Source organism: Oncorhynchus nerka, linkage group LG3 (assembly GCF_034236695.1).
Source record: "Oncorhynchus nerka isolate Pitt River linkage group LG3, Oner_Uvic_2.0, whole genome shotgun sequence".
Lineage (NCBI taxonomy): Eukaryota > Metazoa > Chordata > Actinopteri > Salmoniformes > Salmonidae > Oncorhynchus > Oncorhynchus nerka.
In genome coordinates, this window is record NC_088398.1 from 60,426,082 (window position 1) to 60,710,543 (window position 284,462).

At 46.0% G+C, this 284,462-nt stretch overlaps 2 protein-coding genes across 2 annotated transcripts; one reads left to right on the forward strand and one right to left on the reverse strand.

The window, feature by feature from the left end:
• Nucleotides 1-71,016: 71,016 nt before the first annotated feature.
• enox1 (ecto-NOX disulfide-thiol exchanger 1) lies at nucleotides 71,017-220,555 on the reverse strand. Its single transcript, XM_065014022.1, has 15 exons — nucleotides 220,127-220,555; nucleotides 107,750-107,951; nucleotides 107,491-107,643; nucleotides 101,319-101,486; nucleotides 100,874-101,080; nucleotides 98,804-99,037; nucleotides 93,584-93,796; nucleotides 91,922-92,028; nucleotides 88,792-88,909; nucleotides 87,839-88,029; nucleotides 76,804-76,911; nucleotides 75,349-75,402; nucleotides 74,760-74,862; nucleotides 71,930-72,015; nucleotides 71,017-71,792 (listed from the first exon to the last, which is right to left on the reverse strand). The coding sequence occupies exons 2-15, from the start codon at nucleotides 107,757-107,759 to the stop codon at nucleotides 71,661-71,663; spliced, it is 1,884 nt and encodes a 627-aa protein (XP_064870094.1). The 5' UTR covers nucleotides 107,760-107,951; nucleotides 220,127-220,555; the 3' UTR covers nucleotides 71,017-71,660.
• A 13,101-nt stretch (nucleotides 220,556-233,656) lies between these two features.
• Nucleotides 233,657-242,689, forward strand: LOC115119144 (laccase (multicopper oxidoreductase) domain containing 1). The gene is made up of 5 exons (XM_029647894.2): nucleotides 233,657-234,368; nucleotides 236,750-236,928; nucleotides 238,894-239,062; nucleotides 239,168-239,393; nucleotides 240,937-242,689. Exons 1-5 carry the CDS (start codon nucleotides 233,840-233,842, stop codon nucleotides 241,142-241,144), a joined length of 1,311 nt encoding a protein of 436 aa, XP_029503754.1. The 5' UTR covers nucleotides 233,657-233,839; the 3' UTR covers nucleotides 241,145-242,689.
• Nucleotides 242,690-284,462: the final 41,773 nt, after the last annotated feature.

Genomic DNA, 284,462 nt, shown 5'->3' on the forward strand with positions numbered 1-284,462 from the left:
CTAACACAGGACTGTGTATGTACCCACCGTGACCAAACCCCTCAGCCTAACACAGGACTGTGTATGCCTAACCAGGACACCGTGACCAAAAACCCCTCAGCCTAACACAGGACTGTGTATGTACCCACCGTGACCAAACCCCTCAGCCTAACACAGGACTGTGTATGTACCCACCGTGACCAAACCCCTCAGCCTAACACAGGACTGTGTATGTACCCACCGTGACCAAACCCCTCAGCCTAACACAGGACTGTGTATGTACCCACCTAACACAGGACTGACCAAACCCCCAGCCTAACACAGGACTGTGTATGTACCCACCGTGACCAAACCCCTCAGCCTAACACAGGACTGTGTATGTACCCACCGTGACCAAACCCCTCAGCCTAACACAGGACTGTGTATGTACCCACCGTGACCAAACCCCTCAGCCTAACACAGGACTGTGTATGTACCCACCGTGACCAAACCCCTCAGCCTAACACAGGACTGTGTATGTACCCACCCCCTCAGCCTAACACAGGACTGACCAAACCCCCTCAGCCTAACACAGGACTGTGTATGTACCCACCTTGACCAAACCCCTCAGCCTAACACAGGACTGTGTATGTACCCACCGTGACCAAACCCCTCAGCCTAACACAGGACTGTGTATGTACCCACCGTGACCAAACCCCTCAGCCTAACACAGGACTGTGTATGTACCCACCTGACCAAACCCCTCAGCCTAACACAGGACTGTGTATGTACCCACCTTGACCAAACCCCTCAGCCTAACACAGGACTGTGTATGTACCCACCGTGACCAAACCCCTCAGCCTAACACAGGACTGTGTATGTGACCAAACCCCTGACCAAACCCCCACCAGCCTAACACAGGACTGTGTATGTACCCACCGTGACCAAACCCCTCAGCCTAACACAGGACTGTGTATGTACCCACCGTGACCAAACCCCTCAGCCTAACACAGGACTGTGTATGTACCCACCGTGACCAAACCCCTCAGCCTAACACAGGACTGTGTATGTACCCACCGTGACCAAACCCCTCAGCCTAACACAGGACTGTGTATGTACCCACCGTGACCAAACCCCTCAGCCTAACACAGGACTGTGTATGTACCCACCGTGACCAAACCCCTCAGCCTAACACAGGACTGTGTATGTACCCACCGTGACCAAACCCCTCAGCCTAACACAGGACTGTGTATGTACCCACCGTGACCAAACCCCTCAGCCTAACACAGGACTGTGTATGTACCCACCGTGACCAAACCCCTCAGCCTAACACAGGACTGTGTATGTACCCACCGTGACCAAACCCCTCAGCCTAACACAGGACTGTGTATGTACCCACCGTGACCAAACCCCTCAGCCTAACACAGGACTGTGTATGTACCCACCGTGACCAAACCCCTCAGCCTAACACAGGACTGTGTATGTACCCACCGTGACCAAACCCCTCAGCCTAACACAGGACTGTGTATGTACCCACCGTGACCAAACCCCTCAGCCTAACACAGGACTGTGTATGTACCCACCGTGACCAAACCCCTCAGCCTAACACAGGACTGTGTATGTACCCACCTGTGACCAAACCCCTCAGCCTAACACAGGACTGTGTATGTACCCACCGTGACCAAACCCCTCAGCCTAACACAGGACTGTGTATGTACCCACCGTGACCAAACCCCTCAGCCTAACACAGGACTGTGTATGTACCCACCGTGACCAAACCCCTCAGCCTAACACAGGACTGTGTATGTACCCACCGTGACCAAACCCCTCAGCCTAACACAGGACTGTGTATGTACCCACCGTGACCAAACCCCTCAGCCTAACACAGGACTGTGTATGTACCCACCGTGACCAAACCCCTCAGCCTAACACAGGACTGTGTATGTACCCACCGTGACCAAACCCCTCAGCCTAACACAGGACTGTGTATGTACCCACCGTGACCAAACCCCTCAGCCTAACACAGGACTGTGTATGTACCCACCGTGACCAAACCCCTCAGCCTAACACAGGACTGTGTATGTACCCACCGTGACCAAACCCCTCAGCCTAACACAGGACTGTGTATGTACCCACCGTGACCAAACCCCTCAGCCTAACACAGGACTGTGTATGTACCCACCGTGACCAAACCCCTCAGCCTAACACAGGACTGTGTATGTACCCACCTTGACCAAACCCCTCAGCCTAACACAGGACTGTGTATGTACCCACCTTGACCAAACCCTCAGCCTAACACAGGACTGTGTATGTACCCACCGTGACCAAACCCCTCAGCCTAACACAGGACTGTGTATGTACCCACCTAACACAGGACTGTGTATGTACCCACCGTGACCAAACCCCTCAGCCTAACACAGGACTGTGTATGTACCCACCCACCGTGACCAAACCCCTCAGCCTAACACAGGACTGTGTATGTACCCACCGTGACCAAACCCCTCAGCCTAACACAGGACTGTGTATGTACCCACCGTGACCAAACCCCTCAGCCTAACACAGGACTGTGTATGTACCCACCGTGACCAAACCCCTCAGCCTAACACAGGACTGTGTATGTACCCACCGTGACCAAACCCCTCAGCCTAACACAGGACTGTGTATGTACCCACCGTGACCAAACCCCTCAGCCTAACACAGGACTGTGTATGTACCCACCGTGACCAAACCCCTCAGCCTAACACAGGACTGTGTATGTACCCACCGTGACCAAACCCCTCAGCCTAACACAGGACTGTGTATGTACCCACCGTGACCAAACCCCTCAGCCTAACACAGGACTGTGTATGTACCCACCGTGACCAAACCCCTCAGCCTAACACAGGACTGTGTATGTACCCACCGTGACCAAACCCCTCAGCCTAACACAGGACTGTGTATGTACCCACCGTGACCAAACCCCTCAGCCTAACACAGGACTGTGTATGTACCCACCTGTGACCAAACCCCTCAGCCTAACACAGGACTGTGTATGTACCCACCGTGACCAAACCCCTCAGCCTAACACAGGACTGTGTATGTACCCACCGTGACCAAACCCCTCAGCCTAACACAGGACTGTGTATGTACCCACCGTGACCAAACCCCTCAGCCTAACACAGGACTGTGTATGTACCCACCTTGACCAAACCCCTCAGCCTAACACAGGACTGTGTATGTACCCACCGTGACCAAACCCCTCAGCCTAACACAGGACTGTGTATGTACCCACCGTGACCAAACCCCTCAGCCTAACACAGGACTGTGTATGTACCCACCCACCGTGACCAAACCCCTCAGCCTAACACAGGACTGTGTATGTACCCACCGTGACCAAACCCCTCAGCCTAACACAGGACTGTGTATGTACCCACCGTGACCAAACCCCTCAGCCTAACACAGGACTGTGTATCAGCCTACCACAGGACTGTGTATGTACCCACCGTGACCAAACCCAGCCTCAGCCTAACACAGGACTGTGTATGTACCCACCGTGACCAAACCCCTCAGCCTAACACAGGACTGTGTATGTACCCACCGTGACCAAACCCCTCAGCCTAACACAGGACTGTGTATGTACCCACCGTGACCAAACCCCTCAGCCTAACACAGGACTGTGTATGTACCCACCGTGACCAAACCCCTCAGCCTAACACAGGACTGTGTATGTACCCACCGTGACCAAACCCCAGCCTAACACAGGACTGTGTATGTACCCACCGTGACCAAACCCCTCAGCCTAACACAGGACTGTGTATGTACCCACCGTGACCAAACCCCTCAGCCTAACACAGGACTGTGTATGTACCCACCGTGACCAAACCCCTCAGCCTAACACAGGACTGTGTATGTACCCACCCTGACCAAACCCCTCAGCCTAACACAGGACTGTGTATGTACCCACCGTGACCAAACCCCTCAGCCTAACACAGGACTGTGTATGTACCCACCGTGACCAAACCCCTCAGCCTAACACAGGACTGTGTATGTACCCACCGTGACCAAACCCCTCAGCCTAACACAGGACTGTGTATGTACCCACCGTGACCAAACCCCTCAGCCTAACACAGGACTGTGTATGTACCCACCGTGACCAAACCCCTCAGCCTAACACAGGACTGTGTATGTACCCACCGTGACCAAACCCCTCAGCCTAACACAGGACTGTGTATGTACCCACCGTGACCAAACCCCTCAGCCTAACACAGGACTGTGTATGACCAAACCCAACACAGGACTGTGACCAAACCAAACCCCTCAGCCTAACACAGGACTGTGTATGTACCCACCTTGACCAAACCCCTCAGCCTAACACAGGACTGTGTATGTACCCACCGTGACCAAACCCCTCAGCCTAACACAGGACTGTGTATGTACCCACCGTGACCAAACCCCTCAGCCTAACACAGGACTGTGTATGTACCCACCGTGACCAAACCCCTCAGCCTAACACAGGACTGTGTATGTACCCACCGTGACCAAACCCCTCAGCCTAACACAGGACTGTGTATGTACCCACCTTGACCAAACCCCTCAGCCTAACACAGGACTGTGTATGTACCCACCGTGACCAAACCCCTCAGCCTAACACAGGACTGTGTATGTACCCACCGTGACCAAACCCCTCAGCCTAACACAGGACTGTGTATGTACCCACCGTGACCAAACCCCTCAGCCTAACACAGGACTGTGTATGTACCCACCGTGACCAAACCCCTCAGCCTAACACAGGACTGTGTATGTACCCACCTGTGTGACCAAACCCCTCAGCCTAACACAGGACTGTGTATGTACCCAAACCCCTCAGCCTGACCAAACCCACCGTCAGCCTAACACAGGACTGTGTATGTCAGCCCACAGGACTGTGTACCAAACCCCTCAGCCTAACACAGGACTGTGTATGTACCCACCGTGACCAAACCCCTCAGCCTAACACAGGACTGTGTATGTACCCACCGTGACCAAACCCCTCAGCCTAACACAGGACTGTGTATGTACCCACCGTGACCAAACCCCTCAGCCTAACACAGGACTGTGTATGTACCCACCGTGACCAAACCCCTCAGCCTAACACAGGACTGTGTATGTACCCACCGTGACCAAACCCCTCAGCCTAACACAGGACTGTGTATGTACCCACCGTGACCAAACCCCTCAGCCTAACACAGGACTGTGTATGTACCCACCTTGACCAAACCCCTCAGCCTAACACAGGACTGTGTATGTACCCACCGTGACCAAACCCCTCAGCCTAACACAGGACTGTGTATGTACCCACCGTGACCAAACCCCTCAGCCTAACACAGGACTGTGTATGTACCCACCGTGACCAAACCCCTCAGCCTAACACAGGACTGTGTATGTACCCACCGTGACCAAACCCCTCAGCCTAACACAGGACTGTGTATGTACCCACCGTGACCAAACCCCTCAGCCTAACACAGGACTGTGTATGTACCCACCGTGACCAAACCCCTCAGCCTAACACAGGACTGTGTATGTACCCACCGTGACCAAACCCCTCAGCCTAACACAGGACTGTGTATGTACCCACCGTGACCAAACCCCTCAGCCTAACACAGGACTGTGTATGTACCCACCTTGACCAAACCCCTCAGCCCACTGTGTATGTACCCACCGTGACCAAACCCCTCAGCCTAACACAGGACTGTGTATGTACCCACCTTGACCAAACCCCTCAGCCTAACACAGGACTGTGTATGTACCCACCAAACCCCTCAGCCTGACCAAACCCCTCAGCCTAACACAGGACTGTGTATGTACCCACCGTGACCAAACCCCTCAGCCTAACACAGGACTGTGTATGTACCCACCGTGACCAAACCCCTCAGCCTAACACAGGACTGTGTATGTACCCACCGTGACCAAACCCCTCAGCCTAACACAGGACTGTGTATGTACCCACCGTGACCAAACCCCTCAGCCTAACACAGGACTGTGTATGTACCCACCGTGACCAAACCCCTCAGCCTAACACAGGACTGTGTATGTACCCACCGTGACCAAACCCCTCAGCCTAACACAGGACTGTGTATGTACCCACCGTGACCAAACCCCTCAGCCTAACACAGGACTGTGTATGTACCCACCGTGACCAAACCCCTCAGCCTAACACAGGACTGTGTATGTACCCACCTGTGACCAAACCCCTCAGCCTAACACAGGACTGTGTATGTACCCACCGTGACCAAACCCCTCAGCCTAACACAGGACTGTGTATGTACCCACCGTGACCAAACCCCTCAGCCTAACACAGGACTGTGTATGTACCCACCGTGACCAAACCCCTCAGCCTAACACAGGACTGTGTATGTACCCACCGTGACCAAACCCCTCAGCCTAACACAGGACTGTGTATGTACCCACCTGTGACCAAACCCCTCAGCCTAACACAGGACTGTGTATGTACCCACCGTGACCAAACCCCTCAGCCTAACACAGGACTGTGTATGTACCCACCACAGTGACCAAACCCCTCAGCCTAACACAGGACTGTGTATGTACCCACCGTGACCAAACCCCTCAGCCTAACACAGGACTGTGTATGTACCCACCGTGACCAAACCCCTCAGCCTAACACAGGACTGTGTATGTACCCACCGTGACCAAACCCCTCAGCCTAACACAGGACTGTGTATGTACCCACCGTGACCAAACCCCTCAGCCTAACACAGGACTGTGTATGTACCCACCTGACCAAACCCCTCAGCCTAACACAGGACTGTGTATGTACCCACCGTGACCAAACCCCTCAGCCTAACACAGGACTGTGTATGTACCCACCGTGACCAAACCCCTCAGCCTAACACAGGACTGTGTATGTACCCACCGTGACCAAACCCCTCAGCCTAACACAGGACTGTGTATGTACCCACCGTCAGCCTAACACAGGACCAACCAAACCCCTCAGCCTAACACAGGACTGTGTATGTACCCACCGTGACCAAACCCCTCAGCCTAACACAGGACTGTGTATGTACCCACCGTGACCAAACCCCAGCCTCAGCCTAACACAGGACTGTGTATGTACCCACCGTGACCAAACCCCTCAGCCTAACACAGGACTGTGTATGTACCCACCGTGACCAAACCCCTCAGCCTAACACAGGACTGTGTATGTACCCACCGTGACCAAACCCCTCAGCCTAACACAGGACTGTGTATGTACCCACCGTGACCAAACCCCTCAGCCTAACACAGGACTGTGTATGTACCCACCGTGACCAAACCCCTCAGCCTAACACAGGACTGTGTATGTACCCACCGTGACCAAACCCCTCAGCCTAACACAGGACTGTGTATGTACCCACCGTGACCAAACCCCTCAGCCTAACACAGGACTGTGTATGTACCCACCGTGACCAAACCCCTCAGCCTAACACAGGACTGTGTATGTACCCACCGTGACCAAACCCCTCAGCCTAACACAGGACTGTGTATGTACCCACCGTGACCAAACCCCTCAGCCTAACACAGGACTGTGTATGTACCCACCGTGACCAAACCCCTCAGCCTAACACAGGACTGTGTATGTACCCACCGTGACCAAACCCCTCAGCCTAACACAGGACTGTGTATGTACCCACCGTGACCAAACCCCTCAGCCTAACACAGGACTGTGTATGTACCCACCGTGACCAAACCCCTCAGCCTAACACAGGACTGTGTATGTACCCACCGTGACCAAACCCCTCAGCCTAACACAGGACTGTGTATGTACCCACCTAACACAGGACTGACCAAACCCCTCAGCCTAACACAGGACTGTGTATGTACCCACCGTGACCAAACCCCTCAGCCTAACACAGGACTGTGTATGTACCCACCGTGACCAAACCCCTCAGCCTAACACAGGACTGTGCCTAACACAGGACTGTACCCACCGTGACCAAACCCCTCAGCCTAACACAGGACTGTGTATGTACCACCGTGACCAAATCCCTCAGCCTAACACAGGACTGTGTATGTACCCACCGTGACCAAACCCCTCAGCCTAACACAGGACTGTGTATGTACCCACCGTGACCAAACCCCTCAGCCTAACACAGGACTGTGTATGTACCCACCGTGACCAAACCCCTCAGCCTAACACAGGACTGTGTATGTACCCACCGTGACCAAACCCCTCAGCCTAACACAGGACTGTGTATGTACCCACCTTGACCAAACCCCTCAGCCTAACACAGGACTGTGTATGTACCCACCGTGACCAAACCCCTCAGCCTAACACAGGACTGTGTATGTACCCACCAAACCCCTCAGCCTAACACAGGACTGTGTATGTACCCAAACCAAACCCCTCAGCCTAACACAGGACTGTGTATGTACCCACCTTGACCAAACCCCTCAGCCTAACACAGGACTGTGTATGTACCCACCGTGACCAAACCCCTCAGCCTAACACAGGACTGTGTATGTACCCACCGTGACCAAACCCCTCAGCCTAACACAGGACTGTGTATGTACCCACCGTGACCAAACCCCTCAGCCTAACACAGGACTGTGTATGTACCCACCGTGACCAAACCCCTCAGCCTAACACAGGACTGTGTATGTACCCACCGTGACCAAACCCCTCAGCCTAACACAGGACTGTGTATGTACCCACCGTGACCAAACCCCTCAGCCTAACACAGGACTGTGTATGTACCCACCGTGACCAAACCCCTCAGCCTAACACAGGACTGTGTATGTACCCACCGTGACCAAACCCCTCAGCCTAACACAGGACTGTGTATGTACCCAAACCCCTCAGCCTAACACAGGACTGTGTAAACCCCAAACCCCTCAGCCTAACACAGGACTGTGTATGTACCCACCGTGACCAAACCCCTCAGCCTAACACAGGACTGTGTATGTACCCACCGTGACCAAACCCCTCAGCCTAACACAGGACTGTGTATGTACCCACCGTGACCAAACCCCTCAGCCTAACACAGGACTGTGTATGTACCCACCGTGACCAAACCCCTCAGCCTAACACAGGACTGTGTATGTACCCACCGTGACCAAACCCCTCAGCCTAACACAGGACTGTGTATGTACCCACCGTGACCAAACCCCTCAGCCTAACACAGGACTGTGTATGTACCCACCGTGACCAAACCCCTCAGCCTAACACAGGACTGTGTATGTACCCACCGTGACCAAACCCCTCAGCCTAACACAGGACTGTGTATGTACCCACCGTGACCAAACCCCTCAGCCTGTGTAACACAGGACTGTGTATGTACCCACCGTGACCAAACCCCTCAGCCTAACACAGGACTGTGTATGTACCCACCTGACCAAACCCCTCAGCCTAACACAGGACTGTGTATGTACCCACCGTGACCAAACCCCTCAGCCTAACACAGGACTGTGTATGTACCCACCGTGACCAAACCCCTCAGCCTAACACAGGACTGTGTATGTACCCACCGTGACCAAACCCCTCAGCCTAACACAGGACTGTGTATGTACCCACCGTGACCAAACCCCTCAGCCTAACACAGGACTGTGTATGTACCCACCGTGACCAAACCCCTCAGCCTAACACAGGACTGTGTATGTACCCACCGTGACCAAACCCCTCAGCCTAACACAGGACTGTGTATGTACCCACCGTGACCAAACCCCTCAGCCTAACACAGGACTGTGTATGTACCCACCGTGACCAAACCCCTCAGCCTAACACAGGACTGTGTATGTACCCCCAGCCTAACACAGGACTGTGTAAACCCCCAAACCCCTCAGCCTAACACAGGACTGTGTATGTACCCACCAGGACTGTGTGACCAAACCCCTCAGCCTAACACAGGACTGTGTATGTACCCACCGTGACCAAACCCCTCAGCCTAACACAGGACTGTGTATGTACCCAGGACTGTGTATGTACCCGTGACCAAACCCCTCAGCCTAACACAGGACTGTGTATGTACCCACCGTGACCAAACCCCTCAGCCTAACACAGGACTGTGTATGTACCCACCGTGACCAAACCCCTCAGCCTAACACAGGACTGTGTATGTACCCACCGTGACCAAACCCCTCAGCCTAACACAGGACTGTGTATGTACCCACCGTGACCAAACCCCTCAGCCTAACACAGGACTGTGTATGTACCCACCGTGACCAAACCCCTCAGCCTAACACAGGACTGTGTATGTACCCACCGTGACCAAACCCCTCAGCCTAACACAGGACTGTGTATGTACCCACCGTGACCAAACCCCTCAGCCTAACACAGGACTGTGTATGTACCCACCGTGACCAAACCCCTCAGCCTAACACAGGACTGTGTATGTACCCACCTAACACAGACCAAACCCCTCAGCCTAACACAGGACTGTGTATGTACCCACCGTGACCAAACCCCTCAGCCTAACACAGGACTGTGTATGTACCCACCGTGACCAAACCCCTCAGCCTAACACAGGACTGTGTATGTACCCACCGTGACCAAACCCCTCAGCCTAACACAGGACTGTGTATGTACCCACCGTGACCAAACCCCTCAGCCTAACACAGGACTGTGTATGTACCCACAGGACTGTGACCAAACCCCTCAGCCTAACACAGGACTGTGTATGTACCCACCGTGACCAAACCCTCAGCCTAACACAGGACTGTGTATGTACCCACCGTGACCAAACCCCTCAGCCTAACACAGGACTGTGTATGTACCCACCGTGACCAAACCCCTCAGCCTAACACAGGACTGTGTATGTACCCACCGTGACCAAACCCCTCAGCCTAACACAGGACTGTGTATGTACCCACCGTGACCAAACCCCTCAGCCTAACACAGGACTGTGTATGTACCCACCGTGACCAAACCCTCAGCCTAACACAGGACTGTGTATGTACCCACCGTGACCAAACCCCTCAGCCTAACACAGGACTGTGTATGTACCCACCGTGACCAAACCCCTCAGCCTAACACAGGACTGTGTATGTACCCACCGTGACCAAACCCCTCAGCCTAACACAGGACTGTGTATGTACCCCCCTCACCTAACACAGGACTGACCAAACCCCAAACCCCTCAGCCTAACACAGGACTGTGTATGTACCCACCTTGACCAAACCCCTCAGCCTAACACAGGACTGTGTATGTACCCACCGTGACCAAACCCCTCAGCCTAACACAGGACTGTGTATGTACCCACCGTGACCAAACCCCTCAGCCTAACACAGGACTGTGTATGTACCCACCGTGACCAAACCCCTCAGCCTAACACAGGACTGTGTATGTACCCACCGTGACCAAACCCCTCAGCCTAACACAGGACTGTGTATGTACCCACCGTGAAACCCCTCAAACCCCCACCGTGACCAAACCAGCCTAACACAGGACTGTGTATGTACCCACCGTGACCAAACCCCTCAGCCTAACACAGGACTGTGTATGTACCCACCGTGACCAAACCCCTCAGCCTAACACAGGACTGTGTATGTACCCACCGTGACCAAACCCCTCAGCCTAACACAGGACTGTGTATGTACCCACCGTGACCAAACCCCTCAGCCTAACACAGGACTGTGTATGTACCCACCGTGACCAAACCCCTCAGCCTAACACAGGACTGTGTATGACCAAACCCCTCAGCCTAACACAGGACTGTGTATGTACCCACCGTGACCAAACCCCTCAGCCTAACACAGGACTGTGTATGTACCCACCGTGACCAAACCCCTCAGCCTAACACAGGACTGTGTATGTACCCACCGTGACCAAACCCCTCAGCCTAACACAGGACTGTGTATGTACCCACCGTGACCAAACCCCTCAGCCTAACACAGGACTGTGTATGTACCCACCGTGACCAAACCCCAGCCTAACAGCCTAACACAGGACTGTGTATGTACCCACCGTGACCAAACCCCTCAGCCTAACACAGGACTGTGTATGTACCCACCGTGACCAAACCCCTCAGCCTAACACAGGACTGTGTATGTACCCACCGTGACCAAACCCCTCAGCCTAACACAGGACTGTGTATGTACCCACCGTGACCAAACCCCTCAGCCTAACACAGGACTGTGTATGTACCCACCGTGACCAAACCCTCAGCCTAACACAGGACTGTGTATGTACCCACCTTGACCAAACCCCTCAGCCTAACACAGGACTGTGTATGTACCCACCGTGACAAACCCCTCAGCCTAACACAGGACTGTGTATGTACCCACCGTGACCAAACCCCTCAGCCTAACACAGGACTGTGTATGTACCCACCGTGACCAAACCCCTCAGCCTAACACAGGACTGTGTATGTACCCACCCCACCGTGACCAAACCCCTCAGCCTAACACAGGACTGTGTATGTACCCCCTCACCTAACACAGGACTGACCAAACCCCTCAGCCTAACACAGGACTGTGTATGTACCCACCGTGACCAAACCCCTCAGCCTAACACAGGACTGTGTATGTACCCACCGTGACCAAACCCCTCAGCCTAACACAGGACTGTGTATGTACCCACCGTGACCAAACCCCTCAGCCTAACACAGGACTGTGTATGTACCCACCGTGACCAAACCCCTCAGCCTAACACAGGACTGTGTATGTACCCACCGTGACCAAACCCCTCAGCCTAACACAGGACTGTGTATGTACCCACCGTGACCAAACCCCTCAGCCTAACACAGGACTGTGTATGTACCCACGTGACCAAACCCCTCAGCCTAACACAGGACTGTGTATGTACCCACCGTGACCAAACCCCTCAGCCTAACACAGGACTGTGTATGTACCCACCGTGACCAAACCCCTCAGCCTAACACAGGACTGTGTATGTACCCACCGTGACCAAACCCCTCAGCCTAACACAGGACTGTGTATGTACCCACCGTGACCAAACCCCTCAGCCTAACACAGGACTGTGTATGTACCCACCGTGACCAAACCCCTCAGCCTAACACAGGACTGTGTATGTACCCACCGTGACCAAACCCCTCAGCCTAACACAGGACTGTGTATGTACCCACCGTGACCAAACCCCCCTCAGCCTAACACAGGACTGTGTATGTACCCACCGTGACCAAACCCCTCAGCCTAACACAGGACTGTGTATGTACCCACCTTGACCAAACCCCTCAGCCTAACACAGGACTGTGTATGTACCCACCTGACCAAACCCCTCAGACCAAACCCCCCTCAGCCTAACACAGGACTGTGTATGTACCCACCGTGACCAAACCCCTCAGCCTAACACAGGACTGTGTATGTACCCACCTTGACCAAACCCCTCAGCCTAACACAGGACTGTGTATGTACCCACCGTGACCAAACCCCTCAGCCTAACACAGGACTGTGTATGTACCCACCGTGACCAAACCCCTCAGCCTAACACAGGACTGTGTATGTACCCACCGTGACCAAACCCCTCAGCCTAACACAGGACTGTGTATGTACCCACCCTAACACAGGACTGTGTGACCAAACCCCTCAGCCTAACACAGGACTGTGTATGTACCCACCGTGACCAAACCCCTCAGCCTAACACAGGACTGTGTATGTACCCACCAAACCCCTCAGCCTAACACAGGACTGTGTATGTAAAAACCCCTCAGCCTAACACAGGACTGTGTATGTACCCACCGTGACCAAACCCCTCAGCCTAACACAGGACTGTGTATGTACCCACCGTGACCAAACCCCTCAGCCTAACACAGGACTGTGTACCCACCGTGACCAAACCCCTCAGCCTAACACAGGACTGTGACCAAAACCCCTCAGCCTAACACAGGACTGTGTATGTACCCACCGTGACCAAACCCCTCAGCCTAACACAGGACTGTGTATGTACCCACCGTGACCAAACCCCTCAGCCTAACACAGGACTGTGTATGTACCCACCGTGACCAAACCCCTCAGCCTAACACAGGACTGTGTATGTACCCACCGTGACCAAACCCCTCAGCCTAACACAGGACTGTGTATGTACCCACCGTGACCAAACCCCTCAGCCTAACACAGGACTGTGTATGTACCCACCGTGACCAAACCCCTCAGCCTAACACAGGACTGTGTATGTACCCACCCCTCAGCCTAACACAGGACTGTGTATGTACCAAAAACCCCTCAGCCTAACACAGGACTGTGTATGTACCCACCGTGACCAAACCCCTCAGCCTAACACAGGACTGTGTATGTACCCACCGTGACCAAACCCCTCAGCCTAACACAGGACTGTGTATGTACCCACCGCCTAACACAGGACTGTGTATGTAAACCCCCTCAGCCTAACACAGGACTGTGTATGTACCCACCGTGACCAAACCCCTCAGCCTAACACAGGACTGTGTATGTACCCACCGTGACCAAACCCCTCAGCCTAACACAGGACTGTGTATGTACCCACCGTGACCAAACCCCTCAGCCTAACACAGGACTGTGTATGTACCCAAACCCCTCAGCCTAACACAGGACTGTGTATGTACCCAAAAACCCCTCAGCCTAACACAGGACTGTGTATGTACCCACCGTGACCAAACCCACAGGACTCAGCCTAACACAGGACTGTGTATGTACCCACCGTGACCAAACCCCTCAGCCTAACACAGGACTGTGTATGTACCCACCGTGACCAAACCCCTCAGCCTAACACAGGACTGTGTATGTACCCACCGTGACCAAACCCCTCAGCCTAACACAGGACTGTGTATGTACCCACCGTGACCAAACCCCTCAGCCTAACACAGGACTGTGTATGTACCCACCGTGACCAAACCCCTCAGCCTAACACAGGACTGTGTATGTACCCACCGTGACCAAACCCCTCAGCCTAACACAGGACTGTGTATGTACCCACCGTGACCAAACCCCTCAGCCTAACACAGGACTGTGTATGTACCCACCTGTGACCAAACCCCTCAGCCTAACACAGGACTGTGTATGTACCCACCGTGACCAAACCCCTCAGCCTAACACAGGACTGTGTATGTACCCACCGTGACCAAACCCCTCAGCCTAACACAGGACTGTGTATGTACCCACCGTGACCAAACCCCTCAGCCTAACACAGGACTGTGTATGTACCCACCCCTCAGCCTAACACAGGACTGTGTACCAAACCCCTCAGCCTAACACAGGACTGTGTATGTACCCACCGTGACCAAACCCCTCAGCCTAACACAGGACTGTGTATGTACCCACCGTGACCAAACCCCTCAGCCTAACACAGGACTGTGTATGTACCCACCGTGACCAAACCCCTCAGCCTAACACAGGACTGTGTATGTACCCACCGTGACCAAACCCCTCAGCCTAACACAGGACTGTGTATGTACCCACCGTGACCAAACCCCTCAGCCTAACACAGGACTGTGTATGTACCCACCGTGACCAAACCCCTCAGCCTAACACAGGACTGTGTATGTACCCACCGTGACCAAACCCCTCAGCCTAACACAGGACTGTGTATGTACCCACCGTGACCAAACCCCTCAGCCTAACACAGGACTGTGTATGTACCCACCGTGACCAAACCCCTCAGCCTAACACAGGACTGTGTATGTACCCACCGTGACCAAACCCCTCAGCCTAACACAGGACTGTGTATGTACCCACCGTGACCAAACCCCTCAGCCTAACACAGGACTGTGTATGTACCCCTCAGCCTAACACAGGACTGTGTATGTAAACCCCCCTCAGCCTAACACAGGACTGTGTATGTACCCACCGTGACCAAACCCCTCAGCCTAACACAGGACTGTGTATGTACCCACCGTGACCAAACCCCTCAGCCTAACACAGGACTGTGTATGTACCCACCGTGACCAAACCCCTCAGCCTAACACAGGACTGTGTATGTACCCACCGTGACCAAACCCCTCAGCCTAACACAGGACTGTGTATGTACCCACCGTGACCAAACCCCTCAGCCTAACACAGGACTGTGTATGTACCCACCGTGACCAAACCCCTCAGCCTAACACAGGACTGTGTATGTACCCACCGTGACCAAACCCCTCAGCCTAACACAGGACTGTGTATGTACCCACCGTGACCAAACCCTCAGCCTAACACAGGACTGTGTATGTACCCACCGTGACCAAACCCCTCAGCCTAACACAGGACTGTGTATGTACCCACCGTGACCAAACCCCTCAGCCTAACACAGGACTGTGTATGTACCCACCACAGGACTGACCAAACCCCCCCTCAGCCTAACACAGGACTGTGTATGTACCCACCGTGACCAAACCCCTCAGCCTAACACAGGACTGTGTATGTACCCACCGTGACCAAACCCCTCAGCCTAACACAGGACTGTGTATGTACCCACCGTGACCAAACCCCTCAGCCTAACACAGGACTGTGTATGTACCCACCGTGACCAAACCCCTCAGCCTAACACAGGACTGTGTATGTACCCACCGTGACCAAACCCCTCAGCCTAACACAGGACTGTGTATGTACCCACCGTGACCAAACCCCTCAGCCTAACCAGGACTGTGTATGTACCCACCGTGACCAAACCCCTCAGCCTAACACAGGACTGTGTATGTACCCACCGTGACCAAACCCCTCAGCCTAACACAGGACTGTGTATGTACCCACCGTGACCAAACCCCTCAGCCTAACACAGGACTGTGTATGTACCCACACAGGACTGACCAAACCCCTCAGCCTAACACAGGACTGTGTATGTACCCACCGTGACCAAACCCCTCAGCCTAACACAGGACTGTGTATGTACCCACCGTGACCAAACCCCTCAGCCTAACACAGGACTGTGTATGTACCCACCGTGACCAAACCCCTCAGCCTAACACAGGACTGTGTATGTACCCACCGTGACCAAACCCCTCAGCCTAACACAGGACTGTGTATGTACCCACCGTGACCAAACCCCTCAGCCTAACACAGGACTGTGTATGTACCCACCGTGACCAAACCCCTCAGCCTAACACAGGACCGCTCAGCCTAACACAGGACTGTGTATGTACCCACCGTGACCAAACCCCTCAGCCTAACACAGGACTGTGTATGTACCCACCGTGACCAAACCCCTCAGCCTAACACAGGACTGTGTATGTACCCACCTTGACCAAACCCCTCAGCCTAACACAGGACTGTGTATGTACCCACCGTGACCAAACCCCTCAGCCTAACACAGGACTGTGTATGTACCCACCGTGACCAAACCCTCAGCCTAACACAGGACTGTGTATGTACCCACCTGACCAAACCCCTCAGCCTAACACAGGACTGTGTATGTACCCACCGTGACCAAACCCCTCAGCCTAACACAGGACTGTGTATGTACCCACCGTGACCAAACCCCTCAGCCTAACACAGGACTGTGTATGTACCCACAGGACTGTGACCAAACCCCCCTCAGCCTAACACAGGACTGTGTATGTACCCACCGTGACCAAACCCCTCAGCCTAACACAGGACTGTGTATGTACCCACCGTGACCAAACCCCTCAGCCTAACACAGGACTGTGTATGTACCCACCGTGACCAAACCCCTCAGCCTAACACAGGACTGTGTATGTACCCACCGTGACCAAACCCCTCAGCCTAACACAGGACTGTGTATGTACCCACCGTGACCAAACCCCTCAGCCTAACACAGACCAAACCCCAAACCCCTCAGCCTAACACAGGACTGTGTATGTACCCACCGTGACCAAACCCCTCAGCCTAACACAGGACTGTGTATGTACCCACCGTGACCAAACCCCTCAGCCTAACACAGGACTGTGTATGTACCCACCGTGACCAAACCCCTCAGCCTAACACAGGACTGTGTATGTACCCACCGTGACCAAACCCCTCAGCCTAACACAGGACTGTGTATGTACCCACCGTGACCAAACCCCTCAGCCTAACACAGGACTGTGTATGTACCCACCGTGACCAAACCCCTCAGCCTAACACAGGACTGTGTATGTACCCACCGTGACCAAACCCCTCAGCCTAACACAGGACTGTGTATGTACCCACCGTGACCAAACCCCTCAGCCTAACACAGGACTGTGTATGTACCCACCGTGACCAAACCCCTCAGCCTAACACAGGACTGTGTATGTACCCAACCAAACCCCTCAGCCTAACACAGGACTGTGTATGTACCCACCGTGACCAAACCCCTCAGCCTAACACAGGACTGTGTATGTACCCACCGTGACCAAACCCCTCAGCCTAACACAGGACTGTGTATGTACCCACCGTGACCAAACCCCTCAGCCTAACACAGGACTGTGTATGTACCCACCGTGACCAAACCCCTCAGCCTAACACAGGACTGTGTATGTACCCACCGTGACCAAACCCCTCAGCCTAACACAGGACTGTGTATGTACCCACCGTGACCAAACCCCTCAGCCTAACACAGGACTGTGTATCAGCCTAACACAGGACTGTGTACCCACCGTGACCAAACCCCTCAGCCTAACACAGGACTGTGTATGTACCCACCGTGACCAAACCCCTCAGCCTAACACAGGACTGTGTATGTACCCACCGTGACCAAACCCCTCAGCCTAACACAGGACTGTGTATGTACCCACCGTGACCAAACCCCTCAGCCTAACACAGGACTGTGTATGTACCCACCGTGACCAAACCCCTCAGCCTAACACAGGACTGTGTATGTACCCACCGTGACCAAACCCTCAGCCTAACACAGGACTGTGTATGTACCCAAACCCCTGACCAAACCCCTCAGCCTAACACAGGACTGTGTATGTACCCACCGTGACCAAACCCCTCAGCCTAACACAGGACTGTGTATGTACCCACCGTGACCAAACCCCTCAGCCTAACACAGGACTGTGTATGTACCCACCGTGACCAAACCCCTCAGCCTAACACAGGACTGTGTATGTACCCACCGTGACCAAACCCCTCAGCCTAACACAGGACTGTGTATGTACCCACCGTGACCAAACCCCTCAGCCTAACACAGGACTGTGTATGTACCCACCGTGACCAAACCCCTCAGCCTAACACAGGACTGTGTATGTACCCACCTGTGACCAAACCCCTCAGCCTAACACAGGACTGTGTATGTACCCACCGTGACCAAACCCCTCAGCCTAACACAGGACTGTGTATGTACCCACCTTGACCAAACCCCTCAGCCTAACACAGGACTGTGTATGTACCCACCGTGACCAAACCCCTCAGCCTAACACAGGACTGTGTATGTACCCACCGTGACCAAACCCCTCAGCCTAACACAGGACTGTGTATGTACCCACCGTGACCAAACCCCTCAGCCTAACACAGGACTGTGTATGTACCCACCGTGACCAAACCCCTCAGCCTAACACAGGACTGTGTATGTACCCACCGTGACCAAACCCCTCAGCCTAACACAGGACTGTGTATGTACCCACCGTGACCAAACCCCTCAGCCTAACACAGGACTGTGTATGTACCCACCGTGACCAAACCCCTCAGCCTAACACAGGACTGTGTATGTACCCACCGTGACCAAACCCCTCAGCCTAACACAGGACTGTGTATGTACCCACCGTGACCAAACCCCTCAGCCTAACACAGGACTGTGTATGTACCCACCGTGACCAAACCCCTCAGCCTAACACAGGACTGTGTATGTACCCACCGTGACCAAACCCCTCAGCCTAACACAGGACTGTGTATGTACCCACCGTGACCAAACCCCTCAGCCTAACACAGGACTGTGTATGTACCCACCGTGACCAAACCCCTCAGCCTAACACAGGACTGTGTATGTACCCACCGTGACCAAACCCCTCAGCCTAACACAGGACTGTGTATGTAGCCCACCTGTGACCAAACCCCTCAGCCTAACACAGGACTGTGTATGTACCCACCGTGACCAAACCCCTCAGCCTAACACAGGACTGTGTATGTACCCACCGTGACCAAACCCCTCAGCCTAACACAGGACTGTGTATGTACCCACCGTGACCAAACCCCTCAGCCTAACACAGGACTGTGTATGTACCCACCGTGACCAAACCCCTCAGCCTAACACAGGACTGTGTATGTACCCAAACCCCTCAGCCTAACACAGGACTGACCAAACCCCTCAGCCTAACACAGGACTGTGTATGTACCCACCGTGACCAAACCCCTCAGCCTAACACAGGACTGTGTATGTACCCACCGTGACCAAACCCCTCAGCCTAACACAGGACTGTGTATGTACCCACCGTGACCAAACCCCTCAGCCTAACACAGGACTGTGTATGTACCCACCTGTGACCAAACCCCTCAGCCTAACACAGGACTGTGTATGTACCCACCGTGACCAAACCCCTCAGCCTAACACAGGACTGTGTATGTACCCACCGTGACCAAACCCCTCAGCCTAACACAGGACTGTGTATGTACCCACCGTGACCAAACCCCTCAGCCTAACACAGGACTGTGTATGTACCCACCGTGACCAAACCCCTCAGCCTAACACAGGACTGTGTATGTACCCACCGTGACCAAACCCCTCAGCCTAACACAGGACTGTGTATGTACCCACCTTGACCAAACCCCTCAGCCTAACACAGGACTGTGTATGTACCCACCGTGACCAAACCCCTCAGCCTAACACAGGACTGTGTATGTACCCACCGTGACCAAACCCCTCAGCCTAACACAGGACTGTGTATGTACCCACCGTGACCAAACCCCTCAGCCTAACACAGGACTGTGTATGTACCCAAAAACCCCTCAGCCTAACACAGGACTGTGTATGTACCCACCGTGACCAAACCCCTCAGCCTAACACAGGACTGTGTATGTACCCACCGTGACCAAACCCCTCAGCCTAACACAGGACTGTGTATGTACCCACCGTGACCAACCCCCTCAGCCTAACACAGGACTGTGTATGTACCCACCGTGACCAAACCCCTCAGCCTAACACAGGACTGTGTATGTACCCACCGTGACCAAACCCCTCAGCCTAACACAGGACTGTGTATGTACCCACCGTGACCAAACCCCTCAGCCTAACACAGGACTGTGTATGTACCCACCGTGACCAAACCCCTCAGCCTAACAGGACTGTGTATGTACCACCGTAACAGCCTAACACAGGACTGTGTATGTACCCACCGTGACCAAACCCCTCAGCCTAACACAGGACTGTGTATGTACCCACCGTGACCAAACCCTCAGCCTAACACAGGACTGTGTATGTACCCACCGTGACCAAACCCCTCAGCCTAACACAGGACTGTGTATGTACCCACCGTGACCAAACCCCTCAGCCTAACACAGGACTGTGTATGTACCCACCACAGGACTGTGTGACCAAACCCCTCAGCCTAACACAGGACTGTGTATGTACCCACCGTGACCAAACCCCTCAGCCTAACACAGGACTGTGTATGTACCCACCGTGACCAAACCCCTCAGCCTAACACAGGACTGTGTATGTACCCACCGTGACCAAACCCCTCAGCCTAACACAGGACTGTGTATGTACCCACAGGACTGTGACCAAACCCCCCTCAGCCTAACACAGGACTGTGTATGTACCCACCGTGACCAAACCCCTCAGCCTAACACAGGACTGTGTATGTACCCACCGTGACCAAACCCCTCAGCCTAACACAGGACTGTGTATGTACCCACCGTGACCAAACCCCTCAGCCTAACACAGGACTGTGTATGTACCCACCGTGACCAAACCCCTCAGCCTAACACAGGACTGTGTATGTACCCACCGTGACCAAACCCCTCAGCCTAACACAGGACTGTGTATGTACCCACCGTGACCAAACCCCTCAGCCTAACACAGGACTGTGTATGTGTACCCACCGTGACCAAACCCCTCAGCCTAACACAGGACTGTGTATGTACCCACCGTGACCAAACCCCTCAGCCTAACACAGGACTGTGTATGTACCCACCGTGACCAAACCCCTCAGCCTAACACAGGACTGTGTATGTACCCACCGTGACCAAACCCCTCAGCCTAACACAGGACTGTGTATGTACCCACCGTGACCAAACCCCTCAGCCTAACACAGGACTGTGTATGTACCCACCGTGACCAAACCCCTCAGCCTAACACAGGACTGTGTATGTACCCACCGTGACCAAACCCCTCAGCCTAACACAGGACTGTGTATGTACCCACCGTGACCAAACCCCTCAGCCTAACACAGGACTGTGTAAACCCCAAACCCCTCAGCCTAACACAGGACTGTGTATGTACCCACCGTGACCAAACCCCTCAGCCTAACACAGGACTGTGTATGTACCCACCGTGACCAAACCCCTCAGCCTAACACAGGACTGTGTATGTACCCCTCAGCCTAACACAGGACTGACCAAAAACCCCTCAGCCTAACACAGGACTGTGTATGTACCCACCGTGACCAAACCCCTCAGCCTAACACAGGACTGTGTATGTACCCACCGTGACCAAACCCCTCAGCCTAACACAGGACTGTGTATGTACCCACCGTGACCAAACCCCTCAGCCTAACACAGGACTGTGTATGTACCCACCGTGACCAAACCCCTCAGCCTAACACAGGACTGTGTATGTACCCACCGTGACCAAACCCCTCAGCCTAACACAGGACTGTGTATGTACCCACCGTGACCAAACCCCTCAGCCTAACACAGGACTGTGTATGTACCCACCGTGACCAAACCCCTCAGCCTAACACAGGACTGTGTATGTACCCACCGTGACCAAACCCCTCAGCCTAACACAGGACTGTGTATGTACCCACCGTGACCAAACCCCTCAGCCTAACACAGGACTGTGTATGTACCCACCGTGACCAAACCCCTCAGCCTAACACAGGACTGTGTATGTACCCACCGTGACCAAACCCCTCAGCCTAACACAGGACTGTGTATGTACCCACCGACCAAACCCCTCAGCCTAACACAGGACTGTGTATGTACCCACCGTGACCAAACCCTCAGCCTAACACAGGACTGTGTATGTACCCACCGTGACCAAACCCCTCAGCCTAACACAGGACTGTGTATGTACCCACCGTGACCAAACCCCTCAGCCTAACACAGGACTGTGTATGTACCCACCGTGACCAAACCCCTCAGCCTAACACAGGACTGTGTATGTACCCACCGTGACCAAACCCCTCAGCCTAACACAGGACTGTGTATGTACCCACCGTGACCAAACCCCTCAGCCTAACACAGGACTGTGTATGTACCCACCGTGACCAAACCCCTCAGCCTAACACAGGACTGTGTATGTACCCACCGTGACCAAACCCCTCAGCCTAACACAGGACTGTGTATGTACCCACCGTGACCAAACCCCTCAGCCTAACACAGGACTGTGTATGTACCCACCGTGACCAAACCCCTCAGCCTAACACAGGACTGTGTATGTACCCACCGTGACCAAACCCCTCAGCCTAACACAGGACTGTGTATGTACCCACCTAACACAGGACTGTGACCAAACCCCTCAGCCTAACACAGGACTGTGTATGTACCCACCGTGACCAAACCCCTCAGCCTAACACAGGACTGTGTATGTACCCACCGTGACCAAACCCCTCAGCCTAACACAGGACTGTGTATGTACCCACCGTGACCAAACCCCTCAGCCTAACACAGGACTGTGTATGTACCCACCGTGACCAAACCCCTCAGCCTAACACAGGACTGTGTATGTACCCACCGTGACCAAACCCCTCAGCCTAACACAGGACTGTGTATGTACCCACCGTGACCAAACCCCTCAGCCTAACACAGGACTGTGTATGTACCCACCGTGACCAAACCCCTCAGCCTAACACAGGACTGTGTATGTACCCACCGTGACCTAACAAACCCCTCAAACCCCTCAGCCTAACACAGGACTGTGTATGTACCCACCGTGACCAAACCCCTCAGCCTAACACAGGACTGTGTATGTACCCACCGTGACCAAACCCCTCAGCCTAACACAGGACTGTGTATGTACCCACCTTGACCAAACCCCTCAGCCTAACACAGGACTGTGTATGTACCCACCGTGACCAAACCCCTCAGCCTAACACAGGACTGTGTATGTACCCACCGTGACCAAACCCCTCAGCCTAACCCCTCAGGACTGTGTATGTACCCACCGTGACCAAACCCCTCAGCCTAACACAGGACTGTGTATGTACCCACCGTGACCAAACCCCTCAGCCTAACACAGGACTGTGTATGTACCCACCGTGACCAAACCCCTCAGCCTAACACAGGACTGTGTATGTACCCACCGTGACCAAACCCCTCAGCCTAACACAGGACTGTGTATGTACCCACCGTGACCAAACCCCTCAGCCTAACACAGGACTGTGTATGTACCCACCGTGACCAAACCCTCAGCCTAACACAGGACTGTGTATGTACCCACCGTGACCAAACCCCTCAGCCTAACACAGGACTGTGTATGTACCCACCGTGACCAAACCCCTCAGCCTAACACAGGACTGTGTATGTACCCACCGTGACCAAACCCCCTCAGCTGTGTATGTACTAAAACCCCTCACACAGGACTGTGTATGTACCCACCGTGACCAAACCCCTCAGCCTAACACAGGACTGTGTATGTACCCACCGTGACCAAACCCCTCAGCCTAACACAGGACTGTGTATGTACCCACCGTGACCAAACCCCTCAGCCTAACACAGGACTGTGTATGTACCCACCGTGACCAAACCCCTCAGCCTAACACAGGACTGTGTATGTACCCACCGTGACCAAACCCCTCAGCCTAACACAGGACTGTGTATGTACCCACCGTCAGACCAAACCCCTCAGCCTAACACAGGACTGTGTATGTACCCACCGTGACCAAACCCCTCAGCCTAACACAGGACTGTGTATGTACCCACCGTGACCAAACCCCTCAGCCTAACACAGGACTGTGTATGTACCCACCGTGACCAAACCCCTCAGCCTAACACAGGACTGTGTATGTACCCACCGTGACCAAACCCCTCAGCCTAACACAGGACTGTGTATGTACCCACCGTGACCAAACCCCTCAGCCTAACACAGGACTGTGTATGTACCCACCGTGACCAAACCCCTCAGCCTAACACAGGACTGTGTATGTACCCACCGTGACCCCCCTCAGCCTAACACAGGACTGTGACCAAACCCCTCAGCCTAACACAGGACTGTGTATGTACCCACCGTGACCAAACCCCTCAGCCTAACACAGGACTGTGTATGTACCCACCGTGACCAAACCCCTCAGCCTAACACAGGACTGTGTATGTACCCACCGTGACCAAACCCCTCAGCCTAACACAGGACTGTGTATGTACCCACCGTGACCAAACCCCTCAGCCTAACACAGGACTGTGTATGTACCCACCGTGACCAAACCCCTCAGCCTAACACAGGACTGTGTATGTACCCACCTGTGACCAAACCCCTCAGCCTAACACAGGACTGTGTATGTACCCACCGTGACCAAACCCCTCAGCCTAACACAGGACTGTGTATGTACCCACCGTGACCAAACCCCTCAGCCTAACAAACCCACCGTGACCAAACCCTCAGCCTAACACAGGACTGTGTATGTACCCACCGTGACCAAACCCCTCAGCCTAACACAGGACTGTGTATGTACCCACCGTGACCAAACCCCTCAGCCTAACACAGGACTGTGTATGTACCCACCGTGACCAAACCCCTCAGCCTAACACAGGACTGTGTATGTCAGCCTAACACAGGACTGTGACCAAACCCCCCTCAGCCTAACACAGGACTGTGTATGTACCCACCGTGACCAAACCCCTCAGCCTAACACAGGACTGTGTATGTACCCACCGTGACCAAACCCCTCAGCCTAACACAGGACTGTGTATGTACCCACCGTGACCAAACCCCCAGCCTAACACAGGACTGTGTATGTACCCACCGTGACCAAACCCCTCAGCCTAACACAGGACTGTGTATGTACCCACCGTGACCAAACCCCTCAGCCTAACACAGGACTGTGTATGTACCCACACAGGACTGACCAAACCCCTCAGCCTAACACAGGACTGTGTATGTACCCACCGTGACCAAACCCCTCAGCCTAACACAGGACTGTGTATGTACCCACCGTGACCAAACCCCTCAGCCTAACACAGGACTGTGTATGTACCCACCGTGACCAAACCCCTCAGCCTAACACAGGACTGTGTATGTACCCACCGTGACCAAACCCCTCAGCCTAACACAGGACTGTGTATGTACCCACCGTGACCAAACCCCTCAGCCTAACACAGGACTGTGTATGTACCCACCGTGACCAAACCCCTCAGCCTAACACAGGACTGTGTATGTACCCACCGTGACCAAACCCCCGTGACAGCCTAACACAGGACTGTGTATGTACCCACCGTGACCAAACCCCTCAGCCTAACACAGGACTGTGTATGTACCCACCGTGACCAAACCCCTCAGCCTAACACAGGACTGTGTATGTACCCACCGTGACCAAACCCCTCAGCCTAACACAGGACTGTGTATGTAAACCCCTCACCTAACACAGGACTGTGTGACCAAAACCCCTCAGCCTAACACAGGACTGTGTATGTACCCACCGTGACCAAACCCCTCAGCCTAACACAGGACTGTGTATGTACCCACCGTGACCAAACCCCTCAGCCTAACACAGGACTGTGTATGTACCCACCGTGACCAAACCCCTCAGCCTAACACAGGACTGTGTATGTACCCACCGTGACCAAACCCCTCAGCCTAACACAGGACTGTGTATGTACCCACCGTGACCAAACCCCTCAGCCTAACACAGGACTGTGTATGTACCCACCGTGACCAAACCCCTCAGCCTAACACAGGACTGTGTATGTACCCACCGTGACCAAACCCCTCAGCCTAACACAGGACTGTGTATGTAAACCCAGCCTAACACAGGACTGTGTATGTACCCACCTGTGACCAAACCCCTCAGCCTAACACAGGACTGTGTATGTACCCACCGTGACAAACCCCTCAGCCTAACACAGGACTGTGTATGTACCCACACAGTGACCAAACCCCTCAGCCTAACACAGGACTGTGTATGTACCCACCGTGACCAAACCCCTCAGCCTAACACAGGACTGTGTATGTACCCACCGTGACCAAACCCCTCAGCCTAACACAGGACTGTGTATGTACCCACCGTGACCAAACCCCTCAGCCTAACACAGGACTGTGTATGTGACCAAACCCCTCAGCCTAACACAGGACTGTGTATGTACCCACCGTGACCAAACCCCTCAGCCTAACACAGGACTGTGTATGTACCCACCGTGACCAAACCCCTCAGCCTAACACAGGACTGTGTATGTACCCACCGTGACCAAACCCCTCAGCCTAACACAGGACTGTGTATGTACCCACCGTGACCAAACCCCTCAGCCTAACACAGGACTGTGTATGTACCCACCGTGACCAAACCCCTCAGCCTAACACAGGACTGTGTATGTACCCACCGTGACCAAACCCCTCAGCCTAACACAGGACTGTGTATGTACCCACCGTGACCAAACCCCTCAGCCTAACACAGGACTGTGTATGTACCCACCGTGACCAAACCCCTCAGCCTAACACAGGACTGTGTATGTACCCACCGTGACCAAACCCCTCAGCCTAACACAGGACTGTGTATGTACCCACCGTGACCAAACCCCTCAGCCTAACACAGGACTGTGTATGTACCCACCGTGACCAAACCCCTCAGCCTAACACAGGACTGTGTATGTACCCACCGTGACCAAACCCCTCAGCCTAACACAGGACTGTGTATGTACCCACCGTGACCAAACCCCTCAGCCTAACACAGGACTGTGTATGTACCCACCTTGACCAAACCCCTCAGCCTAACACAGGACTGTGTATGTACCCACCGTGACCAAACCCCTCAGCCTAACACAGGACTGTGTATGTACCCACCGTGACCAAACCCCTCAGCCTAACACAGGACTGTGTATGTACCCACCGTGACCAAACCCCTCAGCCTAACACAGGACTGTGTATGTACCCACCGTGACCAAACCCCTCAGCCTAACACAGGACTGTGTATGTACCCACCGTGACCAAACCCCAAACCCCTCAGCCTAACACAGGACTGTGTATGTACCCACCGACCAAACCCCTCAGCCTACACAAACCCCTCAGCCTAACACAGGACTGTGTATGTACCCACCGTGACCAAACCCCTCAGCCTAACACAGGACTGTGTATGTACCCACCGTGACCAAACCCCTCAGCCTAACACAGGACTGTGTATGTACCCACCGTGACCAAACCCCTCAGCCTAACACAGGACTGTGTATGTACCCACCGTGACCAAACCCCTCAGCCTAACACAGGACTGTGTATGTACCCACCGTGACCAAACCCCTCAGCCTAACACAGGACTGTGTATGTACCCACCTTGACCAAACCCCTGACCAAACCCCTCAGCCTAACACAGGACTGTGTATGTACCCACCTTGACCAAACCCCTCAGCCTAACACAGGACTGTGTATGTACCCACCGTGACCAAACCCCTCAGCCTAACACAGGACTGTGTATGTACCCACCGTGACCAAACCCCTCAGCCTAACACAGGACTGTGTATGTACCCACCGTGACCAAACCCCTCAGCCTAACACAGGACTGTGTATGTACCCACCGTGACCAAACCCCTCAGCCTAACACAGGACTGTGTATGTACCCACCGTGACCAAACCCCTCAGCCTAACACAGGACTGTGTATGTACCAAACCCCTCACAGGACTGTGACCAAAAACCCCTCAGCCTAACACAGGACTGTGTATGTACCCACCTTGACCAAACCCCTCAGCCTAACACAGGACTGTGTATGTACCCACCGTGACCAAACCCTCAGCCTAACACAGGACTGTGTATGTACCCACCGTGACCAAACCCCTCAGCCTAACACAGGACTGTGTATGTACCCACCGTGACCAAACCCCTCAGCCTAACACAGGACTGTGTATGTACCCACCGTGACCAAACCCCTCAGCCTAACACAGGACTGTGTATGTACCCACCGTGACCAAACCCCTCAGCCTAACACAGGACTGTGTATGTACCCACCGTGACCAAACCCCTCAGCCTAACACAGGACTGTGTATGTACCCACCGTGACCAAACCCCTCAGCCTAACACAGGACTGTGTATGTACCCACCGTGACCAAACCCCTCAGCCTAACACAGGACTGTGTATGTACCCACCGTGACCAAACCCCTCAGCCTAACACAGGACTGTGTATGTACCCACCGTGACCAAACCCCTCAGCCTAACACAGGACTGTGTATGTACCCACCGTGACCAAACCCCTCAGCCTAACACAGGACTGTGTATGTACCCACCGTGACCAAACCCCTCAGCCTAACACAGGACTGTGTATGTACCCACCGTGACCAAACCCCTCAGCCTCAGCCTAACACAGGACTGTGTATGTACCCACCGTGACCAAACCCCTCAGCCTAACACAGGACTGTGTATGTACCCAGCCTAACACAGGACTGACCAAAACCCCTCAGCCTAACACAGGACTGTGTATGTACCCACCGTGACCAAACCCCTCAGCCTAACACAGGACTGTGTATGTACCCACCGTGACCAAACCCCTCAGCCTAACACAGGACTGTGTATGTACCCACCGTGACCAAACCCCTCAGCCTAACACAGGACTGTGTATGTACCCACCGTGACCAAACCCCTCAGCCTAACACAGGACTGTGTATGTACCCACCGTGACCAAACCCCTCAGCCTAACACAGGACTGTGTATGTACCCACCGTGACCAAACCCCTCAGCCTAACACAGGACTGTGTATGTACCCACCGTGACCAAACCCCTCAGCCTAACACAGGACTGTGTATGTACCCACCGTGACCAAACCCCTCAGCCTAACACAGGACTGTGTATGTACCCACCGTGACCAAACCCCTCAGCCTAACACAGGACTGTGTATGTGACCAAACCCCTCAGCCTAACACAGGACTGTGTATGACCAAAACCCCTCAGCCTAACACAGGACTGTGTATGTACCCACCTTGACCAAACCCCTCAGCCTAACACAGGACTGTGTATGTACCCACCGTGACCAAACCCCTCAGCCTAACACAGGACTGTGTATGTACCCACCGTGACCAAACCCCTCAGCCTAACACAGGACTGTGTATGTACCCACCGTGACCAAACCCCTCAGCCTAACACAGGACTGTGTATGTACCCACCAAACCCCTGACCAAACCCCTCAGCCTAACACAGGACTGTGTATGTACCCACCGTGACCAAACCCCTCAGCCTAACACAGGACTGTGTATGTACCCACCGTGACCAAACCCCTCAGCCTAACACAGGACTGTGTATGTACCCACCGTGACCAAACCCCTCAGCCTAACACAGGACTGTGTATGTACCCACCGTGACCAAACCCCTCAGCCTAACACAGGACTGTGTATGTACCCACCTGACCAAACCCCTCAGCCTAACACAGGACTGTGTATGTACCCACCGTGACCAAACCCCTCAGCCTAACACAGGACTGTGTATGTACCCACCGTGACCAAACCCCTCAGCCTAACACAGGACTGTGTATGTACCCACCGTGACCAAACCCCTCAGCCTAACACAGGACTGTGTATGTACCCACCGTGACCAAACCCCTCAGCCAGCCTAAACCCCTCAGCCTACACAGGACTGTGTATGTACCCACCGTGACCAAACCCCTCAGCCTAACACAGGACTGTGTATGTACCCACCGTGACCAAACCCCTCAGCCTAACACAGGACTGTGTATGTACCCACCTGTACCCACCGTGACCAAACCCCTCAGCCTAACACAGGACTGTGTATGTACCCACCGTGACCAAACCCCTCAGCCTAACACAGGACTGTGTATGTACCCACCGTGACCAAACCCCTCAGCCTAACACAGGACTGTGTATGTACCCACCGTGACCAAACCCCTCAGCCTAACACAGGACTGTGTATGTACCCACCGTGACCAAACCCCTCAGCCTAACACAGGACTGTGTATGTACCCACCGTGACCAAACCCCTCAGCCTAACACAGGACTGTGTATGTACCCACCGTGACCAAACCCCTCAGCCTAACACAGGACTGTGTATGTACCCACCGTGACCAAACCCCTCAGCCTAACACAGGACTGTGTATGTACCCACCGTGACCAAACCCCTCAGCCTAACACAGGACTGTGTATGTACCCACCGTGACCAAACCCTCAGCCTAACACAGGACTGTGTATGTACCCACCGTGACCAAACCCTCAGCCTAACACAGGACTGTGTATGTACCCACCGTGACCAAACCCTCAGCCTAACACAGGACTGTGTATGTACCCACCGTGACCAAACCCCTCAGCCTAACACAGGACTGTGTATGTACCCACCTTGACCAAACCCCTCAGCCTAACACAGGACTGTGTATGTACCCACCGTGACCAAACCCCTCAGCCTAACACAGGACTGTGTATGTACCCACCGTGACCAAACCCCTCAGCCTAACACAGGACTGTGTATGTACCCACCGTGACCAAACCCCTCAGCCTAACACAGGACTGTGTATGTACCCACCGTGACCAAACCCCTCAGCCTAACAGCTGTGTATGTACTAACACAGGGACTGTGTATGTACCCACCGTGACCAAACCCCAAACCCCTCAGCCTAACACAGGACTGTGTATGTACCCACCGTGACCAAACCCCTCAGCCTAACACAGGACTGTGTATGTACCCACCGTGACCAAACCCCTCAGCCTAACACAGGACTGTGTATGTACCCACCGTGACCAAACCCCTCAGCCTAACACAGGACTGTGTATGTACCCACCGTGACCAAACCCCTCAGCCTAACACAGGACTGTGTATGTACCCACCGTGACCAAACCCCTCAGCCTAACACAGGACTGTGTATGTACCCACCGTGACCAAACCCCTCAGCCTAACACAGGACTGTGTATGTACCCACCGTGACCAAACCCCTCAGCCTAACACAGGACTGTGTATGTACCCACCCAAACCCCTGAACACAAACCCCTCAGCCTAACACAGGACTGTGTATGTACCCACCGTGACCAAACCCCTCAGCCTAACACAGGACTGTGTATGTACCCACCGTGACCAAACCCCTCAGCCTAACACAGGACTGTGTATGTACCCACCGTGACCAAACCCCTCAGCCTAACACAGGACTGTGTATGTACCCACCGTGACCAAACCCCTCAGCCTAACACAGGACTGTGTATGTACCCACCGTGACCAAACCCCTCAGCCTAACACAGGACTGTGTATGTACCCACCACAGGACTGTGACCAAACCCCTCAGCCTAACACAGGACTGTGTATGTACCCACCGTGACCAAACCCCTCAGCCTAACACAGGACTGTGTATGTACCCACCGTGACCAAACCCCTCAGCCTAACACAGGACTGTGTATGTACCCACCTTGACCAAACCCCTCAGCCTAACACAGGACTGTGTATGTACCCACCTTGACCAAACCCCTCAGCCTAACACAGGACTGTGTATGTACCCACTGTGACCAAACCCCTCAGCCTAACACAGGACTGTGTATGTACCCACCTTGACCAAACCCCTCAGCCTAACACAGGACTGTGTATGTACCCACCGTGACCAAACCCCTCAGCCTAACACAGGACTGTGTATGTACCCACCGTGACCAAACCCCTCAGCCTAACACAGGACTGTGTATGTACCCACCGTGACCAAACCCCTCAGCCTAACACAGGACTGTGTATGTACCCACCGTGACCAAACCCCTCAGCCTAACACAGGACTGTGTATGTACCCACCGTGACCAAACCCCTCAGCCTAACACAGGACTGTGTATGTACCCACCGTGACCAAACCCCTCAGCCTAACACAGGACTGTGTATGTACCCACCGTGACCAAACCCCTCAGCCTAACACAGGACTGTGTATGTACCCACCGTGACCAAACCCCTCAGCCTAACACAGGACTGTGTATGTACCCCCTCAGCCTAACACAGACCAAACCCCTCAGCCTAACACAGGACTGTGTATGTACCCACCGTGACCAAACCCCTCAGCCTAACACAGGACTGTGTATGTACCCACCGTGACCAAACCCCTCAGCCTAACACAGGACTGTGTATGTACCCACCGTGACCAAACCCCTCAGCCTAACACAGGACTGTGTATGTACCCACCGTGACCAAACCCCTCAGCCTAACACAGGACTGTGTATGTACCCACCGTGACCAAACCCCTCAGCCTAACACAGGACTGTGTATGTACCCACCGTGACCAAACCCCTCAGCCTAACACAGGACTGTGTATGTACCCACCTTGACCAAACCCCTCAGCCTAACACAGGACTGTGTATGTACCCACCGTGACCAAACCCCTCAGCCTAACACAGGACTGTGTATGTACCCACCGTGACCAAACCCCTCAGCCTAACACAGGACTGTGTATGTACCCACCGTGACCAAACCCCTCAGCCTAACACAGGACTGTGTATGTACCCACCTTGACCAAACCCCTCAGCCTAACACAGGACTGTGTATGTACCCACCGTGACCAAACCCCTCAGCCTAACACAGGACTGTGTATGTACCCACCGTGACCAAACCCCTCAGCCTAACACAGGACTGTGTATGTACCCACCAGCCTAACACAGACCAAACCCCTCAGCCTAACACAGGACTGTGTATGTACCCACCGTGACCAAACCCCTCAGCCTAACACAGGACTGTGTATGTACCAAACCCCTCAGCCTAACACAGGACCAAACCCCTCAGCCTAACACAGGACTGTGTATGTACCCACTGTGACCAAACCCCTCAGCCTAACACAGGACTGTGTATGTACCCACCTTGACCAAACCCCTCAGCCTAACACAGGACTGTGTATGTACCCACCGTGACCAAACCCCTCAGCCTAACACAGGACTGTGTATGTACCCACCGTGACCAAACCCCTCAGCCTAACACAGGACTGTGTATGTACCCACCGTGACCAAACCCCTCAGCCTAACACAGGACTGTGTATGTACCCACCGTGACCAAACCCCTCAGCCTAACACAGGACTGTGTATGTACCCACCCACCAAACCCCTCAGCCTAACACAAACCCACTCAGCCTAACACAGGACTGTGTATGTACCCACCTGTGACCAAACCCCTCAGCCTAACACAGGACTGTGTATGTACCCACCTTGACCAAACCCCAGCCTAACACAGGACTGTGTATGTACTAAAACCCCTCAGCAGGACTGTGTATGTACCCACCGTGACCAAACCCCTCAGCCTAACACAGGACTGTGTATGTACCCACCGTGACCAAACCCCTCAGCCTAACACAGGACTGTGTATGTACCCACCGTGACCAAACCCCTCAGCCTAACACAGGACTGTGTATGTACCCACCGTGACCAAACCCCTCAGCCTAACACAGGACTGTGTATGTACCCACCGTGACCAAACCCCTCAGCCTAACACAGGACTGTGTATGTACCCACCGTGACCAAACCCCTCAGCCTAACACAGGACTGTGTATGTACCCACCGTGACCAAACCCCTCAGCCTCAGCCTAACACAGGACTGTGTATGTACCCACCGTGACCAAACCCCTCAGCCTAACACAGGACTGTGTATGTACCCACCGTGACCAAACCCCTCAGCCTAACACAGGACTGTGTATGTACCCACCGTGACCAAACCCCTCAGCCTAACACAGGACTGTGTATGTACCCACCTTGACCAAACCCCTCAGCCTAACACAGGACCCCTCAGCCTAACACAGGACTGTGTATGTACCCACTGTGACCAAACCCCTCAGCCTAACACAGGACTGTGTATGTACCCACCGTGACCAAACCCCTCAGCCTAACACAGGACTGTGTATGTACCCACCTTGACCAAACCCCTCAGCCTAACACAGGACTGTGTATGTACCCACCGTGACCAAACCCCTCAGCCTAACACAGGACTGTGTATGTACCCACCGTGACCAAACCCCTCAGCCTAACACAGGACTGTGTATGTACCCACCCCAAACCCCTCAGCCTAACACAGGACTGTGTATGTACAAACCCCTCAGCCTAACACAGGACTGTGTATGTACCCACCGTGACCAAACCCCTCAGCCTAACACAGGACTGTGTATGTACCCACCGTGACCAAACCCCTCAGCCTAACACAGGACTGTGTATGTACCCACCGTGACCAAACCCCTCAGCCTAACACAGGACTGTGTATGTACCCACCGTGACCAAACCCCTCAGCCTAACACAGGACTGTGTATGTACCCACCGTGACCAAACCCCTCAGCCTAACACAGGACTGTGTATGTACCCACCGTGACCAAACCCCTCAGCCTAACACAGGACTGTGTATGTACCCACCGTGACCAAACCCCTCAGCCTAACACAGGACTGTGTATGTACCCACCGTGACCAAACCCCTCAGCCTAACACAGGACTGTGTATGTACCCACCGTGACCAAACCCCTCAGCCTAACACAGGACTGTGTATGTACCCACCGTGACCAAACCCCTCAGCCTAACACAGGACTGTGTATGTACCCACCGTGACCAAACCCCTCAGCCTAACACAGGACTGTGTATGTACCCACCGTGACCAAACCCCTCAGCCTAACACAGGACTGTGTATGTACCCACCGTGACCAAACCCCTCAGCCTAACACAGGACTGTGTATGTACCCACCGTGACCAAACCCAGCCTCAGCCTAACACAGGACTGTGTATGTACCCACCGTGACCAAACCCCTCAGCCTAACACAGGACTGTGTATGTACCCACCGTGACCAAACCCCTCAGCCTAACACAGGACTGTGTATGTAGCCTAACACAGGACTGTGTGACCAAACCCCTCAGCCTAACACAGGACTGTGTATGTACCCACCGTGACCAAACCCCTCAGCCTAACACAGGACTGTGTATGTACCCACCGTGACCAAACCCCTCAGCCTAACACAGGACTGTGTATGTACCCACCTTGACCAAACCCCTCAGCCTAACACAGGACTGTGTATGTACCCACCGTGACCAAACCCCTCAGCCTAACACAGGACTGTGTATGTACCCACCGTGACCAAACCCCTCAGCCTAACACAGGACTGTGTATGTACCCACCGTGACCAAACCCCTCAGCCTAACACAGGACTGTGTATGTACCCACCGTGACCAAACCCCTCAGCCTAACACAGGACTGTGTATGTACCCACCGTGACCAAACCCCTCAGCCTAACACAGGACTGTGTATGTACCCACCTTGACCAAACCCCTCAGCCTAACACAGGACTGTGTATGTACCCACCGTGACCAAACCCCTCAGCCTAACACAGGACTGTGTATGTACCCACCGTGACCAAACCCCTCAGCCTAACACAGGACTGTGTATGTACCCACCGTGACCAAACCCCTCAGCCTAACACAGGACTGTGTATGTACCCACCGTGACCAAACCCCTCAGCCTAACACAGGACTGTGTATGTACCCACCGTGACCAAACCCCTCAGCCTAACACAGGACTGTGTATGTACCCACCGTGACCAAACCCCTCAGCCTAACACAGGACTGTGTATGTACCCACCGTGACCAAACCCCTCAGCCTAACACAGGACTGTGTATGTACCCACCGTGACCAAACCCCTCAGCCTAACACAGGACTGTGTATGTACCCACCGTGACCAAACCCCTCAGCCTAACACAGGACTGTGTATGTACCCACCGTGACCAAACCCCTCAGCCTAACACAGGACTGTGTATGTACCCACCTTGACCAAACCCCTCAGCCTAACACAGGACTGTGTATGTACCCACCGTGACCAAACCCCTCAGCCTAACACAGGACTGTGTATGTACCCACCGTGACCAAACCCCTCAGCCTAACACAGGACTGTGTATGTACCCACCTTGACCAAACCCCTCAGCCTAACACAGGACTGTGTATGTACCCACCGTGACCAAACCCCTCAGCCTAACACAGGACTGTGTATGTACCCACCGTGACCAAACCCCTCAGCCTAACACAGGACTGTGTATGTACCCACCGTGACCAAACCCCTCAGCCTAACACAGGACTGTGTATGTACCCACCGTGACCAAACCCCTCAGCCTAACACAGGACTGTGTATGTACCCACCGTGACCAAACCCCTCAGCCTAACACAGGACTGTGTATGTACCCACCGTGACCAAACCCCTCAGCCTAACACAGGACTGTGTATGTACCCACCGTGACCAAACCCCTCAGCCTAACACAGGACTGTGTATGTACCCACCGTGACCAAACCCCTCAGCCTAACACAGGACTGTGACCAACCAAACCCCTCAGCCTAACACAGGACTGTGTATGTACCCACCGTGACCAAACCCCTCAGCCTAACACAGGACTGTGTATGTACCCACCGTGACCAAACCCCTCAGCCTAACACAGGACTGTGTATGTACCCACCGTGACCAAACCCCTCAGCCTAACACAGGACTGTGTATGTACCCACCGTGACCAAACCCCTCAGCCTAACACAGGACTGTGTATGTACCCACTGTGACCAAACCCCTCAGCCTAACACAGGACTGTGTATGTACCCACTGTGACCAAACCCCTCAGCCTAACACAGGACTGTGTATGTACCCACCTTGACCAAACCCCTCAGCCTAACACAGGACTGTGTATGTACCCACCTTGACCAAACCCCTCAGCCTAACACAGGACTGTGGTACAGACAGGTGTTACTCCTCTATTGAGCTCGTCTTGATGTGGTTCATTTCATCACTTTTCTGACAACTGTAACTGCCATCACTGGGTGAATGTGACAATAATTATTTTAGTCATATTCAACAATAGCAATTCTACTTTCATTAATAGACTTACTATTAAATTAATGAACAAATACTTTTGAGATTGAATGAACACATTTATAATCAACTTCGGAAATCGAAACTGGAAAAAGTTAATCTTATTATGATAATTTGCAGAATTGATATTCAAAAGACATCAGGGGCATATCTAGACAATCAGGCGTTCCTGATAAAAGTAATTATGTATTAGTGAATGATAATGTGTAGATTAATGAAAGATTTCATTAATATAGAACAGTGAAATAGGCAGAATCTGCTAATATGACTTTATCAAGACATTCAGTGTAGCTCTGTATTCAGAGATTCATTTTAGTCAATAGTTTTTCCTGGTTACATGGTGAGGAACTACTCCTGACCCTATTATGCATTCTGTATCGTCCTGCTAGTTAACATCAGCTATGTCTTTGTCCACTTGAGTTGCAAAATATAAACATATAATATAGGAGGTGTCAATGCAGCTAGAAGAAAATATTTCATATTTCATCATAAATTCAAAATATGAATCAGTAAAGTGAGAAAAGGGGGAAAACGACGTGATCCTTAATTTATGTCTTTCTCCAGCTGGACATCCTGAATGTGTGTGTTTTGATCCTCAGCAGATGAGAGATTTAGTCTGAAGTGGAATCATATGGAGAGCAGAGATGTAGGATGGAGAGGAAACTCAGCAAAGCCTTGGTCACATGGCTAGGCAACAATCAGGGATTAAGTATTCATCTCTTGAAATGGACTATATTCCAATCCAATCACATCTGGCCAGCTGATCTCTTTGTGGATAGGAGTGATTGGAACTCAACATATGATTCTAAATGGGATTAATAGAATGAAAAGAGCAGTGGAATCAGAGCCTTATATACACATATATACACATATACTGTACCAGTCAGACCCATGTGTGTATACTGTACCAGTCAGACCCATGTGTGTATACTGTACCAGTCAGACCCATGTGTGAAAACTGTACCAGTCAGACCCATGTGTGAATACTGTACCAGTCAGGCCCATGTGTATATACTGTACCAGTCAGACCCATGTGTGTATACTGTACCAGTCAGACCCATGTGTGTATATTGTACCAGTCAGACCCATGTGTATATACTGTACCAGTCAGACCCATGTGTGTATACTGTACCAGTCAGACCTATGTGTATATACTGTACCAGTCAGACCCATGTGTATATACTGTACCAGTCAGACCCATGTGTATATACCGTACCAGTCAGACCCATGTGTATATACTGTACCAGTCAGACCCATGTGTATATACTGTACCAGTCAGACCCATGTGTGTATACTGTACCAGTCGGACCCATTTGTATATACCAGTCAGACCCATGTGTATATACTGTACCAGTCAGACCCATGTGTGTATACTGTACCAGTCAGACCCATGTGTGTATACTGTACCAGTCAGACCCATGTGTGTATACTGTACCAGTCAGACCCATGTGTGTATACTGTACCAGTTAGACCCATGTGTGTATACTGTACCAGTCAGGCCTATGTGTGTATACTGTACCAGTCAGACCCATGTGTGTATACTGTACCAGTCAGACCTATGTGTATATACTGTACCAGTCAGACCCATGTGTGTATACTGTACCAGTCAGGCCTATGTGTGTATACTGTACCAGTCAGACCCATGTGTGTATACTGTACCAGTCAGACCCAGGTGTGTATACTGTACCAGTCAGACCCATGTGTGTGTACTGTACCAGTCAGACCTTTGTGTGTATACTGTACCAGTCAGACCCATGTGTATATACTGTACCAGTCAGACCCATGTGTGTATACTGTACCAGTCAGACCCATGTGTGTATACTGTACCAGTCAGACCCATGTGTGTGTACTGTACCAGTCAGGCCTATGTGTGTATACTGTACCAGTCAGACCCATGTGTGTATACTGTACCAGTCAGACCCAGGTGTGTATACTGTACCAGTCAGACCCATGTGTGTGTACTGTACCAGTCAGACCTTTGTGTGTATACTGTACCAGTCAGACCCATGTGTATATACTGTACCAGTCAGACCCATGTGTGTATACTGTACCAGTCAGACCCATGTGTGTATACTGTACCAGTCAGACCCATGTGTGTGTACTGTACCAGTCAGACCTATGTGTGTATACTGTACCAGTCAGACCCATGTGTATATACTGTACCAGTCAGACCCATGTGTGTGTACTGTACCAGTCAGACCCATGTGTATATACTGTACCAGTCAGACCCATGTGTATATACTGTACCAGTCAGACCCATGTGGGTATACTGTACCAGTCAGACCCATGTGTGTATACTGTACCAGTCAGACCTATGTGTATATACTGTACCAGTCAGACCCATTTGTATATACAGTGGGGCAAAAAAGTATTTAGTCAGCCACCAATTGTGCAAGTTCTCCCACTTAAAAAGATGAGAGATGCCTGTAATTTTCATCATAAGTACACTTCAACTTTGTGAGATTTTTTTTCTCCAGAAAATCACATTGTAAGATTTTTAATGAATTTATTAGCAAATTATGGTGGAAAATAAATATTTGGTCAATAACAAAAGTTTATCTCAATACTTTGTTATAGACCCTTTGTTGGCAATGACAGAGGTCAAACATTTTCTGTAAGTCTTCACAAGGTTTTCACACACTGTTGCTGGTATTTTGGCCCATTCCTCCATGCAGATCTCCTCTAGAGCAGTGATGTTTTGGGTATGTTGCTGGGCAACACGAACTTTCAACTCCCTCCAAAGATTTTCTATGGGGTTGAGATCTGGAGACTGGCTAGGCCATTCCAGAACCTTGAAATGCGTCTTACGAAGCCACTCCTTTGTTGCCCGGGCGGTGTGTTTGGGATCATTGTCATGCTGAAAGACCCAGCCACATTTCTTCTTCAATGCCCTTGCTGATGGAAGGAGGTTTTCACTCAAAATCTCACGATTTTGGCCCCATTCATTCTTTCCTTTACACGGATCAGTCGTCCTGGTCCCTTTGCAGAAAAACAGCCCCAAAGCATGATGTTTCCAATCCCATGCTTCACAGTAGGTATGGTGTTCTTTGGATGCAAACATGACGAGTTGAGATTTTACCAAAAAGTTATATTTTGGTTTCATCTGACCATATGACATTCTCCCAATCTTCTTCTGGATCATCCAAATGCTCTCTAGCAAACTTCAGACGGGCCTGGACATGTACTGGCTTAAGCAGGGGGACACGTCTGACACTGCAGGATTTGTGTCCCTGGCGGCGTAGTGAGTTACTGTTGGTAGGCTTTGTTACTTTGGTCCCAGCTCTCTGCAGGTCATTCACTAGGTCCTCCCGTGTGGTTCTGGGATTTTTGCTCACCGTTCTTGTGATCATTTTGACCCCACGGGGTGAGATCTTGCGTGGAGCCCCAGATCGAGGGAGATTATCAGTGGTCTTGTATGTCTTCCATTTCCTAATAATTGCTCCCACAGTTGATTTCTTCAAACCAAGCTGCTTACCTATTGCAGATTCAGTCTTCCCAGCCTGGTGCAGGTCTACAATTTTGTTTCTGGTGTCCTTTGACAGCTCTTTGGTCTTGGCCATAGTGGAGTTTGGAGTGTGACTGCTTGAGGTTGTGGACAGGTGTCTTTTATACTGATAACAAGGTCAAACAGGTGCCATTAATACAGGTAACGAGTGGAGGACAGATGAGCCTCTTAAAGAAGAAGTTACAGGTCTGTGAGAGCCAGAAGTCTTGCTTGTTTGTAGGTGAGCAAATACTTATTTCCACAATAATTTGCAAATAAATTCATTGTAGGATCTAATTTCTCATAGTTGAAGTGTACCTATGATGAAAATTACAGGCCTATCATCTTTTTAAGTGGGAGAACTTGCACAATTGGTGGCTGACTAAATACTTTTTTGCCCCACTGTACCAGTCAGTCCCATTTCTGTCTGACTGGTATATTGAAATGGGTCTGACTGGTACAGTATATACAGATGGGTCTGACTGGTACAATATACACACATGGGTCTGACTGGTATATTGTTATGGGTCTGACTGGTACAGTATACACACATGGGTCTGACTGGTACAGTATACACACATGGGTCTGACTGGTACAGTATACACACATGGGTCTGACTGGTACAGTATATACACATGGGTCTGACTGGTACAGTATATACACATGGGTCTGACTGGTACAGTATATACACACATTGGTCTGACTGGTACAGTATATACAAATGGGTCTGACTGGTACAATATTCACACATGGGTCTGACTGTTACAATATTCACACATGGGTCTGACTGGTACAGTATAAACACATGGGTCTAACTGGTACAATATTCACACATGGGTCTGACTGTTACAATATTCACACATGGGTCTGACTGGTACAGTATATGCACATGGGTCTGACTGGTACAGTATACACACATGGGTCTGACTGGTACAGTATATACACATGGGTCTGACTGGTACAGTATACACACATGGGTCTGACTGGTACAGTATATACAAATGGGTCTGACTGGTACAGTATATACAAATGGGTCTGACTGGTACAGTATATACAAATGGGTCTGACTGGTACAGTATATACAAATGGGTCTGACTGGTACAGTATATACACACTGGTACATGGGTCTGACTGGTACAGTATATACACACATGGGTCTGACTGGTACAGTATATACACACATGGGTCTGACTGGTACAGTATACACAAATGGGTCTGACTGGTACAGTATATACACACATGGGTATACACACATGGGTCTGACTGGTACAGTATATACACATGGGTCTGACTGGTACAGTGACTGGTACAGTATATACACATGGGTCTGACTGGTACAGTATACACACATGGGTCTGACTGGTACAGTATATACAAATGGGTCTGACTGGTACAGTATACACACATGGGTCTGACTGGTCTGACTGGTACAGTATATACACATGGGTCTGACTGGTACAGTATATACACACATGGGTCTGACTGGTACAGTATATACAAATGGGTCTGACTGGTACAATATTCACACATGGGTCTGACTGTTACAATATTCACACATGGGTCTGACTGGTACAGTATATGCACATGGGTCTGACTGGTACAGTATATACACATGGGTCTAACTGGTACAATATTCACACATGGGTCTGACTGTACAGTATATACACATGGGTATGGTACACACATGGGTCTGACTGGTACAGTATATACACATGGGTCTGACTGGTACAGTATATACACATGGGTCTGACTGGTACAGTATATACACATGGGTCTGACTGGTACAGTATATACACATGGGTCTGACTGGTACAGTATACACACATGGGTCTGACTGGTACAGTATACACACATGGGTCTGACTGGTACAGTATACACACATGGGTCTGACTCGTATATTGAAATGGGTCTGACTGGTACAGTATACACACATGGGTCTGACTGGTACAGTATATACACATGGGTCTGACTGGTACAGTATACACACATGGTTCTGACTGGTACAGTATATACAAATGGGTCTGACTGGTACAATATACACACATGGGTCTGACTGGTACAGTATACACACATGGGTCTGACTGTTACAATATTCACACATGGGTCTGACTGGTACAGTATATACACATGGGTCTGACTGGTACAGTATATACACATGGGTCTGACTGGTACAGTATAAACACATGGGTCTGACTGGTACAGTATATACAAATGGGTCTGACTGGTACAGTATATACAAATGGGTCTGACTGGTACAGTATACACACATGGGTCTGACTGGTACAGTATATACACATGGGTCTGACTGGTACAGTATATACAAATGGGTCTGACTGGTACAGTATACACACATGGGTCTGACTGGTACAGTATATACAAATGGGTCTGACTGGTACAGTATATACACATGGGTCTGACTGGTACAGTATATACAAATGGGTCTGACTGGTACAGTATATACACATGGGTCTGACTGGTACAGTATATACACACATGGGTCTGACTGGTACAGTATATACAAATGGGTCTGACTGGTACAATATTCACACATGGGTCTGACTGTTACAATATACACACATGGGTCTGACTGGTACAGTATATACACATGGGTCTGACTGGTACAGTATATACACATGGGTCTGACTGGTACAGTATATACACATGGGTCTGACTGGTACAGTATACACACATGGGTCTGACTGGTACAGTATATACAAATGGGTCTGACTGGTACAATATACACACATGGGTCTGACTGGTACAGTATATACACACATGGGTCTGACTGGTACAGTATATACACATGGGTCTGACTGGTACAGTATATACACATGGGTCTGACTGGTACAGTATATACACATGGGTCTGACTGGTACAGTATATACACATGGGTCTGACTGGTACAGTATACACACATGGGTCTGACTGGTACAGTATATACACATGGGTCTGACTGGTACAGTATATACACATGGGTCTGACTGGTACAGTATATACACATGGGTCTGACTGGTACAGTATATACACATGGGTCTGACTGGTACAGTATATACACATGGGTCTGACTGGTACAGTATATACACATGGGTCTGACTGGTACAGTATACACATGGGTCTGGTACACATACACAATGGGTCTGACTGGTACAGTATACACACATGGGTCTGACTGGTACAGTATATACACTGGTACATATATACACATGTCTGACTGGTACAGTATATACACATGGGTCTGACTGGTACAGTATATACACATGGGTCTGACTGGTACAGTATATACACATGGGTCTGACTGGTACAGTATATACAAATGGGTCTGAATGGTACAGTATATACACATGGGTCTGACTGGTACAGTATACACACATGGGTCTGACTGGTACAGTATATGGTACACACATGGGTCTGACTGGTACAGTATATACAAATGGGTCTGACTGGTACAGTATACACACATGGGTCTGACTGGTACAGTATATACAAATGGGTCTGACTGGTACAGTATATACAAATGGGTCTGACTGGTACAGTATATACACATGGGTCTGACTGGTACAGTATATACACATGGGTCTGACTGGTACAGTATACACACATGGGTCTGACTGGTACAGTATATACACATGGGTCTGACTGGTACAGTATATACACATGGGTCTGACTGGTACAATATTCACACATGGGTCTGACTGGTACAGTATATACACATGGGTCTGACTGGTACAGTATATACACATGGGTCTGACTGGTACAGTATATACACATGGGTCTGACTGGTACAGTATACACACATGGTCTGACTGGTACAGTATATACAAATGGGTCTGACTGGTACAATATACACACATGGGTCTGACTGGTACAGTATATACACACATGGGTCTGACTGGTACAGTATATACACATGGGTCTGACTGGTACAGTATATACACATGGGTCTGACTGGTACAGTATATACACATGGGTCTGACTGGTACAGTATATACACATGGGTCTGACTGGTACAGTATACACACATGGGTCTGACTGGTACAGTATATACACATGGGTCTGACTGGTACAGTATATACACATGGGTCTGACTGGTACAGTATATACACATGGGTCTGACTGGTACAGTATATACACATGGGTCTGACTGGTACAGTATATACACATGGGTCTGACTGGTACAGTATATACACATGGGTCTGACTGGTACAGTATATACACATGGGTCTGACTGGTACAGTATACACACATGGGTCTGACTGGTACAGTATATACAAATGGGTCTGACTGGTACAATACACACATGGGTCTGACTGGTACAGTATACACACATGGGTCTGACTGGTACAGTATACACACATGGGTCTGACTGGTACAGTATATACACATGGGTCTGACTGGTACAGTATATACACATGGGTCTGACTGGTACAGTATACACACATGGGTCTGACTGGTACAGTATATACACATGGGTCTGACTGGTACAGTATATACACACATGGGTCTGACTGGTACAGTATATACAAATGGGTCTGACTGGTACAGTATACACACATGGGTCTGACTGGTACACACACATGGGTCTGACTGGTACAGTATATACACATGGGTCTGACTGGTACAGTATACACACATGGGTCTGACTGGTACAGTATATACACATGGGTCTGACTGGTACAGTATATACACATGGGTCTGACTGGTACAGTATATACACATGGGTCTGACTGGTATATACAGTATGGTACACACATGGGTCTGACTGGTACAGTATATACACATGGGTCTGACTGGTACAGGGTCTGACTGGTACAATATACACACATGGGTCTGACTGGTACAGTATATACACATGGGTCTGACTGGTACAGTATATACACATGGGTCTGACTGGTACAGTATATACAAATGGGTCTGACTGGTACAGTATACACACATGGGTCTGACTGGTACAGTATATACAAATGGGTCTGACTGGTACAGTATACACACATGGGTCTGACTGGTACAGTATATACACATGGGTCTGACTGGTACAGTATATACACATGGGTCTGACTGGTACAGTATATACACATGGGTCTGACTGGTACAGTATATACACATGGGTCTGACTGGTACAGTATATACACACTGGGTCTGACTGGTACAGTATATACACATGGGTCTGACTGGTACAGTATACACACATGGGTCTGACTGGTACAGTATACACACATGGGTCTGACTGGTACAGTATATACACATGGGTCTGACTGGTACAGTATATACACATGGGTCTGACTGGTACAGTATACACACATGGGTCTGACTGGTACAGTATATACACATGGGTCTGACTGGTACAGTATACACACATGGGTCTGATGGGTCTGACTGGTACAGTATATACACATGGGTCTGACTGGTACAGTATATACAAATGGGTCTGACTGGTACAGTATATACACATGGGTCTGACTGGTACAGTATACACAAATGGGTCTGACTGGTACAGTATATACACATGGGTCTGACTGGTACAGTATATACACATGGGTCTGACTGGTACAGTATATACACATGGGTCTGACACATGGGTCTGACTGGTACAGTATATACACATGGGTCTGACTGGTACAGTATATACACATGGGTCTGACTGGTACAGTATACACACATGGGTCTGACTGGTACAGTATATACAAATGGGTCTGACTGGTACAATATACACACATGGGTCTGACTGGTACAGGGTCTGACTGGTATATACACATGGGTCTGACTGGTACAGTATATACACATGGGTCTGACTGGTACAGTATATACACATGGGTCTGACTGGTACAGTATATACACATGGGTCTGACTGGTACAGTATATACACATGGGTCTGACTGGTACAGTATACACACATGGGTCTGACTGGTACAGTATATACACACATGGGTCTGACTGGTACAGTATATACACATGGGTCTGACTCGTACAGTATACACACATTGGTCTGACTGGTACAGTATATACACATGGGTCTGACTGGTACAGTATATACACACATGGGTCTGACTGGTACAGTATATACACATGGGTCTGACTGGTACAGTATATACAAATGGGTCTGACTGGTACAGTATATACACATGGGTCTGACTGGTACAGTATACACACATGGGTCTGACTGGTACAGTATATACACACATGGGTCTGACTGGTACAGTATACACACATGGGTCTGACTGGTACAGTATATACAAATGGGTCTGACTGGTACAGTATATACACACATGGGTCTGACTGGTACAGTATATACACATGGGTCTGACTGGTACAGTATACACACATGGGTCTGACTGGTACAGTATATACACATGGGTCTGACTGGTACAGTATACACACATGGGTCTGACTGGTACAGTATATACAAATGGGTCTGACTGGTACAGTATACACATGGGTCTGACTGGTACAGTATATACACACATGGGTCTGACTGGTACAGTATATACACATGGGTCTGACTCGTACAGTATACACACATTGGTCTGACTGGTACAGTATATACAAATGGGTCTGACTGGTACAATATACACACATGGGTCTGACTGGTACAGTATATACACACATGGGTCTGACTGGTACAGTATATACACATGGGTCTGACTGGTACAGTATATACACATGGGTCTGACTGGTACAGTATACACACATGGGTCTGACTGGTACAGTATATACACATGGGTCTGACTGGTACAGTATATACACATGGGTCTGACTGGTACAGTATATACACATGGGTCTGACTGGTACAGTATATACACATGGGTCTGACTGGTACAGTATATACACATGGGTCTGACTGGTACAGTATATACACATGGGTCTGACTGGTACAGTATATACAAATGGGTCTGACTGGTACAGTATACACACATGGGTCTGACTGGTACAGTATATACACACATGGGTCTGACTGGTACAGTATATACACATGGGTCTGACTGGTACAGTATACACACATGGGTCTGACTGGTACAGTATATACACATGGGTCTGACTGGTACAGTATACACACATGGGTCTGACTGGTACAGTATATACACATGGGTCTGACTGGTACAGTATACACACATGGGTCTGACTGGTACAGTATATACAAATGGGTCTGACTGGTACAGTATATACACATGGGTCTGACTGGTACAGTATATACACATGGGTCTGACTGGTACAGTATATACACATGGGTCTGACTGGGTCTGACTGGTACAGTATATACACATGGGTCTGACTGGTACAGTATACACACATGGGTCTGACTGGTACAGTATATACACATGGGTCTGACTGGTACAGTATATACACATGGGTCTGACTGGTACAGTATATACACATGGGTCTGACTGGTACAGTATATACACATGGGTCTGACTGGTACAGTATATACACATGGGTCTGACTGGTCTGACTGGTATATACACATGGGTCTGACTGGTACAGTATATACACATGGGTCTGACTGGTATACAGTATAGTATATACACATGGGTCTGACTGGTACAGTATATACACATGGGTCTGACTGGTACAGTATATACACATGGGTCTGACTGGTACAGTATATACACATGGGTCTGACTGGTACAGTATATACACATGGGTCTGACTGGTACAGTATATACACATGGGTCTGACTGGTACATACACACATGGGTCTGACTGGTACAGTATATACACATGGGTCTGACTGGTACAGTATACACACATGGGTCTGACTGGTACAGTATATACAAATGGGTCTGACTGGTACAGTATACACACATGGGTCTGACTGGTACAGTATATACACATGGGTCTGACTGGTACAGTATATACACATGGGTCTGACTGGTACAGTATATACACATGGGTCTGACTGGTACAGTATATACACATGGGTCTGACTGGTACAGGGTCTGACTGGTACAGTATACACACATGGGTCTGACTGGTACAGTATATACAAATGGGTCTGACTGGTACAGTATATACACATGGGTCTGACTGGTACAGTATATACAAATGGGTCTGACTGGTACAGTATACACACATGGGTCTGACTGGTACAGTATATACACATGGGTCTGACTGGTACAGTATATACACATGGGTCTGACTGGTACAGTATATACACATGGGTCTGACTGGTACAGTATATACACATGGGTCTGACTGGTACAGTATATACACATGGGTCTGACTGGTACAGTATACACACATGGGTCTGACTGGTACAGTATATACAAATGGGTCTGACTGGTACAGTATACACACATGGGTCTGACTGGTACAGTATATACACTGGTACAGTATATACACATGGGTCTGACTGGTACAGTATATACACATGGGTCTGACTGGTACAGTATATACACATGGGTCTGACTGGTACAGTATACACACATGGGTCTGACTGGTACAGTATATACAAATGGGTCTGACTGGTACAGTATACACACATGGGTCTGACTGGTACAGTATACACACATGGGTCTGACTGGTACAGTATATACACATGGGTCTGACTGGTACAGTATATACACATGGGTCTGACTGGTACAGTATATACAAATGGGTCTGAATGGTACAGTATACACACATGGGTCTGACTGGTACAGTATATACACATGGGTCTGACTGTTACAATATTCACACATGGGTCTGACTGGTACAGTATATACACATGGGTCTGACTGGTACAGTATACACACATGGGTCTGACTGGTACAGTATATACAAATGGGTCTGACTGGTACAATATACACATGGGTCTGACTGGTACAGTATATACACATGGGTCTGACTGGTACAGTATACACACATGGGTCTGACTGTTACAATATTCACACATGGGTCTGACTGGTACAGTATATACACATGGGTCTGACTGGTACAGTATATACACATGGGTCTGACTGGTACAGTATATACAAATGGGTCTGAATGGTACAGTATACACACATGGGTCTGACTGGTACAGTATATACAAATGGGTCTGACTGTTACAATATTCACACATGGGTCTGACTGGTACAGTATATACACATGGGTCTGACTGGTACAGTATATACACATGGGTCTGACTGGTACAGTATACACACATGGGTCTGACTGGTACAGTATATACAAATGGGTCTGACTGGTACAATATACACATGGGTCTGACTGGTACAGTATATACACATGGGTCTGACTGGTACAGTATATACACATGGGTCTGACTGGTACAGTATATACACATGGGTCTGACTGGTACAGTATACACACATGGGTCTGACTGGTACAGTATATACACATGGGTCATGGGTCTGACTGGTACAGTATATATATACACATGGGTCTGACTGGTACAGTATATACACATGGGTCTGACTGGTACAGTATATACACATGGGTCTGACTGGTACAGTATATACACATGGGTCATGGGTCTGACTGGTACAGTATACACACATGGGTCTGACTGGTACAGTATATACACATGGGTCTGACTGGTACAATATACACACATGGGTCTGACTGGTACAGTATATACACATGGGTCTGACTGGTACAGTATATACACATGGGTCTGACTGGTACAGTATATACACATGGGTACAAATGGGTCTGACTGGTACAGTATATACACATGGGTCTGACTGGTACAGTATATACACATGGGTCTGACTGGTACAGTATATACAAATGGGTCTGAATGGTACAGTATACACACATGGGTCTGACTGGTACAGTATATACACATGGGTCTGACTGGTACAGTATACACACATGGGTCTGACTGGTACAGTATACTGGTGTGTATGGGTCTGACTGGTACAGTATATACACATGGGTCTGACTGGTACAGTATATACACTGACTGGTACAGGGTCTGACTGGTACAGTATACACACATGGGTCTGACTGGTACAGTATATACAAATGGGTCTGACTGGTACAGTATACACACATGGGTCTGACTGGTACAGTATACTGGTACACATGGGTCTGACTGGTACAGTATATACACATGGGTCTGACTGGTACAGTATATACACATGACTGGTACAGTATACACACATGGGTCATGACTGGTACAGTGACTGGTACAGTATATACAAATGGGTCTGACTGGTACAGTATACACACATGGGTCTGACTGGTACAGTATATACACATCACACATGGGTCTGACTGGTACAGTATATACACATGGGTCTGACTGGTACAGTATATACACATGGGTCTGACTGGTACAGTATATACACATGGGTCTGACTGGTACAGTATATACACATGGGTCTGACTGGTACAGTATATACACATGGGTCTGACTGGTACAGTATATACAAATGGGTCTGACTGGTACAGTATATACACATGGGTCTGACTGGTACAGTATATACACACATGGGTCTGACTGGTACAGTATATACACATGGGTCTGACTGGTACAGTATAGGGTCTGACTGGTACAGTATACACATGGGTCTGACTGGGTCTGGGTCTGACTGTACAGTATACACACATGGGTCTGACTGGTACAGTATATACACATGGGTCTGACTGGTACAGTATATACACATGGGTCTGACTGGTACAGTATATACACATGGGTCTGACTGGTCTGACTGGTACAGTATATACACATGGGTCTGACTGGTACAGTATACACACATGGGTCTGACTGGTACAGTATATACAAATGGGTCTGACTGGTACAGTATACACACATGGGTCTGACTGGTACAGTATATACACATGGGTCTGACTGGTACAGTATATACAAATGGGTCTGACTGGTACAGTATACACACATGGGTCTGACTGGTACAGTATACACACATGGGTCTGACTGGTACAGTATATACACATGGGTCTGACTGGTACAGTATATACACATGGGTCTGACTGGTACAGTATATACACATGGGTCTGACTGGTACAGTATATACACATGGGTCTGACTGGTACAGTATATACACATGGGTCTGACTGGTACAGTATACACACATGGGTCTGACTGGTACAGTATATACAAATGGGTCTGACTGGTACAGTATACACACATGGGTCTGACTGGTACAGTATATACACATGGGTCTGACTGTTACAATATTCACACATGGGTCTGACTGGTACAGTATATACACATGGGTCTGACTGGTACAGTATATACACATGGGTCTGACTGGTACAGTATATACAAATGGGTCTGACTGGTACAGTATACACACATGGGTCTGACTGGTACAATACACACATGGGTCTGACTGTTACAATATTCACACATGGGTCTGACTGGTACAGTATATACACATGGGTCTGACTGGTACAGTATATACACATGGGTCTGACTGGTACAGTATATACACATGGGTCTGACTGGTACAGTATACACACATGGGTCTGACTGGTACAGTATATACACATGGGTCTGACTGGTACAGTATACACACATGGGTCTGACTGGTACAGTATATACACATGGGTCTGACTGGTACAGTATATACACATGGGTCTGACTGGTACAGTATATACACATGGGTCTGACTGGTACAGTATATACACATGGGTCTGACTGGTACAGTATATACAGTATATACAAATGGGTCTGACTGGTACAGTATACACACATGGGTCTGACTGGTACTGTATATACACACATGGGTCTGATACACACATGGGTCTGACTGGTACAGTATATACACATGGGTCTGACTGGTACAGTATATACACATGGGTCTGACTGGTACAGTATACACACATGGGTCTGACTGGTACAGGGTCTGACTGGTATATACACATGGGTCTGACTGGTACAGTATACACATGGGTCTGACTGGTACAGTATATACAAATGGGTCTGACTGGTACAATATACACACATGGGTCTGACTGGTACAGTATATACAAATGGGTCTGACTGGTACAGTATATACAAATGGGTCTGACTGGTACAGTATATACACATGGGTCTGACTGGTACAGTATATACACATGGGTCTGACTGGTACAGTATATACACATGGGTCTGACTGGTACAGTATATACACATGGGTCTGACTGGTACAGTATATACAAATGGGTCTGAATGGTACAGTATACACACATGGGTCTGACTGGTACAGTATATACACATGGGTCTGACTGGTACAGTATACACACATGGGTCTGACTGGTACAGTATATACACATGGGTCTGACTGGTACAGTATATACACATGGGTCTGACTGGTACAGTATACACACATGGGTCTGACTGGTACAGTATATACAAATGGGTCTGACTGGTACAGTATATACACATGGGTCTGACTGGTACAGTATATACACATGGGTCTGACTGGTACAGTATACACACATGGGTCTGACTGGTACAGTATATACACATTCTGACTGTTATATACACTGGGTCTGACTGGGGTGTCTCTGGATGGTATATACCACATGGGTCTGACTGGTACAGTCACATGGGTCTGACTGGTCCAGTATATTGGGTCTGACTGGTACAGTAGTTCTGATGTGTATATACACATGGGTCTGACTGGTACAGTATACACACATGGGTCTGAGTTTGTATATACAAATGGGTCTGACTGGTACAGTATATACACATGGGTCTGACTGGTCCTATTCTGACTGTGTCCTGGGTCTGACTGGTACATATACACATGGGTCTGACTGGTACAGTATATACACATGGGTCTGACTGGTACAGTATATACACATGGGTCTGACTGGTACAGTATATACAAATGGGTCTGACTGGTACAATTCTGACTGGTACAGTATACACACATCTGACTGGTACAGTAGGACTGACTGGTACAGCCACATGGTTCTGAGGACAGTATATACATGGGTCTGACTGGTACAGTATACAGGACTACCTGGGTCTGACTGGTACAGTATACACACATGGGTCTGACTGGTACAGTATATACACATGGGTCTGACTGTACCACACATGGGTCTGACTGGTACTGGCTGACTGTACAGCACATGGGTCTGACTGGTACAGTTTCAACTGGGTCTGACTGGTACAGTATTACACATGGGTCTGATGGGTCTGACTGGTACAGTATACACACATGGGTCTGACTGGTACATTTATGAACATTTGAACATGGGTCTGACTGGTACCACACATGGGTCTGACTGGTACAGTATATACACATGGGTCCACCACATGGGTCTGACTGGTACAGTATATACAATGGGTCTGACTGGTACAGTATATACACATGGGTCTGACTGGTACCACATATGCTGACTGGTACTATACACATGGGTCTGACTGGTACAGTATACTTGGGTCTGACTGGTACAGTATATACACATGGGTCTGGAGGACCTGAACACCTGACTGGTACAGTATATACAAATGGGTCTGACTGGTACAGTATATACACATGGGTCTGACTGGTACTATATACACACATGGGTCTGACTGGTACAGTACACACATGGGTCTGACTGTGCACATGGGTCTGACTGGTACAGTATTCACACATGGGTCTGACTGGTACAGTATATACACATGGGTCTGATGGTCAGTATACACATGGGTCTGACTGGTACAGTTTACACAATGGGTCTGACTGGTACATATTGAACATCTGACTGGCCATGTTCTGGGTCTATACAGTATATACCACTGACTGGTACAGTATATACACATGGGTCTGAGAAGAGGACTGGCAGTATACACCCTGACTGGTACAGTAGGGTCTGACTGGTACAGTATACACACATGGGTCTGACTGGTACAGTATATACACATGGGTCTGACTGGTAGGTTTTGGCCAGTATCACACATGGGTCTGAGGGTCTGACTGGTACAGTATTACAGTGGGTATACACCTGGGTTGACTGCTGTTTGGGGGTTTTAGGCACATGGGTTGACTGGTACAGTATATACACATGGGTCTGACTGAGATAGTATATACACATGGGTCTGATGGTACAGTATATACAAATGGGTCTGACTGGTAAATAAATTTGGGTTGACTGGTTTGATACACATGGGTCTGACTGGTACAATATTCACACATGGGGGTCTGACTGGTACAGTATATACACATGGGTCTGACTGGTACAGTATATACACATGGGTCTGACTGGTACAGTATACACACATGGGTCTGACTGGTACAGTATACACACATGGGTCTGACTGGTACAGTATACACACATGGGTCTGACTGGTACAGTATATACACATGGGTCTGACTGGTACAGTATACACACATGGGTCTGACTGGTACAGTATACACACATGGGTCTGACTGGTACAGTATATACACATGGGTCTGACTGGTACAGTATACACACATGGGTCTGACTGGTACAGTATATACACATGGGTCTGACTGGTACAGTATACACACATGGGGCTGACTGGTACAGTATACACACATGAGTCTGACTGGTATATTGAAATGGGTCTGACTGGTACAGTATATACACATGGGTCTGACCCACTGCACTGAGGATAGGAAACACTGTCACCACTGATAAATCCACCATCATTGAGAATTTCAATAAGCATTTTTCTACCTGCTGGCCATGCTTTCCACCTGGCTACTCCTACCCCGGTCAACAGCACTGCACCCCCAACAGCAACTCGCCCAAGCCTTCCCCATTTCTCCTTCTCCCAAATCCGTTCAGCTGATGTTATGAAAGGGCAGCAAAATCTGGACCCCTACAAATCAGCCGGGCTAGACAATCTGGACCCTTTCTTTCTAAAATTATCTGCCGAAATTGTTGCCACCCCTATTACTAGCCTGTTCAACCTCTCTTTCGTGTCGTCTGAGATATCCCAAAGATTGACTGGTAAGCAGCTGACTGGTCATCCCCCTCTTCAATATACACATGGGGGGTACACTCTTGACCCAAACTGCTGGTACAGACCTATATCTATCCTACCATGCCTTTCTAAGGTCTTGAAAGCCAAGTCACTGGTACAAACAGATTACCGACCATTTCTGACTGGTACAATCTCACCATACCTTCTCTGCTATGCAATCTGGTTTCAGAGCTGGTCATGGGTGCACCTCAGCCACGCTCAAGGTCCTAAACGATATCTTAACCGCCATTGATAAGAAACATTACTGTGCAGCTGGTACGTATTCATTGATCTGGCCAAGGCTTTCGACTCTGTCAATCACCACATCCTCATATATACACATGGGTCGGCAGACTCGACAGCCTTGGTTTCTCAAATGATTGCCTCGCCTGGTTCACCAACTACTTCTCTGATAGAGTTCAGTGTGTCAAATCGGAGGGTTTGCTGTCCGGACCTCTGGCAGTCTGTATGGGTGTGCCACAGGGTTCAATTCTTGGACCGACTCTCTTCTGACTGTATACATCAATGAGGTCGCTCTTGCTGCTGGTGAGTCTGACTGATCCACCTCTACGCAGACGACACCATTCTGTATACTTCTGGCCCTTCTTTGGACACTGTGTTAACAACCCTCCAGGCAAGCTTCAATGCCATACAACTCTCCTTCCGTGGCCTCCAATTGCTCTTAAATACAAGTAAAACTAAATGCATGCTCTTCAACCGATCGCTACCTGGGTCTGACCTACCCGCCTGTCCACCATCACTACTCTGGACGGCTCTGACTTAGAATACGTGGACAACTACAAATACTTAGGTGTCTGGTTAGACTGTAAACTCTCCTTCCAGACCCATATCAAACATCTCCAATCCAAAGTTAAATCTAGAATTGGCTTCCTATTTCGCAACAAAGCATCCTTCACTCATGCTGCCAAACATACCCTTGTAAAACTGACCATGCTACCAATACTCGACTTTGGCGATGTCATTTACAAAATAGCCTCAAATACCCTACTCAACAAATTGGTCTGCAGTCTATCACAGTGCAATCCGACTTTGTCACCAAAGCCCCATATGCTACCCACCATTGTGACCTGTACGCTCTCGTTGGCTGGCCCTCTGCTGGTCATACTACACATGGGTCTGCCAAACCCACTGGCTCCATGTCATCTCTAAAAGACCCTGCTAGGTAAAGTCCCCCCTTATCTCAGCTCGCTGGTCACCATAGCATCTCCCACCTGGTAGCACACGCTCCAGCAGGTATATCTCTCTAGTCACCCCAAAACCAATTCTTTCTTTGGCTGGTACGCCTCTCCTTCCAGTTCTCTGCTGCCAATGACTGGAACGAACTACAAAAATCTCTGAAACTGGAAACACTTATCTCCCTCACTGGCTTTAAGCACCAACTGTCAGAGCAGCTCACAGATTACTGCACCTGTACATAGCCCACCTATAATTTAGCCCAAACAACTACCTCTTTCCCAACTGTATTTTATTTATTTATTTATTTTGCTCCTTTGCACCCCATTATTTTTATTTCTACTTTGCACATTCTTCCATTGCAAAACTAACATTCCAGTGTTTTACTTGCTATATTGTATTTACTTTGCCACCATGGCCTTTTTTGCCTTTACCTCCCTTCTCACCTCATTTGCTCACATTGTATATAGACTTGTTTATACTGTATTATTGACTGTATGTTTGTTTTACTCCATGTGTAACTCTGTGTCGTTGTATCTGTCGAACAGCTTTGCTTTATCTTGGCCAGGTCGCAATTGTAAATGAGAACTTGTTCTCAACTTGCCTACCTGGTTAAATAAAGGTGAAATAAAAAAATAAAAAATACACACAAGGGTCTGACTGGTACAGTATATACACATGGGTCTGACTGGTACAGTATATACACATGGGTCTGACTGGTACAGTATACACACATGGGTCTGACTGGTACAATATACACACATGGGTCTGACTGGTACAGTATATACACATGGGTCTGACTGGTACAGTATATACACATGGGTCTGACTGGTACAGTATATACACATGGGTCTGACTGGTACAGTATATACACATTGGTCTGACTGGTACAGTATACACACATGGGTCTGACTGGTACAGTTTCCACACATGGGCCTGACTCGTACAGTTTCCACACATGGGTCTGACTGGTACAGTTTCCACACATGAGTCTGACTGGTACAGTTTCCACACATGGATCTGACTGGTACAGTTTCCACACATGGGTCTGACTGGTACAGTTTCCACACATGGGTCTGACTGGTACAGTTTCCACACATGAGTCTGACTGGTACAGTTTCCACACATGAGACTGACTGGTACAGTTTCCACACATGGGTCTGACTGGTACAGTTTCCACACATGGGTCTGACACATGGGTCTGACTGGTACAGTATACACACATGGGTCTGACTGGTACAGTTTCCACACATGGGCCTGACTCGTACAGTTTCCACACATGGGTCTGACTGATACAGTTTCCACACATGGGTCTGACTGGTACAGTTTCCACACATGAGTCTGACTGGTACAGTATATACACATGGGTCTGACTGGTACAGTTTCCACACATGGGTCTGACTGCTACAGTTTCCACACATGAGTCTGACTGGTACAGTTTCCACACATGAGTCTGACTGGTACAGTTTCCACACATGAGACTGACTGGTACAGTTTCCACACATGGGTCTGACTGGTACAGTTTCCACACATGGGTCTGACTGGTACAGTTTCCACACATGGGTCTGACTCGTACAGTTTCCACACATGGGTCTGACTGGTACAGTTTCTACACATGAGTCTGACTGGTACAGTTTCCACACATGGGTCTGACTGGTACAGTTTCCACACATGAGTCTGACTGGTACAGTTTCCACACATGGGTCTGACTCGTACAGTTTCCACACATGGGTCTGACTGGTACAGTTTCCACACATGGGTCTGACTAGTACAGTTTCCACACATGAGTCTGACTGGTACAGTTTCCACACATGGGTCTGACTGATACAGTTTCCACACATGGGTCTGACTGGTACAGTTTCCACACATGGGTCTGACTCGTACAGTTTCCACACATGGGTCTGACTGGTACAGTTTCCACACATGGGTCTGACTGGGACAGTTTCCACACATGAGTCTGACTGGTACAGTTTCCACACATGGGTCTGACTGATACAGTTTCCACACATGGGTCTGACTGGTACAGTTTCCACACATGAGTCTGACTGGTACAGTATATACACATGGGTCTGACTGGTACAGTTTCCACACATGGGTCTGACTGGTACAGTTTCCACACATGGGTCTGACTGGTACAGTTTCCACACATGAGTCTGACTGGTACAGTTTCCACACATGAGTCTGACTGGTACAGTTTCCACACATGAGTCTGACTGGTACAGTTTCCACACATGGGTCTGACTGGTACAGTTTCCACACATGGGTCTGACTCGTACGTACATCCACTTCTGCTGTTTAGGATATGCCTATGACCCTTCATATTAGGACTGGCATCAATTCCATTTAATTTCCCGTCAATTCAGAAAGTTAACCCAATTCTATTTCTACATTTTCCTAGTTGAAAAACATTGAAGAGAATTGGAATTGTTATTTCAGTTTGCTTCCTGTAATTGAAATGGAATGGAATTTACCCCAAACGTGCTTCATACTGCTGTGTCCATGGTGACCGTGATCCCCTGTCCATGAGAGAGCAGAAAGCGGTCAGTGCAGAGCAGACAGGCCCAGATCCTCCCATATATTATGTTGCTTACCATGATGTTGCATCAGACAAAGTTATACGTGTGTGTGTGTGTGTGTGTGTGTGTGTGTGTGTGTGTGTGTGTGTGTGTGTGTGTGTGTGTGTGTGTGTGTGTGTGTGTGTGTGTGTGTGTGTGTGTGTGTGTGTGTGTGTGTGTGTGTGTGTGTGCGTCTGTATGTGTCTTTGCGTCAGTTGAGGCTCCTCAGACGAGGAAGGGGAGGACCATCCTACTCAGTGAATTTCATAAAAATGAAAAGTGAAACATATATATTTTTTCTTCCTTTTTAGATAAAACTATACTAAATGTATTCATGTCACCAAATAACTGATTAGTCCCTCCTCCTCGCGTCCTTGGATAGTCCACCCTCGCCGCCGACCATGGCCTAGTAGTCCTCACCCAGAACCCCACTGGACTGAGGAGCAGATCGGGACTGAGGGGCAGCTCGGGACTGAGGCAGCTCGGGAGGGGAAGCTCGGGACTGAGGGGAAGCTCGGGAGTGAGAGGAAGCTCGGGAGTGAGAGGAAGCTCAGGAGTGAGAGGAAGCTCAGGAGTGAGAGGAAGCTCAGGCAGGTTGATGGATCTACCAGATCCTGGCTGACTGGCAGATCCTGGCTGACTGGCGGATCCTGGCTGACTGGCGGATCCTGGCTGACTGGCGGATCCTGGCCGACTGGCAGTTCTGGCAGATCCCGGCTGACTGGCGGATCTGGAAGAGTCTGGTTGACTGGCGGATCTGGAAGAGTCTGGTTGACTGGCGGATCTGGAAGAGTCTGGTTGACTGGATCTGGAAGAGTCTGGAAGAGTCTGGTTGACTGGCGGATCTGGAAGAGTCTGGTTGACTGGCGGATCTGGAAGAGTCTGGTTGACTGGCAGATCTGGAAGAGTCTGGCTGACTGGCAGATCTGGAAGAGTCTGGCTGACTGGCGGATCCTGGCAGACTGAAGGATCTGGCTGCTCCATGCTGACTGGCGGCTCTGGCTGCTCCACGCTGACTGGCGGCTCTGGCTGCTCCATATAGGCTGACAGCTCTGGCGGCTTCTTACAGACTGGCAGCTCTGGCGGCTCCATGCAGACTGACAGCTCTGGCTGCTCCATGCAGACTGGCAGCTCTGGCTGCTTCATGCAGATTGGCAGCTCTGGCTGCGCTGAACAGGCAGGAGACTCCAGCAGCGCTGTAGAGGAGGAAGGCTCTAGCTGCGCTGAACAGGCGGGAGACTCCGGCTGCGCTGGAGATGAGGAAAGCTCTGACAGCGCTAGATAGGCGGGAGACTCCGGCAGCGCTGGAGAGGCGAGGCGCACTGTAGGCCTGATGCGTGGTGCTGGCACTGGTGGTACTGGACCGAGGACACGCACAGGAAGCCTGGTGCGGGGAGCTGCTACCGGAGGGCTGGGGTGTGGAGGTGGTACTGGATAGACTGGACCGTGCAGGCGCACTGGAGCTCTTGAGCACCGAGCCTGCCCAACCTTTCCTGGTTGAATGCTCTCGGTCGCCCTGCCAGTGCGGCGAGGTGGAATAGCCCGCACTGGGCTATGCAGGCGAACCGGAGACACCGAGTGCAAGGCTGGTGCCATGTAAGCCGGCCCAAGGAGACGCACTGGAGACCAGATGCGTAGAGCCGGCTTCATGGCACTTGGCTCGATGCTCACTCTAGCCCGGCAGATAAGCGGAGCTGGAATATACCGCACCGGGCTATGCACCCGCACTGGGGACACCGTGCACACCACTGCATAACACGGTGCCTGCCCGGTCTCTCTAGCCCCCCGGTAAGCACAAGGACTTTGCGCAGGTCTCCTACCTGGCGTAGCCCCCCCCAATACATTTTTGGGGCTGACTCTCGGGCTTCCTTGCCAACCGTGTTCCCTCATATCGCCGGCTCCTCTCTCCGGCTGCCTCTGCTCTCCTCGCTGCCTCCACCTGTTCCCATGGAAGGCGATCCCTTCCCCGCCAGGATCTCCTCCCATGTGTAGCAACCCTTGCCATCCAATATATCGTCCCATGTCCAATCCTCATTGCGCCGCTGTTGCTGCCTTTGTTGCTTCTCCTGTGGCTCCTGCCTGTTGACACGCTGCTTGGTCCTTTTGTGGTGGGTGATTCTGTAACGGTTCTCTTGTGGTGAAGGAGAGTCGGACCAAACAAAACCCCAAGACAAAACACACCACAATAAACCCATGTCACACCCTGGCCTGACCAAATAAATGAAGACAAACACAATATATTACGACCAGGGCGTGACACTATGACATTACCTAATATGGTGACAACGATGTAGACTGTGTGTAGCGGTTATGGTATGAAGGTTTGGCAAGTCTTTTGCCAGGTTACAGAGAGCCTTTGTGTTGTGCACTGAAGGGAAAGGTGAGAGGAGGAGAGCGTGTAGATGCGAGAAGGAATTATACAATGAGTGATGTAAAGTGACGATGCTGTTTGTATGTGGCTGCTATGAAAGTGAAGTGTGTGTGGGGGTGATCAGGGGTGTATTCATTCTGCCGATTCTGTTGAAACACGTTTCTTGAACGGAACGAACCAACCTGAATTTGTCCAATAGAAACTGTTGTTTGCAGCTGTTCTGACTAATGATTACATCCCAGATCAGTTAGATGCAGGCAAGAGTGTGCAAGGCGGTATTGAATGTGTCACTGTCTGTTACCTTGATTACTCCAATTTGTCTCTCGACCTGTGTGCACCTACGTTATAAACTTTCATTCGTAGGCGAGGTTGTAGGAATCTCATAATGGGTATAGGGCAAAGTAATAGTATCAAAGTTCCAAGATGGCGTAGCAGTCGGACGTGTGTTTTGTCTTGTCCCGTCCTGTATAGTGTAAATATAGTTTTTCCTCGTTTTTTTTCTGTATATATTTCGTACATATTTTAATCTCACTTTCCAACTACAGGCTGAATATACTCTCCTGCAACCCGCATCACCCAATGTGGTACGGATCTGCTTTTTCTATACTTTAGAATCGGAACCCTCATCAGAAGCTAGCCAGCTAACTAGCTACTAGCTAGTAGCTTGCCACTGCTAGCGGTCTTCAACGCTAACTAGGACACCAGCGCGACATCTACCCAAAGCATATCAGACGGCTTTTTCTCTACCACATCTCCGGATTCCTACCGCAAGCTCTGAACCTTTACACCGGATCATCGCAACTAGCTAGCTGCAATCCGAGTGGCTACTCCTGGCTAACGTCTCTGTCCCAGAGCAAGCACCAGTTAGCCTGGAGCTAGCCTCGAGCTAAGCCCATCTCCCGACTAACCGAAGAGGTCCAACAATACCTATTTTGCCAATTGGCCTGGACCCTCTACTGCCGACACGGAGCCCCGCCGATCCATCACGACTGGTCCGCCGACATAATCGTCCGAGGGGTTTCAACAGGCTTTTCCGCTGCGACATCGCCAAAGATCCATCTGCTGGCCAAGGCCCGCGAGCTTTCTGAATCGCTGTATCTCCAGCTCACCGCATGAAGAGGAATAAACAGACTCACCCCATCGCGACGTCCCCAAAGGTTAACTCTCTAGCCCTCGCTATCTCCCTGCTTGCTAATTCGGCCTGCTAACGGCTAGCTTGTCAAGCTCCGGTCCGCTAACTGCTACCTTGTCTAGCTCGGGCCTACGAACTGTTAGCCTGTTAGCACAGGCCTGCTAACCGTCTGAACCACCGCGTCCCAATCACTCTCTGACCCCATTTACTTTCTATCTCTTTTTGATTTTTAATTTGTTTATACCTTCCGGAAACCTGCCTCACCCAATGTGATACGGAATCGCTATTACTTTTACTCTTATTTTTATTTTTATGACACACTCAAGAACCTCCAGACGCTAACCAGCTAACTAGCTACAAGCTATTTAGTCATTGTTAGTTTTTTAAAACCTGGATAACACTCGCCAGCCCAGCCTCCCTGCCCATCCACCGCTGCCCCTGGACACTGATCTCTTGGCTACATAGCTGACGCACGCTGGACTGTCCATTAATCACGGTACTCCTTTCTGCTTGTTTGTCTTACCTGTCGGCCCCGTTGCCTAGTCAACGCCATTTTACCTGCTGTTTGTTGTGCTAGCGGATTAGCCTCGCCTACTGTTTTTAGCTAACTTTCCAAATTCAACACCTGTGATTACTGTATGCCTCGCTGTATGTCTCTCTCAGATGTCAATATGCCTTGTATACTGTTGTTCAGGTTAGTTATCATTGTTTTAGTTCACAATGGAGCCCCTAGACCCACTCTGCATACCCCTGTTACCTCCTTTGTCCCACCTCCCACACATGCGGTGACCTCACCCATTACAACCAGCATGTCCAGAGATACAACCTCTCTCATCATCACCCAGTGCCTGGGCCTACCTCCGCTGTACCCGCACCCCACCATACCCCTGTCTGCGCATTATGCCCTGAATATATTCTACCATGCCCAGAAACCTGCTCCTCTTATCCTCTGCCCCCAACGCTCTAGGCGACCAGTTTTGATAGCCTTTAGCCACACCCTCATACTACTCCTTCTCTGTTCCGCGGGTGATGTGGAGGTAAACCCAGGCCCTGCATGTCCCCAGGTATCCTCATTTGTTGACTTCTGTGATCGAAAAAGCCTTGGTTTTATGCATGTCAACATCAGAAGCCTCCTCCCCAAGTTTGTTTTACTCACTGCTTTAGCACACTCTGCTAACCCTGATGTCCTTGCCGTGTCTGAATCCTGGCTCAGGAAGGCCACCAAAATTCAGAGATTTCCATACCCAACTATAACATCTTCCGTCAAGATAGAACTGCCAAAGGGGGCGGAGTTGCAGTCTACTGCAGAGATAGCCTGCAAAGTAATGTCATACTTTCCAGGTCCATACCCAAACAGTTCGAACTACTAATTTTGAAAATTACCCTCTCCAGAAATAAGTCTCTCACTGTTGCCGCCTGCTACCGACCACCCTCAGCTCCCAGCTGTGCCCTGGACACCATTTGTGAATTGATCGCCCCCATCTAGCTTCAGAGTTTGTTCTGTTAGGTGACCTAAACTGGGATATGCTTAACACCCCGGCAGTCCTACAATGTAAGCTAGATGCCCTCAATCTCACTCAAATCATCAAGGAACCCACCAGGTACAACCCTAACTCTGTAAACAAGGGCACCCTCATAGACGTCATCCTGACCAACTGGCCCTCCAAATACACCTCCGCTGTCTTCAACCAGGATCTCAGCGATCACTGCCTCATTGCCTGTATCCGCCACGGAGCCGCAGTCAAACGACCACCCCTCATCACTGTCAAACGCTCCCTAAAACACTTCTGTGAGCAGGCCTTTCTAATCGACCTGGCCCGGGTATCCTGGAAGGACATTGACCTCATCCCGTCAGTTGAGGATGCCTGGTCATTCTTTAAAAGTAACTTCCTCACCATTTTAGATAAGCATGCTCCGTTCAAAAATGCAGAACCAAGAACAGATACAGCCCTTGGTTCACTCCAGACCTGACTGCCCTCGACCAGCACAAAAACATCCTGTGGCGGACTGCAATAGCATCGAATAGCCCCCGTGATATGCAACTGTTCAGGGAAGTCAGGAACCAATACACGCAGTCAGTCAGGAAAGCTAAGGCCAGCTTCTTCAGGCAGAAGTTTGCATCCTGTAGCTCCAACTCCAAAAGTTCTGGGACACTGTGAAGTCCATGGAGAACAAGAGCACCTCCTCCCAGCTGCCCACTGCACTGAGGCTAGGTAACACGGTCTCCACCGATAATTCCACGATTATCGAAAGCTTCAATAAGCACTTCTCAACGGCTGGCCATGCTTTCCGCCTGGCTACTCCAACCTCGGCCAACAGCTCCGCCCCCGCAGCTCCTCGCCCAAGCCTCTCCAGGTTCTCCTTTACCCAAATCCAGATAGCAGATGTTCTGAAAGAGCTGCAAAACCTAGACCCGTACAAATCAGCTGGGCTTGACAATCTGGACCCTCTATTTCTGAAACTATCTGCCGCCATTGTCGCAACCCCTATTACCAGCCTGTTCAACCTCTCTTTCATATCGTCTGAGATCCCCAAGGATTGGAAAGCTGCCACAGTCATCCCCCTCTTCAAAGGGGGAGACACACTGGACCCAAACTGCTATAGACCTATATCCATCCCGCCCTGCCTATCTAAGGTCTTCGAAAGCCAAGTCAACAAACAGGTCACTGACCATCTCGAATCCCACCGTACCTTCTCCGCTGTGCAATCTGGTTTCCGAGCCGGTCACGGGTGCACCTCAGCCACGCTCAAGGTACTAAACGATATCATAACCGCCATCGATAAAAGACAGTACTGTGCAGCCGTCTTCATCGACCTTGCCAAGGCTTTCGACTCTGTCAATCACCATATTCTTATCGGCAGACTCAATAGCCTCGGTTTCTCGGATGACTGCCTTGCCTGGTTCACCAATTACTTTGCAGACAGAGTTCAGTGTGTCAAATCGGAGGGCATGCTGTCCGGTCCTCTGGCAGTCTCTATGGGGTGCCACAGGGTTCAATTCTCGGGCCGACTCTTTTCTCTGTATATATCAATGATGTTGCTCTTGCTGCGGGCGATTCCCTGATCCACCTCTACGCAGACGACACCATTCTATATACTTTCGGCCCGTCATTGGACACTGTGCTATCTAACCTCCAAACGAGCTTCAATGCCATACAGCACTCCTTCCGTGGCCTCCAACTGCTCTTAAACGCGAGTAAAACCAAATGCATGCTTTTCAACCGATCGCTGCCTGCACCCGCATGCCCGACTAGCATCACCACCCTGGATGGTTCCGACCTTGAATATGTGGACATCTATAAGTACCTAGGTGTCTGGCTAGACTGCAAACTCTCCTTCCAGACTCACATCAAACATCTCCAATCGAAAATCAAATCAAGAGTCGGCTTTCTATTCCGCAACAAAGCCTCCTTCACCCACGCCGCCAAGCTTACCCTAGTAAAACTGACTATCCTACCGATCCTCGACTTCGGCGATGTCATCTACAAAATGGCTTCCAACACTCTACTCAGCAAACTGGATGCAGTCTATCACAGTGCCATCCGTTTTGTCACCAAAGCACCTTATACCACCCACCACTGCGACTTGTATGCTCTAGTCGGCTGGCCCTCGCTACATATTCGTCGCCAGACCCACTGGCTCCAGGTCATCTACAAGTCCATGCTAGGTAAAGCTCCGCCTTATCTCAGTTCACTGGTCACGATAGCAACACCCATCCGTAGCACGCGCTCCAGCAGGTGTATCTCACTGATCATCCCTAAAGCCAACATCTCATTTGGCCGCCTTTCGTTCCAGTACTCTGCTGCCTGTGACTGGAACGAACTGCAAAAATCGCTGAAGTTGGAGACTTTTATCTCCCTCACCAACTTCAAACATCAGCTATCCGAGCAGCTAACCGATCGCTGCAGCTGTACATAGTCTATTGGTAAATAGCCCACCCATTTTCACCTACCTCATTCCCATACTGTTTTTATACTGTTTTTTTTGTGTTTTTTTTTTACTTTTCTGCTCTTTTGCACACCAATATCTCTACCTGTACATGACCATCTGATCATTTATCACTCCAGTGTTAATCTGCAAAATTGTATTATTTGCCTACCTCCTCATGCCTTTTGCACACATTGTATATAGACTGCCCATTTTTTTTCTACTGTGTTATTGACTTGTTAATTGTTTACTCCATGTGTAACTCTGTGTTGTCTGTTCACACTGCTATGCTTTATCTTGGCCAGGTCGCAGTTGCAAATGAGAACTTGTTCTCAACTAGCCTACCTGGTTAAATAAAGGTGTTCTCAACTAGCCTACCTGGTTAAATAAAGGTGTTCTCAACTAGCCTACCTGGTTAAATAAAGGTGTTCTCAACTAGCCTACCTGGTGTTCTCAACTAGCCTAGCTCAACTAGCCTACCTGGTTAAATAAAGGTGTTCTCAACTAGCCTACCTGGTTAAATAAAGGTGTTCTCAACTAGCCTACCTGGTTAAATAAAGGTTAAATAAAGGTGTTCTCAACTAGCCTACCTGGTTAAATAAAGGTGTTCTCAACTAGCCTACCTGGTTAAATAAAGGTGTTCTCAACTAGCCAAATAAAGGTGTTCTCAACTGGCCTACCTGGTTAAATAAAGGTGTTCTCAACTAGCCTACCTGGTTAAATAAAGGTGTTCTCAACTAGCCTACCTGGTTAAATAAAGGTGTTCTCAACTAGCCTACCTGGTTAAATAAAGGTAAAAAAAATAATAATAAAAAAAATGTAGTAGCCTTAACCCATCGCTGTTACATAGTACTGGGTGTATGGAATATGTATACAGTCATCCAATATGCTTTAATAGGAATAAGGCAATGCCCCCCCCCCAAAAAAAAATCTTAGTTTGCCTGCATGAGTGATGCTTGCTTTACGTCAGTCCAGATTTACCAGAATAGAGCACACCAGCACATGATCAGAGTTAGAGGAGAGAGTACAGGGAGAGGAGGAGAGAAGAGTACCACTCCTCATCCACTATTAATATAGTATTTCATCTTCCATCATCAGCAAGTGATCACATCATCCAACATGGAATTTCAGCTCACTATCTGGATCACAAACACAAAACATACATTTCAAATCTACTGTATGCACAAGATTTGATATTTTGCCATTTGCAGCCTTGTCTTGCCATTACCAGCCTTGATAATGTGAATTTAGTTGCTTGTCGTGCCTATAAAGCTTCTTGAATTTAAAATGTTCTGGATTGATCAGAAGAGTTTTGGATAAAAACATTTTATTCGATTAGAAAACATAATTTAAATGAGTAGATACCAATTAAACAGAGACAACAAGCACAGCACACACTGGACACAAGGCCAGAGCAGAGGGAGAGAGACAGACCGAGATAGAGACATCCATAGATGGATATGTAGACGTAAAATCACAACCCAACAGTATCAGTGGGTTACTAAAGTCAGGAGAGAGAGAGAAAGAGAGAGAAAAGGTGAGAGAGAGAGAGAAAGAGAGAGAGAATGAGAGAGAGAGAAAGAAAGAGAGAAAAAGAGAGAGAGAAAGAGAGAGAGAGAGAACGAGAGAGAGAAAAAGAGAGAAAGAGAGAGAGAAAGAGAGAGAGAGAGAAAGAGAGATGTTGAGTATGTTGTTTGTGTGTGCGTGTGTCTGGCTAATGCTGCAGGTCTGATGGAGTGGGAAACTGGGTTTTTACAGCAAACAGCCCCACAACACACTGGACGTGAGGGGTAACAAGGGTCACAGTTATAAATCTGTCCTGTACTCCCCCACGCCCATTCCCGAATTCTCCAATTCCTGTCCATATTTCAGTTGCAGCAGTCCGATATTCATGGATCCCTCCCAGCCTAGTGGGAGTCAGCTGTTGACAGACCAGTTACACAACTGCTCCAGAGAGAGAGAAAACAGAGAGAGAGAGGATACAGAGAGAGAGAGGATACAAAGAGAGAGAGGATACAGAGAGAGAGATAGGATACAGAGAGAGAGAGAGGATACAGAGAGAGAGGATACAGAGAGAGAGGATACAGAGAGAGAGAGAGGATACAGAGAGAGAGGATACAGAGAGAGAGGATACAGAGAGGGAGAGAGGATACAGAGAGAGAGGATACATAGAGAGAGGATACAGAGAGGGAGAGAGGATACAGAGAGAGAGAGGATACAGAGAGAGAGGATACAGAGAGAGAGGATACAGAGAGAGAGGATACAGAGAGAGAGAGGGAACAGAGAGAGAGAGAGAGAGAGGGAACAGAGGGAGGGAGAGAGAGGATACAGAGAGAGAGGATACAGAGAGAGAGGATACAGAGAGAGAGAGGATACATAGAGAGAGAGAGGATACAGAGAGAGAGAGGGAACAGAGAGAGAGAGGGAACAGAGGGAGGGAGAGAGAGGATACAGAGAGAGAGAGGATACAGAGAGAGAGAGGGAACAGAGAGAGAGGATACAGAGAGAGAGGGAACAGAGAGAGAGAGAGGGAACAGAGGGAGGGAGAGAGAGGATACAGAGAGAGAGAGAGGATACAGAGAGAGAGGATACAGAGAGAGAGAGAGGATACAGAGAGAGAGGGAACAGAGAGAGAGGATACAGAGAGAGAGAGGGAACAGAGAGAGAGAGAGAGAGGGAACAGAGGGAGGGAGAGAGAGGATACAGAGAGAGATAGAGAGAACAGAGAGAGAGAGAGGATACAGAGAGAGAGGATACAGAGGGAGAGAGGGAACAGAGAGAGAGAGAGAGGATACAGAGAGAGAGAGGGAACAGAGAGAGAGAGGGAACAGAGGGAGGGAGAGAGAGGATACAGAGAGAGAGAGGATACAGAGAGAGAGAGGGAACAGAGGGAGGGAGAGAGAGGATACAGAGAGAGAGGATACAGAGAGAGAGGATACAGAGAGGGAGGATACAGAGAGAGAGAGGATACAGAGAGAGAGAGAGGATACAGAGAGAGAGGATACAGAGAGAGAGAGGGAACAGAGAGAGAGAGAGAGGATACAGAGAGAGATAGAGAGAACAGAGAGAGAGAGAGAGGATACAGAGAGAGAGAGGATACAGAGAGAGAGAGGGAATAGAGAGAGAGAGGATACAGAGAGAGAGAGGGAATAGAGAGAGGATACAGAGAGAGAGAGAGGGAACAGAGAGAGAGAGAGAGAGGGAATAGAGAGAGAGAGGATACAGAGAGAGAGGATACAGAGAGAGGGAATAGAGAGAGAGAGGATACAGAGAGAGAGGATACAGAGAGAGAGAGGGAATAGAGAGAGAGAGGATACAGAGAGAGAGGATACAGAGAGAGAGGATACAGAGAGAGAGAGGGAATAGAGAGAGAGAGGATACAGAGAGAGAGGGAATAGAGAGAGAGAGGATACAGAGAGAGATAGAGAGAACAGAGAGAGAGAGAGGATACAGAGAGAGATAGAGAGAGGATACAGAGAGAGATAGAGAGAGGATACAGAGAGAGAGGATACAGAGAGAGATAGAGGGGGAACAGAGGGAGGGAGAGAGAGGATACAGAGAGAGAGAGAGGGGGAACAGAGGGAGGGAGAGAGAGGATACAGAGAGAGAGGATACAGAGAGAGAGAGGATACAGAGAGAGAGAGAGGGGGAACAGAGGGAGGGAGAGTCTTAAATCAGAGACAGGCATCTCAAACCATTCCAGTCCATTAGAGAGAGACGTTAGGACTAAGAACCTTCTGTTCTGTTGGCTGGGGTCGGGTCACTACGTTACCATAGAGAAGGTCTGCTCTCTGTCCACTTTGGCTGACATCAGTGGATTTAGTTATACAGCATCAAGTAAAGATCCATATGGATTCCTCTGCCTCAGTGTCAGCAGATCCCTTGCAACGATATAACTCTGAAAGAATCATATGGATTCCTCTGCCTCTGTCAGCAGATCCCTTGCAACGATATAACTCTGAAAGATCCATATGGATCCCTCTGCCTCAGTGTCAGCAGATCCCTTGCAACGATATAACTCTGGAAGATCCATCAGGGGATCTTGTAGCTTTTGTTCTTGTCCCGTGTCTGTTAGAGTATTATCACTATGCACTGTGGATGTCTTTGGATACGCAACATACACACACACCGTTCGAACAGTCTGTGGATTTGACACGCCTTCTATTCATGTGTCCACCAGGTTTTGAGGCTGGTCAGGAAGTGTGTATGTTTCTGTCCCACATATGGTTTTTCAGGCCATGTGTGTGTCCTGGGTCATCCGATGTGTGTGTGTCCTGTTCCATACAGTGTGTGTGTGTGGGTCCCTGTGTCACACGGAGCTGAGGCTCTGGAAGCCACAGAAGTTCCATCGTTTCTCCAGCGTGGCTCCTACTCCACTCAGCTCCTGTCTGAAGACACTTGGCAGACGACCCATCAGAGACTCCAACTCCCCCGCTGACACCTGGACAGGACAGGGACAGGTGGGATCACCTAACAGGTCTAAGTTCTTATTTGTACAACAATTAGATGCGATTTCATTTCCCCCCAGCTTTTTTCACTTTCTCTATTTTAGTGACTATTTAATGTAAAGAAACTGACCGTAGTGTCCAGTCTCTGAATGTAGGACCACAGATAGTCGATGTTGGCTCCAAACGGGTGGACATGGAGGAAGGTAGATATGATGCCTGCAGAGAGAGACAGGGAGAGAGAGAGACAGGGAGAGAGAGAGACAGGGAGAGAGAGAGACAGGGAGAGAGAGAGACAGGGAGAGAGGCAGGGAGAGAGAGAGAGAGGGAGAGAGAGAGAGAGAGAGAGAGAGAGAGAGAGACAGGAGGAGAGACAGGGAGAGAAAGAGAGACAGGGAGAGAGAGAGAGAGACAGGGAGAGAGAGAGAGAGAGACAGGGAGAGAGAGAGAGAGACAGACCGGGAGAGAGAGAGAGAGAGAGAGAGAGAGAGAGAGAGAGAGAGAGAGAGAGGGAGGGAGAGAGAGAGAGAGAGAGAGAGAGAGAGAGAGAGGAGGAGAGACAGGGAGAGAAAGAGAGACAGGGAGAGAGAGAGAGAGAGAGAGACAGTGAGAGAGAGAGAGAGACAGGGAGAGAGAGAGAGAGAGAGAGAGAGACAGGGAGAGAGAGAGAGAGAGAGAGAGCAGACCGGGAGAGAGAGAGAGAGAGAGAGAGAGAGAGAGAGAGAGAGAGAGGGAGAGAGAGAGAGAGAGAGAGAGAGAGAGAGAGAGAGAGAGACAGGAAGAGAGACAGACAGGGAAGGGAAAACAGACTGTTCAGCTCCAGTTGTCCTCCAGAGCTGCAATCTGCATCTTGCTGACGTGTCGTGCAATAAATGCAATAAACGCTGGTCGGAGCACAAAGAGCACTTGAGTTGATTACTGAAGTCCTGCAGAGGTAGCACAGCCAGTCAGGGAGAGAGGATATAGTGCAGTCCCCTGGGAACCCAGAGCCAATATTTATTCCCCTGATTTATGTGATGTAACATTGGGGGGGGCTGTTTGCAGATTGCAGAAGAGTGTGTATCCATTCATGCTGGCGCGTGTCTGTGTGTGTGTAGGTGTGTGTCCCTTATAGATGCCTGTGTTGGTTAAAAGCTGTGTTGAAAAGCCCAGAAGCTGTGGTGTCTGCGGCAGGCAGGGAAGCAGGCAGGGCGGCTTGCTGGCAGGGAGATAGAGAACTCTGCCTCTCCTCTCCTTCATGTTGGCTTTCTGTGGGCCTTGCTAAAAGAGATAAATGTTCTGCTGCCTACTCCTCTCTCCGCTCCGCTCTGCTCTCCTCTCTGCTCTCCTCTCTGCTCTCCTCTCTGATCTCCTCTCTGATCTCCTCTCTCCTCTGCTCTCCTCTCTGCTCTCCTCTCTGATCTCCTCTCTCCTCTGCTCTCCTCTCTGCTTGGTCACTTTAATAAATGTAACACAAGTCACTTTAATATTACCACTTTAATAATGTTTAAATATCTGGCATTACTCATCTCATATGTATATACTGTATTATATACTATCTATTGCATCTTAGTGTATGCGCTCTGATATTGCTCATCCATATATTTATACAGTATATTATTATTCCTTTCCTTTACTTAGATTTGTGTGGATTAGTTAGTTGTTGTGGAATTGTTAGATATTACTTGTTAGTTATTGCTCCACTGTCGGAACTAGAAGCACAAGCATTTCGCTACACTCGCAATAACATCTGCTGACCGTATGTGATTTGATTTCCACTCCTCTCTCCTCTCCTCCTCTCTTCTGTCCTCTCCTCTGCTCTCCTCCTCTCTCCTCCTCTCTTCTCTCCTCTCCTCCTCTCTCCTCTCTCCTCCTCTCTTCTCTCCTCTGCTCTCCTCCTCTCTCATATCTCCTTCCTCTCTTCTTTGCTCTCCTCCTCTCTCCTCTCCTCTCTCCTCTCTGCAGCACCAAAGGGAACTCCGCTTTCTAGCTGTACATCTGAGAATTGGCACAGGACTATTTTGTGCTTGTTGTATGGAGATTCATACAATGACAGGAAACACAAGGAAATCAGGCTAATACAATCAGTTCAGTCAGAATCAGATAGAGGCTGCTTTTAATTTGTGATGAAATTATATTTATGGGAGCTGAAAGGGAGGAAAGTAGAGGGGGAGGAGAGGGGGAGAGAGATAAAGGGGGAGGAGAGAGGGAGAGGTAGGGGGAGGAGAGAGGGAGAGGGGGAAGAGAGGGGGAAGAGAGAGGGAGAGAGATGCAGAGGGGGAGAGAGATAGAAGGAGAGAGTAATAGAAGGGAGGAGAGAGAGGGAGAAATAGAGGGCGAGGAGAGAAAGGGAATGGTAGAGGGGGAAGAGAGAGAGGAGAAAGCCGCAGGAGAATTAGTCAATTTGTGTTCTCCAGTCAGTCTCTATCGCTCCTCTCTCCTGGAACCGGTTTGTCTTTTCTTCTGTTCTGGCTGACGGCGTCCTCGTCTGTCACTGTGTCCCCAGCGCCCTGCGATAGACTGTGTTTCTGTGTGGATGGAGTGTGTTTCTGTGTGTGAACACAAGCAGAGCACCGCTGTGTGCAGCCGGGAGAGATAATGTATGTGTGTGTGCATAGGGGATTATTCTATGTGTGTGTGGCCAGGGCCAGCAGAGTCCTGCTTGGCAAACAGACCCCACAGCACCTGTCCCCTGAGTCCCCCTCCATCCAACCCCCCTGATCCTTGGGTTCCTCATCCAAGAACATGACAGACAGGCGTGGGCTGCTTCAAAACCATTTCACCCCATTAAACATTGGCCCCCCTCCAACATGTCTGCATGTACCAATCCACCCCCTACCCTCAGCCTAACCACAACCATTAAAACCCTCCCAGTCAGCTGACTATTACAGAAGAAAAGGAGACAATGGACACGATATGGTTTCCAGTAAAGAGTGTATAATTGACATGATATACTGTATGTTGTAGATAGTGATGATATTTACCCAGTAGCAGAGCCTCTCTCTCTGATGTGAGGGCTCCTCTCATGGCTGCTTCGCTCCTCCGGTCTCTGCTGCGGTACAGAGTGGTCACACACCCGTTCACCACCTGTAGACACACACACACACAGCTGTGTTAGTCCTTATAGACACACACCCGTTCACCACCTGTAGACACACACACACACACAGCTGTGTTCGTCCTTATAGACACACACCCGTTCACCACCTGTAGACACACACACACAAAGCTGTGTTCGTCCTTATAGACGCACAAATGCAATGGGAACTGACACTACTGCTGCTGCTACTTTTGCATAAGGATAATTAGATACTGAAAGCATGATATCTGCTCCCAGATGGGTATCAGCTTCCACTTCAGTAACTACAGGGGCAGAATCAAGTTCAGCGTGTGTGTGTGTGTGTGTGTGTGTGTGTGTGTGTGTGTGTGTGTGTGTGTGTGTGTGTGTGTGTGTGTGTGTGTGTGTGTGTGTGTGTGTGTGTGTGTGTGTGTGTGTGTGTGTGTGTGTGTGTGTGTGTGTGTATGTGTGTGTGTGTGGGTACAGTATAGGGGTGTGTATTGGAGCAGACGGACCTTCTCAGGTGTTTCTCCATTGTTCCCCTCCACTACACCCCCATTAGTCAGCATCTGAAAACAAGACAGACAGAGAACAAGACAGACAAAGAACAAGACAGACAAAGAACAAGACAGAAAGAGATTAAGACAGAGACCAACATCAAGTACTGACCATTCACACTGGTAACCCTGGTAACAAGCAGTAGAGCATGTTCTTAGTAACAGAAGCAGGATCCAGGTAACTGATGTTTTGCAAAATATATACAAAAGTATGTGGACACACCTTCAAATGAGTGATTTGTATAAAATTGAGCACAAGCCATGCAATCTGTTTGGGGAAGACCCTTTCCTGTTTCAGCATGACAATGCCCCTGACGTCAACCCCATCGAACACCTTTGGGATAATTTGGAACGCCGACTGCGGGCCAGGTCTAATCGCCCAACGTCAGTGCCCGACCTCACTTGCTCTTTTGGCTGAATGGAAGCAAGTCCCCTCAGCAATATTCCAACATCTAGTGGAAAGCCATCTGAGAAGAGTGGAGGCTGTGATAGCAGCAAAGGGGGGACCAACTCCATATTAATGTGCATGATTTTGGAGATGTTCGACAAGCAGGTGTACTTTTGGTCATGTAGTATCTTTAGACTGTATGGAAACAATATATCCTCCCTGGATGTTCATCTATCTTTCTATTTGTTAATCTATTTATCCTCACTAGGTATCCATCTCTCTGATTCCAGCTGAATACACTCTTTCTCCACAGGAGCTCTGTGCTTATTGATGTTCCCATTACCTCAGTCCAATAACAGTCATGCAAGAATAACAGTTAGCATCATCAGATAGCAATCAGAAATGTATTCATCCATCCACTGGTTGTATTATTCTCACTCAACAGTAGGGTGCTTCTAGGGATGCAAAGTGTGTGTGTGCGTGTGTGTGCGTGCACGTGTGTGTGTGTGCACGTGTATGTGTGTGTGTGTGTGTGTGTGTGTGTGTGTGTGTGTGCACGTGTATGCGTGTGTGTGTGTGTGTGTGCTTGCATGCGTGTGTGTGTGTGTGTGCTTGCACGTGTGTGTGTGTGCACGTGTATGCGTGTGTGTGTGTGTGTGTGTGTGTGCACGTGTGTGTGTGTATGTGTGCACATGTATGCGTGTGTGTGTGTGTGTGTGTGTGTGTGTGTGTGTGTGTGTGTGTGTGTGTGTGTGTGTGTGTGTGTGCTTGCATGCGTGTGACCCCCTACTGAGGGAAAGTGAGAGAAAATGAGAGCCACTTTCATAGAAACACCAATAGAAAGAGATATGGAGGGAGAGAAAGAGAATACTTTAACAGATAGTTACTGTATAGTAACCTGCCAAAATAAATACTAGAATGCCACTACATCAAAACCATGTACCTAACTCCCTCCCATCTAGCTCAGTCATATGAGCCTACACTCTCGTGTGGGTGTGTGTGTGCATGTGTACATGTTCTCTCACCTTGTCTCTCAGGGCTAGGACTTCTCCCTGCAGGTATCTGTGTTCGTCTCTAGCCTGCTCCAGCACCACCTCCTTACTCCTCAGCTGCTCCTGCAGACTCAGCAGTTGCTGGGAGGTGAGAGACACAGAGATAGCGAGACAGTTACACAACAGACCACAACACAGTTAGATAAAGAGACAGTTCCACAACAGACCACAACACAGTTAGATAGAGAGACAGTTCCACAACAGACCACAACACAGTTTGAGAGAGAGACAGTTACACAACAGACCACAACAAAGTTAGATAGAGAGATAATTACAGAACAGACCACAACACAGTTAGATAGAGCGAAAGTTACACAACAGACCACAACACAGTTAGATAGAGAGACAGTTACACAACAGACCACAACACAGTTAGATAGAGAGACAGTTACACAACAGACCACAACACAGTTAGATAGAGAGAGAGACAGTTACACAACAGACCACAACACAGTTAGAGAGAGAGAGAGACAGTTACACAACAGACCACAACACAGTTAGATAGAGAGACAGTTACACAACAGACCACAACACAGTTAGATAGAGAGAGAGACAGTTACACAACAAACCACAACACAGTTAGATAGAGAGAGACAGTTACACAACAGACCACAACACAGTTAGATAGAGAGACAGTTACACAACAGACCACAACACAGTTAGATAGAGAGAGAGACAGTTACACAACAGACCACAACACAGTTAGAGAGAGAGAGAGACAGTTACACAACAGACCACAACACAGTTAGATAGAGAGACAGTTACACAACAGACCACAACACAGTTAGATAGAGAGAGAGACAGTTACACAACAAACCACAACACAGTTAGATAGAGAGAGACAGTTACACAACAGACCACAACACAGTTAGAGAGAGAGAGAGAGACAGTTACACAACAGACCACAACACAGTTAGAGAGAGAGACAGTTACACAACAGACCACAACAGTTAGAGAGAGAGACAGTTACACAACAGACCACAACACAGTTAGATAGAGAGAAAGTTACACAACAGACCACAACACAGTTAGAGAGAGAGAGAGAGAGACAGTTACACAGCAGACCACAACACAGTTAGATAGAGAGACAGTTACACAACAGACCACAACACAGTTAGATAGAGAGAAAGTTACACAACAGACCACAACACAGTTAGAGAGAGAGAGAGAGAGAGACAGTTACACAACAGACCACAACACAGTTCGAGAGAGACAGTTACACAACAGACCACAACACAGTTAGAGAGAGAGAGAGAGACAGTTACACAACAGACCACAACACAGTTAGATAGAGAGACAGTTACACAACAGACCACAACACAGTTAGATAGAGAGAAAGTTACACAACAGACCACAACACAGTTAGAGAGAGAGAGAGACAGTTACACAGCAGACCACAACACAGTTAGATAGAGAGACAGTTACACAACAGACCACAACATAGTTAGAGAGAGCGAGAGAGAGAGACAGTTACACAACAGACCACAACACAGTTAGATAGAGCGAGAGAGACAGTTACACAACAGACCACAACACGGTTAGAGAGACAGTTACACAACAGACCACAACACAGTTAGAGAGACAGTTACACAACAGACCACAACACAGTTAGATAAAGAGACAGTTCCACAACAGACCACAACACAGTTAGATAGAGAGACAGTTCCACAACAGACCACAGCACAGTTTGAGAGAGAGACAGTTACAGAACAGACCACAACACAGTTAGATAGAGCGACAGTTACACAGGAGACCACAACACAGTTAGATAGAGAGACAGTTACACAACAGACCACAACACAGTTAGAGAGAGAGAGAGAGAGAGAGAGAGAGACAGTTACACAACAGACCACAACAAAGTTAGATAGAGAGACAGTTACAGAACAGACCACAACACAGTTAGATAGAGCGACAGTTACACAACAGACCACAACACAGTTAGATAGAGAGAGAGACAGTTACACAACAGACCACAACACAGTTAGATAGAGAGAGAGACAGTTACACAACAGACCACAACACAGTTAGAGAGAGAGAGAGACAGTTCCACAACAGACCACAACACAGTTCGAGAGAGAGAGAGACAGTTACACAACAGACCACAACACAGTTAGAGAGAGAGAGAGAGACAGTTACACAACAGACCACAACACAGTTAGATAGAGAGACAGTTACACAACAGACCACAACACAGTTAGATAGAGAGAAAGTTACACAACAGACCACAACACAGTTAGAGAGAGAGAGAGAGACAGTTACACAGCAGACCACAACACAGTTAGATAGAGAGACAGTTACACAACAGACCACAACATAGTTAGAGAGAGTGAGAGAGAGAGACAGTTACACAACAGACCACAACACAGTTAGATAGAGCGAGAGAGACAGTTACACAACAGACCACAACACGGTTAGAGAGCGAGAGAGACAGTTACACAACAGACCACAACACAGTTAGATAGAGAGAGAGAGAGACAGTTACACAACAGACCACAACACAGTTAGATAGAGAGAGAGACAGTTACACAACATACCACAACAGTTAGAGAGAGAGAGACAGTTACACAACAGACCACAACAGTTAGAGAGAGAGAGAGAGAGAGAGAGACAGTTACACAACAGACCACAACACAGTTAGATAGAGAGAGAGAGACAGTTACACAACAGACCACAACACGGTTAGAGAGCGAGAGAGAGAGACAGTTACACAACAGACCACAACACAGTTAGATAGAGAGAGAGAGAGAGAGTTACACAACAGACCACAACATAGTTAGAGAGAGAGACAGTTACACAACAGACCACAACACAGTTAGAGAGAGAGAGAGACACAGCACACAGGGGGATAAACATCTGCCTGGAGGTGACAGCATCCCCTCCCACATATGCCCCCCTAGGCACAACTATGACAACATAACCAACAAAAACGGGTCACAACTCCTGCAGCTCTGTCGCACGCTGGGTATGTACATAGTCAACGGTAGGCTTCGAGGGGACTCCTATGGTAGGTACACCTATAGCTCATCTCTTGGCAGTAGTACTGTAGACTACTTTATCACTGACCTCAACCCAGAATCTCTCAGAGCGTTCACAGTCAGCCCACTGACACCCCTATCAGACCACAGAAAAATCACAGTCTACTTAAACAGAGCAATACTCAATCATGAGGCATCAAAGCCAAAGGAACTGAGTAACATTAAGAAATGCTATAGATGGAAGGAATCCAGTTTGGAAACCTACCAAAAAACAATTAGGCAACAACAAATTCAATCACTTTTAGACAATTTCCTGGGTAAAACGTTCCACTGTAATAGTGAAGGTGTAAACCTGGCAGTAGAAAATCTTAACAGTATATTTGACCTCTCAGCTTCCCTATCAAATCTAAAAATCTCAAATAGAAAACCGAAGAAAATTAACAATAATGACAAATGGTTTGATGAAGAATGCAAAAATCTAAGAAAGAAATTGAGAAACCTGTCCAACCAAAAACATAGAGACCCGGAAAACCTGAGTCTACGCCTTCACTATGGTGAATCACTAAAACAATACAGAAATACACTACGGAAAAAGAAGGAACAGCATGTCAGAAATCAGCTCAATGCAATTGAAGAATCCATAGACTCTAACCACTTCTGGGAAAATTGGAAAACACTAAACAAACAACAACACGAAGAATTATCTATCCAAAATGGAGATGTATGGGTAAACCACTTCTCCAATCTTTTTGGTTCTATAACAAAGAACAAAGAGCAAAAACATATACATGATCAAATACAGATCTTAGAATCAACTATTAAAGACTACCAGAACCCACTGGATTCTCCAATTACATTGAATGAGTTACAGGACAAAATAAAAACCCTTCAACCCAAAAAGGCCTGTGGTGTCGATGGTATCCTCAATGAAATGATCAAATATACAGACAACAAATTCCAATTGGCTATACTAAAACTCTTTAACATCATACTTAGCTCAGGCATCTTCCCCAATATTTGGAACCAAGGACTGATCACCCCAATCCACAAAAGTGGAGACAAATTTGACCCCAATAACTACCGTGGAATATGTGTCAACAGTAACCTTGGGAAAATCCTCTGCATTATTATTAACAGCAGACTCGTACATTTCCTCAATGAAAACAATGTACTGAGCAAATGTCAAATTGGCTTTTTACCAAATTACCGTACAACAGACCATGTATTCACCCTGCACACCCTAATTGACAACCAAACAAACCAAAACAAAGGCAAAGTCTTCTCATGCTTTGTTGATTTCAAAAAAGCCTTCGACTCAATCTGGCATGAGGGTCTGCTATACAAACTGATGGAAAGTGGTGTTGGGGGTAAAACATACGACATTATAAAATCCATGTACACAAACAACAAGTGTGCGGTTAAAATTGGCAAAAAACACACACATTTCTTCACACAGGGTCGTGGGTTAGACAGGGATGCAGCTTAAGCCCCACCCTCTTCAACATATATATCAACGAATTGGCGCGGGCACTAGAAAAGTCTGCAGCACCCGGCCTCCCCTGCTAGAATCCGAAGTCAAATGTCTGCTGTTTGCTGATGATCTGGTGCTTCTGTCACCAACCAAGGAGGGCCTACAGCAGCACCTAGATCTTATGCACAGATTCTGTCAGACCTGGGCCCTGACAGTAAATCTCAGTAAGACCAAAATAATGGTGTTCCAAAAAGGTCCAGTCACCAGGACCACAAATACAAATTCCATCTAGACACTGTTGCCCTAGAGCACACAAAAACTATACATACCTTGGCCTAAACATCAGTGCCACAGGTAACTTCCACAAAGCTGTGAACGATCTGAGAGACAAGGCAAGAAGGGCATTCTATGCCATCAAAAGAAACATACATTTCAACATACCAATTAGGATTTGGCTAAAAATACTTGAATCAGTCATAGAGCCCATTGCCCTTTATGGTTGTGAGGTCTGGGGTCCGCTCACCAACCAAGACTTCACAAAATGGGACAAACACCAAATTGAGACTCTGCACGCAGAATTCTGCAAAAATATCCTCCGTGTACAACGTAAAACACCAAATAATGCATGCAGAGCAGAATTAGGCCGATACCCATTAATTATCAAAATCCAGAAAAGAGCCATTCAATTCTACAACCACCTAAAAGGAAGCGATTCACAAACCTTCCATAACAAAGCCATCACCTACAGAGAGATGAACCTGGAGAAGAGTCCCCTAAGCAAGCTGGTCCTGGGGCTCTGTTCACAAACACAAACACACCCTACAGAGCCCCAGGACAACAGCACAATTAGACCCAACCAAATCATGAGAAAACAAAAAGATAATTACTTAACACATTGGAAAGAATTAACAAAAAACAGAGCAAACTAGAATGCTATTTGGCCCTAAACAGAGAGTACACAGCGGCAGAATACCTGACCACTGTGACTGACCCAAAATTAAGGAAAGCTTTGACTATGTACAGACTCAGTGAGCATAGCCTTGCTATTGAGAAAGGCCGCCGTAGGCAGACATGGCTCTCAAGAGAAGACAGGCTATGTGCTCACTGCCCACAAAATGAGGTGGAAACTGAGCTGCACTTCCTAACCTCCTGCCCAATGTATGACCATATTAGAGATACATATTTCCCCCAGATCACACAGATCCACAAAGAATTCGAAAACAAATCCAATTTTGAAAAACTCCCATATCTACTGGGTGAAATTCCACAGTGTGCCATCACAGCAGCAAGATTTGTGACCTGTTGCCACGAGAAAAGGGCAACCAGTGAAGAACAAACACCATTGTAAATACAACCCATATTTATGCTTATTTATTTTATCTTGTGTCCTTTAACTATTTGTACATTGTATATATATATATATATATATATATATATATATATATATATATATATATATATATATATGACATTTGTAATGTCTTTACTGTTTTGAAACTTCTGTATGTGTAATGTTTACTGTTCATTTTTGTTGTTTTTCACCTTATATATTCACTTTGTATGTTGTCTACCTCACTTGCTTTGGCAATGTTAACACATGTTTCCCATGCCAATAAAGCCCTTGAATTGAATTGAATTGAATTGAGAGAGACAGTTACACAACAGACCACAACAGTTAGAGAGAGAGAGACAGTTACACAACAGACCACAACACAGTTAGATAGAGAGAGAGAGACAGTTACACAACAGACCACAACACGGTTAGAGAGCGAGAGAGAGAGACAGTTACACAACAGACCACAACACAGTTAGATAGAGAGAGAGAGAGACAGTTACACAACAGACCACAACATAGTTAGAGAGAGAGAGAGAGAGAGAGAGAGAGAGAGAGAGAGAGAGACAGTTACACAACAAACCACAACACAGTTAGATAGAGAGAGACAGTTACACAACAGACCACAACACAGTTAGAGAGAGAGAGAGACAGTTACACAACATACCACAACAGTTAGAGAGAGAGAGAGAGACAGTTACACAACAGACCACAACAGTTAGAGAGAGAGCGAGAGAACCACACAGTGCTGGGAGGACAGAAACAACAGAGAAGATGATGATCACAGAGGTGACACCAGTGGCAGAAGGTGTTAGTGTAGAGTAAGCAGGAACAGCAGTAAGCAGAGATGTGACTGTGTGTTGGTCTGTCTGAGTCAGGTTGTAAAGGGAGGGATTGGGATTGTGGTGGACAGGAGACTCAGAATACATCAGAGTGCTCCTATGTACTTGTGCTATGACCTTTTGCTAGTGAAAGCACTGGTCCAAATACCTGCAGCATGTAATGGCACTGTGTTGTATTTATGCTTTATCAATTACTCAGTGGTGTAAATTATTTAAGTAGTACTTTCAAGTATTTTTACTTAAGTTGTTTTTTGGGGTATCTGTACTTTACTTAACTATTTATATTTTTGACTACTTTTACTTCACTACCTAAAGAAAATAATGTACTTTTTTACTCAATACATTTTCCCTGACACCCTAAAGTTACATGATTTGATTTATTTTATTATTATAGAGTCATCTTCAGGATGCCCAGCCCACATTTTGAATGCTCAGGCAGGACAACTATTCCACAGGTCGTTGCTGTTTGTAAGGTCTGCTTCCAACTCACACCCTCAAACACCTAGATCCCCTGAACGCAGCTCACTCTCCAGATCCCAATCACCTGAATTCTAATCACCTGTTCACACACCTGTATGTCATTATCACACACTATTTAGTTCAGTTCTTTGCACCCCATCACTGTGAGGTATTGTTTGTTTTGTGACACATGTCTTTCTGAGCACTGGGTTTCCTGTGATTTACTCCTCCCGTGTATAATAGTTTTTGCCTGCCTCACTAACAACGTCTTTTGTTTATTCCCTGCCTGTACCTTAGCCTATACCCTGCCTGTACCTTATCCTATTCCCTGCCTGTACCTTAGCCTATTCCCTGCCTGTACCTTAGCCTATACCCTGCCTGTACCTTAGCCTATACCCTGCCTGTTCCTTAGCCTATACCCTGCCTGTACCTTAGCCTATTCCCTGCCTGTACCTTAGCCTATACCCTGCCTGTACCTTAGCCTATTCCCTGCCTGTACCTTAGCCTATTCCCTGCCTGTACCTTAGCCTATACCCTGCCTGTACCGTAGCCTATTCCCTGCCTGTACCGTAGCCTATTCCCTGCCTGTACCTTAGCCTATTCCCTGCCTGTACCTTAGCCTATACCCTGCCTGTACCTTAGCCTATACCCTGCCTGTACCTTAGCCTATACCCTGCCTGTACCTTAGCCTATACCCTGCATGTACCTTAGCCTATTCCCTGCCTGTACCTTAGCCTATACCCTGCCTGTACCTTAGCCTATACCCTGCCTGTACCTTAGCCTATTCCCTGCATGTACCTTAGCCTATACCCTGCCTGTACCTTAGCCTATTCCCTGCCTGTACCTTAGCCTATTCCCTGCATGTACCTTAGCCTATTCCCTGCATGTACCTTAGCCTATTCCCTGCATGTACCTTAGCCTATACCCTGCCTGTACCTTAGCCTATTCCCTGCATGTACCTTAGCCTATACCCTGCCTGTACCTTAGCCTATACCCTGCATGTACATTAGCCTATTCCCTGCCTGTACCTTAGCCTATACCCTGCCTGTACCTTAGCCTATACCCTGCCTGTACCTTCGCCTGTACCTTAGCCTATTCCCTGCATGTACCTTAGCCTATTCCCTGCCTGTACCTTAGCCTATTCCCTGCCTGTACCTTAGCCTATTCCCTGCATGTACCTTAGCCTATTCCCTGCATGTACCTTAGCCTATTCCCTGCATGTACCTTAGCCTATACCCTGCCTGTACCTTAGCCTATTCCCTGCATGTACCTTAGCCTATACCCTGCCTGTACCTTAGCCTATACCCTGCATGTACATTAGCCTATTCCCTGCCTGTACCTTAGCCTATACCCTGCCTGTACCTTAGCCTATACCCTGCCTGTACCTTCGCCTATACCCTGCCTGTACCTTAGCCTATTCCCTGCATGTACCTTAGCCTATTCCCTGCCTGTACCTTAGCCTATACCCTGCATGTACCTTAGCCTATACCCTGCCTGTACCTTAGCCTATTCCCTACCTGTACCTTAGCCTATACCCTGCCTGTACCTTAGCCTATACCCTGCATGTACCTTAGCCTATACCCTGCCTGTACCTTAGCCTATACCCTGCCTGTACCTTCGCCTATACCCTGCCTGTACCTTAGCCTATTCCCTGCATGTACCTTAGCCTATTCCCTGCCTGTACCTTAGCCTATCCCCTGCCTGTACCTTAGCCTATACCCTGCATGTACCTTAGCCTATACCCTGCCTGTACCTTAGCCTATTCCCTACCTGTACCTTAGCCTATACCCTGCCTGTACCTTAGCCTATACCCTGCATGTACCTTAGCCTATACCCTGCCTGTACCTTAGCCTATACCCTGCCTGTACCTTAGCCTATTCCCTTCCTGTACCTTAGCCTATACCCTGCCTGTACCTTAGCCTATACCCTGCCTGTACCTTAGCCTATACCCTGCCTGTACCTTAGCCTATACCCTGCCTGTACCTTAGCCTATACCCTGCCTGTTCCTTAGCCTATACCCTGCCTGTACCTTAGCCTATTCCCTGCCTGTACCTTAGCCTATACCCTGCCTGTACCTTAGCCTATTCCCTGCCTGTACCTTAGCCTATTCCCTGCCTGTACCTTAGCCTATACCCTGCCTGTACCGTAGCCTATTCCCTGCCTGTACCGTAGCCTATTCCCTGCCTGTACCTTAGCCTATTCCCTGCCTGTACCTTAGCCTATACCCTGCCTGTACCTTAGCCTTTTCCCTGCATGTACCTTAGCCTATACCCTGCCTGTACCTTAGCCTATACCCTGCATGTACATTAGCCTATTCCCTGCCTGTACCTTAGCCTATACCCTGCCTGTACCTTAGCCTATACCCTGCCTGTACCTTCGCCTATACCCTGCCTGTACCTTAGCCTATTCCCTGCCTGTACCTTAGCCTATTCCCTGCCTGTACCTTAGCCTATCCCCTGCCTGTACCTTAGCCTATACCCTGCATGTACCTTAGCCTATACCCTGCCTGTACCTTAGCCTATTCCCTACCTGTACCTTAGCCTATACCCTGCCTGTACCTTAGCCTATACCCTGCGTGTACCTTAGCCTATACCCTGCCTGTACCTTAGCCTATACCCTGCCTGTACCTTAGCCTATACCCTGCCTGTACCTTAGCCTATACCCTGCCTATACCCTGCCTGTACCTTAGCCTATTCCCTGCCTGTACCTTAGCCTATACCCTGCCTGTACCTTAGCCTATTCCCTGCCTCAGCTTTCCTGTTATCTACCTATTGCCTGATCTCCTGGATGACGTTACTAGTATTTTCCCTGCCTGTACTGTTGCCTTTTTGGACCCCCTGTGTATGACCTATTATTTGACCATGCTGGTCAGTTATGAACATTTGAACATCTTGGCCATGTTCTGTTATAATCTCCACCCGGCACAGCCAGAAGAGGAATGGCCACCCCACATAGCCTGGTTCCTCTCTAGGTTTCTTCCTAGGTTTTGGCCTTTCTAGGGAGTTTTTCCTAGCCACCGTGCTTCTACACCTGCATTGCTTGCTGTTTGGGGTTTTAGGCCGGGTTTCTGTACAGCACTTTGAGATATCAGCTGATGTACGAAGGGCTATATAAATACATTTGATTTGATTTGATTTGCCCCTGGACCCAGCTACCTGCCGCCTCCTGTGGTCCTTTGCAATAAACACCTGCTGCACCCTGTACTTGAAACCAGTTCTCTGTCTCACCTCGTGTTCATTACACTGGTAATGAAAATGTGTTCTCAGTCAACTTTATCTGGTAAAATAAGGGTAAAATAAAAGCATAGAAATACACCAATCAATATACCGCATTGTCATCACTACTGCTTCTGACCTGGCGGACTCACAGGTGTAAACACAGGTGCAGTATGATACAGGCGTAGATGGTGGAATGTTGTAACTGCTGCATGTTGCTGTAGCAGGTGTGTGTGTGTGTACCTGTTGCATGTTGTGCATGCTCTGCTGTAGCAGGTGTGTGTATGTACCTGTTGCATGTTGTGCATGCTCTGCTGTAGCAGGTGTGTGTGTGTACCTGTTGCATGTTGTGCATGCTCTGCTGTAGCAGGTGTGTGTATGTACCTGTTGCATGTTGTGCATGCTCTGCTGTAGCAGGTGTGTGTATGTACCTGTTGCATGTTGTGCATGCTCTGCTGTAGCAGGTGTGTGTATGTACCTGTTGCATGTTGTGCATGCTCTGCTGTAGCAGGTGTGTGTATGTACCTGTTGCATGTTGTGCATGCTCTGCTGTAGCAGGTGTGTGTATGTACCTGTTGCATGTTGTGCATGCTCTGCTGTAGCAGGTGTGTGTATGTACCTGTTGCATGTTGTGCATGCTCTGCTGTAGCAGGTGTGTGTGTGTACCTGTTGCATGTTGTGCATGCTCTGCTGTAGCAGGTATGTGTGTGTACCTGTTGCATGTTGTGCATGCTCTGCTGCAGCAGGTGTGTGTGTGTGTCGGGGAAGTGTTCAGGGTCGTCAGGGCGGCAAGCCTTGCCTTGCTCCTTCCTCAGCAGCTCCACCTCATTCCTGTAGGCGTCCAGCTGCCAACGCAGAGAGTCATTCTCCTCCCTCAGAGAGGCCCCAGACTGGCCACACACACCTGGAGGGGAGAGAGGGTTAGACACAAGACACACACCTGGGGAGAGAGATTTAGACACAACATACACACACAAATACACATATGCATGCACGCGCACACACACACAAAGACCAGGGATGTTTTCCCATGCCTCGCAAAGATGGGTGCCTATTGGTAGATGGGTCAAAATGTTAAAAAAGCAGACATTGAATATCCCTTTGTGTATGGTTTAGTTATTAATTACACTTTGGATGGTGTATCAATACACCCAGTCACTACAAAGATACAGATGTCCTTCCTAACTCAGTTGCTGAAGAGGAAGGAAACCACTCAGGGATTTCACCATGAGGCCAATTGTGACTTTCAGAGTTACAGAGTTTAATGGTTGTGATAGGAGAAAAAACTGAAGATGGATCAACAACATTGTAGTTACTCCACAATACTAACCTAAATGACAGAGTGAAAAGAAGGAAGCATTTACAGAATACAAATATTTCTAAAACATGTATCCTGTTTGCAATAAGGCACTAAAGTAAAACTGCTGAATATATTTTCAAGCACGGTGGTGGCTGCATCATGTTATGTGTATCCTTGTCATCGGCAAGTAAATGGAATAGAGCTAAACACAGGCATAACCCTAGAGGAATCCTTTCTGAAGGCACTGTATACTTTAGCAGTCTGCCATCATTAAAAGGTATAAGTGCTTAGGGGTTAAGGGTTAAGGGCCAAGGGCTAGGGACTATGCCAGGGGTAAGTTTGGGATTGGGCTCGTGCCTGTCCTACCATTTTCCTCCATGCGTATCTTCTTACAGGGGTTCTCATCCGAGTCGTCGTCAGACATCTCCATCTCCTCCTCCCGGCGAATCCCCATGATCTCCTCACTGTGGGCATTCCTCAGCTCCTGTCACATCACAACACAAGGACCCCTCAGTGTCTCAGTACTATACACCCAGCCATATGCCTGCCTAAAAATGGTTTCAACCAGACTGCTCCTGGTAATTTTTTATATATTTTTTTAACCTTTATTTTACTAGGCAAGTCAGTTAAGAACAAATTCTTATTTTCAATGACGGCCTAGGAACAGTGGGTTAACTGCCTGTTCAGGGGCAGGACGAATGTGTTCTAAAATAAAAAAGTATATAGGTTGTACCTTAAAATGAGTCTGTGGTGGAAGAGAATCAAATTGCCCCTAGACACTGATCTAACATCAGTTTTGTGTTTCACTTCCTGACGGGTTATGGTTAGGATTTAGTTGGGTAGGGTAAACTGATCCTAGATCTGCAGTTTGAACGCTTCCTTTTTTCACATGATAAAGAAGGAGGAGCATAGAAAACATCTCATTCTTCCAGCTGCTCTGATAACTAGAAGTGTCTCAGCTGTGAGGCTGTCTAATACCACCACTGTGAAATCTCTCCTCAGATAAAGTAAATAAGCTTAGCCAATGACTCAGCTATAGGAGAGTGTGATAGAATTATGAGCGGAGAAGGGAGAGAGAGAGAAAGGGAGAGAGGTTTAAGATGCAGGGATTTGCTATGTGTGACTGTGAGCACAGAAAGCCTCAGCTGCAGTACTGAACCAACCAGAGCTTTTTCCCTGGAAACTACAGTAGGGCATGAAGACGGAGGGATCCAATGGTGTTTAGAGCCGTATCTGATCTCATGATTTCTGCAGTGTCCATTATCAGTTCATATTCAAACTGTAATTTCATACTGCTGTCATGGAGGATGTTGATACTGACATCAATAGATAATTCATTCACAGCCATTTGTCATTCAGATAATCTTCAGGCTGCAGTGTTACAGTAATTGCTTGAACTACTTGAACACTTACCAAGCATACTACTGACCCTTAACTAGGGATTTCACAATTGTGGCATGCTAGCAGACTCACTCCATAGTGTGAACTGTTACTGTGTGTCACTTCTTCCAAAGCAATGCCTTACCTCTGGTTGCTCTGACAATAGACATGGCATGATTCCTTTCTCACTGACTTGACTTAGAGACATGTACTGTATGAACATAGACGTCTTACAGTTTGACTTAGGCTTGGGCGGTATACTGTACTGTATGCGTTTTTTAAATGTTTGGAAATAAATAGCGTGTGCACTGCCGGTAATACCGTATACCCCGGTATGGTACAGGAACAGTATGAAGGCATGAACATCTGGATATCGCCCAACCCTAGTATGAATGGTCACATTAGGTTAACATCTGTCCTGATAACTCTGGCCCCCACAGATAGGCACCCTCACATACCTGGTCATTACTTTCAATTCACTTCAATACATTGTCACGGTCACCAAATGGCCAAATTAAAACCAAGGGGGTGTATATTAATCTGATTCAGATCCAGGTTTGTGTTTCTTCAACCAAAAATATCCAGATTCCATGAGATTTATAGGATGTTTTTGTTTAGTTCTAATAAAAGTGATAACTAACATGTATACCATGATATTGTTGAATACTCGTTTCTGATTGGTTTGAAGGGCATTCTAGAGAGTGCATTATTTCCCTAGAACGCACAGGATAATTGTACGGTATAATCCAATGGCTATGAAGTTCATTCGATTTTCATAATAGCAAGCTAGGATGACGGTTTGGTTAGCTAAGGTAACATGTCTGTTTGCCTGGTTACCAAGGCAACTACTGTAGCTATCTAGCTAGCTAGTGAACTTGCTAGCTAAGTCAGTGGATGTTGTCACATTTCTACAGGCAAATTAATAGATTTCTAGCGCAAATATGTTAATTTATAGCCAAGATATAAACGGGATAATCAACTCAGGGCTCTATGCGTTCTATGGAAAATAATGCAACTCCGTGGAAGGTTAGTTCCACTCCACTAACACGTTGTGGAATACACTTTCCATTTCGTGCACTATTTTTCAGAGAACGCATAGCCTTGATTATCCCTTACGTAATGAATAATCCAGAATGCTGACTCGTTGTATTCCCAATGAATTATTTATCTGTCTTAACCCTGGAAGCCTCTGTTGCCATAGCACACACTCACACTTTCTAGAAGGTTATCTGTGTGTGTGTGTGTGTGTGTGTGTGTGTGTGTGTGTAATAAAATAAACAATTTGGTGGGTGCTTATATTTGTATATTTGTCCTATTTACAAGTGTGAATTGGAAATGTGTTTTTTGCATATCCCAACTCTCCCTCAGAGAGTGGGGTCACAGCCAGGGTCTGCCATAATAAACAGCAACCCTGGAGCAATTATGGCTAAGTACCTTGCTCAAAGGCACAGATTTTTCACCTGGTCGGCTCAGGGATTCGAACATACAACCTTTCGGTTAACTGGCCCAATGATCTAACCGTTAAGCTACCTACCGCCTCTGTGTGAGTGCGTGTGTACGTGCGCATTTCATCGATGTGAGGAAAAAGTCTACGAATGGCACTGTTGAAGAGAAACACACAGCATCAGAAGATCAGAACCGCATGGCTGTCTGTCCATCTGTCTGTGTATCTGTGAGGCCACAGCAGTCTGTCCATCTGTCTGTGTATCTGTGAGGCCACAGCAGTCTGTCCATCTGTCTGTGTATCTGTGAGGCCACAGCAGTCTGTCCATCTGCCTGTGTATCTGTGAGGCCACAGCAGTCTGTCCATCTGTCTGTGTATCTGTGAGGCCACAGCAGTCTGTCCATCTGCCTGTGTATCTGTGAGGCCACAGCAGTCTGTCCATCTGTCTGTGTATCTGTGAGGCCACAGCAGTCTGTCCATCTGTCTGTGTATCTGTGAGGCCACAGCAGTCTGTCCATCTGTCTGTGTATCTGTGAGGCCACATCAGTCTGCAACAACAGCAAAATGAAACACAGTAGGACTCATGTCAACCCGGCTAGAGTGTCTGTCTGTTAACCTGTCCTGAGGAGTCCAAACATGACAAGGAATAGGGGGTAAGGAGAGAGTACCAACCTCACACTGCTTTCTCCAAATGTCTATGTTCTTGCGCTGCGCTTTAGAGAAATGGTCCCATGCCTTCTGCCTGGAGGCAGCGGTGAACACAGCCGTGATCTGCTCGACTTGGGGTGAACAGGGGGGTCAAGACAAGACAAGGCTTTATGTAGAGCTTAGATCCTACTGCACCACCCAGGCACAACAGCACACAGAGGAGACACTAGGGAGCTTCATTCTGCCAGCCTGGGTTAGTAGACCCCATTGCATTTACCTGTACCACCCACCAACATATCATCGCTGTGGGATGAAAGCTTCTTATCTCCCAAACAGAAACTTTTCAGGAAATGTAAAAAGACGTCCATATTTTGTCATTAAAGTTGGAATCTCATTTAGATGAAACGTCTCCAAGGGTCGGCCCAGGTACATTTGATATTGTTTTTGTTTATTGAAGGAAGAAAGGAGCTTTCGGCCTTTTGGTAAAAAAATATCGTTGTACATACTCTGCTGTTCTATCACGCATGCAGTGAAAAAAAAGTGTTTGTTGTCGTAATATCGCAAAAGGACGTGGCAGTTTCACCGCTATGGATTCCAGCTTTAACTAACATACAATTATGAAACTTCAGAAGCTATTTTGAATAAATTTTCTTGGTCATAGAGTCATTGGAAATAATTGAGTTACAAGGTTTTCATCTGACAGCGACGATATTGAGAATCATTGGGTGGGTTGTGATTTTGACACATTGTTTTTGTTGGTTTATAGGGTCTGATATGGTTAAATGCTGCTCATTGTATTACCTGGTGACTCCTCCCCAGTGCTGAACACTTACATTTCATACCTGCTGATTCAGTTCCTTCAGGACTGTCAAAGACAACATTCTACAATACTAAATGTTTTCATGGATAGAGTACGTCTAGACATACTATTGAACTTACATAAAATGTGTCTAATTGAATTTGTCCTGAATCATTCATAACTCTTTTAGGAAGTTATTGCAGTCATCACTATCCTTTCCACCAGTAGAAGGTTGTCTTTAAAGTGTTGCTCTGTTCTAATTGCATACGGTCATATTCCTCTTCAGTAAACAACAGGAGGTTTAAAAAGTGTCACTATTACTACTGGACATGTGCACTGTGACCGTATCAACATTAAAACTACACCCCCTCATCATCCCCTCTTCTGGTGATTCTGGATCTCTGCACTTTCCATATTAAAACAGCACCAGAGGACTATATGGCTCTGTTTTATTACCGGTGTAGAACACAACAAATACCATTCAAAATAGGACCATGTAAACAGTCATAAGACGTTGATGAATCTTGTTTTCATCTCATTGTCTTTCCAGATTCCATTTAATATCATTTCAATATCAGTCCGTACTGTACATTGACATTGTTTGAGAGTGCCTGCTGGAGGGATACAGTTCTCCGATGCCTACCTGGGAGTTAGGTAGATCAGCTGGTCCTCTCCTGTAGAAAGCTCAGGACACCGTACTGTACTTACCTTTGTCTGGGCTCTGACCTCTGTCATCCTCCCTAACTACTGGCTTATCACTGTACAGCTGTATAGAACAACTGGTCTTTAGTGCTTTGTGAAGGGAACTGTAGTACACTGTGTCTAGGATGGGTTTATGGGAATAAAGTGTCACAGGTAGTGTATAGTGTGTCTAGTTAGATGCTTACACTGAGTCAATATGGCCAGCAGGGCATTTTTAAACGTCTCCTTGGCTAGCTCCATCTCCTCCTCGTGCTGGGCCTTCTCACTCATCAGCCTCCGGACGTGGCTATTGGCCGACTGGATCATAGAATAGAAGTTATTGGCCGACCGCCGGTTGACCTCACCACGGTCGATCCACGTGAACAGGACTGCAGTCGCCTCACTGAATTTATGGTCATCTGGAGGAGGATGATGGGGGAGAGCGAGAGGAGAGGATTTAGGGTGAGGTTTTTAAACCGTGAAGCTGAAAGCCTATGAAACTGTACATGGGTATTCCTTGAAATAAACTACACTGAACAAAAATATAAATGCAACATGCAACAATTTCAAAGATTTTACTGAGTTACAGTTCATATAAGGAAATTTGTCAATTGAAACAAGTTCATTAGTCCCTAATCAATGGATTTCACATGACGGAGAATATAGATATGCATCTGTTGGTCACCGATACCTCAAAAAAAGGTAGGAGCGTGGATCAGAAAACCAGTTGGTATCTGCTGTAACTACCATTTACCTCCTGCAGCCTAACACATCTCCTCCACATAGAGTTGATCAGGCTGTTGATTGTGGCCTGTGGAATTTTGTCCCACTCCTCTTCAATGGCTGTGCGAAGTTGCTGGATATCGGCGGGAACTGGAACATGCTGTCGTACACGTCGATCCAGAGCATCCCAAACATGTTCAATGGGTGATATGTCTGGTGAGTATGCAGGCCATGGAAGAACTGGGACATTTTCAGCTTCCAGGAATTGTTTAAAGATCCTTGCGACATGGGGCCGTGCATTATCATGCTGAAACATGAGTTGATGGCTGCGGATGAATGGCACAACAATTGGCCTCAGGATCTCATCACGGTATCTCTGTGCATTCAACTTGCCATCAATAAAATGCAATTGTATTCGTTGTCTGTAGCTTATGCCTGCCCATAACATAACCCCACCATGGGGCTCTCTGGTCACAACATTAACATCAGCTCACCACTTTCCCACACGACGCCATACACTCTGTCTGCCATCTGCCTGGTACAGTTGAAACAGGTGTTCATCCGTTAGAGCAAACTTCTCCAGCGTGCCAGTGGCCATCAATTGTGAGCATTTGCCAACTGAAGTTGGTTATGACCCTGGTGAGGATGACGAGCACACAGATGATCTTCCTTGAGATGGTTTCTGACAGGTGGCTGGTCTCAGACGATCCCGTTGGTGAAGAAGCCGGATGTTGAGGTCCTGGGTTGAAGTGGTTACATGTGATCTGCGGTTATGAGGCCGGTTGGACGTACTGCCAAATTCTCTAAAACAACGTTGGAGGTGGTTTATTGTAGAGAAATGAACATTGAATTATCTGGCAACAGCTCTGGTGGCCATTCCTGCAGTCAGCATGCCAATTGTATGCGCCCTCCCTCATTGTGTTGTAGGACAAAACTGCACATTTTAGAGTGACCTTTTTATTCCCAGCACAAGGTACACCTGTGTAATGATCATGCTGTTTAATCAGCTTGTTGATATGCCACACCTATCAAGTGGATGGATTATCTTGGCAAAGTAGAAATGGTCACACACAGGGAGGTTAACAAACTTTTACACTTTTTGTGTGTATGAAACCTTTTATTTTATTTCAGCTCATGAAACACTTTACATGTTGCGTTTATATTTTTATTCAGTGTATACTGCCATGTATGTTTCTCATTATATTTCTCTTTCCTTCATGCTTCAGTGCACAGGAACAGAACAGCATGGGGAGATGAACTATCAGACCGTTTCATATCTTCTGAGTGTCTTTGGATGAGACAGTCTTCTGTGCATTTCTAGGTTTGAATCAACAGAAACTTGTCGTTGAGTGAGCACAGCCTCTTTAACGGTCCGTGTCTCCGTGGGCCTTTGTTGAGCGTATTCTTCACATTTGAATAATAATTGAAAAGTGCCACAGAGCCGCGTCCGATCACATAGCTCGGAGTGAATTAGAAATCGTTTAATGAGCTCAATACCCACTGCAACACGACCTAAGAGCACACTGTCGCTTGGTTGAAAACACTTTTCACCGCACAGCTCTAGTACTATTCAAAAGAGGCAGCAGAGTGCAATCATACAATCATATTATAAAGCAGTCACATGAAGGTATTGCGGGCCAGCACAACACAGGGAATAATGGAAGTCTATTTCCCCTGCCTTTTCAATGAATAATCAAAGCAAAATATCTCTCTGTGTTTGGCTATGTGTAATGAAAACCTTCTTGGAGAACTAAACATCTCTATAGTAATAGCCAGTGGTGTAGTGGAGGGTAAACCTTTCTTTATTTTGTGCAAGCGTTTACCCACCCATCGCTTGATAGGTGTGTGACACAGACTCACACACATATAAACACACACACACACTCTTGCTCGCCCTCTTCGCTCCCCTCCTCTCTCTCTGCCATCTGTTGTGACGAACAGTCAGGCAGTTTCTAGTGATGCAGCCTCAGTGTAAAGGCTATAAGCGTCCCTTCATAGAAGCAGCTGTATGTGAGTTGAGAGAGAGACAGAGTAATGCACTGTAATGTGGTAATGAATATGATTAAGGTATTTACCCAGCTGAGAATGTAAAAGCATTAACCAGAGGCTGTTTGAATGAATATGATTATGGAGAAACAGAACACTTTCAAACACCTCTCTGAACAGAGAGCAGAGACAGTGGAACAGGGGGACAAGGAGGATCGCACAGAAAGAGAGAAAGAGAGAAGCAATATGAGCAGGAAAGCACAGAATTGGAAAATAAATAAAGCATCAGCGATGGGAATGAGGAGACAGGACGACACACATTTCCCACCAGCGTGATGAAGAAATCTAGGAATTCGAAGCACCAGGGAATGTGATGAAGGGAAGGGAGGGGTGTCCAATAAGGGGAGCATGACATCTCCCAGCCCTGACCCAATACATTATCCTACGCTTCATTGAGAGATGATAGACGAAGAGACTCTGCTTGTATCAATGTGACTCCTCCAATAGTTAATGTGACACGTCTGTTCTTACTGCCAAAGGAAAAGGAAAGGGAGAGAGGGAGACAGAAACAGCATTTTGATGAGGTGTTGTGATGCAGTTAGTTTCATGTCAGCCCTCTCTCTCTCTCTCTCTCTCTCTCTCTCTCTCTCTCTCTCCCCTTCTCTCTCTCTCTCTCTCCCCCTCTCTCTCTCTCTCTCTCTCTCTCTCTCTCTCCCCTCCTTCTCTCTCTCTCTCTCTCTCCCCCTTCTCTCTCTCTCTCTCTCTCTCTCTCCCCCCTCCCCTTCTCTCTCTCTCTCTCTCTCTCTCTCTCTCTCTCTCTCATATTGAGCTGTATTGGAGATGCAGTGTCTGATGCCCTTTGGGCTTCTTCAGCAGAGAGAGAGAGGCAGGCAGACGGGATGCAGCCGGGATGCACCATGTGGGGAGACAGCGGGGGGGGGGGTTGGCTGACTGATGGCTGATGAGATAGAGGGGGCAACAGAGTCAAACTCTCCTATCAGATGTCATAACACTAGCTCTCTGTCCAGGAAGGATTTCAGATCCACATATTAAGGTAATGCTACTGGGAAGGTGCTAATGACAGTCAGTGTTGAGCATGTCATAAGGAAGGAAGATGATAACCATGACTGTATTTTTCATGCAGAGAGAGGATGTGTGATGTTCAGTTCAGTTCTAGCAGACAGTGGTTTAGATCAATAACTCATTTAGAAAATGGGAGAATGAGAATTTTCTCATCTCTTTTCATATTTAATTACGTCTGACATTTCTTAATATCAATTGACATGACAGAGGAATGGTGCATTTCTCTAAATGATAGGAAGACAATATTCATGAGAAGGTGCATTATAGATTATTCCTATACTGTAAATTAGGACGGGGTCTGTAAAACAGTGTGCAGCTCTGACCTTTACACACATTTACACACACACAGCTGGACATAGTGCTAGAGGGTGGGGGTGACACACACACAGCTGGACATAGTGTTAGAGGGTGGGGGTGACACACCCACAGCTGGACATAGTGCTAGAGGGTGGGGGTGACACACACACAGCTGGACATAGTGCTAGAGGGTGGGGGTGACACACACACACAGCTGGACATAGTGCTAGAGGGTGGGGGTGACACACACACACAGCTGGACATAGTGCTAGAGGGTGGGGGTGACACACACACAGCTGGACATAGTACTAGAGGGTGGGGGTGACACACACACACAGCTGGACATAGTGCTAGAGGGTGGGGGTGACACACACACACACAGCTGGACATAGTGCTAGAGGGTGGGGGTGACACACACACAGCTGGACATAGTGCTAGAGGGTGGGGGTGACACACACACAGCTGGACATAGTGCTAGAGGGTGGGGGTGACACACACACACAGCTGGACATAGTGCTAGAGGGTGGGGGTGACACACACACAGCTGGACATAGTGCTAGAGGGTGGGGGTGACACACACACACAGCTGGACATAGTGCTAGAGGGTGGGGGTGACACACAAACACAGCTGGACATAGTGCTAGAGGGTGGGGGTGACACACACACAGCTGGACATAGTGCTAGAGGGTGGGGTGACACACACACACAGCTGGACATAGTGCTAGAGGGTGGGGTGACACACACACAGCTGGACATAGTGCTAGAGGGTGGGGGTGACACACACCCACAGCTGGACATAGTGCTAGAGGGTGGGGGTGACACACACACACAGCTGGACATAGTGCTAGAGGGTGGGGGTGACACACACAGCTGGACATAGTGCTAGAGGGTGGGGGTGACACACACACAGCTGGACAAAGTGCTAGAGGGTGGGGGTGACACACACACAGCTGGACAAAGTGCTAGAGGGTGGGGGTGACACACACACAGAGGGGGGGAGGAGGGTCAGCTGCTAGAGACACAGCTGGACATAGTGCTAGAGGGTGGGGGTGACACACACACAGCGGGAGGGGGGGGCAGCTGCTAGAGACACAGCTGGACATAGTGCTAGAGGGTGGGGGTGACACACACAGCGGAGGGCAGCTGCTAAAGGCACAGCTGGACATAGTGCTAGAGGGTGGGGGTGACGCACACACAACTGGACATAGTGCTAGAGGGTGGGGGTGACACACACAGCTGGACAAAGTGCTAGAGGGTGGGGGTGACACACACACAGCTGGACAAAGTGCTAGAGGGTGGGGGTGACACACACACATCATGCTCATTGGTCCACTCACCTTTCAATCTCTCCGCCAGCTGTCCCGCCTCATGCTCGGAGAAATGCATGATGGGAGGTGGCGAGGGCGGACGGAGGAAGTCTTCGTGGATCTTGCGTCGGTGTCGTTCCTCCCTGGCCAGCAGCCTCTGTTGACATTCCCACTCATACAGGTCGTCTCTGGCCTGAGCAAAGTCCACGTGCATCCTCCCTGAGTCCTTCTTATCTGTACTGGAGCCGATACGCATCCGGTAGCCTGGGGAAACAGGGCAGTTAGCGGTCAGATATACTAAACACAACCATACAGATACATTCAACACACAGACAAACACACAGCACACAAATTGTGTATGCAGTCATGTAAACTCATACAGTCAAATAAAATCACCACAAAGACCATTAGCAAATCAAAAGGACAAACTACATTTTCAACTATTCATTATGTTAAAATATTATCTAGTCCTCCTCATCTATATTCACATCTCCAGCCTGCATAGCTACAGTCTATTTCTTTCTCCTCCAGCCTGCATAGCTACAGTCTATTTCTTTCTCCTCCAGCCTGCATAGCTACAGTCTATTTCTTTCTCCTCCAGCCTGCATAGCTACAGTCTATTTCTTTCTCCTCCAGCCTGCATAGCTACAGTTTATTTCTTTCTCCTCCAGCCTGCATAGCTACAGTCTATTTCTTTCTCCTCCAGCCTGCATAGCTACAGTCTATTTCTTTCTCCTCCAGCCTGCATAGCTACAGTCTATTTCTTTCTCCTCCAGCCTGCATAGCTACAGTCTATTTCTTTCTCCTCCAGCCTGCATAGCTACAGTTTATTTCTTTCTCCTCCAGCCTGCATAGCTACAGTCTATTTCTTTCTCCTCCAGCCTGCATAGCTACAGTCTATTTCTTTCTCCTCCAGCCTGCATAGGTACAGCCATCATTTCATTTCTCTCTTCTGCTTTAAGTGTCAAACCTCAAAGGTCGCTATTTTAACTCCTCTACAGTGTTCATAATGTTAATACATACTCTATTAAAACGGAATACTTTAAAACTGCTGCCACATATACAATAGTTATGCTGACCACTGACCAGAGAGGTAGAGGATTGTGTCTATATGTTGTGTGTATAGTATAGCATTTGCATGGTATAGTATAGTATACAATACTAAAGTACAGTATAGTATAGTAAAGTATACAGTAGTATATTAAAGTAAAGTATAGTATAGTAAAGTATACAGTAGTATAGTAAAGTCAAGTATAGTATAGTATTGACCGGAGAGGTAGACAGCATTGTATATAAATTGTGTGTATAGATATAGTATTGGTATAGTATAGTACTGACCAGAGAGGTAGACAACATTGTATATAAGTTGTGTGTATAGATATAGTATTGGTATAGTATAGTACTGACCAGAGAGGTAGACAGCATTGCATGTAAGTTGTGTCTATAGATATAGTATTGGTATAGTATAGTACTGACTAGAGAGGTAGACAGCATTGTATATAAGTTGTGTGTATAGATATAGTATTGGTATAGTATAGTTGTACTGACCAGAGAGGTAGACAGCATTGTATACAAGTTGTGTGTATAGATATAGTATTGGTATAGTATAGTACTGACCAGAGAGGTAGACAGCATTGTATATAAGTTGTGTGTATAGATATAGTATTGGTATAGTATAGTACTGACCAGAGAGGTAGACAGCATTGTATATAAGTTGTGTGTATAGATATAGTATTGGTATAGTATAGTACTGACCAGAGAGGTAGACGGCATTGTATACAAGTTGTGTGTATAGATATAGTATTGGTATAGTATAGTACTGACCAGAGAGGTAGACAGCATTGTATATAAGTTGTGTGTATAGATATAGTATTGGTATAGTATAGTACTGACCAGAGAGGTAGACAGCATTGTATATAAGTTGTGTGTATAGATATAGTATTGGTATAGTATAGTACTGACCAGAGAGGTAGACAGCATTGTATATAAGTTGTGTGTATAGATATAGTATTGGTATAGTATAGTACTGACCAGAGAGGTAGACGGCATTGTATACAAGTTGTGTGTATAGATATAGTATTGGTATAGTATAGTACTGACCAGAGAGGTATAGGGACTTATCCACCATGAACTCCTCACTGAAGCGGATGTGACAGAAGTTTTTCTTGCTCTTCCTGATAGCGATGATCTCACCACACTGATCAAACACCTCCCTGATGATCTCCTCGCTGGCATTCTCCGGCAGACCCCCCACAAACACCGTCTTACACCCTGGGGGCCGCTCACGTGTTGATGGAGGAGGCAGGTCTGGAACATCATACATGCTCTGGTCACATCTAATAGCAATTCTTGTGACCATATTACGGACAGTCAATATATGAATGCATTTATACTAATTTCGAAAAGCATGCAAGAGTGTGTGCGTCAGTGTGTGCGTGCATGTGCGTGCGTGTGTGTGTGTGTGTGTGTGTGTGTGTGTGTGTGTGTGTGTGTGTGTGTGTGTGTGTGTGTGTGTGTGTGTGTGTGTGTGTGTGTGTTTGCTTACTGGGGTTCTGAGGGAACAGGGTGCAGCTCTGGCAGTGGATGATCTCCTTGATGATGGGGGGACCAGGGGGACCAGGGGGAGGAGGGACCAGGCTGATACCTGCCATCATGGGGTTGATAGGAGCTAGGAGACCCAGCCCTGGATCAAAACCCTGGATACAGAGAGAATCTGGAGGAGAGAGAGAGGAGAATGAAAGTTAGTCTGGAGAAGAGGAGAGGAGGGGAAGGGAAGGGAGAAGAAAATATGTACAATGAGACCCAGCCCTTGGTCAAAGCCTGGATACAGGTAGAATCTGGAGGAGAGAGACTGAGACAGAGACAGAGATAGAGACAGAGCAGAGAGCGATAGATGGACACAACCTATTCATATCTTCAGAACACAACAAAATGAGAGTGGTAGAACGGACAAGACATCAGCAGAAATCTCCCTTTTCTCAGGTCTTAGAGAGAGAACAGACACTGATCTACATTAGAGTAGAAACCAATCTGACTGCAGCTGTCACACAAGCCTGTCGCTACTGTGAGGATACAAATAGTCATGGATACAGATACAAATGTAGAATCGCATCTTCATATCTATGAAATCATCAATCAAGTCCTCACTGCAGATTTAAGTTTGTCAGCAGAAGGTGAGTGTAAATAGTGTGTGTAGGAGTGAGAATGATTCTATGTGATGCTGTCAGAAAGATTCCAGTGCTCAACATAAATCCCTACACTGCAGTATTTGCTGTTCTAAAGAGGCTGCAAAGCAAATAAATCCTGCTTCTATACTGGCTGTATCTGGCGAAGCCTCGAAGAGAAAGTGTCTGGCGCTGTGAATAAGTCAAGTGTGTTTTATTACAGAGAAGGAGTTTTTAAGAGAAACTGCAAGTCCTTGAGACTGGAGAGAGAAAAGACAGAGAAAATAAATCTGGAAGATTATCGCCCATAAATCTCGCCATCATGTGTAATCTGAGATTGTGTAGATCTGTGGAAAAGTCATTCAAGTGTTCTCTGTGTAATCCTAAAAGGTAAATGATATGTATCCTCTCCCCACATTCATCATCAACTAATGCTGTTTCTTTTTCCTCTCTTTCTTTTCCCCTCCCGGTGAAAATAATTCAAGGCCGTTAGTGGCCACGGCCACGCTCTGCTAACGTCTGCCAGGGGGAGAGAGTTCACACTTTGTTTTTGTCATCATTTAATTTCTCTCTCTCTCGCTCTTTTCCTTTCCTTTCCTCCCTCCCTCTCTTCTCTCCCCCACGGCAGGTTTGTGAGAGTGGCCACTGGGTTTGCTAGGCTCTGGATCTCCCCTCAGGAAACAGCTGCTCTTAATTACCGTGAAGGTGAGATGTCATCCATCACACACACTCTGTAACCCCCATTAGCTTTCTCCTCCTCTTCTCTCTCACTCTTATTTTTCCCTTCCCTCTCTCTCCCCCAGTCTCTGAACAGTCCCCGAGTATCTCTTTCCTTCTCTCCTTGTCATTCCAGATCTCTCCATCTTTCCCCGTTGAACCTCAGTTCTGTGCTCCAGGAGGATATCAGTATTAATCTGTCTTTCCCTTGGCTCTTAGGAGGATCCAATCCAGCCGTCCAGCCCTGCTGTCTCTGTACTGTACAGTACAGTACTGACCCAATGGAACCCCCGGTTCTTTCCTTCCTTTTCCTCACCTAATCCCAGATCTGAGAGGGTTGGATAGGGTGAAACCAATCAAATCAGCCAGTCAAACTCTGCCTTGACTTTCCAGTCAGAAAATAGTTCCAAATCTAGCACACTCAATGCAGTGATCTTTCCCCCCAGTGTAATAACAGTCCTACAGGGCCTTCAGAAAGTATTCACACCCCTTGATTTACTCCACCTTGTTGTGTTACAGCCTGAATTATGTATTGATTCAATTCAGAATTTTGTCACTGACCTACACATAATAGCCCATAATATCAAAGTGGAAAGGACTTCTGCTTAGGACTTCTGCTTAGGACTTTTGCTTAGGACTTCTGCCTAGGACTTCCGCTTAGGACTTCTGCTTAGGACTTCTGCTTAGGACTTCTGCCTAGGACTTCTGCCTGGGACTTCTGCCTGGGACTTCTGCCTAGGACTTCTGCCTAGGACTTCTGCCTAGGACTTCTGCTTAGGACTTCTGCCTAGGACTTCTGCCTAGGACTTCTGCCTAGGACTTCTGCTTAGGACTTCTGCCTAGGACTTCTGCCTGGGACTTCTGCCTGGGACTTCTGCCTGGGACTTCTGCTTAGGACGTCTGCCTAGGACTTCTGCTTAGGACTTCTGCCTAGGACTTCTGCCTAGGACTTCTGCCTGGGACTTCTGCCTAGGACTTCTGCCTAGGACTTCTGCTTGCAAAATACATTTTTTTCAGCTATAAAAAATTGGTTTCTTTGCAGGACAAGGATTGTGCTGACTTTCATGAATTCCTGATTTATTTTTATGGAATTTTAAAACACAATCTACCTGCAATGAAGCCGCACAACATTTACATCACATTCAAGTCATCTAGCAGAAGATCCCATCCAGAGCGAACCACAGGAGCAACCAGGGTCAAGCGCCCCGCCCAAGAGCACATCGACAGATCCCCCACCGATCTGGAATCGGGGACCAGAACCAGCCACCTCTCAGCCACCGGCCCAACACTCCCAACCAAATGCCTGAATTGCTTCACCCTGTTTTTCTGGTTGGCTGGCAAGTTTCACTTCCAATTATTTCAGATTTACTGGAGTGCAAGTTTTACCATGGCACAGACCGTGGCGATACGTTGGCACATATGTGTAAATGATTGCATTCTATCCATACTGGCTTTCGTAGGCTACTTGAGACATGAAACCAATAGGTGTCGCCAATTTATTCATGCGTAATTTACCTAAATGGGTCAAATGGAACCACTTCAACCACTACTTTTTTATTAGACCCTGTAGTTTTTTTCAGAAACGTTTTTGTTGGGGTGTGACATCATTACGTCCAACTGTTTTGATCGACACACAATAGTTACATGGAAATGCGCCCTAAACTGACATTGATGCACCTATTTTCTACGTGAACTTTCTAAATGTCTACCAAAAATCACTGCACAAGTTCATAGAAATGTAGTCTATGACTTGGGTGGCTGGATTGTTTGAAAATGTTTAGGGCCTTCCTCTGACACCGCCTGGTATAGAGGTCCTGGATGGCAGGGTGCTCAGCTCCAGTGATGTACCCTCTGTAGCGCTTTACGGTCGGATGCCAAGCAGTTGCCATAACCAGCGGTGATGTAGCCAGTCAAGATGCTCTCACTGGTGCAGCTCTATAACCTTTTTGAGGATCTGAGGACCCGTGCTGAATCTTTTCAGCCTCCTGTATATTGAAGATATATTACTGTTTTATTTTTCAGCGATTTTTTACAAATATTAGAATTTTTCTTCCAGTTTGATATTAGTATTTTGTGTAGATTGATGGCAAAAAAAATGTATTAAATCCATTTGAATCCTACTTTGTAATCCTACAAAATGTGGAAAAAGTCAAAGGGTGTGAATATTTTCTGAAGGCACGGCTTCATATTGCAAAAGGTTTTCTCCAAACTCAGCTTTCCGGAGTTAAATCCGTGTATTCAGTTGTTCAGGGTTTACACAACCTCAGCTTCCAAACCTCCCTGTGTGCTTATTTAATGAACTGCACAATGACACCTCAGCACGCAGGGGAAGCTGCTTTATATAGGGACTGATCACTGAGAATCTTGATAAAAACCTAATAGACTTCATGAAACAAGTTGAAATGAAGTCCAAATAAAATGGTAGAGCACCTGTACATTTGGAGGAGCTTAACATTTTTTATATAAATCCATAACTGAAAATACTATACAAGTGAGATCAGTGTGGTTAAACTTTAACCGTAGACTCACCAGGGGTCATGACAGAGGCCCAGACTATACGTTAGACATGTATAGTATTACATACGTTACATATAATAGTCCATAGAATAGAATAGTCCATAGAATAGAATAGTCCATAGAATAGAATAGTCCATAGAATAGAATAGTCCATAGAATAGAATAGTCCATAGAATAGAATAGTCCATAGAATAGAATAGTCCATAGAATAGAATAGTCCATAGAATAGAATAGTCCATAGAATAGAATTTAGAATAGAATAGTCCATAGAATAGAATAGTCCATAGAGTGGTTTCTTGTGTTATATACTTGAATAACATAAGAGGAGTCTGTCTGTCTGTCTGTCTGTCTGTCTGTCTGTCTGTCTGTCTGTCTGTCTGTCTGTCTGTCTGTCTGTCTGTCTGTCTGTCTGTCTGTCTGTCTGTCTGTCTGTCTGTCTGTCTGTCTGTCTGTCTGTCTGTCTGTCTGTCTGTCTGTCTGTCTGTCTGTCTGTCTGTGTGTGCAAAGGACCCAAGGCATTTTTTCCAACAAGAATCTATTAAGCAAAGTGTCCTAGAGAGAAGCTTTTAGCTAATCATCCAGAAGCTCAGTCAGGACTGATTTCCCAGACAGCTCAAAATGAAATGAACTCAAAATATACAATTCAAATGACAGAGCCTTCCATCTCAACCGCCATAAATATGCATGATCTGAAATCTGTTCATGAATTTTAATCAGCCGGATTTCCCTCTATCCTCGGTGACTACACTGTCATAGTGGTAATTATAATAGGACACACACACACACACACACACACACACACACACACACACACACACACACACACACACACACACACACACACACACACACACACACACACACACACACACACACACACACACACACACACACACACACACACACACCATTAGCATCAGAGTAGAGACAGACATGGAGTCGGGCCATTAGAAGAGACCAGAGGTTTCAGTGTATTGTTCCTATCCTCAGTCAGCCACTCTGCAGGGAGGGAACAACGTCTAGATAATCACCTTGTTATCTAGCTGCTGATGGGGACACAACAATTACAACAGTCCTACAGTGGCCAAGTTGCTGAGGAATTGACTGAATTTGGGAAATGTGATTATCGATGATGATTGTCAGAAGACAATGGTAATCTGTGGGATTTGACTTGTAATATATACCGAATCTTAGGTCATATCTTCTTCGGTCTTCTTTGTATAAATCTGAATATTGTATTATTATAAGAAAACAAAGGGGATTGTATGCACCTGAAATATATCTTCTTTCTCAGCATACTTACCTCCTCAAACTATCCCCCAGCAAATAGACTAGAACACAGTTTAACATAGAATAACGACTCTGCTGCCCAGTAAAGGGATTGGCAGCGCTGGTTTGGTATAGCATGCTGCAGCCTGGATTCCCAGCCACAGGGATATACAGTATCTATCTATTCTAGTTCTATGGTAATCAATGACTGGCCTGCGCTGTGGGTGGAGCCATGGAGGTGATGGAGGAGTAGGATGCCATCATAGGAATAATGGGACTCTTGAAGGAAGTGCAAAGTTCACCTGATGCCTTTACGATCTTCTCAAACGTTTCCAAACCTAGTCCATGGGGCACTCTTTCCTTCCTTATGGCCTCGACAATATTGAAACATTTGACTGAAGGATTTTTAAGCAGAGGAGAGGGGGATAAGGTGGGGAGGGGGATAAGGTGGGGGGAGGGTGATAAGGTGGGGGAGGGTGATAAGGTGGGGGAGGGGGATAAGGTGGGGGAGGGTGATAAGGTGGGGGAGGGGGATAAGGTGGGGGAGGGTGATAAGGTGGGGGAGGGGGATAAGGTGGGGGAGGGTGATAAGGTGGGGGAGGGGGATAAGGTGGGGGAGGGTGATAAGGTGGGGGAGGGTGATAAGGTGGGGGAGGGTGATAAGGTGGGGAGGGGGATAAGGTGGGGGAGGGTGATAAGGTGGGGGAGGGGGATAAGGTGGGGGAGGGTGATAAGGTGGGGGAGGGTGATAAGGTGGGGGAGGGTGATAAGGTGGGGGAGGGGGATAAGGTGGGGGAGGGTGATAAGGTGGGGGAGGGGGATAAGGTGGGGGAGGGTGATAAGGTGGGGAGGGGGATAAGGTGGGGGAGGGTGATAAGGTGGGGGGAGGGGATAAGGTGGGGGAGGGGGATAAGGTGGGGAGGGTGATAAGGTGGGGAAGGGTGATAAGGTGGGGAGGGGGATAAGGTGGGGGAGGGTGATACGGTGGGGGAGGGTGATACGGTGGGGGAGGGTGATAAGGGGTGAGAAGGAGGTCTGCCAATGTCTTACCTGAGACCAGTTGCTGCCCTCTGAGGCCCATGGGTACGATGCCCAGGTTGTTCATGGCGGTGGCCCAGGCTCCGTGGTCATTCACCACGTGGTCATGGACACTGAGGTGATGCTCCACCCCCAGGCTCCCCAGGCTCCCTACACCGTCTGCTGCTACAAGGGACAGGAGAAACAAGAATGTTAGAGGAGGAAGGAGAAGAGACCAGAGCTATAGTTAACATATTAGTGAAGGTGGAGTAGTCAGTTTTATAGTACGTACCGCTGGTCATACCAGGTCCTCTGTGCTCCTCTCTCTGGCTTTACCTTCCAGAGCTCTCATCAGAACCACAGCTCCCTCAGGCTGCACACCAGACCACACCGGACCACACCGGACCAGGACAGGACAGGATGGAGGGATGAGGAGAGGAACAGTTGAATGGAGGGCTGAAGTACACAGTTATAGATAGGATCCCATCTCCCCTCTGCTAAACCAGTGGGAAAGAAGAACAGAGCAGTTTTGCAACTTGAATCAGTGTTTTACAATCAAATCGTTGCAGATGCAGCTTTAGCACAATACAATCAGCAATACATTGTTACTGAAGTCCTATTTCCACCCATACAGACAAACATTCACACATGTACACAGAACTACATGTCTTGTTCAATAGCAGCCCTCCCCCTCTCTCTCTCCCTCCCTCTCTCTCTCTCTCTCTCTCTCTTTCTCTCTCTCTTTCTCCCTCCCTCCCTCCCTCCCTCCCTCCCTCCTCCCTCCCTCCCTCCCTCTCCCTCTCTCTCGCCCCCCCTCTCTCTCTCTCTCCCTCTCCCTCTCTCTCGCTCCCTCTCCCTCCATCCCGCTCTCTCCCCTTTTGTCTCTCGCTCTCTCTCACTCCTTGTCTCGCTCCCTCTCTCGATCTTTCCCGCTCTCCCATTTTCTCTCCCACTATTTCTCCATCGCTCTCTCTCTCCTCTCGCTCTCTCTCTCTCCCCCTCTCTCTCCCTCTCTCTTTCTTTATCGCTCCCTACCACTCTCCCATTTTCTCTTCCACTTTTTCTCCCTCTATCTATCTCTCTCTCGCTCTCTCTCCATCTCTCTTCCTCTTTCGCTCTTTCCCGCTCATGCCTGCTCTCTCCCTGCCTCTCTCTCTCCCTCTCTCTCTCTCCCTCTCTCTCTCCCTCTCTCTCTCTCTCTCTCTCTCTCTCTCTCTCTTTCTCTCTCTCTCAGTTTCTGTGACAACACGTCTTCCTGCTTTCTGTCAAATGTCTTATGGGGTGAGTCAGTCATCTGACCATTAATCACTAACCCTCCCACCTAATTACACCGCAATCAGTAAGACAATGTTACTGACATCCTATTTCCACCCATACATTCACACATGTACACAGAACTACATGTCTTGTTCAATAGCAGCCCCCCCCTCTCACTCTCCCTCTCTCTCACTCTCTCCCCCTCTCCCTCCCACTCTTTCTCTCATCTCTCTCTTTCACTCCCTTTCTCTGCCCTTTTTTCTCTCCAACTCTCTCTCTTTCTCTCTCTCTCCCGCTCTGTCAGACATACACACACAAATACCTCTAAACAAGACACAGCTGACCAGGCACTCAGTTGCCGTGACAACATGTCTTCCTGCATTCTGTCAAATTTCTTATGGGCTGACCTTTAACCCCTAACTCAATCAATGTTTGTTCTGAGAAAAGTCCCATTTCCCTGTGAAATGTGTCAGAATGTTGATCGATCCCTGATTGGCATAATGAGGTAATGTAGGAATGTGACACTGTACTGTAAGTCAATGAACACAGGACCCTATAGACGATTCTATTCAATCAAAATATCAACTGTTCATTTTTTGAGGAAAGGCTAACGGTATGGTGTATTCAATACGTTTTGTGAGAAAGCATGCATTTGCTCCAATTCCATATTTTTCTTTTGTGTCATTGTGGTTTCTAGTTTCCTAAGGGACTGTAGTTAGCTGCAGTGTGATCTGTATTCCTGTCACGCCTCCTCCGTCGTCTCAGACCACCCCGCAGTAATCATCATTATTCAACTCTGACACCAGGAAATCAAGTCAGCCGCTACACCACCCAGCCGTAACTAAGATACAATCATATTAATAGTTTTTCATTAACAACAGTTTTCCTTCCTTTAAATAGCTCTGGGATATCTTCAGTTCTGTGGGTTTTGGAGCGAGGCCCATGTCTGAAACTTTTATTCCCACTTGGCTGACAAATACAGTTATCTTTAGAGTTACTTGTTGTATGTCAACACATTCCTGTGTCTTTAGGCTGATAGGACCTGCCACTGTTGTCAACACAAACACATTATGAACACTGCGCTGCACTAGGAATAATAATGACACCAAGAAACACACAGTGGACATTTTATTACAATCAGGCCAACAAGGGAGGTTGATGAATTTCAGGATTACAAAAACAAGCCCCTTTGAGGACAGTCCCATACAATATCTTATAACAGTAGCTCCAGTCATGTTCAGTATGAGGACTATGTCATCGTTGTGACTCTGAGCTTTAAGAAGCATCATCCCACTCCAGAGCCTAACTACGCTGAACAGCTTTATACACAGACACCTCCATTTGGTATGCTGTTCCTATCCAAAGTCAATCATGTATCCAACGGGGCACAGTAGACAACATCTACTTTACTGTCAAACACAAACACTAGGCAATATTTTATCCTCCACTGTCTGTCCTTCGGCTCTCCCTCTCTCCCTCTCCCTCTCTCCCTCTCCCTCTCCCCCTCTGTCTCTCTCTCTCTCTCTCTCTCTCTCATTATTTGTCTATCTCTCCAGGTGGTACCAGCATGATGCCGAGTAGTGAGGTAATGTAGCATCACAAACATAAATATATACCTCTCCTCCCTCTTCCCCTCTCCCTCTGTTCCTGTTCTCTCTCTCCTCTCCGCCCTGTTTTCACTGCAGTTTGATTGAACAGCCTGACAAGTGACAAGGCTGTTTCTCTTCCCCCCTCTCCATCATCCCCCTCTCTCTGTGTCAAATTTCTTCTTTGCTCCCTTTATTCCTTCCCCCTTCTCTCAGCTAAACCTCTCCTCTCCCTCGCTGTACACTCCTCTACCTCCTCTCCTCTCCCTCTCTGTACACTCCTCCACCTCCTCTCCCCCTCTGTACACTCCTCCACCTCCTCTCCTCTCCCTCTCTATACACTCCTCCACCTCCTCTCCTCTCCCTCTCTGTACATTCCTCCACCTCCTCTTCTCTCCCCCTCTGTACACTCCTCCACCTCCTCTCCTCTCCCCCTCTGTACACTCCTCCACCTCCTCTCCTCTCCCCCTCTGTACACTCCTCCACCTCCTCTCCTCTCCCTCTCTGTACACTCCTCCACCTCCTCTTCTCTCCCTCTCTGTACCTCCTCCACCTCCCCTCTCCTCTCCCCCTCTTTACACTCCTCCACCTCCTCTCCTCTCCCCTCCCCTCTGTACACTCCTCCACCTCCTCTCCTCTCCCCTCTGTACACTCCTCCACCTCCTCTTCTCTCCCCCTCTCTGTACACTCCTCCACCTCCTCTCCTCTCCCCTTCTGTACACTCCTCCACCTCCTCTCCTCTCCCCTCTGTACACTCCTCCACCTCCTCTCCTCTCCCTCTCTGTATACTCCTCCACCTCCTCTCCTCTCCCCCTCTGTACACTCCTCCACCTCCTCTCCTCTCCCTCTCTGTATACTCCTCCACCTCCTCTCCTCTCCCCTCTGTACACTCCTCCACCTCCTCTCCTCTCCCTCTCTGTACACTCCTCCACCTCCTCTCCTCTCCCCCTCTGTACACTCCTCCACCTCCTCTCCTCTCCCTCTCTGTACACTCCTCCACCTCCTCTCCTCTCCCCCTCTGTACACTCCTCCAACTCCTCTCCTCTCCCCTCTGTACACTCCTCCACCTCCTCTCCTCTCCCTCTCTGTACACTCCTCCACCTCCTCTCCTCTCCCCCTCTGTACACTTCTCCACCTCCTCTCCTCTCCCCCTCTGTACACTCCTCCACCTCCTCTCCTCTCCCTCTCTGTACACTCCTCCACCTCCTCTCCTCTCCCCCTCTGTACACTCCTCCACCTCCTCTCCTCTCCCCCTCTGTACACTCCTCCACCTCCTCTTCTCTCCCTCTCTGTACACTCCTCCACCTCCTCTCCTCTCCCCCTCTTTACACTCCTCCACCTCCTCTCCTCTCCCCCTCTGTACACTCCTCCACCTCCTCTCCTCTCCCCCTCTGTACACTCCTCCACCTCCTCTTCTCTCCCTCTCTGTACACTCCTCCACCTCCTCTCCTCTCCCCTTCTGTACACTCCTCCACCTCCTCTCTCTCCCCCTCTGTACACTCCTCCACCTCCTCTCCTCTCCCTCTCTGTATACTCCTCCACCTCCTCTCCTCTCCCCCTCTGTACACTCCTCCACCTCCTCTCCTCTCCCTCTCTGTACACTCCTCCACTCCTCTCCTCTCCCCTCTGTACACTCCTCCACCTCCTCTCCTCTCCCTCTCTGTACACTCCTCCACCTCCTCTCCTCTCCCCCTCTGTACCTCCTCCCACCTCCTCTCCTCTCCCTCTCTGTACACTCCTCCACCTCCTCTCCTCTCCCCCTCTGTACACTCCTCCACCTCCTCTCCTCTCCCCCTCTGTACACTCCTCCACCTCCTCTCCTCTCCCTCTCTGTACACTCCTCCACCTCCTCTCCTCTCCCCCTCTGTACACTCCTCCACCTCCTCTCCTCTCCCCCTCTGTACACTCCTCCACCTCCTCTCCTCTCCCTCTCTGTACACTCCTCCACCTCCTCTCCTCTCCCCCTCTGTACACTCCTCCACCTCCCTCTCTCCTCTCCCCCTCTGTACACTCCTCCATCTCCTCTTCTCTCCCTCTCTGTACACTCCTCCACCTCCTCTTCTCTCCCTCTCTGTACACTCCTCCACCTCCTCTCCTCTCCCCCTCTGTACACTTATCCACCTCCTCTCCTCTCCCCTCTGTACACTCCTCCACCTCCTCTCCTCTCCCCCTCTGTACACTCCTCCACCTCCTCTCCTCTCCCCCTCTGTACACTCCTCCACCTCCTCTCCTCTCCCCCTCTGTACACTCCTCCACCTCCTCTCCTCTCCCCCTCTGTACACTCCTCCACCTCCTCTCCTCTCCCCTCTGTACACTCCTCCACCTCCTCTTCTCTCCCTCTCTGTACCTCCTCCACCTCCTCTCCTCTCCCTCTCTGTACACTCCTCCACCTCCTCTCCTCTCCCTCTCTGTACACTCCTCCACCTCCTCTCCTCTCCCTCTCTGTACACTCCTCCACCTCCTCTCCTCTCCCTCTCTGTACACTCCTCCACCTCCTCTCCTCTCCCTCTCTGTACACTCCTCCACCTCCTCTTCTCTCCCTCTCTGTACACTCCTCCACCTCCTCTCCCTCCCCTCTTACACTCCTCCACTCCTCTCCCCTCCCCCTCTATACACTCCTCCACCTCCTCTCCTCTCCCCCTCTGTACACTCCTCCACCTCCTCTTCCTCCCTCTCTGTACACTCCTCCACCTCCTCTCCTCTCCCTCTCTTTACACTCCTCTCCACACTCCTCCACCTCTCCTCTCCCTCCTCTGTACACTCCTCCACCTCCTCTCCTCTCCCCCTCTGTACACTCCTCCACCTCCTCTCCTCTCCTCTCTCTGTACACTCCTCCACCTCCTCTCCTCCCCTCTGTACACTCCTCCACCTCCTCTCCTCTCCCCCTCTGTACACTCCTCCACCTCCTCTCCTCTCCCTCTCTGTACACTCCTCCACCTCCTCTCCTCTCCCCCTCTGTACACTCCTCCACCTCCTCTTCTCTCCCTCTCTGTACACTCCTCCACTCCTCCACCTCCTCCACCTCCTCTCCTCCCCTCTCTGTACACTCCTCCACCTCCTCTCCTCTCCCCTCTGTACACTCCTCCACCTCCTCTCCTCTCCCCCTCTGTACACTCCTCCACCTCCTCTCCTCCCCTCTGTACACTCCTCCACCTCCTCTCCTCTCCCCCTCTGTACACTCCTCCACCTCCTCTCCTCTCCCCCTCTGTACACTCCTCCACCTCCTCTCCTCTCCCCCTCTGTACACTCCTCCACCTCCTCTCCTCTCCCTCTGTACTCCTACACTCCTCCACCTCCTCCTCCACCTCCTCCTCTCCTCTGTACCACCTCCTCCTCTCCTCTCCTCTCCCTCTCTGTACACTCCTCCACCTCCTCTCCTCTCCCCTCTGTACACTCCTCCACCTCCTCTCCTCTCCCCTCTGTACACTCCTCCACCTCCTCTCCTCTCCCTCTCTGTACACTCCTCCACCTCCTCTCCTCTCCCCTCTGTACACTCCTCCACCTCCTCTCCTCTCCCTCTCTGTACACTCCTCCACCTCCTCTCCTCTCCCCCTCTGTACACTCCTCCACCTCCTCTTCTCCACCTCCTCTTCTCCTCCACCTCCCTCTCTGTACACTCCTCCACCTCCTCTCCTCTCCCCTCTGTACACTCCTCCACCTCCTCTCCTCTCCCCCTCTGTACACTCCTCCACCTCCTCTCCTCTCCCTCTCTGTACACTCCTCCACCTCCTCTCCTCTCCCCCTCTGTACACTCCTCCACCTCCTCTCCTCTCCCCCTCTGTACACTCCTCCACCTCCTCTCCTCTCCCCCTCTGTACACTCCTCCACCTCCTCTCCTCTCCCTCTCTGTACACTCCTCCACCTCCTCTCCTCTCCCCCTCTGTACACTCCTCCACCTCCTCTCCTCTCCCCTCTGTACACTCCTCCTCCTCTCCTCTCCCTCTGTACACTCCTCCACCTCCTCTCCTCTCCCCCTCTGTACACTCCTCCACCTCCTCTCCTCTCCCTCTCTGTACACTCCTCCACCTCCTCTCTCCCCCTCTCCCCTCTGTACACTCCTCCACCTCCTCTCCTCTCCCTCTCTGTACACTCCTCCACCTCCTCTCCTCTCCCTCTCTGTACACTCCTCCACCTCCTCTCCTCTCTCCCCCTCTGTACACTCCTCCACCTCCTCTCCTCTCCCCTCTGTACACTCCTCCACTCTCTTCCTCCCTCTCTGTACACTCCTCCACCTCCTCTCTCTCCCCTCTCTGTACACTCCTCTGTCTCACTCCCTCTCCACCCTCCACCTCTCTCCTCTCCCTCTCTGTACACTCCTCCACCTCCTCTCCTCTCCTCTCTGTACACTCCTCCACCTCCTCTCCTCTCCCCCTCTGTACACTCCTCCACCTCCTCTTCTCTCCCTCTCTGTACACTCCTCCACCTCCTCTCCTCTCCCTCTCTGTACACTCCTCCACCTCCTCTCCTCTCCCTCTCTGTACACTCCTCCACCTCCTCTCCTCTCCCTCTCTGTACACTCCTCCACCTCCTCTCCTCTCCCCTCTGTACACTCCTCCACCTCCTCTCCTCTCCCCCTCTGTACCTCCTCCACCTCCTCTCCTCTCCCCTCTGTACACTCCTCCACCTCCTCTCCTCTCCCCCTCTGTACACTCCTCCACCTCCTCTCCTCTCCCCCTCTGTACACTCCTCCACCTCCTCTCCTCTCCCCCTCTGTACACTCCTCCACCTCCTCTCCTCTCCCCTCTGTACACTCCTCCACCTCCTCTCCTCTCCCCTCTGTACACTCCTCCACCTCCTCTCCTCTCCCCCTCTGTACACTCCTCCACCTCCTCTCCTCTCCCCTCTCTGTACACTCCTCCACCTCCTCTCCACTCCCCCTCTGTACTCTCCACCTCCTCTCTCTCCCTCTCCTCTCCCCTCTGTACACTCCTCCACCTCCTCTCCTCTCCCCTCTCTGTACACTCCTCCACCTCCTCTCCTCTCCCCCTCTGTACACTCCTCCACCTCCTCTTCTCTCCCTCTCTGTACACTCCTCCACCTCCTCTCCACCTCCTCCACCTCCTCTCCTCTCCCCCTCTGTACACTCCTCCACCTCCTCTCCTCTCCCCCTCTGTACACTCCTCCACCTCCTCTCCTCTCCCTCTCTGTACACTCCTCCACCTCCTCTCCTCTCCCCCTCTGTACACTCCTCCACCTCCTCTCCTCTCTCCCTCTGTACACTCCTCCACCTCCTCTCCTCTCCCTCTCTGTACACTCCTCCACCTCCTCTCCTCTCCCCCTCTGTACACTCCTCCACCTCCTCTCCTCTCCCCTCTGTACCCCTCCACCTCCTGTACACTCCTCCACCTCCTCTCCTCTCTCCCTCTCTGTACACTCCTCCACCTCCTCTCCTCTCCCCCTCTGTACACTCCTCCACCTCCTCTCCTCCCCTCTCCCCTCTGTACACTCCTCCACCTCCTCTCCTCTCCCTCTCTGTACACTCCTCCACCTCCTCTCCTCTCCCCTCTCTGTCCACCTCCTCCTCCTCCTCTCTCTCCTCCACCTCCCTCCTCTCTGTACACTCCTCCACCTCCTCTCCTCTCCCCCTCTGTACACTCCCTCCACCTCCTCTTCTCTCCCTCTCTGTACACTCCTCCACCTCCTCTCCTCTCCCCCTCTGTACACTCCTCCACCTCCTCTTCTCTCCCTCTCTGTACACTCCTCCACCTCCTCTCCTCTCCCCCTCTGTACACTCCTCCACCTCCTCTCCTCTCCCCCTCTGTACACTCCTCCACCTCCTCTCCTCTCCCCCCCCTCTGTACACTCCTCCACCTCCTCTCCTCTCCCTCTCTGTACACTCCTCCACCTCCTCTCCTCTCCCCCTCTGTACACTCCTCCACCTCCTCTCTCTCCCCCTCTGTACACTCCTCCACCTCTCCTCTCCCTCTCTGTACACTCCTCCTCCTCTCCTCTCCTCTCCCCCCTCTGTACACTCCTCCACCTCCTCTCCTCTCACTCCTCTCTCTACACTCCTCCACCTCCTCTCCTCTCCCTGTACCCTCTGTACACTCCTCCACCTCTGTACTCCACCCTCCTCTTCTCCCTCTCTGTACACTCCTCCACCTCCTCTCCTCTCCCCCTCTGTACACTCCTCCACCTCCTCTCCTCTCCCCTCTGTACACTCCTCCACCTCCTCTCCCCTCTCTGTACACTCCTCCACCTCCTCTCCTCTCCCCTCTGTACACTCCTCCACCTCCTCTCCTCTCCCCCTCTGTACACTCCTCCACCTCCTCTCTCCTCCCACCTCTCTGTCTCCCCCTCTGTACCTCCACCTCCTCTCTCTCCCTCTCTGTACACTCCTCCACCTCCTCTCCTCTCCCTCTCTGTACACTCCTCCACCTCCTCTTCTCTCCCTCTCTGTACACTCCTCCACCTCCTCTCCTCTCCCCTCTGTACACTCCTCCACCTCCTCTCTCTCCCTCTCTGTACACTCCTCCACCTGTACACTCCTCCACCTCCTCTCCTCTCCCCTCTGTACACTCCTCCACCTCCTCTCCTCTCCCTCTCTGTACACTCCTCCACCTCCTCTCCCTCTCCCCTCTGTACACTCCTCCACCTCCTCTCCTCTCCCCTCTGTACACTCCTCCACCTCCTCTCCTCTCCCCCTCTGTACACTCCTCCACCTCCTCTCCTCTCCCCCTCTGTACACTCCTCCACCTCCTCTCCTCTCCCTCTCTGTACACTCCTCCACCTCCTCTCCTCTCCCCCTCTGTACACTCCTCCACCTCCTCTCCTCTCCCTCTCTGTACCTCCCTCCACCTCCTCTCTCCTCTCTGTACACTCCTCCACCTCCTCTCCTCTCCCCTCTGTACACTCCTCCACCTCCCTCTCCTCTCCCCTCTGTACACTCCTCCACCTCCTCTCCTCTCCCCCTCTGTACACTCCTCCACCTCCTCTCCTCTCCCTCTCTGTACACTCCTCCACCTCCTCTCCTCTCCCCCTCTGTACACTCCTCCACCTCCACTCTCTCCCTCTGTACACTCCTCCACCTCCTCCCTCTCCCCTCTGTACACTCCTCCACCTCCTCTCCTCTCCCCCTCTGTACACTCCTCCACCTCCTCTCCTCTCCCCCTCTGTACACTCCTCCACCTCCTCTCCTCTCCCTCTCTGTACACTCCTCCACCTCCTCTCCTCTCCCCCTCTCCTCTCTGTACACTCCTCCACCTCCTCTCCTCTCCCCCTCTCTGTACACTCCTCCACCTCCTCTCCTCTCCCCCTCTGTACACTCCTCCACCTCCTCTCCTCTCCCTCTCTGTACACTCCTCCACCTCCTCTCCTCTCCCCCTCTGTACACTCCTCCACCTCCTCTCTCTCCCTCTCTGTACACCCCTCCACCTCCTCTCCTCTCTCTGTACACTCCTCCACCTCCTCTCTCTCCCTCTCTGTACACTCCTCCACCTCCTCTCCTCTCCCTCTGTACACTCCTCCACCTCCTCTCCTCTCCCCCTCTGTACACTCCTCCACCTCCTCTCCTCTCCCCCCCTCTGTACACTCCTCCACCTCCTCTCCTCTCCCTCTCTGTACACTCCTCCACCTCCTCTCCTCTCCCCTCTGTACACTCCTCCACCTCCTCTCCTCTCCCTCTCTGTACACTCCTCCACCTCCTCTCCTCTCCCCTCTGTACACTCCTCCACCTCCCTCTTCTCTCCCTCTCTGTACACTCCTCCACCTCCTCTCCTCTCCCCCTCTGTACACTCCTCCACCTCCTCTCCTCTCCCTCTCTGTACACTCCACCTCCTCTCTCTCCCTCTGTACACTCCTCCACCTCCTCTCCTCTCTCCCTCTGTACACTCCTCCACCTCCTCTCTCTCCCTCTCTGTACACTCCTCCACCTCCTCTCCTCTCCCCCTCTGTACACTCCTCCACCTCCTCTCCTCTCCCCCTCTGTACACTCCTCCACCTCCTCTCCTCTCCCTCTCTGTACACTCCTCCACCTCCTCCTCCTCTGTACCTCTCCCTCTCCTCTCCCTCTCTGTACACTCCTCCACCTCCTCTCCTCTCCCCTCTGTACACTCCTCCACCTCTCTCCTCCTCTCTGTACCTCCTCCACCTCCTCTCCTCCCCTCTGTACACTCCTCCACCTCCTCTCCTCTCCCCTCTGTACACTCCTCCACCTCCTCTCTCTCTCCCTCTCTGTACTCCTCCACCTCCTCTCCCCCTCTGTACCTCCTCCACCTCCTCTCTCTCCCTCTCTGTACACTCCTCCACCTCCTCTCTCTCCCCTCTGTACACTCCTCCACCTCCTCTCCTCTCCCTCTCTGTACACTCCTCCACCTCCTCTCCTCTCCCCTCTGTACACTCCTCCACCTCCTCTCCTCTCCCTCTCTGTACACTCCTCCACCTCCTCTCCTCTCCCATCTCCACTCCTCCACCTCCTCTCCTCTCCCCTCTGTACACTCCTCCACCTCCTCTCCTCTCCCCTCTGTACACTCCCTCCACCTCCCCTCTCTCCTCTGTACACCTCCACCTCCTCTCCTCTCCCCCTCTGTACACTCCTCCACCTCCTCTCCTCTCCCCCTCTGTACACTCCTCCACCTCCTCTCCTCTCCCCCTCTGTACACTCCTCCACCTCCTCTCCTCTCCCCCTCTGTACACTCCTCCACCTCCTCTCCCCTCTGTACCTCCTCCACACTCCTCCACCTCCTCTCCTCTCCCCCCCTCTGTACACTCCTCCACCTCCTCTCCTCTCTCCCCTCTGTACACTCCTCCACCTCCTCTCCTCTCCCCCTCTGTACCTCCTCCACCTCCTCTCCTCCTCCACTCCTCCACCTCCTCTCCTCTCCCCCTCTGTACACTCCTCCACCTCCTCTCCTCTCCCTCTCTGTACACTCCTCCACCTCCTCTCCTCTCCCCCCCTCTGTACACTCCTCCACCTCCTCTCCTCTCCCTCTCTGTACACTCCTCCACCTCCTCTCCTCTCCCCTCTGTACACTCCTCCACCTCCTCTCCTCTCCCTCTCTGTACACTCCCACCTCCACCTCCTCTGTACTCCTCTCCCCTCTCCCTCTCTGTACACTCCTCCACCTCCTCTCCTCTCCCTCTCTGTACACTCCTCCACCTCCTCTCCTCTCCCCCTCTGTCCTCCACCTCCTCCACCCTCTGTACTCCTCCACCTCCTCTCCCTCCCCTCTGTACACTCATCCACCTCCTCTCCACCCTCCTCCACCTCTCCTCCACCTCCTCTCTCTGTACACTCCTCCACCTCCTCTCCTCTCCCCCTCTGTACACTCCTCCACCTCCTCTCCTCTCCCCTCTGTACACTCCTCCACCTCCTCTCCTCTCCCCTCTCTGTACACTCCTCCACCTCCTCTCCTCTCCCCCTCTGTACACTCCTCCACCTCCTCCTCTCCTCTCTCCTGTACACTCCTCCACCTCCTCTCCTCCCCCCTCTGTACACTCCTCCACCTCCTCTCTCTCTCCCCTCTGTACACTCCTCCACCTCCTCTCCTCTCCCACCTCCTCTCTCTGTACACTCCTCCACCTCCTCTCTCCTCTCCCCCCTCTGTACACTCCTCCACCTCCTCTCCTCTCCCTCTCTGTACACTCCTCCACCTCCTCTCTCTCCCCCTCTGTACACTCCTCCACCTCCTCTCCCTCTCTGTACTCCCCTCTCTCCCCTCTGTACACTCCTCCACCTCCTCTCCTCTCCCCCTCTGTACACTCCTCCACCTCCTCTCCTCTCCCCTCTGTACACTCCTCCACCCCTCCTCTCCTCTCTCCTCTCTGTACACTCCTCCACCTCCCTCTCCCCCTCTGTACACTCCTCCACCTCTGTACACTCCTCCACCTCCTCTCCTCTCCCCCTCTGTACACTCCTCCACCCTCCTCTCCCTCCCTCTCTCTGTACACTCCTCCACCTCCTCTCCTCTCCCCTCTGTACACTCCTCCACCTCCTCTCCTCTCCCCTCTGTACTCCTCCACCTCCTCTCCTCTCCCCTCTGTACCTCCCTCCACCTCTCTCTCCCCTCTCTGTACACTCCTCCACCTCTCCTCTCCTCCACCTCTCCCCTCTCTGTACACTCCTCCACCTCCTCTCCTCTCCCCTCTGTACACTCCTCCACCTCCTCTCCTCTCCCCCTCTGTACACTCCTCCACCTCCTCTCCTCTCCCCCTCTGTACACTCCTCCACCTCCTCTCCTCTCCCCTGTACACTCCTCCACCTCCTCTCCTCTCCCCTCTGTACACTCCTCCACCTCCTCTCCTCTCCCCTCTGTACACTCCTCCACCTCCTCTCCTCTCCCTCTCTGTACACTCCTCCACCTCCTCTCCTCCTCTCCCCTCTGTACACTCCTCCACCTCCTCTCCTCTCCCCCTCTGTACACTCCTCCACCTCCTCACTCTCCACCTCCTCCACCTCCTCTCCCCCTCTGTACACTCCTCCACCTCCTCTCTCTCCCTCTCTGTACACTCCTCCACCTCCTCTCCTCTCCCCTCTGTACACTCCTCCACCTCCTCTCCTCTCCCCTCTGTACACTCCTCCACCTCCTCTCCTCTCCCTCTCTGTACACTCCTCCACCTCCTCTCCTCTCCCCTCTGTACACTCCTCCACCTCCTCTCCTCTCCCCCTCTGTACACTCCTCCACCTCCTCTCCTCTCCCCTCTGTACACTCCTCCACCTCCTCTCCTCTCCCTCTCTGTACACTCCTCCACCTCCTCTCCCTCTCCCCCTCTGTACACTCCTCCACCTCCTCTCCTCTCCCTCTCTGTACACTCCTCCACCTCCTCTCCTCTCCCCTCTGTACACTCCTCCACCTCCTCTCCTCTCCCCCCTCTGTACACTCCTCCCACCTCCTCTCCTCTCCCCTCTGTACACTCCTCCACCTCCTCTCCTCTCCCTCCTCTGTACACTCCTCCACCTCCTCTCCTCTCTCTGTACACTCCTCCACCTCCTCTCCCTCTCCCCCTCTGTACACTCCTCCACCTCCTCTCCTCTCCCCTCTGTACACTCCTCCACCTCCTCTCCTCTCCCCTCTGTACACTCCTCCACCTCCTCTCCTCTCCCCCTCTGTACACTCCTCCACCTCCTCTCCTCTCCCTCTCTGTACACTCCTCCACCTCCTCTCCTCTCCCCCTCTGTACACTCCTCCACCTCCTCTCCTCTCCCCCTCTGTACACTCCTCCACCTCCTCTCCTCTCTCCCTCTGTACACTCCTCCACCTCCTCTCCTCTCCCTCTCTGTACACTCCCCACCACCTCCTCTCCTCTCCCCTCTGTACACTCCTCCACCTCCTCTCCTCTCCCTCTCTGTACACTCCTCCACCTCCTCTCCTCTCCCTCCTCTGTACACTCCTCCACCTCCTCTCCTCTCCCCCTCTGTACACTCCTCCACCTCCTCTCCTCTCCCCCTCTGTACACTCCTCCACCTCCTCTCCTCTCCCTCTCTGTACACTCCTCCACCTCCTCTCCTCCTCCTCTCCCCTCTGTACACTCACTCCACCTCCTCTCCTCTCCCCTCTGTACACTCCTCCACACTCCTCCACCTCCTCTCCTCTCTCTCTGTACCCTCCACCTCCTCTCCTCTCCCCCTCTGTACACTCCTCCACCTCCTCTCCTCTCCCCCTCTGTACACTCCTCCACCTCCTCTCCTCTCCCCTCTGTACACTCCTCCACTCCTCCACCTCCTCCACCTCTCCTCTCCCCCTCTGTACACTCCTCCACCTCCTCTCCTCTCCCTCTCTGTACACTCCTCCACCTCCTCTCCTCTCCCCTCTGTACACTCCTCCACCTCCCTCTCCTCTCCCCCTCTGTACACTCCTCCACCTCCTCTCCTCTCCCCTCTGTACACTCCTCCACCTCCTCTCCTCTCCCTCTCTGTACACTCCTCCACCTCCCTCTCCTCTCCCCCTCTGTACACTCCTCCACCTCCTCTCCTCTCCCCCTCTGTACACTCCTCCACCTCCTCTCCTCTCCCCTCTGTACACTCCTCCACCTCCTCTCCTCTCCCTCTCTGTACACTCCTCCACCTCCTCTCCTCTCCCCCTCTGTACACTCCTCCACCTCCTCTCCTCTCCCTCTCTGTACACTCCTCCACCTCCCCCTCTCTGTACACTCCTCCACCTCCTCTCCTCTCCCCTCTGTACACTCCTCCACCTCCTCTCCTCTCCCTCTCTGTACACTCCTCCACCTCCTCTCCTCTCCCCTCTGTACACTCCTCCACCTCCTCTCCTCTCCCCTCTGTACACTCCTCCACCTCCTCTCCTCTCCCCTCTGTACACTCCTCCACCTCCTCTCCTCTCCCCTCTGTACACTCCTCCACCTCCTCTCCTCTCCCTCTCTCTGTACACTCCTCCACCTCCTCTCCCCCTCTGTACACTCCTCCACCTCCCTCTCCTCTCCCCCTCTGTACACTCCTCCACCTCCTCTCCTCTCCCCCTCTGTACACTCCTCCACCTCCTCTCCTCTCCCCTCTCTGTACACTCCTCCACCTCCTCTCCTCTCCCTCTGTACACTCCACTCCCACCTCCTCTGTACACTCCTCCACCTCCCCTCTCTGTACCTCCTCCACCTCCTCTCCTCTCCCTCTCTGTACACTCCTCCACCTCCTCTCCTCTCCCTCTCTGTACACTCCTCCACCTCCTCTCCTCTCCCCCTCTGTACACTCCTCCACCTCCTCTCCTCTCCCTCTCTGTACACTCCTCCACCTCCTCTCCTCTCCCCCTCTGTACACTCCTCCACCTCCTCTCCTCTCCCCTCTGTACACTCCTCCACCTCCTCTCCTCTCCCCCTCTGTACACTCCTCCACCTCCTCTCTCTCCCTCTCTGTACACTCCTCCACCTCCTCTCCTCTCCCCCTCTGTACACTCCTCCACCTCCTCTCCTCTCCCTCTCTGTACACTCCTCCACCTCCTCTCCTCTCCCTCTCTGTACACTCCTCCACCTCCTCTCCTCTCCCCTCTGTACACTCCTCCACCTCCTCTCCTCTCCCCTCTGTACACTCCTCCACCTCCTCCACTCCCCCTCTGTACCTCCTCCACTCCTCTCCTCTCCCTCTCTGTACACTCCTCCACCTCCTCTCCTCCCTCTGTACACCCTCCCACCTCTGTACACTCCTCCACCTCCTCTCCTCTCCCCCTCTGTACACTCCTCCACCTCCTCTCCTCTCCCCTCTGTACACTCCTCCACCTCCTCTCCTCTCCCTCTCTGTACACTCCTCCACCTCCTCTCCTCTCCCCCTCTGTACACTCCTCCACCTCCTCTCCTCTCCCCTCTGTACACTCCTCCACCTCCTCTCCTCCTCTCCCCTCTGTACACTCCTCCACCTCCTCTCCTCTCCCCTCTGTACACTCCTCCACCTCCTCTCCTCTCCCCTCTGTACACTCCTCCACCTCCTCTCCTCCCCCTCTGTACACTCCTCCACCTCCTCTCCTCTCCCCCTGTACACTCCTCCACCTCCTCTCCTCTCCCCTCTGTACACTCCTCCACCTCCTCTCCTCTCCCTCTCTGTACACTCCTCCACCTCCTCTCCTCTCCCCTCTCTGTACACTCCTCCACCTCCTCTTCTCTCCCTCTCTGTACACTCCTCCACCTCCTCTCCTCTCCCCCTCTGTACACTCCTCCACCTCCTCTCCTCTCCCCTCTGTACACTCCTCCACCTCCTCTCCTCTCCCTCTCTGTACACTCCTCCACCTCCTCTCCTCTCCCTCTCTGTACACTCCTCCACCTCCTCTCCTCCCTCTCTGTACACTCCTCCACCTCCTCTCCTCTCCCTCTCTGTACCTCCTCCACCTCCTCTCTCTCCCTCCACCCTCCACCTCCTCTCCTCCCCTCTGTACACTCCTCCACCTCCTCCACACTCCACCTCCTCTCCCTCCCTCTCTGTACACTCCTCCCTCCTCCTCTCCTCTCCCTGTACACTCCTCCCCTCCACCTCCCTCCTCCACCTCCTCTCCTCCCCCTCTGTACACTCCTCCACCTCCTCTCCTCTCCCCCTCTCTCCCCACCTCTCTCCTACACTCCTCCACCTCCTCTCCTCTCCCCCTCTGTACACTCCTCCACCTCCTCTCCTCTCCCCTCTGTACACTCCTCCACCTCCTCTTCTCTCCCTCTCTGTACACTCCTCCACCTCCTCTCTCTCCCCCTCTGTACACTCCTCCACCTCCTCTCCTCTCCCCCTCTGTACACTCCTCCACCTCCTCTCTCTCCCCCTCTGTACACTCCTCCACCTCCTCTCCTCTCTCCCTCTCTGTACACTCCTCCACCTCCTCTCTCTCTCCCCTCTGTACACTCCTCCACCTCCACCTCCACTCTCCCTCTGTACACTCCTCCACCTCCTCTCCTCTCCCTCTCTGTACACTCCTCCACCTCCTCCTCTCTCCCCCTCTGTACACTCCTCCACCTCCTCTCCTCTCCCTCTCTGTACACTCCTCCACCTCCTCTCCTCTCCCTCTCTGTACACTCCTCCACCTCCTCTCCTCTCCCCCTCTGTACACTCCTCCACCTCCTCTCCTCTCCCTCTCTGTACACTCCTCCACCTCCTCTCCTCTCCCTCTCTGTACACTCCTCCACCTCCTCTTTCCATCCCAAATCCCTGTTATTTTTGTACACCCTCCCTCTCCCTCATTCCCTAACCCCTTCTCTCCCTCTGATCTCTCATCTTCCTCGTCTCCTCCTCTCTCTCAATCCCTTCTCTCTCGTGGTCGTCCGTAGATACCCAGCCCCCCCCGAGTATTTGCGCTCACTTTCACACAGCATTAAATATTCACAACATAACACGTGTCCTCTTCAACATTCAGGAGCTCACTTGAAATCTCTGAATCTTTCACAAGCAGACGCAGCAACGCTCAGACATAGAACCGCTGTGCACAGACACACAACCACAAACACTGAACACAAACATGGAGGACAGGGAAAAATGTTACAGGTCAACATTTCCAGGAGAGGGGTCGGCTCTGTTCCAAGCTCAATGTTGCATACTACATAGAATGAATCCATGTATTGTGCATGCATCCTAACTAGGACGCTAGTATGGATAGGAGGGATTAACCCTAGATAAATGTTAGTAACAGGACAGAGTGGTACAAATAAATGTAAGATCTTAATTTGGTTACCCTATTGCAGGAGAACAGGACATTTTAAACGTGAAGTGTATTTGAGGCTTTAAAAGGCTTCTGAAGTTTGTAATTTTCACATAAAAATGTCAGACTTTATTTTCCCTTAAAAAAATGTATCGGCGCCTACAAAAATGTCTATTAATTATAATCTACGTAATAATTCACATTTTCTGTTGCGCAGGATTATATTCCTGCTGTAGCAAACTGGCTCAAATTAAGATCCTACATCTGTAGCCCTGAACGGGAGAGAAGATCTCAATGTGCTCCACATATGTGTCCGGTGCATATCAGTACCAAATGTTACGCAGGATGTCCACATTAAGAATAAAATAACATTCAGAAACCAACATTAGAGTTATAAGCTTCTCACTTGTTTCAAATAGATTTGATTCCACAGAAGTCAGAGGTTCCCATATGTGCCCTGCTAAATTCTCCAGTGATTCCATATGTCAGGGAAGATTCCAAACATCCCTTTGCTATCTTTGGCAGTTTGTCAAAAATGTCGGAGAAAAGGGTTCTTAACCATCGACTTCAACATTTGAACATTTTTCATTTACATTGACACATTTCTTGGAGAAAAAAATGCTCACACCCCACTGCAACACACACAAAATATCTCACACCCCACTGCAACACAGATATCTCACACCCCACTGCAACACAGATATCTCATATCCCACTGCAACACAGATATCTCACTCCTGACTGCAACACAGATATCTCACACCCCACTGCAACACAGATATCTCATATCCCACTGCAACACAGATATCTCACTCCCCAATGCAACACAGATATCTCACTCCTGACTGCAACACAGATATCTCATATCCCACTGCAACACAGATATCTCACTCCGCACTGCAACACAGATATCTCACACCCCATTGCAACACAGATATCTTACTCCCCACTGCAACACAGATATCTCACCCCCACTGCAACACAGATATCTCACTCCCCACTGCAACACAGATATCTCACACCCCACTGCAACACAGATATCTCACACCCCATTGCAACACAGATATCTCACTCCCCACTGCAACACAGATATCTCACACCCCACTGCAACACAGATATCTCACACCCCACTGCAACACAGATATCTCACTCCCCACTGCAACACAGATATCTCACACCCCACTGCAACACAGATATCTCACACCCCATTGCAACACAGATATCTCACACCCCATTGCAACACAGATATCTCACTCCCCACTGCAACACAGATATCTCACACCCCACTGCAACACAGATATCTCACCCCCCACTGTAACACAGATATCTCACTCCCCACTGCAAAACAGATATCTCACTCCCCACTGCAAAACAGATCTCACTCCCCACTGCAACACAGATATCTCACTCCGCACTGCAACACAGATATCTCACACCCCACTGCAAAACAGATATCTCACTCCCCACTGCAACACAGATATCTCACACCCACTGCAACACAGATATCTCACACCCCACTGCAACACAGATATCTCACTCCCCACTGCAACACAGATATCTCACTCCCCACTGCAACACAGATATCTCACTCCCCAATGCAACACAGATATCTCACACCCACTGCAAAACAGATATCTCACACCCCACTGCAACACAGATATCTCACTCCCCAATGCAACACAGATATCTCACACCCACTGCAAAACAGATATCTCACACCCCACTGCAACACAGATATCTCACTCCCCACTGCAAAACAGATATCTCACACACCACTGCAACACAGATATCTCACACCCCACTGCAACACAGATATCTCACTCCCCACTGCAAAACAGATATCTCACTCCCCACTGCAACACAGATATCTCACACCCCACTGCAAAACAGATATCTCACTCCCCACTGCAACACAGATATCTCAACCCCCCACTGCAACACAGACATCTCACACACCACTGCAACACAGATATCTCACACCCCACTGCATCACAGATATCTCACACCCCACTGCAAAACAGATATCTCACACCCCACTGCAACACAGATATCTCACTCCCCACTGCAACACAGATATCTGACATGCCAAAGTATGATTATCTGCCCTCTCACATACCAATTTCAGCAGTTCAATATTTTATTGACCCCAGTGCATATCATGTTATCGCTTTAACACTGTCTATGAGGGGTTCATAATGCATCATACATATATTAATTAAACAGAATAACACACTCAGGATGCACAGACAGTGTGAGAGGAAACACTCCTGTGCTTACACACTCTTATATCAGATATCCCCCATATACACACTCTTATATCAGATATCCCCCATATACACACTCTTATACAGATCTCTCCCATATACACACTCTTATATCAGATCTCTCCCATATACACACTCTTATATCAGATATCCCCCATATACACACTCTTATACAGATCTCTCCCATATACACACTCTTATATCAGATCTCTCCCATATACACATTCTAATATCAGATCTCTCCCATATACACACTCTTATATCAGATCTCTCCCATATACACACTCTTATATCAGATCTCTCCCATATACACACTCTTATATCAGATCTCTCCCATATACACACTCTTCCGGCACCGACAGAGATGGCCGCCTCGCTTCGCGTTCCTAGGAAACTATGCAGTTTTTTTGTTTTTTTACGTGTTATTTCTTACATTAGTACCCCAGGTCATCTTAGGTTTCATTACATACAGTCGAGAAGAACTACTGAATATAAGATCAGCGTCAACTCACCATCAGTACGACCAAGAATATGTTTTTCGCGACGCGGATCCTGTGTTCTGCCTTTCAAACAGGACAACGGAATGGATCCCATGCAGCGACCCAAAAAAACGACTCCGAAAAAGAGGGAAACGAGGCGGTCTTCTGGTCAGACTCCGGAGACGGGCACATCGTGCACCACTCCCTAGCATTCTTCTCGCCAATGTCCAGTCTCTTGACAACAAGGTTGATGAAATCCGAGCAAGGGTAGCATTCCAGAGGGACATCAGAGACGGTAACGTTCTTTGCTTCACGGAAACATGGCTCACTGGAGAGACGCTATCGGAGGCGGTGCAGCCAGCGGGTTTCTCCACGCATCGCGCCGACAGAAACAAACATCTTTCTGGTAAGAAGAGGGGCGGGGGCGTATGCCTTATAGCTAACGAGACATGGTGTGATGAAAGAAACATACAGGAACTCAAATCCTTCTGTTCACCTGATTTAGAATTCCTCACAATCAAATGTCGACCACATTATCTACCAAGAGAATTCTCTTCGATTATAATCACAGCCATATATATCTCCCCCAAGCAGACACATCGATGGCTCTGAACGAACTTTATTTGACTCTTTGCAAACTGGAATCCATTTATCTGGAGGCTGCATTCATTGTAGCTGGGGATTTTAACAAGGCTAATCTGAAAACAAGACTCCCTAAATTTTATCAGCATATCGATTGCGCAACCAGGGGTGGAAAAACCTTGGATCATTGTTACTCTAACTTCCGCGACGCATATAAGGCCCTGCCCCGCCCTCCTTTCGGAAAAGCTGACCAAGAATCCATTTTGTTGATCCCTGCCTACAGACAGAAACTAAAACAAGAGGCTCCCACGCTGAGGTCTGTCCAACGCTGGTCCGACCAAGCTGACTCCACACTCCAAGACTGCTTCCATCACATGGACTGGGATATGTTTCGTATTGCGTCAGATAACAATATTGATGAATACGCTGATTCGGTGTGCGAGTTCATTAGAACGTGCATTGAAGATGTCGTTCCCATAGAAACGATTAAAACATTCCCTAACCAGAAACCGTGGATTGATGGCAGCATTTGCGTGAAACTGAAAGCGCAAACCACTGCTTTTAATCAGGGCAAGGTGACTGGTAACATGACCGAATAAAACAGTGCAGCTATTCCCTCCGCAAGGCTATCAAACAAGCTAAGCGTCAGTACAGAGACAAAGTAGAATCTCAATTCAACGGCTCAGACACAAGAGGCATGTGGCAGGGTCTACAGTCAATCACGGACTACAAGAAGAAATCCAGTCCAGTCACGGACCAGGATGTCTTGCTCCCAGGCAGACTAAATCACTTTTTTGCCCGCTTTGAGGACAATACAGTGCCACTGGCACGGCCTGCAACGAAAACATGCGGACTCTCCTTCACTGCAGCCGAGGTGAGTAAGACATTTAAATGTGTTAACCCTCGCAAGGCTGCAGGCCCAGACGGCATCCCCAGCCTCGCTCTCAGAGCATGCGCAGACCAGCTGGCCGGTGTGTTTACGGACATATTCAACCAATCCCTATACCAGTCTGCTGTTCCCACATGCTTCAAGAGGGCCACCATTGTTCCTGTTCACAAGAAAGCTAAGGTAACTGAGCTAAACGACTACCGCCCCGTAGCACTCACTTCCGTCATCATGAAGTGCTTTGAGAGACTAGTCAAGGACCATATCACCTCCACCCTACCTGACACCCTAGACCCACTCCAATTTGCTTACCGCCCAAATAGGTCCACAGACGATGCAATCTCAACCACACTGCACACTGCCCTAACCCATCTGGACAAGAGGAATACCTATGTGAGAATGCTGTTCATCGACTACAGCTCGGCATTCAACACCATAGTACCCTCCAAGCTCGTCATCAAGCTCGAGACCCTGGGTCTCGACCCCGCCCTATGCAACTGGGTACTGGACTTCCTGACGGGCCGCCCCCAGGTGGTGAGGGTAGGCAACAACATCTCCACCCCGCTGATCCTCAACACTGGGGCCCCACAAGGGTTCGTTCTGAGCCGTCTCCTGTACTCCCTGTTCACCCACGACTGCGTGGCCACGCACGCCTCCAACTCAATCATCAAGTTTGCGGACGACACAACAGTGGTAGGCTTGATTACCAACAACGACGAGACGGCCTACAGGGAGGAGGTGAGGGCCCTCGGAGTGTGGTGTCAGGAAAATAACCTCACACTCAACGTCAACAAAACTAAGGAGATGATTGTGGACTTCAGGAAACAGCAGAGGAACACCCCCTATCCACATCGATGGAACAGTAGTGGAGAGGGTAGCAAGTTTTAAGTTCCTCGGCATACACATCACAGACAAACTGAATTGGTCCACTCACACAGACAGCATCGTGAAGAAGGCGCAGCAGCGCCTCTTCAACCTCAGGAGGCTGAAGAAATTCGGCTTGTCACCAAAAGCACTCACAAACTTCTACAGATGCACAATCGAGAGCATCCTGGCGGGCTGTATCACCGCCTGGTACGGCAACTGCTCCGCCCACAACCGTAAGGCTCTCCAGAGGGTAGTGAGGTCTGCACAACGCATCACCGGGGGCAAACTACCTGCCCTCCAGGACACCTACACCACCCGATGTTACAGGAAGGCCATAAAGATCATCAAGGACATCAACCACCCGAGCCACTGCCTGTTCACCCCGCTATCATCCAGAAGGCGAGGTCAGTACAGGTGCATCAAAGCTGGGACCGAGAGACTGAAAAACAGCTTCTATCTCAGGGCCATCAGACTGTTAAACAGCCACCACTAACATTGAGTGGCTGCTGCCAACACACTGACACTGACACTGACTCAACTCCAGCCACATTAATAATGGGAATTGATGGGAAATGATGTAAATATATCACTAGCCACTTTAAACAATGCTACCTTATATAATGTTACATACCCTACATTATTCATCTCATATGCATACGTATATACTGTACTCTATATCATCGACTGCATCCCTATGTAATACATGTATCACTAGCCACTTTAACTATGCCACTTTGTTTACATACTCATCTCATATGTATATACTGTACTCGATACCATCTACAGTATCTTGCCTATGCTGCTCTGTACCATCACTCATTCATATATCTTTATGTACATATTCTTTATCCCCTTACACTGTGTATAAGACAGTAGTTTTGGAATTGTTAGTTAGATTACTTGTTGGTTATTACTGCATTGTCGGAACTAGAAGCACAAGCATTTCGCTACACTCGCATTAACATCTGCTAACCATGTGTATGTGACAAATAAAATTTGATTTGATTTGATATCAGATCTCTCCTAAATACACACTCTTATATCAGATCTCTCCCATATACACACTCTTATATCAGATCTCTCCCATATACACACTCTTACATCAGATCTCTCCCATATACACACTCTTATATCAAATCTCTCCTATATACACAATCTTATATCAGATCTCTCCCATATACACACTCTTAAGCAGATCTCTCCCGTATACACACTCTTATATCAGATCTCTCCCATATACACACTCTTATATCAGATCTCTCCCATATACACACTCTTACATCAGATCTCTCCCATATACACACTCTTACATCAAATCTCTCCTATATACACACTCTTATATCAGATCTCTCCTATATACACACTCTTACATCAGATCTCTCCCATATGCACACTCTTATATCAGATCTGTCCTATATACAACCTTTATATTAGCTCACATTTACTCTCAGCTCAGAAGTCTACATAATACATTGTGCAGTAAAGTAACTCTCTGTTAGGTTAGTTCATAGGCAGCAGGTAGCCTAGTGGTTAAAAGCCAGTAATAGAAAGGTTGCTTGTTCGAATCCCCAAGCCAACTAGGTGAAAAATCTGCCGATGTGCCATTGATCAAGGCACTTAACCCTTATTGCTCCTGTAAATCGCTCTGGATAAGAGTGTCTGCTAAATGACTAAAATGTCAACGTATAAAGCCACGCTAGGAAAGCTGCTGCTCTACGTTCAAACAGACCTTTCTACACAAAAAAAATGGTATTCATACAAAAAGCCCTACTATATTGACTTACTTGTCTTCTATAGGAAACTCTTTTAGGACTGACAGTCCTCCCTTTAGCAGTTGGGACATCAATCACTGCTCACAGCAAATGACCTCTAATAAAGACTTTAGAAAAGCACCATTAACCATAACGAGAAAGAAAAAGAGAGAGAGCAGAGAGCAAAGAAAGAGAGAGGCAGAGAGAGAGAGTTTGAGTTTTTATAAAACCTTTATTTTTTACTCAAGTGTTAACATAAATAATGACACACTGCCTTTTCAGAAATGAAACAACAAATGTAATTCCTAAACAAAAATAAATACATAACATATACATTCAACTTATTTCATCAGCAAAAAATAAATACATAACATATACATTCAACTTATTTCATCAGCAAAAAATCATTTCCCCTCCTCTACAAAACAAAGCGCTCCTTCGTAGGCCCACTTCTCCTCAAATAATAGGAGATCTTTTACAGCTGAAAAGAACTCAAAATCTACTTTTATTCTTGCTTTCACCAATCCTTTAAAAACACATCTTACATCCTGCCCATATCCCGTTTCTATCTTATGTTTCCTACTCAGAAAAATTGACATCTTAGCTTGTCCCAAAATAAAATTTAACATTTGACATTTTCTTTTCTGTTGTTTACTATATTGAAACCCCAAAATAAAAACAGTGTTATTGAAAAACTCCCCTACAGCTTTAAACAAAGATTCCAGCATTTCCAATAGAGGTTTTATCCTCTCACACTCCATAAAACAGTGAAAAATGGTTTCTCTTATATTACAAAAAGGACATCCATTTCTAACATCTGAGTTAATAACAGATACAAAAGCATGAACTGCAATGATGCCATGTAAAACCCTCCATTGCATATCACCAGTACCCTTTTGTAACGGTGGCTTGTATAGTGCTCTCCATGCTGGCTTTACCTTGTCATCAATGCCCAATTTTACCCTCCATGGAGTGTCTTTTCTATTTTTAAATTTATCTTTATTCAACACCTTGACACACCCCCTATACAAGTCCTTCCCATTCACCTCATCCAAACCCACCTCCCCCAACCCTCTCACATCCAGCAATAACGCCTTTCTTTCTGACTCTGGGATATTTGGTGTAATCCCTAGTCTTGGAAATGAGACGTCTTCATCTTGTACCTTTTTCTTGTGGCTACTAAGCATACCCCATTCTTCCGCTGACAGAGCCTTCCTGCAGCTCCCCAGCATTTGTCCGACAATCCTTTCCGACCTCATCCCCAAATGTTCTGCCACCCGTCTTCCATCCATTAAGGCGGGCCCAGCCATGGCCATTAACTGTTTTAAGGTGATGATTTTCCCCTTCACCAGAATCTTGGAGAAATGTGGAACAGCTGCAGTTGTACAATCCAGTCTTGCCCCATACACCAGAGGTTCCTCCAACAGCCAATGCACTGACTCCGCTGAAGTTCGTCTGGACACCTTCATTATGCTCCACACTCTGAGAAGGCCTCTGTAAAACGGAGGTACTCCCTCCCTAGAAATCTGGCTACTATCAACCAGAAATAAAGCCTTCTTTAAACCTAATCCTCCAACCCGCTGTAATACAAGACCTGCCACCCCTCTCCACACCACATTTTCCGGTCCATAAAGCAACCTTTGAATAAACTGAAACCGGAAAGCAGCAGCCCTACTAGAAAGATGTACAAGACCTTGTCCCCCCTCCTCTTTTGACAAATACAAAACACTTTGTGGAACCCAGTGATATTTATCCCAAAAGAAATCCACAATAATTGCCTGTATCTTAGCCAGAAGGCCAGATGGTGGTTCTAAAACTGACAACCGATGCCACAGTGCAGAGGCAATCACATTGTTAATTATAATAGTGCGCCCCCTATATGACATACGAGATAGTAACCAACGCCATCTCCTCATCCTCCCTTCCACCATTTCAACCACCCCACTCCAATTTTTTCCATAGTCCCCTCATCTCCTAGGTACACTCCAAGATACTTAAAACCTCCCTTACACCATTCTAGCCCCCCTGGCAAAGCCATGATCCCTCCAGACCATTCTCCAATCTGTAAAGCACAACTCTTTTCCCAATTTACCTTTGCAGAGGATATTCCCCTAAAACGATCAACCATTAGACTCAAGCTATCCACCTCCGCTTGATTTTTCACTAACACAACTACATCATCAGCATAGGCTGAGAGACGAATAGGAGGAATATCCTCTGAAAAATACACCCCTGCAATGCGTCTTCTAATGCTATTTAGTAGTGGCTCTATAGCAATGGCATATAACATTCCTGACAAAGAACATCCCTGCCTAATACCTCTACACACTTTAAAAGGAGCACTCAAACCACCGTTAACTTTCAATACACTTTCAATGTCACCATATATCACATTTATCATGGCAATAAAACCAGAGCTGAACCCAAACGCCTCAAACGTGTGCCATAAATATTGATGTTCAACTCGGTCAAATGCCTTTTCCTGATCAATTGAAATTAGACCAGCATCCAACCCAATAGCCCTAGAGACGTCCAAAAAATCACGAATCAGAGAAATGTTATCCCCTATCTGCCTGCCAGGAACACAGTAGGACTGATCCATATGTATGATTTGCCCCATCACCTCCCTCAGCCTGTTGGACAAAGCCTTTGACAATATCTTATAATCAGTGCACAATAAAGCCACCGGCCTCCAGTTCTTCACCTCCCTCGGGTCACCCTTTTTGGGCAGTAGGGTGAGGACAGCCCTTCTGCAGCATATTGGTAGTAACCCTCCGGTTAAACTATCATTAACTACTTCTAACCAATCCTCTCCCAACATAGCCCAAAAAGACTTAAAAAAGTCAACGGGAAGCCCATCAATGCCTGGTGCCCTTCCATTTTCCATGCCTTTTAATGCAGTGTATAAATGCTGCAAAGACAATGGTTGCTCAAGCTCAACCTGAGCTTCTGCAGCCACCTTTGGGAGCCCATCAAATAACTGCTGTGTCACTGTTTTATCCTCTTTGTACTCACACTTGTAGAGCTCAGCATAGAACTCTACTGCCCTCTTTCTAATTTCACTAGGGCTAGTGAGCTCTTGTCCAACAGCTGATTTGAGACAATGAATAATTTTTCTTTGTCCATTCTTTTTCTCTAAACCAAAGAAAAATTTGGATGAGGCATCCATTTCAGATATTCCCTGAAACTTACTTCTCACCAATGCCCCCTGTGCTCTGATACCCAGCAGGTCTGCCAATGCAGCTTTTCTCCTCTTGAGGGCCTGAGTATGGCCTCGATCTCCTGTGGTCTCAACCAACGTCATGAGTTCCACTATTTGAAACTCTAGGGCTTTCATTGATCTGGTGATATCCTTGGTGACATTCCTCGTGTATTGATTACAAAATGGTTGAATCTGGATTTTCCCTATATCCCACCACTGTTGAAGGGATACAAAACTGGCCTTTTGAGACCTCCACCTCTCCCAGAAAAAACTGAAACAGTTCCTGAAGTGAGCATCACTCAATAAAGTTATATTAAAATGCCAGTATGCGCTTTTGGGTTTTACATCGTTAATGAACACCACCTCTGTTTTTAAACAATGATCAGAAAATCCCACTGGGGTTATCACACTTGATTTACAGACCTGAGATTGATGCTCAAAAACATAAAACCTATCTAACCTGGCCATAGAGATGATGTTCTCTCTCACATGCGCCCAGGTGTACTGCCTTGTTCCTCCATGTTGACTCCGCCAAATATCACACAGTTCATGTGTTACAATGAGGCGTTTTAAAAAAGTCCTTGAGGCTATATGAGGTTCTTGGTGATTTCTATCTAAATCACTAACTGTGCAGTTAAAATCCCCAGCAATAAATAAATAATCTTCTTTGTTACATTTCTCAATGGTATTTGATAATGTCTCTAAAAAACATACCCTCTCAACTGTCACCACTGGGGCATATACATTTATCAGACACATAGTGATGTTTTCATACCTTGCTCTAACTTTTAATAACCTCCCCTCAACTACCTCTTCAACCTCATATGACAAAGGCAAAAACCCTTTTGAGAACAAGATAACCACACCCCCACTTTTTGAGTTTTTATGACTACACACCACTGTCCTCCCCCACTCCTGTTGCCACATAACTTCATTTTCCAAATTACTATGCGTTTCTTGTAGAAAATGTATGTCACTTCCCTTTCCCCTAATTAACTCATACACCATGGCTCTTTTTTTTACCATCTCTTGCCCCATTTACGTTTAAAGAAGAAATCTTAAAACTGCTCATGGATGAAAAAAATATACAGAGGAAGATACAGCCTCCACATCTCTTTACAGAGTTAAAACTGCAACTGAACTCTTTCATTTTCATTAGAATTTACATCACTTATCACTCTCGTGACCACTTTCTTGAGTCTAGCAATTTCAGGGCTTTTCAAACTTCCCCCTGTAATTTTTGACATCAGAAACTTTGCTGATTCAATAAACAATTCACGTTCAGGGAAAAAATCAGTTACATTGTAATCCTGCATATATTTCTTCCCTTTTGTCAACTTCAGAAATTGACGTATCTTCTCGATCCCATACCTCCCTTCCACCCCATTTATCTCACTATATTGTTGTGACTCACTCTCGCTATCCTCCCCAGAAGAAAACTCCACCATCTCTACAACTTGTTCATCTTCAACTGATGTATCAATCTCTACCTTTCTCTTAGAATTAGACCCTTCACCACCCCTTAAATTCTTCCTTTTACTCCTCGGTATTTTGAAAACATCCGCTTCCTTTTCTGTTATTTCAATCTCCTCTTGACCTCCAATTTCATTTTCCAGCACCACCTCAGCGACGGCAGTCGCAATCTCACCTACTGTTTCCCCTCCCTCTTTGTTCTGATCTACCACAATTGCCCCCTTATCCACAATGCCTTCCTCTCCTACTTTTCCAACCACATCTGCCCACCTTCTCTCTTCCCCTGCACCCTTAGCATGTTCATCCCTTCGCGGTGGTGCGTTAGTTGCACCAGCACTAGAGCAACTACCAGGCTCAGCGCGCTCATTCTCGGGACAACTACGCACCAAATGCCCCTCTCGTCCACAGCCAAAGCATTTCATTGATTCAGTAGATGCATAGAAGACATAATCAAATCCATCAATCTTAAAACTGAACGCTAAATTCAGTTCATCTCCGTCCTTTTTTAAAATCATATGCACTTGTCTCCTATGAGACACGACATGTTTCAACAATGGAGATTTGCATCCAAAAAGAACCTTCTTTATTGTAGATACGATTTGACCATGGCGAGATAACTCTCGCTCCAACACTTCATCTCTAACAAATGGTGGCACGTTAGAAAGTATAACTTTCTTCGCCGGATTCATAAGCGGAAATACCGGCGTCTGTGTCTCCCGCAACACAACATCCCTCTCAACTATCTTATTCACCTTTTCAATTGACTCTAAGAATATCACTACAGCACTATTCATCCTTGAGGCTGATTTGATGCTATCATACCCAATGATAGCACCCACAGCCAAGCTACATTCTTCCACTGAACACCCGGCCGCAGCAGGAATCTTTACTCCATGCCTCCGACTAAGTTTTTCAAACTCTACACTTCCGCGAGTGGCCATTGCAACCAGCCCCACCCGCTGGTTGTGCCCTCGCGAAAAACCAACCTCAAAGATCCCACCACCCCTATACGTGCTTAGCGATAGTTAAACAAGATACCCTTAAAACAACTAAACTAATCAATATATATATATATATACATACCAAAACCCAATAGAGTGAAAAGAAATTCCATTCGCTCTCACAATCACTCCTGCTTGACGACTCACTCCCAGCATGCACTCCGACGAGACAGAGAGAGAGAGGGAGAGAGAGAGAGAGAGAGAGAGAGCAGAAAAAGAGAGAGAGAGAGCAGAGAGCAGAAAAAGAGAGGCATAGAGAGAGCAGAGAGCAGAAACAGAAAGAGAGAGAGAGAGAGAGAGCAGAGAGCAGAAAAAGAGAGAGGTGAAGAGAGAGAGCAGAGAGCAGAAAAAGAGAGAGAGAGAGAGCAGAGAGCAGAAACAGAAAGAGAGAGAGGGGGAGAGAGAGAGAGAGAGAGAGAGAGAGAGAGAGAGAGAGAGAGCAGAAAAAGAGAGACGGAGAGAGAGAGAGAGAGAGAGAGCAGAAAAAGAGAGACAGGGAGAGAGAACGAGAGAGAGAACAGAGAGCAGAAAAAGAGAGGCAGAGAGCAGAGAAAGAGAGAGAGAGAGAGAGAGCAGAAAAAGAGAGACAGGGAGAGAAAAAGAGAGAGAGCAGAGAGCAGAAAACGAGAGGCAGAGAGCAGAGACAGGGAGAGAGAAAGAGAGAGAGAGCAGAGAGCAGAAAAAGAGAGGCAGAGAGCAGAGAGAGAGAGAGGAGAGGGAGAGGAGAGGGAGAGGAGAGGAGAGGGAGAGGGAGAGGAGGAGAGGAGAGGAGAGGAGAGGAGAGGAGAGGAGAGGAGAGGAGAGGAGAGGAGAGGAGAGGAGAGGAGAGGAGAGGAGAGGAGAGGAGAGAGGAGATGAGAGGAGAGGAGAGGAGAGAGACAGAGAGAGAGGTCACAATCAGATGAGCTCCTGCATTTTTCAGCATTTTCTTTAAAAAAGATAGATTAGGAGTTAGATAAACTTGGATTTTTTGTCAGGAACACATACTGGATTCTACCCTCTACAACATAACCCCCACTTCAAATCAAAATTTAAAACCTACAACCTGATTTTGGACGGAATTACGGAATCACCTGGAAGGTTCACAACTACCAAGATTTATTTCTCTATACAGCAAATTCTCTGGAAAACAACAGAAACCTGAAAACACCATCCAACCTGGAACTGAGTGAGTAATGCTTAGTCTGAAACTATATTTTATCTCCAAAAGCCAAGAAGAAAAATACACAACATTACTTTATAAGGACTGAATTCTAACATAATTCTGCCAAGCTTGATACAGCTTCAACTAGCACTGACGTGTCAAGTGAGAGGTGTCAAAGCCCATTAGCCCAACAATGGCAGGAGAGTCACACAGTCTACCCCAACCAAATGGGCCTTAGAAGCTCCCTCCCACTGTTCAGAGGTAATTAAAATACAGTACCCTTTGCATGTAAAGAATGATAAGGCAAGAAAAGATTACAAAATGAAGCTCCTTATGGAAAATCAAGAGACACTTTTTGCTGACTATTACAAAAATGGGAACATCAGCAACCTTATCTTCCACACAAACCATCCCCTGGCATGGCACAGTGCTATATTAGCACACTACCCCTCTGTTAAGAGAGGGGGGGTTAACGAGGGGTGGAAACTCAGAATACTTGATAACGAGGACTCTGAGTCAAGTAATATAAATATCTATAAGTCCGGAACAGTAATGGTACAGAGTAACCCCAAACAGTTTCAGCTGGACTTTCACCTAATCAAAGAATTAGCCCAGCAGGAGAAGCTCTCCCTTGATAAAGATACCCCCACACCGAGCGGGTCAGACCAGACCTCTTCATTATGTAACCCCACAGACGAGCAACCCCCAGCGGAGAGTCAACCTCCCAGCACAGATTACCACTCCCTCATTGAAATGAAGGACAAATTCACCCAGCTGGAGATAAGGCAGGTGGAGCTGGAACAGCAGGTGATTACACTTCAGTCAGCACAGACCCAGACAACAGTCCAGCACGACAACACCCCCTTAACCAGACCCGGAGAGCTGGAGGTGGACAGAGACATATCTGCAATTTGGACAGTGGTGAGACAAATACAACAGGAGAAAGAGGAGCAGAACAGAGCACTAGAGGAGAGTATCAGACTGCTGGTGGAGGAGAGGTTGAGGGGGATGGAGGAGAGGGTGAGGGGGATGGAGGAGAGGTTGAGGGGGACGGCGTGTGACAGAGAACAACCCACTAGAGAGGTGGCCACCCCCACAGAGAAGCCAACAGAACAGCCCACCTCAGCACCCAACAAAAATCTCGACACCACAGCAGAACAGTCCACACCAGACCCTGACCATAGAGTCGACACCACATCAGAACAGTCCACACCAGACCCTGACCATAGAGTCGACATCACAGCAGAACAGACAAATGAAGAACCCCAAGCCCAGAGGCTCTCACCCCCTCTGAGCACCCCCCCTGTCAGCCACCCTGATAGCCCTTCTGACAACCCCCCACACCCACTGAGGACAAACACAAGACACAGATTGTACTACTTATGGACTCAAATGGGAAATATATAGAAGAAAAAAACTTTTTCCCAAACACAGTGTGTCTAAACTCTGGTGTCCAAACACCCAGCGCACCCTAGACCTTCTGTCTGAGGCCAAACTAGGCTCACCCAGCCACATAATAATACACACAGGCACAAACGACCTGAGAGCACAGCAGGAAAGAGTGGCCACAGCACTGAATGTAGTGATTGGAAAGGCTTCTTCTACTTTCCCCAACGCACAAGTGGTTATCTCCACCCTGCTACCACGAAAATACTTCCACCCTGCCACAATACAGCGGGTAAATGCAAGTATTTCCCGTGACTGTGCCTCAAAACCAAACGTTTTCCTGGCCCACCACTCCACCCTGGACTTGAACAGCCTCTATGACCAGGTCCCCCTCTACAAGGCAGCAGTGCCCACCTTTGCCCGAACTCTAAAGGACATCGCTCTCAAACATATCCCCAACACTTCACACAGGAGCAACAGATCAATAGACACCCCACCCAGACCAGCGAGACACCCTCCCAGATCTGCAGGACCCCCCCCCTGGACCTACACATAGAGGACCCACGCCAAGAAGAAAAACATCCAGACCACAGTACACCCAGACACATCCACACCCCAACCAATCAACACCCCCCACGTCAACCATGCCCACATCCCATTTAGGCCCCCTCAGATCAGACCTATGCCATTCCTGCCCACCCCATGCACCCCACCCCCGCAAAGAGGGCCTCAACATGGAAGCCACACATACGCCCAGGTCGTGAGCGGGCAAACAGTCCCAACCCCCACTCTCACACTCGCCCAAGCCAATGGCATGTACCAGATGCTCAGCAGGCTCTGCTCACACTTACTGGCCTGAGGCCAAACCACGACCAACAACATTGGACACTCTATGGAACAAAAGTCTTCACTATATCATCCTGGAATATCCAAGGCCTGAGGTCATCTGCCTTTGGCCTAAAGAGCAGAAACCCGGACTTCACCAAAGAAATCGGTAATACAGACATTGTCATCCTGCAAGAAACCTGGTATAGAGGAGACGGACCCACTGGTTGCCCTCTAGGTTACAGAGAGCTGGTAGTCCCATCCACCAAACTACCAGGTGTGAAACAGGGAAGGGACTCAGGGGGTATGCTAATTTGGTATAGAGCAGACCTAACTCACTCCATTAAATTAATCAAAACAGGAACATTCTACATTTGGCTAGAAATTCAAAAGGAAATTATCCTAACAGAGAAAAATGTCCTCCTGTGTGCTACCTATATCCCCCCACTAGAATCCCCATATTTTAATGAAGACAGCTTCTCCATCCTGGAGGGGGAAATCAATCATTTCCAGGCCCAGGGACAGGTACTAGTCTGTGGCGACCTAAATGCCAGAACCGGACAAGAACCTGACACCCTCAGCACACAGGGGGACAAACACCTGCCTGGAGGTGACAGCATTCCCTCCCACATATGCCCCCCTAGGCACAACTATGACAACATAACCAACAAAAACGGGTCACAACTCCTGCAGCTCTGTCGCACGCTGGGTATGTACATAGTCAATGGTAGGCTTCGAGGGGACTCCTATGGTAGGTACACCTATAGCTCATCTCTTGGCAGTAGTACTGTAGACTACTTTATCACTGACCTCAACCCAGAGTCTCTCAGAGCGTTCACAGTCAGCCCACTGACACCCCTATCAGACCACAGCAAAATCACAGTCTACTTAAACAGAGCAATACTCAATCATGAGGCATCAAAGCCAAAGGAACTGAGTAACATTAAGAAATGCTATAGATGGAAGGAATGCAGTTTGGAAACCTACCAAAAAACAGTTAGGCAACAACAAATTCAATCCCTTTTAGACAATTTCCTGGGTAAAACGTTCCACTGTAATAGTGAAGGTGTAAACTTGGCAGTAGAAAATCTTAACAGTATATTTGACCTCTCAGCTTCCCTATCAAATCTAAAAATCTCAAATAGAAAACCGAAGAAAATTAACAATAATGACAAATGGTTTGATGAAGAATGCAAAAATCTAAGAAAGAAATTGAGAAACCTGTCCAACCAAAAACATAGAGACCCGGAAACCTGAGTCTAAGCCTTCACTATGGTGAATCACTAAAACAATACAGAAATACACTACGGAAAAAGAAGGAACAGCATGTCAGAAATCAGCTCAATGCAATTGAAGAATCCATAGACTCTAACCACTTCTGGGAAAATTGAAAAAACACTAAACAAACAACAACACGAAGAATTATCTATCCAAAATGGAGATGTATGGGTAAACCACTTCTCCAATCTTTTTGGCTCTATAACAAAGAATAAAGAACAAAAACATATACATGATCAAATACAGATCTTAGAATCAACTATTAAAGACTACCAGAACCCACTGGATTCTCCAATTACATTGAATGAGTTACAGGACAAAATAAAAACCCTCCAACCCAAAAAGGCCTGTGGTGTTGATGGTATCCTCAATGAAATGATCAAATATACAGACAACAAATTCCAATTGGCTATACTAAAACTCTTTAACATCATACTTAGCTCTGGCATCTTCCCCAATATTTGGAACCAAGGACTGATCACCCCAATCCACAAAAGTGCAGACAAATTTGACCCCAATAACTACCGTGGAATATGTGTCAACAGTAACCTTGGGAAAATCCTCTGCATTATTATTAACAGCAGACTCGTACATTTCCTCAATGAAAACAATGTACTGAGCAAATGTCAAATTGGCTTTTTACCAAATTACCGTACAACAGACCATGTATTCACCCTGCACACCCTAATTGACAACCAAACAAACCAAAACAAAGGCAAAGTCTTCTCATGCTTTGTTGATTTCAAAAAAGCCTTCAACTCAATCTGGCATGAGGGTCTGCTATACAAACTGATGGAAAGTGGTGTTGGGGGTAAAACATACGACATTATAAAATCCATGTACACAAACAACAAGTGTGCGGTTAAAATTGGCAAAAAACACACACATTTCTTCACACAGGGTCGTGGGGTTAGACAGGGATGCAGCTTAAGCCCCACCCTCTTCAACATATATATCAACGAATTGGCGCGGGCACTAGAAAAGTCTGCAGCACCCAGCCTCCCCCTGCTAGAATCCGAAGTCAAATGTCTGCTGTTTGCTGATGATGTGGTGCTTCTGTCACCAACCAAGGAGGGCCTACAGCAGCACCTAGATCTTATGCACAGATTCTGTCAGACCTGGGCCCTGACAGTAAATCTCAGTAAGACCAAAATAATGGTGTTCCAAAAAAGGTCCAGTCACCAGGACCACAAATACAAATTCCATCTAGACACTGTTGCCCTAGAGCACACAAAAAACTATACATACCTTGGCCTAAACATCAGCGCCACAGGTAACTTCCACAAAGCTGTGAACGATCTGAGAGACAAGGCAAGAAGGGCATTCTATGCCATCAAAAGAAACATAAATTTCAACATACCAATTAGGATTTGGCTAAAAATACTTGAATCAGTCATAGAGCCCATTGCCCTTTATGGTTGTGAGGTCTGGGGTCCGCTCACCAACCAAGACTTCACAAAATGGGACAAACACCAAATTGAGACTCTGCACTCAGAATTCTGCAAAAATATCCTCCATGTACAACGTAGAACACCAAATAATGCATGCAGAGCAGAATTAGGCTGATACCCACTAATTATCAAAATCCAGAAAAGAGCCGTTAAATTCTACAACCACCTAAAAGGAAGCGATTCACAAACCTTCCATAACAAAGCCATCACCTACAGAGAGATGAACCTGGAGAAGAGTCCCCTAAGCAAGCTGGTCCTGGGGCTCTGTTCACAAACACAAACAGACCCTACAGAGCCCCAGGACAACAGCACAATTAGACCCAACCAAATCATGAGAAAACAAAAAGATAATTACTTAACACATTGGAAAGAATTAACAAAAAAACAGAGCAAACTAGAATGCTATTTGGCCCTACACAGAAAGTACACAGCGGCAGAATACCTGACCACTGTGACTGACCCAAAATTAAGGAAAGCTTTGACTATGTACAGACTTAGTGAGCATAGCCTTGCTATTGAGAAAGGCCGCCGTAGGCAGACATGGCTCTCAAGAGAAGACAGGCTATGTGCTCACTGCCCACAAAATGAGGTGGAAACTGAGCTGCACTTCCTAACCTCCTGCCCAATGTATGACCATATTAGAGAGACATATTTCCCTCAGATTACACAGATCCACAAAGAATTCGAAAACAAATCCAATTTTGAAAAACTCCCATATCTACTGGGTGAAATTCCACAGTGTGCCATCACAGCAGCAAGATTTGTGACCTGTTGCCACGAGAAAAGGGCAACCAGTGAAGAACAAACACCATTGTAAATACAACCCATATTTATGCTTATTTATTTTATCTTGTGTCCTTTAACCATTTGTACATTGTTAAAACACTGTATATATATATATATATATATATATAATATGACATTTGTAATGTCTTTACTGTTTTGAAACTTCTGTATGTGTAATGTTTACTGTTAATTTTTGTTGTTTTTCACTTTATATATTCACTTTGTATGTTGTCTACCTCACTTGCTTTGGCAATGTTAACACATGGTTCCCATGCCAATAAAGCCCTTGAATTGAATTGAATTGAATTGAGAGAGAGAGAGAGAGAGAGAGAGAGAGAGAGAGAGAGAGAGAGAGAGAGAGAGAGAGCAGAAAAAGAGAGGCAGAGAGAGAGAGAGAGAGCAGAGAGCAGAAAAAGAGAGAGAGAGAGCAGAGAGCAGAAAAAGAGAGGCATAGAGAGAGCAGAGAGCAGAAACAGAAAGAGAGAGAGAGAGAGAGAGAGAGAGAGAGAGAGAGAGAGAGAGCAGAAAAAGAGAGACAGGGAGAGAGAACGAGAGAGAACAGAGAGCAGAAAAAGAGAGGCAGAGAGAGAGAGAGAGAGAGAGAGAGAGAGAGAGAGAGAGAGAGAGAGAGATCATAGAGAGAGCTCTCTGTGGAGGATGGTCACAGCTTCATTTAATCCCATTGAAACCATCAGTTGAGCTTTGTGAGAAAAGATTGTATTAATCGATGGGCCTATATGAACACTATGTGATTCAATATACACTGAACAAAAATATGAACGTAACATGCAACAATTTCAACAATTTTAGTTACTGTTACAGTTCATAAGGAACTCAATCAATTGAAATCAATTCATTAGGCCCTAGTCTATGGGTTTCACATGACAGACATGCAGATATACATCTGTTGGTCACATATACCTTTAAAAAAAAGCTAGGGGCGTGGATCAGAAAACCAGTCAGCCTCTGGTGTGACCAACATTTGGCTCATGCAGCACAACACATCTCCTCCACATAGAGTTGATCAGGCTGTTGATTGTGGCCTGTGGAATGTTTCCCCTCTCCTCTTCAATGGCTGTGTGAAGTTGCTGGATATCGGCGGGAACTGGAACATGCTGTCGTACATGTATGATTACAAATCAAAGAAGATGTGATTACATAGTATATAGAACATAGGCTAGATGCAATACATTTATGGGTGAGAACTATGAGCCCTTTCTCCTGTCATGTGTTTGTGTTGGCTGTAGGCTGTGTTATGTTGCCTAAGCACCATTATTAGTTGATCAGGTTACTGATAATTATCCCTGTCTATTATTAGCTCTAAAACAGAGCAGCATCAGCCTCTCATAGAAACACTACTCTGCACAACAACCCGCAATTAACACCTGCTACTGGGGTCAGAGAGAGAGAGAGAGAGAGAGAGAAGGACAGAGAGAGCAGAAAGAGAGAGAAGCCGCGAGAGAGAGAGGCAGAGAGAGAGAGAGCGAGAGCGAGAGAGAGAGGCAGAGAGAGAGAGAGAGGCAGAGAGAGAGAGAGCGAGCGAGAGAGAGAGAAAGAGAGAGAGAGAGAGAGAGAGAGATAGGAAAAACAGTCTCTCATAGAAACCGTATGCTACATAACAACCAGCAATTATTAACACCTGCTAATGGGGTCAGAGAGAGAACGCACAGAAACACTATGTGTTTTAACAACCATACGAGGTGACAGCTATATTACAGGCCATACTGTTTCTGTCTCAATCTCCCCATAGAAACAACAGTGACAGCACCATCAACAAAAAACAGAAGGGATTTGTTGCAGCTCTGTCGAAGGCTGGGTCTGTACTATGTCAATGGTAGGTTACGCGGGATTCTTTGGGGGAGATTGACCTATTGCTCACCTCTTGGCCACAGCACGGTAGACTGTATGATTACAGACATTGACCCTTTCTCTCTCAGCTCATTCACTGTCAAGCCACTAACACCTCTGTCTGATCACAGCCAAATGACGTTGTTCCTCCAAAGAACAGACATGGAAACAACTAGACATTCACAGCCCAGTAAGCTGTACAACCTCAGAAATTCATACAGATGGGCCCAAAACAGCACAGAAGAATATCAGAAAACAACAAGTAACCAAAAAATCCAAACACACATTCGATATCTTTCTGGATACCACAAACTCTCACAGGAGGCATCAATTTAGAGTAGCAGTAAAAAACCTTAACAATATATTCAGACAAATGGCAAAAGAAGCACAACTGAAATTGATTAAAAAATATATATAAAATAAAATTACCACAAACTGGTTTGATACAGATTGTAAAATTATCAGGAAAAAGCATAGAACATTATCAAACTAAAAGCACAGAGACCCAAATAATGGGGAATTACGTCTTCATTACTGTGAGAATTTAAAACTCTATAAACTGACACTAATTGAGGAATCCATAAACACAAACAACTTCTGGCAAAATTAGAAAAAAATAAAAAGAGAAACTAGAGGAATTAGCCATACAAAATGGTATAAAATGTAAAACGGCGCCGGAAAAAACTGCGGGGTTGGGCTATTATGTGGGATTTATTCACGTTATTTGTAATTTATTTGGACATTATGTTTCTGCAACTGTATTTTACGGCAGAAAAGAGCTTCTGGATATTAGGACAGCGATCACTCACCTCGGATTAGACTAAGAGCTTCTAGATATCAGATCAGAGATCACTCACCTCGGATTAGACTAAGAGCTTCTAGATATCAGGACAGCGATCACTCACCTCGGATTAGACAAAGAGCTTCTAGATATCAGGACAGCGATCACTCACCTCGGATTAGACTAAGAGTTTCTGGATATCAGGACAGAGATCACTCACCTCGGATTAGACAAAGAGCTTCTGGATATCAGGACAGAGATCACTCACCTCGGATTAGACAAAGAGCTTCTGGATATCAGGACAGAGATCACTCACCTCGGATTAGACTAAGAGCTTCTGGATATCAGGACAGAGATCACTCACCTCGGATTAGACTAAGAGCTTCTGGATATGAGGACAGAGATCACTCACCTCGGATTAGACTAAGAGCTTCTAGATATCAGGACAGAGATCACTCACCTCGGATTAGACAAAGAGCTTCTGGATATCAGGACAGAGATCACTCACCTCGGATTAGACAAAGAGCTTCTGGATATCAGGACAGAGATCACTCACCTCGGATTAGACTAAGAGCTTCTAGATATCAGGACAGAGATCACTCACCTCGGATTAGACTAAGAGCTTCTGGATATCAGGACCGAGATCACTCACCTCGGATGAGACTAAGAGCTTCTAGATATCAGGACAGAGATCACTCACCTCGGATTAGACTAAGAGCTTCTAGATATCAGGACAGAGATCACTCACCTCGGATTAGACTAAGAGCTTCTGGATATCAGGACAGAGATCACTCACCTCGGATTAGACTAAGAGTTTCTGGATATCAGGACAGAGATCACTCACCTCGGATTAGACTAAGAGCTTCTGGATATGAGGACAGAGATCACTCACCTCGGATTAGACTAAGAGCTTCTAGATATCAGGACAGAGATCACTCACCTCGGATTAGACAAAGAGCTTCTGGATATCAGGACAGAGATCACTCACCTCGGATTAGACAAAGAGCTTCTGGATATCAGGACAGAGATCACTCACCTCGGATTAGACAAAGAGCTTCTGGATATCAGGACAGAGATCACTCACCTCGGATTAGACTAAGAGCTTCTAGATATCAGGACAGAGATCACTCACCTCGGATTAGACTAAGAGCTTCTGGATATCAGGACCGAGATCACTCACCTCGGATGAGACTAAGAGCTTCTGGATATCAGGACAGAGATCACTCACCTCGGATTAGACTAAGAGCTTCTAGATATCAGGACAGAGATCACTCACCTCGGATTAAACTAAGAGCTTCTAGATATCAGGACAGAGATCACTCACCTCGGATTAGACTAAGAGCTTCTAGATATCAGGACAGAGATCACTCACCTCGGATTAGACAAAGAGCTTCTGGATATCAGGACAGAGATCACTCACCTAGGATTAGACAAAGAGCTTCTAGATATCAGGACAGAGATCACTCACCTCGGATGAGACTAAGAGCTTCTAGATATCAGGACAGAGATCACTCACCTCGGATTAGACTAAGAGCTTCTAGATATCAGGACAGAGATCACTCACCTCGGATTAAACTAAGAGCTTCTAGATATCAGGACAGAGATCACTCACCTCAGATTAGACTAAGAGCTTCTGGATATCAGGACAGAGATCACTCACCTCGGATTACACAAAGACTTTTTCAACAACAAGCAAGACTCACATGATATTCTCCAAACACCCGACAGGGCCAACATCCCCGTTATTTGCAAGAGGAAGTCATGCAGGTACAGAGGACGAAGAGCCGGATGCCTCGTCAGGACCCGCAGAAGGTGAGTAGGAAAGCTGCCGTTACCGTCAATATATTTACGGCAGAAAAGAGCTTCTGGATATTAGGACAGAGATCACTCACCTCGGATTAGACTAAGAGCTTCTAGATATCAGGACAGAGATCACTCACCTCGGATAAGACTAAGAGGTTCTGGATATCAGGACAGAGATCACTCACCTCGGATTAGACTAAGAGCTTCTGGATATCAGGACAGAGATCACTCACCTCGGATTAGACTAAGAGCTTCTAGATATCAGGACAGAGATCACTCACCTCGGATTAGACTAAGAGCTTCTGGATATCAGGACCGAGATCACTCACCTCGGATTAGACTAAGAGCTTCTAGATATCAGGACAGAGATCACTCACCTCGGATTAGACTAAGAGCTTCTGGATATCAGGACAGAGATCACTCACCTCGGATTAGACTAAGAGTTTCTGGATATCAGGACAGAGATCACTCACCTCGGATTAGACTAAGAGCTTCTGGATATGAGGACAGAGATCACTCACCTCGGATTAGACTAAGAGCTTCTGGATATCAGGACAGAGATCACTCACCTCGGATTAGACTAAGAGCTTCTAGATATCAGGACAGAGATCACTCACCTCGGATTAGACAAAGAGCTTCTAGATATCAGGACAGAGATCACTCACCTCGGATGAGACTAAGAGCTTCTAGATATCAGGACAGAGATCACTCACCTCGGATTAGACTAAGACCTTCTAGATATCAGGACAGAGATCACTCACCTCGGATTAAACTAAGAGCTTCTAGATATCAGGACAGAGATCACTCACCTCGGATTAGACTAAGAGCTTCTAGATATCAGGACAGAGATCACTCACCTCGGATTAGACAAAGAGCTTCTAGATATCAGGACAGAGATCACTCACCTCGGATGAGACTAAGAGCTTCTAGATATCAGGACAGAGATCACTCACCTCGGATTAGACTAAGACCTTCTAGATATCAGGACAGAGATCACTCACCTCGGATTAAACTAAGAGCTTCTAGATATCAGGACAGAGATCACTCACCTCGGATTAGACTAAGAGCTTCTGGATATCAGGACAGAGATCACTCACCTCGGATTAGACTAAGAGTTTCTGGATATCAGGACAGAGATCACTCACCTCGGATTAGACTAAGAGCTTCTAGATATCAGGACAGAGATCACTCACCTCGGATTAGACAAAGAGCTTCTGGATATCAGGAAGTCATGCAGGTACAGAGGACGAAGAGCCGGATGCCTCGTCAGGACCCGCAGAAGGTGAGTAGGAAAGCTGCCGTTACCGTCAATATTACTCGCCAATATGCAATCACTGGACAATAAATTAGACGAGGTACGATCACGAATATCCTACCAATGGGACATCAAAAACTGTAATATCCTATGTTTAACGGAATCGTGGCTGAATGACAACAGGGATATTCAGCTAGCGGGATACACGCTGCACCGGCAGGATAGAACAGCACACTCCGGTAAGACGAGGGGGTCTGTGCATATTTGTAAACAACAGCTGGTGCACGAAATCTAAGGAAGTCTCTAGATTTTGCTCATCTGAAGTATATTGTGATAAACTGCAGGCTACACTACTTGCCTAGAGAGTTCTCAACTATCCTTTTCGTGGATGTTTATTTACCACCACAGACAGATGCGGGCACTAAGACCTCACTCAGTCAGCTGTAAGGAAATAAGCAAACAGGAAACCACTCACCCAGAGGCGGCGCTCCTAGTGTCGGGAGACTTTAATGCAGGGAAACTTAAATCAGTTCTACCAAATCTCTATCAACATGTTAAATGTGCAACCAGAGGGGAAAAATTCTAGATCACCTGTACTCCACACACAGAGACGTGTACAAAGCTCTCCCTCGTCCTCCATTCGGTAAATCCGTCCACAACTCGATCCTCCTGATTCCTGCTTACAAGCAAAAATTAAAGCAGGAAGCACCAGTGACTCGGTCTATAAAAAAAGTGGTAAGATGAAGCAGACGCTAAACTAAAAGACTGTTTAGCTATCACAGACTGGAACATGTCCTGGGATTCTTCCGATGACATTGAGGAATACACCACATCAGTCACTGGCTTTATCAATAAGTGCATTGAGGACGTCGTCCTCACAGTGACTGTACGTACATACCCCAACCAGAAGCCATGGGTTACAGGCAACATTCGCACTGAGCTAAAGGGTAGAGCTGCCGCTTTCAAGGTGCAGGACTCTAAAACGGAAGCTTAAAAGAAATCCTGCTATGCCATACGACGAACCATCAAACAGGCAAAGCGTCAGTACAGGGCTAAGATTGAATCATACCACACCAGCTTCGACGAGCTATTACAGAACTATTATAGACTACAAAGGCCCTAAAATTTGTCAAAGACCCCAGCCACCCCCGTCATAGACTGTTCTCTCTACTACCGCACAGCCGCAAGCTGCCCAGTGACACGAGCCTACCAGACGAGCTAAATCACTTCTATGCTCGCTTCGAGGTAAGCAACACTGAGGCTTGCATAAGAGCATCAGCTGTTCCGGACGACTGTGTGATCACGCTCTCCGTAGCCGACGTGAGAAAGACCTTTAAACAGGTCAACATACGCAAGGCGGCGGGGCCAGATGGATTACCAGGACGTGTGCTCCGGGCATGTGCTGACCAGCTGGCAGGTGTCTTCACTGACATTTTCAACATGTCCCTGATTGAGTCTGTAATACCAACATGTTTCAAGTCGACCACCATAGTCCCTGTGCCCAAGAACACAAAGGCAACCTGCCTAAATGACTACAGACCCGTAGCACTCACGTCCATAGCCATGAAGTGCTTTGAAAGCTGGTAATGGCTCACATCAACACCATTATCCCAGAAACCCTAGACCCACTCTAATTTGCATACGGATCTACGGATGATGCCCAAATGGATCCACGGATGATGCAATCTCTATTGCACTCCACACTGCCCTTTCCCACCTGGACAAAAGGAACACCTATGTGAGGATTCTATTCAATGATTACAACTCAGCTTTCAACACCATAGTACCCTCAAAGCTCATCACTAAGCTAAGGAACCTGGGACCAAACAACACTGGAGGTCCCCAGGGGTGCGTGCTTAGTCCCCTCCTGTACTCCCTGTTCACCCACGACTGCATGGCCAGGCACAACTCCAACACCATCATTAAGTTTGCAGACAACACAACAATGGTAGGCCTGATCACCGACAACGACGAGACAACCTATAGGGAGGAGGTCAGAGACCTGGCCGGGTGGTGCCAGAATAACAACCTATCCCTCAACGTAACCAAGACTAAGGAGATGATTGTGGACTACAGGAAAAGGAGCACCGAGCACGCCCCCATTCTCATCGACGGGGCTGTAGTGGAGCAGGGTGAGAGCTTCAAGTTCCTTGGTGTCCACATCAACAACAAACTAGAATGGTCCAAACACACCAAGACAGTCGTGAAGAGGGCACGACAAAGCCTTTTCCCCTCAGGAAACTAAAAAGATTTGGCATGGGTCTTGAGATCCTCAAAAGGTTCTACACCTGCAACATCGAGAGCATCCTGACCAGTTGCATCACTGCCTAGTACGGCACTTGCTTGGCCTTTGACCGCAAGGCACTTCAGAGGGTAGTGCGTATGGTCCAGTACATCAATGGGGCAAAGCTGCCTGCCATCCAGGACCTCTACACCAGGCGGTGTCAGAGGAAGGCCCTAAAAATTCTCAAAGACCCCAGCCACCCTAGTCATAGACTGTTCTCTCTACTACCGCATGGCAAGCGGTACCAGAGTGCCAAGTCTAGGACAAAAAGGCTTCTCAACAGTTTTTACCCCCAAGCCATAAGACTCCTGCATTGTGTGCCTCCCCAACCACTCTTTTACGCTGCTGCTACTCTCTGTTAATCTTATATGCATAGTCACTTTAACTATACATTCATGTACATACTACCTCAATTGGCCCGACCAACCAGTGCTCCCGCACATTGGCTAACCGGGCTATTTGCATTGTGTCCCACCACCTGCCAACCCCTCTTTTTATGCTACTGCTACTCTCTGTTCGTCATATATGCATAGTCACTTTTACCATACCTACATGTACATACTACCTCAATAAGCCGGATTAACCGGTGTCTGTATATAGCCTTGCAACTCTTATTTTCAAATGTCTTTTTACTGTTGTTTTATTTCTTTACTTACCTACAAACACACACACACACACACATGCACACACGCACATGCGCACACGCACACGCACACGCACACGCGCACACACACACATACCTTTTTTCCGCACTATTGGTTTTGAGCCTGTAAGTAAGCATTTCACTGTATTCGGCGCACGTGACAAATATACTTTGATTTGATTTGATTTGATTCGTTGACATATCGACAACCCATTTTTAAAACCTCTACAACCCTGTTCAAACTGATGCAAACAGAACAATGCAAAATTCAAGATAATTTTTTTCATTTTCCATTTGTTTTGTCTTTGTCTTACACACCTGGTTTTAATCTCCAATTACTTGTTCATTATTTAACCCTCTGTTCCCCCATGTTTGTTTGTGAGTAATTGTTTGTATGTATACGGTCCATTATGTGGGCTCGCTTTATTGTATTTGTCTATTTTTGAGAAAATTACATTTATTTACTCATATCTGCTGTCCTGCGCCTGACTCCTCTATACAAGCTACACACAGACCTCATTACATATTTACACCCTACCAAAATGTACACTTGCTTTATCGACTTCTAAAAAGCATTTAATTCTATTTGGCATACAGGGATGTTTTACAAAGTTATTGAAAGTGGTGTAGGGTGGTTAATTAAACACATTACATAATTAAATCAATGTATACTGGCAATACGTGCAGCATCAAAATTGGCAAGAAAATGATTTAACCGGGGCGGGGCTTTCACCAGGGTTGCAATCTGAGCCCTCTTCAATATTTACATCAACGAATCGGCCATTATTCTAGACAAATCCTCAGCCCCTAGTGTTAGTTTCCACAATTTGGAGGTTAAATGCCTGCTCTTCGCAGATGTCACCCAAAGCACATGGCCTACAGCAGAGCCTGGACCTGCTAGAGCAGTACTGCCAGACCTGGGCCCTGCCAGTAATCCCCAAAAATACAAAAATAATGATTTTCCAGAGATGATCCAGATCTCAGGCAATTAGACCAAAGTTCTCAATTGGTACAAAATATACAGAGTACTGCACACACTATAATTACTTAGGTTTAGAAATAAGCTCAGCTGGAGACCTAAATGAGGCAGTGAATGAACTGAGAGAGAAAGCAAACAGGGCATACAGCATTAAGAAACTAATTCAAGTTGAAATACCTATTCAAATTTGGCTAAAACTAATTGAATGTGTCATTGAACCAATTACACTTTATGGCAGCGAGCTGTGGGGTCCACTTTTACAACAAGATTTCACCCAGTGGGACAAACACCCCATTGAAACCCCACATGTTCTGTAAGATGATCCTACATGTCCAGAGGAAAACTACAAACAACACATGCAGGGCAGAATTAGGCCCATAACCACTAATAATAAAAACTCAAAAAATAGCAATTACGTTTTGGAAACATCTACAACACATTGACTCCTCATGTAATTACCAAGCCCTGCATTGCCAAGAGCTGGGCAAAGAAAATAGTCCCCTCATCAAGCTGGTCCTGGGGCTGAGTTCACAAACCAGAAAGAAAGAGAGGCAGAGAGAGAGTATTGAGAGGGAGTGAGTGAGAGAGAAAGAGGGAGCAAGAGAGAGAGAGAGATAAAGAAAGAGAGAGAGCAGAAAGAGAGAGTGAGAGAGTGAGAGAGAGAGAGAGAGAGAGAGAGAGAGAGAGAGAGCAGAAAGACAGAGTGAGAGAGTGAGTGAGAGAGAAAGAGAGAGAGAGAGAGCAGAAAGAGAGAGTGAGAGAGAGAGAAAGAGAGAGAGAGAGAGAGAGAGAGCAGAAAGAGAGCGAGAGCGAGAGAGAGATGTACAAACAAAAAGATAATTACTTGACACATTGGAAAGAATTAACAACAAAAAACAGAGCAAATTACAATGCTATTTGGCCCTTAACAGAGAGTACACCGTGGCAGAATATCTGACCACTGGGACTGACCCAAACTTAAAGAAAGCTTTGACTATGTACAGAGTCAGTGAGCATAGCCTTGCTATTGAGAAAGGCTGCCGTATGTGCACACTGCCCACAATATGAGGTGGAAACTGAGCTGCACTTCCTAACCTCCTGCCAAATGTATGACCATATTAGAGACACATATTTCCCTCAGATTACACAGATCTGCAAGGAATTCGAAAACAATCCCAATTTTGATAAACTCCCATATCTACTGGGTGCAATACCACAGTGTGCCATGACAGCAGCAAGATGTGTGACCACAAGAAAAGGGCAACCAGTGAAGAAGAAACACCATTCTAAATACAACCCATATTAATGTTATTTATTTTCCCTTTTGAACTTTAACCACTTGCACATCATTACAACACTGTATATATACACTACCGTTCAAAACTTTGGGGCCACTTATAAATAAGACACTGGACAGAGGAACTCTGCCTAGAAGGCCAGCATCCCGGAGTCGCCTCTTCACTGTTGACGCTGAGACTAGTGTTTTATGGATACTATTTAATGAAGCTGCCAGTTGAGGACTTGTAGGGCATCTGTTTCTCAAACTATACACTCTAATCTACTTGTCCTCTTGCTCAGTTGTGCACCGGGGCCTCCCACTCCTCTTTCTATTCTGGTTAGAGCCAGTTTGCGCTGTTCTGTGAAGAGTTTGCGCTGTTCTGTGAAATCTGCCATTTCCAGCTACAATAGTCATTTACAATATTAACAGTATCTACACAGAATTTCTGATCAATTTAATGTTATTTTAATGGACAAAAAAGGAGCTTTTCCTTCAAAAACAAGGAGATTTCTAAGTGACCCTAAACCTACATTTTTGAACGAGAGAGAGAGAGAGAGAGAGAGAGAGAGAGAGAGATGTCCTCATAGGATAATGGAACCCAAAAAAATTCTACCTGGAACCAAGAGGGGTTCTTAATAACCGCTACAGGATCGGTGTCACACCGGCGGGATGGTTGAGCTAATGTGCACTAATGTGATTAGCATGAGGTTGTAAGTAAACAACAACATTTCCCAGGACATATCTGATACAGGCAGAAATGGTCAATTCTAGTTAATCTAACTGGACTGTCCAATTTACAGTAGCTATTACAATGAAATAATACCATGATATTGTTTGAGGAGAGTGCACAGGTATGAACTTGAAAATGTATTAATAAACCAATTAGGCACATTTGGGCAGACTTGATACAACATTTTGAACAGAAATGGAATGGTACATTGGATCAGTCTAAAACTTTGCACATACACTGATGCCTTCTAGTGGCCAAAATATAAATTGCGCCTAAATTGGAATAATGCATTGTGGCCTTTCTCTTGCATTATCTTTTACCAGATCTAATGTGTTATATTCTTCTACATTCATTTCACATTTCCACAAACTTCAAAGTGTTTCCTTTCAAATGGTATCAAGAATATGCATATCCTTGCTTCAGGTCCTGAGCTACAGGCAGTTAGATTTGGGTATGTCATTTTACGATGAAAATTTTAAAAAAGTGCACGAGCCTTAAATGTTTTTCCTAAGGGGACAGCTGCAGAACCCCTTTTGGTTCTAGATAGCACATTTTTTTCTAAGAGTGTATCTATCCTCTGTCCCTTATTATCTTCCTCATTCCTTCTCATTTTCTATCTCTATCTCGCTCCCTCTCTCTCTTCCTCTATCTCTCTCTCCCTGGAATGTGGAGTCTCTGAAGAACAAAGGAGCTTCCTAGCTGCTTGCCGGGAAAGAAGGATTTGGGATTCAGGAGCCTCGTTGGCTGCAGGGGTAAAACTACCGTGCTATGATGTCTGTATGTGTGTGCATTCTGTAGTCTGTATTCTGTGCATGCTCACAGGCACACACACACACGCACGCACGCACGCACGCACGCACGCACGCACACACACACACACACACACACACACACACACACACACACACACACACACACACACACACACACACTCAACAGAGAGGAAACTAGAAGGGCAATGAATTCATAAGAATGCTAAAACACACACAGAGGCTACAACTACCCCCCCTCCCCCCACATCCTCCTCCCACATACACACAAACGCAGTGAAGTGGAACCGACAGAGAGATAATGAATGCATAAGAAAGCCAAAACACACACAGGGTTCATGACTGTGGCCACATTGCAACTCAGATTAATTAATGTATTCTGAAGCTACTGTATGTGTGCACGCAAGCGTGCAACTGTGTTGTGTATGTGTGTGTGTGTGTGTGTGTGTGTGTGTGTGTGTGTGTGTGTGTGTGTGTGTGTGTGTGTGTGTCTGTGTGTGTGTGTGTGTGTGTGGTAAACTAAACTCATCTGACCTCTCAGATTGATTATGATGTATTCTGTATAAATACAGTACAGTTTTCACAGACATCTACTATTCCCATTAGAGTGAGTGTGAACACTGCTTGTTTCAGTTACAACATTGGCAACTTTACCATGAGAATCAATCCAGCATGGCACACTTAAAATTCAAGAAATGCTATTAGCAGTGCTCCAGCTCAGTGTTTCACATCATTTTAATCCACTTAGGGGCGAGACAGAGGAGGGGAGGAGAACGGAGGAGAAGAGAACAGAGGAGAGGAGAACCCTCTCCCTAATGAGAACTCTGGGCCAGAAGCTCACAACTGGCATAAGAATGGCCTGTTTTTGTTGGTATTACCACAAAATGTCAAAGGCCACACACACACACACACTCACACTCACACTCACATGCACACACACTTGGAAAACAAAAAGGGAAGTGTCTGTCAGAGAAGTTTGTTAGATTTGATCGTCATGTTCAGTGACAGTCAGACTCCCAGAAGGCCGAGGTTCACTCTCAACACTGACACAACTGGTAACTCCCATTCCTTACCTCCACAAAGCAAAAGTAAATGTCCAAGATGTGTAACAGTACAAGTGGACAGTACAGTACTCACTCTGTTTGCCTGCCGGAGAGCTAGCAGAGTGAGGAGGATAGTGTCATGGGGGGTGGTTGCCTGTGTACAGCTTGCGCCAGCATTACCCACACAACATGTTAAGGCAATACGCATGCGCAAAATATGAAACCGCTCGAATGAAGTTACTTCAAGCTAGGCAAAGCAGCTACAACTATGCCCACCCTGCCTATCAACATTGACTGAAGTCAGATAATGGATTTTAATGGATAGAAAGGCATGAATATGCTACCGCTTTTCCTGCAGTTTTAGCAAAGGTTTAGATATTGAGCATAAAAATGACCAGAATCAGCATATTAATTGTTTAGCTTTACAGCAAAGTAGGCTGAAGAATGTTCACAATCTGTGACAGCAGGAGTGGTGGGAGTTGCAGACTGCAGCATGTGAGGGGGTGATGGATCTTAGTCACACAGAAAGTGAGCAGATGGAGAAAGAGAGAGAGAGAGAGAGAAAGAGAGAGAGAGAGAGAGAGAGAGAGAGAGAGAGAGAGCAGGCTCTGCTCACACTTACTGGCCTGAGGCTAAACCACGACCAACAACATTGGACACTTTATGGAACAAAAGTCTTCACTATATCATCCTGGAATATCCAAGGCCTGAGGTCATCTGCCTTTGGCCTAAAGAGCAGGAACCCGGACTTCACCAAAGAAATCGGAATACAGACATTGTCATCCTGCAAGAAACCTGGTATAGAGGACCCACTGGACCCACACAGGGGGACAAACACCTGCATGCAGGTGACAGCATTCCCTCCCACATATGCCCCCCTAGGCACAACTATGACAACATAACCAACAAAATCGGGTCACAACTCCTGCTGGGTATGTACATAGTCAATGGTAGGCTTCGAGGGGACTCCTATGGTAGGTACACCTATAGCTCATCTCTTGGCAGTAGTACTGTAGACTACTTTATCACTGACCTCAACCCAGAGTCTCTCAGAGCGTTCACAGTCAGCCCACTGACACCCCTATCAGACCACAGCAAAATCACAGTCTACTTGAACAGAGCAATACTCAATCATGAGGCATCAAAGCCAAAGGAACTGAGTAACATTAAGAAATGCTATAGATGGAAGGAATGCAGTTTGGAAACCTACCAAAAAACAATTAGGCAACAACAAATTCAATCCCTTTTAGACAATTTCCTGGGTAAAACGTTCCACTGTAATAGTGAAGGTGTAAACTTGGCAGTAGAAAATCTTAACAGTATATTTGACCTCTCAGCTTCCCTATCAAATCTAAAAATCTCAAATAGAAAACCGAAGAAAATGAACAACAATGACAAATGGTTTGATGAAGAATGCAAAAATCTAAGAAAGAAATTGAGAAACCTGTCCAACCAAAAACATAGAGACCCGGAAAACCTGAGTCTACGCCTTCACTATGGTGAATCACTAAAACAATACAGAAATACACTACGGAAAAATAAGGAACAGCATGTCAGAAATCAGCTCAATGTAATTGAAGAATCCATAGACTCTAACCTCTTCTGGGAAAATTGGAAAACACTAAACAAACAACAACACAAAGAATTATCTACAAAAAATGGAGATGTATGGGTAAACCACTTCTCCAATCTTTTTGGCTCTATAACAAAGAATAAAGAGCAAAAACATATACATGATCAAATACAGATCTTAGAATCAACTATTAAAGACTACCAGAACCCACTGGATTCTCCAATTACCTTGAATGAGTTACAGGACAAAATAAAAACCCTCCAACCCAAAAAGGCCTGTGGTGTTGATGGTATCCTGAAATGATCAAATATACAGACAACAAATTCCAATTGGCTATATTAAAACTCTTTAACATCATCCTTAGCTCTGGCATCTTCAACAATATTTGGAACCAAGGACTGATCACCCCAATCCACAAAAGTGGAGACAAATTTGACCCCAATAACTACCGTGGAATATGCGTCAACAGTAACCTTGGGAAAATCCTCTGCATTATCATTAACAGCAGACTCGTACATTTCCTCAATGAAAACAATGTACTGAGCAAATGTCAAACTGTCTTATTACCAAATTACCGTACAACAGACCATGTATTCACCCTGCACACCCTAATTGACAACCAAACAAACCAAAACAAGGGCAAAGTCTTCTCATGCTTTGTTGATTTCAAAAAAGCCTTCGACTCAATTTGGCATGAGGGTCTGCTATACAAATTGATGGAAAGTGGTGTTGGGGGTAAAACATACGACATTATAAAATCCATGTACACAAACAACAAGTGTGCGGTTAAAATTGGCAAAAAACACACACATTTCTTCACACGGGGTCGTGGGGTGAGACAGGGATGCAGCTTAAGCCCCACCCTCTTCAACATATACAGTGCCTTGCGAAAGTATTTGGCCCCCTTGAACTTTGCGACCTTTTGCCACATTTCAGGCTTCAAACATAAAGATATAAAACTGTATATAAAACTGTTATCAACAACAAGTGGGACACAATCATGAAGTGGAACGACATTTATTGGATATTTCAAACTTTTTTAACAAATCAAAAACTGAACAATTGGGCGTGCAAAATTATTCAGCCCCTTTACTTTCAGTGCAGCAAACTCTCTCCAGAAGTTCAGTGAGGATCTCTGAATGATCCAATGTTGACCTAAATGACTAATGATGATAAATACAATCCACCTGTGTGTAATCAAGTCTCCGTATAAATGCACCTGCACTGTGATAGTCTCAGAGGTCTGTTAAAAGCGCAGAGAGCATCATGAAGAACAAGGAACACACCAGGCAGGTCCGAGATACTGTTGTGAAGAAGTTTAAAGCCGGATTTGGATACAAAAAGATTTCCCAAGCTTTAAACATCCCAAGGAGCACTGTGCAAGCGATAATATTGAAATGGAAGGAGTATCAGACCACTGCAAATCTACCAAGACCTGGCCGTCCCTCTAAACTTTCAGCTCATACAAGGAGAAGACTGATCAGAGATGCAGCCAAGAGGCCCATGATCACTCTGGATGAACTGCAGAGATCTACAGCTGAGGTGGGAGACTCTGTCCATAGGACAACAAGCAGTCGTATATTGCACAAATCTGGCCTTTATGGAAGAGTGGCAAGAAGAAAGCCATTTCTTAAAGATATCCATAAAAAGTGTTGTTTAAAGTTTGCCACAAGCCACCTGGGAGACACACCAAACATGTGGAAGAAGGTGCTCTGGTCAGATGAAACCAAAATTGAACTTTTTGGCAACAATGCAAAACGTTATGTTTCGCGTAAAAGCAACACAGCTCATCACCCTGAACACACCATCCCCACTCTCAAACATGGTGGTGGCAGCATCATGGTTTGGGCCTGCTTGAGACTCTGTATGCAGAGTTCTGCAAAAAAATATCTTCTGTGTACAACGTAAAACACCAAATAATGCATGCAGAGAATTAGGTCGATACACGCTAATTATCAAAATCCAGAAAAGAGCCGTTAAATTCTACAACCACCTAAAAGGAAGCAATTCCCAAACCTTCCATAACAAAGCCATCACCTACAGAGAAAGTAACCTGGAGAAGAGTCCCAGCAAGCTGGTCCTGGGGCTCTGTTCACAAACACAAACAGACCCCACAGAGCCCCAGGACAGCAACACAATTAGACCCAACCAAATCATGAGAAAACAAAAAGATAATTACTTGACACAATGAAAAGAATTAACAAAAAAACGGAGCTATGACTGACCCAAACTTAAGGAAATGTTTCGATGTACAGACTCAGTGAGCATAGCCCTGCTATTGAGAAAGGCCACCAAAGGCAGACCTGGCTCTCAAGAGAAGGCAGGCTATGTGCACACTACCCACAAAATGAGGTGGAAACTGAGCTGCAGTTCCTAACCTCCTGCCAAATGCATGACCATTTTAGAGAAACATATTTCCCTCAGATTACACAGTCCCACAAAGAATTAGAAAACATATCCAATTTTGATAAATACCTATATCTACTGGGTGCAGTGGCAGTTCTAGCTTGTATAGCTCCCTGGGAGAACTCCCCCTCCAGTGCCCCCCACCCCCACACACAAGCCACTATTCTGCACTAACTGTCATTTTTATTCAGAGATTTGGAACAACACAAATACATTTTTATTTGTTTATTTTTTATTTCACCTTTATTTAACCAGGTAGGCTAGTTGAGAACAAGTTCTCATTTGCAACTGCGACCTGGCCAAGATAAAGCAAAACAGTGTGACACAGACAACAACACAGAGTTACACATGGAGTAAACAATAAACGAGCCAATAACACAATAAACAAGTCAATGACACAGTAGAAAAAGAAAGTCTATATACAGTGTGTGCAAAAGGCATGAGGAGGTAGGTGAATAATAGGCCATAGGAGCGAATAATTACAATTTAGCAGATTAACACTGGAGTGATAAATGAGCAGATGATGATGTGCAAGTAGAGATACTGGTGTGCAAAAGAGCAGAAAAGTAAATAAAATAAAAACAGTATGGGGATGAGGTAGATAGATTGGGTGGGCTATTTACAGATGGACTATGTACAGCTGCAGCGATCGGTTAGCTGCTCAGATAGTTGATGTTTAAAGTTGGTGAGGGAAATAAAAGTCTCCAACTTCAGCGATTTTTGCAATTCGTTCCAGTCACAGGCAGCAGAGAACTGGAAGGAAAGGCGGCCAAATGAGGTGTTGGCTTTAGGGATGATCAGTGAGATACACCTGCTGGAGCGCGTGCTACGGGTGGGTGTTGCCATCGTGACCAGTGAACTGAGATAAGGCGGAGCTTTACCTAGCATGGACTTGTAGATGACCTGGAGACAGTGGGTCTGGCGATGAATATGTAGCGAGGGCCAGCCGACTAGAGCATACAGGTCGCAGTGGTGGGTGGTATAAGGTGCTTTAGTAACAAAACGGATGGCACTGTGATAAACTGCATCCAGTTTGCTGAGTAGAGTATTGGAAGCTATTTTGTAGATGACATCGCCGAAGCCGACTCTAGATTTGATTTTAGATTGGAGATGTTTGATATGAGTCTGGAAGGAGAGTTTACAGTCTAGCCAGACACCTAGGTACTTATAGATGTCCACATATTCTAGGTCGGAACCATCCAGGGTGGTGATGCTAGTCGGGCGTGCGGGTGCAGGCAGCGAACGGTTGAAAAGCATGCATTTGGCTTTACTAGCGTTTAAGAGCAGTTGGAGGCCACGGAAGGAGTGTTGTATGGCATTGTAGCTCGTTTGGAGGTTAGATAGCACAGTGTCCAAGGAAGGGCCAGAAGTATACAGAATGGTGTTGTCTGCGTAGAGGTGGATCAGGGAATCGCCCGCAGCAAGAGCAACATCATTGATACATACAGAGAAAAGAGTCGGCCAGAGAATTGAACCCTGTGGCACCCCCATAGAGACTGCCAGAGGACCGGACAACATGCCCTCCGATTTGACACACTGAACTCTGTCTGCAAAGTAGTTGGTGAACCAGGCAAGGCAGTCATTAGAAAAACCGAGGCTACTGAGTCTGCCGATAAGAATATGGTGATTGACAGAGCTGAAAGCCTTGGCCAGGTCGATGAAGACGGCTGCACAGTACTGTCTTTTATCGATGGCGGTTAGCATATCGTTTAGTACCTTGAGCGTGGCTGAGGTGCACCAGTGACCGGCTCGGAAACCAGATTGCATAGCGGAGAAGGTACGGTGGGATTCGAGATGGTCAGTGATCTGTTTGTTGACTTGGCTTTCGAAGACCTTAGATTGGCAGGGCAGGATGGATATAGGTCTGTAACAGTTTGGGTCCAGGGTGTCTCCCCCTTTGAAGAGGGGGATGACTGCGGCAGCTTTCCAAGCCTTGGGAATCTCAGACGATATGAAAGAGAGGTTGAACAGGCTGGTAATAGGGGTTGCGACAATGGCGGCGGATAGTTTCAGGAATAGAGGATCCAGATTGTCAAGCCCAGCTGATTTGTACGGGTCCAGGTTTTGCAGATCTTTCAGAACATCTGCTATCTGGATTTGGGTAAAGGATAAGCTGGGGAGGCTTGGGCGAGTAGCTGTGGGGGGGGGGCGGAGCTGTTGGCCGAGGTTGGAGTAGCCAGGAGGAAGGCATGGCCAGCCGTTGAGAAATGCTTGTTGAAGTTTTTGATAATCATGGATTTATCGGTGGTGACTGTGTTACCTAGTCTCAGTGCAGTGGGCAGCTGGGAGGAGGTGCTCTTGTTCTCCATGGACTTTACAGTGTCCCAGAACGTTTTGGAGCTACAGGATGCAAATTTCTGCTTAAAGAAACTGGCCTTCGCTTTCCTGAATGACTGCGTCTATTGGTTCCTGACTTCCCCGAACAGTTGCATATCGCGGGGACTATTCGATGCTATTGCAGTCCGCCACAGAATGTTTTTGTGCTGGTCGAGGGCAGTCAGGTCTGGACTGAACCACGGGCTATATCTGTTCTTAGTTCTGCATTTTTTGAACAAAGCATGCTTATCTAAGATGGTGAGGAAGTTACTTTTAAAGAACGACCAGGCATCCTCAACTGACGAGATGAAGTCAATATCCTTCCAGGATACCCGGACCAGGTCGATTAGAAAGGCCTGCACGCAGAAGTGTTTTAGGGGGCATTTGACAGTGATGAGGGGTGGTCGTTTGACTGCGGACCCGTAGTGGATACAGGCAATGAGGCAGTGACCGCTGAGAAACGTGGCTGGGTCTTTCAGCATGACAATGATCCCAAACACACCGCCCGGGCAACGAAGGAGTGGCTTCATAAGAAGCATTTCAAGGTCCTGGAGTGGCCTAGCCAGTCTCCAGATCTCAACCCCATAGAAAATCTTTGGAGGGAGTTGAAAGTCCGTGTTGCCCAGTAACAGCCCAAAAACATCACTGCTCTAGAGGAGATCTGCATGGAGGAATAGGCCAAAATACCAGCAACATTGTGTGAAAACCTTGTGAAGACTTACATAAAACATTTGACCTGTCATTGCCAACAAAGGGTATATAACAAAGTATTGAGATAAACTTTTGTTATTGACCAAATACTTATTTTCCACCATAATTTGCAAATAAATTCATTAAAAATCCTACAATGTGATTTTCTGGATTTGTTTTCCACATTTTGTTTGTCATAGTTGAAGTGTACATATGATGTAAATTACAGGCCTCTCTCATCTTTTTAAGTGGGAGAACTTGCACAATTGGTGGCTGACTAAATACTTTTTTGCCCCACTGTATATATTTTTTAAATGTTTTGTGCGGGCGCCCCATGCCACCCCTGGCAAGATGCCGTCCTAGGCGGCTGCCCATGTTGCCTATGCCTACAGCCGCCACTGATTGGGTGAAATATCACAGTGTGCAATCCCAGCAGCAAGATGTGTGACCTGTATCAGGTTTCCGGTAAGACCCAAGTGCAGACTGTGTTGAAGTAACAGTGTTTATTGCAAGAACAGGGGTAGGCAAATGACAGGTCAAGGCAGGCAGGGGTTGATAATCCAGAGAAGAGGGGCCAAGGTACAGGATGGCAGGCAGGCCCAGGGTCAGGGTCAGGTCAGGCAGAGGTCGGTAATCCAGAGTAGGGGACAAGGTACAGGATGGCAGGCAGGCCCAGGGTCAGGTCAGGCAGAGGTCGGTAATCCAGAGTAGGGGACAAGGTACAGGATGGCAGGCAGGCCCAGGGTCAGGTCAGGCAGAGGTCGGTAATCCAGAGTAGGGGACAAGGTACAGGATGGCAGGCAGGCTCAGGGTCAGGTCAGGCAGAGGTCGGTAAATCCAGAGTATGGGACAAGGTACAGGATGGCAGGCAGGCTCAGGGTCAGGTCAGGCAGAGGTCGGTAATCCAGAGTAGGGGACAAGGTACAGGATGGCAGGCAGGCCCAGGGTCAGGGTCAGGTCAGGCAGAGGTCGGTAATCCAGAGTAGGGGACAAGGTACAGGATGGCAGGCAGGCCCAGGGTCAGGGTCAGGTCAGGCAGAGGTCGGTAATCCAGAGTAGGGGCCAAGGTACAGGATGGCATACAGGCCCAGGGTCAGTTCAGGCAGAGGTCAGCAATCCAGAGTAGGGGCCAAGGTACAGGACTACAGGACTACGGGACGGCAGGTAGGCCCAGGGTCAGGTCAGGGTCAAAATCAGGAGGGAGAAAAAAAAAGTATGACTGGGGAAACCATTTTAAATACAACCTATATTTATGTTACAACACTGTATATAGACATAATATGACATTTGAAATGTCTTTATTATTTTGGAACTTTTGTGAGTGTAATGTTAACTGTTATTTTTTTATTGTTTATTTCACTTTATTTCACTTTTGTTTATCATCTATTTCACTTGCTTTGGCAATGTAAACATATGTTTCCCATGCCAATAAAGCCCCTTAAATTGAAATTGAAATTGAATTGAGAGAGAGAGGGAGAGAGAGAGAGAGAGAGAGAGAGAGAGATACCAGAGTGTGTGTGTGTGTGTATGAGAGCTATAACACTCCCCCAGCTGTGACTCTCTGCTTTTTAAACACCTTGCCTTCTGTCACTCACAGTTCCAACCCTGCAGGACGCCCCAATTAGCATGGCTCTGCATTTCACACACACACCCACACACACACACACACACACACACACACACGCACACACACGCACACACACGCACGCACACGCACGCACACACACGCACACACACACACACACACACACACACACACACACACACACACACACACACACACAGTGTGCCAATCTGGAAAATGAATATTTACACAGCCAAGAGAGGAAGAGACAGGGAGCGAGGTCGTAGAAGGAAACTTTATCACTCTGAAGAGGCAACTCACAGTTGCTCAACACACAGTTGCTCTCAGGTCACAGAGAGCAACACTCGCAATCAGCTGTATGTGTTTGCGACACATTACTTTTCCTAGGGTAAAAAGCTCTTACTGTATTGCAGTGATATGATGTTATTAAGCAGATAGCAGAACAGTGATATATCATGATAGGAGCATGATATAGGCAGAGACGTCATCATCCTGTCAGCTGTGCTGACTGAGCTAACACTGCATATGACAGACACCATCTATCTACTGCACACAGAGCATGGGGATCACACATGCACGCAAACACACGTACACACACACACACACACAGGCCTTCCACGGCCCCAGACTCCTACACATTTGCTCTGTGCATCCCGTCAGAGAAGGGTAGAAAAATGGTGGTTGTTTTATTGGGTGTCAGGAAGGAGAGGAGAGGGCTGCCAGGGAATATGTTCTGTCAGTCGCCTGCAAGGACATCTACAGCAAGGCCAGCCAGCACCATTAATAGACTGACAGAAACATCCAGGGAGGGAGGGAGGGAGGGAGGGAGGAGAGAGAGAGAGAGAGAGAGAGAGAGAGAGAGAGAGAGAGAGAGAGAGAGACAAGACAAAGAGAGAGCACATAGGAGAGGCTCAGCTAGGTAGCACAAAGCTCCATCAGTTTGATTTATGTTATCAGTGAGAAAATGCTAATTCAGAAGCCAGTTTCAAATGAGAAGTGCGAGAGAGAGAGAGAGAGAGAGAGAGAGAGAGAGAGATGGTTCTAAAAGTCAGTGGGTCAAGTTTGTGTCATTACACCAGGGGCTGTAGGGGACATGTGAGGGTACGTGTGTATGTGTGTGTATGAGAGTGCGTGTGTGTGCGTGCGCACGTGCGTGCATGTGTGTGTGTGTGTGTGTATGTGTACTGTGTACTGTATATCAGCTCTCTAATCTGGCTGATTGACTGACTCAGTGAGCTAAGGCAGGTCCGTATGTTCCCTTCTCGTCTAATTATAATCAATTTTAAACTCAAACTGCACACACACGCGCACACACACGCGCACACACACACGCGCGCACACACACACACGCGCACACACACACACACACTAGCAACCACATCTGAGAGAAGTGCAGTGTAGAGAGCAGGAAGTTGTGTATTAACCCTGGTTGAACAAGTGTAACCAATCACTCAGACAATAATATAGTGACTGCCCCCATGCTAATGAACACAGATACAACATAGAAGGAGATTCACCTTGACTGCAATCAGAGGGAGCTTGGACACAAACACACCTGTTCACACACACACACACACACACACACACACACACACACACACACACACACACACACACACACACACACACACACACACACACACACACACACACACGCATACACACACACACAGACACACACACGCACACACGCACACACACACACACACACACACACACACACACACACACACACACACACACAGACACACAGACACACAGACACACAGACACACACACACCTGTCAAATCGGAGGGTCTGCTGTCCGGACCTCTGGCAGTCTCTATGGGGGTGCCACAGGGTTCAATTCTTGGACCGACTCTCTTCTCTGTATACATCAATGAGGTCGCTCTTGCTGCTGGTGAGTCTCTGATCCACCTCTACGCAGACGACACCATTCTGTATACTTCCGGCCCTTCTTTGGACACTGTGTTAACAACCCTCCAGGCAAGCTTCAATGCCATACAACTCTCCTTCCGTGGCCTCCAATTGCTCTTAAATACAAGTAAAACTAAATGCATGCTCTTCAACCGATCGCTACCTGCACCTACCCGCCTGTCCAACATCACTACTCTGGACGGCTCTGACTTAGAATACGTGGACAACTACAAATACTTAGGTGTCTGGTTAGACTGTAAACTCTCCTTCCAGACCCATATCAAACATCTCCAATCCAAAGTTAAATCTAGAATTGGCTTCCTATTTCGCAACAAAGCATCCTTCACTCATGCTGCCAAACATACCCTTGTAAAATTGACCATCCTACCAATCCTCGACTTTGGCGATGTCATTTACAAAATAGCCTCCAATACCCTACTCAACAAATTGGATGCAGTCTATCACAGTGCTATCCGTTTTGTCACCGAAGCCCCATATACTACCCACCATTGCGACTTGTACGCTCTCGTTGGCTGGCCCTCGCTTCATACTCGTCGCCAAACCCACTGGCTCCATGTCATCTACAAGACCCTGCTAGGTAAAGTCCCCCCTTATCTCAGCTCGCTGGTCACCATAGCATCTCCCACCTGTAGCACACGCTCCAGCAGGTATATCTCTCTAGTCACCCCCAAAACCAATTCTTTCTTTGGCCGCCTCTCCTTCCAGTTCTCTGCTGCCAATGACTGGAACGAACTACAAAAATCTCTTAAATTGGAAACACTTATCTCCCTCACTAGCTTTAAGCACCAACTGTCAGAGCATCTTACAGATTACTGCACCTGTACATAGCCCACCTATAATTTAGCCCAAACAACTACCTCTTTCCCAACTGTATTTAATTAATTTATTTATTTTGCTCCTTTGCACCCCATTATTTTTATTTCTACTTTGCACATTCTTCCATTGCAATACTACCATTCCAGTGTTTTACTTGCTATATTGTATTTACTTTGCCACCATGGCCTTTTTTGCCTTTACCTCCCTTCTCACCTAATTTGCTCACATTGTATATAGACTTGTTTTTTTTTGTTGTTTTTTTTACTGTATTATTGACTGTATGTTTGTTTTACTCCATGTGTAACTCTGTGTCGTTGTATGTGTCGAACTGCTTTGCTTTATCTTGGCCAGGTCGCAATTGTAAATGAGAACTTGTTCTCAACTTGCTTACCTGGTTAAATAAAGGTGAAATAAATAAATAAATAAATAAAACACACAGCTCTTGGCATAGTCCCCCTGACTCTACTGCAATCACAGTAAGGTCTCTCTCTGCACACACAGACAGGCACACACGTGCAAAACTACACAAACACACACACTCCGCAAGTTCTGGATGGGCCAAGCCGTTTGAGTTCCAGAGCTCTGATGAGAGACACAGATGTTTTGGCTGCACGGGAGGAGAAGAGAGAGGGAGGGAGGAAGAGATAGAAGACTCTCCTCAGAGGAGGGAGAAGGGAGGCAGAGAGGCATTAGAGACAGAGACCCAAATTAAATCTGAGTTAACCCCAATTATTTCTCACGGAACCACGGTAAAGACCAAGAATGTTCCACAATCTCCTCCTCACTCACACACACTGTGGTGACCAATACCCTGCCCATTATTTTGGCCTTTGTCAGTCTAGGATTAGCCTCTGGTCTGATGGTTTCTAGTGAAAAATAGATTTTAAAACTCAGAATAACCTGGATAAATAAAGGTTAAATCCTCCAGTCTGACAGAATGTGACCACGCTAGACCCCTAGACATTGGATTTAAAATTTAAAAAATGTCAAATATGACCTATGTCTTTCCGTGTAATGTTTGTTTATGTTATGTGACGGAGCATTAGTGCTGAGGCTGCTCTGAGCTGTAGGACTGTGTGGGAGTACACTACACAGAACACTAAAACATGAAAAATCTGATTACTGCTCTGCTAGAAAGCTTCTTTTATTGCTAATGAATAAGCACAGGAAGAGGAGGACTGAGGATGAGCTGCGCTTCTTTATTGCTGAAACGCACAGTCGACACAAACCTCTCACTAAACCCTCCACAATAATCCTGCTGCCTTATTGTCCTGAGCGGTACAGCACCGAACAATAACCCTTATTCAATTCAGAGTCTGAGACGTTCGGTATATAACAAAGAGCTGAATCTCCTCTGGGTGCTGCTGCTGCTGCAAGCTACCACCACTGCATCACACACACACACACACACACACACACACGCACACACACACACACACACACGCACGCACCCACGCACGCACGCACACACACACACACGCACGCACGCACACACACACACACACACACACACACACACACACACACGCACACACACACACACACACACACGCACGCACACACACACACACGCACGCACGCACGCACGCCCAGACCTTGCCTGTAGAGATGGGTCTTTGGTGATTGTAATGGAACCACTGTTGCATGGAAGAGCATATTCTCAGAGCAAGCAGCAGCAGCAACTCCTCATCTAATAAACAGCAATTAAAGAACAGAAAGCCTGCGAGCAAGAGAGAGATGAGAGATGGAAAGAGAGGAGAGAGAGAGAGAGAGAGAGAGAGAGAGAGAGGAGGAGAGATAGATAGATAGAGAGAGGGCGGGAGAGAGGATAGATAAGGGAGGAGGTTCTCTGTGTGCTTTAAAACCCCTCTCTCCCTCCCCCACCATACAGCATCTATTTGTCACACATTAGTACATTTCTTCAGTAGCGAGGAGGGACCTGTCTTCTATTGATACCTTGACAATGACTGTGCTGCTCTGCTGCTGTGGTTGGAAAAATAGATGTGTGGAGGGCTGTAAACATTAGCAGGCTGTGTGCTTGTGGCTATCAACTGTGATGATGATGATGATGATGATGCACAGATCAAAGGCAGAGAGATGCAATTCACTGAATGCTAATTTACAGTGCCCACTCTCACTCTGCTGTTCTGGGCTTGAATCATATAAAGAATATATTATTAATGAATAATAACAAAATATACAGCATGGTTGTTTTGGAGAATCTGAAAGGATGCACTTGTCTTTTTGAAGATGCACTTTTCAAATGTAATTACCAATAGTTGTTAGAAACATCCTTATATCCATTATGTACAGTATAAAGTTACATTTCACACATTTAGTCGAAACTCCTCATTTCATAGTGTTTCTGTTCAGGCTACCTTTTCATCTGCGATGTTGACTGTTGCGTCAGAAAGCCTGAAGTGTGACTGCTAGTGTGTGAACTCTCATACTGTATGTGAAGGAAAAACTGTAAAACAAACTCATCTCAACCTCCCCGGTTTTTTAAAACATATTTCCAAGGGCAAACATGATTCAAAGAGCCTTAGGCAACCAACTCCATTTAACACCGTAGAAACAAGCCGCAGTGTTATGCATGAGAGGACACGTGGATGTGACATGCCCTTGTTTTCTCTACAGTTGCTATAAAGTACACATAGAGAGAGGAGTTCAGGATGGGTTTAGACTGTTGCAACAGGGCGATAATCCCTCAGAGAGAGGGGGGACTTCTACACAACTCAAGCCTGTGTTAGCCCAAAGAGCTAAAACTCAAATATTAGCTATGGGAGCAACCATGAGTCTTCAGGTCTTAGGCATGGTTATTCATCACACAAATGTTTTTCACCGCAAAAAACGGAGATATTCAAACTGCTCAACCTTCAAGAATTGGGGGAGAGGAGCTGAATCAGTGAGGGAAAAGACTGAAGCAATCCAAGATGTCCACCCACTGTGCCAGAGCCAAACCTAAATAAAGCATCAATCTGTCCTCATCACTGGAGCTCCCTGAAGACACATTACCATCACCACTGATTACAACACACGGGTCCTCACCATCAGAATAAACCCTCTCTGACATGTCCTGACACCTCAGCGATATTAGTTAGAGATGACTTTCAACAGAGGCCCATTGTCTTATTGTTTCAGAGTATTCAGTGTGATGTGTTGTCTGTGTGATGTGTGTAATTGGGCTCTGGTAATGTTTTGGAGGCGCCATGGGTATGTGTTCTGCAGAGACAGGCCACTTGATTTAACAACTGCAAAAGCCAAAAACACAGTGCAGCATCAAGCTGTGTGCCCACAATAGACACAATCTCCTAAAGATATTACGTGACACTGATAAATCCTGTTAAGTTACTAACATAATATTTTTTAACATAATGTTACCATCATCGTTTCCTATGACCGAAAATAGCTTCTGGACATCAGAACAGCTATCATTAACCTTGATTTGGTCGAGGACTTCTACTTCAATGAGTCGGAGGCGAAAGACATTGATTATCGCGGACCAGGCCCAAATCCCCCACCCCCGAGAAGGCGCTATAGAGGCCGAAATGAGGGATACCTGACGAGACTACGCTGGAGAGTGGATAAATCGCCTCTACCCTCCATTTTATTTGCGAATGTGCAATCACTGGAGAATAAACTGGATGAGCCCGTTCGAGAATATCCTATCAACGTGATTTGAGAACTGTAATATCCTATGTTTCTCGGAGTCATGTTAAATTTAAAGGACATGATAAATATAAATCTGCCGTTTTTTTCTATACATCGGCAAGACAGAACGGCTGCATCGGGGAAGCTAAGAGGAGAAGGCTTGTGTCTCTTTGTTAACAACAACTGGTGCACAACCTCTAATATGAAAGAAGTCTCGAATTTCTGCTTGCCTGAGTTAAAATACCTCATGATAAGCTGACATGATTGAAACAGTTTTATAAACTTCAGAGTGTTTTCTATACACATATACTAATCATATGCATATCATATATTCCTGGCATGAGTAGCAGGAAGTTGAAATTGGGCACGCTATTTATCCAAAAGTGAAAATGCTGCCCCCTATACCTTAAGAGGTTAACCTCTTGAACCTCTGGCGGCAGTATTTCATTTTTGGATGAAAAACGTTCCCGTTTTAAACAAGATATTTTGTCACGAAAAGATGCTCGACTATGCATATAATTGACAGCTTTGGAAAGAAAACACTCTGACGTTTCCAAAACTGCAAAGATATTGTCTGTGAGTGCCACAGAACTAATGCTACAGGCGAAACCAAGATGAAATTTCATACAGGAAGTGAGCCAGATTTTGAATGCGCTGTGTTCCAATGTCTCCTTATATGGCTGTGAATGCGCAAGGAATGAGCCTACACTTTCTGTCGTTTCCCCAAGGTGTCTGCAGCATTGTGACGTATTTGTAGGCATATCATTGGAAAATTGACCATAAGAGACTACATTTACCAGGTGTCCGCTCGGTGTCCTCCGTCGAAGCTATTGCGTAATCTCCGGGTGCGTGCATTTTTCCATTTTGTTCAGAGGAGAAACCAAACTGCCACGAGTGATTTATCATCGAATAGATATGTGAAAAACACCTTGAGGATTGATTCTAAACAACGTTTGCCATGTTTCTGTCGATATTATGGAGTTAATTTGGAAAAAAGTTTGCCGTTGTAATGACTGAATTTTCAGGTTTTTTTCTTAGCCAAACGTGATGAACAAAACGGAGCGATTTCTCCTACACAAATAACCTTTTTGGAAAAACTGAACATTTGCTATCTAACTGAGAGTCTCCTCATTGAAAACATCCGAAGTTCTTCAAAGGTAAATGATTTTATTTGAATGCTTTTCTGGTTTTTGTGAAAATGTGAAAATGTTGCCTGCGGAATGCTAGGCTTAATGCTATGCTAGCTATCAATACTCTTACACAAATGCTTGTGTAGCTATGGTTGAAAAGCATTTTTTGAAAATCTGAGATGACAGTGTTGTTAACAAAAGGCTAAGCTTGTGAGCCAATATATTTATTTCATTTCATTTGCGATTTTCATGAATAGTTAACGTTGCGTTATGGTAATGAGCTTGAGGCTATAATTACGCTCCCGGATACGTGTTTCTTTTTTAGCCAAAGGGTAGGCAATAACACATCCGCCACGATGATGCTCAACAAGGTGGCTCCTCAGGGGTGCGTGCTTAGTCTCCTCCTGTACTCCTTGTTGTGTGGCCAAGCAAGACTCCAACACTATCATTAAGTTTGCAGACAACACAACGGCGGGAGGCCTGATCCCCGGTGACAATCAGACAGCCTACAGGGAAGAGGTCAGAGACCTGGCAGTGTGGTGCCAGGACAACAACCTCTCCCTAAACGTCAGCAAGACAAAGGAGCTGATGGTGGACTACAGGAAACAGAGGGCCGAGCACGCCCACATCCATATCGACGGGGCTGTTGTGGGGCAGGTTGAGAGCTTCATGTTCCTCTATGTCCACATCACTAAGGAACTATCATGGTCCACACACATCAACACAGTCATGAAGAGGGCACAACAATGCTTCTTACCCTTCAGGAGGCTATAAAGATTTGGCATGGGCCCTCAGATCCTCAAAAAGGAATACAGCTGCACCATTGAGAGCATTTTGACTTGCTGCATCACCACTTGGGATGGCAACTGCTTGGCAGCAAGCGCTACAGAGGGTAGTGAGTACGGCCCAGTACATCACTTGGGCCAAGCTCCCTGCCATCCAGGACCTCTATACCAGGAGGTGTCAGAGGAAGGCCCTAAAAATGTTCAAAGACTCCAGCCACCAAAGTCATAGCTGTTCTCTCTGCTACCGCACAGCAAGCGGTACCCATGCACCAAGTCTGGAACCAACAAGACCTTGAACAGCTTCTACCTCTAAGCTATGAGACTGCTAAATAGTTAGTTAAATAGTTAACCAATAGCTACCCGGAATATCTACATTGACCCCTTTTGCACTCTTTTCACATACACTGCTTCTACTGTTTATTATCTATCCTGTTGCCTGTCACTTTATCCCTACCTATATGTACATCTACCTCAATTACCTTCTACCCCTGCACATTGACTGAGTACCGGTACCACATGTATATAGCCAAGTTATCGTTACTCATTGTGTATTTATTCCTTGTGTTATTATTTTAAAATGTTTCTACTGTTTAAAAAAAAAATCTTTGCATTGTTGGGAAGGGCCTTAAGCAAGCATTTCACTGTTAGTCTATACCTGTTGTTTATGAAGCATTTCACTGTTAGTCTATACCTGTTGTTTATTAAGCATTTCACTGTTAGTCTATACCTGTTGTTTATGAAGCATTTCACTGTTAGTCTATACCTGTTGTTTATGAAGCATTTCACTGTTAGTCTATACCTGTTGTTTATGAAGCATTTCACTGTTAGTCTATACCTGTTGTTTATGAAGCATTTCACTGTTAGTCTATACCTGTTGTTTATGAAGCATTTCACTGTTAGTCTATACCTGTTGTTTATGAAGCATTTCACTGTTAGTCTATACCTGTTGTTTATGAAGCATTTCACTGTTAGTCTATACCTGTTGTTTATGAAGCATTTCACTGTTAGTCTATACCTGTTGTTTATGAAGCATTTCACTGTTAGTCTATACCTGTTGTTTATGAAGCATTTCACTGTTAGTCTATACCTGTTGTTTATGAAGCATTTCACTGTTAGTCTATACCTGTTGTTTATGCATTTCACTGTTAGTCTATACCTGTTGTTTATGAAGCATTTCACTGTTAGTCTATACCTGTTTATTTATGAAGCATTTCACTGTTAGTCTATACCTGTTGTTTATGAAGCATTTCACTGTTAGTCTATACCTGTTGTTTATGAAGCATTTCACTGTTAGTCTATACCTGTTGTTTATGAAGCATTTCACTGTTAGTTATACCTGTTGTTTATGAAGCATTTCACTGTTAGTCTATACCTGCATCTATACCTGTTGTTTATGAAGCATTTCACTGTTAGTCTATACCTGTTGTTTATTTCACTGTTAAGCATTTCACTGTTAGTCTATACCTGTTGTTTATGAAGCTTTCATTAGTCTATACCTGTTGTTTATTAAGCATTTCACTGTTAGTCTATACCTGTTGTTTATGAAGCATTTCACTGTTAGTCTATACCTGTTGTTTATTAAGCATTTCACTGTTAATACCTGTTGTTTATTAAGCATTTCACTGTTAGTCTATACCTGTTGTTTATTAAGCATTTCACTGTTAGTCTATACCTGTTGTTTATGAAGCATTTCACTGTTAGTCTATACCTGTTGTTTATTTCACTGTTAAGCATTTCACTGTTAGTCTATACCTGTTGTTTATGAAGCATTTCACTGTTAGTCTATACCTGTTGTTTATGAAGCATTTCACTGTTAGTCTATACCTGTTGTTTATGAAGCATTTCACTGTTAGTCTATACCTGTTGTTTATTAAGCATTTCACTGTTAGTCTATACCTGTTGTTTATTAAGCATTTCACTGTTAGTTTACCTGTTGTTTATTAAGCATTTCACTGTTAGTCTATACCTGTTGTTTATGAAGCATTTCACTGTTAGTCTATACCTGTTGTTTATTAAGCATTTCACTGTTAGTCTATACCTGTTGTTTATGAAGCATTTCACTGTTAGTCTATACCTGTTGTTTATTAAGCATTTCACTTTAGTCTATACCTGTTGTTTATTAAGCATTTCTGTTAGTCTATACCTGTTGTTTATGAAGCATTTCACTGTTAGTCTATACCTGTTGTTTATGAAGCATTTCACTGTTAGTCTATACCTGTTGTTTATGAAGCATTTCACTGTTAGTCTATACCTATGAAGCATTTCACTGTTAGTCTATACCTGTTGTTTATTAAGCATTTCACTGTTAGTCTATACCTGTTGTTTATGAAGCATTTCACTGTTAGTCTATACCTTTGTTTATGAAGCATTTCTGTTAGTCTATACCTGTTGTTTATTAAGCATTTCACTGTTAGTCTATACCTGTTGTTTATGAAGCATTTCACTGTTAGTCTATACCTGTTGTTTATGAAGCATTTCACTGTTAGTCTATACCTGTTGTTTATGAAGCATTTCACTGTTAGTCTATACCTGTTGTTTATGAAGCATTTCACTGTTAGTTACCTGTTGTTTATAAGCATTTCACTGTTAGTTTATGTTAGTCTATACCTGTTGTTTATGAAGCATTTCACTGTTAGTCTATACCTGTTGTTTATGAAGCATTTCACTGTTAGTCTATACCTGTTGTTTATGAAGCATTTCACTGTTAGTCTATACCTGTTGTTTATGAAGCATTTCACTGTTAGTCTATACCTGTTGTTTATGAAGCATTTCACTGTTAGTCTATACCTGTTGTTTATGAAGCATTTCACTGTTAGTCTATACCTGTTTTCACTGTTTATTAAGCATTTCACTGTTAGTCTATACCTGTTGTTTATTAAGCATTTCACTGTTAGTCTATACCTGTTGTTTATTAAGCATTTCACTGTTAGTCTATACCTGTTGTTTATGAAGCATTTCACTGTTAGTCTATACCTGTTGTTTATTAAGCATTTCACTGTTAGTCTATACCTGTTGTTTATTAAGCATTTCACTGTTAGTCTATACCTGTTGTTTATTAAGCATTTCACTGTTAGTCTATACCTGTTGTTTATTAAGCATTTCACTGTTAAGCATTTCACTGTTAGTCTATACCTGTTGTTTATGAAGCATTTCACTGTTAGTCTATACCTGTTGTTTATGAAGCATTTCACTGTTAGTCTATACCTGTTGTTTATGATTTCAAGTCATTTCATTTCTGTTAGTCTATACCTGTTGTTTATTAAGCATTTCACTGTTAGTCTATACCTGTTGTTTATTAAGCATTTCACTGTTAGTCTATACCTGTTGTTTATTAAGCATTTCACTGTTAGTCTATACCTGTTGTTTATTATGAAGCATTTCACTGTTAGTCTATACCTGTTGTTTATTAAGCATTTCACTGTTAGTCTATACCTGTTGTTTATTAAGCATTTCACTGTTAGTCTATACCTGTTGTTTATGAAGCATTTCACTGTTAGTCTATACCTGTTGTTTATTAAGCATTTCACTGTTAGTCTATACCTGTTGTTTATTAAGTCTATACCTGCATTTCACTGTTAGTCTATACCTGTTGTTTATGAAGCATTTCACTGTTAGTCTATACCTGTTGTTTATGAAGCATTTCACTGTTAGTCTATACCTGTTGTTTATGAAGCATTTCACTGTTAGTCTATACCTGTTGTTTATGTTAAGCATTTCACTGTTAGTCTATACCTGTTGTTTATGAAGCATTTCACTGTTAGTCTATACCTGTTGTTTATGAAGCATTTCACTGTTAGTCTATACCTGTTGTTTATGAAGCATTTCACTGTTAGTCTATACCTGTTGTTTATGAAGCATTTCACTGTTAGTCTATACCTGTTGTTTATGAAGCATTTCACTGTTAGTCTATACCTGTTGTTTATGAAGCATTTCACTGTTAGTCTATACCTGTTGTTTATGAAGCATTTCACTGTTAGTCTATACCTGTTGTTTATGAAGCATTTCACTGTTAGTCTATACCTGTTGTTTATTAAGCATTTCACTGTTAGTCTATACCTGTTGTTTATGAAGCATTTCACTGTTAGTCTATACCTGTTGTTTATGAAGCATTTCACTGTTAGTCTATACCTGTTGTTTATGAAGCATTTCACTGTTTGTCTATACCTGTTGTTTATGAAGCATTTCACTGTTAGTCTATACCTGTTGTTTATGAAGCATTTCACTGTTAGTCTATACCTGTTGTTTATGAAGCATTTCACTGTTAGTCTATACCTGTTGTTTATTAAGCATTTCACTGTTAGTCTATACCTGTTGTTTATGAAGCATGTGACAAAACATTTTCATTTGACTTAACAGGATTTATCGTAGTATCTTTAGGAGAATTGAACATGCATATTTTATCAGCTTTACAAGTTGGTCTGTGTTAGTATGGAGTCTTCGTTAGAGAATGATATGAAACGTAGCGAGTGAGATGAGAGAGACTTAAGTCCTGTTGACATAGTAATAGTCGGCCGTTCCCTCGTTCCCAGGTCAATCTAACATTAACGCCCCGAGCACCTTTTAAATGAAAGAGAGGGAGAGAGGGAGGGATTGAGAGATGGAGAGAAGGGGAGATGGAGAGATGGAGAGAGGGAGAGAGGGAGGGATTGAGAGATGGAGAGAAGGAGAGAGGGAGGGATTGAGAGAAGGAGAGATGGAGAGAGGGAGAGAGGGAGGGATTGAGAGAAGGAGAGATGGAGAGAGGGAGGGATTGAGAGATGGAGAGAAGGAGAGAAGGAGAGAGGGAGGGATTGAGAGAAGGAGAGATGGAGAGATGGAGAGAGGGAGAGAGGGAGGGATTGAGAGAAGGAGAGATGGAGAGAAGGAGAGATGGAGAGAAGGAGAGAGGGAGAGAGGGAGAGATTGAGAGATGGAGAGATGGAGAGATGAGAGAAAGCAATGTCATATTTTCCCTTGACTCAGCTGTGGGGTTGATGACAAGGTGGAGAGAACTGAGCAGGCAGGAGACAGCTGGTCTAGACATGAGATCACAAACCACAGAACCAAGAGGAGGGGAGAGGTGGTGTGAAAGGTGTGGGGGGGGCTTTGGTGTTATGGAGCAGAAACCCTAAGAATGTGCAGGGTCTGTGGAAACTCTGAGAGGAGGATGAGGAGGAGGAGAAGGAGGAGGAGGAGGAGGAAAGCAAGTCTAGCATGTTTGGAATGGGAAGCCAGAGGCAAAGTAATGACAACACAACGGAAGTTACTTTTTGTGAGAAGGAGGAGAGGAGGAGAGGAGAGGAGAGGGGAGGGAGGGAGGGAGATAGTGAGAAGAATGGAGAGGAGGAGAGGAGGAGGAGAACTGTGGCAGTGAGGCTGTTAATCCATTTTTATTCCAGTATTATTGCTTTCTCGCAGACTACCATGATCTTGCTCTGATGCCCTTCCTCCTTAACACAAACACACACACACCGAAATGGCAGTGAGTGCATTTAACATGGGCTCTTCTTGCAAAACCAACAGGCCAACATTCCCTCTTTTGACTCAAACTCAGTGAACAATAGAGCAATGAACAAGGAGGAAGTGAATCCATTAGCTACAGCTCAGATGATGATAATGACCATGGAGGGAAACTATTTCCATCCTGACGATCAATATCCTCTAGAGCCAGCTGAGAACCATCCATCTGCTGCAGGGGAGTGTCCCTGAGTACAGACAGGAGAGGAGGGAGGAGAGAAGAGAAGAGAGGGAAGAGGAGAGAGGAGAAAATACAGGAAATAGGAGAGAGGAAAGAGGAGAGAACATAGGAAATAGGTGCTAGAAAGCTGTATCTCTCTAGCTCCTATTTCCAGAGGATCCCATCAATGACATAATACTGTCCCACCCCCCTTTGTCTCATTCTAGGGTTGACCTAATAAGGACCAGGAAGGGTTATTGTGTGTTTGGGGGCTCAGAGGAGGACTCAGCCAAGCTGTAGACTGATTTACAACAAGACTGGGACATATACATTACGGAAGAAGACACTGGAAAGCCCCTCTGGCCCCCACAAACACACCAAAACACTGAACCGGCTTCTGGCCCAGAGAAGACCCTGAGACAGCAGAAGGGAGGAAGAAGGGTCAGTTTGAGAACAACACTGACTAACTGACATACAGAGACAGTCAGGCCAACAAAATGACTGCTCACCTACTGTAGACAAGACAGAAAGACCTGATTATATAATGAACCTGTGTATGGCCAAATGTCTTGTTCAGGCCTTCATTCCTGATTAAACCTAGTCCATTTATTAATGGTCTCAATGCCACTAGCGTCTGTATGGCAGAGGTTACGCTCGGCCAGGTTATACAGACACCACAGGGAAACTGTCTGTAGTATGGCCTAACATATGGGCATAAACAACAGGTGCCCCATCTATCCATCTATCCTTTCTCTCTATGTTTGTTTAACTATTTGTTAAACAAAGATGGGTATCAATGTGTATAAATGTGTAATTCTTTACATAGAAGGAGACATATTCCATCTTTAACCAGACAAACATTGGTTAGTGTATGAGCGTGTGTTGGTGAGTTTGTGAGAGCCATAGAGCTTCTAGCATGGCTGTGTCCATATGGATGTCAACAGCAGGTGTTCTCCTGCCCAGAGCAGAGCAGGCTGTTAGAAAGACAAGCTGACTCTCAGGGAATTACATGTAATATAATATCTAAATACTGAGGTTGACAGAGAATACAGTGGATATCTTTAAGCACTAAAATACACATGTAGATCCACACACACACAGGCATACACACACACATACACTTTTTTTGGGGAAAGGACAGCCCACCCACTCCACATCAAAGACTAGATAACAGTGTGAATGGGAGCACCCAGCTAGGGGGCCAGGCAGGCACATCTGTGCTAGGCCATTATGTTCAGTGTGAGCAGACATAGGCATGGTAGATGGCTGTGATGCAGTCTAGTGGCATTCTGATGGCAGGGAGGAAATGTTGTTGAGATAACCAGCCAGTCTCAGACCAGCTCTGGGACTCCCTTGACAACCCTCTATTCATTACACTGTCTGTGAAGGATGGATATGATGCACTGAAAACACAATAGATATTGTTGATACCCTGGCTGCTAAAACAAAAAAAGACATGCTAATCGTATGCGTGTATTTGTGTGTGTGTGTGTGTGTGTGTGTGTGTGTGTGTGTGTGTGTGTGTGTGTGTGTGTGTGCAGTTTGAGTTTAAACTTGATTATAATTAGATGAGAAGGGTACATACGGACCTGTGTGTGTGTTTATTTGTCATAGGACACAAAAAGAAGCTAGGAGACACAAGGAGACACAAGAATAAGAAATATACCGCAGTAGATTTTAGAAGAGCATCTCTAATAGTTTACAGACAGAGACAAATGTCTATCATCCTCCTACTGTAACTGACCCTCCTAATGTTCAGAAGATTAAACAAAGTGAATCTCTGCTCACTAATTGGAGGAATGTCATGATCATTATTCAGCCTTGTTATCATGGCTCTGACCCAAGCCAGAGAGAGAACGGCTTCTCTTCTATAACACGCCACTGTTCTGTTGTGTTCTATGCTGCTGTGTATGAGCCTGAGAGAGAACGGCTTCTCTTCTATAACACGCCACTGTTCTGTTGTGTTCTATGCTGCTGTGTATGAGCCTGAGAGAGAACGGCTTCTCTTCTATAACACGCCACTGTTCTGTTGTGTTCTATGCTGCTGTGTATGAGCCTGAGAGAGAACGGCTTCTCTTCTATAACACGCCACTGTTCTGTTGTGTTCTATGCTGCTGTGTATGAGCCTGAGAGAGAACGGCTTCTCTTCTATAACACGCCACTGTTCTGTTGTGTTCTTTGCTGCTGTGTATGAGCCTGAGAGAGAACCGCTACAAGACCATGGTGCTTGCCTACGGAGCTGTGAGGGGAACGGCACCTCAGTACCTCCAGGCTCTGATCAGGCCCTACACCCAAACAAGGGCACTGCGTTCATCCACCTCTGGCCTGCTCGCCTCCCTACCACTGAGGAAGTACAGTTCCCGCTCAGCCCAGTCAAAACTGTTCGCTGCTCTGGCCCCCCAATGGTGGAACAAACTCCCTCACGACGCCAGGACAGCGGAGTCAATCACCACCTTCCGGAGACACCTGAAACCCCACCTCTTTAAGGAATACCTAGGATAGGATAAAGTAATCCCTCTCACCCCCCCCCCCTAAAAGATTTAGATGCACTACTGTTCCACTGGATGTCATAAGGTGAATGCACCAATTTGTAAGTCGCTCTGGATAAGAGCGTCCGCTAAATGACTTAAATGTAAATGTAAATGTAGAACGGCTTCTCCTCTATAACACGCCACTGTTCTGTTGTGTTCTTTGCTGCTGTGTATGAGCCTGAGAGAGAGGAGAGCATCAAAGAAAACTACCCTCCTTTCTCTCAAGTGTTGGAATTCGCTATCATCTGAGCACCTTTTTCCCCTTTCACTCTCCAGGCTTAGGCTACTTGCTTCAATAAAAATAATAAATAAACCAGAAAGACAACTTTATTGCTGCTCTAGTCTGTCAACAAGAGATCTCAACTCCCATCGTTACCTCAGTAATACAGAATTGCTGGGAGAGAGGGAGAGGTGGGGAGGCGGGTAGAGGAGGGGAGGGAGAGAGGGCGGGAGAGAGAGAGGTGGGGAGAGGAGGTTGAGGGGAATGGAGGTAGAGAGCTGAGGGGAGCGAGAGGGAGAGAGGGAGAGGGAGAGGCAAGGAGAGGCTGGGGGAAGAAGGGAGAGGTGGGGTGAGGGGAGGGGGAGGAGAGGGAAGACAGGGTGAGAGAGATGAGGGTGGTGAGGGGAGAGGCTGGGTCTTAGTCACAGTTTCCACACGTACAAACACCCAAACAGCCCAGCAGCCACACACAAGGTAAACGCATGCAGGCACATTTAGCCTTGCGCACAGCAAAGGCATTCTTCTCTTTCCACCTATGATTCACTCAGAAACAGATGGGTTTATCCCCCAGCCTACTGAGACACACCATAATAATGCAATGACACACACACACACACACACACACACGCAAGCACGCACACACGCACACACACACACAGGTGTAGCAGCATCTATGACAGATTGCATTAGATATCATCAGCTGTGAATATCTGATGGTTTGAAATTCCACAATATAAACTGTACTAATTGTGCATGACTGTTCATATCAATAGGTTTACAATCAATGGAGTGAGATCAAAGAGAAACAGACGGAGGTTCAATAGTGTGTATACAGCAAAATCTTATTTTCTCATTGAATAGTATGAATATCCTCCGTTTCCTCATTGAATAGTATGAATATCCTTTGTTTCCCCTTTGAATAGTATGAATATCCTCCGTTTCCTCATTGAATAGTATGAATAACCTCAGTTTCCTCATTAAATATTATGAATATCCTCCGTTTCCTCATTGAATAGTATGAATAACCTCTGTTTCCTCATTGAATAGTATGAATAACCTCTGTTTCCTCATTGAATAGTATGAATAACCTCTGTTTCCTTATTGAATAGTATGAATAACCTCCGTTTCCTTATTGAATAGTATGAATAACCTCCGTTTCCTCATTAAATAGTATGAATATCCTCCGTTTCCTTATTGAATAGTATGAATAACCTCCGTTTCCTTATTGAATAGTATGAACAACCTCCGTTTCCTTATTGAATAGTATGAACAATGTTTGTTTCCCTATTGAATAGTATGAATATCTCCGTTTCCCTATTGAATAGTATGAACAACCTCCGTTTCCTTATTGAATAGTATGAACAACCTCCATTTCCTTATTGAATAGTATGAACAATGTTTGTTTCCCTATTGAATAGTATGAATAACCTCCGTTTCCCTATTGAATAGTATGAATAACCTCCGTTTCCTTATTGAATAGTATGAACAACCTCCGTTTCCTTATTGAATAGTATGAACAATGTTTGTTTCCCTATTGAATAGTATGAATAACCTCTGTTTCCTTATTGAATAGTATGAATAACCTCCGTTTCCTTATTGAATAGTATGAACAACCTCCGTTTCCTTATTGAATAGTATGAACAATGTTTGTTTCCCTATTGAATAGTATGAATATCTCCGTTTCCCTATTGAATAGTATGAACAACCTCCGTTTCCTTATTGAATAGTATGAACAACCTCCGTTTCCTGATTGAATAGTATGAACAATGTTTGTTTCCCTATTGAATAGTATGAATAACCTCCGTTTCCCTATTGAATAGTATGAATAACCTCCGTTTCCTTATTGAATAGTATGAACAACCTCCGTTTCCTTATTGAATAGTATGAACAATGTTTGTTTCCCTATTGAATAGTATGAATAACCTCTGTTTCCTTATTGAATAGTATGAATAACCTCCGTTTCCCTATTGAATAGTATGAATAACCTCCGTTTCCCTATTGAATAGTATGAATAACCTCCGTTTCCTTATTGAATAGTATGAACAACCTCCGTTTCCTTATTGAATAGTATGAACAATGTTTGTTTCCCTATTGAATAGTATGAATAACCTCCGTTTCCCTATTGAATAGTATGAACAACCTCCGTTTCCTTATTGAATAGTATGAACAACCTCCGTTTCCTTATTGAATAGTATGAACAATGTTTGTTTCCCTATTGAATAGTATGAATAACCTCCGTTTCCCTATTGAATAGTATGAATAACCTCCGTTTCCTTATTGAATAGTATGAACAACCTCCGTTTCCTTATTGAATAGTATGAACAATGTTTGTTTCCCTATTGAATAGTATGAATAACCTCCGTTTCCTTATTGAATAGTATGAACAACCTCCGTTTCCCTATTGAATAGTATGAATAACCTCCGTTTCCCTATTGAATAGTATGAATAACCTCCATTTCCCTATTGAATAGCATGAATAACCTCCGTTTCCCTATTGAATAGTATGAACAACCTCCGTTTCCTTATTGAATAGTATGAATAACCTCCGTTTCCTTATTGAATAGTATGAATAACCTCAGTTTCCTCATTAAATATTATGAATATCCTCCGTTTCCTCATTGAATAGTATGAATAACCTCTGTTTCCTCATTGAATAGTATGAATAACCTCTGTTTCCTCATTGAATAGTATGAATAACCTCTGTTTCCTTATTGAATAGTATGAATAACCTCCGTTTCCTTATTGAATAGTATGAATAACCTCCGTTTCCTCATTAAATAGTATGAATATCCTCCGTTTCCTTATTGAATAGTATGAATAACCTCCGTTTCCTTATTGAATAGTATGAACAACCTCCGTTTCCTTATTGAATAGTATGAACAATGTTTGTTTCCCTATTGAATAGTATGAATATCTCCGTTTCCCTATTGAATAGTATGAACAACCTCCGTTTCCTTATTGAATAGTATGAACAACCTCCATTTCCTTATTGAATAGTATGAACAATGTTTGTTTCCCTATTGAATAGTATGAATAACCTCCGTTTCCCTATTGAATAGTATGAATAACCTCCGTTTCCTTATTGAATAGTAACCTGAACAACCTCCGTTTCCTTATTGAATAGTATGAACAATGTTTGTTTCCCTATTGAATAGTATGAATAACCTCTGTTTCCTTATTGAATAGTATGAATAACCTCCGTTTCCTTATTGAATAGTATGAACAACCTCCGTTTCCTTATTGAATAGTATGAACAATGTTTGTTTCCTATTGAATAGTATGAATATCTCCGTTTCCCTATTGAATAGTATGAACAACCTCCGTTTCCTTATTGAATAGTATGAACAACCTCCGTTTCCTTATTGAATAGTATGAACAATGTTTGTTTCCCTATTGAATAGTATGAATAACCTCCGTTTCCTTATTGAATAGTATGAATAACCTCCGTTTCCTTATTGAATAGTGAATAACCTCCGTTTCCTTATTGAATAGTATGAACAACCTCCTCCGTTTCCTATTGAATAGTATGAACAACCTCCGTTTCCTTATTGAATAGTATGAATAACCTCCGTTTCCGTTTCCCTATTGAATAGTATGAATAACCTCCGTTTCCTATTGAATAGTATGAATAACCTCCGTTTCCTTATTGAATAGTATGAACAACCTCCGTTTCCTTATTGAATAGTATGAACAATGTTTGTTTCCTATTGAATAGTATGAATAACCTCCGTTTCCTTATTGAATAGTATGAACAACCTCCGTTTCCCTATTGAATAGTATGAATAACCTTTCCCTATTTCCTTATTGAATAGTATGAATAATGAACAACCTTGTTTCCTTGAATAGTATTGAATAGTATGAATAACCTCCGTTTCCTTATTGAATAGTATGAACAACCTCCGTTTCCTTATTGAATAGTATGAACAACCTCCGTTTCCTTATTTCCCTATTGAATAGTATGAATAACTCCGTTTCCCTATTGAATAGTATGAATAACCTCCGTTTCCTTATTGAATAGTATGAACAACCTCCGTTTCCTTATTGAATAGTATGAACAATGTTTGTTTCCCTATTGAATAGTATGAATAACCTCCGTTTCCCTATTGAATAGTATGAATAACCTCCGTTTCCTTATTGAATAGTATGAACAACCTCCGTTTCCTTATTGAATAGTATGAACAATGTTTGTTTCCCTATTGAATAGTATGAATAACCTCCGTTTCCCTATTGAATAGTATGAACAACCTCCGTTTCCTTATTGAATAGTATGAACAACCTCCGTTTCCTTATTGAATAGTATGAACAATGTTTGTTTCCCTATTGAATAGTATGAATAACCTCCGTTTCCTATTGAATAGTATGAATAACCTCCGTTTCCTTATTGAATAGTATGAACAACCTCCGTTTCCTTATTGAATAGTATGAACAATGTTTGTTTCCTATTGAATAGTATGAATAACCTCCGTTTCCCTATTGAATAGTATGAATAACCTCCGTTTCCTTATTGAATAGTATGAACAACCTCCGTTTCCTTATTGAATAGTATGAACAATGTTTGTTTCCCTATTGAATAGTATGAATAACCTCCGTTTCCCTATTGAATAGTATGAATAACCTCCGAATAACCTCCGTTTCCCTATTGAATAGTATGAATAACCTCCGTTTCCTATTGAATAGTATGAACAACCTCCGTTTCCTTATTGAATAGTATGAATAACCTCCGTTTCCTTATTGAATAGTATGAATAACCTCCGTTTCCCTTATTGAATAGTTCCGTTTCCTTATTGAATAGTATGAACAACCTCCGTTTCCTTATTGAATAGTATGAACAATGTTTGTTTCCTATTGAATAGTATGAATATCCTCCGTTTCCCTATTGAATAGTATGAACAACCTCCGTTTCCTTATTGAATAGTATGAACAACCTCCGTTTCCTTATTGAATAGTATGAACAATGTTTGTTTCCTATTGAATAGTATGAATAACCTCCGTTTCCCTATTGAATAGTATGAATAACCTCCGTTTCCTTATTGAATAGTAGTTTCCTTATTGAATAGTATGAACAACCTTGTTTCCTCCGTTTCCCTATTGAATAGTATGAATAACCTCCGTTTCCTTTCCTTATTGAATAGTATGAACAACCTCCGTTTCCTTATTGAATAGTATGAATAACCTCCGTTTCCTTATTGAATAGTATGAATAACCTCCGTTTCCTATTGAATAGTAAATAACCTCCGTTTCCTTATTGAATAGTATGAACAACCTCCGTTTCCTTATTGAATAGTATGAACAATGTTTGTTTCCCTATTGAATAGTATGAATAACCTCCGTTTCCTATTGAATAGTATGAACAACCTCCGTTTCCTTATTGAATAGTATGAACAACCTCCGTTTCCTTATTGAATAGTATGAACAATGTTTGTTTCCCTATTGAATAGTATGAATAACCTCCGTTTCCCTATTGAATAGTATGAATAACCTCCGTTTCCTTATTGAATAGTATGAACAACCTCCGTTTCCTTATTGAATAGTATGAACAATGTTTGTTTCCCTATTGAATAGTATGAATAACCTCCGTTTCCCTATTGAATAGTATGAATAACCTCCGTTTCCTTATTGAATAGTATGAACAACCTCCGTTTCCTTATTGAATAGTATGAACAATGTTTGTTTCCTCCGTTTCCCTATTGAATAGTATGAATAACCTCCGTTTCCCTATTGAATAGTATGAATAACCTCCATTTCCTATTGAATAGTATGAATAACCTCCGTTTCCCTATTGAATAGTATGAATAACCTCCGTTTCCTTATTGAATAGTATGAATAACCTCCGTTTCCTATTGAATAGTATGAATAACCTCCGTTTCCTTATTGAATAGTATGAATAACCTCCGTTTCCTTATTGAATAGTATGAACAACCTCCGTTTCCTTATTGAATAGTATGAACAATGTTTGTTTCCCTATTGAATAGTATGAATAACTCCGTTTCCCTATTGAATAGTATGAACAACCTCCGTTTCCTTATTGAATAGTATGAACAACCTCCATTTCCTTATTGAATAGTATGAACAATGTTTGTTTCCCTATTGAATAGTATGAATAACCTCCGTTTCCCTATTGAATAGTATGAATAACCTCCGTTTCCTTATTTAGTATGAACCCTCCGTTTCCTTATTGAATAGTATGAACAATGTTTGTTTCCCTATTGAATAGTATGAATAACCTCCGTTTCCTTATTGAATAGTATGAACAACCTCCGTTTCCTTATTGAATAGTATGAACAATGTTTGTTTCCTATTGAATAGTATGAATAACCTCTGTTTCCTTATTGAATAGTATGAATAACCTCCGTTTCCCTATTGAATAGTATGAATAACCTCCGTTTCCCTATTGATTGAATAGTATGAATAACCTCCGTATGAATAACCTCCGTTTCCTTATTGAATAGTATGAACAATGTTTGTTTCCCTATTGAATAGTATGAATAACCTCCGTTTCCCTATTGAATAGTATGAACAACCTCCGTTTCCTTATTGAATAGTATGAACAACCTCCGTTTCCTTAAATAGTATGAACTCCGTTTCCCTATTGAATAGTATGAATAACCTCCGTTTCCCTATTGAATAGTATGAATAACCTCCGTTTCCTTATTGAATAGTACAACCTCCGTTTCCTTATTGAATAGTATGAACAATGTTTGTTTCCCTATTGAATAGTATGAATAACCTCCGTTTCCCTATTGAATAGTATGAATAAATAGTATGAATAACCTCCGTTTCCCTATTGAATAGTATGAATAACCTCCGTTTCCTCCGTTTCCCTATAATGAATAGTATGAACAACCTCCGTTTCCTTATTGAATAGTATGAACAATGTTTGTTTCCCTATTGAATAGTATGAATAACCTCCGTTTCCCTATTGAATAGTATGAACAACCTCCGTTTCCTTATTGAATAGTATGAACAACCTCCGTTTCCTTATTGAATAGTATGAACAATGTTTGTTTCCCTATTGAATAGTATGAATAACCTCCGTTTCCCTATTGAATAGTATGAATAACCTCCGTTTCCTTATTGAATAGTATGAACAACCTCCGTTTCCTTATTGAATAGTATGAACAATGTTTGTTTCCCTATTGAATAGTATGAATAACCTCCGTTTCCTTATTGAATAGTATGAACAACCTCCGTTTCCTTATTGAATAGTATGAACAACCTCCGTTTCCTATTGAATAGTATGAATAACCTCCATTTCCCTATTGAATAGTATGAATAACCTCCGTTTCCTTATTGAATAGTTTCCGTTTCCTATTGAATAGTATGAATAACCTCCGTTTCCTTCCCTTGAATTGAATAGTATGAATAACCTCCGTTTCCTTATTGAATAGTATGAATAGTCCGTTTCCTCATTGAATAGTATGAATAACCTCCATTTCCCTATTGAATAGCATGAATAACCTCCGTTTCCTTATTGAATAGTATGAACAACCTTTGAATAGTTAGTATGAATAACCTCCGTTTCCTCATTAAATAGTATGAATATCCTCCGTTTCCTTATTGAATAGTATGAATAACCTCCGTTTCCTTATTGAATAGTATGAACAACCTCCGTTTCCTTATTGAATAGTATGAACAATGTTTGTTTCCCTATTGAATAGTATGAATAACTCCGTTTCCCTATTGAATAGTATGAATAACCTCCGTTTCCTTATTGAATAGTATGAACAACCTCCATTTCCTTATTGAATAGTATGAACAATGTTTGTTTCCCTATTGAATAGTATGAATAACCTCCGTTTCCCTATTGAATAGTATGAATAACCTCCGTTTCCTTATTGAATAGTATGAACAACCTCCGTTTCCTTATTGAATAGTATGAACAATGTTTGTTTCCCTATTGAATAGTATGAATAACCTCTGTTTCCTTATTGAATAGTATGAATAACCTCCGTTTCCTTATTGAATAGTATGAACAACCTCCGTTTCCTTATTGAATAGTATGAACAATGTTTGTTTCCCTATTGAATAGTATGAATATCTCCGTTTCCCTATTGAATAGTATGAACAACCTCCGTTTCCTTATTGAATAGTATGAACAACCTCCGTTTCCTTATTGAATAGTATGAACAATGTTTGTTTCCCTATTGAATAGTATGAATAACCTCCGTTTCCCTATTGAATAGTATGAATAACCTCCGTTTCCTTATTGAATAGTATGAACAACCTCCGTTTCCTTATTGAATAGTATGAACAATGTTTGTTTCCCTATTGAATAGTATGAATAACCTCTGTTTCCTTATTGAATAGTATGAATAACCTCCGTTTCCCTATTGAATAGTATGAATAACCTCCGTTTCCCTATTGAATAGTATGAATAACCTCCGTTTCCTTATTGAATAGTATGAACAACCTCCGTTTCCTTATTGAATAGTATGAACAATGTTTGTTTCCCTATTGAATAGTATGAATAACCTCCGATTGAATAGTATGAACAACCTCCGTTTCCTTATTGAATAGTATGAACAATGTTTGTTTCCCTATTGAATAGTATGAATAACCTCCGTTTCCCTATTGAATAGTATGAACAACCTCCGTTTCCTTATTGAATAGTATGAACAACCTCCGTTTCCTTATTGAATAGTATGAACAATGTTTGTTTCCCTATTGAATAGTATGAATAACCTCCGTTTCCCTATTGAATAGTATGAATAACCTCCGTTTCCTTATTGAATAGTATGAACAACCTCCGTTTCCTTATTGAATAGTATGAACAATGTTTGTTTCCCTATTGAATAGTATGAATAACCTCCGTTTCCTTATTGAATAGTATGAACAACCTCCGTTTCCCTATTGAATAGTATGAATAACCTCCGTTTCCCTATTGAATAGTATGAATAACCTCCATTTCCCTATTGAATAAATAACCTCCGTTTCCCTATTGAATAGTATGAACAACCTTTGAATAGTATGAATAACCTCCGTTTCCTTATTGAATAGTATGAATAACCTCCGTTTCCTCATTAAATATTGAATATCCTCCGTATTGAATAGTATGAATAACCTCCGTTTCCTTATTGAATAGTATGAACAACCTCCGTTTCCTTATTGAATAGTATGAACAATGTTTGTTTCCCTATTGAATAGTATGAATATCTCCGTTTCCCTATTGAATAGTATGAACAACCTCCGTTTCCTTATTGAATAGTATGAACAACCTCCATTTCCTTATTGAATAGTATGAACAATGTTTGTTTCCCTATTGAATAGTATGAATAACCTCCGTTTCCCTATTGAATAGTATGAATAACCTCCGTTTCCTTATTGAATAGTATGAACAACCTCCGTTTCCTTATTGAATAGTATGAACAATGTTTGTTTCCCTATTGAATAGTATGAATAACCTCTGTTTCCTTATTGAATAGTATGAATAACCTCCGTTTCCTTATTGAATAGTATGAACAACCTCCGTTTCCTTATTGAATAGTATGAACAATGTTTGTTTCCCTATTGAATAGTATGAATATCTCCGTTTCCCTATTGAATAGTATGAACAACCTCCGTTTCCTTATTGAATAGTATGAACAACCTCCATTTCCTTATTGAATAGTATGAACAATGTTTGTTTCCCTATTGAATAGTATGAATAACCTCCGTTTCCCTATTGAATAGTATGAATAACCTCCGTTTCCTTATTGAATAGTATGAACAACCTCCGTTTCCTTATTGAATAGTATGAACAATGTTTGTTTCCCTATTGAATAGTATGAATAACCTCTGTTTCCTTATTGAATAGTATGAATAACCTCCGTTTCCCTATTGAATAGTATGAATAACCTCCGTTTCCCTATTGAATAGTATGAATAACCTCCGTTTCCTTATTGAATAGTATGAACAACCTCCGTTTCCTTATTGAATAGTATGAACAATGTTTGTTTCCCTATTGAATAGTATGAATAACCTCCGTTTCCCTATTGAATAGTATGAACAACCTCCGTTTCTTATTGAATAGTATGAACAACCTCCGTTTCCTTATTGAATAGTATGAACAATGTTTGTTTCCCTATTGAATAGTATGAATAACCTCCGTTTCCCTATTGAATAGTATGAATAACCTCCGTTTCCTTATTGAATAGTATGAACAACCTCCGTTTCCTTATTGAATAGTATGAACAATGTTTGTTTCCCTATTGAATAGTATGAATAACCTCCGTTTCCTTATTGAATAGTATGAACAACCTCCGTTTCCCTATTGAATAGTATGAATAACCTCCGTTTCCCTATTGAATAGTATGAATAACCTCCGTTTCCCTATTGAATAGCATGAATAACCTCCGTTTCCCTATTGAATAGTATGAACAACCTCCGTTTCCTTATTGAATAGTATGAACAACCTCCGTGTTCTTATTGAATAGTATGAACAATGTTTGTTTCCCTATTGAATAGTATGAATAACCTCCGTTTCCCTATTGAATAGTATGAATAACCTCCGTTTCCTTATTGAATAGTATGAACAACCTCCGTTTCCTTATTGAATAGTATGAACAATGTTTGTTTCCCTATTGAATAGTATGAATAACCTCCGTTTCCCTATTGAATAGTATGAACAAACTCCGTTTCCTTATTGAATAGTATGAACAACCTCCTTTTCCTTATTGAATAGTATGAACAATGTTTGTTTCCCTATTGAATAGTATGAATAACCTCCGTTTCCTTATTGAATAGTATGAATAACCTCCGTTTCCCTATTGAATAGTATGAATAACCTCCGTTTCCTTATTGAATAGTATGAACAATGTTTGTTTCCCTATTGAATAGTATGAATAACCTCCGTTTCCTTATTGAATAGTTTCCGTTTCCCTATTGAATAGTATGAATAACCTCCGTTTCCTTATTGAATAGTATGAACAACCTCCGTTTCCTTATTGAATAGTATGAACAATGTTTGTTTCCCTATTGAATAGTATGAATAACCTCCGTTTCCCTATTGAATAGTATGAATAACCTCCGTTTCCTTATTGAATAGTATGAACAACCTCCGTTTCCTTATTGAATAGTATGAACAATGTTTGTTTCCCTATTGAATAGTATGAATAACCTCCGTTTCCTTATTGAATAGTATGAATAACCTCCGTTTCCCTATTGAATAGTATGAATAACCTCCGTTTCCCTATTGAATAGTATGAATAACCTCCGTTTCCCTATTGAATAGCATGAATAACCTCCGTTTCCCTATTGAATAGTATGAACAACCTCTGTTTCCTTATTGAATAGTATGAACAACCTCCGTGTCCTTATTGAATAGTATGAACAATGTTTGTTTCCCTATTGAATAGTATGAATAACCTCCGTTTCCCTATTGAATAGTATGAATAACCTCCGTTTCCTTATTGAATAGTATGAACAACCTCCGTTTCCTTATTGAATAGTATGAACAATGTTTGTTTCCCTATTGAATAGTATGAATAACCTCCGTTTCCCTATTGAATAGTATGAATAACCTCCGTTTCCTTATTGAATAGTATGAACAACCTCCTTTTCCTTATTGAATAGTATGAACAATGTTTGTTTCCCTATTGAATAGTATGAATAACCTCCGTTTCCTTATTGAATAGTATGAATAACCTCCGTTTCCCTATTGAATAGTATGAATAACCTCCGTTTCCCTATTGAATAGTATGAACAATGTTTGTTTCCCTATTGAATAGTATGAATAACCTCCGTTTCCTTATTGAATAGTATGAACAACCTCCGTTTCCTTATTGAATAGTATGAACAATGTTTGTTTCCCTATTGAATAGTATGAATAACCTCCGTTTCCCTATTGAATAATATGAATAACCTCCGTTTCCCTATTGAATAGTATGAATAATCTCCGTTTCCTTATTGAATAGTATGAATAACCTCCGTTTCCCTATCTTAAATGTAAATGTAAATGTATGAATAACCTCCGTTTCCCTATTGAATAGTATGAATAACCTCCGTTTCCCTATTGAATAGTATGAATAACCTCCGTTTCCCTATTGAATAGTATGAACAACCTCCGTTTCCTTATTGAATAGTATGAACAATGTTTGTTTCCCTATTGAATAGTATGAATAACCTCTGTTTCCTTATTGAATAGTATGAATAACCTCCGTTTCCCTATTGAATAGTATGAATAACCTCCGTTTCCCTATTGAATAGTATGAATAACCTCCGTTTCCCTATTGAATAGTATGAATAACCTCCGTTTCCTTATTGAATAGTATGAACAACCTCCGTTTCCCTATTGAATAGTATGAATAACCTCCGTTTCCCTATTGAATAATATGAATAACCGCCGTTTCCCTTTTGAATAGTATGAATAACCTCCGTTTCCCTATTGAATAGTATGAATAACCTCTGTTTCCTTATTGAATAGTATGAACAACCTCCTTTTCCTTATTGAATAGTATGAACAATGTTTGTTTCCCTATTGAATAGTATGAATAACCTCCGTTTCCTTATTGAATAGTATGAATAACCTCCGTTTCCCTATTGAATAGTATGAATAACCTCCGTTTCCCTATTGAATAGTATGAATAACCTCCGTTTCCCTATTGAATAGTATGAATAACCTCCGTTTCCCTATTGAATAGTATGAACAACCTCCGTTTCCTTATTGAATAGTATGAACAATGTTTGTTTCCCTATTGAATAGTATGAATAACCTCCGTTTCCCTATTGAATAGTATGAACAACCTCCGTTTCCTTATTGAATAGTATGAACAACCTCCGTGTCCTTATTGAATAGTATGAACAATGTTTGTTTCCCTATTGAATAGTATGAATAACCTCCGTTTCCCTATTGAATAGTATGAATAACCTCCGTTTCCTTATTGAATAGTATGAACAACCTCCGTTTCCTTATTGAATAGTATGAACAATGTTTGTTTCCCTATTGAATAGTATGAATAACCTCCGTTTCCCTATTGAATAGTATGAATAACCTCCGTTTCCTTATTGAATAGTATGAACAACCTCCTTTTCCTTATTGAATAGTATGAACAATGTTTATTTCCCTATTGAATAGTATGAATAACCTCCGTTTCCTTATTGAATAGTATGAACAACCTCCGTTTCCTTATTGAATAGTATGAACAATGTTTGTTTCCCTATTGAATAGTATGAATAACCTCCGTTTCCCTATTGAATAATATGAATAACCTCCGTTTCCCTATTGAATAGTATGAATAACCTCCGTTTCCTTATTGAATAGTATGAATAACCTCCGTTTCCCTATCTTAAATGTAAATGTAAATGTATGAATAACCTCCGTTTCCCTATTGAATAGTATGAATAACCTCCGTTTCCCTATTGAATAGTATGAATAACCTCCGTTTCCCTATTGAATAGTATGAACAACCTCCGTTTCCTTATTGAATAGTATGAACAATGTTTGTTTCCCTATTGAATAGTATGAATAACCTCCGTTTCCCTATTGAATAGTATGAATAACCTCCGTTTCCCTATTGAATAGTATGAATAACCTCCGTTTCCCTATTGAATAGTATGAATAACCTCCGTTTCCTTATTGAATAGTATGAACAACCTCCGTTTCCCTATTGAATAGTATGAATAACCTCCGTTTCCCTATTGAATAATATGAATAACCGCCGTTTCCCTATTGAATAGTATGAATAACCTCCGTTTCCCTATTGAATAGTATGAATAACCTCCGTTTCCTTATTGAATAGTATGAATAACCTCCGTTTCCTTATTGAATAGTATGAACAACCTCCTTTTCCTTATTGAATAGTATGAACAATGTTTGTTTCCCTATTGAATAGTATGAATAACCTCCGTTTCCCTATTGAATAATATGAATAACCTCCGTTTCCTTATTGAATAGTATGAACAACCTCCTTTTCCTTATTGAATAGTATGAACAATGTTTGTTTCCCTATTGAATAGTATGAATAACCTCCGTTTCCCTATTGAATAATATGAATAACCTCCGTTTCCTTATTGAATAGTATGAACAACCTCCTTTTCCTTATTGAATAGTATGAACAATGTTTGTTTCCCTATTGAATAGTATGAATAACCTCCGTTTCCTTATTGAATAGTATGAATAACCGCCGGTTCCCTATTGAATAGTATGAATAACCTCTGTTTCCTTACTGAATGTGTATACACTCTAAGAAAAAAAGTTCTAGAACCTAAAAGGGTTCTTTGGCTGTCCCCATTGGAGATCCCTTTCAAGAACCATTTCTGGTTCCATGTAGAACCCTTTCCACAGAGGGTTCTACATGGAACCTAAAATGGTTCTACCTAGGGCTGTTGAAGTGACCGTATTACCGCCACACCGGCAGTCATAAGTCATGAAGGCAGTCAAATTCCACATGATCGTTTAGTCACGGTAATTAGGCTTCTCCAAGCTCTGATGCTGCTGATGGTCATTAGCAGCCTACTAAACTTGATAACTGCCTGGTACTCAGCACTCTATTGTCCCTCCAATCACTCTGACATCAATGCAAATGTATTTGAAAATCTAATCAAACACTTCATGAGAGCCCATGAGCTCATGTTGCGCAACATTTCTATAGGCTATGTAATTGGCCCCTAATAAAAAGAGGGGGATCCCACCAGCTTTCTATAGGCTAGGCCTAGGGAGAGGGAGAGGCAGGGAGCGTTGGGGAGAGAGGGAGAGGGAGAGGCAAGGAGAGGCTGGGGGAAGAAGGGAGAGGTGGGGTGAGGGGAGGGGGAGGAAAGGGAAAACAGGGTGAGACAGGGGGGTGAGGGGAGAGGCTGGGTCTTAGTCACAGTTTCCACATTTTATCACTTGCGAATGATGCCCAGAATAAGAAACAATGCCTTTTTTTTGTGACTCTTTCGAATCATAGTGGCACAGCTCATGTAGCCTAGCCCATAGGCTTATATGTTTTAATAAGGTTTGTATCACAACTAAAATGGCCAAATAACTTCTTAAAATTAAGCACATTAATCCGCTTTATAAGGGGTGTAGAGCCTAACTGGCATATATATCAAATCAAATCAAATTGTATTTGTTACACGCGCCGAATACAACAGGTGTAGACTTTACAGTGAAATGCTGAATACAACAGGTGTAGACTTTACAGTGAAGTGCTGAATACAACAGGTGTAGACTTTACAGTGAAATGCTGAATACAACAGGTGTAGACTTTACAGTGAAATGCTGAATACAACAGGTGTAGACTTTACAGTGAAATGCTGAATACAACAGGTGTAGACTTTACAGTGAAATGCTGAATACAACAGGTGTAGACTTTACAGTGAAATGCTGAATACAACAGGTGTAGAATTTACAGTGAAATGCTGAATACAACAGGTGTAGACTTTACAGTGAAATTCTGAATACAACAGGTGTAGACTTTACAGTGAAATGCTGAATACAACAGGTGTAGACTTTACAGTGAAATTCTTACTTACAAGCCCTTAATCAACAATGCTTTAAGAATATAAGATAGGGGCACCGGTTAGTCGAGGTAATTAAGGTAATAAGTACACGTAGGTAGAGTTAAAGTGACTATGCATAGATAATAAACAGAGAGTAGCAGCAGCGTAAACAGGGGTGTGAGAAGCCCTATATTTAGCCGCTCAGGAGTCTTACGGCTTGGGGGCAAAAGCTGTCAAGAAGCCTTTTGGTCCTAGACTTGGCACTCTGGTACTGCTTGCCGTGCGGTAGCAGAGAGAACAGTCTATGACTAGGGTGACTGGGGTCTTGACCATTTTTAGGACCTTCCTCTGACACCGCCTAGTATAGAGGTCCTGGATGGTGGGAAGCTTGGCCCCAGTAATGTACTGGACCGTATGCACTACCCTTTGTAGTGCCTTGCAGTTGGAGGCTGAGCAGTTGCCATACCAGGCAGTGATGCAACAAGACAGGATGCTCTCGATGATGCAGCTGTAGAACGTTTTGAGGATCTGAAGTCCCGTGCCAAGTCTCCAGGGGGAAAGGCTTTGTCGTGCCCTCTTCACGACTGTCTTAGTGTGTTTGGACAATGATAGTTTGTTAGTGATGTGGACACCAAGGAACTTGAAGTTCTCAACCTTCTCCACTGCAGCCCCATCGATGAGAATGGGGTGTGCTCTGTCCTCCTTTTCCTGTAGTTAACAATTATCTCCTTTGTCTTGATCACGTTGAGGGAGAAGTTGTTGTCCTGGCACCACACAGCCAGGTCTCTGTCCTCCTCTCAGTAGGCTGTCTCATCGTTGTTGGTGATCAGGCCTATCACTGTTGTATCATCGACAAACTTGTTGATGGTGTTGGAGTTGTTCCTTGCCATGCAGTCATGAGTGAACAGGGAATACAGGAGGGGACTGAGCACACACCCCTGAGGGGCCCCCGTGTTGAGGATCAACATGGCAAATGTGTTGTTACCTACCCTTACCACCTGGGGGCGGCCCGTCAGGAAGTCCAGGATCCAGTTGCAGAGGGAGATGTTTAGTCCCAGGATCCTATATAAGCAGCACGTGAGTTTCAAGTTTGGGGAAGATCATTTTCACCATAAAAATGCACCTTTATAATAAAAGCATTACATGCATAATTGCATTTGAGTTTGCTTTTGATAATGGTGTTTTCTGTTAATAGAACATTCACGCTTATAGCCTACTGCCATGCACACATTGCTGTGCTTATAATGTGAAGAAATAGTCTTGATAGTTTATCAACATTTTAAGCTAAACGTTCTGCTCTGTTGCGTCAGCCACATTGCATGAAAACGTTTTCTTTATGCTAGTGGTTATATTAATTTGTGATCTATCGCATCCCGCAATTTTCCCAGACCATGTTTGGAATATGTATTTCTCACACAGAATAGAATAGGTCAACTTTTGTACTATGGGGGATAGTAGATTGACATAGGCTAGTGCATTTGCTGTTCGTTAGGCCTAAAGTAAATGTGGACAGTTACAATATCTTCAATATGGACCTCGGAGTTGTATAAGGATGTGCGCAATTGCATCCCTGATGTGTCTGTCTTCACTTGTAGCCTGTGAGAAAGACCCGACCACATGACGGAGAGCCATGTGAGTGAGAGATGCTTCGGATTGCACAGCACACTCAGGGAGAAGGGCACAACGCAGCACTCCGGGCCACAAAAGGCATGGATTTTTTTAGGGTGCATTACAGACACAAACAGGATGCTGCCGTGAAATTCGAAGCATTTATCAAGTGCTTGACAAATTGTGAATGAGAGACTATTGGAGTGTGTACAGCCTGCGCAAAAAAACAAATCATTATTAGAGTCTCATCATGCAGCCATACAATATATTCGAATTTTAAACATACAGCCCAACGTTTGTAGAACAACTAAAGTTACATGAATAACTCTAAATTAAGCATATAGGAGTACCTATTTCTTTGTTAACTACTCAACACAGAATAGCCGCATGTGCGCACTCCCTCAAATCATTTGGAGAAAATATTAACATTTTATTCAGCTTTGTTCAATTGTATTCTTCATACTATCAAATAATATAAACTAATGCCATGGAATTATAAGCACATTTTGTCTACTAAATTAACTAGAGTAGCCCACAGCCATTTGGCATAGCCACATCAGGACCTAACATAAGGACAACTCAGAGTATGCTATTATTTTCATCTGAAATAGACTACATTTTCTTCACATCATGCTTCTTTAGACCTGTATAAAATTTTAAAAAATGAGTTTATTGTGAAGGTGTAGGTTATATTACATGGATGTATTAGACTTTTTAAAATGGGTGGAATGTGTGGAAGCCAGGAGATGCTAAATATGTTTATGTTAATTAACGGTCAATTACCGTGAAACCGACAATTATTTGGTTGACAATCACCGGCTGACTACATTTTGTGATCGCCACAGCCCCAGTTCTACCTGGAACCAAAAAGGGTTTCCTTTCGGAACCATTTTTTCTAAGAGTGTAGCATCCTTCCATTTCCTCATTGAATAGCATTCATACATTACACCATGTATTTAGCAACCCCGTGTTTCCTGATTGGACTCCAGTAGTGCTTATTGATGTATGTAGTGTCTCCTGACTGGTTGAGTATAAATAGAGCAGAGGCTTCTACCGCACATAAACTGCCTCAGAGATACTCTCTTGTGCTCTCACCATCTCCGCTTTTATCTCCTGATACACATACGCAGCCTACTGGAACTGCCTACAGGACAGAGGCAGGTGGAGCAGAACCTATTGCATTTTAAATATTTATAACTATAGCGTAGATCTGCTATCGGCCATATCACAGGACAGAGGAAGGGTCTTCTGAGTTTGTAGATCAAATGTTGCAGTCTCCATAGTCTTGGAGTTAGCCAATCCTAACCTCTGTTGAACAAACCATCTTTGGGGTTATTGTATGGAATGTAAAAAGGTAAAGAAACACATATAGACAACTAGGGAATTTGTATAACTGAATCAAATCACATCTTTAACATCTCTTGTTGACTTCTATAATTGAATTAGGAAGAGGTGTTATCATACTATCAGACAATAAGAGTTTAATGACATATATGCGATTCTCCTGGTTGAGTTCTAATTGAAATACTGTAACCAGGGAACAAAGGGATTTCACTGCATTCTTCCCCCCTCCCCCTCCTCCACCTCCCCTCTCCTCCTCCTCCCGTCTCCTCCTCCTCCTCCACTTCCCCTCTCCTCCTCCTCCCGTCTCCTCCTCCTCCTCCACCTCCCCTCTCCTCCTCCTCCCATCTCCTCCTCCTCCCGTCTCCCGTCTCCTCCTCCACCTCCCCTCTCTCCTCCTCCTCCCGTCTCCTCCTCCTCCACCTCCCCTCTCCTCCTCCTCCCGTCTCCTCCTCCTCCTCCACCTCCCCTCTCCTCCTCCTCCCGTCTCCTCCTCCTCCTCCACCTCCCCTCTCCTCCTCCTCCACCTCCCGTCTCCTCCTCCTCCTCCCGTCTCCCGTCTCCTCCTCCACCTCCCCTCTCCTCCTCCTCCCGTCTCCTCCTCCTCCTCCTCCACCACCCCTCTCCTCCTCCTCCTCCACTTCCCCTCTCCTCCTCCTCCCGTCTCCTCCTCCTCCTCCACCTCCCCTCTCCTCCTCCTCCCGTCTCCTCCTCCTCCTCCACCTCCCCTCTCCTCCTCCTCCCATCTCCTCCTCCTCCCCCGTCTCCTCCTCCCCCGTCTCCTCCTCCTCCTCCACCTCCCCTCTCGTCCTCCTCCCGTCTCCTCCTCCTCCTCCACCTCCCCTCTCCTCCTCCTCCCGTCTCCCGTCTCCTCCTCCACCTCCCCTCTCCTCCTCCTCCCGTCTCCCGTCTCCTCCTCCACCTCCCCTCTCCTCCTCCTCCCGTCTCCTCCTCCTCCACCTCCCCTCTCCTCCTCCTCCCGTCTCCTCCTCCTCCTCCACCTCCCCTCTCCTCCTCCCGTCTCCTCCTCTTCCTCCACCTCCCCTCTCCTCCTCCCCCGGTCTCCTCCTCCTCCTCCTCCACCTCCCCTCTCGTCCTCCTCCCGTCTCCTCCTCCTCCTCCACCTCCCCTCTCCTCCTCCTCCCGTCTCCCGTCTCCTCCTCCACCTCCCCTCTCCTCCTCCTCCCGTCTCCTCCTCCTCCACCTCCCCTCTCCTCCTCCTCCCGTCTCCTCCTCCACCTCCCCTCTCCTCCTCCTCCCGTCTCCTCCTCCTCCCGTCTCCTCCTCCCCTCTCCTCCACTCCTTTACAGTTTTATGGGGGAGGAAAGTAACTAAGAGCTCCTCCAATAAAGGGGATTAGAGATTTTGCCCTGCGCACCCAACTGTTTCAAATGAAATCACAGCCTCCTGCAGAAGTCATTAAATGTTTAACTATTCCTGTTTCAGCTGGATATCACTGTACCACTCTACATTCATTAGACACAATGGAAAACATCTACCCTCGCCACACACTTGTGTGTGTGTGTGTGTGTGTGTGTGTGTGTGTGTGTGTGTGTGTGTGTGTGTGTGTGTGTGTGTGTGTGTGTGTGTGTGTGTGTGTGTGCAAGAGCATGAGAATGTGTCACCCCCCACTACAGCACTAGAGGTTCTCTGATATTCGGTACAGATTTCTCTCTCTCACACGCACGCACACACACACACACACACACGCATGCACGCACGCACGCACGCACGCACACACACACACACACACACACACACACACACACACACACACCCTCTCTGTGCTGGGGAGGGAAAGAGGATAATGTTACAGTTCAACCCTTAGCACTTCACAGGAGACTGATGCAACATTAATGAGGAGACACCACACTCACTGGAGAGGTCACACACACACAAACACATACACAACATTCACTGGAGAGAAAAAACCACACACACTAACTGAGAGGAGTTTGGCACATTAACACACACACGCACAAACTGTAAGAAACCATTCAAACAAATAATTACGAAACAACACTCACCTCTGTTCACCTCTGTCAACTCAAATCATAATGTGATTACAAAACTGGCACGTCTAAACACTACATGTAATCACTATGGCTAAGAGAGGAGCTTTCTTTCAAATGGCTGCATTTGATTGTTTTTATAGTTCATGTTAAAAGCCTTGAGTAATCGTGTCAACCCCATGAAAAACAGCTCTAACTAGACCAGTAAACATTTTAACACGCTGATACGCTCTGACGACGAGTAATTATTCTAAATGTCAGAGAAATTAGCCAGAGAGTGAGTTTAGTAGCTACCTGGAGCTTCCCTTAAAGGTTGAGAGAGGGGGGAGGGAGAGAGAGAGATGGAGACGGAGAGAGGGGGGATGGAGGGAGAGAGAGAGAGACGGAGGGAGGGAGGGAGGTGAAATAAAACTAAACACTCAGTGTGTGTCCTGAGGGAGGACTGTGAGAGAGTAGACACATCATCTAATGATAGTGGATAGAAGAGGGAGATGATCGGTCCCCTATCTCCTGTCTATATCGAACAGTCCTTATCTCTCCTCTCACAGCAACACAACAACTCAGCTAATACTGAGTGACTGGCTTGGATTCCTGGAAACATCGTGTACCTGGAGATCAGCCCAATACCACATCCACCTCTAGCCTCTACCCTTACTATAGTGTCTTAAAAAGATAAGTTGGTGAAGGCAAAGATCAATCGAATTACAAAGTCAACCGTCACACACAGCACATGACCGTCTCCTCCTGTTGCTAAGCAACGTTAATTCAGAATTTCCAAGAAAGGAGTGTGAGTTGTGACAGGTAACATCACCTCCCTCTGCCTGCTGATCGCCCCGCTTAGCGACGAGAGGCTGTGTGGGAGCATTTTACAGGCAACAATACTTATGCTTGAGTACAATTTACGATACTAATAAATAGCTTTTTAATGGACATAGAATTAGGTTTTCATATTATCAACTCAAAATAAATGTTCAGTTCACTAACTAAATAACCTTTCACATGAAGCCATATATATTACTACTTTATGATGCTATAAAATAGATGTTTATGGTTATAAAATGATGTTTTCAGATTATTATGTTAAACACATGTATCTGTAGTTAACCTGCTCCAGATGACTGATAGTTATAGTCTCATCCACGTATTGGTTGAATAAATTCCAAATATTGACTCACCTGATGCTAGCATCCCACTGGACCACTGAAACAGCCTGCCCAAGCACAGTGTGCATGTGTGTGTGTGTGTGTGTGTGTGTGTGTGTGTGTGTGTGTGTGTGTGTGTGTGTGTGTGTGTGTGTGTGTGTGTGTGTGTGTGTGTGTGTGTGTGTGTGTGTGTGTGTGTGTGTGTGTGCGTGCGTGCGTACGTGTGTGTGTGCCTGTCTGCCTGCGTCCGTGTGTTTATGTGTGTGTGAATCCTGAAAACACAATTATAGTTAAAACGATAGTGTAGCCATCAGAAAAACTAAGAAAGAGGAAGTATCTAGACTAAAACAGAGAAACAGAGAGCTATAGAAAGATGACCTATTTTAGTCCATTACCAGTTTTGGGTCATACCTCTTTTATCCATTCATCCCCTCTGGTCATAACTGCCCTCCACTGTAATGCGGTTTAAGATGAAGGGTGGTGGTAGCAGGGAATTTAACAGTAACAAAAACCTGTTTCACTGATGAAAGCGAAACGTATTGGTTCTAAAAAGTAAATATATATTTTTGAAGACAAGTCTATTGTCCTCTATTGTTGGAGAGATGCTGACTATTCTTCATCTTCAGTTTGCCCTGTTCATGCACGCTGGTTGGAAAGACAGCCACAGATTATTTCGGCTCACAGAAACTATCATTGCCACACACACAGTCATAGAAAAGACAGACAGGCACGATGATTCCTTCCTTTCTCACCGTCCATTACTGTCCAGAGACATCCCATCAACCCACAGCAGCATGCAGGGCTCTGTGCACACACACACACACACACACACACAGACACACACACACACACACACACACACACACACACACACACACACACAGACACACACACACACACACACACACACACACACACACACACACACACACACACACACACACACACACACACACACACACACACACACACACACACACACCACCTTTGGCTGCCCCTGTCCCTATCTTACGCTATATAGCATATTAAAAACCAAAAAAAACATGTTTAAGTGAGAATAGGCATTGATCTGAAGCCAAAAAAGAAAGGAAATTCACAGGCACCACAATGCCTATGCCACCCATGCTCTACCAAGGTTTTCCAGCACATAGCTTTGACATACTACAGTAGCTACACGTATGTTGGTATTGTACTTCAAACTATGTGTAGGCAGGTTGCTTAGTATTCAAACCTTCTCAAACAGCCTAATTCATACTCTTAGAGGAGGTGCTTCCACAATGATTGATTTGTACTGAATACAAGGTAAAATATTGGAGTGTTCACACACCACAGTAAGACCTTATCATTATTAAATGGAAGCAAACTTTACTTTTATACTTACAAGACCATCCGGCTTGATTGAGCTGTTTTGTCTTGTAGTAATGTGGTGCATGCCTGTATTTCCTTAAACCTTTATTTTAGCAAAACATAATTACATCATTTTTTGTTCAGCTGGTGCCCAACATAACAACGGGTGGTGGTGTGTTGGACACAGTAGCTCAGCTAGAGCCTGTCAGCAGTCCTGATTTCTGTAACTGTTAGCTTATCTGTGTAATATTGACATAAGTTCAAAACCACTTGTGTTTGGTTATGTTTTATCAGTTGCTGTGCTGATCAACGGACAGTTCATTGCCTCTGTCAAAATAATGTGTAGCTTAAAGTTATGTTTGTACTTGTATTTATTTTTGCAATAAATATGGTGACGCAACAGTAATACAAATTTACACTAGGCCTATGTAAAAATATATACAAATGATATATACAAATGATATACATACAATGCTCTATGTAATTATTGGGACAGTGAAGCAGTTTTTCTTATTTTGGCTCTATACTCCAAACATTTCAATTTGAAATCAAACAGTGACTATGAGGTGAAGGTGTAGACTGCCAGCTTTAATTTGAGGGTTTTTTCATCCATATCCGGTAAACCGTTTAGAACCAAAAGTATTGGAACAAATTCCGTTATATGTACAGTATATTGAAGTAGTACAAAGTTAAGTATTTGGTCCCATATTCCTAGCACGCAATGATTACATCAAGCTTGTGACTGTACACATTTGTTGGATGTATTTTCTGTTTGTTTTGGTTGTGTTTCAGAGTATTTTGTGCCCAATAGAAATGAATGGTAAATAATGTATTGTGTCATTTAGGAGTGACTTTTATTGTCAATAGGACCATGATATGCTACACCACTGCTCCTGGGTGGATCAGCGGTCTAAGGCACGGCATCTCAGTGCAAGAGCCGTCACTACAGTCCCTGGTTTGAATCCAGGCTGTATCACATCTGGCCGTGATTGGGAGTCCCATAGGGTGGCGCACAATTGGCCCAGCATTGTCCGGGTTTGGCGAGGTAGGCCGGCATTGTAAATTTGTTCTTAACTGACTTGTCTAGTTCAATAAAGATTAAATAAAAATAGATTAATGTGGATGCTACTATGATTACGAATAATCCTGAATGAATCGTGAATAATGATGAGTGAGAAAGTTACAGACGCATACCCCCCCCCCCCCAAAAAAAAAAGCTAGCCTCCCTGTTATTGTAATGGTGAGAGGTTAGCATGTCTTGGGGATATGATATTTGTGCGTCTGTAATTAGACAAGTACAGTCATTAATTAGACAAGTACAAAACTCTTAAGAATAAGTATAGACATATTTATATCTGAAATTGGATAGGTGCTGGTTGAAGACAAAACTTCAGCCACAAATGTCCTCAGTAATGCTGTACACAGTTATACAACTTCAGTAAAAGAGCACACATGTCCTCATTTATAAATATCAGTATAAATATGAAAACATTTGGGAGTACTCACAGATTTAGAACAGAACAAACATTTTAAGTATTGATAGTGTGCGAAGTACCATGTGTACTGCGTGCATTTGAATTGGCATATGTTGTTTGTCGGTTCCACATGGGCCAGTTGCATTTCTCAGTGACAGGCGGCACATGCCCACAATCCGCCACGCTGCCATAAAGCCCTGTGTCCCTGGGCAGTACTGTAGGGATGGTGTGCATCTCACGGATGAGGGCAACGACCTCTTTCTTCCTTGAGGGTCTGAGAGCTGGTCTCTCCTCCGTTCTGGCAAGACGCACTCAGTTGTACACACAACCACACTCACTGCCTCTCCAAGAACCTAAAGGCTCTTCTAAGAGCCACGTAATAAATGTGAATAAGCACTGTGTGTCAAAACCATACACTAAAGAGAATTTGTCTAAATGTATCCTTCGAGAGGGGAACTCAGGACCTGCAGTTCCCAGGGCAGTGGCACTAACTGTCACGCTACCAACCTTGCTTTAAACATAATAACTTGACACTAGTTACATGAACAGTCTGGTGATGACAGGAAGCTTTTGTTGCACAATGTTTTTGTTGTTCATTCACTTGGTACTGACTGAACATTTATTTATCTTGCTTGGTTAAAAATGAATTATCTAAAACAGTTGATGTGTTGAAAACAGTCTAATTTCTAGAGTTAGCTCTAACCAGGTTAGCAAGTATGGCATTTTCTTTTGACTGCGCACAGTGCGGTTGTGCTAGCAAGCAATTATGTTTTTGCTTAAACTGGGTGCACTCACACAAAGTGCGAATTTTGATGTTTAGGAACACACTGAAAAGTAACTTGATAATGTATTGATAAGTCAGTGCAAATTTGGATTATAATTACAAGAAGAAAATTGCATTTAGAAAGGAGGGAGAGGACTTAATTAATGCATAAGGTAAGGTTAGTAACGCTAGCTAACGTTAGCTTTGGATCGTCGAATACAACATGTCTGTCTGGTGTGCTAGCTAGCTAACTGCTTCTTATTTTTACCAGCAACAGTTTGTGTTGGGAGAGGCACGGCTGATCTTGGTCGAGGCTAGCTAGCTAGCAGCAGTTATGTTAAATGCCGAAATCTGATTGCACACGTAACGTTAACAAGCAAGCCAATTTGACTGTATGGAGTAGCTAACGTTAAATGAGCAATGCCCATTGTATGATGTATTATAAATTAGCACCGTGGCAATTTCCCAAAGTTTGGTGTTGACTATGAACTTTACTTAGCTAGCTAGCTATAGTACCTATGCTTTGGAAGAATGTGGGATATCAGTTATTGTCAACATTGGGTTGTTACTTGTTAACTAGTTAGCTAGCTAACTGGCTATAGCAGGCAAGGACGTTCGCTAGCTTCCTTGTTTGTTTACACAGATGACTTCAGCCTTATATAAAAAAAACTTCCTTGGCAAAAAATAGCTAGCTAGCTTTCCTCGTTTGTTGGTTAGCTATCCTGCCAACTCTCATCTGACTGGTATTCTATCTGTGATATAACGTTACGTTAGCTAATCAAAACGCGGAAGTACAGTTCCCGCTCAGCCCAGTCAAAACTGTTCGCTGCTCTGGCCCCCCAATGGTGGAACAAACTCCCTCACGACGCCAGGACAGCGGAGTCAATCACCACCTTCCGGAGACACCTGAAACCCCACCTCTTTAAGGAATACCTAGGATAGGATAAAGTAATCCCTCTCACCCCCCCCCCCCCTTAAAAGATTTAGATGCACTACTGTTCCACTGGATGTCATAAGGTGAATGCACCAATTTGTAAGTCGCTCTGGATAAGAGCGTCTGCTAAATGACTTAAATGTAAATGTAAATGTAAAACAAAACCACTTTCAGCTCACTAATAATAACAACAACATTTTCATGTCGAACAATGTATCTGTATGCATTTATTGATTAACCTCAGCTTGAGTAGCAAGATATAGATATCTATAGCCTAGGTTTGTCCTCAACCACTTATCTTCACTGGCTGCTGCCTGGCTGGTGCAGGCGGCGCACTGTTTGTGTTGTTGAGTTGCTGATTGACCGAGTTGCTAGCCAATCAAGTTAATTTGCACATTTCATTGAGATTGGTGTCATATTGCCTTTGATATAATAGTAAGGAGATTTGAATTTAACACTAAGCTTCAACCTGCTCTCTGCCTAAATATCTCAGTGCCTTCTCCCAGCCAGTCCCTCTCCACCCAAGGACACAGAGGACAGAGGGATGAGGATAGGAGAGAGGAAGGAGTGGGAGAGAGGATGGTGAGAGAAAAGAGAGGGGGATGGGGAAGGAGAGGTGGATGGGGAAGGAGAGGGGGATGGGGAAGGAGAGGGGATGCGGAAGGAGAGGGGGTGGGGAAGGAGAGGGGGTGGGGAAGGAGAGGGGATGCGGAAGGAGAGGGGGTGGGGGAGGAGAGGGGATGGGGAGGAGAGGGGATGCGGAAGGAGAGGGGGGTGGGGGAGGAGAGGGGATGGGGGAGGAGAGGGGATGGGGAGGAGAGGGGATGCGGAAGGAGAGGGGGGGGGGGAGGAGAGGGGATGGGGGAGGAGAGGGGATGGGGGAGGAGAGGGGGTGGGGGAGGAGAGGGGGTGGGGAAGGAGAGGGGGTGGGGGGAGGAGAGGGGGTGGGGGAGGAGAGGGGATGGGGGAGGAGAGGGGATGGGGGATGGGTTGCAGAGACAGAGGATCCGAGAGAGGAGAGCAGATCAATGTGGCTGCTTCAGGTAGTCAGTCTGTTTCGGGGGATGATTGCCCTGATAGCACCATGCTAATGCAACTGTTCTCATCTTCCTCCCTTAATAACTGTTTTAATAAAAACCTACACCTCTCACAATACAGGCATGCTCTAGTACTTCCATCTCTTTCGATTCAACATTTGTATGGGATGGAAAGAGAAAGATTGAGGCTATTCCAGCAGTCAAGCCCAGTCAGTGTAGTGACAGCATCAGTGTGTGTCTCTGTCAGGCTAGCAGAGAGAGGCAGCTTGTTCCCAGTGTTACAGACTGACTGCAATGATCATTCTTTGTTCCCACTGGTAGACTGGCCTGTAATAAGGACACATCCCTCACTGTCTCTATACTGGCTCAATGTACTACCGCTGTGCAGACACAGACACACACAGATAAATACACACGCCAGTATTCACACAGAGAAATATACAATAAAAACACATAAGTAGTAACATGCACACACAGACACACACATGCTGCAACATCGAGAGCATCCTGACCGGTTGCTTCACTGCCTGGTAAGGCAATTACTCGTCCTCCGACCGCAAGGCACTTCAGGGGGTAGTGCGTACGGCCCAGTACATCACTGGGGCAAAGCTGTCTGCCATCCACGACCTCTACACCAGGCGGTGTCAGAGGAAGACTCTAAAAATTGTCTTAGACCCCAGCCAACCCAGTCATAGACTGTTCTCTCTACTACCGCATGGTAAGCGGTACCGGAGTGCCAAGTCTAGGACAAAAAGGCTTCACACAGTTTTTACCCCCAAGCCATAAGACACCTGAACAGGTAACCAAATGGTTACCCGGACTATTTGCATTGCCCCCCCCAACCCCTCTTTTACGCTGCTGCTATTATCTGTTTATCTTATATGCATAGCCACTTTAACTATACATTCATGTACATATTACCTCAATAAGCCTGACTAACAGGTGTCTGTATACAGCCTTGCTACTCTTTTTTCAAATGTCTTTTTACTGTTTTATTTCTTTACTTACCTACACACACACACACACACACACATTTTTTCCCCCACACCATTGGTTAGAGCCTGTAAATAAGCATTTCACTCTAAGGTTTACACCTGTTGTAGTCGGCGCACATGACAAATAAACTTTGATTTGATTTGACACACTGTAGCAGTGGAATCATTCTTTCCAAATCAAATCAAAATCAAATCAAATGTATTTGTCACATACACATGGTTAGCAGATGTTAATGCGAGTGTAGCGAAATGCTTGTGCTTCTAGTTCCGACAATGCAGTGATAACCAACAAGTAATCTAACTAACAATTCTAAAACTACTGTCTTATACACAGTGTAAGGGGATAAAGAATATGTACATAAGGATATATGAATGAATGATGGTACAGAGCAGCATACAGTAGATGGTATCGAGTACAGTATATATATATGAGATGAGTATGTAGACAAAGTAAACAAAGTGGCATAGTTAAAGTGGCTAGTGATACATGTATTACATAAGGATGCAGTCGATGATGTAGAGTACAGTATATACGTATGCATATGAGATTAATAATGTAGGGTAAGTAACATTATATAAGGTAGCATTGTTTAAAGTGGCTAGTGATATATTTACATCATTTCCCATCAATTCCCATTATTAAAGTGGCTGGAGTTGGGTCAGTGTCAATGACAGTGTGTTGGCAGCAGCCACTCAATGTTAGTGGTGGCTGTTTAACAGTCTGATGGCCTTGAGATAGAAGCTGTTTTTCAGTCTCTCGGTCCCAGCTTTGATGCACCTGTACTGACCTCGCCTTCTGGATGATAGCGGGGTGAACAGGCAGTGGTTCGGGTGGTTGATGTCCTTGATGATCTTTATGGCCTTCCTGTAACATCGGGTGGTGTAGGTGTCCTGGAGGGCAGGTAGTTTGCCCCCGGTGATGCGTTGTGCAGACCTCACTACCCTCTGGAGAGCCTTACGGTTGAGGGCGGAGCAGTTGCCGTACCAGGCGGTGATACAGCCCGCCAGGATGCTCTCGATTGTGCATCTGTAGAAGTTTGTGAGTGCTTTTGGTGACAAGCCGAATTTCTTCAGCCTCCTGAGGTTGAAGAGGCGCTGCTACGCCTTCTTCACGACGCTGTCAGTGTGAGTGGACCAAAAACACCTTCCATAAGTAGGTGTTGGACTGTTGGACTGTCTTTGTCTGAATTTGTTGATATTTTACTCACACACTGCACTCTCCATACCACAGTCCTGACATATCATAACATCATGAACATCACTAAATGTTCTGGCCTCAGTCTAACATGGATCTTTACTGATCGGGACGTTTTATATGATGCTACACTAACCAAACCTTGGAGTGAACCCAAAACAGACAAACATGCACGCACCTATGCATGCAAACATACTGTACCATTCAACATTTTGGACACACCTACTCATTCAAGGGTTTTTATTTATTTTTACCATTTTCTACATTGTAGAATAACAGTGAACACATCAAACTATGAGATAACACAAATGGAATCATGTAGTAACCAAAAAAGTGTTCAACAAATTAACATATATTTTATATTTGAGATTGTTCAAAGTAGCCACCCTTTGCCTTGATGACAGCTTTGCACACTCTTGGCATTCTCTCAACCAGCTTCACCTGGAATGCTTTTCCAGCATTCTTGAAGGAGTTCCCACATATGCTGAGCACTTCTTGGCTACTTTTCCTTCACTCTGTGGTCCAACTCATCCCATTTGGGTTGAGGTTGGGTGATTGTGGAGGCCAGGTAATCTGACGCAGCACTCCATCACTCTCTTTCTTGACCAATTAGCCCTTACACAGCCTGGAGGTTTGTTGGGCCATTGTCCTGTTGTAAAACAAATGATAGTACCACTACGCGCAAACCAGATGGGATGGCGTATCACTGCAGAATTCTGTGGTTGCCATACTGGTTAAGTGTGCCTTGAATTGTAAATAAATCACCAACAGTGCCACCAGCAAAGCACCCCCACACCATCACACCTCCTCCTCCATGGCTCACGGTGGGAACCACACATGCGGAGATCATCCGTTCACCTACTCTGCGTCTCACAAAGACACGGTGGTTGGAACCAAAAATCTAAAATTTGGACTCATCAGACCAAAGGATAGACTTCCAACGGTCTAATGTCCATTGCTTGTGTTTCTTGGCCCAAGCAAGTTTCTTCTTCTTATTGGTGTCCTTTAGTAGTGAAGTCTTTGTAGCAATATGACCATGAAGGCCTGATTCACGCAGTCTCCTCTGAACAGTTGATGTTGAGATGTGTCTGTTACTTGAACTCTGTAAAGCATTTATTTGGGCTGCAATTTCTAAGTCTGGTAACTAATGAACTTATCCTCTGCAGCAAAGGTAACTCTTGATCTTCTTTTCCTGAGAGCCAGTTTTATCATAGCGCTTCATGGTTTTTGTGACTGCACTTGAAGAAACTTGACTGACCTTCATGTCTTATAGTAATGATGGACTGTCATTTCTCTTTGCTTATTTGAGCTGTTCTTGCTACAATATGGACTTGGTCTTTTACCAAATAGGGCTATCTTCTGTATACCACCCATACCTTGTCACAACACAACTGTTTGGCTCAAACGCATTAAGAAGGAAAGAAATTCCACAAATGAACTTTTAACGAGGTACACCTGTTAATTGAAATGCATTCCAGGTTACCACCTCATGAAGCTGGTTGAGAGAATGCCACGAGTGTGCAAAGGTGTCATCAAGGCAAAGGGTGGATAAAATATATTAAATATATTTTGATTTGTTTAACACATTTTTGGTTATTACATCATTCCATATGTGTTATTTCTTAGTTTTGATGTCTTCACTATTATTCTGCAATGTAGGAAATAGTAAAAAATAAAAACCCTTGAAAGAGTAGGTGTTCTAAAACTTTTGACTGGTATTGTACATGCACACACACATACAACTTTGAGTTATCCCAACAGTGTGATACCCTCAGATGCGCTGCAGTATCTATGGCAGCCCCTGTCTAGACAGTAGAGAGAGAACAGGTACCAAACCCTTAAGATGGCTTGGTTGGCCGATGGTCACCACAGAGGGGACAACTAAGGTCCTTTCTTTAATGAACTGGAAATGTAGTCCACTATATTCAGGGTACTTATTCTGTCCAACAACTTGTGAAATATTTCTAAACATCTATCATACTAATAATACCTCCACATGCCAGTAAAACCATTGCAAACCCTCTTCGCTCCCTCTTTCTAACAACAAAATGCATGCCTTGAAGATAGAAATGTTAAAAACATCTGGGACTGAATGTTCTTATAAGGATTCCCACGGAACAATCCAGAATATTGTATTTCTATTTCTAGCAATGCATCAAAGGGAGAGAAAAAACAGCACCAAGGCTGTTGGTGAAATAGATGTGTGTGCTACACCCAAGATGAATGTTAGATAGATACGTATCAAACCCCACTCATGATGGCTTCTGCTGTCATCATAAGATGACCACAGGGGGAGTGGGTCAGTATTTGTGTGTGTGTGTGTGTGTGTGTGTGTGTGTGTGTGTGTGTGTGTGTGTGTGTGTGTGTGTGTGTGTGTGTGTGTGTGTGTGTGTGTGTGTGTGTGTGTGTGTGTGTGTTTGTGTGTGTGTGTGTGCGTGTGTGTCCTGGATGATGACTGTGAGAGAGAAAGCACATCAACTAACAGTAGTTGATAGAGGAGGGAGATGAGCAGTCCCCTATCTCCTAACATCTGTCTGTATCCAACAGTCGTTCTCTATTCTTCTCCAGTACGAGGAAGAGCAAGAATCTGGTCCTTATCTACGAAACCCCTGTTTAACCCTTCTAATATGTCACATACACACAAGGAGTGCAGATGCACTATCGAGAGCATCTTGACCGGCTGCATTACTGCCTGGTTTGGCAACTGCACCACCCTCGACCGCCAGGCTCTACTGAGCGAGGTGCGAATGGCCCAGCACAATCACTGGGGGCGAGCTCCCAGCTATTCAGGACATTCATACCAGGCGGTGTCTGAGGAAGGCCCGAAAAATTGTAATTATGGTACTGGCACTGGCACTGTTTATAGCTTGCATTATTGTGTTTATCTTATTTCTCGTGTTTTCTTACTTTATATTTTTTCTTCTTAACTTGATATTGAATATTGCATAATTGGGAAAGAGCTTGCAAGTAAGCATTTCACTGTACTGATTTACACCTGCTGTATCCTGTGCACGTGACAAAAAACGTTTCAACTTTAAACACTGCATGCACACACACCTCACTCCAAAGACAGATGAAGACAGTCCAGGCATTGATGAACTTACTGAAACAGGAAAGCAAGACTCACAAAACACACCGCACACATAAACACACACATACAAACAGCCAGCCAGACCCTAGCCTAGTTAAAGGACTTAAATATCACGGGAGAAGTGGAAAATTACCCCTCAAAAGATCAGCCTCAGTCTTTTGCCACAGTATTCTCTCCATTTTAAAGGAAAATAGGATTTAAACCAGAATGAAAAGGCACTGTGCTAGACCACAGCCAATTAACTATAACTGCTCAATTCTACAGAAATAACGGCTCTACTCTACAGAAATAACTGCTCAACTCTACAGAAATAACCGCTCTACTCTACAGAAATAACTGCTCTACTCTACAGAAATAACTGCTCTACTCTACAGAAATAACGGCTCTACTCTACAGAAATAACTGCTCTATTCTACAGAAATAACTGCTCTACTCTACAGAAATAACTGCTCTACACTACAGAAATAAAAACAACTTCAACCAAAAGAAAATGTGACTGAGCTAACATATGGAATTGTTTTAAGATAGTCATACCATGGATCATTTAGCTATTTGATTTAGAATTTTAGGACCCCTATAGGTATCAAAAAATATATACACTAATTATTTGATAAAATATTGAATTTGGGCCTTACTACTAAAGCCCATAGAAACACATTCATACATGGAAAAACAGACCCCCCCCAAAACATCATGAGGAATAAGGCTTTGAATTGTCTGTCCTATATCTAGGAGATCTAAGAAAGCTAAAGAAATATTTCTGTTTGCTGGACACATTTAACCTCTTTTTTTGTTGAAACAAATCTACCTCCATAATTCCATTCATTTTTTAAACTGGTACTGGGTTACCTTCAGTGGAGTCCTGTGACAGTTATCATGTTCCTGAGAGTGTCATCATGTTCCTGAGAGTGTCATTTCTTATAGAGGTCATATTAGTAGGCCAAACCATTCGGAGGCTACAGATGTTTTTGTGAGAAGAGCGATTTTCGGAACTTCTCCTGGCCTGACAAACAGTGCTGTTGCGTTGCCACTTTCCACAGCAGATGCGGACGGCCGACAAAGGCAAAACATTCTTTTATATCTCTAGCTTAAACTGACAGATTTTAATGGAGATTTTTGCATTATGTTCATTAGATTGATTCACGGGTGCGTCATTATATTTTATGAACATGCATACCGTGTCAATACTGAGGTCCCTCTTTTACAGATGTAAAAAAGAAAGAAAGTTAAAGAGATGAAAGACAGATTACATTGCAGTTTCAACACACACACACACACACACACGTGCGCACGCGCACAGAAGACGAAAACACCCTGATTGGCGCATAGCTGGGAGAACTAACCCCCACTGCCTTAAAAGCCTCAAGAGGGAAATTGTCTCTTTCTTTCTCTCTCTCTCACTCTCTCTTTTTTCTCTCTCCCTCTGCCTCGCTCTATCTCTATCCTTTTCTCTCTCTCCCGTTCTCTCTCCCTCTCTCTCCTGTTCAGAGAGGCAGGCAGGCAGAGAGGCAGCTAATTGTATTTCCTGCCTGTTCTTCCATGGGCTTCAATCCCAATTAGATATGCCTGGTCTGATCTGCTGCCAAGCCTCAGCTTGACTAACTGGGTTCAGCTCTCACACACACAGACAGACTCCATCACACAGGCCATCTCGGAGAGTGGTCACACATGGGATTCTCCCACCACCGTGTGAGACAGCCAGGGAGGAAACAGCAGCCAGAGCCCTGAGGGAATGAAACACTGTGACTGAAGAGCTTTCTAATTCAATGAGGACCACTGTGGGTGTGTGTGTCCATGTGTGTGGAGTGGAGAGGCATGCCATGGCTAACACCATCACCATCCCCTCCTTAGGCTCTGCATTGTCCATCTCCATCCCACTCCATATCAATAGTAAGATACCGACATACAGCTAACGCACTCGCACACACACAGCAGCTGTGTATTCTGTCCCGTTAAAACTCAGTTTGTGTTTGACTACAGTACCCAGCTGTTAGTGTTACTAAAAAACAAGATGAGAGAGAGAGAGCGAGAGAGAGAGAGGAGCAGGTCTAATTCCCTTGGCCTGGGGATCGATGGCAAACACAGCTGTGTTTATTTTAAACACAAATCCTGAATCAGGTCTGTACTTGTAGACTTGATTATGTATTGAACCAATTTAAAGGGGCAGAACCAGGCTATAATGTAACAGCTCATCAGTAAATGCCACAGTAATCAGTGCCAGTGGTTGTGTGTGTGAGGAGCGGTGTGGGGTCAGGAGAGGCAGAGCTGTGTTTGTGTGTACAACATGAACAGCAGTGTAATCCTGTTAACTCCATGGTGGGTTTTATATTATACCATAAATACAGCATGGTACAGTCACTATACTCATTCAATAAAGAGAGGTGTGAATGTTAAACAAATGACACAACAATCTCCCTTTCTACTCCCTCAGTCTCTCTTCCCATCTCTCTCTCTCTCTGCTCAGTGGTGATTGTTTTAAGGGTTGAAGCTGTTGTTTACAGACTTCAATTCTGTTCTCTGAACTTATATGTTTCCCCCCAAAAAACAATGCCCCCTGGGAAATATGGCTGTTGCTGTTATGGTGTTAAATGAATCCCTGTTTCTTCTCTCCTGTTTCTTCTCTCTTCGTTCCCTCTCTCCTCCTTTCTCTCTCTCTTCCAATCTGTGAGTAAATATTTAGTTGTCTGAATCACGTTAATGTAACATCACTCACAGACCTTCAGTAGAGGATGTTTGATGGCTCACTGAAAGGACCTTCTCTGCTTTCATAATTCACCCATCTATTTAGACATATCACAATAATAATAATGAAACCTGAAATTACTCTGTCATCAAACATTGCATTTTGTCTTTAATAAATATAATTTAAGCTGTTCACAGCCATATTGCAGCCTGCAACACTTCAATTATTAGAAGGACATTTTAATTTCCTTTTTCAATTAAGACTAGCTCAACCACTAGACCCTACACTCTCCCTCTACTGTATTTCTCAGTGGAAAATGTGTTTTTCTATTCAACAGCTTGTCTATATCTATGACAATAATATAGTCTTCAAGCTCACACCTTTCAATCAGTCCTTCGTTATCAGCTGCACTGGCTTCATGCTAATTTTCTTCATTAGATGCCACACCTAACATAATAGAAGCTGTAGAGGACTCATGTTATCTTGCATAATCAAACAGACACACATAGCTACAGTGGGGCTAACTACAGATATGGAATAAGATGTTACTTACATAAGGCTCTTAGCAGAGGTTCCATTACGCAAATGAGAATTTGTATAATTAATGCTCAGTTATATTCACTACTTTTAGCCATCATACAGCACTATGAGTGTCACCAATCTAACCACAGTAATGTTCTCCCAAGGATCCCCCCCCGCCACCCTCTCTCCGCTCTCCGTGGTGCTGAACCGGTTGCCCAGGTGACGTATGATCAAGCGCATCCGCCAGGCAGCGAGCTGTTGTGTTTGACTCACCATCACCGCAGCAGAGAAAAGCATCGCTGACTGCCAGTATTCACTTTAACATCCACTTTCTCTCAAGGACGCCATTCTCAAGTAGCCTAGCTATTCACTCATTGATAAACAAATAATATATGCGAACTGGAAATAGAGGCTGATTTAAACCCAGAAAGACCCGACATTTAGCAAACAATTTTCTATCTTCCTGTTTTTGAAAACTGAAGTAGCCTATTCAGAATAGGGGTTTTGACCTAAACAGAGGCAACTAACTTATTTGTAAAACAATGCCGTTTGAAATGGGTCTACGTTGAATAGTAGGCCATTAGGAATTGATGCTTGTGTTTCCATCAACTTGCGTGCCCTTTATCAAGTCTGTATTTTATATAGGCTAACTGAATAGAATAATATTCACCTATCTAAATCAATAAGAAAATATATATACGTTTTCAATCAACAAATACATAGCCTGGCATAAATGGAAACATTCAACATGTCTGATATGGCAGCATTCTATTAGGGTGCTCGAGGCATTATCTCTCTCTATCAGTTTATCTCAATACATAATTACACCACATCTAGCATGTCCAGCTATTAATATCTCAATAGGTTATTAATGGTAGTAGCCATGCAGTGATGGGGATAAGAGGTGACACCGCTGCCTTCAATTGAAGAGGGATTACCAGCAGCGATCTCGTTGGGTAGTCTGCATACCAAATAAAATCAAATCAAATGTATTTATGAAGCCCTTTTACATCAGCTGGTGTCACAAAGTGCTATACAGAAACCCAGCATGAAATCACAAACAGCAAGCAATGCATATGTAGCACAATCACACAATGTCAGAAACAGAAATCGCCGCGCATAAAACAAGGGAATTTCACGAGGAAACCAGCCTGTTTCTTACCGTTTTAAGTTTTCAGGGATTCTGGAGGAGAAGAATGACGGATGCGACGCCACTGTCAACCCTCTTCTCTCTCTCTCCTCCCGCGAGCTCTCTGGCGCATCTCACGGAGGAGTGGTGGGGACACCCTGCGAGCCCCCGTTTCCTCCTGTCCACCGAATAAAAACACCGAGTTGGGCGCGCGCCATCTACGGTTCGCTGTGCAAGACTCGACAGGCGGGTTGACTGCCTCTGAAACTAGCAAGGACGTTTTCAGTTACGGAAAATGGGTTTACAGCCTGAAAACAGAAAAGGGGAAGGAAAGCTGCGGTCGCTTGGCTTAACAAAGTCAGTCGGATAGATGATGCATAACGTATATAAGGTATAACAGATAGCTGCAGATAATCGATCTTCTTCCTGGGGCTTCCCATCAGATGCTTTACAGTGCGCTCTGTGTTTATCATCATTAGATAATAGTCCTACCGACGCTTATCTGGCCACTGGAGACTTAGATCCCTCTACACAATGACATATTTACATCATTATTTGCATTGGTTTAAACATGTTCTTTTAAATAATTTAGCAGACGCTCTTATCCAGAGCGATTTACAGGAGCAATTACAGTTGAAGTCTGAAGTTTACATACACTTTGGTTGGAGTCATTATAACTCGTTTTTCGACCACTCCACAAATTTCTTGCTAACAAACTATAGTTTTGGCAAGTCGGTTATGACATCTACTTTGTGCATGACACAAGTAATTTTTCCAACAATTGTTTACAGACAGATTATTTCACTTATATCCACTGTATCACAATTCCAGTGGGTCAGAAGTTTACATACACTAAGTTGACTGTGCCTTTAAACAGCTTGGAAAATTCCAGAAAATGCTGTCATGGCTTTAGAAGCTTCTGATAGGCTAGTTGACATCATGTGAGTCAATTGGAGGTGTACCTGTGGATGTATTTCAAGACCTACCTTCAAACTCGGTGCCTCTTTAGGAAAATCAAAAGAAATCAGCCAAGACCTCAGAAAATATTTTGTAGACCTCCACAAGTCTCGTTCATCCTTGGGAGCAATTTCCAAATGCCTGAAGGTACCACGTTCATCTGTACAAACAATAGTACGCAAGTATAAACACCATGGGACCACGCAGCCGTCATACCGCTCAGGAAGGAGACACGTTCTGTCTCCTAGAGATGAACGTACTGTTGCGAAAAGTGGAAATTAATCCCAGAACAACAGCAATGGACCTTGTGAAGATGCTGGAGGAAACAGGTACAAAAGTATCTATATCCACAGTAAAATGAGTCCTATATCAACATAACATGAAAGGCCGCTCAGCAAGGAGGAAGCCACTGCTCCAAAACCACCATAAAAAAGTCAGACTACGGTTTGCAACTGCACATGGGGACAAAGATCGTACTTTTTGGAGAAATGTCCTCTGGTCTGATGAAACAAAAATAGAACTGTTTGTCCATAATGACCATTGTTATGTTTGGAGGAAAAAGGGGGACGCTTGCAAGCCGAAGTGCATCGACCCAACCGTGAAGCACAGGGGTGGAAGCATCGTGTTGTGGGGGTGCTTTGCTGCAGGAGGGAATGGTGCACTTCACAACATAGATGGCATCATGAGGAAAGGAAGATTATGTGGATATATTGAAGCAACATCTCAAGACATCAGTCAGGAAGTTGAAGCTTGGTCGCAAATGGGTCTTCCAAATGGACAATGACCCCAAGCATACTTCCGAAGTTGTGGCAAAATGGCTTAAGGACAATAAAGTAAAGGTATTGGAGTGGCCATCACAAAGCCCTGACCTCAAACCCATAGAAAATTTGTGGGCAGAACTGAAAAAGCATGTGCGAGCAAGGAGGCCTACAAACCTGACTCAGTTACACCAGCTCTGTCAGGAGGAATGGGCTAAAATTCACCCAACTTATTGTGGGAAGCTTGTGGAAGGCTGCCCGAAACATTTGACTCAAGTTAAACAATGTAAAGGCAATGCTACCAAATACTTATTGAGTGTATATAAACTTCTGACCCACTGGGAATGTGATGAAAGAAATAAAAGCTGAAATAAATCATTCTCTCTACTATTATTCTGACATTTCACATTCTTAAAATGAAGTGGTGATCCTAACTGACCCAAAACAGGGTATTTTTACTAGAATTTAATGTCAGGAATTGTGAAAAACTGAGTTTGAATGTATTTGGCTAAGGTGTATGTAAACTTCCAACTTCAACTGTATGTTAAGTGCCTTGCTCAGGGGCACATTGACAGATTGTTCATGTAGTGACCTCGGGGATTTGAACCACCGACCTTTCAGTTACTGTCTTGGTTTAATTTGTAGGTCAAAACAATGGTTTAATTTGTAGGTCAGTGCTTTTTTCCTACATACTATTGGGGGGGGGGTAAGTTCAGTCAGAAGGAAGAAGATTGGGGATGACAATGTCTAGTCTTCCATTTGACCTCAAACAATTTAAGTCCATTTGTATTTCTGTTTAGAAAAGTTCACTTACATTGATTCTGTAACTGAGATGACTAAATACCTGAAAAAGCAAAGGCATATCACATCAGTTCTGCAATATAATAACCAACAACTCTAACATTAAAATCTAATGGAAAATACATGAAACATGATGTAATACCTATGACTGAGGAAAACAGTAAATAGATTCCTCCATACCTCCAGTAGCCTTGACATTACAGATAACTGTCCCTCAGGCATGATCCCTAGAGAACATTTGCACACACATACACACACACACACTACAGGGTACTGTAGCTATAGAATCTGTGTCTGCAGGATATTACAAGGTAAAATGGCACAGCAGGTAATGTAATTAGTTTAATGTGGACGAAATCTTCATTCAAACATTCCATTGACTCTGCTTAGGATGTTTTATATCATGACAGATAATAGATAAATAAATACATTCTATTGAATTAATTACAGCCACCTGCTAAATGTGAAAATATTATCTGATGACTTGGCCCCACCTGGTGGTAGCTTTGAGAGCAGCTTTCACATGTCCTGTAAAATGGGTTATTTGGTCAGTAGGAAAACACTAAAAAAAAAGGTAGACAATGAATAATACTATGACTAACCAAATAAAAACTAATCCTCTGCCATCGGTCATCTTTATTTCCAGCAGTGGTGTGAACCTAATAAAAGGTTGTATGTGGATAGTAGGTTCTACAAACCCCAACCATAGAGCAGAGCAGTGTTGTTGATATTGTTTCAAACTCTTGTTTCATATTACTCTTTGTTGTGGTTTTCTGTTCATCAATGTGTTAGTCTGTTTGTCCATTTGTGGCTAACAAAATGACACTCCCTTCTTTCCTTTAATCAGTGCACTAAGAATGGGTCTTAAATCACTAGCCGTAAATCAACTGTAACATTAGACACATCCACCAAGGGTGGGGAGAGAGAAAGAGAGAACTCTGATTAACCACTTCTCCCAATAGGATGATCCCCTAGGTCAGCTTGCTCTGCAGCTCACTAAGAACATTGAAACTAAAGACCAATCAAAAAAAAGTTTCATTTATAAAAACCAAAATCATACCAATTGACCTCAAATTGAAAAACAACTACAATGAAAATTGAAAAATTCAAATTAAATTACAAACTAAACTTGATTATCTCTCCCTAAATTGAAAATGTACATTGGCAGAATATTTTAGCCTCCATGATGTAAAAGGAAGAAAAACCCTCTCAGAATACAGTCTGGAAGTTAAAAGAGGAAGACATGGTAAATCTTGGCTGCCAAGACATCAGAGAATATGTAGGTATAGATCCTTTTCCAGTACACGACAGACACACTGACGCCACATACAGATGCGCACGATTCTTGGCAGCAGTAAGAAAGCCATCACCATTTGCGCCCATTCAACTTAGCCTTGATTCACATTTTTATTACTTCTAAACAAAATAACTTTTGGGGTTTCTTAACGCTTACATTGATGTTTTGATTAATGCTTGAACAGTCACTGAGGTTATATTTGGTTGTGATCTTAGCAAAATAACTATTTTGGATGCAGCAGTTGTTAGCTAGAATGCTAACGCTCATTGATATAGCTTGAAGTTGTTAGCTAGAATGCTAACGCTCATTGATATAGCTTGAAGTTTTTTAGCTAGAATGCTAACGCTCATTGATATAGCTTGAACCAAAATATAGCTGAAGAGCCATTTTACTGGTTGAAGTGCAAGTGTTCAAGTTCAAGTGACACAAATATTATGTTAAGCAGGAGATTCATACGTTTCAAAATCCAATTATAATCCACTCATAACCAACATGTAAATAGATGGGGTTTGTTGCTGGTGTGCTATAAGAACTCCCCTTGTTCTGCCACCAACTTGTGTGCATCGCCCTCGTGCAACAATGTTTGCAAACACAGAAAGGGGTCTATTTGGATTTACACCTGTAATGTTCGTCGTCCTCGTCTGAGGAGTATGAAGGATCGGAGGACCAATGCGCAGCGTGGTACCTGTTCATGATGAATTTATTAAACACAGAACACTAAAACAAAGCGAATGAAACAAAACAGTCCTGTCTGGTGACATACACAAAGATAGAAAACAATCACCCACGAAACACAGGTGGGAAAAGGCTACCTAAGTATGATTCTCAATCAGAGACAACTAACGACACCTGCCTCTGATTGAGAACCATACCAGGCCAAAACGCAAAACACAACATAGAAAAATGCACATAGACAACCCACCCCAACTCACGCCCTGACCAAAACAAAGACATAACAAAAGAACTAAGGTCAGAACGTGACAACACCAAATAGAAACAACTGAGATGCACTTCCTGTGTTCCAACCCACAGAATGATAACATAATAGAAACATACAACCCATACTTTAGTAAAATATATACCAAATTTAAACAGTTCGCTGATGTACATAACCCCCCCATCCTGCTCGGAGAGGAGCAGCAGCTAAATGTGTCACCCTGTGCCACAACCAGAGAGACATGAGATAGACTTTGCAGCTGTTAGTGTTTTTGTTTTGTTTCATTGTGTTATGTTTCTGTTCTCTTTTGTTGTTTCCATATTGATTTTTTCAAATTCATTTAATTTCTGTACATACTTACACACAACATGTATGCACTCTAAATACACATCAAATAACATGTAATACACTCATACACTTGTGCACACACTCCTATATGCACGCACACTCATACAAATCCATGTGCACAAGTCTTTGCATGTCTATGTGAGCATACACAAACACACACACACACACACACCCTCTACTGGACACTGTGGTGAAGAAGGCATGACAGCGACTCTTCAACTTCAGGATGCTGAAGAAATTCGGCCTGTCCCACGAGAGCCCTCACAGTGTTCTACAGGAGCACCATCGAGAGCATACTGTTGGGTTGCATCACAGCCTGATACGGCAACTCCACCGCAGCGGACCGAAAGGCCCTGCAGAGGGTGGTACGCTCAGCCAAACGCACCATTGGGTACACTGCCCTCCAGGACACCTACAACACCAGGTGTCACAGAAAGGCCAAGATCATCAGGAAACTCGGCCGCCTGTGCCATGGCCTGTTCTCCCTGTTTCCATCAGTCAGATGTGGGCAGTATAGGAGCATCATGGCAAAAGACTGTAAAACTGGCCAATAGCTTCTACCCCCAGACCATCAGTCTGCTGAACAGCCACCACTAGTCAGCTACCTACTCCCCCTGCCTTCCCCCAGCCTCCCCTGCCTTCCTGCCCCCACCCCAATGGACATTATCATGCTGAATAGCCACCACTAGTCAACTACCTAATCCCCTTGTCCCGCCACCTGCTTCCCCGGTCTTCCTACCCCATCCCCCATGCTACTCCAGCTATGGACATTTAAACATGCTCCCACTCCAATGGACATTTATCCTTGCCACAGTTGTTCATATTTTTATATTATTATTTATATTTTTATTCTTATCTATTTATATTTGATTTGATTTGTTTATTTCAGTTTGTCCTGCAGTGTCCTGCATCACTGTACCTTGTAATTACATCTGCAGCCCTGTACATGTGACTATTAAACTCTCTAATCTAATCTGACACCTTCATGCACACCGTCATTCCATTGAGGATCTCATTGTATCTTATTGTACCTATTCAATGTCGTTACACAGGAGACTGGGGGAGAGGCTGGAAGAGAGAAAGGAGAGAGATGCTCTCAGGAGAGCGAGCTGTCAGCTAGCTTCCTCTATTTCTCACACTCGTACAGGCGCGCACACACACACACACATAAATGCAAGCACACACAATCTCTACACAAAATTATGCTGTCAGCTGGCTACATCCATCGCTCACACATGCACAAACAGTACAACAACACCTGACCCTGGGGTCTTCATAATAACTGTGGCTCAGAGATATGCATCAGCCCAGTCCTGGACCTGCGGCCCACTTTATGGAAGTGAACCACTCTATTTCGTCCCTTCGCTATTTCGGCACCGAACACATCACCCTGTGTGAGGGGGTGACCTTGACAATGTATTGTTAAAACAAGAGGCTGCCTGGATCTTTAATTTACAGACCCTTGCTCCCTTCACTCTCAACGTAGACTTTGATCTGAAGCCATTCTTGTGATTACTGTGATTCTACTATCCATTGTAAATATTTATAGGCCTATGTAGCCAAATTGTATCTATGATCGTATGTTATTCATTCATGCTTTTTATATGTTCTATTTATATATAAATCAACCAATGGAATCAAGCCAAATCTATCCATGATTACAGACACCTGTGTTTCCTTTGACACTATATAAACTAGTGACACGCAGTGTTTGTCATTATACCCTGATGAAGACAGATTGTCCCTCAAAATGTTGGTTATTAAATGATTGAATCTGAGCTCCTAGAGTGTGAGGCTCTCCTTTTATTTTTCAACTGGGCCTGTGGACCAACACACACTCTCATACCACAGCCAAGTTATCTATGACGTAGGGATGGTGTAGTGAACACGAGGTGAGACAGAGCGCTGGTTTCAAGCGCAGGGCGCAGCAGGTGTTTATTGTAAAGGACCAGAGGAGGAGGCAGGTAGCTGGGTCCAGGGGCAGGCAGAAGGTCATACACAGGGGGTCCAAAAAGGCAACAGTACGGGCAAGGAAAAGACTAGTAACGTCATCCAGGAGATCAGGCAATAGGTAGATAACAGGAAATCTGATAGGCTAAGGTACAGGCAGGGTATAGGCTAAGGTACAGGCAGGGAATAGGCTAAGGTACAGGCAGGGAATAGGCTAAGGTACAGGCAGGGTATAGGCTAAGGTACAGGCAGGGTATAGGCTAAGGTACAGGCAGGGAATAGGCTATGGTACAGGCAGGGAATAGGCTAAGGTACAGGCAGGGAATAGGCTAAGGTACAGGCAGGGTATAGGCTAAGGTACAGGCAGGGAATAGGCTATGGTACAGGCAGGGAATAGGCTAAGGTACAGGCAGGGAATAGGCTAAGGTACAGGCAGGGAATAGGCTAAGGTACAGGAAGGGAATAGGCTAAGGTACAGGCAGGGAAAAGACTAGTAACATCATCCAGGAGATCAGGCAATAGGTAGATAACAGGAAATCTGATAGGCTAAGGTACAGGCAGGGAATAGGCTAAGGTACTAGGCTAAGGGACAGGCAGGGAATAGGCTAAGGTACAGGCAGGGAATAGGCTAAGGTACAGGCAGGGAATAGGCTAAGGTACAGGCAGGGAATAGGCTAAGGTACAGGCAGGGAATAGGCTAAGGTACAGGCCGGGAATAGGCTAAGGTACAGGCAGGGAATAGGCTAAGGTACAGGAAGGGAATAGGCTAGTAACGTCATCCAGGAGATCAGGCAATAGGTAGATAACAGGAAATCTGATAGGCTAAGGTACAGGCAGGGAATAGGCTAAGGTACTAGGCTAAGGGACAGGCAGGGAATAGGCTAAGGTACAGGCAGGGAATAGGCTAAGGTACAGGCAGGGAATAGGCTAAGGTACAGGCCGGGAATAGGCTAAGGTACAGGCAGGGAATAGGCTAAGGTACAGGAAGGGAATAGGCTAGTAACGTCATCCAGGAGATCAGGCAATAGGTAGATAACAGGAAATCCGATAGGCTAAGGTACAGGCAGGGAATAGGCTAAGGTACAGGCAGGGTATAGGCTAAGATACAGGCAGGGTATAGGCTAAGGTACAGGCAGGGTATAGGCTAAGGTACAGGCAGGGAATAGGCTAAGGTACAGGCAGGGAATAGGCTAAGGTACAGGCAGGGAATACACAAAAGACGTTGTTAGTGAGGCAGGCAAAAACTATTATACACAGGAGGAGTAAATCACAGGAAACCCAGCGCTCAGAAAGACATGTGTCACAAAACAAACAATACCTCACAGTGATGGGGTGCAAAGAACTGAACTAAATAGTGTGTGATAATGACATACAGGTGTGTGAACAGGTGATTAGAATTCAGGTGATTGGGATCTGGAGAGTGAGCTGCGTTCAGGGGATCTAGGTGTTTGAGGGTGTGAGTTGGAAGCAGATGTTAGATGGAGCCACACATTTTCATTTAACTAAATCTGCTGCCACAATTAGAAATGGGAGGGAAAAAACGAAGATACAGAAGAATTGGCTAAAATACAAATACATGAGCTAAGATATAAGCTAGATGTAATTACATAAGCTAGATACATACAGTGCCTATAGAAAGTCTACACCCTCTTCAACTTTTTTCACAAATTGTTGTGTTTTAAAGTGGGATTGAAATAGATTGAATTGTCATCTTTTGTCATTAATCTAGACAAAATAATCCATCAATGAGAGATTTACATGCATATTATTAATGTTAGATCTCCGTGTACATTTAAGGGCTGGCCATGCTGCCCTGTTATAAGCCAATTGTAATTTTCCGATGTCCCTCTTTGTGGCACCTGACCACACGACTGAACAGTAGTCCAGGTCTGACAAAACTAGGGCCTGTAGGACCTGCCTGGTTGATAGTGTTGTTAAAATGGCAGATAAGCGCTTTATTATGGACAGACTTCTCCCCATCTTAGCTACTGTTGTATCAACATGTTTTGACCATGACAGTTTACAATCTAGGGTTACTCCAAGCAGTTCAGTCACCTCAACTTGCTCAATTTACACATTATTTATTACAATATTTAGTTGAGTTTTAGGGGTTAGTGGATGATTTGTCCCAAATACAATGCTTTTAGTTTTAGAAATATTTAGGATGAACTTATTCCTTGCCACCCTTTCTGAAACTAACTTCAGCTCTTTGTTAAGTGTCACAGTGATTCACTCGCTGTAGTAGCTGAAGTGTATAGTGTTGAGTCATCCACATACATAGACACAGTGGCTTTACTCAAAGCCAGTGGCATGTCATTAGTAAATATTGAAAAAATGTAAGGGACCTAGACAACTGCCTGGGGAATTCCTGATTCTACTTGGATTATGTTGGAGAGGCTTCCATTAAATAACACACTCTGTGTTCTGTTAGACAGGTGACTCTTTATCCACAATATAGCAGTGGGTGTAAGCCCTAATACATACGTTTTTCCATCAGCAGGCTATGCTCGATAATGTCAAAAGCTGAACTGAAGTCAACTGCCATGCTTGTTAAATGTCCTTCCCTATAAGTGTGCTGAAAGTCTATTGTCAATTTGTTTACAGTAAAATAGCATTGTAGCTGGTCAAACACCATTTTTCCCAAAGGTTTACTAAGGGTTGGTAACAGGCTGATTGGTTGGCTACTTTTTCTTCCTTCCAGGCCTTAGGGCACACACTTTCTTATTTGCCATTGAAGATATGGCAAATAAGAGTGGCAATATCATCCCCTATTATCCTCAGTAATGTTCTATCAAAGTTGTCAGACCCCAGTGGCTTGTCATTGTTGATAGACAACAATAATTTCCCCACCTCTTCCACACTCACTTTACGGAATTCAAAATTACAATGCTTGTCTTTCATAATTTGATCAGTTATACTTGGATGTGTGGTGTCAGCGTTTGTTACTGGTATTTCATGCCTAAATTTGCTAATCTTGCCAATGAAAAAATCCTTAAAGTAATTGCCAATATCAGTGGGTTCGTAATGGATGAGCCATCTGATTCAATTAATGACTGAGCTGAGTTTGCCTTTATGCCCAGAATTTAATGTAAGATGTTCCAAAGCTTTTTACTACCATTCTTTATATCATTTATGTTTGTTTCGTAGTATAGTTTCTTCTTCTTTCATCCAGTTTAGTCACATGATTTATGTGACTTATTTTCAATTCCTTTTGCCTCATCCCTCTCCTCCATACAAATGTTCCATTCCACATCAATCCACAGGGATGTGTTACGTGCAGTGTCTGGTTGCTCCTCATTACACACCACCGACCAAAAAAACATTCTTTACATCAACAACATATGAATCACTACAAAACGTATTGTATGACCTCTTATACACTATACTAGGCCCAGCCTTTAGAACTTTGGTATTCCTAGATATGTGTTCTATATTGTGATCGCTACAACCAATGGAATTGGATACTGCATTAAAGCACATTTCTGCAGCATTAGTAAAGATGTGATCAACATGATTTCATTCCTGTGCTGTTTGTAACTACACTGGTAGGTTGACTAATAACCTGAACCAGGTTGCAGGCACTGGTTACAGTTTGAAGCTTTTTCTTGAGTGGGCAGCTTGATGAAAGCCAGTCAATATTTAAATCACCCAAAAACTATACCACTCTGTTGATATCACATACAGTGCCTTTGGAAAGTATTCAAACCCCTAGATTTTTTCTACATTTTGTTATGTTACAGCCTTATTCTAAAATTGATTCAATTGTTTTTTCCCCCTCAATCTAACAACAATCCCCCACAATGACAAAGCAAAAATAGGTTTTTAGACATTTTCGCTCATTTATAAAATCTCCCATTTACGTAAGTATTCAGAGCCTTTACTCAGTACTTTGTTGAAGCACCTTTGGCAGCGATTACAGCATCGATTATTCTTAGGTATGACGCTACAAGCTTGGCACACCTGTATTTGGGGAGTTTCCCCCATTCTTCTCCGCAGATCCTCTCTGTCAGGTTGGATGGGGAGCGTTGCTGTACAGCTATTTTCAGGTCTCTCCAGAGATGTTCAATTGGGTTCAAGTCCGGGCTCTGGCTTGGCCACTCAAGTACATTCAGATACTTGTCCCGAAACCACTCCTGCATTGTCTTGGCTGTGTGCTTAGGGTCATTGTCCTATTGGAAGGTGAGCCATCGCCCCAGTCTAAGGCCCTGAGCTGGAGTAGGTTTTCATCAAGGATCTCAATGTACTTTGCTCCGTTCATCTTTGCCTCGAACCTGATTAGTCTCCCAGTCCCTGCCGCTGAAAAACATCCCACATCTTGATGCTGCCACCACCGTGCTTCACCGTAGGGATGGTGCCAGGTTTCCAGAGCATTCAGGCCAGAGAGTTCAATCTTGGTTTCATCAGACCAGAGAATCATGCTGTCATGTGCCTTTTACTGAGTTAATTCTGTCCGGCCACTCTACCGAAAGAGTGCTGCAGAGATGGTTGTCCACAAAGGAACTCTAGAGCTCTGTCAGTGTGACCATCAGGTTCTTGGTCACCTCCTTGACCAAGAGGCCCTTCTCCCCCGATTGCTCAGTTTGGCCAGGCGGCCCGCTCTAGGAAGAGTCTTGGTGGTTCCAAACATCTTACATTTAAGAATGATGGATGCCTCATAGATGCCTCATAGTCTCATAGCAAAGAGGCTGAATACTTATGTAAATAAGGTATTTCTGTTTTTATTTTTAATACATTTGCATAATAAAAAAGAAACTGTTTTCACATTATTGTATGTAGATTGCTAAGGAAAAAATGTATTTGATCAATTTTAGAATAAGGTTGTAACGTAACAAAATGTGGAAAAAGTCAAGGGGTCTGAATACTTTCAGAATGCACTGTACATTATCAAGCATTTCACACATGTTATTCAGATACTGACTGTTACTACTTGGTGGTCTATAGCAGCTTCCCATCAGAATGGACTTTAGGTGAGGCAGATGAACCTGTAGCCATATTACTTCAACAGTATTTAACATGAGATCCTTTCTAATCTTTGCAGGAATCGGGTTCTGAATATAAACAGCAACACCTCCACCATTGGCATTTCTGTATTTTCTGTAGATGTTATAACCATGTATTGTTACACCTATATCATCAAAGATATTATATAAGTACATTTCAGATATTTTCAGAATATGAATGTCATATGTTACTAGCAAGTTATTGATTTCATAAACCTTGTTTCTTAAACTATACATGTTAACGTTGGCTATTTTGAGCACTTTTCTGGGATGCTTGATTGTTTTCATTGCTTAACTGGAATGCTTAGCAGAAGTAGACATGCTCATGTTATTTATGTTAGTGTAGGGTGAGCTGCACACAGTGGACTTCCTACTAGGGCACACCACCTCAGTGGTAATAGTATAACTCTGGTTCATAGGCACATAATTACAGCATACAATAGCTGTAGGATCAGCAGAGGCATTCAGGGCAGTTAGAGGGACATAAAATAGGTTACTTACATTGTCTACCAATGAAACTAGGATAATGTACATTTGCTGAAGCATTACGACAACTCGGCGACACAATGATAGGGATTAACTGAGCTGGGATTGGGTCATTGATAAGTCATTGTCTCAACGCAGCCTTATAATGCTGTAAAAGGATCCAGGAACCCAAATGATTTGGGCGGATCCCATCCTCCTTAAAGAATTAGCTTTGTTTCCTGAAGGTATCAAAATTGTTCATACATTTTACACACACAGGGCTGCAATAGTTACGTAGCCAGTTATGGAGGGCTAAAAGTCTGCTGAACTTCTCAATGCCACAATTTAAGGAGGGCAGAGGGCCAGATATTATGGGGTGTTTTTTGGTGTCAAGCAGAGACCCAATCAGTTCTTTAAAATACATATTCAGCCCTGTACACTACCTTTCGATTACATTTGACATCCTGCAATTGAGACCTGGAGAAGATAGATGAGCTGAGTCATAATCACCTGACACAGCACACCCTTGAGCACACCTTCTGTACTTGTCTGTTGTCTTGTTTGTATTTACAGTATTCTACTTCCTCTTCATCTAAACCAGACCAGCACAAACATGGCCAAACATTATTGATACAGTATGAATGATATGATATGGCTATAAGGAAGTTATGCGTCTTCAAAACAATAAAAGGGATTGAAGAGGAACAGTCAGAAAGATTATATTGGGTTACCGCTGTTTACCGGTGTACAGTCCGTCGCAGAAACCCCGCGCTGGAATTTCCGCGGAGGGTGGACGTCACTAGTTACCACAGCTACAAAGTCATAATTATGGCTAAACCCCCGCCTATTTCTACAATTTATCTTCTTAAAATATGATTTGAAACCTAACCCTAACCACGCTGCTAACATTTTGCCTGACCCTGGCCTTAATTTAAGACCATAAAGCTAATTTTTGTTTTGATGAATTTGTAGGATAGACCATTTCGACTTTGTGGCGGTGGTAACTAGTGACAACCCCGGAGGGCGGGAACAGTGCTATTCAAGGAGGAAGTTCAAACTCCCTGGAGTTTCTGAAAGCGGCGTGTTGACGCATGAAAATGTGTTCCTCTTTGCGTAAAAAGGCACATCGCCTCTTTGAAATGCATCATTCATAACACACTTGTAGAGAATCTTTTATCTATTAGTTAAGTTGTTTCCGTTTATTGGATATCACTATTGCATTTACTTGACAACATGTCAGAAGTCTTCATTATAGATCTAATTCACTGTCGGTGTCGGCAGCACAGCTCGTGCGTGGAGAGGCAAGTAAAAAGCGTCACAGGTAGGAGCGATGTGGGCTTTCAGATATATCTACTATTCGGACCACATGGTCAACGTTGTAATGCACACGGCGAGAACAAGATGTCTTTGCTGGAAACGTTTTTCAGTCAGAAGACAAACGTCCACGTATTGGACTACACCACTGTTACGGAGTCTTGGTACCGTTTCAAACTAGCCGTGGATCAACTGGACTTACGAACGGTTCGGGTCTTCACCTCAAAAAAAAGGAGACCGATGTTTGAAGCATACATTGAGCAACTTTTCACGGAAGTGTATACATTTGAGTACATCACATCACATGACCTCCCGTGCCCTGGTCATGTGCAATGCGACTCACCTTTAGCTCCACCTGGCAGTGAGGTCAGAGAGGAGGTCAGAAGCTTTCTGCAGCAGTTACCTTCTAAAGGAGACGTCACCATACTGAGGTCCACTTTAATTTCAGGTAGGTGTGTGTAATACAGTATCTATTACTGTAGTGTAATATTATGCGGAATTATCTGAAGACTATCATTCAGCAACCTCTTCAACCCCTCTCCCCTCCCTCCATGCACCTCTCTTCTCTCTTAATTCAATGTAAGGGCTTTATTGGCATAGGAAACATGTTAATATTGCCAAAGCAAGTGAACTAGGTAATAAACACAAGTGAAATAAACTATCAAAAGTAACAGTAAACATTAACTCACAGAAGTTCCAAAACAATAAAGACATGACAAATGTCATATTATGTGCAAATAGTTAAAGTACAAAAGGGAAAATAAATCAACATAAAAATGGGTTGTATTTACAATGGTGTTTGTTCTTCACTGGTTGCCCTTTTCTTGTGGCAACAGGTCACACATCTTGCTGCTGTGATGGCACACAGTGGTATTTCACCCAATAGATATGGGAGTTAATCAAAATTGGTTTTGTTTTCTAATTCTTTGTGGAACTGTGTAATATGTGTCTCTAATATGGTCATACATTTACACAAGGTTAGGAAGTGCAGCTCAGTTTCCACCTCATTTTGTGGGCAGTGAGCACATAGCCCGTCTTCTCTTGAGAGCCAGGTCTGCTTACGGGAGCCTTTCTCAATAGCAAGGCTATGCTCACTGAGTCTGTACATAGTCAAAGCTATCCTTACTTTTGGGTGAGTCACAGTGGTCAGGTATTCTGTTTAGAGCCAAATAGCATTGTAGTTTGCTCTGTTTTTGTTTGTTAATTATTTCCTGTGTCAAGTAATTCTCTTTTTTGTTTTCTCCTGATTTGGTTGGGATTAACATGACCATTTGGTGAATTCTTCTGCATGAAGAGTCTCAATTTGGTGTTTGTCACATTTTGTGAATTCTCGGTTAGTGAGCGAACCCCAGACCTCACAACCATAAAGGGCAATAATATTGATTCAAGTATTTTTAGCCAGATCCTCATTGGTATGTCAAATTTTATGTTCCTTTTGATGGCATAGAAGGCCCTTCTTGCCTTATCTCTAGGCTCGTTCACAGCTTTGTGGAAGTTACCTGTAGCGCTGATGTTTAGGCCGAGGTATGTGTAGTTTTTTTGTGTGCTCTAGGGCAACGGTGTCTAGATGGAATTTTTATTTGTGGTCCTGGTGACTGGACCCTTTTTGGAACACTATTATTTTTGTCTTTCTGAGATTGACTTTCAGGGCCCAAGTCTGACAGAATCTGTGCAGAAGATCTAGGTGCTGCTTGTAGGCCCTCCTTGGTTGGGGACAGAAACACCAGATCATTAGCAAACAGTGACATTTGACTTCAGATTCTAGTAGGGTGAGGCCGGGTGCTGGAGACTGTTCTAGTGCCCTTGCCAATTCTTTTATATATATGTTGAAGAGGGTGGGGCTTAAGCTGCATCCCTGTCTCACCCCACGGCCCTGTGGAAAGAAATGTGTGTGTTGTTTGCCAATTTTGTTTGTGTACATGGATTTCATAATGTCATATGTTTCCCCCCCAACACCACTTTCCATCAATTTGTATAGCAGACCCTCATACCAAATTGAGTCAAAAGCTTTTTTGAAATCAACAAAGCATGAGAAGACTTTGCCTCTGTTTTGGTTTGTTTGTTTGTCAATTAGGGTGTGCAGGGTGAATACGTGGTCTGTCGTATGGTAATTTGGTAAGAATCCAATTTGACATTTGCTTAGTACATTGCTTTCACTGAGGAAATGCACTAGTCTGCTGTTAATGATAATGCAGAGGATTTTCCCAAGGTTGCTCCCACGGTAGTTATTGAGGTCAAATTTGTCTCAACTTTTGTGGATTGGGGTGATTAGTCCTTGGTTCTAAATATTGGGGAAGATGCCAGAGCCAAGGAGGATGTTAAAGAGTTTAAGTATAGCCATTTGGAATCTGTGGTCTGTATATTTTATCACTTCATTGAGGATACCATCAACACCACAGGTTCTTTTGGGTTGGAGGGTTTGTATTTTGTCCTGTAGTTCATTCAATGTAATTGGAGAATCCAGTGGGTTCTGGAAGACTTTAATAGTTGATTCTAAGGTTTGTATTTGATCATGTATATGTTTTGCTGTTTGTTATAGAGACAAACATATTGGAGAAGAGGTTTATCCATACATCTCCGTTTTAAATAGATAACTCTGTGTTGTTTGTTTAGAGTTTTCCAATTTTCCCAGAAGTGGTTAGATTGTTTGGATTCTTCAATTACATTGAGCTGATTTAGGTGGACCTGGTCAAACCAGGCTGTTCAAGGTGAAGTGGTGGGCCAGGTAAACATTTGGTTTTGAGGCACAGATACAGGAAATACTTGCATTCTCTCTTTCTTGCTCTCTCCCCACTTTGTCTCTCTCTGTGTGTGTGTGTGTGTGTGTAGACTGTTTCTCCCATGGATTCACCACACGTACAGGAGGTATTTCCTCCATCTCCACCCTCTCCTCTCTCAACCTGTTCAGTAGCTCCAGACGCAGAGACCCCATGACCCTCGTAGCCGAGAACATCCGCCGACTAGCCCAAAAGGCTGGGTTCTACCCCCGACGCCTGCACCTGGTCAAGGTATCACAGCACAGCAAATAACATTAATGTAGCCTCCCTGGATGTAAGTGTAACATGGCCTCAAGAGGTCAACCAGAAGAAGACTGGCTACAGAGTGTGAATTATAATGTGTGTGCACACGCTTAACTTTATCTCCAGAGTTAGAAACCCTTTTGGTCAAGTTTCCCCCACACATCGGTGCAGGCGGAGCGTGTCTCTATAGGAAACGTCTTGAGTTGCACAAAAGGGAATGTAACGTTGCGGATAAAGTTCAGAATGACACAATTTCATGTGTACAACATCTAAAGACCTACATCACTATACTGAGAGTGTGTCCGTTTCTAAAAAATACATATTTGGGTATTTTTGAGATTTTGTTCATGTATTTTGCGTGCTCTGATACTGCACAACAAGCAATGAGGAAGTGAATCGCGGCTGGGGTAAGTTTCTCATAAACAACATAGGATGCATTTTCTCCATAGTTTTTGATGGTAGGCCACTCTGGTAGGCCTACATTATGATCAAATAGCCACAGTAGCCTACTTGACCACTGTTAGTTTTAACTTAAAGCGGGTACAGCCTGTGTTCACGGTAAACACACACCGGAAGTTGCACAGAATTTTCACAACGTTCAAGTTTGCACTCAGCAGACCTGAAATTAGCTGACAATGAACAAAAATGAGAGGAAACATTTGTCTGGACCCTTCTATAACAGGCCATTTACATAAAACATTTAGATTTACTTCAGACATAGAAAAATTATCCTTTAATATTTACCACTGTAGAAGAAAAAAATGCAATTTAAATAAATAGGAGAATGGTTCAATTAGAATTAATTATAGACCCCAAAGTTGACTTTGTTGCATTTAGGGGCATTCATGTCTCATTCAGGGCCCCCCATAATTTGCACTCTGACAAGCCACGCCTCTTAAACTGGTTCCTCTAGGTTTTTTCTTAGGTTCCTGCCTTTTAGGGAGTGTTTCTGTGCTTCTGCCTCTGCATTGCGTGCTCTTTGGGGTTTTAAGCTGGGTATCTGTAAAGCACTGGGGTTTTAAGCTGGGTATCTGTAAAGCTCTTTGGGGTTTTAAGCTGGGTATCTGTAAAGCTCTTTGGGGTTTTAAGCTGGGTATCTGTAAAGCACTTTGGGGTTTTAAACTGGGTATCTGTAAAGCTCTTTGGGGTTTTAAGCTGGGTATCTGTAAAGCTCTTTGGGGTTTTAAACTGGGTATCTGTAAAGTTCTTTGGGGTTTTAAACTGGGTATCTGTAAAGCTCTTTGGGGTTTTAAGCTGGGTATCTGTAAAGCTCTTTGGGGTTTTAAACTGGGTATCTGTAAAGTTCTTTGGGGTTTTAAACTGGGTATCTGTAAAGCTCTTTGGGGTTTTAAACTGGGTATCTGTAAAGCTCTTTGGGGTTTTAAACTGGGTATCTGTAAAGCTCTTTGGGGTTTTAAGCTGGGTATCTGTAAAGCTCTTTGGGGTTTTAAGCTGGGTATCTGTAAAGCTCTTTGGGGTTTTAAGCTGGGTATCTGTAAAGCTCTTTGGGGTTTTAAGCTGGGTATCTGTAAAGCTCTTTGGGGTTTTAAGCTGGGTATCTGTAAAGCTCTTTGGGGTTTTAAACTGGGTATCTGTAAAGCTCTTTGGGGTTTTAAGCTGGGTATCTGTAAAGCTCTTTGGGGTTTTAAGTTGGGTATCTGTAAAGCTCTTTGGGGTTTTAAGCTGGGTATCTGTAAAGCTCTTTGGGGTTTTAAACTGGGTATCTGTAAAGCTCTTTGGGGTTTTAAGCTGGGTATCTGTAAAGCTCTTTGTGACAACTGGTGATGTAAAAAGGGCTTTATTAAATACATTTGATTGATTGAGGTCTAGACCGTTATGGCACAGGGAGGTAGTGCACGTGTCCTGTACATCGTGTAACACTCACTCCAGTGGGTTGTAGAAAACATCATTGACATCATTAAGTGGTTAATGCTGAATAGCTGTTTCTGCCAGGTGAACCACAGCAGTGACGTATGGGTGATGGGAAAGGAAGACGAGCCACACGACTATGATGGCATCGTAACCAATCAGAGAGGTGTTGTCATAGCTGCGCCAGGAGCTGATTGCATGCCCCTCCTCTTCACTGACCCCGTGGCCAGGGTCATCGGAGTAGCTCACGCTGGTGAGACACACACAAACTTTAAGTACAAGACACTATTAATATTCCGTAGAAAGATGTCTGCTGGTGCGTCATTATAAAATGTTCCTTTGTGTTTCCCTCTGTCAGGATGGAAAGGAACCCTGATGGGTGTTGCCATGGCTACAGTCAACGCCATGGTGATGGGATTCGGCAGCAGGGCGTGTGACGTCACCGTGGTGATCGGGCCGTCGGTGGGGGCCTGTTGCTTTACACTGGAGAGAGAGCAGGCTGCAGACTTCTACTCTATCCACCCGGACTGTGTTCCTGACATGGCTGAGACCAGGCCTCATGTCAACATACGACTAGCCACCAGGTTAGTTTGGCCAACTATACAACGCATAGACAAATAGCTCGTTCAAGCGCGTCCCTTTTCTCAAACATCGTTGGTCACTGCCTTTCAAAGTGTTGCATTATGGGGATAAAAATTGTCCGACTTGTGCCTGTCTATATGTCGACTGCATGAACTTTACAAACATCTTGTGAGCAAGTTTCTGCAGCTGCTCTACACGAGCTCCCTCCTGCAGCCATCGCCTGCATGCTGGGAGGCTCTATTATCAACCAATCATTAGTCTTTTACCCACGCAAATGTGATGAAAGACATGACTGAAACAGGAACCATCTTTGTCGCGATTCGTGTATACACATACAAATGAATGTGATATTTGAGTCTCTCTGTCACTTATTGATTGTACATTGTACACATATAGTATGCCAGTTTGTGAGTGAGCGATATGGGGGTTGGAGACATAGAAAGAAAAACCTTTCTAAACATTGGCAACACTGCCATGTTGATCTGAGCCTTGCTGTTGGAAAACCACATTAATATCTGACTTCCGGGCCTACCGAGGGGCGCAGCGGTCTAAGGCACTACATGTCCGGGTACACAGCCGGCCGCGACCGGGAGACCCATAAGGCAACGCACAATTGGCCCAGCATCGTCCGGGTTAGGGGAGGGTTTGGCCAGCCAGGATGTCCTTGTCCCATCGCTCTCTAGCGACTACTGTGGCGGACCGGTGCATGCACGCTGACACGGTCGCCAGTTGTACGGTGTTTCCTCCGACACATTGGTGCGGCTGGCTTCCGGGTTAAGCGAGCAGTGTGTCAAGAAGCAGTTTGGCTTGGCAGGGTCGTGTTTCGGGGGATGCATGGCTCTCGACCTCCCGTATGGGAGTTGCAGCAATGGGACAAGACTGTAACTACCAATTGGATATCACAAAATTGGAGAGAAAAAGTGGTAATAAAAATAATTGACAAAAATCTATAAATATCAGACTTCCGGCTGTCGCAGTTGCTATTGGACTTTCGTCTACATTCAGTTGCTTGAGCCTTACCACTCTTTCTCTGACGTAATGTCCTTAAATCACTGATAATGAAAAAGCTTTGACTCCCAGTTGAAATAATTCCACAGGGTCAATAATGAGGTCACTATGAGGTCAAACTATGATGTGGTTTTTATGATAGGTGCTGCTAGGCTGGAGAGTTGCCTGATTGATTTCCTATAGGGTGTTACCAGGTTACCACTCTCCCTGATCTACTACCATAGAGTCAGTTCCCCTCAGCCACTCATCTGATTGCAAAGACAAAGTTCATGCCCTGGGAGTGATCTCTGTGAGTGGATACTGGTTGTGTAGGGTGATACTATTGAAATGATCATTAGTCCCATCAGGTTAATGGATTACCAATCTAACCAGCAGAATGATGGAGAGTCCAACTAAAGGGGCAGTATTTCTTCTGAACACATATTTCACCGTAGGGGCATGCTGACCATGGAATAATTAAAGTAGAATCATCTACATTGTTTAGACCAGGGTCTCTTCTTTTCCTGTGTTTTTAAACTTCCACGTTCTCCATTCCAGAATACTTCTCCAGAGGGAAGGGGTCCTGCCTGAGCGTATCCATGACGACACGGTGACTGACAGGCCGAGCGTGACCCTGTGCACATCCTGTCACCCTGAGGCCTTCTTCTCCCACGTCAGGGACGGGCTTAACTTCGGAACACAGATCGGCTTCCTGTGGATGGACGAAACAGGAACTACTGACTGTTTCAGTAGTTCAGAACACTGAATTAATTTATGTACAGTACCAGTCAAAAGGTTTAGAACACTTACTCATTGCAGGGTTTTTCTTTATTTTGACTATTTTCTACATTGTAGAATAATAGTAAAGACATCAAACCTATGAAATCACACATATGGAATCATGTAGTAATCAAAAAAGTGTTTAATATATTTTATAGTCTTCAATGTAGTGACCCTTTGGCTTGATGACAGCTTTACACACTCTTGGCATTCTGTCAACCAGCTTCATGAGGAATGATAATCCCACTAAGCGCAAACCAGATGGGATGGCGTATCTCTGCGCCACTCGAATGCTGTGGTAGCCATGCTGGTTAAGTGTGCCTTAAATTCTAAATAAATCACTGACAGTGTCACGATCAAAGCACCCCACACCATCCCACATCCTCGTCCATACTTCACGGTGGGACACACACATGCAGAGATCATCCGTTCACCTACTCTGCGTCTCACAAAGACACGATGGTTTAACTTTAAAAGTTCTTGAAATGTTCCACATTGACTGACTTTGATGTCTTAAAGACATTATGGATTGTATTTTCTCTTTGCTTTTCTATTTGCTTATTGAGCTGTTCTTGCCATAATATGGACTTGGTTTTTTACCAAATAGGACTGTCTTCTGTATACCACCCCTACCTTGTTACAACACAACTGATTGGCTCAAACGCATTAAGAAGGAAAGAAATTCCACAAATGAACAGGTACACCTGTTAATTGAAATGCATTCCAGGTGACTACCTCATGAAGCCGGTTGAGAGAATGCCAAGCGTGATTAAAGCTGTCGTCAAGGCAAAGGGTGACTACTGTGAAGAATCTTACATATAACATATTTTGATTTGTTTAACACTTTTTTGGTTACTACATGAATCCATATGTGTTATTTCATAGTTTTGATGTCTTCACTATTATTCTACAATGTAGAAAATAGTACAAATAAAGAAAAACCCTTGAATGAGTAGGTGTGTCCAAACTTTTGACTGGTACTGTATATTAAATGCACATGTAGCCTTATCTGTCTGTGGTAAAGTTGCATGCAACATAAAAGCGGTACACTCCAGATATGATGAATCTTTCCATGAATATTCACTTCATATGCAAACACTTATTCATACACAATGCATTATTGTGTTTGTGTGAGGATACAGAATTATTTTGGTTCCACAGAAATACAGTAGCAGGAAATCTGATATATCAAAAGGTGGCGCTAGCACCACCAAAATAATACTGTATCCTCACACAAATACAATAATGCATTGTTTGTTTATCTTTGTCTCAATCTCTTTATTTGAAAGATCTCAGGAGTCAAGTCTATGAATAGGCCATGTTGGGTGCACATAAATGAAAACCCAATATAGAAAGTTTGATTAAAAGAACCTCCATAGCGAGGCATATAAAGTCTCTCTATCTTGTATGATCTTGTATTTTAGTGTTTTATGAGGCCATGGTCTATTAAAGCTACCATTAAACACATCTTCACTGCATTGTATAAGTTCCACACCAGCTACTTTAATTAAACTTGACTAATTAAGATCAACAGCTGTGCTTAATCTGTTCTAATATAATAACCTAGCCACACAGAGAGAGGAGAGACAGACAGAGAGGGGGGAGACAGACACAGAGAGGGAAGAGAGTGGGGAGACAGACAGAGAGAGCGGGGAGACAGACAGAGAGGGGGAGAGAGAGGGGGGAGACAGACAGAGAGAGCGGGGAGACAGACACAGAGAGTGGGGGAGACAGACAGAGAGAGCAGGGAGGCAGACACAGAGAGGGGAGACAGACACAGAGAGGGAAGAGAGTGGGGAGACAGAGAGAGCGGGGAGACTGAGAGAGTGGACGGAATGCATTATAGATATTATAGGTAGTGTTGTTGCATACATTGGGCGCTAGGGGGCAGTATTAGCTTTGTTATAAGCAGGTATGTTTTGCTGGGAGAATGAGTCAAGACACTGGGGGATACAGGCCTCTAAACACAGTAGAGTCCTCACAATACTAGCAACCCTATGAACACGTTCAGAACTCTGGTCTTAATGGCTTAGGTGTTGGACTGATCTATGTAAGGTTGAGAGTTTTAATGCGAGCGGCCAGGTGGAGAGTTTAGCCAGGACAACATCCAGGGTTAGCACTGTGTGGTAAGTGCCAAGGGATCTCTTAACAGTCTCTGAAAGCACACATACACACTCACACATAGTGGTGCTGGCAGATCTCAGATGACAGTGTGAGTTTGGGTGTGTCTGTGTAAATGATATTGGAGTTTTTCACGCCATCATTCTGCCAGAACAGCACAGAAAGCCACGGCCTGAGAGGGTGAGACATATACACTCTTCCTGGGATCAACTGGTGTGTCTGTGTGACCCGATCAGGTTTTAGCCTCTGTGGTGTAATAGGACCTGTTTTATGTGTGTTGTATGTGAATGCATCAGTATCGTAGGAAGGAACTCCTTACTGCAGTACTTTGCAAATATCGGTGTTGCATATTTGATTGTTTATGTTCAAATTAATGGAAGCCTCTGTTAGGATAGACACTGGGCCAGTAACAGAAAGCTTTCTGGTCCATAATCCCCGAGCCAATTTGGTGACAAATCTGTGTGTTCCTTTGATCGAGGCACTTAACCCTAATTGCTACTGTAAATCGCTCTGGATAAGAGTGTCTGCTAAATTACATACATGTAAATTGTTTTGATACAAAGATTTGGTCCAATTTGATCCATCAACAAAACAACTGTTTTCTCTGTTTATTACAGACGTCACATCACATGTGAGAGTGAGGATATACACCTAACCTCACTACTTTGTCTGTCTGTAGAAAACAGTTCTGAGAAATGAACTAGCTGTAAAAAATGTTCCATCTATGATCTAGGGTGTTTTGGGTCTCTCCCTCTGTCTGCAGATTTCTCTGTCTCTCTGTTCCTCTGGGTCTGCAGATCATCATGAGACTGAGGGAAACTGGCTCTGGTTGTCACACGTGACAAGGAGGGGAGGGGACAGAAAGGAGAGCAGATATAGAGAAGGGGAGGAGGAAATGCAAAAGGAGGAGAGGGGTGAAGAGGAGAGGAGAGAAGGGGACTAGGAACTGTATAAATATCACTTCTAACCACTTTTGATTTGATTGATAAGCTAACACAGTCAGTCTGAATGATCAGTCTCAGTCTAGTCACAGACAGAGAGTTGGGTTGTTGTATCTGCAAATGGATGGCTCTTTCAACATTCCAGACAGCTCTCTCTCTCTCTCTGTCTCTCTTTCTCTCTCTCTGTCTCTCTGTCTCTCTCTCTCTCTGTCTCTCTCTCTCTCTCTTTCTCATTTGCTTTTTCCTTCAATTTCTCTTTCTCTTTTCCTTCTTCTCCCACTATCTAATTTGCTTTCTCTTTCTCTCACTGTCTTTTTCTTTTCACCTTCTCTTAATATTTTGTTTTCTCCCTCGCTATCTATCTTTGTATCTGGTTTTATCCAGTTTAGACGGGCAGTAGGGTTGTACTTGCGTAAGACCGTCAAAGTCTTCTGTTGTGTAATTATAACTATAAATCTCTCTGCTTCATATCCACCACATACAAACACATGCACTCTCTCTGTTACTCCATTCATACACAGTGCACACACATATACACAGACATTTTACTTACCTACACTATGTTTCATAACTGCCTCGCCTCTCTCTCCTCATATAATAATCATAACCACAAAAACTGTCAAACACTCACACTCGATTATACAATGTGTTATACTGTAACTGTTTATGCTGTCTCTGTGTACCCCCCAAACAGGCCTTCTGACCCTGGCCTTGACAGATTTCAGTGTGTGGTGTGAGTGGACTTGGAAAACCACAGTGTTTCCTAAATACCAACCTGGCTGCTTTTGTTTTGGAAAGAATGTGGTTAAGGAGGTTAGGATACACAATCACACACAGCCAGCAACTCACAGCACCGGCCTGTGGCACGCAAGGCAACGCACAAACACACACACATATCTCATTGTGGCGCAACACAATATTCATACAATTGAGTGTTTTACTGCAAACAGCCAGGGAGAAGGTTGAGGCCCGGCCCTAGTCAGAGGTTAAGGGAACAGAAAGTCAGGGTCATTGAAATGGAACTCAGCCCAGGGGGATAGAAAACAGGTCTGGGTCGTCCCACCAATTATGTGCTTTTTGAGTAGTGTAACTTGATTAAAAAAAAACATTGATAGATAGCGCTATGGATGCAAGCTCTGACCATCCATGAGATCAACATTATCGTTTTAACCATGTTTTCAGTGTTTGTTGACAATTGTATTGTTTACAAACAGTGGTGTAAAACTAGCTCATATTTTGGTTTCTGATGGGGTCAAACAGTTGAACTAAGCTCATATTTTGGTTTCTGATGGGGTCAAACAGTTGAACTAAGCTCATATTTTGGTTTCTGATGGGGTGAAACAGTTGAACTAAGCTCATATTTTGGTTTCTGATGGGGTGAAACAGTTGAACTAAGCACATATTTTGGTTTCTGATGGGGTGAAACAGTTGAACTAAGCTCATATTTTGGTTTCTGATGGGGTCAAACAGTTGAACATAGCTCATGAGGCAGTTATGTTCTTCTATAATCTCTCCTGGACAGATTCTCGTGGACATAAAATGGCGAAAATCTGTCAAGGTTCACGTAGAGTTATGTGATTACAAGCAGCAGTAGTTCCTTGTTTTCGGTTTTTGTCATTGATTATTTGCACAAAGGTAATCACAATTGTTAATGGCATTCCCCCCCAGAAGTCAAACAGGAAATGACACATTTCTGAGAAAAATTTTTACTTCTGGGTAATCGAGATGAATTCTTCCAGATTCAATGGCAGTTGAAGTCGGAAGTTTACATACACTTAGGTTGGAGTCATTAAAACTCGTTTTCAACCACTCCACAAATAGTTAACAAACTATAGTTTTGGCAAGTCGGTTAGGACATCTACTTTCTGCATGACACAAGTCATTTTTCCAACTATTGTTTACAGACAGATTATTTCACTTATAATGCATTGTATCACAATTCCAGTGGGTCAGAAGTTTACATACACTAAATTGACTGTGCCTTGAAACAGCTTGGAAAATTATGTCATGGCTTTAGAAGCTTCTGATAGGCTAATTGACAACATTTGAGTCAATTGGAGGTGTACCTGTAGATGTATTTCAAGGCCTACCTTCAAACTCAGTGCCTCTTTGCTTGACATCATGAGAAAATCATAAGAAATCAGCCAAGACCTCAGAAATTAAATTGGTACCTCCACAAGTGGTACCTCCACAAGTCTGGTTCATCCTTGGGAGCAATTTCCAAACGTCTCAAGGTACCACGTTCATATCTACAAACAATAGTATGCAAGTATAAACACCATGGGACCACGCAGCCGTCATACCGATCAGGAAGGAGACGCTTTCTGTCTCCTAGAGATGAACGTACTTTGGTGCGAAAGGGCAAATCAATCCCAGAACAACAGTAAAGGACCCTGTGAAGATGCTGGAGGACACAAGTACAAAAGTATCTATATCCACAGTAAAACGAGTCCTATATCGACATAACCTGAAAGGCCGCTCAGCAACGAAGAAGCCACTGCTCCAAAAATGCCATAAAAAAGCCAGACTATGGTTTGCAACTGCACATGGGGACAAAGATCATACTTTCTGGAGAAATGTCCTCTGGTCTGATGAAACAAACATAGAATTGTTTGGCCATAATGACCATCGTTATGTTTGGAGGAAAAAGGGGGAGGCTTGCAAGCCGAAGAACATCATCCCAACTGTGAAGCACGGGGGTGGCAGCATCATGTTGTGGGGGTGCTTTGCTGCAGGAGGGACTGGTGCACTTCACAAAATATATGCATCATGAGGAAAGGAAAATTATGTGGATATATTGAAGCAACATCTCAAGACATCAGTCAGGAAGTGAAAGCTTGGTCGCAAATGGGTCTTCCAAATGGACAATGACCCCAAGCATACTTCCAAAGTTGTTGCAAAATGGCTTAAGGACAACAAAGGTTTTGGAGTGGCCATCACAAAGCCCTGATCTCAATACCATTGGAAAATTTGTGAGCAGAACTGAAAAAGCGTGTGCAAGCAAGGAGGCCTACAAACCTGACTCAGTTACACCATCTCTGTCAGGAGGAATGGGCCAAAATTCACCCAACTTATTGTGGGAAGCTTGTGGAAGGCTACCCAAAATGTTTGACTCAAGTTAAACAATTTAACGGCAATGCTACCAAATACTAATTGAGTGTATGTAAACTTCTGACCCACTGGGAATGTGATGAAAGAAATAAAAGCTGAAATAAATAATTCTCTCTATGATTATTCTGACATTTCACATTCTTAAAATAAAGTGGTGATCCTAACTGACCTAAGACAGGGAATTTTTACTACGATTAAAGGTCAGGAATTGTGAAAAACTGAGTTTAAATGTTTGTGGCTGATGTGTATGTAAACTTCCGACTTCAACTGTTTATCATTACTTTTAAAGTCCCAAAATGGATGTAGCAAATGCCCCCTTTAGATTTTTAACATTTTTTTTTACCTTCAACTTAATCAATAATCACATTAAATAAATAATGCTTTTCAGAAATGACTTTGTCAAGCAACAAAATAATTAGGGTTTTACAATGATGGTGACAACTTTTTGGGGTTGAGTGGGGTCAAATCCGGGAGCAGAGGGTCATGTCAAAATGATGAATTTTGGCACTTTAGCAGGTCTTTATTCTTATTGAAAAGATGATTTATTGAATTTTCCATGTAGTTTATATTAAAGGGCACTTCATGTAAAATAACAGGCTTTTAATAATGCAATATATGTGCACAATTTCCACTTAAAATAATGAAGGAACGCAAAAGGCACACGTCTCCTGGAACAAAACGTCTAAGCTACAGTAAAGTGATATCTGAGTCATTATCAGGATTGTGATGTGTGTCCTTGCCCTAAATTCTGGAACAAAACGTCTAAGCTACAGTAAAGTGATATCTGAGTCATTATCAGGATTGTGATGTGCGTCCTTGCCCTAACTTCTGGAATGAAACAGACAAGTCTTATATAAGAGTCTTCTTCTCTCCGTTCATCGCTCATTTCTCTCTGGTCGAGTCTGTTGATGTTTCTCTCTGTCGTCAGGATCAGTTACATGAGGATGGCAGCAGGGTGCATACGCAGAATGTACTACATTTATGGATATATCATATAACCAACATACCGACATGGCATGAGTTAGTTGCGTAAAGATACCGGTACACTCCTACATACCCAGAAGCACATATGTTTTTAATGCTCTGTTCCTAGTACCCTGCTAGTACCCTGCTTTGCGTGATGTATTGTTGTCTCTACCTTCTTGCCCTTTGTGCTGTTGTCTGTGCCCAACAATGTTTGTATGTTTTGTGCTGCTATCATGTGTTGCTACCATGTTGTTGCTATGTGTTGTTGCTACCATGCTGTGTTGTCATCTGTTGCTGCCTTGCTATGTTGTTGTCTTAGGTCTCTCTTTATGTAGTGTTGTGTTGTCTCTCTTGTGGTGATGTGTGTGTTTTGTCCTGTATTTATATGTTATTTATTTATTTTTTATTTATTTTTATTCCCAGCCCCCATCCCTGCAGGAGGTCTTTTGCCTTTCGGTAGGCCGTCATTGTAAAAAATGATTTGTTCTCAACTGACTTGCCGAGTTAAATATAGGCTAAATAAAAAAAACTGCAGTCACAATCACATAACACACACCATTCAATCCAACTCTGTCCCCCGGTTTCCTGGGATCAGTCAAAAACACTACTCTGCACCACACTGTGTGAATACTACATGTTTGGATCTGTGTATTCAAACAAAGAAGTGTTCAAAAAACCAAAACTGTTCTGAAGAAAGAAGTTGTGCTAATGCTGAGAGGAGTTAGGACTCTTAGACTAAGTTGTAAATTCCTCAACATTCTGTCTGTCTGCACAGAGTAGCCAGGAAACAGAGAGCGTCTGTAGAGCATTAGCTATTGTTAGACATCAAACTACCTCTTGTATAGAACATACTGTCTGCAGGCCTGACTCGTTGGCAGACAAACACAGTCTGGTCATAAGCCCAATAACTCAGCCGTGTCTCCCAGAGTGTGTGTGTGTGTGCGTGTGTGTGTGTGTGTGTGTGTGTGTGTGTGTGTGTGTGTGTGTGTGTGTGTGTGTGTGTGTGTGTGTGTGTGTGTGTGTGTGTGTGTGTGTGTGTGTGTGTGTGTGTGTGAGATGTAAACAGTACCATGCTCTGTTGTGGGAGCCTGCATGTGTAAGAGCTTCTGGTCTGACTCAGTAGCAGGGCTCACATCACACACCGGCTATGGGATCAGTGTAAACAAACACACAAGGGATGTTTTTATCAATTCAATTCAAGGGGCTTTCTCTCCTACCTCTTCTTCTCTCTCTCTGTCAGATCCTGCAACACGAGACGGATGAAGTGATAAAGGGATGGATGGTGTGAATGGGTTGCAGCTCAGGTTCCGTATTGCTCAGTTGGTAGGGCATGGCAGTTGCAACGCAAGGATTGGGACCACTATGGAAGAGAGAGAGAGATGTCTACTGTTAATTTTGATTGTTTATTTCACTTTATATATTATCTACCTCACTTGCTTTGGCAATGTTAACACATGTTTCCCATGCCAATAAAGCCCTTGAATTGAATTGAATTGAGACCAATATGGAAAATGTATGCACTCACTACTGAAAGTCGCGCTGGATAAGAGCATCTGCTAAATGACTCAAATGTAAATGCGAAAATGTGTCAGAGAGGGAGGAAGAGATGAAGGGACCATGGAGTTCCATCTCTGTGACCCAGTTACCTGGCATGTCCACATTTTGGGTTTGCCCATCTGGCCAGCACAACCCTCCTCTCTCCCACATGCATCTCCCCCCTCTCCTCCTTTCCCTCCACTTATCCTGATGTCTCCCCCTTCTCCCCTCTCCTTTCCCTCCTTTCCCTCCCCCTTCTCCCCTCTCCTCCTTTCCCTCCATCCCTCATGTCTCCCCCTTCTCCCCTCTCCTCCTTTCCCTCCTTATCCTCATGTCTCCCCCTTCTCCCCTCTCCTCCTTTCCCTCCACGTATCCTCGTGTCTCCCCCTTCTCCCCTCTCCTCCTTTCCCTCCACTTATCCTCATGTCTCCCCCTTTTCCCCTCTCCTCCTTTCCCTCCACTTATCCTCATGTCTCCCCCTTTTCCACTCTCCTCCTTTCCCACCACTTATCCTCGTGTCTCCCCCTTCTCCCCTCTCCTCCTTTCCCTCCACTTATCCTCATGTCTCCCCCTTCTCCCCTCTCCTCCTTTCCCTCCACGTATCCTCATATCTCCCCCTTCTCCCCTCTCCTCCTTTCCCCTCCTCATGTCTCCCCCTTCTCCCCTCTCCTCCTTTCCCTCCACTTATCCTCGTGTCTCCCCCTTCTCCCCTCTCCTCCTTTCCCCCACTTATCCTCATGTCTCCCCCTTCTCCCCTCTCCTCCCTTCCCTCCTTATCCTCATGTCTCCCCCTTCTCCCCTCTCCTCATTTCCCCCACTTATCCTCATGTCTCCCCCTTCTCCCCTCTCCTCCTTTCCCTCCTTATCCTCGTGTCTCCCCCTTCTCCCTTCTCCTCATTTCCCTCCTTATCCTCATGTCTCCCCCTTCTCCCCTCTCCTCCTTTCTCTCCACTTATCCTCATGTCTCCCCCTTCTCCCCTCTCCTCCTTTCTCTCCACTTATCCTCATGTCTCCCCCTTCTCCCCTCTCCTCCTTTCTCTCCACTTATCCTCATGTCTCCCCCTTCTCCCCTCTCCTCCTTTCTCTCCACTTATCCTCATGTCTCCCCCTTCTCCCCTCTCCTCCTTTCTCTCCACTTATCCTCATGTCTCCCCCTTCTCCCCTCTCCTCCTTTCTCTCCACTTATCCTCATGTCTCCCCCTTCTCCCCTCTCCTCATTTCCTTCCACTTATCCTCATGTCTCCCCCTTCTCCCCTCTCCTCCTTTCCCTCCTTATCCTCATGTCTCCCCCTTCTCCCCTCTCCTCCTTTCCCTCCACGTATCCTCGTGTCTCCCCCTTCTCCCCTCTCCTCCTTTCCCTCCTTATCCTCATGTCTCCTCCTTCCCCTCCACTTATCCTCATGTCTCCCTCCTTCTCCCCTCTCCTCCTTTCCCTCCTGATCCTCATGTCTCCCCCTTCTCCCCTCTCCTCCTTTCCTTCCACTTATCCTCATGTCTCCCCCTTCCCCTCCACTTATCCTCGTGTCTCCCCCTTCTCCCCTCTCCTCCTTTCTCTCCACTTATCCTCATGTCTCCCCCTTCTCCCCTCTCCTCCTTTCTCTCCACTTATCCTCATGTCTCCCCCTTCTCCCCTCTCCTCCTTTCTCTCCACTTATCCTCATGTCTCCCCCTTCTCCCCTCTCCTTCTTTCTCTCCACTTATCCTCATGTCTCCCCCTTCTCCCCTCTCCTCCTTTCTCTCCACTTATCCTCATGTCTCCCCCTTCTCCCCTCTCCTCCTTTCTCTCCACTTATCCTCATGTCTCCCCCTTCTCCCCTCTCCTCCTTTCCTTCCACTTATCCTCATGTCTCCCACTTCCCCTCTCCTCCCTTCACTCCTTATCCTCGTGTCTCCCCCTTCTCCCCTCTCCTCCTTTCTCTCCACTTATCCTCATGTCTCCCCATTCTCCCCTCTCCTCCTTTCTCTCCACTTATCCTCATGTCTCCCCCTTCTCCCCTCTCCTCCTTTCTCTCCACTTATCCTCATGTCTCCCCCTTCTCCCCTCTCCTCCTTTCTCTCCACTTATCCTCATGTCTCCCCCTTCTCCCCTCTCCTCCTTTCTCTCCACTTATCCTCATGTCTCCCCCTTCTCCCCTCTCCTCCTTTCTCTCCACTTATCCTCATGTCTCCCCCTTCTCCCCTCTCCTCCTTTCTCTCCACTTATCCTCATGTCTCCCCCTTCTCCCCTCTCCTCCTTTCTCTCCACTTATCCTCATGTCTCCCCCTTCTCCCCTCTCCTCCTTTCTCTCCACTTATCCTCATGTCTCCCTCTTCTCCCCTCTCCTCCTTTCTCTCCACTTATCCTCATGTCTCCCCCTTCTCCCCTCTCCTCCTTTCTCTCCACTTATCCTCATGTCTCCCCCTTCTCCCCTCTCCTCCTTTCCTTCCACTTATCCTCATGTCTCCCCCTTCTCCCCTCTCCTCCTTTCTCTCCACTTATCCTCATGTCTCCCCCTTCTCCCCTCTCCTCCTTTCCTTCCACTTATCCTCATGTCTCCCCCTTCCCCTCTCCTCCCTTCCCTCCTTATCCTCATGTCTCCCCCTTCTCCCCTCTCCTCATTTCCTTCTACTTATCCTCATGTCTCCCCCTTCCCCTCCACTTATCCTCATGTCTCCCCCTTCTCCCCTCTCCTCCTTTCCCTCCACTTATCCTCATGTCTCCCCCTTCTCCCCTCTCCTCCTTTCCCTCCACTTATCCTCATGTCTCCCCCTTCTCCCCTCTCCTCCTTTCCCTACCCCTATCTTCTTTCTTCTCACTACTTTCACCAACTATAACTACTCTATAATATTTATAAATAGAAGACAGTCTTATTCTTTCCATGATTTTCATTGCATGGATAGAACCAGCTATACCTATACAACTATTACACTCTTGCCCTACAATCTAAATATTGGATACTTCTGTATGGTCTTCATCTCATTTCAAACTGCCATACATCTTCACAGTGAAAACTTCACACTGGCACGTGTACTGTAAACCCCAAAACAAACTTCATGTGGAAAGCAGACACACTCACTGTATTTTTACTACAGGTGATGTTTTGTTTTGGGAAGGTAAAGCAACTTGATCCTTCATATTAAGGGTGGGGTCCGCTCCTCTTATAGCCCCCCCCATCACACAGGACAAATATTGTGCTCATGTGCACTGTCAATCTGTAGATGTGTGTGGGTATGTGTTTGTGTGTGTGCTTATTAATACCATGGTCTGCAGGAATGTGTAGGCCCAGACCCCTCACAGAAGAATGTGTTTCTTGGGTCTGTCCTGTGTCCAATCTGTCACTGATGGATGTTCTCTACTACACACAGAGGGAGAGCGAGCGAGCGAGAGCGAGATAGAGAGAGATTGCACAGAGCAGCAGAGATGGAGAGCAATAGAGGATCCTAGGGGGACAGAGAGAGCGGTACCCCCTGGTTTTGGGGCACCGGTTGGTTTTGGGTCTCTGCTTTTTACTCTCTTTGTCCAGTGATTAACCGTCTCTTCTGTCTTTGTCCAGAACTTCTAGTAGTTCTGTAGGGTATTCTGAGCTCATACGAATCCCTGATCCGTCAAGGTGAAAAATATGTTGATGTGCCCTTGAGCAAGGCACTTAACCCTAATTGGTCCTGTAATTCGCTCTGGATAAGATCTTCTCCTAAATGACTATAAAAGTTCACGTAAATATGCACACACACACACACACACACACACACACACACACACACACACACACACACACACACACACACACACACACACACTAACTAACAACAGGCACTACAGTCTGAAGTTACATTTCTCTCTTATGAGGCCATTCGGTTTTACAACTACCTCTTTATGGCATCTGTTACTTTGTGTGTGCGCGCTCATGTGTGTCGTCTACTGTAATGACTGAGAGTGTAATTAGAGGGAGAACCTATCTGATAAGATGACCAATCAGATTGATTTGATTCTACATCACATGAATCACTATCATTACCTTGTTAGTGTTTGTCTCTATGCAGTACTGGGAGGGAACTACTTAGTCTGACGCAGCGAGGAAAACAGAGTGACATCACGATTCATTCAGGTGTGGTGGACAATGATGTACTTGTGTGCGTGTCTATGTTTGTGAGAGGGAGATTGTATCTATGCAGCCAAAGTCAAAACTGTACAGAGGAATTTAACTTTGAATTTGCAGATACACTATATGATGTCATAATTGCCATTGACACACAGGCCCTCATTTGAATGTTATCAGAGAGAGAGAGAAAGAGGGGAAGGAAGGAAGAAAGAAAGGGAGAGGCAGAGAAAGAGGGGAAGGAAGGAAGAAAGGGAGAGGCAGAGAAAGAGGGGAAGGAAGAAAGAAAGAAAGAAAGAAAGGGAGAGGCAGAGAAAGAGGGGAAGGAAGAAAGAAAGGGAGAGACAGAGAAAGAGGGGAAGGAAGAAAGAAAGGGAGAGGCAGAGAAAGAGGGAAAGGAAGGAAGAAAGAAAGGGAGAGGCAGAGAAAGGGGGGAAGGAAGGAAGAAAGAAAGGGAGAGGCAGAGAAAGAGGGGAAGGAAGAAAGAAAGGGAGAGACAGAGAAAGAGGGGAAGGAAGAAAGAAAGGGAGAGGCAGAGAAAGAGGGAAAGGAAGGAAGAAAGAAAGGGAGAGGCAGAGAAAGGGGGGAAGAAAGGAAGAAAGAAAGGGAGAGGCAGAGAAAGAGGGGAAGGAAGGAAGAAAGAATGGGAGAGACAGAGAAAGAGGGGAAGGAAGGAAGAAAGAAAGGGAGAGGCAGAGAAAGAGGGGAAGGAAGGAAGGAAGAAAGGGAGAGGCAGAGAAAGAGGGGAAGGAAGGAAGAAAGAAAGGGGGGAAGGAAGGAAGGAAGGAAGGAAGGAAGGAAGGAAGGAAGGAAGGAAGGAAGGAAGGAAGGAAGGAAGGAAGGAAGGAAGGAAGGAAGGAAGGAAGGAAGGAAGGAAGGAAGGAAGGAAGGAAGGAAGAGAAAGGGGGGAAGGAACGAAGAAAGGGAGAGGCAGAGAAAGAGACAGAGAAAGAGACAGAGAAAGAGACAGATAGGGGTAATTCCACGATAATGGAATTATGCTGAGATACAGATTATTTTTTTACAGTATATTATACCAAAACTAAAAAAATATTTCAAAGTTTAACAAACCCTAAAACTTGATGTATAATGACTACTTTTAACAATTCCCATGTCTGATGAACCTAATCATGGTCTAACTTGCTTCATGTCCCCTGTCCTCATCCTTCTCAGTAGCCTACTGTATGGAATCCTGGGTATGCTGATTGGAATCCTCCTCATGAAATGTGTGTTTCAGACACAGCAGGTAACAGAAAAGAACATAAACATCAATCAAAGAAAAGGACTCAAAAACATCACACTAGAAGCAATAGAGAGAGACAGGTGAAGAAAGAAAGCGTCAGAGGCTGAACAGAGGCTTTGTGTTTTAGAAAGATAATTCATTGTTTTTTATTAGGATCCCCAATGGCAACAGATACTCTTACTGGGGTCTGACACATAACGGAAAAAAACATTACCGACAAAATACTTGAGAGACATTTAAAAACATTAACATGTAGTGTGAGCGTGTGTGTGTGCATCTATCAGTGACACGTACATGTCAGTACAACCACACTAAAAATAGGTCACATGGGGGAGAGGCATTATGCCTTGAGGTGTTGCTTTATTGCTATTTTAAAACCATGTTTGCTGTTCACTTGCACTATATAAGAGGGAAGGGAGTTCCATGTAATCATGGTTCTGTATAATACTGTATGTTTCCTTGAATTTGTTCTGGACCTGGGGACTGTGAACATACTTATGTATGTTGTGGTAAGTGGGTGTGTCAGTGCGTAAGTTAACACTCATTGGCATGAATAGTATTGATATTAGCCCTCTGATTACAGTGAAGAGCAAGACGTGCCGCTCTGTTCTGGGCCAGCTGCAGCTTAACTAGGTCCTTCTTTGCAGCATTTGACCATATGACTGGATAAGATGAAACTAGAGCCTGCAGGACTTGGTTTGTGGAGTGTGGTGTCAAAAAAGCAGAGCATCTCTTTATCACAGACAGACCTCTCCCCATCTTTACAACCATTGAATCAATATGTTTTGACCATGATAGTTTGCAAGCTAAGGTAACACCAAGTCATTTAGTCTCCTCAACTTGCTCTACAGCCACACCATTCATTATCAGAGAGAGCGTGTTTGTGTGACTCAGAGACATGAAGAAAAGAGCGTTGTTGTAAGCAGGACAGGTGCGTTGGTTAATTGGCTGTTCCCCTGCGATGCACTCATTAGGGGGATCAGTGACCGTGTCTGGTGTCACTATACACAGGATCAATCCCCAGGGACTGCATACACACATTTTCTAATACACACAAACCTACAACAGACTGGGCACAAACACACTATCCTACCTATACACTCAGTGCTACATAACCTTTGGACTGAGGTGTCAGTAGTACTACTGTACATGAGAAGAGCAGTTTTCACCTACATTTGTGATAACTCAATGCCTTCAGCATTCTGTCCCTCCCAGAGACATACAGACTGTCTGGCTATATGGTCCCCAATCTATCCCCATTGGACTCCCCGTCTCTATGTGCCTTTGTCTGTTAATTAAAGTGATACCAAGGAGCTTCAGCTGAGCAAGGCAGGGTAGAAGAAGGAGGAGAGAGAGGTCTGAGCACAGCACAGCTACACAAACAGCTACAGAGGAGATAGGTCTGTTTTACCTCTGGGAATATAAATAGTGGGAAAAAAGTTTTGTTTGTTTGTAGCTGGTTGTCAAGCTGGTTGTCTAGCACTGTGAGCGACATCACCTTCCTATTGACTCAACTGTCACTCCTAGAAAGACAAACTAGTTTCTTACTCTCCAGAAACGGTGTTGGTTTTGTTTAGAAAATGATAACCCTGATATGGAATAGTGCATACATGCCACATGTGTGTTCAAATAGACATAATTGCAGACTTGTAAGTAGCAACGCTCATCAAAATGGTTCAAATGTTTTATAAACAATTGTAATAAATGCAAGTTGGACAATGGATGAAGATATTCCAAACTTTTAGAAGTGTTATAATCCATCAGAAATGTACTGAATTACAGAACACAAAACATTTTACTGACACGGACAAATAATGAATGGAGTTCAGGGATTTCAGTGGGAATTCAGGTATTCAAAAAATCTTAAAATGCACCCATATATACATTACCAGTTAACAGTCTGGACTCACCCACTCATTCAATGTTCTTTCTTTATTTCTACTATTTTCTTCATTGTAGAGTAGTACAATGTAGCCGTATATATTCCCCCCCAAGCAGACACATCGATGGCCCTGAACAAACTTTATTTGACTCTTTGCAAACTGGAAACCACATATCCTGAGGCTGCATTCATTGTAGCTGGGGATTTTAACAAGGCTAATCTGAAAACAAGACTCTCTAAATTGTATCAGCATATCGATTGCGCAACCAGGGCTGGTAAAACCTTGGATCATTGCTATTCTAACTTCCGCGACACATATAAGGCCCTCCCCCGCCCTCCTTTCGGAAAAGCTGACCACGACTCCATTTTGTTGCTCCCTGCCTAGAGACAGAAACTAAAACAAAACGCTCCCGCGCTCAGGTCTGTTCAACGCTGGTCCGACCAATCTGATTCCACGCTTCAAGACTGCTTCGATCACGTGGACTGGGATATGTTCCGCATTGCTTCCAACAACAACATTGACGAATACGCTGATTCGGTGAGCGAGTTCATTAGAAAGTGCATTGAGATGCCGTTCCCATAGCAACGATTAAAACATTTCCAAACCAGAAACCGCGGATTGATGGCAGCATTGGCGTGAAACTGAAAGCACGAATCACTGCTTTTAACCAGGGAAAGGTGACCGGAAACATGACCGAATACAAACAATGTAGCTATTCCCTCCGCAAGGCAATCAAACAAGCTAAGTGTCAGTATAGAGACTAAGTAGAGTCACAATTCAACGGCTCAGAGAAAAGAGGTATGTGGCAGGGTCTACAGTCAATCATGGATTACAAAAAGAAAACCAGCCCCGTCACAGATCAGGATGTCTTGCTCCCAGGCAGACTAAATAACTTTTTTGCCCCCCTTTGAGGACAATACAGTGCCACTGACATGGCCTGCAACCAAAACATGCGGACTCTCCTTCACTGCAGCCGATGTGAGTAAAACTTTTAAAAGTGTTAACCCTTGCAAGGCTGCAGGCCCAGACGGCATCCCCAGCCGCGTCTTCAGAGCACGCGCAGACCAGCTGGCTGGTGTGTTTACGGACATATTCAATTAATCCTTATCCCAGTCTGCTGTTCCCACATGCTTCAAGAGGGCCACAATTGTCCCTGTTCCCAAGAAAGCTAAGGTAACTGAGCTAAACGACTACCGCCCCGTAGCACTCACTTCCGTCATCATGAAGTGCTTTGAGAGACTAGTCAAGGACCATATCACCTCCACCCTACCTGCCACCCTAGACCCACTCCAATTTGCTTACCGCCCAAATAGGTCCACAGACGATGCAAACTCAACCACACTGCACACTGCCCTAACCCATCTGGACAAGAGGAATACCTATGTAAGAATGCTGTTCATCGACTACAGCTCAGCATTGAACACCATAGTACCCTCCAAACCCGTCATTAAGCTCGAGACCCTGGGTCTCGACCCCGCCCTGTGCAATTGGGTACTGGACTTCCTGACAGGCCGCCCCCAGGAGGTAAGGGTAGGTAACAACATCTCCACCCCGCTGATCCTCAACACTGGGGCCCCACAAGGGTGCGTTCTGAGCCCTCTCCTGTACTCCCTGATCACCCACGACTGCGTGACCATGCACGCCTCCAACTCAAGCATCAATTTTGCGGACAACACTACAGTGGTAGGCTTGATTACCAACAACGACGAGACAGCCTACAGGGAGGAGGTGAGGGCCCTCGGAGTGTGGTGTCAGGAAAATAACCTCACACTCAACGTCAACAAAACAAAGGAGATGATTGTGGACTTTGGGAAACAGCAGAGGAAGCACCCCCCTATCCACATCGATGGGACAGTAGTGGAGAGGGTAGTAAGTTTTAAGTTCCTCGGCGTACACATCACGGACAAACTGAATTGGTCCACCCACACAGACAGCGTCGTGAAGAAGGCGCAGCAGCGCCTCTTCAACCTCAGGAGGCTGAAGAAATTCGGCTTGTCACCAAAAGCACTCACAAACTTCTACAGATGCACAATCGAGAGCATCCTGTCGGGCTGTATCACCGCCTGGTACGGCAACTGCTCCGCCCACAACCGTAAGGGTCTCCAGAGGGTAGTGAGGTCTGCACAACGCATCACCGGGGTAGACTACCTGCCCTCCAGGACATCTACACCACCCGATGTCACTGGAAGGCCATAAAGATCATCAAGGACAACAACCACCCGAGCCACTGCCTGTTCACCCCGCTATCATCCAGAAGGTGAGGTCAGTACAGGTGCATCAATGCAGGGACCCAGAGACTGAAAAACAGCTTTTATCTCAAGGCCATCAGACTGTTAAACAGCCACCACTAACATTGAGTGGCTGCTGCCAACACACTGACTCAACTCCACTTTAATAATGGGAATTGATGGAAATGTATGTAAAATATATCACTAGCCACTTTAAACAATGCTACTTAATATAATGTTTACATACCCTACATTACTCATCTCATATGTATATGTATATACTGTACTCTATATCATCTACTGCATCTTTATGTAATACATGTATCACTAGCCACTTTAAACTATGCCACTTTGTTTACATACCCTACATTACTCATCTCATATGTATATACTGTACTCGGTACCATCTACTGCATCTTGCCAATGCTGTTCTGTACCATCACTACATATTCGTCGCCAGACCCACTGGCTCCAGGTCATCTACAAGTCCATGTTAGGTAAAGCTCCGCCTTATCTCAGTTCACTGGTCACGATGGCAACACCCATCCGTAGCACACGCTCCAGCAGGTGTATCTCACTGATCATCCCTAAAGCCAACACCTCATTTGGCCGCCTTTCGTTCCAGTACTCTGCTGCCTGTGACTGGAACGAACTGCAAAAATCGCTGAAGTTGGAGACTTTTATCTCCCTCACCAACTTCAAACATCAGCTATCCGAGCAGCTAACCGATCGCTGCAGCTGTACATAGTCTATTGGTAAATAGCCCACCCATTTTCACCTACCTCATTCCCATACTGTTTTTATACTGTTTTTTTATTTATTTATTTACTTTTCTGCTCTTTTGCACACCAATATCTTTACCTGTACATGACCATCTGATCATTTATCACCCCAGTGTTAATCTGCAAAATTGTATTATTCGCCTACCTCCTCATGCCTTTTGCACACATTGTATATAGACTGCCCATTTTTTTTTCTACTGTGTTATTGACTTGTTAATTGTTTACTCCATGTGTAACTCTGTGTTGTCTGTTCACACTGCTATGCTTTATCTTGGCCAGGTCGCAGTTGCAAATGAGAACTTGTTCTCAACTAGCCTACCTGGTTAAATAAAGGTGAAATAAAAAAAATAAAAAAATCACTCATTCATATATCTTTATGTACATATTCTTTATCCCTTTACACTTGTCTCTATAAGGTAGTAGTTTTGGAATTGTTAGGTTAGATTACTCGTTGGTTATTACTGCATTGTCGGAACTAGAAGCACAAGCATTTCGCTACACTCGCATTAACATCTGCTAACCATGTGTATGTGACAAATACACTTGATTTCATTTGATTTAGTGGTGAAGACATCAAAACTATGAAATAACAAATATGGAATCATGTAGTAATCATGTAGTAAGTCTTAAACAAATCAAAATATATTATATATTTTACATTCTTCAAAGTAGCCACCCTTAGCTTTGCACACTCTTGGCATTCTCTCAACTAGCTTCACCTGGAATGCTTTTCCAAATGTCTTGAAGGAGTTCCCACATATGCTGAGCACTTGCTGGCTGCTATTCCTTCACTCTGCGGTCCAACTCATCCCAAACCCTCTCAATTGGGTTGAGGTCGGGTGATTGTGGAGGCCAAGTCATCTGATGCAGCACTCCATCACTCTCCCTCTTGGTCAAATAGCCCTAAGACAGCCTGGAGGAGTGTTGGGTCATTGTGGGGATGGATTGGCGTATAACTGCAGAATGCTGTGGTTGCCATGCTGGTTAAGTGTGCCTTGAGTTCTAAATAAATCACCAACAGTGTCACCAGCAACGCACTCCCACACCATCAAACCTCCTCCTCCATGCTTCATGGTGGGATCACCACATTTCGGAGATCATCCATTCACCTACTCTGCGTCTCAAAAAAACACGGCGGTTGGAACCAAAAATCTCAAATTTGGACTCATCAGACCAAAAGCAGATTTCCACCGGTCTAATGTCCATTGCTCGTATTTCTTGGCCCAAGCAAGTCTCTTCTTATTATTGTCCTTTAGTAGTGGTTTCTTTGCAGCAATTCGACCATGAAGGCCTGATTCATGTAGTCTCCTCTGAAAAACTGATGTTGAGATGTGTCTGTTACTTGAACTCTGTGAAGCATTTATTTGGGCTGCAAATTCTGAGGCTGGTTACTCTAATGAACTTATCCTCTGCAGCAGAGGTAACTCTGGGTAGCCTGAGTACACTTATTTCTCATTTGCCTGAACGATAGCCAGTCAGCCTGAGTATGCGTATGCCGAGCCTTTCACCAAATGCAATTCTTGAGGTGGAGTAACTCTGCAAGATCACGGTCGAACCAGGGGCTTGAACCAGGGGCTTGAACCTGTTTTTAATTCTCATTTTCTTTAGGGGGCGTGTTTGTTAACAATACCACTGAAAATATACCTATACCAATTTACAGAGGCCAGGTCGTGAAGAAGGCTTGCTCATTAAAGTTTTTTAGCAAGCGTCTATAACAAATCAGGACAGGTCATTTCACTGAGCAGCCATTAGGAACACAGGCTGTAAAACAGTGATCACTAAGGTCATTATAGAAAACACCAGACTGATACCTATCAGGATTATTTGTGAGAATAACATCGAGGAGAGTAGCCTTTTCTGGGTGTTTGGAGTCATACCTTGTGGGATTGGTGATAATCTGAGAAAGATTTAGGGAGTCCCATTGCTTTAGGATTTGTCAGGTGGTTTAAGCATGTCCCAGTTTAGGTCACCTAGCAGGACAAATTCAGACTTAGTGTAAGGAGCCAGGAGAGAGTTTAGGGCAGGTAGGGTACAGGCCGATGCTGATGGAGGACGATAGCGCCCAGCAACAGTCAACGAAGAGCTATTTGAAAGTTTAATGCTTAAAAACCGCACATCAAATTGTTTGGGGACAGACTTGGAGACAACCGAGCACTGAAGGTGATCTTTGGTAAAGATTGCCACTCCACCACCTTTGGAAGATCTGTCTTGCCGAAAAGCTTATAACCAGAAAGGTTAACATCAGTATTCAAAACACTCTTTCTTAACCAATGTCTCAGTAACGACCAAGTCATTTGGATTGGAGCTGTGAACCCACACTTTAAATTGATCAATTTTAGGTAGTAAGCTTCTAGTGTTAATAACGTGCAGAAAACCAGGCTTTTACAAGAGCAGAAGTCAGTGAAACATATCAGAGCACAAGTCAGAATTGGGGCTAGCAACAGTAGATGGGCCAGGGTGTACATGCACATTTCCAGATATCATCAACAGTAGATGGGCTCGGGTGTACATGCACATTTCCAGATATCATCAGCGGTAATATAATCAAAGCACGGCATAGTACAGGGAGAGCTCTGCAGTGCTGATTTATGACATTTGAATGTGCATTAGATGGCAACAAGATCATATTACACAGCAATTTCATTAGGTAACATGAATACAAAGCCGGCGAGAGGAGGTTAGAATAGGATTGGAGGCCAAAAGCCTGTAACCAATAGAGAGTCAGAGTCCTAAGTGTGGGAACAAAAATAGTCTGTCCCACGGTTGGGTAAACAAGAAGTTCATAGTCAACAAAGCATACAGGAGTCATGAGGCGAATGGCAAAATATGACCTCTCTCTCCAGCAGCCAGTGTCATAGGATTTCACTTTTCCAACAAGTCAGTTAGTCAAATTTCTGCCCTGCTAGAGCGGCCTCGGTCAACTGTAAGTGCTGTTATTGTAAAGTGGAAATGTCTAGGAGCAACAACGGCTCAGCCACCAAGTGGTAGGCCACACAAACTCACAGAACGAGACCGCCGAGAGGCCCTCAGCGTGTAAAAATCCTCTGTCCTCGGTTGCAACATTAACTACCGAGCTCCCAACTGCCTCTGGAAGCAACGTCAGCAGAATAACTGTTTATCGGGAGCTTCATGAAATAGGTTTCCATAGCCGAGCTGCTGCACACAAGCCTAAGAACACCATGCACAATGTCAAGCATCGGCTAGAGTGGTGTAAAGCTTGCCGCCATTGGACTCTGGAGCAGTGGAAATGCGTTCTCTGGAGTGATGAATCACGCTTCACTATGTGTCAATCCGATGGACGAATCTGGGTTTGGCGGATGTCAGGAGGACTCCACCTGCCCAAAGGCATAGTGCCAACTGTAAAGTTTGGTGGAGGAGGAATAATGGTCTGGGGCTGTTTTTTATGGTTCAGGCTAGGCCCTTTAGTTCCAGTGAAGGGAAATCTTGATGCTACAGCATACAATGACATTCTAGACAATTCTGTGCTTCCAACTTTGTGACAGTTCAGGGAAGGCCCATTCCTGTTTCAGCATGACAATGCCCCGCTGCACAAAGCGAGGTCCATACAGAAATGGTTTGTCGAGATCAGTGTGGAAGAACTTGACTGACCTGCACAATGCCCTGACCTCAACCCCATCGAACACCATTGGGATGAATTGGAACCCCGACTGCAAGCCAGGCCTAATCACCCTTCAGTGCCCGACCTCACTAATGCTCTTGTGGCTGAATGGAATCAAGTCCCCGCAGCATCTAGTGGAAGCTGCTATAGCAGCAAAGGGGGAACCAACTCCATATTAATGCCCATGATTTTGTAATGAGATGTTTAACGAGCAGCTGTCCACATACTTTTGGTCATGTAGTGTATCTTGATTACATAAGTATTCAACCCACTGAGTCAATACATGTTAGAATCACCTTCGGCAGCGATTACAGCTGTGAGTCTTTCTGGGTAGGTCTCTAAAAACAATTACACATGGATTGTTCTTTTTTAAATTCTTCAAGCACTGTCAAGTTGGTTATTATCATTGCTAGACAGCCAATTTCAAGTCTTGCCATAGATTTAAGTCAAAACTGTATCTAGGCCTCTCAGGAACATTCAATCTAGTCTTGGAAACAACTCCAGTGTATATTTGGCCTTGTGTTTTAGGTTATTGTCCTGCTGGAAGATGAATTTGTCTCCCAGTGTCTGTTGGAAAGCAGACTGAACCAAATGTTCCTCTAGGATATTGCCTGTGCTTAGCCCTATTACATGTATTTGTGTAAAGAAATCTCCCTAGTCCTTGACGATGACAAGCGTACCCATAGCATGATGCAGTCATCACCATGCTTGAACATGAAGAGTGGTACTCAGTGATATGTTGTGCTGGATTTGCCCCAAACATAATGCTTTGTATTCAGGACATTAAGTTAATTTCTTTGCCATTTTTTTTGTTGCAGTTTTACTTTGGTGCCTTATTGCAAACAGGATGCATGTTTTGGAATATTTTTATTCTGTACGGGCTTCCTTCTTTCCACCTTGTCATTAAGGTTCATATTGTGGAGTAACTAAAATGTTGTTGATATATCCTCAGTTATCTCCTATCACGGCCATTGAACTCTGTAACTGTTTTGAAATTAACCATTGGCCTCATGGTGAAGTCCCTGAGCGGTTTCCTTCCTCTCCGGCAACTGAGTTAGGAAGGACGCCTGTATCTTTGTAGTAACTGGGTGTACTGATATACTATCCAAAGTGTAATTATTCAATGTCTTCTTTTTTTTATCCATCTACCAATAGGTGCCCTTTTTTGCGATGCATTGGAAAACCTCCCTGGTCTTTGTGGTTGAATCTGTGTTTGAAATTCACTGCCTTTGTCACGCCTGCTCCCGCTCTTCCCCCCCGGCGCTCGAGGGCACTAGGCTGCCCTGCATTACGCACTCCTGCCACCATCATTTGCGCACACCTGCCTTCCCTCGTCACGCGCTTCAGCGATATTGGACTCACCTGGACTCACTCAATCACCTGTTTATTACCTCCCCTATATTTGTCAGTTCCCCAGCTCTGTGCCCTGCTGCTGCATTGACTGTCATATGTCCGTGTTACCCGTGTGCTGATGCTGTTCCTGTCTTGTTCTATGTCTGTTCCTGAAATAATGTCTGACTCCTGCTTCTCCTGTCCGGCATCGGTCCTTACCGCCTTCATTTAATCTGTATTTGAAATTCATTAACTTTACAGATAATTGTATGTCTGGGGAACAGAGATGAGGTAGTCATTCAAAAATCATGTTAAACATTATTATTGCACACAGAGTGAGTCCATGCAACGTATTATGTGACTTGTTATGCAAATTTTTACTCCTGAACTTATTTAGGCTTTCCATAACAAAGGGCAAGATATTTCAGTAACACAACAAAATGTGGAAAAAGCCAAGGGGTGTGAACACTTTCTGAAGGCACTTTAAGTGTCGAGACTGTGTGTTAATAAATCCCAGAGGTAGCTTCATTGTTCTTATAGAAACAACTGCAAGACAATGTATTCCATTGAGCCCATTTCAACCATTACCGGGATTCGTTTAACAGGTCATTACAAACATTTCCGTGGGTGTAATGTTAACGGGGGAAAACGACAGGTACAAGCAAGAGTATAAAAGTGTCGCCGGAGTAAAATGAAAGCAATCAACCCAGCGAGATTTAAGTGACAAGTGGATTTTGCTCCCATCAAACAGGAAATAGATGGCTGAAAAGACAGATTCTCAGGTGGATGTGTGAAAAGTGTGTGAAAAGCCTCTCAGGTTACTGAGCAGAGAATAGGATGTTCTGATTAATCTTCAGGTTCACATACAATTACCATCAAATCCCCAGGTGCGTGCGCGCGTGCATTCTGTTCTGCCTGACACTGAAGTCCGTCAGCAGTTACACTGGATGATGGTTCCTTCTGAGGGAAACCAGTGGAGACAGCCGGAGCCTCTCTGCCAACTCACTCTGTCTCATCTTGCAGCCATATCAGTCCCAGCCTGGTGAGCACTACCAGACCATTCATATTCTAGTACATTCCAATACTGTTCATGTGGAAAACTGTACATCACGGCTTTCCTATCCTGTGTAGAATCACAGGAGCTGGCAGGCAGGAGTGGGGAAAGGGGGTGCCACATACCTTTGTAATGTCCCATACACACACACTGACACATTGCGTATGGCCCCGCTCTCACACTTCAATGAGGAATGTCCCGTTCAAACATTTCAAACACACACAAACAAATGGCCACCTCAAACATTACCTCACGGATGTCACTCGTGAGGGCACAGATATGTGTGTCTTATGGGGTTAGAGTCAAACCAACGTTCCCAAACAGCAACTCCTAACTCACTGCTGACAAACCTTGGCAGAGTCCTATGGCCAGGCACTAAGTACTGTTGGCAGAGAGAATGTCGATAACTTCAAAGTGTCTGTTAGCTGAGAAAGTGTGTGTGTGTGTGTGTGTGTGTGTGTGTGTGTGTGTGTGTGTGTGTGTGTGTGTGTGTGTGTGTGTGTGTGTGTGTGTGTGTGTGTGTGTGTGTGTGTGTGTGCCTGCGTGTTCATCACACGCAGGTGTTGTGGAGAGTGACAGAGCCTGTCTGGCATCCAGCTCCATGACCTCATCCATCCAAACCGTCTTATGACATCATCAAGATGGGACGCTGTTTCTCCTGGAGACTTTGTTTTCACAATTATTATTCAAAACATGTTTTAACAGGTGGAAATGGAAATGTTTTCCTGGAAATAGAATGTTATAGTGGTCGAATGTTGTTTCCTAACATGGCGACACACTTCAGACAGAAAGCACATCAGGGAGTGGGATGACGTTGCTACCAGACACTGATCTATGGTCACTTGATTCAGGGAAGGTAAGCTGATCCAAGATCTGCCCCTGCAGCTACAGGCAACTTCTACCCATGACACCCAGACATGAACGTCGATCTGATTGACTGGTTCAGCAGACAGGATGGTGTGTGATTTTTTTAAAGTATGTGAAGTGAGGAAGATGAGTTTGTGTGTTTCTGAGAATCCTTGGACGCGGTATAATTAGGGACATACCTGGAATCAGCTGCCCTCTGGTTGTTCTACTTCTTCAAACCATAGGCCGTCACAGGATGTGAGACCGGCGAGAAAGACCATAAGAGGAGACAGTGGCCTTCTTACGTTGGCCTCACATGCTGCAACACACGTACTGGTTGAACCAACGTTGTTTCCACGTCATTTCAATGAAATGATGTTGAGCCAACGTGGAGTAGACGTTGAATGGATGTCCCTGCCCATTGGGGTGGCATTAGTGTGTGCTCCATCCGCCCATAAAAGGCCAAATCAATAAATGGTGGAAGGTGGAAATAAATACATCATCTCTTCATAACAACTGTACTGGATGGACCTCACGCTACAGATAAAACAGGGATCATTTCTGCACCTCACCTGTGCAAGACAAATGTGTGTGTGTGTGTGTGTGTATGTGTGTGTGTGTGTGTGTGTGTGTGTGTGTGTGTGTGCGTGCGTGCGTGCGTGTGTGTGTGTGTGTGTGTGTGTGTGTGTGTGTGTGTGTGTGTGTTCGGCCTATCAGAGCACAACCCAGTTTCCCTGCTGTGGGTTGGCAGCAAGGGTCAGCGCTAACAGACGTACAGTGGGTCATTCAGCAAGGCGTGTGTGTGTGTTGTGGAAACACTGCGTGCCGTGTGTGCATGTGTGTGCGTGCATGTGGAAACCTGCCTTATGTGCATGTTGACCTTGGCTGCCTGTAAGTGATCCAGCTGTCTTTGAACAGGCCTCAGCGTTTTACAGCAGCGCCGGGCCACGGAGGGAACTCATTTACCAACCTGTTTACCTAAAACACACTGACACGCACACACACAGACACACTGGGGTGATTGTAATTCCATTGATCCAATCTGATGCTAATTTAGTTTTTGTTGCTATTCCTGCCAGTCTGTCAGAGGGAGAGAGAGAGAGAAAGAGAGAGAGAGAAAGAGGTGGTTGATGTTTATCTGATAAAACGTGAGCTAATCTAATCATGTAGTAAGTGTTAAACAAATCAAAATATATTTTATATTTGACATTCTTCAAAGTAGCCACCCTTTGCCTTGATGACAGCTTTGCACACTCTTGGCAATCTCTCAACCAGCTTCACCTGGAATGCTTTTCCAACAGTCTCGAAGGAGTTCCCACATATGTTGAGCACTTGTCATCTGATGCAGTACTCCATCACTCTCTTTCTTGGTCAAATAGCACATAGACAGCCTGGAGGTGTGTTGGGTCATTGCCCTGTTGAAAAACATATGATAGTACTACTAAGTGCAAATCAGGTGGGATGATGTATCGCTGCAGAATGCTGTGGTAGCCATGCTGGTTGTGTGCCTTGAATTCTAAATTTACATTTACATTTAAGTCATTTAGCAGACGCTCTTATCCAGAGCGACTTACAAATTGGTGCATTCACCTTATGACCTCCAGTGGAACAGTAGTGCATCTAAATCTTTTCAGGGGGAGGGGGGGTGAGAGGGATTACTTTATCCTATCCTAGGTATTCCTTAAAGAGGTGGGGTTTCAGGTGTCTCCGGAAGGTGGTGATTGACTCCGCTGTCCTGGCGTCGTGAGGGAGTTTGTTCCACCATTGGGGGGCCAGAGCAGCGAACAGTTTTGACTGGGCTGAGCGGGAACTGTACTTCCTCAGTGGTAGGGAGGCGAGCAGGCCAGAGGTGGATGAACGCAGTGCCCTTGTTTGGGTGTAGGGCCTGATCAGAGCCTGGAGGTACTGAGGTGCCGTTCCCCTCACAGCTCCGTAGGCAAGCACCATGGTCTTGTAGCGGATGCGAGCTTCAACTGGAAGCCAGTGGAGGGAGCGGAGGAGCGGGGTGACGTGAGAGAACGTGAGAGAACTTGGGAAGGTTGAACACCAGACGGGCTGCGGCGTCTGCGGCGTAAATAAATCACACACAGTGTCACCAGCAAAGCACCCCCATACCATCACTCTTCCTCCTCCATGCTTCATGGTGGGAACTACACATGTAGAGATCATCCGTTCATCTACTCTGCGTCTCACAAAGACACGGCGGTTGAACCAAAAATCGCAAATTTGGAATCATCAGACCAAAGGACGGATTTTCACCAATCTAATGTCCATTGCTCATGTTTCTTGGCCCAAGCAAATCTCTTCTTATTATTGGTGTCCTTTAGTAAGGGTTTCTTTGCAGAAATTCGACCATGAAGGCCTGATTCAAGCAGTCTCCTCTGAACAGTTGATGTTGAGATATGTCTATTACTTGAACTCGGTGAAGCATTTATTTGGGTTGCAATTCCTGAGGCTGGTAACTCTAATGAACTTATCCTCTGCAGCAGAGGTAACTCTGGGTCTTCCTTTCCTGTGGCGGTTCTCATGAGAGCCAGTTTCATCATAGTGCTTGATGGTTTTTGCGACTGCACTTGAAGAAACTTTCAAAGTTCTTGAAATGTTCCGTATTGACTGACCTTCATGTCTTAAAGTAATGGTGGACTGTCGTATCGCTGTGCTTATTTGAGCTTTTCTTGCCCTAATATGGACTTGGTCTTTTACTAAATAGGGCTATCTTCTGTATCGTACCCCTACCTTGTCACAACACAACTGATTGGCTCAAATGCAAATGAACTTTTAACAAGGCACACCTGTTAATTGAAATGCATTCCAGGTGACTACCTCAAGAAGCTGGTTGAGAGAATGCCAAGAGCTTGCAAAGTTGTCATCAAGCAAAGGGTGACTACTTTGAACAATCTCACAGATAAAATATATTTTGATTTGTTTGTTGAACACTTTTTGTTGGTTACTACATGATTCCATTTGTGTTATTTCATAGTTTTGATGTCTTCACTATTATTCTACAATGAATGAGTAGGTGTGTCCAAACGTATGACTGGTACTGTACATTTACACACAGAGACACATACACGCAGTTTTTTTTTTATTACATTTTTTGTTTCACCTTTATTTAACCAGGTAAGGCCAGTTGAGAACAAGTTCTCATTTACAACTGCGACCTGGCCAAGATAAAGCAAAGCAGTGCGACAAAAACAACACAGAGTTACACATAAACAAACGTACAGTCAATAACACAATAGTGTGTGCAAATGAAATAAGGAGGTAAGGCAATCAATAAGCCAATAGTGGTGAAGTAATTACAATTTAGCAATTTACACTGGATTGATATATGTGCAGATGAGAATGTGCAAGTAGAAATACTGATGTGCAAAAGAGCAGAAAAACAAAAACAAATATAGGGATGAGCTAGGTAGTTAGTTGGATGGGCTGTTTACAGATGGGCTGTGTACAGCTGCAGCGATCGGTAAGCTGCTCTGACAGCTGATGCTTAAAGCTAGTGAGGGAGATATAAGTCTCCAACTTCAGTGCTTTTTGCAATTCGTTCCAGTCCTTGGCAGCAGAGAACTGTAAGGAAAGGCGGGCAAAGGAGGTGTTGGCTTTGGGGATGACCAGTGAAATATACCTGCTGGAGCCCGTGCTACGGGTGGGTGTTGTTTTTGTGACCAGTGAGCTGAGATAAGGTGGAGCTTTACCTAGCAAAGACTTATAGGTGACCTGGAGCCAGTGGGTTTGGCGACAAATATGTAGCGAGGACCAGCCAACAAGAGCATACAGGTCGTAGTGGTGGGTAGTATATGGGGCTTTGGTGACAAAGCGGATGGCACTGTGATAGACTGCATCCAATTTGCTGAGTAGAGTTTTGGAGGCCATTTTGTAAATGACATAGCCAAAGTAAAAGATCGGTGAGATGGGCATGTTTGGCAGCATGAGTTGAAGGAGGCTTTGTTGCGAAATAGGAAGCCGATTCTAGATTTAACTTTGGATTGGAGATGCTTAATGTGAGTTTGGAAGAAGAGTTTATAGTCTAGCCAGACACCTAGGTGTTTATAGTTGTCCACATATTCTAAGTCAGAACCGTCCAGAGTAGTGATGCTAGTCGGGCGTGGGCAGCAATCGGTTGAAGAGCATGCATTTCATTTTACTAGCATTTAAGAGCAGTTGGAGGCCACGGAAGGAGTGTTGTATGGAGTTGAAGCTCATTTGGAGGTTAGTTAACACAGTGTCCAAAGAAGGGCCAGATGTATACAGAATGGTGTCGTCTGTGTAGAGGTGGATAAAAGAATCACCCGCAGCAAGATCGACATCATTGATGTACAGAGAGAAAAGAGTCGGCCCGAAAATTGAACCCTGTGGCACCCCCATAGAGACTACCAGAGGACCGAACAGCAGACCCTCCGTTTTGATACACTGAACTCTATCTGAGAAGAAGTTAGTGACCCAGTCGAGGCAGTCATTAGAGAAACCAAGGCTGTTGAGTCTGCCAATAAGAATACGGTGATTGACAAAAAGCCTTGGCCAGGTCGATGAAGACGGCTGCACAGTACTGTCTTTTATCGATGGCGGTTATGATATCGTTTAGGACCTTGAGCATGGTTGAGGTGCACCCGTGACCAGCTCGGAAACCAGATTGCATAGCGGAGAAGGTACAGTGAGATTCGAAATGGTCGGTTATCTGTTTGTTCACTTGGCTTTCGAAGACTTTAGAAAGGCAGGGCAGGATGGATATAGGTCTGTAACAGTTTGGGTCTAGAGTGTCTCCCCCTTTTGAAGAGGGGGATGACCGCGGCCGCTTTCCAATATTTAGGAATCTCAGACAATACGAAAGTGACGTTGAACAGACTGATAATAGGGGTTGTAACAGTGGCGGCTGATAATTTTAGGAAGAGTGGGTCCAGATTGTCTAGCCCAGCTGATTTGTAGGGATCCAGATTTTGCAGCTCTTTCAGAGCATCAGCTTTCTGTATTGGGTGAAGGAGAAATGGGGAGGCTTGGGCAAGTTACTACGGGGGGGGTGCAGAGCTGTTGACCGGGGTTGGGGTAGCCAGGTGGAAAGCATGGCCAACCATAGAGAAATGCTTATTGAAATTCTCGATTATCGTTGATTTATCAGTGGTGACAGTGTTTCCTAGTCTCAGTGCAGTGGGCAGCTGGGAGTAGGCACTCTTATTCTCCATGGAATTTGCAGTATCCCAAAACCTTTTGGAATTAGTGCTCCAGGATGCAGATATCTGTTTGAAAAAGCTAGCATTTGATTTTGTATTAATGTATTGGTTCCTGACTTCCCTGAAAAGTTGCATATCGTGGGGACTATTCGAAGCTAGTGCAGTACGCCACAGGGTGTTTTTGTGCTGGTCAAGGGCAGTCAAGTCTGGAGTGAACCTATAACTGTTCTGAAGGGCTATATCTGTTCTTAGTTCAACATTTTTTGAAAGGGGCATGCTTATTTAAGATGGTGAGGAAAGCACTTCTAAAGAACAACCAGGCATCCTCTACTGATGGGATGAGGTCAATATCCTTCCAGGATACCCGGGCCGGGTCGATTAGAAAGGCCTGCTCGCAGAAGTGTTTTAGGGAGCGTTTAACTGTGATGAGGGGTGATTGTTTGACTGCGGACCCATAACGGACGCAGGCAGTGATCGCTGAGATCCTGGTTGAAAACAGCAGAGGTGTATTTAGAGGGCAAGTTGGTCAGGATGATATCTATGAGGGTACCCATGTTTACAAATTTGGGGTTGTACCTTGTAGGTCCCTTGATAATTTGTGTGAGATTGAGGGCATCTAGCTTAGATTGTAGGACGGCTGGGGTGTTAAGCATATCGCAATTTAGGTCACCTAGCGGTACGAACTCTGACGATAGATGGGGGTCAATCAGTTCACATATGGTGTCCAGGGCACAGCCAGGGGCTGAGGAGGGTCTATAACCGGCAGGAACAGTGGGGGACTTATTTCTGGAGAGATGGATCTCTAAAAGTAGAAGCTCGAACCTGTTTGGGCATAGATCTTGTTCCGGCACCGACAGAGATGGCCGCCTCGCTTAGCGTTCCTAGGAAACTATGCAGTATTTTGTTTTTGTAATGTATTATTTCTTTGCAAGCATTTCGCTACACTCGCATTAACATCTGCTAACCATGTGTATGTGACAAATAAAATTTGATTCGATTAGTATGACAGAACTCTAAAGGCCATCTCTACAGTAGATTGCAATTCTGCCCTCTCTAGCATTTCTGTCTTGATGGAAAATGTTGTAATTGGGGATGGAAATTTCTGAATTTTTGGTGGCCTTCCTAAGCCAGGATTCAGACACGGCTAGGACACCAGAGTTAGTGGAGTGTGCTAAAGCAGTGAATATAGCAGACATGGGGAGGAGGCTTCTGATGTTAACATGCATGAACCCAAGGCTTTTACGGTTGCAGATGTCAACAAATGAGAGCGCCTGGGGACACACAGGGCCTGGGTTGACCTCTACATCACCAGAGGAACAGAGGAGGAGTAGGATGAGGGTACGGCTAAAGGCTATAAGAACTGGTCGTCTGGTGCTTTGGGAACAGAGAATAAAAGGAGCAGATCTCTGGATGTGGTAGGATAGATTCAGGGCATAGTGTACAGACAAGGGTATGGTAGAGTGCGGGTACAGTGAAGGTAAACCTAGGCATTGAGTGACGATGAGAGAGGTTGCATCTCTGGAGGCGCCAGTTAAGCTAGGTGTGGTCTCCACATGTGTGGGGGGTGGGACAAAGGAGCTATCTGAGGCATGTTGAGCAGGACTAGGGGCTCCGCAGTAAAATAAAACAATGAGAGCTGCCCTAAACAACAGTATACAAGGCATATTGACATTAGAGAAAGGCATAAAGCTATCACAGGTGTTGACTGGGAGAGCTAAGCCAACAATGGGTGAGACAACAACAGGTAAACAGTTAGGACAACAACAACAGGTAAATGGGTGTCAGCCACAATAGCCACTCGGTAGCAACTACCTAGCTGCGAAGATCCGGTGTAATGGTCCAGAGCTTGAGGCAGGAATTCGGTGATGTAATGGGAAAAAAGGCAGTCAGATATGCTCAGGGCTGATATCGCGCTGTGCAGATTGGCAGGTATTATCCGGGCTATCTGGGCTAAAGCGGCTGGAGTCCGAAGGTAAAGACCGCTAGCAGTGGCTAGCAATGACTAAATTGCTAGTAGCTAATTACCTGGCTAGCTGCTGATGGAGGTTCCAGTTGGAAGGTCTAAGAAAATAGCAGATCCATACCACATTGGGTGGTTGCAGGAAGGTAAAGTTGTTTTGAAAATGGAAAAAAGAGATTTAAATATAATGAAATGTATACAAAAAAACGGAAAAAGACCATTTTTACATGGACGAAAACAAACACGTCTTACTGCTGCACCATCTCAAAAATAAAATATATTTTGATTTGTTTAACACTTTTTTGGTTACTACATGATTCCATATGTGTTATTTCATAGTTTTGATGTCTTCACTATTATTCTATAATGAATGAATAGGTGTGTCCAAACTTTTGACTGGTACTGTACATATACACACAGAGACACATACACACAGAGTGACAAGAAAGCATTGCAGAAATAATGATGTAATTGCAGACAGCAGGGTTGGGATTCTGTGTTGATCTGTTACATATTGATAAGTGACGCGGGACACATCATCATCAAAGCCTCCATTCTAAAAACACCAATAAATCAATAGTTTCTAAAACTAGACTAGGCCTTTATACAGATAAAACCTTCTGTTACAGGAGGGCACTGTAACATCTCAAACAGAGCTGGATCCTTTTTTCAATTAAGCATATTTGATACAAGATAAGGAATGTTACGGTGAACTGGAAGAGGGCACGACAAAACCTATTCCCCCTCAGGAGAAAGATTTGGCATGGGTCCTCAGATCCTCAAAAGATTTGGCATGGGTCCTCAGATCCTCAAAAGACTTGGCATGGGTCCTCAGATCCTCAAAAGATTTGGCATGGGTCCTCAGATCCTCAAAAGATTTGGCATGGGTCCTCAGATCCTCAAAAGATTTGGCATGGGTCCTCAGATCCTCAAAAGATTTGGCATGGGTCCTCAGATCCTCAAAAGATTTGGCATGGGTCCTCAGATCCTCAAAAGATTTGGCATGGGTCCTCAGATCCTCAAAAGATTTGGCATGGGTCCTCAGATCCTCATAAAGTTCTACAGCTGCAACATCGAGAGCATCCTGACTGGTTGCGTCACTGCCTGGTATGGCAACTGCTCGGCCTCAAAAATTGTCAAAGACCTCAGCCACCCTAGTCATAGACTGTTCTCTCTGCTACCGCACGGCAAGCAGTACCAAGTCTAGGACCCAAAGGCTTCTCAACAACTTTAACCCCCAAGCCATAAGACTCCTGAACAGGTAATCAAATGGCTACCCAGACTATTTGCATTGTGTCCCGCCACAACTTTTGATTTGATTTAGATGCTACTACAGGAGAGAAAGGGGCGGAGTAGAGATACACAGAGAGAGAAGGGAGATGTACAGTGAAAACAGAGAGAGGAATGATTTTGTTAACACAAGTACAAAGGAGGTCATGTTATGCCTTACTGAGGGAGGAACAACAAAGTAGCAGAGTTATACAGCATTATACTGACACTCACCCTCGATAGAGCGATAGAGGGAGGAAAGAGAGGGGGAGAGAGGCACACAGCATGTGCAAGCTTCATCCTTCCATATAGTGCTGTGTGCTTTTGTGCACGTATTTCAACATTTGAGTGCATGTCACATCTTGCTGAACTCAGAAATCCCCGTGTGTCTGTGTGTGTGTGTGCATCAGCCTATGTGTACCTCATTCTTGTGTTCTCTGGGTTTTTCAGACCTGTGGTCATTGTGGCTCTATTGTCCAATGCTGCTTTGTCCCTGTAAAGGTTAGCAGCTAAAACAGTGAATGCAGCGCTGGTGTTTTGTAATACACTGCAGTGTGGACAATATGAGCTGAGCTGTGTGTGTGTGTGTGTGTGTGTGTGTGTGTGTGTGTGTGTGTGTGTGTGTGTGTGTGTGTGTGTGTGTGTGTGTGTGTGTGTGTGTGTGTGTGTGCTAACGTGTGTGTGTGTTTCAAATCAAATCAAATTTTAGGGTTAGAATTAGGTCTAGGGTTTAGTGGTTCGGTTTAGGGTTAGGAGTTAGGGTTAAGTTAGGGGTTAGGAGTTAGGGTTAAGTTAGGGGTTAGGAGTTAGGGTTAAGTTAGGGGTTAGGAGTTAGGGTTAAGTAGGGGTTAGGAGTTAGGGATAAATTAGGGGTTAGGAGTTAGGGTTAAGTTAGGGGTTAGGAGTTAGGGTTAAGTTAGGGGTTAGGAGTTAGGGTTAAGTTAGGGGTTAGGGAAAACGGGAATCAATTGTTGGTCCACAAAAAGTCCAATTCATTTCAAAGGGCTTTATTGATAAGGGAAACGTGTTTACGTTGCCAAAGCAAGTGAAATAGACTATAAACAAAAAGGAAATAAACAAGGAAATAAAACATCTGAAATAAACAGTAAACATTACACTTAAATAACTATAGACATTTACATCTCTCCCCTCTCTCTCCCCCTCTATCTGTCTCTCCCCTCTCTCTCCCCTCTCTCTGTCTCTCCCCCTCTCTCTGTATCTCCCCCTCTCTCTCCCCTCTCTCTGTCTCTCCCCCTCTCTCCCCCTCTCTGTCTCTCCCCCTCTCTCCCCCTCTCTCTGTCTCTCCCACTCTCTTCCCACTCTCTCTCTCCCCCTCTCTCCCCCTCTCTCTGTCTCTCCCCTCTCTCTCCCCCTCTCTCTCCCCCTCTCTCTGTCTCTCCCCCTCTCTCCCCCTCTCTCTGTCTCTCCCACTCTCTCTTCCCACTCTCTCTGTCTCTCCCCCTCTCTGTCTCTTCCACTCTCTCTCCCCCTCTCTCTCCGCCTCTCTCTGTCTCTCCCCCTCTCCCCCTCTCTCTGTCTCTCCCCTCTCTCTCTTCCCCCTCTCTCTCACTGTTGCCACCACCGCTCACTCTGTCTCTGTCTCTCCCCTCTCTCTCCGCCTCTCTCTGTCTCTCCCCCTCTCTCCCCCCCTCTCTCTGTCTCTCCCCTCTCTCCCCCTCTCTGTCTCTCCCCCTCTCTCTCTTCCCCCTCTCTCTCACTGTTGCCACCACCGCTCACTCTGTCTCTGTCTCTCCCCTCTCTCTCCGCCTCTCTCTGTCTCTCCCCCCTCTCTCCCCCTCTCTCTGTCTCTCCCCCTCTCTCTCTTCCCCCTCTCTCTCACTGTTGCCACCACCGCTCACTCTGTCTCTGTCTCTCCCTCTCACCATTAGCTGTTTATAGTCTCTGAGCCCCTGCTGCTCACATGGCGAGGTGCTGCTGCTGCTAACCACTTTCTCTCATCTTCATCTATCCTTCTCGACTCTCTTCCTCTTTCTTTCTTCCTCTCTCTCCTCCTCTCTCTCTCACTCTCACTCTCTCTCTCACTCTTTTAGTGGCAGTCTAAGAACAGGCAGTTATTCTGAGGAGTAGCTGTAGACTGAGGCAGTGTTCTCTCCTGTTATTAAATTAGGAGAGAGAAGACAGACTATCCCCTCTGGTTGTGGATGCAGCAGACACACCTGTTTGATTCAGCCTCTGGCTGGGGGAATATAGTGAATCAGTAACCAGTGAATAAGTAGCTGACTCTACTAATATTACACTGATCTCCTCTACCCTGCCTCCATATCTCTGACCTCAATCGCCCTCCAAAACACCCCACCCCTCTCTCCTCTCTTTCTGTGTGTGTGTGTGTGTGTGTGTGTGTGTGTGTGTGTGTGTGTGTGTGTGTGTGTGTGTGTGTGTGTGTGTGTGTGTGTGTGTGTGTGTGTGTGTGTGTGTGTGTGTGTGTGTGTGTGTGTGTGTGTGTGTGTGTGTGTGTGTGTGTGTGTGTGCACACATGCCTGCATGATGTGTGTGTCCTGTCTGGTACACTGTGTTCTTTGGGATCAATACTACATTCAACTGAACTGAAGTTTCATTTCAAACCTATTACTCAAGCGTTACTGCTGCACCAAGTCTGGAACCAACAGGACCATGAACAGCTTCTACCCCCAAGCTATAAGACTATTAAATAGTTAACCACATAGCTACCCAGACTATCTGCATTGACCCTTTGTGATTTGATAAGTTACATGTGAAGGGAGAGAGTGAGAGAGAGGGAGGGAGAGAGAGATTGAGAGAGAGAGATTGAGAGAGAGAGAAGGAGGGAGAGAGTGAGAGAAAGAGAGAGAGAGAGAGAGAGAGAGAGAGAGAGAGAGAGAGAGAGAGAGGTTGAGGGAGAGAGAGGGGTTGCAGCCCCAGCTCTAGTCCAGTTTTCCTTTCTTGGTGTTTTTCTCCTACCCTCTTTCATCTTTAGCCCATGTCCTGTTTTCCTTTCTTAGTGTTTTTCTCCTACCCTCTTTCATCTTTAGCCCATGTCCTGTTTTCCTTTCTGAGTGTTTTCTCCTACCCTCTTTCATCTTTAGCCCATGTCCTGTTTTCCTTTCTTAGTGTTTTTCTCCTACCCTCTTTCATCTTTAGCCCATGTCCTGTTTTCCTTTCTCAGAGGGTTTTTCTCCTACCCTCTTTCATCTTTAGCCCATCTCCTGTTTTCCTTTCTCAGAGTGTTTTTCTCCTACCCTCTTTCATCTTTAGCCCATGTCCTGTTTTCCTTTCTGAGTGTTTTTCTCCTACCCTCTTTCATCTTTAGCCCATGTCCTGTTTTCCTTTCTTAGTGTTTTTCTCCTACCCTCTTTCATCTTTAGCCCATGTCCTGTTTTCCTTTCTTGGTGTTTTTCTCCTACCCTCTTTCATCTTTAGCCCATGTCCTGTTTTCCTTTCTTAGTGTTTTTCTCCTACCCTCTTTCATCTTTAGCCCATGTCCTGTTTTCCTTTCTCAGAGGGTTTTTCTCCTACCCTCTTTCATCTTTAGCCCATCTCCTGTTTTCCTTTCTCAGAGTGTTTTTCTCCTACCCTCTTTCTCCTCTCACACTTTTCTTGCCCCTCATGTCCTTGTGTGACTGGTGTCTGAGGTGAACTTCAGTCAAATGGTCTGGGGCCACTGAGACAAGGGTGTGTATGAGTCCACATGTACCGTCTTTTATGATGAGCCACATTCCTCTCTGTCATCCAGACAGGGTCAACAACAGTATAGGCTTATAATTGATGGCTTAAGGTACCATAACAATAACATTGTTAAAGGTGTCACTGTCGCTAGCAGCCCTCTATTGACTAGGATTGCCTGTCTTGTCAGCCCCAGCTCTAGTCCAGTCAGTCAGCCCCAGCTCTAGTCCAGTCAGAGTCAGTCAGCCCCAGCTCTAATCCAGTCAGTCAGCTCCAGCTCTAGTCCAGTCAGTCAGCCCCAGCTCTAGTCCAGTCAGTCAGCCCAGCTCTAGTCCAGTCAGTCAGCCCAAGCTCTAGTCCAGTCAGTCAGCCCCAGCTCTAGTCCAGTCAGCCCCAGCTCTAGTCCAGTCACAGCCCCAGCTCTAGTCCAGTCACAGCCCCAGCTCTAGTCCAGTCACAGGCACAGCCCCAGCTCTAGTCCAGTCAGTCAGCCCCAGCTCTAGTCCAGTCAGTCAGCCCCAGCTCTAGTCCAGTCACAGCCCCAGCTCTAGTCCAGTCACAGCCCCAGCTCTAGTCCAGTCAGTCAGCCCCAGCTCTAGTCCAGTCAGTCAGCCCAAGCTCTAGTCCAGTCAGTCAGCCCCAGCTCTAGTCCAGTCAGCCCCAGCTCTAGTCCAGTCACAGCCCCAGCTCTAGTCCAGTCACAGCCCCAGCTCTAGTCCAGTCACAGGCACAGCCCCAGCTCTAGTCCAGTCAGTCAGCCCCAGCTCTAGTCCAGTCAGTCAGCCCCAGCTCTAGTCCAGTCACAGCCCCAGCTCTAGTCCAGTCACAGCCCCAGCTCTAGTCCAGTCAGTCAGCCCCAGCTCTAGTCCAGTCAGTCAGCCCCAGCTCTAGTCCAGTCAGTCAGCCCTAGCCAGCCAGCCCCAGCCAGCCTAGCCCATGAGAGGGAACAATCCACAGCGAAGAGACACCCCAGGGAGAAAGCTGGGGAGGGGAGGGGGTCTGACGGAAACGCTTGGGCCACTTTCCACTTCTGACCTACATATCTGCTGCTGCTTCCCTTCTCTTCACTAGCCTGCTGCTTCCCTTCTCTTCACTAGCCTGCTGCTTCCCTTCTCTTCACTAGCCTGCTGCTTCCCTTCTCTTCACTAGCCTGCTGTGTCCCTTCCCTTCACTAGCCTGCTGCGTCCCTTCCCTTCACTAGGCTGCTGCTTCCCTTCTCTTCACTAGCCTGCTGCTTCCCTTCTCTTCACTAGCCTGCTGTGTCCCTTCCCTTCACTACCCTGCTGCTTCCCTTCTCTTCACTAGCCTGCTGCGTCCCTTCTCTTCACTAGCCTGCTGCGTCCCTTCTCTTCACTAGCCTGCTGCGTCCCTTCTCTTCACTAGCCTGCTGCGTCCCTTCTCTTCACTAGCCTGCTGCGTCCCTTCTCTTCACTAGCCTGCTGCGTCCCTTCCCTTCACTAGCCTGCTGCTTCCCTTCTCTTCACTAGCCTGCTGCTTCCCTTCTCTTCACTAGCCTGCTGCTTTCCTTCTCTTCACTAGCCTGCTGCTTCCCTTCTCTTCACTAGCCTGCTGCGTCCCTTCCCTTCACTAGCCTGCTGCTTCCCTTCCCTTCACTAGCCTGCTGCTTCCCTTCTCTTCACTAGCCTGCTGCTTCCCTTCTCTTCACTAGCCTGCTGCTTCCCTTCCCTTCACTAGCCTGCTGCGTCCCTTCCCTTCACTAGCCTGCTGCTTCCCTTCCCTTCACTAGCCTGCTGCGTCCCTTCCCTTCACTAGCCTGCTGCTTCCTTCTCTTCACTAGCCTGCTGCTTCCCTTCTCTTCACTAGCCTGCTGCTTCCCTTCTCTTCACTAGCCTGCTGCTTCCCTTCTCTTCACTAGCCTGCTGCTTCCCTTCTCTTCACTAGCCTGCTGCTTCCCCTTCTCTTCACTAGCCTGCTGCTTCCCTTCTCTTCACTAGCCTGCTGCTTCCCTTCTCTTCACTAGCCTGCTGCTTCCTTCCCTTCACTAGCCTGCTGCTTCCCTTCTCTTCACTAGCCTGCTGCTTCCCTTCTCTTCACTAGCCTGCTGCTTCCCTTCTCTTCACTAGCCTGCTGCTTCCCTTCTCTTCACTAGCCTGCTGTGTCCCTTCCCTTCACTAGCCTGCTGCGTCCCTTCCCTTCACTAGCCTGCTGCTTCCCTTCTCTTCACTAGCCTGCTGCTTCCCTTCTCTTCACTATCCTGCTGCGTCCCTTCTCTTCACTAGCCTGCTGCTTCCCTTCTCTTCACTAGCCTGCTGCTTCCCTTCTCTTCACTAGCCTGCTGATTCCCTTCTCTTCACTAGCCTGCTGCTTCCCTTCTCTTCACTAGCCTGCTGCTTCCCTTCTCTTCACTAGCCTGCTGTGTCCCTTCACTTCACTAGCCTGCTGCGTCCCTTCCCTTCACTAGCCTGCTGCTTCCCTTCTCTTCACTAGCCTGCTGCTTCCCTTCTCTTCACTAGCCTGCTGCTTCCCTTCCCTTCACTAGCCTGCTGCGTCCCTTCCCTTCACTAGCCTGCTGCTTCCCTTCTCTTCACTAGCCTGCTGCTTCCCTGCTCTTCACTAGCCAGCTGCTTCCCTTCTCTTCACTAGCCTGCTGCTTCCCTTCCCTTCACTAGCCTGCTGCTTCCCTTCCCTTCACTAGCCTGCTGCTTCCCTTCTCTTCACTAGCCTGCTGCTTCCCTTCTCTTCACTAGCCTGCTACTTCCCTTCCCTTCACTAGCCTGCTGCTTCCCTTCCCTTCACTAGCCTGCTGCTTCCCTTCTCTTCACTAGCCTGCTGCTTCCCTTCTCTTCACTAGCCTGCTGCTTCCTTCTCTTCACTAGCCTGCTGCTTCCCTTCTCTTCACTAGCCTGCTGTGTCCCTTCCCTTCACTAGCCTGCTGCGTCCTTCCCTTCACTAGCCTGCTGCTTCCCTTCTCTTCACTAGCCTGCTGCTTCCCTTCTCTTCACTATCCTGCTGCGTCCCTTCTCTTCACTAGCCTGCTGCTTCCCTTCTCTTCACTAGCCTGCTGCTTCCCTTCTCTTCACTAGCCTGCTGCTTCCCTTCTCTTCACTAGCCTGCTGCTTCCCTTCTCTTCACTAGCCTGCTGCTTCCTTCTCTTCACTAGCCTGCTGTGTCCCTTCACTTCACTAGCCTGCTGCGTCCCTTCCCTTCACTAGCCTGCTGCTTCCCTTCTCTTCACTAGCCTGCTGCTTCCTTCTCTTCACTAGCCTGCTGCTTCCTTCCCTTCACTAGCCTGCTGCGTCCCTTCCCTTCACTAGCCTGCTGCTTCCCTTCTCTTCACTAGCCTGCTGCTTCCCTTCCCTTCACTAACCTGCTGCGTCCCTTCCCTTCACTAGCCTGCTGCTTCCCTTCTCTTCACTAGCCTGCTGCTTCCCTTCTCTTCACTAGCCTGCTGCTTCCCTTCTCTTCACTAGCCTGCTGCTTCCCTTCCCTTCACTAGCCTGCTGCGTCCCTTCCCTTCACTAGCCTGCTGCTTCCCTTCCCTTCACTAGCCTGCTGCTTCCCTTCTCTTCACTAGCCTGCTGCTTCCCTTCTCTTCACTAGCCTGCTGCTTCCCTTCCCTTCACTAGCCTGCTGCGTCCCTTCCCTTCACTAGCCTGCTGCTTCCCTTCCCTTCACTAGCCTGCTGCGTCCCTTCCCTTCACTAGCCTGCTGCTTCCCTTCTCTTCACTAGCCTGCTGCTTCCCTTCTCTTCACTAGCCTGCTGCTTCCCTTCTCTTCACTAGCCTGCTGCTTCCCTTCTCTTCACTAGCCTGCTGCGTCCCTTCCCTTCACTAGCCTGCTGCTTCCCTTCTCTTCACTAGCCTGCTGCACCTCAGCCACACTCAAGGTACTAAACGATATCATAACCGCCATCGATAAAAGACAGTACTGTGCAGCCGTCTTCATCGACCTTGCCAAGGCCTTCGACTCTGTCAATCACCATATTCTTATCGGCAGACTCAGTAGCCTCGGATTTTCGGATGACTGCCTTGCCTGGTTCACCAATTACTTTGCAGACAGAGTTCAGTGTGTCAAATCGGAGGGCATGCTGTCCGGTCCTCTGGCAGTCTCTATGGGGTGCCACAGGGTTCAATTCTCGGGCCGACTCTTTTCTCTGTATATATCAATGATGTTGCTCTTGCTGCGGGTGATTCCCTGATCCACCTCTACGCAGACGACACCATTCTATATACTTTCGGCCCGTCATTGGACACTGTGCTATCTAACCTCCAAACGAGCTTCAATGCCATACAACACTCCTTCCGTGGCCTCCAACTGCTCTTAAACGCTAGTAAAAACAAATGCATGCTTTTCAACCGATCGCTGCCTGCACCCGCATGCCCGACTAGCATCACCACCCTGGATGGTTCCGACCTTGAATATGTGGACATCTATAAGTACCTAGGTGTCTGGCTAGACTGCAAACTCTCCTTCCAGACTCATATCAAACATCTCCAATCGAAAATCAAATCAAGAGTCGGCTTTCTATTCTGCAACAAAGCCTCCTTCACTCACGCCGCCAAGCTTACCCTAGTAAAACTGACTATCCTACCGATCCTCGACTTCGGCGATATCATCTACAAAATGGCTTCCAACACTCTACTCAGCAAACTGGATGCAGTCTATCACAGTGCCATCCGCTTTGTCACTAAAGCACCTTATACCACCCACCACTGCGACTTGTATGCTCTAGTCGGCTGGCCCTCGCTACATATTCGTCGCCAGACCCACTGGCTCCAGGTCATCTACAAGTCCATGCTAGGTAAAGCTCCGCCTTATCTCAGTTCACTGGTCACGATGGCAACACCCATCCGTAGCACACGCTCCAGCAGGTGTATCTCACTGATCATCCCTAAAGCCAACACCTCATTTGGCCGCCTTTCGTTCCAGTACTCTGCTGCCTGTGACTGGAACGAATTGCAAAAATCGCTGAAGTTGGAGACTTTTATCTCCCTCACCAACTTCAAACATCAGCTATCTGAGCAGCTAACCGATCGCTGCAGCTGTACATAGTCTATTGGTAAATAGCCCACCCATTTTCACTTACCTCATCCCCATACTGTTTTTATTTATTTACTTTTTTCTGCTCTTTTGCACACCAATATCTCTACCTGTACATGACCATCTGATCATTTATCACTCCAGTGTTAATCAGCAAAATTGTAATTATTCGCCTACCTCATGCCTTTTGCACACATTGTAAATAGACTCCCCCCTTTTTTTTCTACTGTGTTATTGACTTGTTAATTGTTTACTCCGTGTGTAACTCTGTGTTGTCTGTTCACACTGCTATGCTTTATCTTGGCCAGGTCGCAGTTGCAAATGAGAACTTGTTCTCAACTAGCCTACCTGGTTAAATAAAGGTAAAATAAAAAAAATAAAAACTGTGAGGGTTCTAGTTCTCATCAACATGTATAGTATAATCACTCATACTGTACAGTACTGTGAGGGTTCTAGTTCTCATCAACATGTATAGTATAATCACTCATAATGTACAGTACTGTGAGGGTTCTAGTTCTCATCAACGTGTATA

What these genes read in the sequence shown, in the direction of transcription:
- enox1 (XM_065014022.1), bottom strand. An exon ending in GATACGCATGGAGGAAAATG is followed by an intron (nt 88,030 to 88,791) that starts GTAGGACAGGCA and finishes TCTCCCCTCCAG; the next exon opens with GTGTGTGTGGCCAGTCTGGG. An exon ending in ATGGAGAAACACCTGAGAAG is followed by an intron (nt 74,863 to 75,348) that starts GTCCGTCTGCTC and finishes GTGTGTCTACAG; the next exon opens with GTGGTGAACGGGTGTGTGAC.
- LOC115119144 (XM_029647894.2), top strand. Translation starts at nt 233,840, where the DNA reads ATGTCAGAAGTCTTCATTATAGATCTAATTCACTGTCGGTGTCGGCAG. An exon ending in GAGGTCCACTTTAATTTCAG is followed by an intron (nt 234,369 to 236,749) that starts GTAGGTGTGTGT and finishes GTGTGTGTGTAG; the next exon opens with ACTGTTTCTCCCATGGATTC. An exon ending in AACATACGACTAGCCACCAG is followed by an intron (nt 239,394 to 240,936) that starts GTTAGTTTGGCC and finishes TCTCCATTCCAG; the next exon opens with AATACTTCTCCAGAGGGAAG.